This window comes from Phyllobates terribilis, unplaced genomic scaffold, assembly GCF_046119375.1.
Source record: "Phyllobates terribilis strain yellow unplaced genomic scaffold, ASM4611937v1 Scaffold_3__8_contigs__length_932513732, whole genome shotgun sequence".
Lineage (NCBI taxonomy): Eukaryota > Metazoa > Chordata > Amphibia > Anura > Dendrobatidae > Phyllobates > Phyllobates terribilis.
Genome location: NW_027362763.1, coordinates 794,782,881 through 795,071,238, shown reverse-complemented (window position 1 = coordinate 795,071,238; position 288,358 = coordinate 794,782,881). Strand labels below are relative to the sequence as shown.

Here is a 288,358-nt window from a genome sequence, read left to right as displayed (position 1 = left end):
TCCTCTTCTCCTCTCTCTCCTTACTCCTCACTGCACTAACTAAGATGGCTTCCCTTTATATATACAGTACAGACCAAAAGTTGGACACACCTTCTCATTTAAAGATTTTTCTCTATTTTCATGACTTTGAAAATTGTACATTCACACTGAAGGCATCAAAACTATGAATTAACACATGTGGAATTATATACTTAACAAAAAAGTGTGAAACAACTGAAAATATGTCTTATATTCTAGGTTCTTCAAAGTAGCCACCTTTTGCTTTGATGACTGCTTTGCACACTCTTGGCATTCTCTTGATGAGCTTCAAGAGGTAGTCACCGGAAATGGTTTTCACTTCACAGGTGTGCCCTGTCAGGTTTAATAAGTGGGATTTCTTGCCTTATAAATGGGGTTGGGACCATCAGTTGTGTTGTGCAGAAGTCTGGTGGATACACAGCTGATATTCCTACTGAATAGACTGTTAGAATTTGTATTATGGCAAGAAAAAAGCAGCTAAGTAAAGAAAAACGAGTGGCCATCATTACTTTAAGAAATGAAGGTCAGTCAGTTCGAAAAATTGGGCAAGCTTTGAAAGTGTCCCCAAGTGCAGTTGCAAAAACCATCAAGAGCTACAAAGAAACTGGCTCACATGAGGACCGCCCCAGGAAAAGGAAGACCAAGAGTCACCTCTGCTTCTGAGGATAAGTTTATCCGAGTAATCAGCGTCAGAAATCGCAGGTTAACAGCAGCTTAGATTAGAGACCAGGTCAATGCCACACAGAGTTCTAGCAGCAGACACATCTCTACAACAACTGTTAAGAGGAGACTTTGTGCAGCAGGCCTTCATGGTAAAATAGCTGCTAGGAAACCACTGCTAAGGATAGTCAACAAGCAGAAGAGACTTGTTTGGGCTAAAGAACACAAGGAATGGACATTAGATCAGTGGAAATCTGTGCTTTGGTCTGATGAGTCCAAATTTGAGATCTTTGGTTCCAACCACCGTGTCTTAGTGAGACGCAGAATAGGTGAACGGATGGACTCTACATGCCTGCTTCCCACTGTGAAGCATGGAGGAGGAGATGTGATGGTGTGGGGGTGCTTTGCTGGTGACACTGTGGGGGATTTATTCAAAATTGAAGGCATACTGAACCAGCACGGCTATCACAGCATCTTGCAGCGGCATGCTATTCCATCCGGTTTGCGATTAGTTGGACCATCATTTATTTTTCAACAGGACAATGACCCCAAACACACCTCCAGGCTGTGTAAGGGCTATTTGACCAAGAAGGAGAGTGATAGGGTGCTACGCCAGATGACCTGGCCTCCACAGTCACCAGACCTGAACCCAATCGAGATGGTTTGGGTTGAGCTGGACCACAGAGTGAAGGCAAAAGGGCCAACAAGTGCTAAGCATCTCTGGGAACTCCTTCAAGATTGTTGGAAGACCATTTCCGGTGACTACCTCTTGAAGCTCATCAAGAGAATGCCAAGAGTGTGCAAAGCAGTCATCAAAGCAAAAGGTGGCTACTTTGAAGAGCCTAGAATATAAGACATATTTTCAGTTGTTTCACACTTTTTTGTTAAGTATATAATTCCACATGTGTTAATTCATAGTTTTGATGCCTTCAGTGTGAATGTACAATTTTCATAGTCAAGAAAATACAGAAAAATCTTTAAATGAGAAGGTGTGTCCAAATTTTTGGTCTGTACTGTATATTCTCTAAGTGCTCCCCTGTCCTGCGTCCTCCACCCACACCCACTACTGGGTTCCCCCTCACTTCTGGTTCCCCCCACTCCAGCCAGGGACAGGGCAGCAAAAGAAGTGCATAATGCCCTTTCCAGCAGGCCCGGAGTAGTGTTGAGTACAGGTGTTGGGGTCCCGGGCAGTACTCCATCCTTACCTGAGAGAAGGAGATGCCACACCTCTCGGTCCTGCACTCACCGTACCCCCTGGGATCCCTTCAGATACCGGAGCCTTCCTCCCTGACTCCCCTCTCACTACTGGGCCTCTCTTACTAGGCCCAACTCCGGAGCAGAGCTCCTGAAGAGACTCTGCTCCCCTCCCTCCTCTTCTCCTCTCTCTCCTTACTACTCACTGCACTAACTAACTAAGATGGCTTCCCTTTATATATATATCAGTGTCCTGCCAACCCACCCTCTTTTTGTTGCGATGCCTATAAGTTGGCTAAAGCTGGCAAGACTTGGTCCATTTTTGATAGTCACAGTTGATTATTTATTTGATTACTGACAGATTAATGTATTCCATGGTTTTTAATATTTATGGACTTATTAATTAATGTTTTAACCTTTAACCCCTTAAGCCCCGGAGCATTTTCCGTTTTTGCATTTTCGTTTTTTGCTCCCCTTGTTCCCAGAGCCATAGCGTTTTTATTTTTTGGTCAATATGGCCATGTGAGGGCTTATTCTTTGCGGGACGAGTTGTACTTTTCAACGACATTACTAGTTTTACCATATCATGTACGGGAAAACGGAAAAAAAAATTCCAATTGCGGTGAAATTGCAAAAAAAGTGCAATACCACAGTTTATTTTTTTTTTTACCACGTTCACTGAATGCTAAAACTGACCTGCCATTCTGATTCTCCAGGTCATTACGAATTCGTCGACACCAAACATGTATAGGTTCTTTTTTATTTAAGTGGTGAAAAAAAATTCCAAAATTTGGTTAAAAAAATAAATAAAAAAATAGCGCCATTTTCTAAGACCCGTAGCGTCTCCAGTTTTTGGGATCTGGGGCTGGGTGAGGGCTTATTTTTTGCGCACCAAGCTGAAGTTTTTATTGATAACATTTTGGGGTAGATACGATGCTTTGATCGCCCGTTATTGCATTTTATTGCAATGCTGCGGGGACCAAAAAACGTAATTCTGGCGTTTAGAATTTTTCTCTCGGTACGCCTGTTACCGATCGGATTAATTATTTTTTATATTGATAGATCGGGCGATTCTGAACACGTAGATACCAAATATGTCTATGTGGGTTGTTTTTTTTATTATTTTATTTTGAATGAGGCGAAAGGGGGGTGATTTAAACTTTTATATTTTTTTAATTTTTTTTTATATTTTTAAAAACTTTTTTTTTTCACTTTTTGCATGCTTCAATAGTCTCCATAGGAGACTAGAAGCAGCAATTAACTGATCACCTCTGCATGCAGCAGAAATGGTCCTGTGCTATGAGCGCCGACCACTAGGTGGCGCTCATAGCGACCAGATCATGGCAACCACAGGCGTCTGCTGCAGACCCTGGGTTGTCATGCCCACCCATCGGGGACCCGCGATCACGTGACGGGGTCGCCGGTGGGCGGGGCTTAGGATGCGCTTCCAGGAAGCGCGCGTTAAATGCCGCTGTCGGAGATTGACAGCGGCATTTAACATGTTAACAGCCGCGGGTGGATCGCGATTCCACCCGCGGCTGTTGCGGGCACATGTCAGCTGTAAGAATCAGCTGACATGTGCTCGGTTCAGTGAGGGCTCAGCGCAGCAGCCCTCACTGAACAGGGGGGAGGCCAAATGTGCGTACTAAGACGTCATGCGTTGTTAAGGGGTTAATAAACATGGTGAGTCTATTCTTTATCCAAACTAACCTAGTCTAGTCTTTTTTATTAATAGGTTAAAGAGAACCTGTCACCAGGTTTTGGTCACCTAATTTGAAAGCAGCATAATGCAGGAAGAGTGACCCTGATGCCAGCGATGTCACTTTCTGGGCTGCTTGCTGTAATTTTGATAAAATCACTGTTTTATCAACAGGAAATTATCACTAGTAGACTAGTAAACCTGCTGCCTGTTAGTCCTCCATATTTATGAGCTCTGTATAAATCTGCCCCCCACCACTGATTGGCAGCTTTCTGCCTATGCACAGTGTACACAGAAATCTGCCAATCAGTGATGTGGGTGGGGTTATACATGGTTCAGCATTCTGAGCTATGCTAGATCTGCAGCAGAGAAAACAGTGATTTAAAAACTGCAGCAAGCAGCCCAGTAAATGAAATATCTCTGGAATTAGGGTCTCGGCCCCTTCATCATGCTGATCTCAGATGGGGTAGAAGAAACCTGGTGACAAATTCATTTTAAGTTAATTGGTTGTATTTTTGTTGGGTTTTGTGCCACCATGCTTGTAGTACTGACAATTAGCTGGTAATGTAAAGTACACGTGACTAGTCCATGGGGATATGGGGGAGACTCGGTACCCGGGCCTTTACCCTCTTGGGATGTCACGGCAGTCGGCTCCCGGGCCCGTACCCTGGGGTCACTCTTTAAAAGGGGTTTGTTAACAGTTTTTGTCTCGTGACGCCACCTGTGGTTTCCGGTAATGGGTACCGGCGCTGCGGCAGTCCTCTGGAGCAGATGTTAGGGCAGCTGGGTTGGTGCAGCTCTCCACAGGCAGGGCACAGCTCCAGGGCAGTGTAGGTGCAGATGGTGATGCTGGGCGTTGTAGTGCAGGGGCGGTAGCGTGGTAGAAATAACTGACAGAAACAGTGGAGTGCAGTCATCCGATTTTACTCACAGTTGTTTAGGTTCCTCGGTACACTGTCCACGTGTCAGCCTCTCGCGTCGCACTGCATTTGCCAGGCAGGGGTTCAGCACTCCCTCAAGTATATCAGAAGCACTTAACAGGACCCCCTTTCTTTATGTTCCTTCCTTAGTTGACTTCCCGCGCTGGGTATTCTCCCTCCTACCCTTCGCCCCGCCACACAAAGTCCCGATTGGGTACTCTGAATTCCCTCTGGGCAACTTGAAGTTCCCGGACCTTACTTGGTGCCCTTCACGGCGGCTTAGGTGCGGTTGTGGCAACTGCACCATGGGAGTGCAGAAGCCTCCGGTTTTCCAGCCGAGACCTGGAGTACTCGGCTAGTCCAGGGACCGGTTCTCTTCTTGCAGCCTGATCCCTCTGATGCCTGGCAGATTCGGGCGTAAGGGTGCCGTCCTGCACTCACCGTACCCCCTGGGATCCCTTCAGTTACCGGTGCCTTCCTCCCTGACTCCCCTCTCACTACTGGGCCTCTCTTACTAGGCCCCACTCCAGAGCAGAGCTCCTGAAGAGACTCTGCTCCCCTCCTCTTCTCCTCTCTCTCCTTACTCCTCACTGCACTAACTAACTAAGATGGCTTCCCTTTATATATATATTCTCTAAGTGCTCCCCTGGTCTGCGTCCTCCACCCACACCCACTACTGGGTTCCCCTTCACTTCTGGTTCCCCCCACTCCAGCTAGGGACAAAGCAGCAAAAGAAGTGCATAATGTCCTTCCAGCCGGCCTGGAGTAGTGTAGTGTTGAGTGCAGGTGTTGGGGTCCCGGGCAGTACTCCATCCTTATTATGCCCATAAAAACATTTAAAACCCTTTCGGGCAATGTGGTATATATATATAGCCTAAGGCACATAGGTTAGACCATTAACATCACATATTGACTTTAAACACAAAATCTTTCTAATATTGTAGATTGGATTGTGTACACCATAATGTTTTGTGCACTGTTAAGTCAATAGATATATATCATAGTAGAAATTAGCTTATTATATTTAGTAAAGCATTACATAATCAATTGACAAATATATACCAAGGTAAAAATTAGCTTATTATATTTAGTAGAGCATTGCATGATCAATCATATGGGTTGCCACATTGTCTTGTACCCCAATGCAGTGCTATATTAAACATTTGTATACCTTGGTAAACAGTTAATATATTATATTCAAGTAGAACCTTGTATTACCAACCATGTGCCATATTAAAGGCTACCACATTGTCCAGCACCCCAACGCGCGTGTCGCGTATATTGCTTCCTCAGGGGGTATTGAAACATAGTGCCGGCAGATTATAAAGTAGCCCAACTTTTTAATGGGCAAGAGGGTCTGGCAAATCACCAGTCCCGCACAACAATGTTGCCTAATAAGGCATAATTACTATTAATACCTGTCCAATATCACCGGTGTGTGTTGTGGCACGCTCCCATCGCCCATAATGCGTCACCCACCGCGGTCGGCGTTCCGGAAGTTCCACCGCGCATGCGCGCGTGTTGAAACCTCTACCACAAGGTCAACCAGCGTAGGACAGAGACAAAGTTAGGCCTAGCTTCAGGCAGGTCAGAAACTTACTATGCAGAAGCAAGAAACAGGAGGCCCAAAACCCGCTCATTGGGGAGGATCCGGACATACACCCTTCACCCTACAGTGCTCCGGGAAGTGCCTGAATTTCCATCAGTAAAAGGTACTGAAGTGACTATTGTGTCCATCCCTATTCTTGCTCTGACTCGGCTGAGTCTCTCCGTCCTGCTTTCCCCGTCCATACCTGTGGGGAGCCATACCATCTAGCTGCCTTATCACCGGCCTCAGTGGACTGCGCAGCACTGGTGAATATCATCAGAAACCATAGGTGGCGTCACAAACTCTTTAATAAAACTTAACATCTATCAATGCCTTTTTAAAGAGAGACCCCAGAGTACGGGCCCGGGAGCCGACCACCGCGACCTCCTTAAGGCTAAAGGCCCGGGTAACCGAGTCATCCCTATCCCCTGGGCTAGTCATCTCTCCTGGGGTCATGAACAGGATCATATGCCCGCTGCAGCGACAGAGTGTTGTGCCCGTTGCCACCGGGTACTGTGTGCCTTTATTCTGAACTGTGTACGTGAAGTTGTGGTGAAGGTTGCCGCCATTGTTGAGTCGCTGAGCGAGAAGAAGGACGTAATCGCGGGAAAATAAGGGGCATACCTGCAAAAGAGCGCGAAGTCCCGGACACGCCCCATGCTTTGACGTCAAACCAACAAGCGCCAGGTCCTGTAAGGAGCGTCGCTGAACACACTGACGTAGGACGCAAGCGACGCAAGGTCCTGAAGACAACCGTCACCTGCGGAGCTGCGGCCTACCGGAAGAAAAACCAGAAGGTAGGCCACGGTTAACTAGGGGGGCGCCAAGATGTCCGACGAGCAGCAGAACGCCGACCTACCGGTCAACGTCCCTGAAGTTCAGCCCGCGCCCGATGATGAGCAGGCCGAAGCCTCCGCTCTACCAGCAGCGCCCATAACACCTGTAATACCTATGACTTTACCGTACATTCCTGGAGCAAAGTGGCTACCCCAGTACAACGGCAAACCAGATACCCTGTCTGGATTCAAACGGAAGATATGTGGTATCTTGGACATGTACTCCATGACAGGTAAACAAAGAGCCGCCGTTGTATTAGGACAACTGACCGGTGCTGCGGAACGGGAAGTGGAAACATGGTCGGCCGCAGACCAGGAGTCAGTGTCCGCAATATTCCAAAAACTACAGACTGTCTTTGAGGACCTTACTGAGGCGGACCTCCGGATGAGGTTCTACAGCTGTTCCCAACAACCAGAGGACAATGTTCGGGACTACGCCTGGCGTCTCCAAAGGGCCCTGAGGGCTCTGAACCAGGTTTGTCCAACCAGCGTTGAAAATGAGAACAAAATGCTGAAGGAACAGTTTGTCCGGGGACTGAGGTTTCCAGAGGAGAGCAGGACTGTGCGTTGGTGGTCCCTGGATCATCCAGATGCCACCTTTGACAATCTCAAGGACATGGCTATAAAAGGACTGCAGCTCCTGGAAACAAATGCCATCCAACGTTACCAGGGTGGGGCTACCCCAGAACCTGCAACACCCACCTTTTCCCCAGTGACTGCTGAAGCTAAGGTTCCAGTAACGTCCCCTAGAGAGCTGGACAGTCTGCGCTCTGAAGTGCGTCAGTTGAGCAAAACCCTGACCACTGTGCTGAGTGCTCTACAGCTGAGGACGGAGCCTGAGGAAGGAGGGAAGATCCTGCTAGCCGATAGCCCTGAGGATGTCCCCTGGATGCGAAGGAGGAGAAGGCCAACACCACCCTCGCCGAGGACCAGTGACCAGCGCCGTCCACCTAAGGACCCAGCCTGCTACCGCTGCCGCAAGACCGGACATATCATCCAGAATTGTCCTTTAAACGAGAAAACCCTGGGTCCGAGGGCCGACACCCAGGAGTAGACTCACCAGGCCCATCAGACTGGTACAACAGGTTCGTCGGAGGAAGACCTTTCCTGTCCATTGTGTTGGACGGGATCCTGACGCATGCCCTGCTGGACACAGGATCTCAGGTAACCATCATGCCTGAAGTCCTCTACAAGAGGTTCTGGTCCATGGACGATCTACGTCCGCCAGCTCCAAATTTGTCTGTATATGCTTCAAATGGACTCCCCCTTAACCTACTCGGGGTTAAAAATGTGACTGTAAAGGTGGGGAGAGTGGAGCTGAAAGACCAGGGATTAATTGTAGTGGAGACTAACCCTGATGACAGCAACCCGTATATGGTATTGGGCACTAACGTTGTTGGTAACTGTTTGGGAGAAGTTGTGTTCTTCCTCCAACAGATAGCCGACACTGCCAGACCGAGACAGAGGAGGGCACTGCAGAGGGAGATCCGCGTCCTGATGTGTCAACAGCAAGTAAAGTTAACAGATGGTGAAATCGGTAACGTGCGGGTAACAGACCCCATACCCATTGTCATCCCCCCAATGAGTGAAATGCTCATCTGGTGTAGAGCTGCCATAGGTCTTAGAGGACAGAGCTATCAGGCGGTAGTAGAACCCCTTTGCTCCGAGCACAGACCCACGCTCTTAACTGCCAGGGGAGTGGTAGACGTACGTAATGGGAGGGTGCCCGTCAGTCTTCTCAACTTAGGGGAAGATGAGGTCAAACTGCCACGTTATGCCACTGTTGCCAAATTACATGCTGTCAATAATAACTGCATTTATGAGGCGGAGTCCTTAACTTCACCAGAAGAAGTGGAGGATAATGACCCTGCAACCCAGGTGGAGGATTGGTGTCAACAGCTCCATGTTGGGTCGGACACCACTCCTACCCATCAAAAACAGGGTGTACACCGGGTGGTTCAAGAGTACTCGCAGGTGTTCAGTAAACATCCACTAGACTTCGGGAGAGTTAAGGGGGTTCAACATCATATCCCCACAGGCAACCATTCCCCAATCAAAGAACTTTATAGGCCTATACCCCCAGCTCACTACCAGAAGGCAAAAGAAATGCTGCATGACATGAGGAAGGCGGGAGTGATAAGGGATCGTTGTAGTCCCTGGGCAGCTCCCCTAGTGCTGGTTAGGAAGAAGGACGGGAGCATGAGAATGTGTGTAGATTACCGTCAAGTAAATCGCATTACACATAAAGATGCATACCCTTTACCACGCATAGAGGAGTCCCTAGCTGCCTTAAAGTCTGCAAATTACTTTTCCACCCTTGACCTCACTAGTGGGTACTGGCAAGTAGCTGTGGCTGAGGAGGATCGGGAGAAGACGGCCTTCACCACCCCGATGGGACTCTACGAGTTCAATAGCATGCCGTTTGGACTCTGCAATGCCCCCGGAACGTTCCAGAGATTGATTGAGTGCTGCCGGGGACACCGCAACTTCGAAACTGTGTTACTTTACCTGGATGACGTAATTGTGTACTCCAGAACGTACGATTACCACTTGAAACACCTGGCAGAGGTATTTGAGTCACTGTCCCGGTACGGGATGAAGTTGAAGCCCTCAAAGTGCCACCTGCTCAATAGGAAGGTACAGTACCTGGGGCACATTGTCAGTCCGGAAGGGGTAGCATCAAACCCGGAGAAAGTCACAGCCATCCAGAAGTGGCCGGAGCCGAAGAACCTCAACGAGGTGCGTCAGTTCCTGGGACTAGTAGGATACTACCGGAGGTTCGTAAAGGACTACACTAAGAAAGCAGCTTCTCTGCAAGACCTCCTGGTAGGGCAGTCCCCCAAAGGCAAAAAACCCCCATTCCACTGGGGTAAGGAGCAAGCCGAGTCGTTTCAGGAGATGAAGGATATCCTGACAGGTGATGAGATCCTAGCCTACCCTGACTACAGCCAACCGTTCCTGCTGTATACAGATGCCAGCATGAAGGCCTGGGTGCTGTTCTAAGTCAGAAGCAGAATGGGCAAGAGAAAGTGATCGCATACGCAAGCAGGAAGCTCCGCCCGACTGAGAGGAACCCAGAGAACTATAGCAGCTTCAAGTTGGAGTTCCTAGCCTTGGTCTGGGCCATCACTGAAAGATTCAAGCACTATCTGGCTTCCAGCAAGTTCACTGCCTTTACTGATAACAACCCCTTGACCCACCTTGAAACAGCTAAGTTGGGGGCTCTGGAACAACGATGGATGGCTCGGCTGTCAACCTACCAATTTACAATTAAATTCCGGGCGTGCCGCAAGAACGCCAACGCCGATGCCTTGTCTAGGATGCCTCACCAGTCCGACACAGAAGAAGAAGTGGATGACTTGGAAGAGATTGAGCTACCTGCCTTTCATCGGAATGGGATGATCCATGAGCAGAGAGTCTCCAGGAAGCAGCGTGGAAGACGTTAAACCCCCTGCCTCACCACAGCTGGAAAGAGACCCAGGACAGCGACCCGGTAGTCAGCCGCATTAAACAGCTGATAACCCAAGAAGGTGCCTCCCTGGAGAAGGATGCGTCTCTCCAAGCAAAGCAACTGTGGAACGAGAGAAGCCGGCTGTTTATCTAACGTGAGAAGCTGTGCCGGAGGTACGTCAATCCAAAACTCATGAGATGGTATGGCAGATAGTGGTCCCGAAGACAGACATCCAGATGGTATTAGAGGCTTACCACGATCAGGAGGGGCACTTTGGCTGGAAAAAGCTAGAGACCCTGCTGAAATGTCGATTCTACTGGGTAGGAATGCGCAGCTCCATTGAGAGGTGGTGCCGGGACTGTGGACCCTGCGGCCTAAGAAGGAAAGACTTCAGCAGCCAGAAGGCACCCCTGCAACCCATCGAGACGACTCGACCCCTGGAGATCGTGGCCCTGGACCATGTCAAGCTGTCCCCCAGCAGGTCAGGGTACTCGTATGCTCTGACCATGGTGGATCACTACTCACGTTTCCTGGTGGTCGCCCCTGTCAAAGACCTGACGGCAGAGACAGCAGCGAAGACGTTCGAAGCGTATTTCTGCAGGCCCCATGGTTACCCTGAGCAGGTTCTGACGGACCAAGGCCCGGCCTTTGAGGCTGAGTTGTTTAAGGAGTTCTGCTATTTGTACGGTTGTAAAAAAATCAGAACTACACCGTACCATCCACAAACCAACGGTCTCTGCGAAAACATGAACAACATCATCATCGACCTGCTAAAGACTATACCACTTGAGGAGAGAAACCAGTGGCCAGACCTACTACCTGACCTAGTGGATCTGTATAATCATATACCAGTGAGTTCCACCAATTGCACTCCGGCATATCTCATGCGGGCAAGGCCAGGAAAGCTGCCCATGGATTTGGAGCTTGGTGTAGTTGAACCTGAAGCTGATATGACCACTGAGGACTGGGACAAGACCAGACAAGAGCAGTACAGAAGGGTACAATCTTGTGTCAAGGACAGTCTTACTCGGGTGAGAGAAAAGCAGGAAGTTCAATACAACAAAAACGCACCCGCAGAACCTTTTACACCTGGTGAAACAGTACTAAAAAGGAAAAGACGTAAACACAAACTTGATGACCAGTGGGAAAAAGACCCCTACACTGTGTTACCGTCAAGGCTTGACAACAAAAAGACATGCATAATCAGTCGTGATGGAGGAAAAACATCAGCTACAGTGTCCAGGGACCACTTAAAGTTGTGTCCAGATTTACTGAAACCTCAGGAGCAAGTGCCTTTCACAATCCCGGAAGAACCTAAAGAAGCGGTGATACACACTGACCTTGGAGACTTCCCAGCTGATTGGCCTCAGATAGGAGGTGCAGTAATTATTCCAGTACTCCAATTCTATGAACAGCCAGAAAACCCTCCACAGCAAGTTGTACCTGTAAGTGCTGCAGAAGAGCCAGCTCAAGAAGTATCCCCGGATGAAGGATCCCCGGCAGGAGCAGAGCAAGAGGGCCCAGCCAATGGTAGACTTGCCAGTCCAAGAGAGAGGTTAAGGCAGTTTTACAACATGGTTACACGTAGAACTGGTAGAGTGACTGAGGATACAGACACTGACACTCGACCAACCACAGCACTACGCAGATCAGTACGTAGCACGAGAGGTAAACCCCCTGCTAGGTACACTGAATAAAGTAGTCAAATCTCTGGGAGTGTAGATAGTTACCCCTGGGGTATTGTATATTAAATTGTAATGTACTGCATAATTGTTTATTTTCATGCATGCTTATCAATTTGTGCTTTTTCCTATTAATTCTTTATTGCCTACATAATGAACTTCGTGGCTGAGGACTATGTGCAGCCCAAAAACTCTTATTGTATATAGTTGCGCTCCCTGAAGTGCCCTTTTAGGTGACCTCAGAAGGAAAACCTGTCTGGAGTGGCTCTCTTGGAGGTCCAACTCGGGATCTTCATGCCCTGCAGCCACCCCAGGGCCTACATAGGGGGGTTTAGGACAGGTCCCTCCAAATCACCAAGTACTCTACCTTGTGGGATGGACATCCTTCTTGGGAACCTCGCCATAGGAGACTTGGATTCTGAGGACACTCTGTATTTGTTATTGTTATGTAACGTTTAAGATTCGTGCCTCCCATAAAGGGAAGATTGTTCTTGTATTGCTTATGTTTTCCAATGTTCCTGTTGTTTTAAAAAAAGTACTTCAGCCCGGGAGTGATGAGTTTAACTAGGGGGGAATGTGAAGCCCAGCTGTGCTTGGTATCACAGATCCTAGAAGGGTGTATTGAAGGATTCCTCCACAAGAGGCCCCCATAACCATTCACACATCTCCACCTTCCACCTCAGACCACCAGATGGAGCCCGTTAGGGATAGATAAATAGAGAAGGTGGAGCCAGGCAGCAGTTAGTCTAGACTGGAGTCGAAAGAGAGCAGAAGTCTGTTGAGAGAGTTCCTGCAGTAGAAGCCTGAGAGAGGTTAGTCTGCAGTGGAGTATGTTCTAGACTCAGTTGTAGCTCAGAGAAGTGAGCTTAGGTGTGCCGGCGCCATAAGATCGGTGAAGCGCGGCAAGCTGCCGTTAGTGTGAGTAGCCTAGGAGGGCCCGAGTAGGCCGAAGGCGAGTAGAGAGAGTTAGTTCATAGGGGCAGAGGAGCTTAACTAGCTCACCCCGAAGAAGAAGCAGTTACCGGACACCGGGTCCGAAGCTTACCGGAATCTCCATGACCCAGTAAGATAAACCGGAATCTCTGGAGAACTACAAGTCCCAGGATCGCTAAAGTGCTGATACGTACCAGAGCCAGGAGACACATAGGCCCCGTAGGTCGGGAGCGTGCACTCCAAGAGAAGGCCCTACCACAAGGTCAGCCAGCGCAGGACAGAGACAAAGTTAGGCCTAGCTTCAGGCAGGTCAGAAACTTACTACGCAGAAGCAAGAAACAGGAGGCCCAAAACCCGCTCATTGGGGAGGATCCGGACATACACCCTTCACCCTACAGAGCTCCGGGAAGTGCCTGAATTTCCATCAGTAAAAGGTACTGAAGTGACTATTGTGTCCGTCCCTGTTCTTGCTCTGACTCGGCTGAGTCTCTCCGTCCTGCTTTCCCCGTTCATACGCTGCCCTGAGGCCTAGCTCCACCTGTGGGGAGCCATACCATCTAGCTGCCTTATCACTGGCCTCAGTGGACTACGCAGCGCTGGTGAATATCATCAGAAACCATAGGTGGCGTCACGAACTCTTTAATAAAACTTAACATCTATCAACTCCTTTTTAAAGAGTGACCCCAAAGAATGGGCCCGGGAGCCGACCACCGCGACCTCCTTAAGGCTAAAGGCCCGGGTAACCGAGTCATCCCCATCCCCTGGGCTAGTCACATAGTGCTCTGTACTGTATACATGGCCCCGAATAGTGCTCCGTACTGTATACATGGCCCCGCATAGTGCTCCATACTGTATACACGGCCCCGCATAGTGCTCCGTACTGTATACACGGCCCCGCATAGTGCTCTGTACTGTATACATGGCCCCGCATAGTACTCAGTACTGTATACATGGCCCCGCATAGTACTCCGTACTGTATACATGTCCCCCTCATATTGCTCCGTACCGTATACATGGACCCGCGTAGTGCTACCTACTGTATACATGGTCCCGCATAGTGCTCCATACTGTATACATGGCCCAGCATAGTGCTCCTTACTGTATACATGGCCCTGCATAGTGCTCCGTACTGTATACATGGCCCTGCATCGTGCTTCGTACTGTATACATGGCCCCGCATAGTGCTCCGTACTACTATATACATGACCCCGCATAGTGCTCCGTACTCTATACACGGCCCCCGCATTGTGCTCGGTACTACTATATACATGGCCCCGCATAGTGCTCCGTACTGTATACATGGCCCCGCATTGTGCTCCGTACTGTATACACGGCCCCGCATAGAGCTCCATACTGTATACATGGCCCCGCATAGTGCTCCGTACTGTATACATGTCCCCCTCATAGTGCTCCGTACCGTATACATGGCCCCGCATAGTGCTACCTACTGTATACAAGGTCCCGCATAGTGCTCCGTACTGTATTTATGGCCCCGCATAGTGCCCCATACTGTGATCATGGCCCCGCATAGTGCTCCGTACTGTATACATGGCCCCGCATAGTACTCCGTACTGTATACATGGCCCCGCATAGTGCTCCGTACTGCATACATGGCCTTGCATAGTGCTCCATACTGTATACATGGCCTCGCATAGTGCTCCATACTGTATACATCGTCCCGCATACTGCTCTGTTTAGTATATATGGCTCCGCATACTACTGCATACAGTATACATGACCCCGCATAGTGCTCCGTACGTATACATGGCCCCGCATAGTGCATCGTACTGTATATATGGCCCCGCATAGTGCTCCGTACTGTATCCACAGCCACGCATAGTGCTTCATATGGTATACCCGGCCCCGCATAGTGCTCCGTACTGTATACACGGCCCCCGCATTGTGCTCGGTACTGCTATATACATGGCCCCGCATAGTGCTCCGTACTGTATACATGGCCCCGCATAGTGCTCCGTACTGTATACATGGCCTTGCATAGTGCTCCATATTATATTCTCCTTACATGGTATCCTGTTTTTGAGATATATGTGTAGTTTTTTCTCACTTGTACTATAGAGTACACTTTTAAGGATAATTATTAAAAGTTAATTTTTATTGGGTATTTTTTCTGTCTATGGTTCTCTGGTAAATATATATACCCTATTACCAATTTAGTTTGGTGAATATTTTTCTGGTTTTTCTTGAGAGTATTATGGCTGGATTTTTGTCGGGACCTTTAAACACTAACAGATGGTTGGACGAAGCTAAGGAAGTTTTTTCAGGGACTGAGTGTGGGGTCAATATTTCAACAGAGCCCAGTATTAAGAATGTCTTTGCGGATTTATTAGAAGTCTATAAAGAAAACATCAAGTCATGGTGGGAGGTCCAATCATTGGACAACTATATAAAACAAGGGATAGTGCCACGTGGCCTAAGGATTAACTTGTTACCAGCACATAGGAGCAGGTCAGTTTCACTTTTATCTAAGTGGGAGAAAGAATCTACAGCCTCATCTCTGAGGTTTATGCAAATCCTACTAGAGGAAGAAAAGGTCACTTTTGAGAAGTCTGCAGCCACCCTTAAAGAGCAGATAGATAGGGCCCTTAACTTTAAGTCCGCATTGGACTTCTCCACAAGAGAAGAAGCACTGAGGGTGTCAGTAGTAAAATATCAACTCGTTCTGAAAGATAGAAAACATAAACGATTCACTAGAGATTTGACTGATTTTAGGGAAAAACGAGCATATCCTGCCCTAAATAGTAAGGGTGGCCCAACGACGGACATCTCCTCCTCTGATCTGGAGTCCTCTGATACTGAACGTACTCCGAAGGAAACCCCTAGACTGTCTAGTAGATCTAGGGGGCAAGGAAGGAGAGGGTTTGGTAGAAGATGGCAAAATCGAGGTTATTCAGGCCAGGGTCCATCTTTCTCCACATCACCATCTATGGGATTATCCTCTACTTCAACTCCCTCTTTTTTAGAGAACAGGGAAGCACGCTACCATTTGCGGGAAAGAATGGTGAATTACAATCGTTAGCCAATAAGATAATACCACATCGATTACATGCAGGTAATGATAGGAATGTGATCAATTTGTCCTCACACACTCTTACAGAGACTGAACGAAGGGTCTTAGGGACAGGACTGTCCTTTGTACCAACGACTCGCTTTGACCCTTTTTCGTGGGTTAAAGATATTCACCTATTCTTGAGGAAGTTGAGATGGAGAAAGTTTTTTGCACTCAATGACAAAAATAAATGTTTACAATTGGGCATCTCAATGGAGGATCTCCAGGATGTTCATCTCTTAGCTGAACTTGAAAACGAGGGCACTCGTGGATTGGGAGAGGGCCCTTTCTCGGATTTAAAACCTAAAAGTAGTAAAATGCCACCTGTAGGAGATATTGGTAGTATAGATATTTTTTCGTCGTTAGTCACGGAGGAAATCAGGAGAATAAATCCAAGGGCACATAGGGTGAACCCCAATTTTACATTTGATGAACGGAGAGCATTACAGGATTTGAGTGGTGACACTTCCCTTATCATAAAACCCTCCGATAAGGGAGGGAACATAGTGCTTCTAGATTGTGATCAATATGTTTCTATGTGTATGAATATTCTTTCAGATACCATGACATATCAGGTATTACAGGGTGATCCTACATCTGCTTTTATGAGGACCTTATCTGACATTCTGCAACAAGCTAGACAAAATAATCTGATTTCATTGAGTGAACTGAATTTTCTGCTTCCAAAATTTCCTGTGATTGCAACTTTTTATGCCCTTCCTAAGGTTCATAAGGGCTATCCACCATTGAAAGGGAGGCCAATAGTTTCAGGTGTGGATGCATTGAGTCAAAACTCAAGCATCTATCTTGATCAGATGCTTAGATCTTTTGTTACAGCTCTCCCATCCTATCTGAGAGACACAACAGATTTATTAACAAAATTGGATGACATTACAGTTGATCCTGGTACTATTTTGGTTTCCATAGACGTGGAGGCATTGTATTCTAGTATCCACCATACGGCTGGTCTGATGGCAGTGGAGTCCTTTTTGAAAACAAGGGGAAACCACTTGATCCCACACAACAAATTCATTCTTCGGTTGCTTGATTATGTTCTTACGCATAATTTTTTTCTTTTTCATGGGAGATTCTACCACCAGCTTAGGGGCACAGCGATGGGGAGCCCCTGTGCCCCCACTTATGCTAATTTGCTCCTTGGCTGGTGGGAGGACAACATAGTCTTTGGGGACGAGGATGTCGTCGGGGGCCCCCACATTCAATTTTGGGGCCGATACATTGACGACATCCTCGTCCTCTGGACTGGAGATGAGGAGTCCTTCATTGGGTTCATACAGCGCCTCAATGAAAATGATTTGGGCCTTAAATTTACTTATGAGATAGGAGGTAAGAAGATTGCCTTTTTGGATGTTATAATATCAATTGATGAATCTGGCTCATTGAGATCATCTATCTTTAGAAAACCATCAGCAGCAAATAGCCTATTAAAATGGGATAGTTATCATCCGGTTCCTTTGAAACAAGGGATCCCTAAAGGCCAGTTCTTAAGATTAAGGAGAAATTGCTCCTCTACCTCTGACTATTTTCATAAGGCTAGGGACCTTAAGGACCGTTTTTCTGATCGGGACTATCCAACAAGGGTGATCAATAGAGCATTTAATCATGCCTTTAAACAGGATAGATCTAAATTACTGGTGTCTCACTCCAGGCCCGAACAGACCTCCCTTACTAGGCTAATTGGAACATATGATGATCAACATCCTAGGATTATGACAATCCTGAGAAAATATTGGGGTATCTTGAGGACAGATCCGGATGTTTCCAAATGTAAAACAATAGGTGTCGTCTATGTATGTACATGCACTTGCCCAAAAGACTATGTGGGAAAAACCAGAAGACAATTTAAAGTACGTATTGGTGAACACTTAGGTGACATCCGAAACAAGCGAGATACTCCTCTAGCGAAACACGTCAATACACACCATGGAGGTGATTTAAATTCTATTACATTTTGTTCTATTGAAGTGGTGAGTCCCTCAGTGCGACAGGGGGACTGGGATAAAAGAATTCTGCAGCGGGAGTCCAGATGGATTTTCTGGCTCGAATCTCTGAATCCCGGGGGTATTAATGAACAGTTAAGCTTTTCTAGCTTTGTATAGCCTTACTGTTGTTTCAATTAGCCTTACGGATAAAAATCCTGATCAGCCTTTTTTATATATCTACAGATAATCCCGGTGTGTGTATTCACCATACTGGTGGACTGTAATACTGGCTTAGTTACTCACACATAAGTGGATAATATGCTACCTATTCCCCCCCCCCCCCTTTTCTTTGGGGATGGATGCACATCTTTTTAATTATGGTGGAATATTCAGCTCATCTTGTGATTTTCCGGGTCTATTGTTTTGTGGCAGTGATTGTCTCTTGCATCTTCCTGTTGAACTGAGAGTAGCGGTATCCTCCATGCAGATAGTGAAACGCAGTCTGCGTTCCACCTGGTTGTTCCAGGAAGTGACGTAAAAAGCGGGAGGATACGTACTTTGCTTACGCATTCTTCGTACGATCCCTTAGCTAATACCCTGGGCTACGCAATCGGAAATGACGTATTACGTTGGGACCGGAAGTGATGTTAAACACGGTGGTACGCTAGTTTCTTAAAGCTTGCGTTTCGTAGTCAGGGTAATGCTGGGATTGATCACAGGTGAAATTAATCTCGTGGCACATGGCATTCCACAGATATATAGGGATGAATCCCACCATTGAACATGCGGTTGGACTCCGGTATACAAGGAGCTATTATGCGGGCATCTATTATGGCTCATCTCCTCTAATATTTCTTGTCCCCTGATGAGCCCCACATTGAGGAGGGGGTGAAACACGTAGGGAAGAAGGGACTAATCCTAAGGAATAACTTTACTGCTGATGATTTTACACCAGTCTGAGGGACCTTGAAAATTGATGCCTGGAGTGCTGTTACTATTTTGGGGAGTTCTGAATTGTGGATTGACTATATTCAGTTATGTATATAAAAAAGGACATCTAATGGACACCACTCAAGGCACTGTGTGAATCTCAGATGGACTAGAGATTAAGATAAGTGTATTACTATTTCTTATTTGGTCTGACTAGTACACATTTTTACCTATTCCAGTGGGTTGGGACAAAGGGATTAATTATAACCTTATTTGCGGATGACTTTACACCAGTCTGAGGAATCTTATAATATTGATGTCTGGAATATTGCTATTATAGCTTTGGGAAATTTTGTATTGTGGATTGACTACATTTAGTCATTGTACTAAAGGCCAACTAATTGATATCATTTATGGCATTGCTTGAATCCTAGTTTGACTGGGGATGAAAATATTCTTAATATTTCTTTCGGACTTGCTCTGACTGGTACACATGTCTATCTATTTATATTAGTGGGCTACTGTAAATCAAAAACCTTCTATTTGTGCAACTATATCTATTTTTGCCCACTCCCCACTGATATGGTATTGTTGTAATTTTTTATATTGAGCATGTCAATTATGACATGAATAGTCTACAATTGGTCCATTTATATGTATGTGTGTGGCATCTTTTGACTGTGTAGGGATACCTAGGGAAAGGAGAGGGACAGCCTCCGAGGAGCGGGGACACCATCTGAACCTTAGGGTGAAAAACACTCCGCTGTTAGGTAGGGAGAGCAATCTTATTAGGTGCTATCCAGGGTAAGTTTGTCTGAATTAATTGCTAATTTCATATTATATTCTCCTTACATGGTATCCTGTTTTTGAGATATATGTGTAGTTTTTTCTCACTTGTACTATAGAGTACACTTTTAAGGATAATTATTAAAAGTTAATTTTTATTGGGTATTTTTTCTGTCTATGGTTCTCTGGTAAATATATATACCCTATTACCAATTTAGTTTGGTGAATATTTTTCTGGTTTTTCTCCATACTGTATACATGGCCCCGCATAGTGCTCCGTACTCTATACATGGCTCCGCATACTACTGCATACAGTATACATGACCCCGCATAGTGCTCCGTACGTATACATGGCCCCGCATAGTGCTCCGTACTGTATATATGGCCCCGCATAGTGCTCCGTACTGTATCCACAGCCCCGCATAGTGCTTCATATGGTATACCCGACCCGCATAGTGCTCCGTACACTATATACGGCCCCCACATAGTGCTCTGTACTGCATAAATGGCCCCCGCATAGTGCTCCGTACGCTATACGTTGCCCTGCATAGTTCTCCGTACTGTATACATGGCCTCGCATAGTGCTCCATACTGTATACATGGCCCCGCATAGTTCTCCGTACTGTATACATGGCCACGCATAGTGCTCCGTACTGTATACATGGCCCTGCATAGTGCTCCGTACTGTATACATGGCCCTGCATAGTGCTCCATACTGTATACATGGCCCCGCATAGTACTTCGTACTGTATACATGTCACCTGCATAGTGCTTCGTACTCTATACATGGCCCCGCATAGTGCTCCGTACTACTATATACATGGTCCCGCATAGTGCTCCGTATGTACAGTACAGACTAAAAGTTTGGACACACCTTCTCATTTAAAGATTTTTATGTATTTTCATGGCAACGAAAATTGTACATTCACACTGAAGGCATCAAAACTATGAATTAACAGATGTGGAATTATATACTTAACAAAAAAGTGTGAAACAACTGAGAATATGTCTTATATTCTAGGTTCTTCAAAGTAGCCACCTTTTGCTTTGATGACTGCTTTGCACACTCTTGGCATTCTCTTGATGAGCTTCAAGAGGTAGTCACCGGAAATAGTCTTCCAACAATCTTGAAGGAGTTCCCAGAGATGCTTAGCACTTGTTGGCCCTTTTGCCTTCACTCTGCGGTCCAGCTCACCCCAAACCATCTCGATTGGGTTCAGGTCTAGTGACTGTGGAGCCAAGGTCATCTTGCGTAGCACCCCATAGCTCTCCTTCTTGGTCAAATGGCCCTGGAGGTGTGTTTGGGGTCATTGTCCTGTTGAAAAATAAATGATGGTCCAACTAAACGCAAACCAGATGGAATAGCATGCGCTGCAAGATGCTGTGGTAGCCATGCTGGTTCAGTATGCCTTCAATTTTGAATAAATCCCCAACAGTGTCACCAGCAAAGCACCCCCACACCATCATACCTCCTCCTCCATGCTTCATGGTGGGAACCAGACATGTAGAGTCCATCCGTTCACATTTTCTGCGTCGCACAAAGACACTGTGATTGGAACCAAAGATCTCAAATTTGGACTCATCAGACCAAAGCACAGATTTCCACTGGTCTAATGTCCATTCCTTGTGTTCTTTAGCCCAAACAAGTCTCTTCTGCTTGTTGCCTGTCCTTAGCAGTGGTTTTCTAGCAGCTATTTTACCATGAAGGCCTGCTGCACAAAGTCTCCTCTTAACAGTTGTTGAAGAGATGTGTCTGCTGCTAGAACTCTGTGTGGCATTGACCTGGTCTCTAATCTGAGCTGCTGTTAACCTGCGATTTCTGAGGCTGGTGACTCGGATAAACTTATCCTCAGAAGCAGAGGTGACTCTTGGTCTTACTTTCCCGGGGGGGTCCTCATGTGAGCCAGTTTCTTTGTAGTGCTTGATGGTTTTTGCAACTGCACTTGTGGACACATTTTTAAAGTTTTCCCAATTTTTCGCACTGACTGACCTTCATTTCTTAAAGTAATGATGGCCACTTGTTTTTCTTTACTTAGCTGGTTTTTTCTTGCCATAATACACATTCGAACAGTCTATTCAGTAGGACTATCAGCTGTGTAACCACCAGACTACTGCACAACACAACTGATGGTCCCAACCCCATTTATAAGGCAAGAAATCCCACTTATTAAACCTGTCAGGGCACACCTGAGAAGTGAAAAACATTTCCGGTGACTACCTCTTGAAGATCATCAAGAGAATGCCAAGAGTGTGCAAAGCAGTCATCAAAGCAAAAGGTGGCTACTTTGAAGAACCTAAAATATAAGACATATTTTCAGTTGTTTCACACTTTTTTGTTAAGTATATAATTCCACATGTGTTGCTTCATAGTTTTGATGCCTTCAGTGTGAATGTACAATTTTCATAGTCATGAAAATACAGAAAAATCTTGAAATGAGAAGCTGTGTCCAAACTTTGGTCTGTACTGTATACATGGCCCCGCATAGGACTCCGTACTGTATACATGGCCCCGCATAGTGCTCCATCCTACTATATACATGGCCCCGCATAGTGCTCCGTACTGTATATACGGCCCCGCATAGTGCTCCGTATTACTGTATATATGGCCCCGCATAGTGCTGCACACAGTATACATGGCTCCGCATAGTGCTCCGTACCGTATACATGACCATATATGTTCCCGCATAGTGCTCCGTACTGTATACATGGCCCTGCATAGTACTTCGTACTGTATACATGTCACCCGCATAGTGCTTCATACTGTATACATGGCCCCGCATAGTGCTTCGTACTCTATACATGGCTCCCCATAGTGCTCCGTACTACTATATACATGGTCCCGCATAGTGCTCCGTATGTATACTTGGCCCCGCATAGGACTCCATACTGTATACATGTCCCCCGCATAGTGCTCCGTACTGTATACATGGCCCCGCATAGTGCTCCGAACTACTGTATACATGGCCCCGCATACTGCTGTTTTGTATACATGGCCCCGCATAGTGCTCCGTACTGTACACATTGCTCCGCCTAGTGCTCCATACTGTATACATGTCCCCGCATAGTACTCCGTACTGTATACATGTCCCGCATAGTGCTCCGTACTGTATACATGGCCCCGCATAGTGCTCCGTACTGTATACACGGCCCTGCATAGTGTTGCACACAGCATACATCACCCAAAGTGATCCATACTGTATACACTGCCCCTGCATAGTGCTCCGTACTGTATATATGGCCCCACATAGTGCTCTGTAATACTATATATATTGCCCCGTATAGTACTCCGTACTGTATATATGGCCCCACATAGTGCTCTGTAATACTATATATATGGCCCCGCATAGTGCTCTGTACTGTATACACGGCCACCCCATAGTGCTCCGTACTGTATACACAGCCCCGCATAGTGCTCCGTACCGTATACATGTCCCCCTCATAGTGCTCCGTACCGTATACACGGCCACCGCATAGTGCTCTGTACTGTATACACGGCCCCGCATAATGCTCCGTACTGTATACATGGCCCCAGATTAAAAAAATAAATACTCACCTCTGCCATTCCAACGCTGATCCCTACCTGTGGGCCCACGGACCATCATCTCACCCTTGTCAGCACACGCGCCTTCCCCCTTTCTCTAGCGCCGCGGCCACTCTCCTCTGCGCGCGCCCTCCCATCAGGCCACGCGCCCTCCCATCATGCCCAGACCATGGAGGCACAGGGAGGGCAGTAGTACTATATGGGGGCACAGAGAGGGCACTAGTACTATATGGGGGCACAGAGGTGGCACTAGTACTATATGGGGGAACAGAGAGGGCACTAGTACTATATTTGGGCTCAGAGAGGGCACTAGTACTATATGGGGGCACAGAGGGGGCACTAGTACTATATGGGGGCACAGAGGTGGCACTAGTACTATATGGGGGAACAGAGAGGGCACTAGTACTATATTGGGGCTCAGAGAGGGCACTAGTACTATATTGGGGCTCAGAGAGGGCACTAGTACTATATAGGGGCACAGAGGGGGCACTAGTACTATATGGGGGCACAGAGGTGGCACTAGTACTATATGGGGGAACAGAGAGGGCACTAGTACTATATTGGGGCTCAGAGAGGGCACTAGTACTATATTGGGGCTCAGAGAGGGCACTAGTACTATATTGGGGCTCAGAGAGGGCACTAGTACTATATGGGGGAACAGAGGAGGCACTAGTACTATATGGGGGAACAGAGAGGCACTAGTATTATATGGGGGCACAGAGGGGGCACTATTACTATATGGGGGAACAGAGGGGGCACTAGTACTATATGGGGGCACAGAGGAGGCACTAGCACTATATTGGGGCTCAGAGAGGGCACTAGTACTATATTGGGGCTCAGAGAGGGCAGTAGCACTATATTGGGGCTCAGAGAGGGCACTAGTACTATATGGGGGAACAGAGGGGGCACTAGTACTATATGGGGGCAAAAAGGAGGCACTAGTACTATATGGGGGAACAGAGAGGCACTAGTATTATATGGGGGCACAGAGGGGGCACTATTACTATATGGGGGTTTTCCAGACATGTAGGATCCCAAAGTTATTAAGAAGTAAACGAGTGAGTATGACACACGGTATTATCAGAACTACTTCTCACTAAATGTCCTTTTAGCACTCTAGCACTTTAGACTGGTACTTTCCACATTACTGATTCACAGTGAATATGTCCTGTTAGCACTGTAGCACCTTAGATTAGATTATTTCAGTCTATTGTTTCACAGTGACCATTTTCTGAATACTTGCACTTTAGCATTCTGCACTTCTCTTCTTTGCACTTTATACGTCCCTCAATGAATGCCATTATTTTGGCTTTTTAGCACTTTATATTAGTTATATTGTCTACACAACATCAGCACTTTTGCACTTTAAATTTACACAACTTAATATGTATTATTGGTGGAATTTCTACATAATGTGTACTATAATGATTATTAAACTCACTGTTATGTGTTATTTTGCACTTCTGGGTACCGATGTGTCCTTTAATATTCTATGGGCTCCTGTAGAATTTTAGAATAGTCCTATGGATTTTTTCTTCTGTGTCTGTCCTATTTAATAAAGAACCCCTTTTTTCACTTTCATTGTGTAGGGTGGTTTTATACACTCTTGTGTCACCATATTTAAAAAAAAACTTTTTTATTATCACTTTTTATTTGAATGGATTCACTTGAGGGGTATTTTTATGACACTGTAGGATTCACTTGAGATGTATGATTTCGGTGCATCATTTCCCTGTTTTTGAATATTTTCACTCATTGCACTTGATTTGGTGGCTGAATACTAATATGTGAAGAACATTAATAATGTTATGTGCTTTTATGTGTCCATATACATATGTGTGTGTGCACTTGTGTGTGCACATGCACATGTATGAATAAACATTTTTTTGCTTGTGTACACACATGCAGGCAATGTGTTTGAGAGGTATGATTTTGTGTGGTTAGGGACAGATGAATGGATGTATGAATGAGTTATATGAGATTATATTTACTCCCAATTGACAACTTCAGCATATGCATGTGTAAACTTGGAAAAAAAACAAAAAAACATTTATTTTCTTTTAGGGATTCAGTAAGTATCTATGTCCATAGGTTTACATACCGTATATGCAGGTTTAGCTCTTACGAATCTATGCAGTGGTGTTTCCGTTTTGTGTGCCCAGACTCTGGGTTTGATTGTCTGGACATCTATATATATCTTTTGGATGGGATCTTTCCATATTAATATCTCCCTTTGGTTGGTTCCCTATGACCCCTACTACACTCTAACACATATTTTGTGTGTGGCGTCTGAATTTGCCTGTGTGATGCTGTTTCCCAGATGGTGCACATATATACTCTGTGCATGACTTCGGAATGTATGACTATACGGCCTACTATACGCAGCCCACTGAAAACCACCCACTTACTATAAATAAAAACCACCACACTGTGACATTGGATATAATGGCCACAGCAGCCTCATTTATTATATAACAGCATAAACATAAATAACATTAATTAACATTAAATTAACTCTGAAAAAGGAGGAGGGGAATTGAAGGCTCCACCATTTTTGGAGAAAAACTGCAACAAACAGCTCCACCATGCCACCCCTAGCCGCACCGCAACCGGCCCACGGGGACCCAGCTGACTGTTGCCCATCCAGAAATGTCCCGCTGAGACCTCGCTCAGTAGGGACCCGTTTTAAATTTTAACACCCGATTAACACCGAAGGGAGTCACCCATCCCTGCAGTGGGTTCCCCCGTCCTCCTTCGATGTAAGCAACCGCCTTCAAAACCCCCCTCCTTTTCCGCCATAGCGAGCAGGCATGACACCTTATGCCTGAGAGTCCCGCCATACCAAAAGTGCCTTTTCAACTCCCTCCATCAATGCTAATGCCCACATATCTATGCCAATATCATTCAAATGGACCCCATCAGACCACAGAAATTCCCTAGACGGAACTTCCAGATCCCGATGACGAACCACAACCCCCCCATGCAGAGCAATGAATCGGGAAACCTCCCTATTCACCTTGCTCCGAGCTTTATTTATCCTTTCGACTGACCAGGCGTGTCGCCATGCCAGGCGTGCGACGATGTCCGACCATACGAGCACTAATCCCGGTTAGGTTTCCAAAAGCCTCAAGCAGTCAAACGACGTCACGGATCAAGTCTCTAGACGTCCTAGAGCCCAAGTCATTCCCACCCGCATGCAAAACGAGTATATCCGGGGGCCTAAATTAGCATAAAAATGAAATTCGGGCATTACCCGGATCCACAGCAAATCCCTGATACCGATACACCGAACCATCGCAACCTCCTTCGTTGTGCCCAACTGGCGCCCCGCCTGTCTTACGTTGGCCCGACTGGAACCCCAATATACATACGAGTGACCAAACACCCAGATCAACCGAGGGGGTCCTGAAACATAAAACAAAGGGGGGGGGGGGATGTAAAAAAGAAAAGAAAATCGTTACCAAATAATAACGCTATCAAAAAATTGGGGGAAAATCTTATAACATATGAGGCCGGACATAAGACCGATACCTCGCCGACTCCCAGCGACCAATCTTTTTCACAGCTTTAACCCCCAAACCCCAGCGAGCAGCCTCAGTGGCAGCCCCAATCCGAAACGGATGAGAACCAAACTCCAAACCATTCAGACCACAACTAGCTAAACCCCGCCTGAAGATGGTAATAAACTGATACACTGATAATGCAGATCCATCTTGATGTAACAAAAAGGCACCCGATGATGGACCTCTCACCTTCAGAAATGCAGAAACCCATCTCACAGGGCATTCAAACAAACCGTCCACAGCCCACAATTCCACCAAACAACCCTTACCGGCTGTATCGGTTTCTGACCGCCTCAAATAACACCGTACTGCCTCCTCCGAGAACACTACATCCTGTGATAACAGCCCACCATGACACTTAACATTTCTGCTCACCAATTCGCTTATCCTAAATGCCCCAAAAAACGCCAGAACAAAGGCCGCCCCAAATAGCCGACATTCATATTCAGAACTACACACACAGCTAAGGCAACGCAAAAGCTGACCCAGTATTTCAAACTATACCGGGCGCCGCCAATCTCGTACCGGACAGCTCCTCCGAAATGCCTTCATCTCCTGGCGAACCAAGAAATCCTTGGTAAAGTCCCTCCAACCACTTAACTTAAAGAAGAAGGCCAAACCTGCTAACCTACCAGCTACAGCTGAGCCTGATAAACCCTCCTGAAATGCCCTGCCGATCATATACAACAATAAATAGGGACGGTCCGCTTCCGTCACCTGCTCACCTGCCGACTCCTCTAGCTCCTGCCAAAGACGCCACGCAGAAACATATCGAGACCAAGTACTGGGGTTAACAGAACACCTCACCAAATTCAACGCTGCACGGACACTAGATCCCACAACCACCGGGGCCAATCGGTCTCCAACTGCTCCGCGTCCGGCGCTAGTTCCCGAAAACGATCCCACTGGAAGTGAGACAATGCATCAGCTATTGAATTCTGAACACCCGGTACATGAACAGCACAAAACCAGACATTAAAATCCAAACACCTGAGCACTAGATGGCGCAAAAGAGACAGAACTGGCAATGAAACAGATGACAAGTTTTTAATACAATGCACTACACTTAAGTTGTCACAGAAGAAACGCACTTTCTTGTTCCTCAGCTCAGAGCCCCAAACCTCCAAAGCCACCACAATAGGAAACATTTCCAGCAATGCCATGTTTCTTGTCAAACCTGCATCCTTCCATGATTCCGGCCACTCTCCCACACACCATTTTCCACCGAAATAGGCCCCAAAACCATAAGAACCTGACGCGTCTGTAAACAAAACCAGATCCACATTAGAAACGACTTGATCCATCCAAACCGACCTGCCATTATAAGATTGAAGAAAATCCGCCCAAATGGACAAATCCGCCTTGTGTTCCGAATTCAATCTTACAAAATGCAACGGATGTTTAATGCCTGCTGTCGCCTGAACCAACCTACGTGAAAAAACTCTTCCCATAGGTAAAATCCTGCACGCAAAATTTAACTTACCCAAAAAAGATTGCAGTTGGCGCAGGTGCAATTTCTTTGCCCGCAAAGCCTCTTGGACACAAGATTTCAGATCTAACAATTTGTCCTCTGGCAAGCGGCATTCCATCCTGATGGAATCCAATTCAATGCCCAAAAACTTCAAAACCGTGGAGGGGCCCTCCGTTTTCTCCGGGGCCAACGGAATGCCAAAGCGAGATGCTACCTGTTCAACCATCGTAAGCAGCAAAGAACAAACTGAGGACCCAGCTGGCCCAATACACAAAAAGTCATCTAAATAGTGCAATATGGAGTCCAAGCCGGACTCCTCCCTAACTACCCATTCAATAAAACAACTAAATTTTTCAAAGTAGGAACACGAGATCGAACATCCCATCGGTAGACAACAATCCACGTAATAATGACCGTCCCAAAAACAACCAAGTAAATGAAAACTGTCTGGGTGCACAGGAAGCAGACGAAAAGCGGACTTAATGTCCGTTTTTGCCATGAGAGATCCTTTTCCCAGCCTCCGCCCCCAGTCCACGGCCTTGTCAAAAGAAACATACGATACTGATGCCAAATCTGGATCAATACCATCATTAACTGAACTACCATGAGGATAAGACAAGTGATGGATTAACCGAAACTTGTTAGGCTCCTTTTTGGGCACAACGCCCAGAGGAGAAACACATAAACACCGAACTTAATTTCCGTATCCTATTTTTCCTTAACAACTGCCGCATGCATCCGAGCCGAAATCAAATTCTTAGGCCGCACCGTACTTGGCACAACTGCTGACGGAATCCTGAAGCCAAAATTAAAACCATCCCTAAACAACACAGCTGCTTCCTTATCCGGATACCTACTTAGAAATGGAAGCATCCGATCTATTCTCACTGGTGTCCTCCCGTTTTGAAAAAGAGTCGCTTAATTTTTTCTTTCCTTTCTTAAAGCACTTGGAATGGCTGTGAGACCCTCCGCAGCCTGAACATTCGTGCTAAAACTTACAGTCTGTGCCAAAACGGCATTCCCGCTCATTAAACTGCCAGCACAGCCCCTTCCTGGAGCCTGACGAGGATGCCGCCGAATTGGCAGAACCCCCGCTACTTCCAGGAAAGGACTGCGAGGCCGACTTTGGTGCTGTCATCAATCGCAACCACAAGCTAATCTCCTTGTGGTCCCACCGTAAACTCGGACGGACTGCCTTTCTTTGCCTAAACTGTTCATCATACCTCAGCCAGGCCATCCCGCCATAAACACGGTATGCTTCACTAATCAAATCTAAATAACAAAATAATGCAGAACAGTTCTCCAGAGTTTTCTCCCCAATGACACTCGCTAGTGTGGTAAACGCCTGCAGCCAATTTTGAAAAGTGCGAGGAATCAGACGATAACGCCTGCGCTCCTCCTCATCCTTCTTACTCTCATCTGGATTTACCCTGCCCAAATTAAACTTCTCCAACGGTAGCAAAGAAAAAATTTCCACGTACTCACTTTTTCTCACACCTCCTGCTTTAAATGAGCTCCCAAGGGGCCATCAAAGCACATATAAACCTTGCCCCTTGCTCTGTCATCCAACCGCACTGTATCCACTGGAGTCGCCGCAGCCGCTGGTGCTGCAACCGTCTCATTAGCTGCAACTGGTGCGGGAATCCCTCCACTCGCAACTGCCGGGATCTCCGCAACCGCCCCTGAACCTCCAGCACCACCCTGCCAAACTCCGCTAGGACCTGCCGCAGGTGACAAAAAACCCCGCACCATGCTAAGAAATTCCGACACAACATCGCTCACCCGTTCACTACCCATCGCCCTGTCAGCCGCCAAGCCCCTCTGAAAATACCGCTCCCTCTGATCTACATCATCCGCATTCCCCCGAGGCACATTTAAACCATGTGACTTACTAGGCTGACTACGAGGAAGCCTCGAAACAGCCGTTTTGTGTCCTCCGCGGCGATCGTCCCCACTCTCTTCACTGCCAGATGAAATCTGGCCCTCTTCTTCAGAGGCAGAGTCAGGCTCGGGGACATCGCCAGGTAAACCCGACGGAGTCAACCCACCGCTAGACCTGGACCTCCTATTCACAATAGCGTGCTGTCTGGGAGGAGGAGAGACTTCAGCTGCATGCCTGCAGCCCGCATCCCTAGCAGCAATCTGCCCTCTCCCATGGACATTGCACCGGTCCTCGGTGCTACCGACATCCCGAGTGGGCCGTCTCCTTGCCCCGCCGCACTGGTCTTCCCGATCTCCGCCGCCGGGGTCCTGCTGATCCTGACGCCTGGGCCCGGTGCGGTTGCACCTGCCGTTCTTCTGTGTCAGCTCCAACTGACCGGTACTCCTTTGCTTTCCCCGCTGCATGGGCCCGGCGCGGCTGTGCCTGCCGCTCACCTGAAATAGCTCCGGCTGACCTATTCACCCTCCTGCCTCCTTCTGCTCCCTGGGTCCGGCATCCTTCAGGCTCAGCTCTCCTTCCCCTGGCTGCTCGCTGGGCCCGAAGTGGATGCCCCGGCCGTTCATATAATGTATCTCTCCCTCCTGCAGCAGCAGAGGCCCTGCTCTCCTGAGCAGCCCGCACTTCCTGGATAGTGGTGCCACATGACCGGGATGACCTCACAGGGGGGGCAGAGCCAACGATGTCACTCACCCCGGCCTCTGAATGATGCTGATGCTGAGAGATTCTTCCAGAGCGGCGTGCGGCAGATGGGGGCTGGGGTTGTGCCTGTGATCCGGAGGGGTCCCTGGAGAGGCTTTGCAACCGGTGCCTGGTCCGGGGAGTCCCTTCCGGGCTGAGTCTCTCCGGTGGCCTGGACCTCCTTGCACCTCTCTGAGGTGATGCGGGTGCAGCCACCTCTCCGGCCGTCCCTTCAGTGTTCCATCGCTGCAGGTGATCCTGGAGCCACAGCTGTCCCCTGCTCTCAGCCAACGAACGGATCTCCTGGAAAAGAGCCTCCATTCCTCAGGACCCGACGTAGATTCAGGTTCGTTAACTTTTCCCGAATGGACTACCCCCACCACCCCTCACCTTATATACTCCCCACAGAGATACTTCCCACTAGCCAATCAGATAACCCCGTACTATCCCCCTGCCCCTATACTCCTTCCCTACAAATTCGCGCCCAAAACTCTATTCCTTACATTAACCCCTTACCACCCCAAATTACGGCCTAGCAGACCTCCTGAGTCATGCGACCCTCCTCTTAAGGCCCCTATGGGGGGATGCAGTCCGGGCCATACTACCTCTGGAGTAGTCCAGGCAACACGCACTTTCATATGGACTCTCCTTCCTCTGACGTGTTGTCACACGTGGCGGGAATGGATGCACTATTTGGCATCTGGGGTTGACCGGGCAACACACGCTCTCCCTGATTGAACTTCGCTCCTCCCTCCTCTCGCATGTGACTGCAGGAAGCGAGGTGCAACAGGGAGCCCGCCCTGCAGGTGAGCTTGGCGTTTTTTACCGCAATCGATATCTGGTGTATAGGGATATATACTCCTCATTCTATAAAGGGTTAACATCTCCATGTAACATTCTCATGCAATCATTTTAAATAGCATTTGATGTGTAAGGTAGTGGATTAGCTGTCCAATTACATAAATACCCAGTCTCTGTCTACTTAGTATACCCTTTTGAAGAAGCTTTGAAGCGAAACGCGCGTTAGAGGGTTTACTGCAGTGAATATGAATTGCTTGCTGTCCTTTGAGACTTATTTATGTTCAATAGCACTGTTTTAAGGATTTTTCAGTCTGCTGACTTTGTGGTTATATTGAGCACTTGTTCTGTTTATAGTTATACTTTTTTCTGAGTACCACTCCTCAGCATTGTCTCATCCTGTTGCCACTACCCTTATGGAGTGAATCCACGGGAATATAAAATCTTTTTTCTATATATTGATCTTTGTGAACAGTTTTATTGTGCGACCATAGTATTTCTATTTGATGAACACTAGGTGGATCACACATTGTGTACTTCTGGCACTATTACTTAGGTCTAAGAGTGAACTTTCACTATTTATATTACATATTTATACAGCCGGGTGGATCCCCCTTGATGTTCATTACTGTTCAGGGCATTTATATGTATATATTTGGATTCTCATCCTTTATATGTTTTTTCTTCATATTGGTCTTTAGTGGCTCCATGTGCAATTTATATTTATATTTGTAACCTGTCCAACTTTCTAGGACAAGCATGCTAATTTGCATTCATCCACCATCTCTGTAGTATCACTTTTTTAATGTTGTCTAATTGATTGTTGAATAAAGATTGACTGATTTTTGTACATGGGAATTCTCTTTTTTGGCTTTTTGTATGAGAAGATAGTATATAAGAGTGGACACTGTCCTAATAAATTTGAGAAGGTTTGGAAGCTTTGGTGTGACCCATACCCTACTGATCCTACCTCTCAATTCAGTCTAGGAGATAATAGTTTTTCTTGTATTTCCCCTATAAACACCTGTGTAATGTCTATTGCTGTATTCTTTAAACTTAACTGACATGATGTGTATGGAGATGTATATAAAGAGCTAATAACAGATATGATGTTGTTGAATAATTATGTATTTTCATTCTGGAACCATTGTTATTCTTTTTTTCCTGTTATGCAATCTCTCAATTACTTGAATTAAAAAAAAGATAATCTTGGAGAGGTGACGTCTAAGAAGGAAAAGAGATTTAGACATGGTCTATTCCAACTTGGATGGAAGACACCCCTTGCCAGAAAAAGAGCGAAAACTAACACAGGACACAAGCAGAGGTGCACATGAATGAAAGTGATCAGAGAGACATCTGCGTTTTAATTTTAAGACTACGCTAAACTCCTTTGTTTCATCAAATATTGGTGAACATCTCCTTTAATATTGGAAGTGGCTGGTGTGAATTGTCAACTCTGATCATGGACCTAAAGGAAGTTGTTCTTCATTTGTATCTGGATCCTCAATGAAATGCAAGACATGTTTAAATAATTCTGAAGCCCCCACTACTTTCTTACCAGAATGGTTTTATACCAGGGAGTGGAACTGATTCATTTGAGGAAAGTGTTTAACAATATTAGGAGACGGAGACCACCGCTCCATCATGGCATCAAAGGCCACAAAGACTTGTAACAGGGTGGTGTAGGCGTTCTTGTGGAGGGTACTCAAGATGTTTGGGTTCAGGGAGAATTTTATCAGGTGGATCAAACTATTATACCATTCACCCCAAGCCAGAGGTACAAAACGGTGATGCCCCCTCTCTTATCTTCTCACTGTATTTTCCTTGAGGAAATTAGTGGTTTTGGCAGCAGTGGAGAGGGGGAAAGATATTGATCTATGCAGATGATATTCTGCTGATTTTGTTAGAGATGGAGAAATCTTTCCTGTGGACCATAGAGGTGACCGTGTCTTTTGGTGCCCACTTTGGCTTGGATAGCAACTGTAGTATATGGGTTTTATTACCATTTGATGAAAAAATCAGAAAAGCGTGAAGAGATTTACAGACTTTAGTAAAAAGATGGCTTTGAATATTTAGGGATAAATATCACATGGGAGCTTGTGAGTTTTGTATCGCTTAACATTATATTGTTCATTAGGAAATTAAAATAGATGTTGATGTGGATGCTGCTGCCGATATCTAATGTGGATAGAATAACCCTGATTAAGATGATGGTCTCTCGCCTCTAGTTCGTTATGTCCTCAGTGTCTGCCCGGTATGGGTAAATGAGAACATTTTTAAATAAACAGAAACTCTTCTGAACGACCTGATTTGTTGGCGAGAGAGGGTGAGAATAAAAGTAACTATCTTCTGAAGTCTCAGACAGAAGGAGGCTTGGCCGTCCCTTATTTCCACAGGTATTTCTGGGAAGCCCAATTACTTAAATTTCAGGAATTCTGATTTTGAAAGATTTTTACTAAATAAGAAAAAAGGGGGATTTTATAACATTTATGAATTTTTGAAATCAGGGATTTTGTTTCACGGGAATCTAGGAGATGACAAATGTTTTATTCTTGCAATTATACTTGATTATTTAAAGAAGATATTAAATATTAACACGTCAATTGGATAATATAAATATATATAGGATAATATAAATATATATAAAATTGTTAAGATACAGGGTTTTGGAAGAGAAAAGGTTGCATTTGGTTAAACATTTAATCCATGAAGATGAGTTGTTGCCATTTAATGTGATGAAGACACAGTTTAGCTTAGTAAAGTGCACGATTTTAGATATTGTCAAATTCAACAAGCGATGAAGAGTATGAAGGAATCAAATTGAGGAACGGATTATTTTTTGATTGGTTGCCATTTAAAAAAGAATCTATCTAATATTAATAAACTTATATATTTTATACAATATTCTATAATATAATAAATATAATATTAATAAAAAATTAACCGTGATTCCTTATATATTTAATCTTTAAGAAGAAGATTAGTTGAGAAAGTAAAGAGTAAATATTGCAGAGGCTCAATATATATAAAAACAAAAGTGGGATGTCAATTAATCAAACTATAAATTAATCCAATTGATCCATTAGTTCTATTATTTTCACCAGGTATTATACAGAATGGAGAAGATAGCTGACAATACTTGTAAGTTGTGTAAGAAACAAGGGCAGAATTGATACATTTATCATAGGGTATAAAGGTATAGAGGGGAAACTGGGGACTTAGATCTCCATTGAGGTCAAATCAACAATTGTAACCTGCTCTCTGGAACGGAAGAGATGAAATGAGGAAGGAGAGTTCGTAAGTAGGCGACTTTATACAGCAAGAGTGGATTTGGTTAGGAAATGGATAGGGAAAAAATTGAATACTACAGAATGGAAGAATTTTTTTCAGAGAGTAATAAAATACAAGAGGGCGTGGCTTTGCTCCTCAGAGAATTTAAAAAATTGGGAGAAGATTTTGCAAAAAATGTAGCGTAGAGCATTAAAACTTGGGGGAGAGGGATAATCAATCGCCTATTTTCTTCGGGGTTTCTTTGTTTTTTTAAATCTTGTTTTTTGTCGACTTTTTTGATTATTATTTTTTTTCTGAACAATTCAAAAAAGGGCAGGAGTTAGGGAATTAGAAGGATTGTTGTTTTTTTCTGGATTTATTTTTTGTATTTCTGCAGTACGTTTTGTAGATTTAAATAAAGTTAAATAAAAAACAAACAATCGCATCATTCCGATGATGCCACAATGACTGGACGATATAGAACGCCCCGTCATCCAGAGTTCCGCTGAGGGATTTTGTAGGCGTTTGTGGAGAGAGGAGTGTTGTAAGTGACTTTTGCAAATATGATGAGAAAAAAGCGATTTAAGCGCATTATAGTTCTCTCTGACACCGAGGACAGCAGTGATGATGACGATTTCCATCAGGTGAGCGTCATTTTTATATTTTTAAATAATGAGAATACATTTGGGATAAAAATCCCATTAAAAACAAATGGTGGCACAAAATAGAGCTCTAGGAAGAGGCATGATGGGGTGATAGTTTGGATCATGTTTCCAGAGTAATGACTGCCTTTAGTTGTGGTATTTGTGTCAACATGTCCATGTACAGGGTACATAATAATATTGTATGAAGACACGAAAATGTCACCACCGCCCCTATCCATATCCTAACCATAAGTGTCCCGCACACCCGTCCTACTCTGCACATGAAGTAAGCGCAGGCCAATGGTAACTATATTCATATAGACATCTACCTGTAAGTCAGTGAAAAATGGAGGAAGATTATAAATTACAGATGTTCATGCTCATAGATTCTATCTGACATGTTTGACAATTTTTCAGTATCATCCACGAAAGAAGCCAATACCGAGGTCTCCACGCCAGGTTATCATCAGTGGCTTCAATTCGGGCCCGACTCCGAATTTACCAGGTACTGTGCTCCGATCCAGTAACAGCTCTGATATATTGATGTGTCATTATAGTCATTGGGTGCAGCTCATTGTGGTCAGGGCTTGGATTTATCTCTATTGTACGTCTAAGGTAATGAGTTCATATTAAACATTTCTCTTCAGCAGTTGGTCAGGAATATTTATACAGGTGTTATAAAGTCAGACAGAAATGAGATTTGGGGATTTCTTCTCATGGTGGCCATGTACAGGGCAGGTTACTGTACCTGAATGTGGTGTTTTGCCCCATGTACCTATAGGGGTACACTTTTATTTCTTTTAACAATATTCTAATAAGAGATTTATGTTGTGTTGCCCCCACAACATTGAATTTTCTGTACTGTCACAGATCAGTTTCCAAATGTAACAATTAAAGGCAAATTATAAATGGGTCTGTGCATTTTTAAATTAAAGATACATTAAAGGGGTAATCCTATTTTAGATAAGCTTTATTGGTGTGAGTCCTATGTCTGGGACAATTCCACAACATTTCTTTTCAGCATTTGGTCAGGAACATTATTCATGCATTCGCTCTATAGTCGGTCAGGATTGGGATTCGGGGATTTCTTCTCATGGTGGCTATGCACAGTGCAGGTTACTTTAGCTGAATGTGGTCTATTTCCCAATCTACATATAGGGGTACACTGAATACTGTATTAGGATTTATTTCTTTGATGTTCCTCTGTCGTTGTTATTACAATATTCTAATAAGAGATTTATGTTGTGTTGCCCCCACAGATCTGATTTTACCACCTTCAGATATTGATCCGGACAGTACCACCTGGTAAGACCCACGTCTCCTCCATTACTAGATACCTGATGGGGAATAATGATTAATGGTGGCTCATATTCTGTTACATTTATGTCACAGCTCCGATGATGACATCATTGTTATTACTGACGATGACGATTCCAATACTGGAGAATCTTCCACATATCATGGTAATTCATCATTTCTAGATACAACCAGGGTTATGTTATTGTAGAAAGAACAATGATTTTTTGTACTGTCAGTTTCCAAATCTAACAACTAAACGCAAATTACAGTTGGGTCTGTACCTTTAACCCCTTAGGGACTGGTCAATTTGTAGTCTACTTATGTCTTTTCCTCTCCTTCTTCCTTGAGACTTATCTGTTTTATATTTCCATCCACATTAACATATAATGGGTTGTTTTTAGTGCAATGAGATGTTCTTCTCAATGGCACAATTCACATTACCATACAATGTATTGCAAAATGCAAAAAAATTCAAAGTAAGGGAAAACTGAAAAAAAAAATTGATTTTTTTGGAGGGTTTTTGATTTTTAAGGTCTTCATTGCACAGTAAAATGAACCTGGAAATATGATTCTCCAGGCCAGTATGATTATGTCCATACCAAACTTGCAAAGTTTTTCTTTTTAAGTGTGAAAAACAATTCTGATATTATTAATAAATATATTTGATTTTGTCGCCATTTTCTGAGATCTGTAACATTTTTATTTTGCTATTGATGGAGGCGTATGAGGGCTTGTTCTTTTATAAGGCGGCTCGATGTTTTTATTGATAATATTATGGGGTGGATGTGACATTTAAATTGCTTCTTATTGCATTTTTTGAGTAGTTGCAGAGAGAAAAAAAAACACAATTCTGGCATTTTGATTTAGATGTATTTTCACTTTACAGCATTTATTATGTTTTCTCTCTAGCATGGATCTGCATTCTGACCTGTCTGATTACAAATTTTCATTCTTCCATATTTCTGTACAGATAATTTATCATCTGATAGTGAGGAGAGCTCCGCTACAGTGGAGAGGTGAGTTATGCCGGATGCATCTACCTCTGTAGAAAACCATGAACTAGGTCAGATGTTTCCTTTGGATTTATTTCTGATTCCTTATCTTTCCCAGGACACCACTATGTAACATCCCCGGCTGTTTCCTGGAAGACATTATTTCTCCATCTTCCATCTACGTTACCCACTTTCAGGTAACAAAGGAGAAGCTGGTGGAGCGACTGTACCATCTATACAACAGGACAATCTTCGACAATAAGGTATCTTATTATCGGTATCTGGGCGACACATGACTTATCCATTATCTCCACCTTCAAACAATCTTTTCTATCATTCTAAGTTTCTGAAGAGCACCCTAACTCCCTTGTCATGGTTCTGAAATCTCAGGCAAAACTCACTTAGTTTGGTAAATGCCATCATCTTCTTCTTATCTGTGGGATGAGTGGAGACCTTACATGATCCATCATGCAGACATATAGAGATTAGCAACTTCTTGTAGTTCACAGGATTTTACATTTACATATAAAAAAACAATTTGTTGACATCTGGACATTTTAGGAAAGGTTTATTTTTATTTTTGTTCTGACATGTTGGACTTCTCAGTAGACCCCATGTCCCATACAAGGAGACTAGTGCTGTAAATCACACAGGAGAGTTGGGTGCTTTGTTAGAATGGGGTCAAAGAGTTTACAGATTTAGTGGAATTTGTTTCCTCTATTTTAGCTCCCGAGGAAAATGGACATAGTCTGGAATAAGAGGCTGACATCAGCATCCGGTCAATGCCGTCACAAGTTGGAGAACAACCACCGTTCCTCAGTTATTGAGCTTTCCGATAAGGTCTTGGATTCTGCCGGTAGGTTTCATATCACGTCCATCCTGCAGCTTTATGAGACAACCTCTATAGGTTGCAAAACTGCTACTTGTGATGTAATACATCTTATAAATTCATCGTACATGCTGTCATGGGAAAAACTAAGTACACCCTCTTTGGAATCTAATGTTTTACATATTAGGACAAAATCAAAAAAGCATCAGGTCCTTAGAAGATCTTAAAAGTAAGAAAATACAATCTCAGAAAACAACATGATAAATAATATAGTGTAATTATGCAAAAGCAGTGTGTGATAAATTAAGTACACCCTTGCTGCAGCTTCAAGTTATTATTGATAAAGATCATTCTAAAAGCTAGTGATTCATGGGGTGTACTTATTTTTCACTCTCTGCTTCTGCATTTTGAAGTAGTTATTGGTAAATAAGTAATGGCACGTTGTGACTTTTCATGTGTTTTTCATCTCAGGATGTATTTACCTAATTTGAAGACGTTTTAAGGACCAGATATTTTATATTATATCCCGAATCCTGATATGTAAAACCAAAGAGTTCAAGCAGGGTGTACTTAGATTTTCTTATGCCTGTATAAACTCTTTTTTAGTGCGACTACGATCCACACTTGCGCACGAGATGTGCCATGCTGCCTGTTGGATAATCGACGGTGAAGGCAGAGATAACCATGGCCCGTTATGGCAGACTTATACCAGAAGGGTAAATGACATCCATCCCGAGCTGCCGGAAGTGACGATGTGTCACAGCTATACCATCAGCTATAAGTACAACTACCAGTGCTCCCTGTGTGATAACAAGTAAGTAGATTTGATGATTCATCGCGTCATGAAACACAATCACCGTGCAGAGACGTCAGGGCGGTTCTGTTGGTATAAGGCTTTTATACTTTACTACTATCAGAGCGGACTGACGTCTGGGGACTGTAGGGCTTAGGATGCTACATGTTATATTTTCTGTGCTGGGGCCAGTCCTTAATATATTGGTTTCAATTTGTTCTTTTTAACATGATCCATGGTATTAACCAACGTTCATTCCAGTCTGGTAACCAATATTTCTCTTATCTTTGTAGACTTGGGCGTTTTCAAAGAATAGCTGATAATAAATCTTATTGCCGCCGGTGTGGAGGTCGATTACGTCAATTGTCCATCAGCTAAACATGTAACTATTCTTCAGAATATTTAGTCTCTAATGTTGTTTCTTTATAATTTAAAGTTCAGATACTTTTATATATTTTCCCCTGAGTAGCGAGACAATGAGTATTTGTGCTCATCACCAGCACCAGCGATTAGCAGCAAACATTCAGAATCCATCCTCATAGGTTACCATATTAATACTGGATACATTTCCATAACTTGCTGGATATGGAACGCTTGATCATTTCCATCAATTATCTACAATGCTTTTGAAAACCTTTTATAATTTCAAGCTTAGTTGGATGTAATTATGTTTCTTTATATTTTCAGGTTCACTATTTGAACTATTTGAACATTAAGATTTGTCTAAATATCATCATCTCATCTACCTAAGATGAAGGTAAGAAAGAAGCCTCCACTATCATCAACAATCAGTAATAAGCTATTTTTAAAATATTGAGAATCTTAAGTCTCTAATTTAGTCTCTTATTGCCGTATATCATTTAAAGTGTAACTACTTTTATATATTTTGCTTTTCTTTCACCACGTAGGGAGACAATCAGCATACGTCTTCATCACGAGCAGCTAACAACAAACATTCAGAATCCACCTATCCTGATTCACACAAAGCTTCCAACATGTATTTTCCAGGTAAATATTTTGTTTTTCCTCCATGACTTCTCTTTAGTTTGTTTTATTTGATAAAAGGGATATATTCAAAATTTTTTAAAAAACATGTATTTTAATTGTTTTCAGATTAATGAGAAAGGCGTCTTATTGTTTCTATACAGGCATGAGACATCTTGTTAGAAAGAGGTGAAGACCTGCACCCACCTGCGCTGACAACATGATCAGAAGCAGTTTCCAAGACCTGGAGAATCTCTACATGTGTTTTTTCAGAGCTGCCCAGCAATGGATATGATGGATATGGTGTGGAACATTTGAACATTGTTTTTTTTTTTACATTTAAATATAAAAAACATAAAAAAAAAAATATATATAATTCTTTCTAGTTTTGGATTTTTGTTCTGGAAAGCGATGGTTTTTGCTAAACATATTACAATCAATATAAACCTAAAGAACTTCAACTTGGGTTACTACAACTATCACTGTCATTCATCCCTCCTTTTCGAGTTACCTTGCTTGAATTGTATGTATTTTTTTATTATTTTCTAATAAATATATCTTTTAATCATGTGGGGATGTCATTCATTTTGGTTTATATTTATTTTGTCAAAGTGTTTTCCCAGTTACTGCTATGTGGATCCAGTTTAGGATTTTTTCCTTGTTGTATATTACAATCAATACTGTCTACGTGTGTTATTCAGCCATCATCTGCCTCTAACAGCGAAGCTCCGTCTACGTCTGTTAAATGCTGCTGTCAGTCTGTGACAGCAGCATTTAATGTGCGCCGGCAGGGGGGCTCACTATTCTAGGCGCCCAATAGCCCCCCGAGACATTATCATGGCGCGTCAATGGGTTGCCATCATGGTCGGGAGTCTGCTGAAGACCCACATGCCGGTCATGATACAAAAGTTCAAATCACCTGTTTTACCCCATTAAAAATGATGAAATATAAAAAAATACACATATTTGATATCACTGCGATCATCAAAGTCCATCTATCAATGTATAGAAAAAATTATTCCAATCAGTAAATGGCAAGAAGAAAATCAAAACGCCAAAATAGCATTTTTTCAGCCATCGTAACAGCACAAAAAAATGTAATCAAAACATCCTATCCACCCCAAAGTTATATCACTAAAAACAATGTCTCGGAGTACAAGAAACCAGACCCCGCACAGACCCAAGTCCTGAAAAAAGAAAATGCTGCAGTGCATACAGCTTGAGGCTGATGTTGACGTTCCGGAAATGGAGGGTGAGGAGAAGGTGCAGGAACTGCTGTAGAATGTGGGGGCAACCCTGATTGAACCAGGGCCCGCAATTCTCGGTGTCGGTAGCACATGTTCCGTCCGTGGGTTGACTGGGTCCCGGCTTCCATAATATTTACCCAGTGTGCCGTCAGGGAAATGTAGTGTCCCTGGCCACAAGCACTTGTCCACGTGTCCGTGGTTAGGTGGACCTTCCCAGTAACTGCATTGTGAGGGCACGGGTAATGTTATGGGACACGTGCTCATGTAAGGCGGGGACAGCATACCGGGAGAAATAGCGGCAGTTGGGGACCAAGTAGCGAGGGACAGCCGCCATGAGGTTGCGGAAAGCTTCCGTCTCCACAAGCCTAAAAGACAACATTTCCAGTGCAAGCAGTCTGGAAATGTGGCAGTTTAGTATTTTGGCCTGTATGTGAGTGGTTGCGTATTTGTGCTTGCGTTCCAAGGACTGGGGTAGGGACAAACACTTGGTTGCAAGTGCAGGTGGGAGGCAACTTCGCCTGCATCATGGATAGGGGATTTGATAGAAGAAGATGCGCAATCAGCTGTAGATTTGGTGCAGGCTGAATAGGATACTATCCCCCGTAAGGATATAGATAACAGCCGTACTCAAAGGTAATTTGCAAAGGTGGAAACAGTTTATTCAAATATATACATTCACCACACCGTTGAAAACCAACAAGGAGGAGCTTAAAGCGATATGCCATGACGTTTCGACCAAAAGTGGTCTTTTTCAAACATCGGTATAAGAGAAATATAGAAGCATTAATTGCATATAAAAGCACCTGAAGGGTTAATAAACTTCTGGAATGTGGTTTTGAGCACCTTGAGGGGTGCAGTTTTTAGGAGGGTGTCACTTTCGGGTATTTTCTGTCACATAGGCCTTTCAGTCACTTCAAAGGTGATGTGGTTCCTTTCAAAAAAATTAAAAGTTTTATTGGTAAAATTAGAAATTGCTGATAAACCTTTAACCCTTCTAACTTTCTAACAAAAATAAATTGTTTAAAAAATTATGCAGAAGTAAAGTAGACATGTGGGAAATGTTAGGGAAATTAGGGAAACTATTTTGTGTGATATAACTCTCTGGTTTAAGAGCATAAAATTCAAAGTTGAAAATTGCTGAAGTTTCAAAATTTTTCACCAAATTTCTGATATCTTCACAAATAGATGCAAAAAATATTGACCTAAATTTACCACTAACATAAAGTACAATATGTCACAAAAAAACATAGGGTTGGAGTATAATAATGACTTTGTGGAAGAGCAATGGAATAAAAACAAGCACAAAGATATAAGGGGTAAAAAGAAGATTTTATTTATAGATGGGGATTATTTTATATTATAATATCATGTATGTGTAAATTATTCATCTATCAGACTAATCCTATTTATGGGCCGTGTTGATCCAGAGGAAGGCGAAAACCCCCTGTGAGGAATAGGCTAATTGTCCTCATATCAGGGGGGAAAATTCCTTCCTGACCCCAAATAAAGAATGGCGGTCAGAATAAATCCCAGGATCAAAGGCTGATACCGAACCTGTGAAATGTAAGTGCAAATTAAAAACAAACAGAAACAAATGATCTTTGCATGTGTGCACTAATTTATGTCTATATTTGGCTTAGCTAACATTTTTTTTAACTAATATTTTATTTCATACCTTATTCTTATACTCTCAAAGTATGTACCCACTTATTAACCTCTCACACTAAATGTATGTAGGGGCCGTGTTGATCCAGAGGAAGGCGAAAACCCCCTGTGAGGAATAAGCCAATTGTCCTCATATCAGGGGGGAAAATTCCTTCCTGACCCCAAATATGGCGATCAGAACGAATCCCAAGATCAAAGGCCAATACCTCACCTGTGTAATGTACCTAACCTGTGTAATGTATCTAAGCTGTGTAATGTACATGACCTGTGTAATGTACCTAAGCTGTGTAATGTACCTAAGCTGTGTAATGTATCTAAGCTGTGTAATGTACCTAAGCTGTGTAATGTACCTGACCTGTGTAATGTACCTAAGCTGTGTAATGTACCTGACCTGTGTAATATACCTAAGCTGTGTAATTTTCTAAGTAACAAAAATTATTTGCTAGTACTAATTATCATTTATATTTGAATAAACTAATTTTTCTTTTTAACTAAGAAAATGTTATTTTATTTTTTATAATTTCTTTTCTTCTGTGTGAATCTACTTATTAATTTATGATACTAAACCTATGTAAGGCCGTGTAGATCCAGAGGAAGGCGAAAACACCTATGAAGAATGGGCCAATTATCCTCATATTAGGGGGAAAAATTCCTTCCTGACCCCGAATATGGCGATCAGATTAAATCCCGATCAAAAGCCGAACTATGTCCTACATCTATGTGCCAAAATTACTGTGTGCACTGTGTGTGCCTATACTAATCATGTAGTGTGTGCCCCTATACTGATCATGTAGTGTGTGTGCCTATACTGATCATGTAGTGTGTGTGCCTATACTTATCATGCAGTGTCTGCCTATACTGATCATGTAGTGTGTGTGCCTATACTGATCATGCAGTGTGTGCCCCTATACTGATCATGCAGTGTGTGTGCCTATACTGATCATGTAGTGTGTGTGCCTATACTGATCATGCAGTGTGTGTGCCTATACTGATCATGTAGTGTGTGTAGCTATACTGATCATGCAGTGTGTGTGCCTATACTGATCATGTAGTGTGTGCCTATACTGATCATGTAGTGTGTGCCTATACTGATCATGCAGTGTGTGTGCCTATACTGATCATGTAGTGTGTGTGCCTATACTGATCATGCAGTGTGTGTGCCTATACTGATCATGTAGTGTGTGTGCCTATACTGATCATGTCGTGTGTGTGCCTATACTGATCATGCAGTGTCTGCCTATACTGATCATGCAGTGTGTGTGCCTATACTTATCATGCAGTGTGTGTAGCTATACTGATCATGTAGTGTGTGTGCCTATACTGATCATGTAGTGTGTGTAGCTATACTGATCATGTAGTGTGTGTGCCTATACTGATCATGTAGTGTGTGTAGCTATACTGATCATGCAGTGTGTGTGCCTATACTGATCATGTAGTGTGTGCCCCTATACTGATCATGCAGTGTCTGCCTATACTGATCATGTAGTGTGTGTGCCTATACTGATCATGCAGTGTGTGCCCCTATACTGATCATGTAGTGTGGGTGATGTGATGGGTGTGATACTTACCAGGCCTGTGCTAAGGTGAGTTCAGGGATAATGGCCGCTCCGTGTACATTCTGCTGCTCCGCTGCCCCAGGATGATTTTTCCTGAACTCACCAGATGGAAACTTAACACAGGCCGCTCCTGGGGTAGAAGATCTTCGGGCTGGAGGGATGTCAAATTCCAGCCCAGGATTGGAGGAGGCCAGGTCAAGGGTCTGGGGCAGCAAAACAATGGCAGTGGTCCAGCATGAAGATGTTATAGAGAGAGCTGATGTTGAAGGGCAGCCGAGGTGACGTACAGCAGCAGAGACGAGGTACGGGTCAGGAGGCATGGAGTTCTGGACAGTTGGCACGGACTCATCCTGCAAGACATAAGAGGAAGACATGAAATATTCTGTCTACCGCATCTTCTGTTATTAGGGGAATAGTCTTTATAATGAACCATTCCGCTATGTAACATTTGATACAATGTACTGATATAATAGGTGTCCTGTGTGTACAGCGGTCACTCACCAGATGGTCATGGAATCTTTCACAGTCCAGATCTTTTCATCCACCTAAGAAAAACAGAGACATAAAGCCATTAGCAGAAAATGTAAAAAAAGACAAGATGGATGATGATTACCACAATGTGAGAACACCTAATGGGAGTTATCCCCAGATGAAAAGATCCCTACCGGGTCCAGTTTGATGACACGTACGTAAATCCGGCCACGGGGTGAAGGACTGTATGCTCCGGCCACTGCAGATGATGGTTCTCCAGAATTGGCCTGAATGGTGTAAATGGCGGCTCTGCACTCCTTTTCTCCAGTTCCTCCCAGCCAATGGTGGTAAAAAACGGATGTTCTCGCTCACACCCACGTCTGAGGGTCTTTGCGCAGCAGCTTCTTGATGAGATGTTTCACGTAAGCATCAAGCCAGGATGGAAATTTTGGCTTTTCGTTGATGAAAGCTTTGAAAGCCGTTTGCTTGACGGGGCCGTTGTAAAATGGGAATCGTCCTGCTGCCATCCTGGATACCACGATCCCCAGGCTCCACCAGTCCACTGCTGCACCGTATGGTTTTCTATGAAACACCTCAGGGGCCATGTAGTGGAAAGTGCCGTCACTCCAGACATGTTTTTGGAGGAGGTGACGCCATCTTGGGCAAGTTCTAGATCGATTATACGGATGTGGCCATCTGCATCCAACATGATGTTTTCCGGCTTTATGTCTCTGCAATGAAAGAAGAAAATAAAATTAGAAATCTGTCCAGTGATACAAGAGATGGAAAATGGATCACTACAAGACCAGGTAGAATAGGGGGCAGGACAGCAGGAATGCTGAGGGCCATATCTCCAGAATGTAAAGGAGACAGAGAGAAGGAGGAACGTTCTGCTTACCGGTGGACGATGTTGTGTCCATGGAGGAACTGGAGGCCACATACAATCTCTGCTGTGTAGAATCTGACAGAGAGAACAGAGTGTAGTATCAATGTCATCAAACCCTTCTCTATCAATTCCCAAATATCCTGGCACCCCACTGCCTGCATCCAGCACCCTAAACATATGCCCTGCCAGTGCTTCCTTAGCTACACCCAGACCTCAGTTTTTTCCATCTCCTTAGTTCTTCTTTAGATACATTTTCCGTTTTCTCACCTCACATTGCCGATGTTCAGGCAGTCGCACATCCTGATCAAGTCCTCCAGGCTGCCACCGAACAGATACTCCGTGATGAAATATGCCCTCTGCAGAGACTGGTGTGCAGCATAGAGGTGGCATAAGAATGGGCAGTCTCTGGCCACCAGGAGTATCCGCCGCTCTCGCATAATGGTGTCCTCATTGTCCTCTTTTTTGGTAATCATTGATGTTACGGCCGGGGACTGATGCCAGGACCACCTGAAAAAGACAAATGAAGAATACTTGGAAGGTGTCTGCAGGAAGTGGAAGGGATCTGGATTTTCTACTAAGGCACATGATAAAACTGAGTGGTTTCTCAATCTGCTGGTAACCAGGACCATGTAGAGGAGCAAATCTCTGCGCATAATGCACTGCCTACTCCAGGGATGGGCTATGGAAAGGTGATAAAAAATAGTCAGCATTTTTATTTCATAAATCAATAATACACATGAAAATAAGCAATGTGTAATAAATCTAATCACAGAAATCTGCTTTTTTTCTCTACCAGGACTGATTTTTCATTTTCTAAAATTCTCAATTTTCGGTTAAAATCTGTATTCTGTGATAAAAGATTGTTGCATTACTGAGAAAGGAGGCGACAGTTGGTACTGATAATATTCTATGTAGAAGAGAAGTGGAAGGAGGAGGGAGGAATTCTGCCTTTAGCTCCTCCCTCTCCCCCTTTGCATAGAATATTATCAGCACCAACTGTCATCTCCTATCTCAGTAACGTAACAATCTGTCTTCACTAAATACAGATTTTACACGAAAATAGAGACTTTGAAAATGAAAAATCAATCTTGGTGGAGAAAGAAGCAGATTTCTCAAATAATATTTATTATGTTGCTTATTTTCATGTGTGCTGTTAATGAAATAAAAATTAAAACAACAGCGACTCTTTAAAGGGTTTTCCACTGTTACCATATGGGAATAAACATAACAAGCATTAGTGGAGGCTTTGAGTTGGCATTAGTGTGGTCTGAATATCATTGTCTATTAAGGTTTAATAAAAAAACAGAGAGCAACGTATGTACAATATGGCCGCCTGATAGGAGCCAATATTGATGATGACATGGAAAAAAACAATGTCCCCTGCTCCCTACAGCTGTGACCCCTGAGATCAACCATCCAGTGTAGAAGAATACCACGTTATAGCAGCACTAGACCTAACTATGGAGATGACTTATGTCATCTCACAGAACACTACAATGTGCAACAACAAAGCATGACATGGCTGATAACAGAGAACAATACATGAGGATATAATAAAAACTTCAGGTTTAAAATGAATATAAAATATGTAGGACTTACTTTGCCAAAGGCGCCCCTACCCAAGACCTGGTGGATGTCGAAGCGGCTGATGTTAAGCCTGGCATAGGGGCTGGATGATCCAGGGTCTCCGCTGCATCCAGGTGTTGACTCCTCCAATCCATTGTTGGCTTCTCTCCTCTTCTTCGTGATCTTCTTGAATCCGGTCACGCTGTCCTCTTCTCTCTTCTTCTCCTCGCTCTGTTCTCCATGTCTAGTAGACGCCATTTGCAAAAATATCTTCCAAAATCTTCCAAACCGCAAACCTCCGTCCGATCGCTTCAGCCGACAGATGAAAGTAAACGGCAGTTGGTCGTGTGCAGGTGAGGTCAGAGGTGATGGAACCTCAGGTGGCACCTGCCAGGCAGCAGGTCATGGACCTGCTCTGCTCTATACACTGATGTGGGCATCATGGGTGACAGTTTAGAGTCCAGAGGAACGGCAGAGAACTTCATTTCGACTTCTAGTGTTTTTTTTTTATTATTATTCTATTAATCCCTTCATGCAGGAGGCAGGCGACGCCAGTAGAAACTTCAACTGGATGTGCGTCCCTATATGACTATGGGAATGCATTATACTAATATACAGTATATGACTATGGGGGTGCATTACACTAATATATATGACTATGGGGGGCATTATACTAATATATATTTATTTATTTATTATTTATTATTATAGCGCCATTTATTCCATGGCACTTTACATGTGATAGGAATATACATAGCAAAAACATTTACATAATCTTAACAAAACGAGTCAGCGACTGGAACAGGAGGAGCGAGGACCCTGCCCGCGAGGGCTCACATTCTACAAGGGATGGGTGAGGATACAGTAGGTGGGGGTAGAGGAGGTCATGCAGTAATGTGGTGGAGTGATGGTTACTGCAGGTTGTAGGCTTGTCGGAAGAGGTAGGTCTTTAGGTTTCTTTTGAAGGCTTCCATGGTAGGCGAGAGTCTGATGTGTTGGGGTACAGAGTTCCAGAGTAGGGGGGATGCACGGGAGAAATCTTGTATGCGATTGTGGGAAGAGGAGATAAGAGGGGAGTAGAGAAGGAGATCTTATGAGGATCGGAGGTTGCGTGCATGTAAGTAACGGGAGACTAGGTCACAGATGTATGGAGGAGACAGGTTGTGGATGGCTTTGTATGCCATGGTTAGGGTTTTGAACTGGAGTCTCTGGGCAATGGGGAGCCAGTCATATATATGACTATGGAGGTGCATTATTCTAATGAATATGACTATGGAGGTGCACTATACTACTATGTATGACTACAGGGGTGCATTATACTAATATATATGACTATGCGGGTGCATTATACCAATATATATGACTATGCGGGTGCATTTTACTACTATATATGATTATGGGATGCATTATACTAATACAGTATATATGATTATAGGGTGCATTATACTAATATATATGACTATGTGGGTGCATTATATTACTATATATGACTATGGTGGTGCATTATACTACTATGTATGAATATGTGGAAGCATTATACTACTATTTATGACTATGATGGTGCATCATACTACTTTATTTGAATATGGGGTGCATTATTATATATGACTATGGGGTGAATTATATTACTGTGCATTATACTGCCAAAGTATAACTACAGGGTGAATTATACTGCTTTATATGACTATGGGGGTTCATTATACTACTATATTTGACTATGGAGTGAATTATACTACTATATATGACTATGGGGGTGCAATATACTACTATGAATGACTATGGGGTGCATTATACTAGTATGTATGACTATGATGGTGCATTATACTACTATATATGACTATATATGACTATGGGGGTGCATTATCCTACTATGAATGACTATAGGCATGCATTATACTACTATATAGGACTATGGGGTGCATTAATAGGACAATGATCCAAAACACACCAGCAAGTCCACCTCTAAATTGCTTAAGAAAAACAAAATTAAGACTTTGTAGTCGCCTAGTCAAAGTCCTGACCTTAATCCAATTGAGATGCTGTGGCATGACTTTAAAAAGGCGGTTCATGCTCGGAAACTCTCCAGTGTGGGTGAATTACAAAACTTTTGCGAAGATGAGTGGGCCAAGATTCCTCCAGAGAAATCCTCATTGTAAAAGACTCATTGCCAGTTATCGCAAACTCTTGATTGCAGTTGTTGCTGCTAAGGGGGGCCCAACCAGTTATTTGGTTTAGGGGGCAATCACTTTTTCACACAGGGCCTTGTAGGTTTAGATTTCTATTTCTCTTAATAATAAAAACCTTCATTTAAAAACTGCATTTTGTTATATTTGTCGAATATCTAAATTTGTTTTGTGATCTGAAACATTTAAGTGTGACAAACATGCAAAAGAATAAGAAATCAGGAAGGGGGCAAACACTTTTTCACATCCCTGTATCACTGAATATACCAGGATGGGGCCCAGGATGAGGGACATATATACCAGGATGGAGGGCGTGTATATACAATATATATATATATATATATATATATATACATATATATATATATACACTGGTGCCCAATAGAGAAAGGGAAAGGGGATAATATACTTTACCAAACAGCCAACACCAGACCGGACAGGTGTCATTGGCAGTTATATGTACAGTGTGGATGGAGTCTTATAGCACTATTGTACTGTGTATGTGGTTACTGTGTGCGGGGGACACATGATGGAGCAGTCCCTTATATAGAGGTCCTGACTGGCACTGGTATAAGGCACTCTGGTTGGTGCAGTTCTGCCATTTGCACCATGTAATGAGCATGTGGCCGGCTGTAGATGGTGATGTTATGTAGTCACAGTAGTATTATTACATGTGTACTAAGCATGAAGGGTGTTATATGTGCTCTGACACAGAATATACTATGTATGAAGACAGGAATATGGTGAGATTGGGGAAGTATATAATAAAGCCATCAGTGATATATATAATACAGGTTGTACCGTTACCAATGGCCGATCACATGTGATATACAGTAATCCCACCACAACCCCAGGGAAGGACGGGTCACTGCTGTGCTATTTACCTTATTATAACTCAGCTCTGGGGTCACTGAAATCTTCTTTCTCTTTATAGTGTCGCTTTTATTAATATTATTTACATATAACCCAAACAAAACAATAAAACCCCCATGAATGAGTGACCCCATTATTAATGCTCCTTTGTGCATTTGTATCACATTCACAGGCACTGAATACACTGTATGATTTACTGCTGCAGTCAGCCATTAGTTATATACAGGTAGATTGTCACCGTAATTGTAATTCAGGTCCTGTCTCACTCCATCTATAAATATATAGACTCCCAACATGTTTCGCCGGCTCTCAGGCATCATCAGGGGGATGGGGCATAAAGGAGTAATCTGTTGCCGCTCACTTCCACATTAGGAGGTTTGCAGTGCAGATGACTAATGACTGTTACGGATCCGGGTGGTGGAAACTCTGTGCTGCGGTGCAAGGAGGGACCAGAGGGGCATGACTAGGTATCAACTCGGACTGACCAAGGTCGCACGGCGGCTCAATCGACTCCGTGAACCAGGGAAGGACTGAGCAGAGGGACCAGGTGTTACTCTGGGCCAGTCCTTGTATGAGAGCAGGTGACTTCCACGGGTCAGAAGGCAGGGACTGACCTGTACAGCGGACGAGCACGGCAGGCAGGCTGACGGGTGATCCGGGTAGACGGACTGGTAGACACCATGGGTAACTGGCAAAAGCCTCCAGGTAGGCTGGCTGGTAGGCAGGTAACTGGCAGGTAACTGGTACGTTCTCCAGGTAGGCAGGCAAGCCTGGCCCATAGACAGTCTAGCGGGTTTGGACCGTAGGCAGACCGTCGGGCTGGAGAGTATACTTGGCTGGCTTAGACAGATAGTCAGGCTGGCGGACTGGACTGGTAGTCAGGCTGGCGGACTGGACTGGTAGTCAGGCTGGTGGGCTGGACTGGTAGTCAGGCTGGTGGACTGGTAGTCAGACTAGCAGCGGGACCTGAGGGCTGAGGAAGAGTTTAGAACACAAAGCTACAACCTTGCACGGGCAACTCCATTTTGGAGGAGGTGCCTTTTTTATGAGAGGTCCTCCGGCCATTGGCCGGGGACTCCTTAGGACGGCGCGCGCGTCCCCTTTAAGAGGGAGGGACCATGCGCGCGCCCTAAGCACAGTGCTAGGGAAGCTGCGCACTCCAGCAGCAGCAGGAGGGCCGGAAGAAGCAGGGCCCGGAGCGCGGCGGTAAGGGGGACGGCATCTCTGCCTGTCAGAGGGCAGAGACGCCGATGATACAGTACCCCCCCTTTACGCCCCCTCTTCTTTAGGTCCGAAAAAAATTTTTCAAGAAGAAGCGGGGCGTCGATGTTCTCCCTGGGCTCCCAAGTTCTCTCTTCTGGGCCAAACCCCTTCCAATCCACCAGAAAAAGGTTTTTCCTCTTACCCTCTTGGTGGCCAGAATGTTCTCTACCTCATAGACGTCCTCAGCGGAGACCGGAGCTGGGGAGGTACCTGGATTGTCGGAAATAGAATTAAGAACAACCGGTTTGAGGAGAGATATGTGGAAGGAGTTTGGAATCCATAAGGTGGCCGGGAGTTTTAACTTGTAGGCCACTGGATTGATTTGCTTGAGGACTTCAAATGGACCGATGAACCATGGACCCAACTTATAGGAGGGTATTTTGAGATGAACATGTTTGGAGGAGAGCCAAACCTTGTCTCCCGGACGGAATTGAGGCGGATCCAGACTTCTCTTATCAGCATGTCTTTTCATCTGCTCGGAGGATTGAAGAAGCGCGGATCTAGTGTCCTCCCAAATGGTGGAAAATTCGCTGACCAGAGACTCCACGGCAGGATTGTCCACTGAAGTGGAGACGGGAAACAGAATCCGGGGGTGGTGACCGTAGACCACAAAGAACGGGGACTTGGAAGAAGATTCGCTCTCATGGTTATTATAGGAGAACTCGGCCCATGGTAGGAGCTCTACCCAATCGGTATGGTGAGCGTTGACGAAGTGCCGGAGGAAGCTGGTAAGGATCTGGTTGATACGTTCCACTTGTCCATTGGACTGAGGATGATAAGCCAAGGAGAAATCCAGAGAGACATCCAGCAGCTTACACGTAGCTCTCCAGAAGCGCAAAGTAAACTGGACCCCTCGATCAGACACAATGTGGAGGGGTAGGCCGTGGAGACGAAAGATATGATGGATGAAGTCCTTAGCCAGCACAGATGCAGACGGGAGACCAGGCAGAGGGATAAAGTGGGCCATTTTCGAAAAGCGGTCAGTGACCACCAAATGACAGTACAACCGGCAGAAACAGGGAGATCAGTAATAAAGTCCATAGCAATGTGTTGTCACGTGGCAGCGGGTACGGGAAAAGGCAGGAGACGGCTGGCTGGAAGAAGTCTGGGAACCTTGTTGCGGGCACAGGATGAACAGGCCGTGACGAAGTCTACAACATCCTTGTGCAGGGAAGGCCACCAGTAATGCCGGGTAATGAGCAGGAAGGTCCTCCTCTGGCCAGCATGGCCGGCTAATTTAGATGAATGACCCCAGTGAAGAACCGCTACAAACGTCTTGCCGGGTGGGAGACGAGACAGGTCCAACGGAGCCACATTCATTACTTTGGAGGGATCGATGACATGCATAGGCTCCTCCTCTTGATCAGAAGACAGGAAGGATCGGGACAAAACGTCGGCTTTAACGTTCTTATCCGCAGGGCGGTAATGAAGGGTAAAGTTGAAAAGGCGAAGAACAAAGACCACCGGGCCTGACGTGGATTGAGTCTTTGGGCATTTTGTAGATATGCCAGGTTTTTGTGGTCAGTATAGATGACCACCGGGTGCAGAGTCCCCTCTAGCAGGTAACGCCACTCCTCCAGCGCCAATTTGATGGCTAGCAGTTCTCGGTCTCCTATGGAATAGTTGCGCTCGGACGAGGAGAAAAGCTTGGAGAAGAAGCCGCCGGTTACCATTCTCCTGGACGGAGATTTCTGGGTGAGCACAGCTCCGGCTCCGGAAGAGGAAGCATCAACCTCCAGAAAGAACTGTTTGTTGCAATCCGGACGGTGCAGCACTGGGGCAGAAGAGAAGGCTTGTTTTAAGGAGAGGAAGGCTTCCTGCACTTCGGACGTCCATTCCTTAGGATTAGCACCCTTACGGGTGAGCGCAGAGATGGGTGCAGTCCGGGAAGAGAAATGCGGGATGAATAGGCGGTAATAGTTACCGAAGCCCAGGAATCGTTAAATCGCCTTCAACCCCTCCGGTCGGGGCCACTTTAAGACGGCAGAGACCTTCTCGGGGTCCATCCGTAGACCGGTTTTAGAGATAATATAGCCCAGGAACGGAAGACAGGAACGGAAGAGAGGTCTGCTCGAAGAGGCATTTCTCAAATTTTGCGTATAGGTGATTGTGCCTGAGCCTATGCGGGACCTGACGAACATCCCTCCGGTGTGTGGGTAGATCCGGAGAGAAGACCAAGATGTCATCCAGGTACACCACCACGCACGAATATAAGAGGTCACGGAAGATGTCATTAACTAGTTCTTGGAAGACGGCTGGAGCATTACAGAGACCGAAGGGCATCACACGGTATTCATAGTGGCCGTCCCTGGTATTGAATGCCGTTTTCCACTCGTGTCCTTGGCGGATCCGAACCAAGTTATACGCCCCACGAAGATCGAGCTTGGAGAAGATCTTCACACCTTTAAGGCGGTCGAACAGCTCTGAGATGAGTGGCAGGGGGTATTTATTTTTTATAGTAATTTGCTTAAGTCCCCTATAATCGATACAGGGGCGTAGTGAGCCGTCTTTCCTTTTTACGAAGAAGAATCCAGCTCCAGCCGGGGAGGTAGATTTCTGGATGAATCCCCTAGCCAGATTTTCTTCGATGTACTCCGACATGGCCCGGGTTTCGGCCAGCGACTAGGGGTAGATACGCCCACGGGGTGGAGTGGCACTGGGTACCAGGTCGATAGGGCAATCATATGGCCTATGGGTGGCAGTGTCTCTGCCTCCTTCTTGTCGAAGACATCTGCATAGGACCAGTAAGGTGCCGGTAGACCAGGTAAATTAGCCGGAGTAGATGGAGGTCGAACCGGGCGAACCGGAACCAGGCAGGTCTCATGGCAATCCTGCCCCCAACGGAGCACCTCAGTGGATCGCCAATTCAGAAATGGTTCATGTCTCTGTAGCCAGGGTAGACCTAGCAATAGGGAGTGAGAGAGTCCGGATACCACATGGAAGGAGATCCTCTCCGAGTGCAATGTGGCACCCCAGGGGGTCTGGTTGCCACAGTGGTAGTAATACCATGTCTGGGAGCAAAACAGGAGTTTCCTGGTCAGGGAACACACTACATGCAACACCTCCTGCTCCAGACCAGAAAGGGGAGGATCCTGCCCTATATAACTGGATCTGGAGGCAGTGTTAGTCAGTCTGAGTGTAGTCAGTGTCAGGAGTCAGATAGGACACGAAGGAGCAAGGAGCTGAGAACTGGAGCTGGCAGAGCTCGTCCTAGCCAGAGCACACACCGAGAACCGGAGTCCGAGGCTGTGGGACCCTTCAAGCCCAGCAGCAGAAACCGCACGGCAGGAGATTGTAGGTCTCCTGGCCAACAGAAGCCCGGAGGCTCAGCCACACGAAAGGACCAGTACCGCCACAGAGGAGCGAGGAATACACGGGATCCGAGTCGCCAGCCATACGGGTGAGCAGCACGTTACACTCAGGGACGTGGGCTAGAACACGACTATAAGCGGGATAGCCAAAAGAGTACAGTCAGAACGGCAAGCCTACAACTCCACCTGGCCAGGGGAATTCTAGGATTGCTCCCAGACTGACCAGGCCCTCATCCCTAGCAAGTACTCCCGTTGGGCCTATATAATTACCACCAGTAAAGACCCTAGGACTGCACTGCAAAGACTCCGTGTTATTATTACTGATCCAGGCACTATCACCACCATCATGCATACACGCTGCCTGAAGCTACACTCTTCCTGTGGGGAGTCACATCACCTTGCTGCACATACCACCAGCTTCAGCGGACTGCTCCGCAGCGGCGGTTCCCAATAACCGCATTCCACAGGTGGCGTAGTCGGACTATACAAACAGATTCACATAAACTACCCTGGTTTGACCGCCCTGGGTCACAGACCGGGTCACTGCCACGGTGACTACAACCCCCAGCATCTACAAGGCCCAGTTCCCAGGGGGCGCGTCAGCAACATTCCCACCTGAAGGGTCACAGGCTCTGTGACGAGCACGATGGTCACCGGAAGGAGTCTTCCATCCACGGAAGCGACTGCCAATGGTTCAGCCAGAGGTTTGGTGGGAATCTGATACTTCTCTACAAGGGACTGAGAAATGAGATTCCCGGCGGCTCCGGAATCCAGGTGGGCGGTTTTAAAGAAGCGGTTCTCTCCACAGGAAATAGAAATGGATAGAGTCAAGAACGGAGAGGATTTACTCTTGCCTAGGACGACCTCTCCGAGTGGTCCTAGACACTGGATTTTCCCGGCTTCTCCGGGCAGGAACGGATCAGATGCTCCTTACTACCACAGTAGAAACAGCTCCCCTCGGCACGGAGTATTTCTTGGCGAGACTTGACCATCTTGGTCTGGTTGATCTGCATGGGTTTGGGCGAGCGTGTCTGGGGAGTTGCAGGGTGGGAGGCAGGTTTCTGGAAAACAGGAGCAAGATGAGGAAATCTTCTCTCCCGGGTAGTCTCATTAGCTTGTTCCAGGAAACGGATGTCAATACGTGCAGCTAGTGACACCAGGTCATCCAGGGTGGTAGGAATGTCCCGGCCGGCTAGCTCATTCTTTTTCCATCCGGAAAGACCCCCCCAGAAGGTGGACACCAGGGCCTCGTCATTCCAGGCAAGCTCAGAAGCAAGGGTACGGAACTGTATGGCATACTGGCCCATGGTGAGACTCCCTTGGCGGAGTTGGAGCAATGAGGAGGCAGTAGAAGTCCTTCGTCCAGGCTCATCGAAGACCTTCCGGAAGGCAGTGAGGAAATCCGGAAGATCGGACACCAGGGGATCCCCTCTCTCCCATAGAGGGTTTAGCCATGCCAATGCTTCCCTGGTGAGGTGAGACATGATGAATGCCACCTTGGCCCGGTCAGAGGGAAACTGATGTGCCAGTAGTTAAAAGTGCAACGTGCACTGGTTCAGAAAACCCCGACATAAGACGGGGTCACCCCCAAAACAAGGAGGCGCAGAGACCCGGGGTCCTGAGCTGGATGCTATAGCACGGGTAGGCAGAGGCGCCGCAGGAGCGGGTGTCGCTCGGCTCGAGGTGGACACTGGTGTGACAGGCAGCGTGTCCAGGCGAGAGTTGACAGACCGCAGGTAGGTCAGGATGGTTTCCTGTTGGGATCTCTGATGAGAAACCTCCTGGTACACGTCAGCAAGCGAAGGAGCCTGGGGGCCACTGGGTTCCATGGCCCATGCAAACTGTTACGGATCTGGGTGGTGGAACCTCTGTGCTGCGGTGCAAGGAGGGACCTGAGGGGCATGACTAGGTATCAACTCGGACTGACCAAGGTCGCACGGCGGCTCAATCGACTCCGTGAATCAAGGAAGAACCGAGCAGAGGGACCAGGTGTTACTCTGGGCCAGTCCTTGTATGAGAGCAGGTGACTTCCACGGGTCAGAAGGCAGGGACTGACCGGTACAGCGGATGATCACGGCAGGCAGGCTGACAGGTGATCCGGGGAGACGGACTGGTAGACACCACGGGTAACTGGCAGGAGCCTACAGGTAGGCTGGCTGGTAGTCACGGCAGGTAACTGGCAGGTAACTGGTAAGTTCTCCGGGTAGGCAGGCAAGCCTTGCCCATAGACAGATTGGTGGGTTGGACCGTAGGCAGACCGTTGGGCTGGAGAGTGTACTTGGCTGGCGGAGACAGGTAGTCAGGCTGGCGGACTGGACAGGTAGTCAGGCTGGCGGACTGGACTAGTAGTCAGGCTGGCGGACTGGACTGGTAGTCAGGCTGGCGGACTGGTAGTCAGACTAGCAGCGAGACCTGAGGGCTGAAGCAGGGTTTATAACACAAAGCTACAACCTTGCACGGGCTCCTCCATTTTGGAGGAGGTGCCTTTTATATGAGAGGTCCTCCCGCCATTGGCCGGGGACTCCTTAGGATGGCGCGCATGGCCCCTTTAAGGAGGAGGGAGCACGGGCGCGCCTTAAGCACAGTGCTAGGGAAGCTGCGTGTGCCGGCAGCAGCAGCAGGAGGGCCGGAAGATGACGGGCCCGGAGCGCGGCGGTAAGGGGGACGACGTCTCTGCCTGTAAGGGGGCAGAGACGCCGATGCTACAATAACATCACATCCGCACAGACCTGCCAGGACGTAGCACAATCAGCAGATCTCATGCTCATGTACCAGTCTAATATATAGAACAGGACGTGATTCTTACTCACTTGGCTGCGCACACCTCACTCCACGGGCTGCACTTGATATTTTACACTTCTGTGCTGAATAGACACAGACATGGGTGCAGGAGTGTTTGGTTTCCACTGTCGTCAGTGTTGTATGTGTGGCGCCCCTGAGGGTTCGACCGCCACAGGGATGCTGCACTTCTTTAATGGAGTGTGGTGTTCCTCCTCTGAGGTAAGACCAGTGTGATAGTTGTGACCCAAACCTTGCATCCAACACCACACTTCTCCACCATAGGGAGCTAATATGCACTAGGTGCTGCTCCCCTGGTTACAGGGAGACTGGGGAACCAAGAGTTAGGGGAACCAGTTAGTGGGTGAGGGTGGAGGACTTACAAGATAGTTACACTTTAAATTTCATATTTAATAAAAAGCCATCTTTGGTCTTGGTCGTCGTCTTTGGCTGTACTGTGCTGTCAAATATCCTGTGTGGGCCTGCACCGGCAAGGGGCACAGCCCTCGTACCCCGGCCTTGGGACGAGGGGCAGCTTGTAGACCAGGAATGTCTCAACCCGGTCAATGACCAGGACCAAGAAGGCCCGGAGCTTAAGAGTGTGGCTCCACAGCAAATGGATCCCAGGCAGGATGCAGACGGAGCGGTGTACGCTACCTGTCCTCGCCATGCTGATATATTCAGAGGGACTCCGGCTGCAAGAGGGGTACCGGCCCCCGACACCCGACCTTGCTACTCTACGTCCTGGACGGGAAAGCCCGGTTAGGCCCAGAGGATCCCACAGGGTATCGGACGGAGCGGAGCTGCCACCCGTGCCCTTGTTCTGAGAGAAGTTCAGAGGGAGTCCCGGCCTATTTGCACACACACGGACAGGAAAGGATTCGGTCTGTAGTTCAGGAACACTCTGCAGTAGGGTCCCGACTGAATGCTGGACTTACTCGGAGGTTGTCGGACCCCCGTCCATGGTGACCGCAGGACTCCACGAGGAGCAGGGATTCACCTTCCTTCTGCCATCTCTAAAGTGAGTAAAGCCTTGGAAGTTCACCCCTATGGCCTCCGGACTGTTTATTCTGCGCCACACCGCACGACGCGGCGCCAGTCTCGCTCTACTACTACCCCCATCCTCCTGTCCCTCTGCCGTGAGGCCACGCTCAGCCTGTGGGGAGTAGTAAGAACTCTGGCAGCCGTAAAACAAGGCCTCAGCGGACTGTAGCGGCGCTGGTAGCCCTTCACCAGGCACCACAGGTGGCGTAGTCGTTAATCAGCCACTCAACCCGGATGAGCCCACACCATCTCTTTTTAATGTGACGGCCCTGAGCACGGGTCGGGTCCGGGCCACGGCTGCACCCCATCTCTTCATCATAGGACCCGACACCGAGTCCCCCATCACCCAGGGTAAACACAGGCTTTTTCGAGTAAGAGGACGTCACATATGATTGTATGAGAAAGTGTGCCGGCTGCTCGTTACCTTATTGAACACAGTTACAGGGATGCACAGTGATGGCCGTACCCCATCTGCGTCAGTACAAGTGTCCCTGATGGGCGTTCTCTGGCCCGTGGATGAGCTTATATCTAGTAAATATTCAGCCAGTGGAGTCCAAATCTCCTAACTTGAGTGACTCTCAATGTCTTTGATAGGACAGGTTAACTCCTTCACGACACGACATAGTTACGTCATAAGTTGTGTCACTGCATTTGATGTGGGCTCCAGCGCTGAGCATGCATCTTTTTCTGCAGATGATAGTTCATTTAATCAGCCATCATGTGCCTTTAACAGCCGCAGGTGGAGCGGAGAATTATATTGCCAGATCATTTTTCCATATAGTGAATAAGATAAATAAAAAAATTAAAAAACAATTGTGAAATTGCACTTTGTTTTGCAATTTCTTCCTGTTTCCAGTACATCACATGATAAAATAAATTATTTTTTTGAAAAGTACAACTCGTTCCTCAAAATACAAGCCCTCATACGGCTAAGTAGACAAAAAAATAAAAAAGTTATATGAGTCTTGGAAGAAGGGGAGAAAAAAACTAAAAAACTGCTCAAAAATGTACCTGACCCTTTTTGGTTATTACCTCCATGCTTTACACCAAACACTGGACTGAGTTACAGGGGTCTTTACTACTGACATCTCCTTCTGAATGCCCCTATTGTGCTGAATAAAATAAGAAAAAAGCACATTTTCTGTCGGACTGATGCTGCTTCTCTGCCCCGAGCGCCGTGTCCCCGGCAATCTTGTGTCATTGTGCCACATAAGCGCTGCAGTCAATCAGCGGCCGTCAGTCCTGTTAGATACCATTTAGGAAGGTCTTGCCCATGAAGTGATTGTCTCCACTCACATTGTTGGTCCATGTGTGGAATATCTGGACATTGGCTATACTGGGCGCGGGTGCGGTCTGTGGTGCAGAGAGCACAGGTCTGTATAATACGCTCGTCTGAACGAGGCCCAATAAAAATGGACTGTAAAGAACTGAAAATATTTTTAATGTTCTGCTCACATCACATTTGTATCAGAAAAACACTATTTACATGGGCCTGGAGAAGAAGATTCCCATTGTTCTAGAATAAGACATAGAGGCGACTATGACCTTTACTACATAGGTGTAAGGGGTAAAAGGAACATTGTATTTACAGATGGGGAGAATATAAAGACTGAGAATATTGAATGTAATAATGTTCTCTATATTCCTGTTCAGTTATATTATATTCAGTGCCGGACCACCCATCTTTACATTCTGACCAATATCATTTGGCTCTTCTGATTTTCGGACACTTGGGTCCACATTATCTATAACAATATACATATCCTCAGGCACAGAGATGGCACTATTACTATATGGGGGCACGGAGCCAGGACTAATACTATTCAGAGTCAGAAGGGGGTCTTATTACTCTATACAAACAAAGAGGGGGCACTATTGCTACATGGAGCCACAGAGAGGGTACTAGTACTATATGAGGGCACAGAGAGGGCACTAGTACTATACGGGGGCACAAAGAGGACAATAGTACTATACAGGGGCACAGAGAGGGCACTAGCACCATGTGGGGGCACAGAGAGGGCACTAGTACTATATGGGGACACAGAGAGGGCACTAGTACTAGATGGGGGCACAGATAGGGCACTAATACTATACAGGAGCACAAAGAGGGCACTAGCACCATGTGGGGGCACAGAGAGGGCACTAGTACTATATAGGGACACAGAGAGGGCACTAGTACTATATAGGGGCACAAAGAGGGCACTAGTACTATACGGGAGCACAAAGAGGGCACTAGCACCATGTGGGAGCACAGAGAGGGCACTAATACTATATGGAGGCACAGAGAGGGCACTAGTACTATATGGGGGCATAGAGAGGGCATTAGTACTATATGGGGGCACAGAGAGGGCACTAGTACTATATGAGGGCACAGAGGGCACTAGTACTATATGGGGGCACAGAGAGAGCATTAGAACTATATGGGGGCACAGAGAGGGCACTAGTATTATATGGCAGCACAGAGAGGGTATTAGTACTATATGAGGGCACAGAGAGGGCACTAGTACTATATGGGGATGCAGAGGGGGCACTATTACTATATGGGGGCACAGGGAGGGCACTAGCATTATATAGGGGCACAGAGAGGGCACTAGTACTATATGGAAGCACAGAGAGGGCACTAATACTATAAGGAGACACAGAGAGGACACTAGTACTATATGGGGGCATAGAGGGGACACTAGTACTATTTAGGGGCACTAGTACTATATGAAGGCAAAGAAAGGGCACTGGTACTATATGGGGGCACAGAGAGTGCACTAGTAATATATGGGGGCACAGAGAGGGCACTAGTTCTATATGGGTGCACAGAGAGAGCACTAGTACTATATGAGGGCTCAGAGAGGGCACTAGTACTATATGGGGGTACAGAGAGGGCACTAGTACTACATGGAGGCACAGAGAGGGCACTAGTACTATATGGAGGCACAGAGGGGGCACTATTACTATATGGGTGCACAGAGAGAGCACTAGTACTATATGGGGGCACAGAGAGGGCACTAGTACTATATGGAGGCACAGAGAGGGCACTAGTACTATATGGAGGCACAGAGAGGGCACTAATACTATATGGGGGCACAGAGAGGGCACTAGTACTTTATGGGCACGCAGAGGGGCACTATTACTATATGGGGGCACAGAGAGAGCAATAGTACTATATGGGGCCACAGAGAGGGCAGTAGTACTATATGGGGGCACAGAGAGGGCACTAGTACTGTATGGAGGCACAGAGGGCACTAGTACTATACGGGGGCACAGAGATGGCACTAGTGGAGAGCACTACTCCTATAGGGAGGTACAGAGGGCCATATTATTATATAGAATCACTGATGAGGTCACAGAGGAGACTTGATAAGATATTTAGTGTAAAGATGGGAGTAAAATGCGTGAAATGATTATGTGACAATGTAGCTTAAGGTAACTTAATTGCACCACCAAACTGTTACAAAATAAACACACTATAAAAAGACTAAACATTACCACTATACTCCATCCTTATGGTGTTAGATCTCAGTTCTGCCAAGCATATAAGAGGTCTCACAGTCATACATAGTCATACAGTTATATTAAGTGACTTAATGTTCACCTTCTTTCTAGTTGGAGCCATTCACTTTTCTTATCTTTTCCATCTGGTCCAGACCACCATTACGACTTCTTCTAGCCTCAACTCATCTGTAGGGATTTCAACACAGACATGTTTGACTTCTCACATTTCCACCACCTTATCCATCTATTTTGATATCACTAATTCTTTACTGTTGCCCCATTTTCCCCATTACTGCACTTGCAGTGAAGCGCAGTGACCCAAAGTGCACACAGTGCGTTTTTGGTGCGTTTTGTCTGCACAGAAATGGGCCAAAAATGCATTGTAAACCTTCTCCCATGGTTTCCTATGACATTTTGCAAGTTCTTTGATCAGAATTTATCCTGACTGAATTTCATGTGCAGAAAAAGAAGCAGCATGTCCATTCTTTTTGCGTTTTTGCCTGCATTTTTCCTATACAAGGCACTGGAAAAACGCATGGCAAATCTGCAGGCAAAACCACATAAAAAAACACATGAAAACGCATCAAAACGCTGCGTATTTATCTCAGCGTTTTTGCTGCCAATAGATGCAGGAACGCTGCAGAAATTTTCCTGATCGTGCGCACATAGCCAATACATCAAAACTTACTAGAAATAGCAACTGAAAGAGATCTACACAGATAGTTCCACAGAAACCAACAGTGCCAGACAGATGGTGCCCCTAAAAGTAATTGTGCCCAACAGATGGTAATAGTGAACCTCAGAGTGAGTACCCTAAAGAGTAAAAGTGTCATACAAATGCACAAATGCACAAAGCATGGGAAACAAACAAGGAGAATTGGAACTACTAACGCAGGAAAAGAAAAATGATGTCATTGGAATCACTGAAACTTGGTGGGACGATACACATGATTGGAACACAAGGCTAAAAGGATACAACTTATTTGCAAGAAACAGACTTGATAAACGAGGAGGAGGTGTCGCATTGTATGTTAGAAAAGCGTATATCTGCACAGAGATTGAAGCAGAGACTGGGAGTTCTGTGGAAACTGTTTGGGCAAGAATACAAGGAGAGAACAACAGAAAGGACACCATTGCAGGCATTTACTATAGGCCACCTGGGCAAAATGAAGATATGGATGAACTCTTTATGTATCAAATGACCAAGTTCTCCAAAAAATATGACGTAGTGGTCATGGGAGATTTCAACTATCCAGACATTTGTTGGGAATCTCTCTCAAGTAATGCTAACAGGTCAAGCAAATTCTTATCCTCTCTTGCTGACAACTTTATCTTCCAAAAGGTAGGAGAGAAAACAAGGGGATCTGCTACTTTGGATCTAATCCTTATAAACAGGGAGGAAATGATTGAGGAGGTAAAAGTGGCTGGGGCGCTAGGAGGCAGCGATCATGCTATTATAGAATTTTGGATAACTAGAGGAGGAAGACATGTGAAGACTGAAACTTCAAGGTTAGATTTCAGAAAGGCAGATTTTAAGCGACTCAGAAAGAGAATAGGAGGGATCCAATGGCTGGATATCCTTAAGGACAAAAATGTCCTGGAAGGATGGGAAATTTTTAAAAATGAGATTTTCAAAGCACAATCGTTAACAATCCCAAAAAGTAGGAAAAATGGGAAGCATTTAAGGAAACCAGGATGGATGAACACAGAAATTAAACACATGCTAAAAATAAAGAAAGAAATGTTTATCAAATGGAAAGAGGGAGGCATATCTAAAGAAGATTATAATGCAGTCTGCAGATCCTGTAGGGCACGTATCAGGTTAGCTAAAGCTGACAATGAATTAAGGCTTACAAGAGATATCAAAAGCAATAAAAAAGGATTTTGGGGGTATGTCAAAAGTAAAAGAAAAGTCAATGATGCTATAGGATTTTTACAGGAAGAAAATGGTGAAATGGTAAGAAAGGATGTTGAGAAGGCAGAACTTTTTAATTCCTATTTTGCATCAGTTTTCTCTCAGAAAGAAAATGTAACATCAACTGATCTTCATTGTCCTATTAAAGAAATAGAAGAATCCACCTTATTTGTAAACAGAAAGATTGTGAGGGAATATTTAGCTAACATAAATGAGTTCAAGTCTCCAGGTCCAGATGAATTACACCCCAGAGTACTGAAGGAGATCGTAGAAGAAATTTTAGAACCACTCTCCATAATCTTTGAAAATTCTTGGAGAACAGGAGAAGTCCCAGAAGACTGGAGAAGAGCAAATGTTGTTCCTATCTTCAAAAAGGGGAAGAAGGTGGACCAGGGAACTATAGGCCGGTGAGTCTGACTTCTATACCAGGAAAGATCTTTGAACAAATTATTAAACAACATGTATGTAAGTACCTGGATAAGAATGAATTGATTAACTAGAGTCAGCATGGGTTTGTAACTAAAAAGTCATGTCAGACTAACTTAATTTCCTTCTATGACAGAATCACTGACTGGGTGGATCAGGGAAATGCTGTAGATATAGTATATCTTGACTTCAGCAAAGCATTTGACAAAGTATCTCACACCATCCTTATTGAAAAAATGACCAAGTATGGAATGGACAAGGCAACTGTTAGGTGGATTCATAACTGGCTTAGTGATCGGACTCAAAGAGTGGTCGTAAATGGCTTCACATCCAGTTGGATGAATGTCTCAAGTGGGGTACCACAGGGCTCTGTCCTGGGACCTGTATTGTTCAACATCTTTATCAATGATTTAGATGAAGGAATTGAGGGTAAACTGATTAAATTTGCTGATGACACAAAGCTAGGAGGGATAGCTAACACCAGAGAAGAGAGAGAGAGGATTCAAAAAGACCTACATAAACTGGAGCAGTGGGCTGCAACTAACAGAATGTTTTTTTTATCAGGGAAAAATGCAAAGTACAACATCTTGGCAATAAAAATGAAAAAAGCATATACAGAATGGGAGGAATACAGCTAAGCAACAGCACAAGTAAAAAAGACTTAGGTATACTAATAGATCATAGACTGAACATGAGTCAACTGTGTGATGCAGCAGCAAAAAAGGCAAATACTATTCTGGGATGTATTAACAGAAGCATAGAGTCTAGATCACGTGAAGTCATTATCACACTTTACTCCTCTTTGGTCAGACCTCATCTGGAATACTGTGTCCAGTTTTGGGCACCACATTTTAAAAAAGACATTGACAAACTGGAGCAAGTTCAGAGAAGAGCGACCAGAATGGTGACCGGTCTGCAAACCATGTCCTATAAGGAACGGTTACAGAATTTGGGAATGTTTAGCTTGCAAAAAAGAAGACTGAGAGGAGACTTAATAGCTGTCTACAAATATCTCAAGTGCTGTCACATTATAGAAGGATCATCTTTATTCTCATTTGCACAAGGAAAGACTAGAAGCAATGGGATGAAACTGAATGGGAGGAGACAGATTAGATATTAGAAAAAACTTTTTGACAGTTATTGTGATCAATGAGTGGAACAGGCTGCCACGAGAGGTGGTGAGTTCCCCTTCAATGGACGTCTTCAAACAGAGGCTGGACAGACATCTATCTGAGATGATGTAGTGAATCCTGCTTTGAGCAGGAGGTTGGACCAGATGACCCAGGAGGTCCCTTCCAACTCTACCATTCTATGATTCTATGATCATTTGTGCCCTACACAATAATAGTCTTATCAGTTTCCTCAATAATGCTCCATGGGGGAACTATAATGTGTGGGGGAAAGTGCTGTGGAGGCACCAAAATCTATGAGGAATCACTGTGGGTGGTTACTGTGAGAGGGAAATCACTGTTGGGGCCCTGTAGAGGTGGCACTGTGAAGGCATCATACTATGTAGAGGATTGCACTATGGGGCACCATACTCTGTGAAGGGGAACAGCGGGGGCAGGGGACACACTACATATTGTACAGCAGAGTAAAAATTCTCCTCTTAGCATTTTTTAGGAATATTTTTAGCCAAACTGGAGTATGTAATTTACAATATTTCAGATTTGCAACACTAAGGAATACACAATGTTACAAGCGTATGATTTATGCCCGGAAACATAACGATCTTATAACAATGACTGAGGCGATTCTAAACCGATATTGCCTTGTATGCTAAATATAATAATCAGAACGAGTGCAGTGGACTTTATTCATGGAGATTGCCGTTCCCTGCTGGAGAGAGGTTCCAATATTTAAAGGGAAATTATCATTTTAAGTAACTTTTAAGAATAAGCTGCCATGTGTGTACATTTTGGAATATCACTATACCTGGTCATTTTTTTTTTACTTGTATCCTGTATTTTCACCAGTTTTCGCCTCTACAGGAGAAGAATTCCTGTTTTTCTCTTTGGTTGCAGACAGCAGGGCCAGCTCCAGGCTTTCGTAAGCCCCATGGTGCAGATACGGCAGAGAAATATATATATATATATAGTACAAGGCCAAAGATTTCACTTACTTCTTACATTACATGAGTGATATCTATTGTAAATTCTACAATAGCTCAGAAACCGGCGATAACTGGCAGCGCACAGTGCAGACCGGACAGTATAGTCCTCCATACGGTATACTGACCCCATATAATCTCCCATACGGTATAATGGGAACTTCATAGTCCTCCATACAGTATAATGGGCCCCATATAATGCTACATACAGAATAATGAGAACAATACCGTATACTGCTTCATACGGAATAATTGGCCCCATATAATGCTCCATACAGAATAATGCACTCCATATTATGCTCCATACAGAATAATGGACCCCATATAATGCTCCATAGAGAATAATGGACCCCATATAATTCTCCATACAGAATAATGAGCCCCATATAATGCTCTATAGAGAATAATAGAATAACGGACCCCATATAATGCTCCATACAGAATAATGGACCCCATATAATGCTCCATACAGACTAATGCACCCCATATTATGCTCCATACAGAATAATGGACCCCATATAATGCTCCATAGAGAATAATCAACCCCATATAATTCTCCATACAGAATAATGAGCCCCATATAATGCTCTATAGAGAATAATAGAATAATGGACCCCATATAATGCTTCATACAGAATAATGGACCCCATACAGTGCTGGCCGAAAGTATTGGCACCCCTGCAATTCTGTCAGATAATACTCAGTTTCTTCCTGAAAATGATTGCAATCACAAATTCTTTGGTATTATTATCTTCATTTAATTTGCTTGCAAGGAAAAACCACAAAAGAGAATGAAGCAAAAATCAAATCATTGATCATTTCACACAAAACTCCAAAAATGGGCCAGACAAAAGTATTGGCACCCTCAGCCTAATACTTTAGCCAAAATAACTGCGAACAACCGCTTCCGGTAACCATCAATGAGTTTCTTACAATGCTCTGCTGGAATTGTAGACCATTCTTCTTTGGCAAACTGCTCCAGGTCCCTGATATTTGAAGGGTGCCTTCTCCAAACTGCCATTTTGAGATCTCTCCACAGGTGTTCTATGGGACTCAGGTCTGGACTCATTGCTGACCACTTTAGAAGTCTCCAGTGCTTTCTCTCAAACCATTTTATAGTGCTTTTGGAAGTGTGTTTTGGGTCATTGTCCTGCTGGAAGACCCATGACCTCTGAGGGAGACCCAGCTTTCTCACACTGGGCCCTACATCATGCTGCAAAATTTTTTGGTAGTCTTCAGACTTCATAATGCCATGCACACGGTCAAGCAGTCCAGTGCCAGAGGCAGCAAAGCAACCCCAAAACATCAGGGATCCTCCGCCATGTTTGACTGTAGGGACCGTGTTCTTTTCTTTGAATGCCTCTTTTTTTTTCCTGTACACTCTATGTTGATGCTTTTTGCCAAAAAGCTCTACTTTTGTCTCAGCTGACCAGAGAACATTCTTCCAAAACATTTTAGGCTTTCTCAGGTAAGTTTTGGCAAACTCCAGCCTGGCTTTTTTATGTCTCAGGGTAAGAAGTGGGGTCTTCCTGGGTATCCTACCATACAGTCCCTTTTCATTCAGATGCCGACGGATAGTACGGGTTGACACTGTTGTACCCTCGGACTGCAGGGCAGCTTGAACTTGTTTAGATGTTAGTCGAGGTTCTTTATCCACCATCCGCACAATCTTGCGTTGAAATCTCTCGCCAATTTTTCTTTTCCGTAGACATCTAGGGAGGTTAGCCACAGTGCCATGGGCTTTAAACTTCTTGATGACACTGTGCACGGAAGACACAGGAACATTCAGGTCTTTGGAGATGGACTTGTAGCCTTGAGATTGCTCATGCTTCCTCACAATTTGGTTTCTCAAGTCCTCAGACAGTTCTTTGGTCTTCTTTCTTTTCTCCATGCTCAATGTGGTACACACAAGGACACAGGACAGAGGTTGAGTCAACTTTAATCCATGTTAACTGGCTGCAAGTGTGATTTAGTTATTGCCAACACCTGTTAGGTGCCACAGGTAAGTTACAGGTGCTGTTAATTAAACGAATTAGAGAAGCATCACATGATTTTTCAAAGGGTGCCAATACTTTTGTCCACCCCTTTTTTAGGTTTGGTGTGGAATTATATCCAATTTGGCTTTTGAACAATTCTTTTTGTGTTTTTTTCATTGAAGTCAAATTAAATGAAGAGAATAATACCAAAGAATTTCTGATTGCAATCATTTTCAGTGTCGTGAAAGCTCATCAAGAGAATGCCAAGAGTGTGCAAAGCAGTCATCAAAGCAAAAGGTGGCTACTTTGAAGAACCTAGAATAAAAGACATATTTTCAGCTGTTTCACACTTTTTTGTTAAGTATATAATTCCACATATGTTAATTCATAGTTTTGATGAATTCAGTGTGAATGTACAATTTTCCTTAAATGAGAAGGTATGTCTAAACTTTTGGTATGTACTGTAAGTCCCCCGCATAGTGCTTCGTATAGTACACACATCCCCCGCATAGTGCTCCGTACTGTATACACGACCTCCTCATAGTGCTCCGTACTGTACACATGGCCCCGCATAGTGCTCCGTACTGTATACATGGCTCCGCATAGTGCTCCGTACTGTACACATGGCTCCGCATAGAGCTTCGTACTGTATACATGGCTCCGCATAGTGCTCCGTACTGTATACACGACCACCGCATAGTGCTCCCTACTGAATACATGGCCCGCATAGTGCTTCCGACTGAATACATGGCCCCGCATAGTGCTCCCTACTGTATACACGACCTCCTCATAGTGCTCCGTACTGTACACATGGCTCCGCATAGTGCTCCGTACTGTATACATGGCTCCGCATAGTGCTCCGTACTGTATACACGTCCCCGCATAGTGCTCCGTAGTGTATACACGTCCCCGCATAGTGCTCCGTACTGTATACACGACCACCGCATAGTGCTCCGTACTGTATACATGGCGCCGCATAGTGCTGCCTACTGAATACATGGCCCGCATAGTGCTCCATACTGTATACATGAACCCGCATAGTGCTCCGTACTGTATACATGGCCCCGCTTAGTGCTCCGTACTGTATACATGGCCCCGTATAGTGCTCCATACTGTATACATAGCCCCGCAGAGTGCTGCACACAGTATAAATGGCCCTGCATAGTGCTGCACTCAGTATACATGGCCCTGCAAAGTGCTCCGAACTATATACATGGCCCCGCATAGTGCTCCATACTGTATACATGGCCCCGCATAGTGCTCCGTACTGTATACATGGCCCCGCATAGTGCTCCGTACTGTAAACATGTCCCCGCATAGTGTTTCGTACTGTATACATGGCCCCGCATAGTGCTCCGTACTACTATATACATGGCCCCGCATAGTGCTCCGTACTGTATACATGGCTCCGCATAGTGCTCCATACTGCATACATGGCCCCGCATAGTACTCCGTACTGTATACATGACCCCGTATAGTACTTCGTACTGCATACATGTCCCCCGCATAGTGCTTCATACTGTATACATAGCCCCGCATAATGCTCCGTACTACTATATACATAGCCCCGTATAGTGCTCCATACTGTATACACGGCCCCTGCAATGTGCTTGGTACTACTATATACATGGCCCCGCATAGTGCTCCGTACTGTATACGTGGCCCCGCATCCTGCTCTGTTTTGTATATATGGCCCCGCATAGTGCTGCACACAGTATACATTGGCCCGCATAGTGCTCCATATTGTATACACGGCCCCGCATAGTGCTCCGCATTGAATACATGGCTCCGCATAGTGCTCCGTACTGTATATATGGCCTCGTATAGTGCTTCAGATAGTATGTATGGCCCTGCATAGTGCTGCACTCAGTATACATGGCCCTGCATAGTGCTCCGTACTGTATATGACGCGCCCCCTGGGCCATATTCTTTAGGGGAATACCCGGAGCCGGATCAGATGGGGGGTTGTAGTCTCCGAGTGGCTGTGACCCGGTCCGTGCCCAGGGTGTCAAGCTCAGTGTGTGGCAGTCCTTACTGATGTTACTAAAGTTCTTTATGTCGACTACGCCACCCGTTGTATTGCGGTCACTACGGCCGCCGCTGCAGCAGGGTCCGCTGAGGCTGATGGTGTTGGTGCAGCTTAGGTAGTATAACCCCCAACGGGAGGGGTATAGCCTCAGGGGGTCAGGTGCAGAGGATGGTGGTTGTGGAGGTGCAGTGAGGATGGTAATGAGAGACAGAGTCGGGTTGTGCAGTTCAGGGTTTTTACTTACTGCAGATGTTCCGGTCACTCCGGCCTTGAGTGACCACCCGAGCCGTGCTGCGTCCACCAGGTCCTGGACTCGGCCAACCCCCAAGTAGCTCTGGAGCGTGGTTCTGAGCTCCCGTTCTGTCCTGTCCTCGTCTCTGGCCTTCCCCACCAGGGATCCACCTATGTCCGGCTCCCTCGGGCCTCTTGGTGGCAAACCCTTGTCTCTGGGTTCCCTGACCCTATTCGTGGTCTGCCTTCCGGGTGGATATGGTGGGTGGTCGTGGCAGATCCTGCCCACGACCTCCAGTTCCTGGCTAAGGTGTGCTGTAGCCTCTGCCAGCTTGGGATCCGGTACCCTGTTGCCAACTCTTCACCCTTTGGTCTGATTTGGGCTCTCAGAGTTCCTTCTGTCTCCCCCTCTGGGTCTTTCTTTCTCCTCTCCCTCTGGGCCTTGGAGTTGCTCTGCTCTTCTGCTCTCTTCCTCTGCAAAGACTCACAGACTGACTGACTGTGGCTGACTGACCCAACTCTGACAGACTGACTGTGGCTGACTGACCCTGATCTTAGATGGTTCCCACCTTTTATACTCCCTCTATGTGTGAGCTCAGGTGACCAGCACCCAATGAGCTCCTATCTTTACCCAGACTGCTCCCCCTATCTGCCCCTACACTACTGGGATGGTCCACCCCCCTCCCACTCCAGCCAAGGACAGACTCGGTCGTACCTGCACATTTCTAAGTGGGAGTACCGTTGGTCTGCCCTCCGGAAATGGGATGTGTGTAGTGCATGCAGCCTTCTGAGCTCAGCTCCACACTCCATCCTTACCCGGGAGTGGAATATCACACCTCTGGGTTGAGGTGCAATACCCCTGTAGCAGCCGAATCCTCGGGGTGCTACATTCCCCCCTGGTAAACCACAGCACGTCCTCGGGCTGTAAGAAAACAAAACACCAAAACATACAATTTTTGCATAAACATCATAATAAAAACATATAAAACATATATATCAGCAATAAAACTTTTTCTCATAAATAACATTCTCGTAGACTTCTCTCGTTTCTAGCTCCTCCGGTCACTGTGCAACGTGTGACCGGGAAAAGTGCAACAGTTTCTTTAGAAAAATGGTTTTCCTGTAAAACCAGTAGGGGGCGCTTTAGGAAGCGCAACTATATACAAAAGGGGATAGGTGGCCGTTCTCAGTCCTTGGCCAGGTAGTAGGAAGGGATGACCGCTCTCAGTCCTCGGTCAGTGGGTTTAAGGGACACGCGGGTTAACAGTTCACACAGGCTGGTCCCAACGGGGACTATAATAGCAGCAACAGTTCACTGTGCCCCGACGGGCAACTATATACAGCTTCTACTCTGCCGTACTCAACGACGACGTCCTCCTGCTCTTTCTTTGTGATTAACTTTAGCTTCAGACCCGTCCGGGTCCTCTTGCTCCTCCTCACACCGCAGCTCCTCCTCCGTCAGGCGATGCACATGGAGGGCGTAGGGTCCTTTGGCACACTTGTGCCGGGTGAAGGTGACCTCGTCCCCTATATAAAGGTCACGACCTCTGTGTCCCTCCGGTAGGTGGGACTCAACGTCTCTTCTTGTCACAAAGACGTCGCCTGGGGTATGGTGGTCTCGGATGAAGCCCCACCCGTGCTGCATATTAAACTTGATCACAGTCCCGGTGGAAGGGGGACCATGAGCTGCACGGGGACTCCTCCTGGTCCGGCTCTTCTGCTCCGCGCTCTTTATTTGTGCTTGTTGTTCCCGGACCCGCTTCTCTCTCCGCTCCTTCTCGAAGACCTCGAGCTGTTGCCGGCAGCACTCTGCACGCTCCGCTGCAGCTGCCCGGGTCTCCTGAGTGAACCCCATGAGATCTTCTCCGGTGGGGTCCCACTCAAACTGTGCCTCCTCCAGCGGGGGCGAGGTCCTTTTTACGGGCTTTGGAGCCGGGATCAGGGGCTCACACATGGGCCTTGCCCTCTTTTGGAGCTCTTGTTCGTAGTACTCCCTGGGCCAGACGAAGGGCTGCCCATCCGGCCATGTGTGTTGGGCGAACAGGTCTTTTCCCACATGCGGCACTCTCGATGTTACGGGCGCTGTGGTGGTAGCGGCGCCCGGGTTGCCCTGGCCTTGCGACCAGGCTTGGGGCATTTGGAAAGTGAAGGGCACCGTAAGGACGGCGGCGCCCTGGGCTACTTGGCCCTGCGACCAGGCCGGTGGCTCCGCGGAGGTAGGGGGCGCTGTTGGTAATGCCGCGCCCGGGGGTACTAGGCCTTGCGACCAGGCTGGTGGTACTTCCTGCTTGGCCACGCTCGGGGTCGAGGCGTGTGACGTCACAGGGGTCGCGGCCGCGGCTTCCGGTTGAGGCCTAGTCTGCGGCGGTGACGTTGCGGTTACGGGCACGGCAGGGGGTACTTCGGGCTCTGCGACGGGGAGCTGGGGCAGGTAAGCGGTTTCCCGGTTTGGGGTAAAGACGTCCCCTTTACCTGCCTCCTTTCGTTCGGCTCCCTTCTCGGCGCCGTCTCCGGCCTTCAGTCCTCCTGCGCCATCCTCAGAGGCGGTCTGTCTCCTCATCTCGGGTGGCGTGCTCCGCTGACGGGTCTCGGTCTGCTGGGCCATCTCTCGGCTCCACTCCGCCAACGCCTCTCGCTGCACCCGGGCCATCCTCCTTGCGAGGCCCTCCAGCGCGGTCTGCGCACACTCCCGGTCTCGGGGGAGCTGTGCTAGGACCTCCACTAGGCCTAGTGGGGTCGTTGCTTCCAGCAGGCTCCTGACCAACGGGTCGGTGCTGCTCTGCTCTCCTTCCGTTGTCTCCAGCAGGCTCCTGGCCAGCGGGCCGGTGCTGCTCTGCTCTTCTTCCATCTCCGGGTAAGCTTTTTCTGGACTCAGCTCTAGGCTTCTTGTCTCCGGGTGCGCTCTCTCCAGACTGCTCCAGGCGACACCCATCTTTGCTCTCTTGTTCTCAGTCCTCCCACTTCGAGGGCGGTCCCGGGGCCACTTGGTGATTGTCAGCTCCAGGGGCAGTTCTTTCACGCTGACAGACACCTCTAGCATCACAGTCTCTGTTGGTGGGGGCGGTTTCCACTTTTGGCGCCATTTTCGGTCCTGGCCCACGATGGGAGGTGGCCTCTTGCCATCCTCTGGCACGCCCATAATGGCGTCCGCTCTTCCAAGGCGGGAAACCTTTGGAAATGGCGGGAAAAAGCTGTTAATGGCGGACAACCGGCGGGAATCGATCTGTGATGGAGTCCGATGGCGGGGACCCTCCGGAACCGGCAGGAGACTTCTTTTTGAGGTAAACTTGTTCTTTTCTTCAGGCACGCAGTACCCGGGTGTTGCGGGCACGTAATCCTGCCGACTACGCCAAAGTTGACGCGCCCCCTGGGCCATATTCTTTAGGGGAATACCCGGAGCCGGATCAGATGGGGGGTTGTAGTCTCCGAGTGGCTGTGACCCGGTCCGTGCCCAGGGTGTCAAGCTCAGTGTGTGGCAGTCCTTACTGATGTTACTAAAGTTCTTTATGTCGACTACGCCACCCGTTGTATTGCGGTCACTACGGCCGCCGCTGCAGCAGGGTCCGCTGAGGCTGATGGTGTTGGTGCAGCTTAGGTAGTATAACCCCCAACGGGAGGGGTATAGCCTCAGGGGGTCAGGTGCAGAGGATGGTGGTTGTGGAGGTGCAGTGAGGATGGTAATGAGAGACAGAGTCGGGTTGTGCAGTTCAGGGTTTTTACTTACTGCAGATGTTCCGGTCACTCCGGCCTTGAGTGACCACCCGAGCCGTGCTGCGTCCACCAGGTCCTGGACTCGGCCAACCCCCAAGTAGCTCTGGAGCGTGGTTCTGAGCTCCCGTTCTGTCCTGTCCTCGTCTCTGGCCTTCCCCACCAGGGATCCACCTATGTCCGGCTCCCTCGGGCCTCTTGGTGGCAAACCCTTGTCTCTGGGTTCCCTGACCCTATTCGTGGTCTGCCTTCCGGGTGGATATGGTGGGTGGTTGTGGCAGATCCTGCCCACGACCTCCGGTTCCTGGCTAAGGTGTGCTGTAGCCTCTGCCAGCTTGGGATCCGGTACCCTGTTGCCAACTCTTCACCCTTTGGTCTGATTTGGGCTCTCAGAGTTCCTTCTGTCTCCCCCTCTGGGTCTTTCTTTCTCCTCTCCCTCTGGGCCTTGGAGTTGCTCTGCTCTTCTGCTCTCTTCCTCTGCAAAGACTCACAGACTGACTGACTGTGGCTGACTGACCCAACTCTGACAGACTGACTGTGGCTGACTGACCCTGATCTTAGATGGTTCCCACCTTTTATACTCCCTCTATGTGTGAGCTCAGGTGACCAGCACCCAATGAGCTCCTATCTTTACCCAGACTGCTCCCCCTATCTGCCCCTACACTACTGGGATGGTCCACCCCCCTCCCACTCCAGCCAAGGACAGACTCGGTCATACCTGCACATTTCTAAGTGGGAGTACCGTTGGTCTGCCCTCCGGAAATGGGATGTGTGTAGTGCATGCAGCCTTCTGAGCTCAGCTCCACACTCCATCCTTACCCGGGAGTGGAATATCACACCTCTGGGTTGAGGTGCAATACCCCTGTAGCAGCCGAATCCTCGGGGTGCTACATATACATGGCCCCGCATAGTGCTCCGTACTGTATACATGGCGCCGCATAGTGCTCCCTACTGTATACATGGTCCCGCATAGTGCTCCCTACTGTATACATGGCCCCACATAGTGCTCCCTACTGTATACATGGCCCCACATAGTGCTCCATACTGTATACATGGCCCCGCATAGTGCTCCGTACTGTATACATGGCCCCGAATAGTGCTCCGTACTGTATACACGGCCCGCATAGTGCTCCGTTCTGTTACACAGCCCCGCATAGTGCTCCATATTGTATACACAGCCTAGCATAGTACTCCGTACTGTATACATGGCACCCGCATAGTGCTCTGTATTGTATACACGGCCCTGAATAGTGCTCTGTACTGTATACATGTCCCCCCATAGTGCTTCGTACTGTATACATGGCCCCGCATAGTGCTCCGTACTACTATATACATGGCCCCGCATAGTTCTCCATACTGTATTCACGTCCCCCGCATTGTGCTCGATACTACTATATACATGGCCCTGCAAAGTGCTCCGTACTGTATACATGGCCCCGCATACTGCTCTGTTTTGTATATATGGCCCCGCATAGTGCTGCACACAGTATACATGGCCCCGCACAGTGCTCCATACGTATACATGGCCCCGCATAGTGCTCCGTACTGTATCCACTGCCCCGCATAGTGCTCCGTACTCTATATACGGCCCCCGAATAGTGCTCCGTACTGTATACATGGCCCCACATAGTGCTCCCTACTGTAAACATGGTCCCGCATACTGCTCTGTTTTGTATATATGGCCCCGCATAGTGCTGCACACAGTATACATGGCCCCGCACAGTGCTCCATACGTATACATGGCCCCGCATAGTGCTCCGTACTGTATCCACTGCCCCGCATAGTGCTCCGTACTCTATATACGCCCCCCGAATAGTGCTCTGTACTGTATACATGGCCCCCGCATAGTGCTCCGTACTCTATACGTGCCGCTGCATAGTGCTCCCTACTGTATACATGGCCCTGCATAGTGCTCCGTACTGCATACATGGCCCCGCATAGTGCTCCATACTACTGTATACATGTCATCCGCATAGTGCTCCGTACTGTATTCACGTCCCCCGCATTGTGCTCGATACTACTATATACATGGCCCTGCAAAGTGCTCCATACTGTATACATGGCTCCACATAGTGCTCCCTACTGTAAACATGGTCCCGCATACTGCTCTGTTTTGTATATATGGCCCCGCATAGTGCTGCACACAGTATACATGGCCCCGCACAGTGCTCCATACGTATACATGGCCCCGCATAGTGCTCCGTACTGTATCCACTGCCCCGCATAGTGCTCCGTACTCTATATACGGCCCCCGAATAGTGCTCTGTACTGTATACATGGCCCCACATAGTGCTCCCTACTGTAAACATGGTCCCGCATACTGCTCTGTTTTGTATATATGGCCCCGCATAGTGCTGCACACAGTATACATGGCCCCGCACAGTGCTCCATATGTATACATGGCCCCACATAGTGCTCCGTACTGTATCCACTGCCCCGCATAGTGCTCCGTACTCTATATACGGCCCCCGAATAGTGCTCTGTACTGTATACATGGCCCCCGCATAGTGCTCCGTACTCTATACGTGCCGCTGCATAGTGCTCCCTACTGTATATATGGCCCTGCATAGTGCTCCGTACTGTATACATGGCCCCGCATAGTGCTCCGCACTGTATACATGGCCCCGTATAGTGCTCCATATTGTATGCATGGCCTCGTATAGTGCTCCTTACTATATATATGGCCCTGTATAGTGCTGAACACAGTATAAATGGCCCTGCAAAGTGATGCACTCAGTATACATGGCCCCGCATAGTGCTCCATACTGTATACATGGACCCCGCATAGTACTCAATACTGTATACATGGCCCCGCATAGTGCTCCGTACTGTATACATGGCCAACATAGTGCTCCATATTGTATACATGGCCTCACATAGTGCTCCTTACTGTATATATGGCCCTGTATAGTGCTGAACACAGTATAAATGGCCCTGCAAAGTGATGCACTCAGTATACATGGCCCTGCATAGTGCTCCGTACTATATACATGGCCCCGCATAGTGCTCCATACTGTATACATGGACCCCGCATAGTGCTCTGTACTGCATACATGGCCCCACATAGTGCTCCATACTGTATACATGGACCCCGCATAGTGCTCCGTACTGCATACATGGCCCCGCATAGTGCTCCATATTGTATACATGGACCCCGCATAGTGCTCCGTACTGTATGCATGGCCCCGCATAGTGCTCCGTACTGTATGCATGGTCCCGCATAGTACTCCGTACTGTACGCATGTCCACAGCATAGTGCTTCGTACTGTATACATGGCCCCGCATAATGCTCCATACTACTATATACATGGCCCCGCATAATGCTCCATACTACTATATACATGGCCCCGCATAATGCTCCATACTACTATATACATGGCCCCGCATACTGCTCTGTTTTGTATATATGGCCCCGCATAGTGCTCCGTACTGTATACATGTCCCCCGCTTAGTGCTCTCTACTGTATTCATGGCTCCCGCATAGTGCTCCGTACTGTATATATGGCCCCGCATAGTGCTCCATACTGTATACATGGCCCCGCATAGTACTCCGTATTATATACATGTGCCCCTCATAGTGCTTCGTACTGTATACATGGCCCCGCATAGTGCTCCGTACTACTATATACATGGCCCCGCATAGTGCTTCGTACTGTATACACGGCCCCCGCATTGTGCTCGGTACTACTATATACATGGCCCCGCATAGTGCTCCGTACTGTATACATGGCCCCGCATAGTGCTCCGTACTGTATACATGGCCCCGCATAGTGCTCCATATTGTATACATGGTCCCGCATACTGCTCTGTTTTGTATATATGGCCCCGCATAGTACTGCATACAGTATACATGGCCCCACATAGTGCTCCGTACGCAAACATGACTCCGCATAGTGGCCCTACGTATACATGGCCCCGCATAGTGCTCCGTACTGTATATATGGCCCCCCATAGTGCTCCGTACTGTATCCACGGCCCCGCATAGTGCTTCATATTGTATACCCAGCCCCACATAGTGCTCTGTACTGCATACATGGCCCCCGCAAAGTGCTCCGTACTCTATAAGTGGCCCTGCACAGTTCTCCCTACTGTATACATGGCCTCGCATAGTGCTCCATACTGTATACATAGTCCCGCACAGTGCTCTGTACTGTATACATGGCCCCGAATAGTGCTCCATATTGTATACATGGCCCCGCATAGTGCTCCATACTATATACATGGCCATGCATAGTGCTTCGTACTGCATACATGTCCCCCTCATAATGCTCCGTACTGTATACATGGCCCTGTATAGTGCTCCATACTGTATGTGACTCGCCCCCTGGGCCGTGGGGCACTCGGATCCGGGCAATTAGGGAAACGGTGGGAGTAGTAGTGGCAACCCGGTTCCGTGGCTCAGGGTGGTCAGGCCAGTGGTAGTCCGTTATGTGCTGTTGATTATGTCCGACTACGCCACCCGTGGATTTGCAGTCATTAGGTACCGCCGCTGCAAGGCAGACCGCTGGGGCTGATGATGTGTGCAGCTGGGATGGTGTGACTCCCCACGGGAAGAGTGCGGGGAGTGATGGTGTTGAGAGTCCCAGTACCGGTAGTGCTGGAGGCGCGAAGGAGCACACAGACAATAGGTTGCAGTCCAGGGTCTTTACTGAAACAGGTAAACTGACCCATAAACAGTCCCAGCTAGGAGGAGACCTGGATGCCTGAGAGCAACGGGGAAATTGGCCCTGGTCAGGGTGAGGGTGTAGGCCTACCGTGCTTTCTGCGCTCCTTCTGGCTATCTCCTCGTTATAGGGTAACAGCCCACGTTTCCGAGCTTTCCGTGTATTCTCGCCTGTATGGCCTGCGACGTGGGTTCCTTTCTGCTCCCAGCCTTGTACGGCTTTACTGGTCCCTTCGGTTGTGGCAGGGCCTCCAGGCTTCTTAGGCCAAGGAATATACAGTCCCTTGCGGACTGGTTATCTGCTGGAGGGTGTAGAATCCTCCCAGCCTCAGACACCAAAGTCTGGTAAAGTAAGTCTTTTATCTGCCAAGACAGGCTCCCTTCGCCTCTTGTCTCTGGCTTGTGGCTCTCCTCCTGCCACACTTCCTCTTAGGTGCAATACAAAACTGTCTGTCCCTGCTCTGCTCTGGGACAAGTCTCAGTCCTGAGACAGGCCTTCAAGTTCTCTCTAACCCTGCCCCCAGTACCAGCTTTCATAGGGGCAGCCTGCTCCCCCTACTGGCCTGAGACAGGAGGTACTGCATGCTAATGTTCCCCTGACTAGAGAACCTCCCCCTTGCTCTCAGACACAGCTTTATTACACTTGTGGCATCCAGGCCAGGGTGACACATTCCCCCCTAGTGAAATTTAGTACTCCGGGACTAAACAATAAACAAAGACAATATGCATAACCATAAAACATTAATAGACAAACGACGCACAGATTGAGTTCTTAAGGTCACAGTGTGGTCTGTGACCGGGTGTCCATATCACCAATACAACGGGGAGCCTTAACCAGGTGGGGGTCTGTCCTATCCCAAGTCCTTTACAGTCTTAGTTCATTCCTTGGTTAGGCTCCGAACGCAGTCCATACAAGGTCCCGGTTATAAAAAAGTCTATAACCTTTGAGTCCTCACTGTAGCTGCAAGAAACTGAAACACACTATTAATAAACATGCAGGTAACTTGGCAAACATTTCAACATTTGGCAACAGGGTCATTTACAATCTTAGTACACTCTATATTCTCCAGCGAGCGGGTATCTGCCCCTTTGTGCTCCTGGTTGACCTACGTAGCCCACTGTCTGGTGGTGGACCAACCTGGCTTTCCCCACTAGCGTTAGGGGTACAGCTACCAGCTGGGTGTACAGGTAGGGCAGGCAGCTGTCTGCGGGTCCTTTGACTTACCGCAAGCATGGCAGGCTCACTGTCAGCTGAGGGTTGACTCTCCTGGGCTGCTGGTACAGGCTCTTCTGCCTCTGGAACCGCTTGCTCCTCTTCACCTTCCGGCTCTGGTGTTGGTTGTTGCTGTGCCGGTTGCAGGAAATGCAGGACGGGTACCACTATGGCATCATTTATGCGAGTCCAGGACTGAGGGAACTCTCCGAGAACGGTGCTGATCATTTCTTCCTTGTCCTCTGCTGGTTCAAGGTCACTCTGATCCTCTTCTGCACTACGGAGTTGCTCGGGGCACCTTTTGAGGTGGTCTCTGGAGACGACACTAGTGGTTTCTCCTCCGTCCTTGGTGATTACGCACACCTTTGGGTTGTCATGGTCAGACTGCAGTACGGTGTAGGGTTCCCTTTCCCACTGGTCGTCCAACTTATGTAGCCTTCTTTTTCGCTTTAGGACTTGCTCACCAGGTTCTAGGGGACCAGCAGGGGCGTGTTGATTGAAGAGTTTTTCTTGCCTCTCTCTCACCTGGGCCAGGCTCTTCTCCACACTCTCCTGTACCTTCTTGTACTGCAGTTGCCTTTCCTTATCCCAGTCCGCATCCGGGGAGGTGTCCTCAGGTATTAGGACTCCCATCTCCAGATCTACGGGCAGCTTACCTGGTCTAGCTCGCATCAGGTAAGCCGGGGTGCAGTTTGTAGCATTCACCGGGATATTGTTGTATAGGTCTATCAGGTCCGGCAGTTTTTCTGGCCACAGGCTGCGTTCCTCCAGGGGCAACGTCTTCAGGAGATCGATAACTATATTGTTCATCTTCTCACACATCCCGTTGGTTTGTGGATGGTAAGGCGTTGTCCGAATCTTCTTACAGCCATAGAGGTTGCAGAACTCCTGGAAGATTTCAGCCTCGAACGCTGGACCCTGGTCTGTCAGGACCTGTTCCGGATACCCGTGTGGACGGCAGAAGTATTGCTGGAAGGCTCTGGCTGCTGTTTGGGCTGTCAAGTCCTTTACCGGGACCACCACTAGAAAACGGGAATAGTGGTCCACGATTGTCAGGGCGTAGATGTATCCTGACCGGCTGGGAGCCAATTTGACATGGTCCAGAGCTACCAGCTCAAGAGGCTGCGTGGTGACGATGGGCCTCAAGGGTGTCTTCTGGCTGGCACGGTCCTTCCTCCTTAGGTGACAAGGGCCACAGTCTCTGCACCATTTTTCTACAGCTCCTCTCATGCCGACCCAAAAGAACCTTCCTCTTAGTAGGAACTCCAGTTTCTTCCAACCGAAGTGTCCCGCTCTGTCATGGTAAGCCCCCAGGACCATAGCTGCATCTCGCCTTGGGACCACGACTTGCCAGGTCAGCTCGTGCGTCCGGTGGTTGACAATCCTTCTGCACAACTTGCCTTCATAGAGGAACAGCTTGCTCTTCTCTTTCCATAGCTGCTTGGCTTCCTCTGGGGCATCTGGATCTAAGCGGGCGTCTTCCCGGGTCAGCAGATCTTTCACCAGGCGGATTGCATGGTCACTATCTTGGGTCTCGGCTCAGCTGTGGTGAGGTAGAGGATTGATCATCACAGTTGTTAGATCCTCCTCCTTCACGCGGTGAGAGTATTGAGCGGCTCCATACCGGTGAAACGCGGGGAGTTCTACCTCCTCCAGCTCTTCTGGGTCTTCGTCACCTTCAGGTAAGTGAGGCATCCTTGATAGGGCGTCCGCGTTGGCATTGGTTTTGCCTGCCCGGTACTTGATCACGAAGTCATAGTTGGAGAGACGGGCCATCCACCGCTGTTCCAGGGCACCCAGTCTTGCATTGTCCAGGTGTGTCAACGGGTTGTTGTCCGTGTACACCGTGAACTTTGCGGAGGCCAGGTAATGCTTGAAGCGTTCCGTCACGGCCCACACCACCGCCAAGAATTCTAGCTTGAAGGAGCTGTAATTCTCCGGGTTCCTCTCGGTGGGCCTCAGCTTCCGGCTGGCGTACGCGATCACCCTTTCTCTGCCCTGTTGGTTTTGGGACAGTACGGCTCCCAGTCCCACATTACTGGCGTCTGTGTGGAGAATAAAAGGCTGGCCATAGTCAGGGTAGGCCAGGATCTCATCCCCCGTGAGGGCCATCTTCAACTGGCGGAAGGACTCCTCTTCCGGTTTATCCCACTTGAAGGGTGGCTTTTGACTTCTGGACTTCGACTGTCCTATCAGGAGGTCCTGCATAGGAGCTGCCATCTTAGTGAACCTGGGGATGAACCTTCGGTAGTAGCCTACCAACCCGAGAAACTGTCTCACCTCTTTGAAGTTCGAGGGGCTTGGCCAGCTCTTGATTGCCGTGACCTTGTCAGGGTCGGGGGCTACTCCTTCCGCACTTACCACGTGCCCTAGGTACTGGACCTTTGGTTTCAGCAGGTGACACTTCGATGGTTTCACCTTCAGGCCATAGCCTGCCAGGGCTTCGAACACCTCGGCCAGGTGCTTTAGATGGTCCTCGTAGGTTTTTGAATAGACGATCACGTCGTCCAGGTAAAGGAGGACCGTCTCGAAGTTTCGGTGCCCTAGACAGCATTCCATCAGCCTCTGGAAGGTCCCTGGTGCGTTGCAGAGCCCGAAGGGCATACAGTTGAACTCACTCAGTCCCATCGGGGTGGTGAAGGCGGTCTTCTCCTTGTCAGCCTCTGCCACAGGAACCTGCCAGTACCCGCTAGTAAGGTCCAAAGTAGAAAAGAAGTTAGCTGATTTTAGTGCGGCTGAATACTCCTCTATTCTAGGCAGCGGATATGCGTCTTTGTGGGTGATACGGTTGATTTGTCTATAGTCCACGCACATTCTCATGGTGCCGTCTTTCTTTTTCACCAGAACCAAGGGGGCTGCCCAGGGGCTACAGCTATCTCTAATGACCCCAGCTTCCTTCATTTCTCTTAGCATGCCCTTGGCGTTCTGATAATGTGCAGGGGGTACAGGTCTGTGTCTCTCTTTTATTGGTGGGTGGCTCCCTGTGGGGATGTGGTGTTCTATCCCTTTTACTCTGCTGAAGTCTAGCGGGTGCTTACTAAAGACTCTCTCGTACTCCTGTACCACCCGGTAGACTCCTTGTTTTTGGTGCAGGGGAGTGGAGTCAGCACCCATGTGGAGTTTCTGGCACCAGTCCTCCTTTTGTTTCTGGGAGCCATTACCCTCCGCCTGTGGAGATGGAGGCAAGGGTTCCACGGCCCTGATAGCTTGGTGTTCGACAACAAACAGTTTGGCGAGTGTAGCGTACCTGGGTAAGTGTACTTCCCTCTCCCCAATGTTGAGGATGCGGACGGGCACCCTCCCATGACGGACATCAACCACCCCCCGGGCTGTCAAAATGGTGGGCCTGCTGTCTGAGTACACGGGCTCTACCATGGCTTGGTAGTCTCTACCTCTCAACCCGATTGCAGTCCGACACCAGATCATCATTTCACTTTTGGGAGGCATGGAAATGGGGAATGGGTCACTCAGTCTTACGCTACCGATCTCACCACCAGACAGTTCTACCTGCTGCCGCCTCATCATGGCTTTTATCTCCTTGTTGAGGACTGTCTGTTGGCTGGAACTAGCATTCACCGCCACCTGTTGTAGAATTACAATTACCTCTGAAAGACAATTTTCAATTACATTAGTACCCACAGTTATTTTAGGGTGACTTTCACGACGGTCAATGTCCACAATAATTACTCCCTGTGCCGGTAGTTCAACTTTACCAATTTTAATGGTCATCTCCTTGAACCCCATCTGCGGCACGGGTAAGCCATTACTGGAGATGATGCTCAAGTTACTGTCTGGATACCGTGTGATATCAGCATCAGTCCAATACTGCTTAAAAAGTACATAAGGGATAGTGGTTACTTGTGACCCAGTATCCAGCAAGGCGCTCATGGGGATACCGTCCAGCACCACGGGTAAAACCGGGCGCCCCCCAACGTACTTATCACGCCAATTATAAGGGCCTGGTGATCTTATGCCGGGGGGTTGGCCCTCTGCCCCAGGTTGGACCCGTTTAAATTACAGTACCTGGAAATGTGTCCAGGCTGGTTGCATCGACGGCAAATGGGCTGTCCATCCTCTGCGTAGTGGTCTGTGGGCCTCGCTCGGAACGACGGGATCCTCCTCTGTCGACGCCACGGGACATCCTCCGGACTTGAAGCCAGCTCGATGGGTCTTGCCGGGTCCACTTGCAACGCCTGGACGGTCCTGGTCAATGCCGCGACGCTTCTGGTCAGCTCCTGGACTTGGTGGTGCAGGTCTTTCGACGGGGCTTGGTTCAGGGCCTGTGCATCAGCCCCCACGGGGTCCATAGAGGAGGGCGCCGCCTCCTGGTGGTAGGTGAGAGCAGGGCGCCAGGGGTTTATAGCGCCACTGGTTGCAGATTCACGGAGCACCCTTATGGCCCTGTCCTTAAATTGGGCAAAGGTCAGGTCGGGGTTCTGAAAGAACATGAGGCGCAGTTGGGCCCTGTGGGCGCTAGACAGCAGACCTTCTATGAATTGTTCTGTTAGCAGCTTATCCGTTTCCTGCACACTGCCAGGGTCAGTTTGTTGAATAGCCCTCAAGGCTTCCTGCAGATTTAGGGCATAGACTCTGATGCTGTCCTGTGCCCGCTGCTTACATCCATAGAACCTCATTTTAATCTCAGCTGAGGTACGTGTGTCAAAGGTACCCCGCAGCCGGGCCAGAATACCCTTCACAGTCCTTTTCTCCTCAGTGGGCCATGATTTTACCTCCCTTTGGGCTGCGCCAGTTAACTGCCCTGTCAATATGCTGACCTTCTGTTTCTCTGTCAGGGGGTAAACCTGGAACAAACTGTACAGCCTTTCCTTAAAGTCAGTTAGGGCTTGGGGCTCCCCTGAGTACTTGGGCAGCCAGGCCGCTCCAGGGATGTAGGGCAGGGAAAAGGGCATCACCGCTGTTGCAGCTGCGTTGGTGGTAGTGGGCGCCTCTGTGTCCGACATCTTCCTCCCCCCTAGTTAAGCGTGGCCTACCTTCCGACGATCCTCTTCTGTAGGCCGCGGCTCCGCTGCTGCTGCTCTGGACGAGGACCTTGCGTCGCGTCCTGATGACGTCAGCGTCGCTCTCTCTACCTTCCAGGACCTTGCGCAGCGTCGGTGCGTGGGGCGGAGCTTCGGGTCTTGCGCGCTTTCGGCGTCCACGCCCCTCTTCTTCCCACGCGGCGTCCTGAAGATGGAGTCCGACGGCGGGAAAACGACTTCTGATGGCGGGAAAACAGCTGAAGATGGCGGGAACCGACTGAAGATGGCGGGAAACGGCTCCGGATGGCGGGAACCTTCACCACAGCAGGTATGACAGTCTTTTGAAGGCACGCAGTACCCGGTGGTTGCGGGCACGAGATCCTGCCGACTACGCCAAAGCTGACTCGCCCCCTGGGCCGTGGGGCACTCGGATCCGGGCAATTAGGGAAACGGTGGGAGTAGTAGTGGCAACCCGGTTCCGTGGCTCAGGGTGGTCCGGCCAGTGGTAGTCCGTTATGTGCTGTTGATTATGTCCGACTACGCCACCCGTGGATTTGCGGTCATTAGGTACCGCCGCTGCAAGGCAGACCTCTGGGGCTGATGATGTGTGCAGCTGGGATGGCGTGACTCCCCACGGGAAGAGTGCGGCCCCAGGGCAGTGTAGTGGATGGTGGGAGTGATGGTGGTGAGAGTCCCAGTACCGGTAGTGCTGGAGGCGCGAAGGAGAACACAGACAATAGGTTGCAGTCCAGGGTCTTTACTGAAACAGGTAAACTGACCCATAAACAGTCCCAGCTAGGAGGGGACCTGGATGTCTGAGAGCAACGGGGAAATTGGCCCTGGTCAGGGTGAGGGTGTAGGCCTACCGTGCTTTCTGCGCTCCTTCTGGCTATCTCCTCGTTATAGGGTAACAGCCCACGTATCCGAGCTTTTCGTGTATTCTCGCCTGTATGGCCTGCGACGTGGGTTCCTTTCTGCTCCCAGCCTTGTATGGCTTTAATGGTCCCTTCGGTTGTGGCAGGGCCTCCAGGCTTCTTAGGCCAAGGAATATACAGTCCCTTGCGGACTGGTTATCTGCTGGAGGATGTAGAATCCTCCCAGCCTCAGACACCAAAGTCTGGTAAAGTAAGTCTTTTATCTGCCAAGACAGGCTCCCTTCGCCTCTTGTCTCTGGCTTGTGGCTCTTCTCCTGCCACACTTCCTCTTAGGTGCAATACAAAACTGTCTGTCCCTGCTCTGCTCTGGGACAAGTCTCAGTCCTGAGACAGGCCTTCAAGTTCTCTCTAACCCTGCCCCCAGTACCAGCTTTTATAGGGGCAGCCTGCTCCCCCTACTGGCCTGAGACAGGAGGTACTGCATGCTAATGTTCCTCTGACTAGAGAACCTCCCCCTTGCTCTCAGACACAGCTTTATTACACTTGTGGCATCCAGGCCAGGGTGACACATATGTATGACCCAGCATAGTGCTGCACTCAGTATACATGGCCCCGCATAGTGCTCCGTACTGTATACATGGCCATACATGGTCCCGCATAGTGCTCCGTACTGTATACATGGCCCCACATAGTACTTCGTACTGTATACATGTCACCCGCATAGTGCTTCATACTGTATACACGGCCCGCGCATAGTGCTCCATACTACTGTATGCATGGCCCCGCATAGTGCTCAGTACTGTATACATGGCCCCCATAGTACTCCATACTGTATACATGGCCCCGCATACTGCTACCTACTTTATACATGGTCCCGCATAGTACTCCGTGTCATGGTACATAGTTTTCCCTGTCCTACATTTCTGTATAAAATGTCATGATGTGATGTAAATACCCATGCTCTTTCCCAGATCTTTGTTCCTCAACCATAATTTAACCTGGGCTTGTGTCAACACCGCTAGAGGACTCCCCATTGTTCTCTTAAGCAGGGGGAGAACTCACAGTACACATCTTTATAGACACATCGGAGCCATGCCATGGACTAAACCATCGACTAGGAGGGGGGAAACCTCTCTTCCCCTACCCTTGGGCTGTTCCCGGTAGCCCAAGACAATGTACTTATGTGTGACCAGTGTGGTGTTGGGAGATCTCTGGAGGAAGAAGTGTGGGGGCTCTTAGCTGCGGCAAAGACCTCACGCCCGTCGGTGATTGTGGACTTATTATGAACCTTAGGAATAACATGGATTTTTGATTTGGTATGCTGCCTGCCTTAATAAATCCCGTTGGAGCGTTCTTAGTCCGGTGGTCTCTTCTTGCTCTGCCGCATACCTCGTCACACTCCGTACTGTATACATGTCCCCCGCATAGTGCTCCGTACTGTATACATGTCCCCCGCATAGTGCTCCGTACTGTATTCATGGCCCCGCATAGTGCTCCGTACTGTATACATGGCCCCCATAGTACTCCATACTGTATACATGGCCCCGCATACTGCTACCTACTGTATACATGGTCCCGCATAGTACTCCGTACTGTATACATGTCCCCCGCATAGTGCTCCGTACTGTATTCATGACCCCGCATAGTGCTCCGTACTGTATACATGGCCCCCATAGTACTCCATACTGTATACATGGCCCCGCATACTGCTACCTACTGTATACATGTCCCCGCATAGTACTCAGTACTGTATACATGTCCCCCGCATAGTGCTCCATACTGTATACATGCCCCGCATAGTGCTCCGTACTGTATTCATGGCCCCGAATAGTGCTCTGTACTACTGTATACATGGCCCCTCATAGTGCTACCTACTGTATACATGGTCCCGCATAGTGCTCCGTCCTGTATACATGACCCCGCATAGTACTCCGTACTGTATACATGTCCCCCACATTTTGCTTCGCACTGTATACATGCCCCGCATAGTGCTCCATCCTACTATATACATGGCCCCGCATCGTGCTCCGTACTGTATACATGGCCCCGCATAGTACTTCGTACTGTATACATGGCCCCGCAGAGTGCTTCGTACTGTATATATGGCCCCGCATAGTACTTCGTACTGTATACATGGCCCCGCAGAGTGCTTCGTACTGTATATATGGCCCCGCATAGTGCTCCATCCTACTATATACATGGTCCCGCATAGTGCTTCGTACTGTATACATGGCCCCGCATAGTGCTCCGTACTACTATATACATGGTCCCGCATAGTGCTCCATACGTATACATGGCCCCGCATAGTACTCCGTACTGTATACATGTCCCCCGCATAGTGCTTTGTACTGTATACACGGCCCCGCATAGTGCTTCGTACTACTGTATACATGGCCCCGCATAGTGCTCCATCCTACTATATACATGGCCCCGCACAGTGCTCCGTACTGTATACACGGTCCAGCATAGTGCTCCATCCTACTATATACATGGCCCCGCATAGTGCTCCGTACTGTATACACGGCCCCACATAGTGCTCCGTACTACTGTATACATGGCCCCGCATAGTGCTCCGTACTGTATACATGGCCCTGCATAGTACTCAGTACTACTATATACATGGCCCCACATAGTGCTCCGTACTGTATACACAGTCCACGCATAGTGCTCCGTACTACTGTATGCATGGCCCTGCATAGTACTCCATACTGTATACATGGCCCCGCATAGTGCTCTGTACTGTATACATGGCCCCGCATAGTACTCCATACTGTATACATGGCCCCGCATAGTACTCCATATTGTATACATGGTCCCGCATACTGCTACCTACTGTATACATGGTCCCGCATAGTACTCCGTACTGTATATGACGCGCCCCCTGGGACGTGTGTGTGTGTGGATACCTGGAACCGGACCTTTTGTGGATGCTGGGGGTTGTAGTCCTTGCGTGGCGGGGACCCGGTCCCGTGGCTCAGGATGGTCAACCCAAATGGCAGTCTATTTATAGGGTTTTGTGATTAAATGTCCGACTACACCACCCGTGGATTGCGGTAAGAGTGAACCGCCGCTGCAGGGCCGACCGCTGAGGCTGGTGTTGTGGGTGCAGCTGAGGGTAGTATAACTCCCCACGGGATGAGTATAGCCTCAGGGCAGTAAATAGGGATGTTGGTGGTGATGGTGCGCGGGAGCAGCAGTAACCACACGGAGTCTGTCAAACAATTCAGGGTCTTTACTGTTGGTGGTATTAAGGGACCCGTCCGGAATACAGGAAAACAATGGAGGCCTGGTCAGTCTGAGAGCAACTGGGAGATCCCGCTGGTCAGGGGGAGTTTGTAGGCCTACCGTGCTGACTTCACTCTTTCTTGGCTATCCCGCTGTAGTGTAGTGGTAGCCCACGTCTCTGAGTGTTGTTCTCACCCGTATGACTGGCGACTCGGGCCTTCCGTACTTCTCACCCCTCCAGGGCAGTAGTCCCTCTTGCGTGGCTGAGCCTCCAGCCTTCCTTGGGCCAGAGGACTTGAAGTCCCCTGCGTGGAGGTTTTCTGCTGCTGGGCTTATAACCCTCACAGCCTCTGACTCCAGTGTCCGGCTTTGTAAGTCTCTAGCCAGGATGAGCTCTTCTAGCTCCCCTCCTGGCCTCGTGTTCCTCCTCTGCCTACAGGGACTCCTCAGCCGGCTGCTGACCTGTCCCTATCTGCAACTTCTCTGGAACTTGTCTGGCACTTCTCTCACTAACCCCGCCCCAGATCCAGTTTATAAAGGGCAGGTTTCTCCCCTCCCTGGACTGAGGCAGGAGGTGCTGCATGCTAATTGTCCCCAACCAGAGAACCTCCCACCTGCTCTCAGACATGACATTGCTGCCACTGTGGCGACCAGACCTGGGGTGCCACATTTACATGTCCCCCGCACAGTGCTCTGTACTGTATATGTAATGCAGGTGCCGGGATGCAAATCACAGAGACACAAGGCGAGAACAGTAAGAGTTGAATATAAACAGTTTATATATATATATGTAACAGGTACGCTGAACAAGGGATTGCAACAAGGGTAATAAACACTAATTTGAAGTATTAGCAAAATGCGAAGTCTCTCAAGGTAATGTGGTGCCCTCGATCATGAGAGACACCACGTGAGTTCCTTAACTGTGTATATGGCTCTAGCGGGGGTCACCGGTTATTCCCGCTAGGCCTTGAGTCTTTTTCCGGATAAATTCAATTAGATCACGTTGAGCTTCTTTAGCCCCAACCGTTCCCCTCACAACCTGAGTACCTAAACCCAATTGTCCCCGATACCGTGGGTGAACAGTAGAAGTGACGGCCCTGTTCACGTATGCAGCTCCCCTGCTTTCGCTGGCGTGACTTTCCTGGGGCAGCCGTCTCTCAAGTCCTCTCTGCTTGGCCGTTGGAGGCAATCTCTCGAGCCTTGGGTAGGGGGTCCAGACCTCGTCTGTCGTCGGGTTCTGCAAACTAACTCAGCACCGCAAGCAGGTTCCGAGTCTCCTCAGCAGGCACAGCACTCGGGTCACATCTGTGAGGGATCTGGAGCTCTTCTACTGGTGCCCGGCTGTGGCACGTCACAGGCCTCTGGCTTGGGCCTGTCACGCGGGGCTTCCCAGCACGCAGGGAACACGTCAGCTCCTTTCTGCTGCTTGGCGCCAAAGACCCCTCAGGTTTGGAGCGCTGGCCTCTTATCTCTCGGAACTCCTTCCTGAAAGTCACCTGATCGGGTCCAGCGTCTAAATCTGCTCTCCCTTCAACTTCCGTTGCATATCTTGGTTCCGCTTGACTGTGTCTGGCCAGCAGATGGCAGCCTCTCTCCATTTTTGAAACATCATGTAGGAGTTCCCTTGCAAGCTCTCTCGCCTTTGCTACATTCCTCCCTCCTTTTTGCTCGCCAGTCCTCGTGCGAGTGGACTTCTCGCATAATTGATGCCTCTTTCCAGGCAGTGCAAGTTCAGACAGGAGTTGGGCACACTCCTGCATTTTCTGCTGGATTTGAGACCAGATAAACTCTTCTTGAGCATACCGGTTAGGAGGAATTCCGGCATTAGCCCGCTCAGTTCTGCGGGGCTCCTCTTGCGGAGGTGACTCCGGGAGATCCGATGAATCAATTACTAGGGATTGCAAGTCATTTCTCGACTCATTCTGGGTTCCATTCGGGGCCCATCCTTCTTCATCCCCCAAGGTTCCTGCATGTGGCACTTCAGCCAATACGTTTGAAGGCCCAACTTCGTTACAGACTTCTGCTTCAGAGGAGCAAGGTCGCAGCATATTGCAGTGCAACACCCTGGGTGTCGCGGCGTCATCCCCTTCGGGCCTAGCCTCGTAGACGGGGTTGTCTGGGTGAACCTTCTTCACCACCCGATATGGTATCGCCTCCCAACGATGGTCCAGTTTACTCCCAAATCGTTTAGCCCTTACCAGTACTCGGTCTCCTGGCTGAAGTGATCCGCCTGCGGTCGGGGGCCGATCTGCATGCTCTACTTACTGAAACTTCTGAGCAACCAGTCTTCTCACTGTATGGAGCTGACGCTGGTGTTCTCGAATCCAGGTACTTGGGCTACTGCCCGGGCCGGAGTCTTCTGAGTCTAGCTCCAGTTCAGTAATTTCTCGCCCACTTCTTCCAAACAGCAACATGCAAGGGGTGTAGCCGGTAGTCACATGAACGCAATTATTATACACCCACACCAGCTCGGATACAAATTCGGGCCACTTCAGCTTTTTGTCCGCTTCCAGCGTTCGCAACATTTGCAACAGGGTTCGGTTGAAGCGCTCGCATGCGCCGTTCCCTTGAGGGTGGTAGGGTGTTGTTCGAGATCGGTCGATCCCATAGATGCGGTATAGCTCATCCATCACTCGTCCTTGGAAGCAGGCCCCCTGTTCAGAATGTATTCGCTTCGGGCACCCATAAAGCCGGATGAAATCCTGACAGATGGCCTTAGCTGCGGCTTCTGCTGTCTGGTCTTTAGTAGGCGTCACTACTGCGAACTTGGTGAAGTGATCAGTCATGACTAAACAGTGTCCGTAACCATTGTATGAAGTTCCTATCATCAGGTAGTCAATCATCAAGACTTCCAAGGGGGCAGAAGTTCGGATAGTCTGAATGGGAGCTCTTTGTTCCGGGGGCTTGTTCAACTCACACTGACGACATGTTCGGCAGAACCCCTCGACTTCTTGCCGCAGTTGAGGCCAATACACCAGCCGTTGCAACCACCAAAAGGTCTTTTCTACACCAAAGTGAGCACCTCTTCTATGAGCTTCTTGGGCTAGCTGCGTTACTAGCGCACCTGGAACTACCACCTGCCAGGTAACATCAAACTCTCAAGGCAGCTGGATTCTTCGCCATAGCAAGCCGTCCTTCAGGAAGAGCCTCTCCCACTGGCCTAGGATTTGTAGGGTAGTTGGAAGTGAAGAGGCTCTGGCTTCCTGGTTGGGTCTTTGCCTAAGGGCGACCCATTCTCTCAGCTTTGCTAACTCTGGGTCGGACTGCTGAAGATGTATCCATTCGTCTCTTGAATGGCCCAGAATTTGAGTGGGCCTCGGCTCCTCTCTGGTCTCCTGGGCGTCGACCACAACAGCGGCAAACTGGCTGAAATCCGGGATCTCGTCGCCTTCGAGCTCCTCATCTCTGTCCCTCTTCGGTCCTGCCTGAGTGACCTGGGACAGGGCATCTGCATGAGTGTTCAGGGCCTTGGACCGATAGGCGATTTTATATTGGTATTTGGACATCCTTGCGACCCATCGCTGTTCTAGCGTGCCCAATTTGGCGTTCTCCAAGTGGGCCAAAGGGTTGTTATCTGTCCGCACTTGCACTTCTGACCCTGACAAGTACTCAGCAAATTTCTCGGTCATGGCCCACACCAGTGTCAGTAGCTCCAGCTTAAACGAACTGTAGGTGTCCGGATTCTTCTCCGTGTCTCGGAGTGACCTGCTGGCATACGAGATCACTCGCTCTTTTCCTCCTTGTACTTGAGCCAGCACTGCTCCCAGTCCATGCAAGCTTCCATCAGTGTACAACATAAAAGGCTGCAAAAAGTCAGCGCAGGCCAGGATTAGGGCATCCGTTAACGCCATTTTTAATGCTCAGAATGCCTCTTCTTGTCGGGGTCCCCACTGAATGGGCTGCCGCTTGGCTCCCCCAGCCATTCCTCTCAGCAATTCATTGAGCGGGATCGCAATCTTAGCGAAGTCTTTAATGAATCTGCGGTAGTATCCAGCGAGCCCCAGGAACGCCCTCAGTTCCCTTAGATTGACGGGCGTGGGCCACTTCTGCACGGCAGCTACTTTCTCCGCATTGGGGTGCACTCCTGCACTGGACACAGTGTGCCCCAGATATTCAATTTCTCGATTGAAGAGACGACACTTACTAGGCTTAATTTTCAGACCGTGCCTTTGAAGCCGTTTTAACACTTGTTCCAATCGGTGGAGATGATCTTCAAACGTAGCGGAATAGATAATTATATCGTCCAGATATATTAAAGTGGCTTCAAAGCTGAGGTCCCCCAAGCATCTCTCCATCAGCCGTTGGAAGGTTCCTGACGCATTTGTTAGCCCGAACGGCATCCGATTGAACTCAAACAGGCCCATAGGGAGAACAAAAGCTGTCTTCGGACGATCCTTCTCAGCTACTGGGACCTGCCAATAGCCACTGGTCAGGTCGAGGGAAGAGAAGAATTTGGCACTCCCTAGTGCAGATAGAGACTCTTCAATTCGGGGGAGTGGATAGGAGTCCCGTACTGTGCAGGCATTCAGTTTTCGATAGTCTACGCAGAATCTCAGGGTACCAGCCTTCTTCCGGACCAGCACGATCGGAGCCGCCCAAGGACTCTGACTTTCACGGATCACACCATTCCGCAACATGTGGGCCAACAGCTCTTTCACCTCCTGGTACATTTGTGGCGGGATCTGCCAATATCTCTCTCTGATGGGAGCAGTATTTCCGGTGGGTATTTCGTGCTGAATGTCCCAAGTGCACCCGAAATCATCTTCATGCTGTGCAAACACTCCCTGATATCGCTGTAGAAGTTGTTCGATCTGCCTTACTTGTCCAGCAGAAAACTCAGTCAGATTAGCCTCCATTTCCTCCAAGAGGCGGCGCCCAGCCAACGGTTCTCTTTCATTCTCTTGGCTATTGAAGGACACCTCCAGGGTCCATGGCTTTCCTTCCACAGGTGCCAGCCCTATAGCGTCAGCTCTAGTAAGGGCTTCTGGCATTATACACACTCGCGCCACCTCTTGTCGGGGCAACAACTGTAAACTTGTGCCACTTAAATTGATGCAACGCACGGGTACTCTACCGTGACGCACGGTGGCCAGGGTCTGAGCAACCAGGAGTCCAGAGTGAGCTTCCTCTCCTTCCATTGGTTCAATTTGAATGTCCACGCCCTCTAAGGACACATGTGCCAGCACCGGTAGAGTGAGTACAGTCTGTCCCACTGGCAGTGTCATTGTGGCTTCGGGTGGTATCGATACCTTACCAAGGTACTGAAAGGTAGCGGGCAATTTTTGAATCTGACTGACCCGCACGAGATGCTGGAATACTCTCTTGTTAGCTGGGTCTCGAGTGACATGGGTCCAGTTGTTTTTGTTACAGCCCTCAGCCAGGAACTGTTCGACCTCTTTCAGCACATTCATGCCCAGGGTTACAATGGGCCCATTGCCTCCGGGCCCTGTGGTCAGTACGATCCCTTTCCGACCGAGGTCCTTTCCACATGCCCGAACGGACATCCATACTACTCCCGCTACTGGGATAGGTAGTTGATTAGCCGCCACCAGTTTGACAGTGGGTTCCCGGCAGGAACGAGCGACTTCAGGAAAGTGACTTTGGAAATACGTCTTAGGCATAGTGGTCACTTGAGACCCAGTGTCCATTAAACAGCGGATCCACTGCCCATTGAATTCAGCCCAGATAATGGGCCTCTCGGAGACAATGTCTTCAGAGCTCCCTCTTCCACTCTCCTCTCTGAAGCTCGAGACCCCACGGTATGCTCCACAACAGTGGGGCATTTTAGTTTAACGGCTGTCTCCTCCTCCTCCTTTCTCGGTTTGGACAGTCTTTGGAGATATGATCCCTACCTCCGCAGGTCCAGCACTCTGGTCCTCGTTCTACCGATAGGTAGGGTACATGCTGTGCTGGGGCTGGGTAGGAACGCTTTTCTCGCTCTGGTCTCTGTCCGCGTTGGGCAGTACAGTCCATCGGCAAGGGGGCAGTAGGGGTCTTTCTAATAGCATTCAACTCACCCGAATGTCTCGAATTTCCTGACGTGTTTCCCGTACTCAATCAGGCTCTTTGTTGGTGAATTCAGGGGCAATTGCCTCATGACTTCTAACTGTGGCTTTGAGAACAGGAACTTCTCTCTCCAGGACTCTAGCTTCAGCCCCTACCTCCAGGAAGCCCAGATCAGGGCTCAGTCGCAGCCGCTCCTTCAGGATCTGCCTCAGGGAAGTGTCTCTCAAGCCAGCAATCAGTTGGTCACGCAACACCTCATCCAATGGTCCCAGTCCTCGGTTCCCATCTCGGACTTTCTTGGTGATATGGGCCGTCACTTCCTGTAATGCATTAACATACTGATTTACTGTCTCATTTTCCCCTTGGACCCGCTGAAACAACCGTAAGCGCAAGTGTCCCAAATCTGTAGTGTCACCGTGCATGTCCTCTAGAATTTTTATCACTTTGTCCACGGTGTCACGGTCCCCAGGGCCTCTCCATCAAGGGTTAGGAGGGCCAGCTCTGCCTGGGCTAGGGGATCGAGGGGATACATACGTAGCATACTTCTCAGTCTTTCTACCCAGTCCCACAGTGACATGCCATCCCCCATAAATTTGGGTAGATGGCTGAGCATAGCCCCCAAAGATATATGGCTCCGGCCGGACCCAGTCACAGGCTGCTCCGCCATCTCTGCGTCTGAATGTTGCATCCTGCCGACTACGCCAAATGTAATGCAGGTGCCGGGATGCAACGCACAGAGACACAAGGCGAGAACAGTAAGCGTTGAATATAAACAGTTCCGCAAACTCACTCAGCATCGCAAGCAGGTTCCGAGGCTCCTCAGCAGGCACAGCACTAGGGTGACATCAGTGAGGGATCTGGAGCTCTTCTACCGGTGCCCGGCTGTGGCACCTCACAGGCCTCTGGCTAAGGCCTGTCACGCGTGGCTTCCCAGCACGCAGGGAACACGTCTGCTCCTTCCTGCTGCTTGGCGCCAAAGACCCCTCAGGTTTGGCGAGCTGGCCTCTTATCTCTTGGAACTCATTCTTGGAAGTCACCTGATCGGGTCCAGCGTCTAAATCTGCTCTCCCTTCAACTTCCCTTGCATATCTTTGTGGTGCACCTGAGGGTTCGACCTCCACAGGGATGCTGCACCTCTTTAACGGGGTGTAGTGTTCCTCCTTTGAGGTAAGAACAGTGCGATGGTCGGGACCCTACCTCCACATCCAACACCACACTTCTCCCACCAGATGGGGCTAGTAAGCACTAGGTGCTGCCCCTACTGGGAATCGGAGACTGGGGAACCAAGAGATAGGGGAACCAACTAGTGGGTGAGGGTGGAGGATTCACATTTTAGTGACACTTTAAATTTCATATTTAATACACAGCCATCTTGGGTCTGGGTTCTTTGATCGTGACCTTCCTCCCTGAACGTGGATTCTGTGTGGACCTGCAGAGGATGGAGGCATGGCCCTCGTACCCTGGCCTTGGGTCGAGGGGCAGGTTGCAGATAATGATTGTCTCAGCCCGGTCAAGGACCATGACCAAGAAGACCCGGAGCTTAGGAGTGTAGCTCCACCGCAAATGGATCCCAGGGGGATGCAGATGGAGCGGCATACGCCACCTGTCCTCGCCAACCTGATCTATTCAGAGGGATTCCGGCTGCAAGAGGGGAACCGGCCCCCGACACCTGACCTTGCCACTCTACGTCCTGGTCAGTCCGGTAGGCCCTAAGGATCCCACCGGGTAACGGACGGAGCGGAGCTGCCACCCGTACCCTTTTTCTGAGTGAAGTTCAGAGAGAGACCCGGCCTATCTACACACACACAGACAGGAAAGGACCTGGTCTGAAGTCTAGGAACACTCTGGTGCGGGGTCCTGATTGAACACTGGACTTACTCGGAGGTTGTCGGACCCCCCCCGTCTCTGGTGACCGCAGAACTCCGCGAGGAGCAGGGAGAAGCCTTTCAACTGCAATCTCCACCGTGAATAAAAACCCTGGAAGTTAACCCCTATGGCCTCCGGACTCTTTATTCTGCATTACACCGCACTACGCAGCACCAGACCTCCTACACTACAACCCCCTCCATCCTGTCTCTCTGCCCTGAGGCCCTGCTCCGCCTGTGGGGATGAGTAACAACGACGGCTGCCATAACATCCTGCCTCAGCGGACTGCAGCAGCTCTGGTGGCCTTCACCAGGTGCCACAGGTGGCGTAGTCGAGATCAGCCACTCAACCCGGATAAGCCCATACCATCCTTTTTTAATGTGACGGCCCTGGGCACGGAGCGGGTCCGGGCCACGGCTGCACCCCATCTACAACACAGGACCTGGCTCCGAGTCCCCCATCTCCCAGGGTAGGGCTTCCAGCGTCACACATCCGTCTCATGCTGCACATAACACATCTGCATCTCTGGCTGCTATGGGCATAAAAGGGGACAAACTTATGGTGTGGCACCCATGCTCCCCTGACCTCAACCCCATTGAGAACCTCTGGAGCATCATCAAAAGGAGTGTCTATGATGGCGGGAGGTAGTTCACATCTAAGCAACAGCTCTGGGAGGGTATTCTGTCTTCATGCAAAACAATTGAAGCAGAAACCATCCAAAACCTGACAAATTCAATGGACGAGAAAGTTCAGAAGCTCCTTTCGAACAAGCGGTCCTATATGCAAATGTAACATCACCTAGAATAAAGTTTTGAGTTGAAAACTGTTTGATTTCAGTTTCTAATAACCTGCTAATGCTTGTAATTTCAAAAAATGACCATTTTTTTGTTCTTTATTAAAATGAAAAGGTTGAAAACTCTGCTGTGCATAATAATTTGGAACATGCATTTTGAGTGCAGTTTGAGTTTTTTATTTTTTTAAAAATATACTGTTATCATAGGCAGTTTGTACAAAAACCTTTCAATTGTACTCTAATAGCTATTTGACTGGAAAATTACAATGACTGCAATTCATATAGGTAATTTTGGAAAATCTGAGAAAATATTATTTGCATAATAATTTGGAACACAGTGTACATGGTCCCGCACAGTGCTCCGTACTGTATATGACGCGCCCCCTGGGCCGTGTGTGGGGGGAATACCCAGAGCCGGGTCACTGTGTGATGCTAGGGGTTGTAGTCTCCATGGCAGTGACCCGGTCCCGTGGCTCAGGGTGGTCAAACCAGTGGCGGATCTGTTTACTTGGTTTGTAATGTTCAAGTGTCCTACTACGCCACCCGTTGATTGCGGTCACTGAGAACCGCCGCTGCGGGGCAGACCGCTGAGGCTGATGTTGTGTGCGCAGCAGAGGGTAGTATAACTGGGAGGAGTATAGCCTCAGGGCAGCGAGTGTAGATGATGGGGGTGATGGTGCGTGGGAGCAACAGTAATGACTCAGAGTCCAGTGATGCAGTCCAGGGTCTTTACTCACAGTTTTACACTCCAAGCCACTTCTGCAGGTAATGGCTGCCCACGTCATGCTGTGCTCACCAGGTGAGGGGCTCGGCCAACTCCCAGGTACCTTTGGAATGCTTTTCAGGACCCCCTTCGTGTGTCCTTTCTCTGGCCTGTCGTACCCCACAATTGACCGCGTTTCTGTCCAGCTGCCTCGGGCCTTGGCGGGCAAATGTATGTTCCGTTTCCCTGGGTCCAATGTAGTGCCTTCCTAATGGGTGTAGTGAGGGGCCATGCACGTACAATGCCACGGCCTCCGGTTGCTAGCTGAGGGTAGTTGCTCTCCTCCACTAGATGAGGGATCCAGTTCCCTTTCTTGGCCTGACTCTGGTAGCGGCGGGCGTGCGGTGGCAGCTGGCCGGTCCGCACCCCTGGGGTCCCTTCACTCCACTTCTGGAGCCTCCTCTGTTCCTCTCCTCTCCTTTCCTCTCCTCCAGGACCAGGCCTTGAGACTTGGCCTGCCTGCGGAGCAGAGCCCATAGAGAGCCCCTGCTCCCAGCCTCCCTCTCTCTCTGCTCTCTCTCTTCTTCTCTCTCCGACTCTAAGATGGTGCCCACCATATATACTCCCCTATACAGTGCACCCGGGATCTACTCTCCCCACCCACACACTACTGGGTTCCCCTTTTCTAGGTGCTCCCTCCCCCCACTCCAGCCAGGGACAGGGACAGTTGTGCTCACCCTTGGGAGCATTGTCGCCCTGTCCCCTGGAAATGTGGTGTAGTGCATGTGGGTGTTAGGGTCCTGAGCCACACTCCATCCTTACCTGGAAGTGAGAAATCACACCTCTGGGTGAGCTGCAATACCTCTGTAGCGACCGAACCCTCGGGGCGCTACATATACATGGCCCTGCATGGTACTCCGTACTACCATATACATGGCCCCGCATAGTGCTTCGTACTGTATACACGGCCCCCGCATTGTGCTCGGTACTACTATATACATGGCCCCGCATAGTGCTCCTTACTGTATACATGACCCCGCATAGTGCTCCGTACTGTGTACATGGTCCCGCATAGTGCTCCGTACTGTATAAATGGCCCTGCATAGTACTCCGCACTACTATATACATGGCCCCGCATAGTGCTCCGTACTGTATATGACTCACCCCCTGGGCCGTGGGGCACGCGGAACCGGGCAACAGGGAAACGATGGGGGTAGTAGTGGCGGCCCGGTCCCGCGGCTCAGAGTGGTCAGACCAATGGTAGTCTGCTATGTACCGTTGATAATGTCCGACTACGCCACCCGTGGATTGCGGTTATTATGAACCGCCGCTGCAAGGTAATCCCCTGAGGCTGATGGTGTGTGTAGCTGAGATTGGATAACTCCCCACGGGAAGAGTGTACCCCAGGGCAGTGCAGTGGATGATGGGGGTGGTGGTGCAGGGAGTCCCAGTACCGGTAGTGCTGGAGGAGCGAGAAAGTACACAGACAACATACTGTAATCCAATGTCTTTTACTCACAGTTCATGTGCTCCGGGTCACTTCGGCACCAGTAGTGACCGCCCGAGCCGTGCTGCGTCCACCAGGTGTGGGGCTCGGTCAACTCCCAGGCAGTTCAGAAGTATGGCTCAGGACCCCCTTCTGTCCTTTCTCTGGCCTGCCTCACCAGTGACCCACTTTTGTCCAGCTGCCGCGGATCTGCGCGGGTAAACGTGGGCCCCGTTCCCCGCTGTCCTATATGGTGCCTTCCTAGCAGGTTTCATGAAGTGTCGCACCAATAAATGATCACGACCTCCGGTCTTTGGCTGAGGGTAGTTTCTCCTCCACCAACTTGAGATCCGGTACCCTTAAGCTGCCTGACCCTTCACCCGGTATTCTCGTGGGTTCTTAGGGTCCCTTCCACCTTCTTGTTCCTGAGCCTCTCTGTTTCTCTCTCTCTTCTCCTTCTTTCCTGTTCCTTCTTCTCCTCCTTCCTTTGGCCTCTTCTCCAGGCCCACTTCTCTTTCTCCTCTCAGACTCCGGCCTTTTCTCTAGGCCTGCCTCTGAGCAGAGATCCTACAGAGCCTCTGCTCCCTGTCTTCTCTGACTAGACTTCACTTCTTCTACTCCCAGAACTAAGATGGTGCCCACCTTTTATACCTCCCTTTAGAAACATGAGCCCAGGTGACCAGCAACCAATGGGCTCCTACCTACGCTCAGGAACCGTCCCCTCCTGTTCCTACGTCACTGAGTATTCCTCCCCCCTCCCCACTCCAGCCAGGGACATGGTCTGTCGTGCCTGCATTTCTGTCTAATGGGAGCACCGTTGAGCTGTCCCTCGGAAATGGGGTGAGTGTGCTGTATGCAGCTACCTGAGCCCTGGTCCATACTCCATCCTTACCTGGGAGTGGAATATCACACCTCTGGCAGAGGTGAAATACCCCTGTAGCGGCCGAACCCTCGGGGTGCTATATATACACGGCCCGCACATAGTGCTCCGTACTACTGTATACATGGCCCCGCATAGTGCTCCGTACTGCATACATGGCACCGCATAGTACTCCATACTGTATACATGGCCCTGCATAGTGCTCCATACTGTATACGTGGCCCGCGCATAGTGCTCCGTACTACTGTATACATGGCCCCGCATAGTGCTCCGTACTGTATACACGGCCCGTGCATAGTGCTCCGTACTACTGTATACACGGCCCGCGCATAGTGCTCCGTACTACTGTATACATGGCCCCACATAGTGCTCCGTACTGCATAGATGACCCCGCATAGTACTCCATACCGTATACATGGTCCCGCATAGTACTCCGTACTGGATACATGTCACCCGCATAGTGCTTCGTACTGTATACATGCCGCGCATAGTGCTCCGTACTGTATACATGGCCCCGCATAGTGCTCCGTACTGTATACATGGCACCACATAGTGCTAAGTACTACTGTATACATGGCCCCGCATAGTGCTCCGTACTACTGTATACATGGCCCCGCATAGTGCTCCGTACTGCATACATGGCCCCGCATAGTGCTCCATACTGTATACATGGCTCTGCATAGTGCTCCGTACTGCATACATGGCCCCGCATAGTGCTCCGTACTGTATACATGGCCCCGCATAGTGCTCCGTACTGTATATGACTCGCCCCCTGGGCCGTGGGGCACTCGGAACCGGGCAATAGGGAGACGATGGGGGTAGTAGTGGCAACCCGGTCCGTAACTCAGGGTGGTCAGACCAGTGTTAGTCCTTTATAAGTTTTAAGTGATGTCCGACTACGCCACCCGTGGATTGCGGTCAGGGTTAACCGCCGCTGCAGTGCAGACCGCCGGGGCTGATATAGATGTGCAGCACTGCATTGTTCAACTCCCCACGGGAGGAGTATGGCCCCAGGGCAGAATATATAATGGATGATGGAGGGGATGATTCCGACCGCGATAGCCAGGAGACGGAGGCCTCTTCAACAGTTCAGGGTCTTTATTATAACAGGTAAAACGACCCAGAAACAGGCCCGGCTAGGAGGGGGCCTGGATGTCTGAGAACAAGTGGGAAGCTGGCCCTGGTCAGGGTGAGGGTGTAGGCCTACCGTGCTTTCTGCGCTCCTTCTGGCTATTTCCCTTCTGGTAGTGTAACAGCCCACGTTCCTGAGCTCACCGTGTCCTCTCGCCTGTATGGCTTGCAACGTGGGTCCCTTTCTACTCCCGGCCTGGTACGGCTTTGCTGGTCCCTTCTGCTGTGACGGAGCCTCCGAGCTTCTTAGGCCAAGGAACATACAGTCCCCTGCGGACTGGTTTCTGTTGTGGGAAGTGGAATCCTCACAGCCTCAGACACCAAAGTCTGGTAGAGTAGTCTCTTTGTCTGCCAGGACAGGCGTACTTCACCTCATGTCCCTGGCTTGTGGCTCTCCCACTGCCACACGGCCTCTTAGGCTGCAACACAACTGTCTGTCCCTGCTCTCGGACACCTCTTTCTTCAGACACAGGTTGTCCAGTTCTCCCTAACCCTGCCCCCAGTTCCAGCTTTTATAGGGGCAGCTTGCTCCCCCTACTGGCCTGAGACAGGAGGTATTGCATGCTAATGTTCCCCTGACTAGAGAACCTCCCCCTTGCTCTCAGACACAGCTTTATTATATTTGTGGCATCCAGGCCAGGGTGACACATATACATGTCCCACATAGTGCTCCGTACTGTATACATGGCCCTGCATAGTGCTCCGTACTGTATACATGGTCCCGCATAGTGCTCAGTACTACTGCATACATGGCTCCGCATAGTGGTACCTACTGTATACATGGTCCCGCATAGTGCTCCGTACTTTATACATGACCTTGCATACTACTCCGTACTGTATACATGGCCCCGCATAGTGCTCTGTACTACTATATACATGGCCCCGCATAGTGCTCCGTACTGTATACATGGCCACCGCATAGTGCTCTGTACTGTTTACAAGGCCCCACATAGTGCTCCATACTGTATACACGGCCCAGCATAGTGCTCCGTGCTGTATATATGGCACCGCATAGTACTCCGTACTGTATACATGTCCCCCTCATAGTGCTCCGTACCGTATACATGGCCCCGCGTAGTGCTACCTACTGTATACATGGTCCCGCATAGTGCTCCGTACTGTATATATGGCCCCGCATAGTGCTCCGTACTGTATACACAGCCCCTCATAGTGCTTCTTACTGTATACATGGCCCCGCATAGTGCTCCGTACTGTATACACGGTCCCCGCATTGTGCTCGGTACTACTATATACATGTCCCCGCATAGTGCTCCGTACTGTATACATGGCACCGCATAATGCTCCGTACTGTATACACGTCCCCGCATAGAGCTCCATACTGTATACACGGCCCCGCATAGTGCTCCATACTGTATACATGGCCCTGCATAATGCCCCGAACTGTATACATGTACCCCTCATAGTGCTCCGTACCGTATACATGGCCCCGCATAGTGCTACCTACTGTATACATGGTCCCGCATAGTGCTCGGTACTGTATATATGGCCCCGCATAGAGCTCCGTACTGTATACATGGCCCCGCATAGTGCTTCGTACTGTATACACGGCCCCGCATAGTGCTCCGTACTACTATTTACATGGCCCCGCATAGTGCTCCGTAATGTATACACGGCCCCCGCATTGTGCTCGGTACTACTATATACATGGCCCCGCATAGTGCTCCGTACTGTATACATGGCCTCGCATAGTGCTCCATACTGTATACATGGCCTCGCATAGTGCTCCATACAGTATATATGACCCCGCATAGTGCTCCGTACGTATACATGGCCCCGCATAGTGCTCCGTACTGTATATATGGCCCCGCATAGTGCTCCGTACTGTATCCACAGCCCGCATAGTGCTTCATATGGTATACCCGGCCCCGCATAGTGCTCCGTACTCTATATACGGCCCCCACATAGTGCTCTGTACTGCACACATGGCCCCCACATAGTGCTCCGTACTCTATACGTTGCCCTGTATAGTTCTCCGTACTGTATACATGGCCTCGCATAGTGCTCCATACTGTATATGACGCGCCCCCTGGGACATATTCCTTTTTGAGGGGAATACCCGGCACCGGATCAGATGGGGGGTTGTAGTCTCCGAGCGGCTGTGACCCGGCCCGTGCCCAGGGCGTCAAACTCAGTGTTATGTGGCAGTCCTACAGATGTTATTAAGAGTTCTTTTGTGTCGACTACGCCACCCATTGTGATGCGGTCACTGTGGCCGCCGCTGCAGCAGGGTCCGCTGAGGCTGATGGTGGGTGCGCAGCTTGGTGGGATAACCCCCAACGGGAGGGGTATAGCCTCAGGGGGGACAGGTGCAGAGGATGGGGGTTGTGGTGGTGCAGTGCAGACGGCAATGAAGACAGAGTCGGGTTGTGCAGTTAAGGGTGTTTACTTACTGCAGATGTTGTACTGGTCACTCCAGCTTCGAGTGACCACCCGAGCCGTGCTGCGTCCACCAGGTCCTGGATCCAGCCAACCCCCAAACAAGTCCGGAGCGTGGCCCTGAGCTCTCCTTCTGTCCCGTTCTCTGGCCGTCCCCACCAGTGATCCACCTAGGTCCAGCTCCCTCGGGCCTTCTGTTGGGAGACCCTTGGCCTTGGGTTCCCTGACCCTCCACGTGGTATGCCTTCGGGGTGGATGTGGTGGGTGGCCGTGGCAGACGCTGCCCACGGTCTCCGGTCTCTGGCTAGGGTGTGTTTTCTGCCCCCGCCAGTTTGGGATCCGGTACCCTGTGCCGACTCTTCACCCGGGGATTTAATTTGGGTTCTTGGAGTCCTCTTTTCTGTTTCCCCCTCTGGGTCTCTCTTCTCCTCTCTCACTCTGGGTCTCTCTCTTCTCCTCTGCTTGCTGACTTGTTCTCTGCATCTGACCCTGTTCTTAGTTGGTGCCCACCTTATATACACCCTCTATGTGTGAGCTCAGGTGACCAGCACCCAATGAGCTCCTATCTTTACCCAGGCTGCTCCCCCTATCTGCCCCTACACTACTTGGGATGTACCACCCCCCTCCCACTCCAGCCAGGAACAGACTCGGTCGTACCTGCACATTTCTAAGTGGGAGTACCGTCGGTCTGCTCCTCGGAAATGGGATGTGTGTAGTGCATGCAGCCTACCGAGCTCAGTTCCACTCTCCATCCTTGCCCGGGAGTGGAATATCACACCTCTGGGTTGAGGTGCAATACCCCTGTAGCAGCCGAATCCTCAGGGTGCTACATTCCCCCCTGGTAAATCACAGCACGTCCTCGGGCTGTAAGACATAAACACCAAACATACATTTTTTTTTTCATAAACATATAAAACAACATATATTAGCAAATAAAACATTCTCGTCGCCTCTGGCTCCTCCTCCGGTCACTGTGCAACGTGTGACCGGGTAAAGTGCGACAGTCTCTCTGGAAAACTGGTTTTCCTATAAAACCAGTAGGGGGCGCTTTAGGAAGCGCAACTATATACAGGGGAAGTTGGCCGCTCTCAGTCCTCGGCCAGGTAAAGGGAAGGGAATGGCTGCTCACAGTCCTCAGCCTGGTATGGATTACGGAATAACGGGTAAAAAGTTCACTCATGCTGGTCCCAACGGGGACTATATATATGTAGCAACAGTTTCTTTAGTACCCGGTCGGGTAACTATTTACATCTACTGCTCTGCCGCACTCAACGGCGTCTTCCTCCTGCTCTTTGCTTGTAGCTGGTTGTAACTTCAGACCCGTCCGGGTCCTCTTGCTCTTCCTCCTCACATCGCAGCTCCTCCTCTGTCAGGCGATGCACATGGAGGGCGTAAGGTCCTTTGGCACACTTGTGCCGGGTAAAGGTGACCTCGTCCCCGATGTAAAGGTCACGACCTCTGTGCCCCTCCGGCAGATGGGACTCCACGTCTCTGCGCGTGACAAAGACGTCGCCGGGGGTGTTGTTGTCTCTGATGAAGCCCCACCCATGCTGCAGGTTAAACTTTATTACAGTCCCGGTGGTACGGGGACTGTGCGCTGCACGGGGGTCCCTCCTGGTTCGGCTCTTCTGCTCGGCGCTCCTTATTTGGGCCTGTTGTTCCCGGACCCGCCTCTCTCTCCGCTCCCTCGCAAACTCCTCGAGCTGCTGTCGGCAGCACTCAGCACGCTCCGCTGCAGCTGCCCTGGTTTCCTGAGTGAACCCCATTAGGTCTTCTCCGGTGGGGTCCCACTCAAATTGGGCCTCTTCAAGCGGGGGCGAGATCCGTGCCACGGGCGTCGGAGCCGGAATCAGGGGCTCACACAAGGGCCCTAGTCTCTGCCGCCGTTCCAGCTCATGGAATTCTTCGGGCCAGATGAAGGGCCGCTCGTCCGGCCATGTGAGCTGGCTGAACAAGTCCTCCCCCAGGTGTGGCACCCTTGGTTTTACGGGCGCGGGCGCGGTGGTGGTGGCGCCCGGGTTGCCCAGGCCCTGCGGCCAGGCCTGGGGCACCTGGAAGGTGAAGGGCACCGTTAGGACGGCGGCGCCCTGGGCTACCTGGCCTTGCGGCCAGGCCGGAGGCTCCGCGGAGGTAGGGGGCGCTGTTGGTGATGCGGCGCCCTGGGGTACTAGGCCTTGCGACCAGGCTGGTGGTATTTCCTGCTTTGTCACGCTCCGGGTCGAGGCGCGTGACGTCACAGGGGTCGCTGCGGCGGCTTCCGGTCGGGGCTTAGTCCATAGCGGTGACATGGCGGCTACGGGCACAGCAGGGGGACTTTCGGGCTCTGCGACGGGGAGCTGGGGCAGGTGGGCGGTTTCCCGGCTTGGGGTATAGGCGTCCCCTTTACCTGCCTCCATGCGTTCGGCTCCCTTCTCGGCGCCGTCTCCGGCCTTGGGTCCTCCCGCGCCATCCTCAGAGGCGGTCTGTCTCCTCATCTTGGCTGGCGTGCTCCGGGTCTTGATTTGCTGGGCCATCTCTCGGCTCCACTCCGCCAATGTCTCTCGCTGTACCCGGGCCATCCTCCGTGCGAGGCCCTCCAGGGCAGTCTGTGCACACTCCCGGTCTCGGGGGAGCTGTGCAAGGACCTCCACTAGGCCTAGTGGGGTCGTGGTTTCTAGCAGGCTCCTGACCAACGGGTCGGTGCTGCTCTGCTCTTCTTCCAGCAGGCTCCTGGCCAGCGGGCCGGTGCTGCTCTGCTCTCTCGCCATCTCCGGGTGAGCTTCTCCGATATTCTTCTCCAGGCTTCTTGCCTCCGGGTGCGCTCGCTCCAGACTCCTCGTTAGACTTCTTGTCTCCGGGTGCGCTCGCTCCAGACTGCTCCAGGCGGCACCCATCTTCGTTCTTTTCTTTCGTCTCCTCCCACTTCGAGGGCGGTCCCGGGGCAACTCGGTGACTGTCAGCTCCAGGGGTAGTTCTTTCACGCTGACAGACACCTCTAGCATCACAGTCTCTGTTGGTGGGGGCGGTTTCCACTTTTGGCGCCATTTTCGGTCCTGGCCCACGATGGGAGGTGGCCTCTCACCACCCTCTGGCACGCCCATAATGGCGTCCGCTCTTCCAAGGCGGGAAACCTTTGGAAATGGCGGGAATCGCTTCCCAGTGGCGGGAAACTCTACAGATGGCGGGAAAACGCTGTTAATGGCGGACAACCGGCGGGAATCGATCTGTGATGGAGTCCGATGGCGGGGACCCTCCGGAACCGGCAGGAGACTTCTTTCTGAGGTAAACTTGCACTTTTCTTCAGGCACGCAGTACCCGGTTGTTGTGGGCACGTAATCCTGCCGACTACGCCAAAGTTGACGCGCCCCCTGGGACATATTCCTTTTTGAGGGGAATACCCGGCACCGGATCAGATGGGGGGTTGTAGTCTCCGAGCGGCTGTGACCCGGCCCGTGCCCAGGGCGTCAAACTCAGTGTTATGTGGCAGTCCTACAGATGTTATTAAGAGTTCTTTTGTGTCGACTACGCCACCCGTTGTGATGCGGTCACTGTGGCCGCCGCTGCAGCAGGGTCCGCTGAGGCTGATGGTGGGTGCGCAGCTTGGTGGGATAACCCCCAACGGGAGGGGTATAGCCTCAGGGGGGACAGGTGCAGAGGATGGGGGTTGTGATGGTGCAGTGCAGACGGCAATGAAGACAGAGTCGGGTTGTGCAGTTAAGGGTGTTTACTTACTGCAGATGTTGTACTGGTCACTCCAGCTTCGAGTGACCACCCGAGCCGTGCTGCGTCCACCAGGTCCTGGATCCAGCCAACCCCCAAACAAGTCCGGAGCGTGGCCCTGAGCTCTCCTTCTGTCCCGTTCTCTGGCCGTCCCCACCAGTGATCCACCTAGGTCCAGCTCCCTCGGGCCTTCTGTTGGGAGACCCTTGGCCTTGGGTTCCCTGACCCTCCACGTGGTATGCCTTCGGGGTGGATGTGGTGGGTGGCCGTGGCAGACGCTGCCCACGGTCTCCGGTCTCTGGCTAGGGTGTGTTTTCTGCCCCCGCCAGTTTGGGATCCGGTACCCTGTGCCGACTCTTCACCCGGGGATTTAATTTGGGTTCTTGGAGTCCTCTTTTCTGTTTCCCCCTCTGGGTCTCTCTTCTCCTCTCTCACTCTGGGTCTCTCTCTTCTCCTCTGCTTGCTGACTTGTTCTCTGCATCTGACCCTGTTCTTAGTTGGTGCCCACCTTATATACACCCTCTATGTGTGAGCTCAGGTGACCAGCACCCAATGAGCTCCTATCTTTACCCAGGCTGCTCCCCCTATCTGCCCCTACACTACTTGGGATGTACCACCCCCCTCCCACTCCAGCCAGGAACAGACTCGGTCGTACCTGCACATTTCTAAGTGGGAGTACCGTCGGTCTGCTCCTCGGAAATGGGATGTGTGTAGTGCATGCAGCCTACCGAGCTCAGTTCCACTCTCCATCCTTGCCCGGGAGTGGAATATCACACCTCTGGGTTGAGGTGCAATACCCCTGTAGCAGCCGAATCCTCAGGGTGCTACATATACATGGCCCCACATAGTGCTCGGTACTGTATACATGGCCCCGCATAGTGCTCCGTACGTATACATGGCCCCGCATAGTACTCACTACTGTATACATGTCCCTCGCATAGTGCTTCGTACTGTATACATGGCCTTGCATAGTGCTCCATCCTACTATATACATGGCTCTGCATAGTGCTCCGTACTTTATACACGGCCCAGCATAGTGCTCCGTACTACTGTATACATGGCCCCGCATAGTGCTACCTACTGTATACATGGTCCCGAATAGTGCTCCGTACTGTATACATCTCCCCCGCATAGTGCTTCGTACTGTAAACATGGCCTTGCATAGTGCTCCAACCTACTATATACATGGCCCCGCATAGTGCTCCGTACTGTATACATGGCCCCGCATAGTGCTCCGTATGTATACATGGCCCCGCATAGTGCTCCGTACGTATACATGGCCTCGCATAGTGCTCCATACTGTTTACATGGCCCTGCATAGTGCTCCGTACTCTATACATGGCCCCGCATAGTGCTCCGTACGTATACATGGCCCCGCATAGTGCTCCGTACTACTATATACATGGCCCCGCATAGTGCTTCATACTGTATACATGGTCCCGCATAGTACTCCGTACTGTATACATGTCCCCCGCCTAGTGCTCCGTACTGTATACATGGCCCCGCATAGTGCTCCATCCTACTATATACATGGCCCCGCATAGTGCTCCGTACTGTATATATGGCCACGCATAGTGCTACCTACTGTATACATGGTCCTGCATAGTGCTCCGTACTGTATACATGACCCCGCATAGTACTCCGTATTGTATACATGGTCCCGCATACTGCTACCTACTGTATACATGCCCCGCATAGTGCTTCGTACTGTATACATGGCCCCGCATAGTGCTCCATCGTACTATATATATGATCCCGCATAGTGCTCCGTACTGTATACATGGCCCCGCATAGTTCTCCGTACTACTGTATACATGTCCCCCGCATAGTGCTCCCTACTGTATACATGGCCCCGCATAGTGCTTCGTACTGTATATATGGCCCGGCATAGTGCTCCATCCTACTATATACATGGCCCCACATAGTGCTCCCTACTGTATACATGGTCCCGCATAGTACTCCGTACTACTATATACATGGCCCCACATAGTTCTCCGTACTACTGTATACATGTCCCCCGCATAGTGCTCCCTACTGTATACATGTCCCCGCATAGTGCTTCGTACTGTATATATGGGCCGGCATAGTGCTCCATCCTACTATATACATGGCCCCACATAGTGCTCCCTACTGTATACATGGTCCCGCATAGTACTCCGTACTACTATATACATGGCCCCACATAGTGCTCCGTACTGTATACATGGCCTGGGCATAGTGCTCCGTACTACTGTATACATGGCCCCGCATATTCCTCCGTACTGTATACATGGTCCCGCATAGTACTTCATACTGTATACATGGCCCCGCATAGAGCTCCATACTGTATACATGGCCACGCATACTGTTGTTTTGTATACATGGCCCCGCATAGAGCTCCATACTGTATACATGGCCCTGCATAGTACTCCGTACTACTGTTTACATGGTCCCGCATAGTACTCCATACTGTATACATGGCCCCACATACTGCTGTTTTGTATACATGGCCCCGCATAGTGCTGCACACAGTATACATCACTCCGCAAAGTGATCCATACTGTATACACTGCCCCCACATAGTGATCCGTAGTACTATATACAGGGCCCCGCATAGTGCTCGGTACTGTATACACGTCCCCCGCAAAATGCTCTGTACTACTATATACATGGCCCCGCATAGTGCTCTGTACTGTATACATGGCCCCGCATAGTGCTCTGTAATACTATATACATGGCCCCGCATAGTGCTCTGTACTGTATACATGGCCACCGCATAGTGCTCCCTACTGTATACACGGCCCCGCATAGTGCGCCGTACTGTATACATGGCCCTGCATAGTGCTCCATGCTGTAAACATGGCCCCGCATAGTGCTCCGTACTGTATACATGGCCCCGCAAATGTGAAGCCCAGCTGTGCTTGGTATCACAGATCCTAGAAGGGTGTATTGAAGGATTCCTCCAGAAGAGGCCCCAATAACCATTCACACATCTCCACCTTCCACCTCAGACCACCAGAGGGAGCACGTTAGGGATAGATAGAGAAGGTGGAGCCAGGTAGCAGTTAGTCTAGACTGGAGTCGACAGAGAGCAGAAGTCTGTTGAGAGAGTTCCTGCAGTAGAAGCCTGAGAGAGGTTAGTCTGCAGTGGAGTATGTTCTAGACTCAGTTGTAGCTCAGAGAAGTGAGCTTAGGTGTGCCGGCGCCATAAGATCGGTGAAGCGCGGCAAGCTGCCGTTAGTGTGAGTAGCCTAGGAGGGCCCGAGTAGGCCGAAGGCGAGTAGAGAGAGTTAGTTCATAGGGGCAGAGGAGCTTAACTAGCTCACCCCGAAGAAGAAGCAGTTACCGGACACCGGATCCGAAGCTTACCGGGATCTCCATGACCCAGTAAGATAAACCAGAATCCCTGGAGAACTACAAGTCCCAGGATCGCTAAAGTGCTGATACCTACCAGAGCCAGGAGACACATAGGCCCCGTAGGTCGGGAGCGTGCACTCCAAGAGAAGGCCCTACCACAAGGTCAGCCAGCGCAGGACAGAGACAAAGTTAGGCCTAGCTTCAGGCAGGTCAGAAACTTACTACGCAGAAGCAAGAAACAGGAGGCCCAAAACCCGCTCATTGGGGAGGATCCGGACATACACCCTTCACCCTACAGAGCTCCGGGAAGTGCCTGAATTTCCATCAGTAAAAGGTACTGAAGAGACTATTGTGTCCATCCCTGTTCTTGCTCTGACTCGGCTGAGTCTCTCCGTCCTGCTTTCCCCGTTCATACGCTGCCCTGAGGCCTAGCTCCACCTGTGGGGAGCCATACCATCTAGCTGCCTTATCACTGGCCTCAGTGGACTGTGCAGCGCTGGTGAATATCATCAGAAACCATAGGTGGCGTCACGAACTCTTTAATAAAACTTAACATCTATCAACGCCTTTTTAAAGAGAGACCCCAGAGAATGGGCCCGGGAGCCGACCACCGCGACCTCCTTAAGGCTAAAGGCCCGGGTAACCGAGTCATCCCCATCCCCTGGGCTAGTCACATAGTGCTCTGTACTGTATACATGGCCCCGAATAGTGCTCCGTACTGGATACATGGCCCCGCATAGTGCTCCATACTGTATACACGGCCCCGCATAGTGCTCCGTACTGTATACACGGCCCCGCATAGTGCTCTGTACTGTATACATTACCCCGCATACTGCTCTGTACTGTATACATGGCCCCGCATAGTGCTCTGTACTGTATACATGTCCCCCTCATAGTGCTCCGTACTGTATACATGGCCCCGAATAGTGCTCCGTACTGTATACACGGCCCCGCATAGTGCTCTGTACTGTATACATGCCCCGCATAGTACTCTGTACTGTATACATGGCCCCGCATAGTACTCCGTACTGTATACACGGCCCCCGCATTGTGCTCGGTACTGTATACATGGCCCCGCATAGTGCTCCGTACTGTATACATGGCCCCGCATAGTGCTCCGTACTGTATACATCTGCCCCTCATAGTGCTTCGTACTGTATACACGGCCCCGCATAGTGCTCTGTACTGTATACATGCCCCGCATAGTACTCCGTACTGTATACACGGCCCCCGCATTGTGCTCGGTACTGTATACATGGCCCCGCATAGTGCTCCGTACTGTATACACGGCCCCCGCATTGTGTTCGGTACTACTATATACCTGGCCCCGCATAGTACTCCGTACTGTATACATGGCCCCGCATAGTGCTCCGCACTGTATACATGGCCTTGCATAGTGCTCCATACTGTATACATGGCCCCGCATAGTGCTCCGTACTGTATACATGGCCCCGCATAGTGCTCTGTACTGTATACATGGCCTCGCATAGTGCTCCATACTGTATACATGGTCCCGCATAGTGCTTCATATGGTATACCCGACCCCGCATAGTGCTCCGTACTCTATATACGGCCCCCACATAGTGCTCTGTACTGCATACATTGCCCCCGCATAGTGCTCCGTACTCTATACGTTGCCCTGCATAGTTCTCCGTACTGTATACATGGCCTCGCATAGTGATCCATACTGTATACATGGCCCCGCATAGTGCTCCGTACTGTATACATGGCCCCACATTGTGCTGTGTACTGTATACATGGCCCTGCATAGTGCTCCGTACTGTATACATGGCCTGCATAGTGCTCTATATTATATATATGGCCCCGCATAGTGCTGCACACAGTATACACGGCTCCCAAGTGCTCCGTACTGTATACATGGCCCCACATAGTACTTCGTACTGTATACATGTCACCTGCATAGTGCTTTGTACTCTATACATGGCCCCGCATAGGACTCAGTACTGTATACATGGCCCCGCATAGTGCTCCATCCTACTATATACATGCCCCCGCATAGTGCTCCGTACTGTATATACGGCCCAGCATAGTGCTCCGTATTACTGTATACATGGCCCCGCATTGTGCTCCATACTGTATACATGGACTCGCATACTGTTCTGTTTTGTATATATGGCTCCGCATAGTACTGCATACAGTATACATGGCCCCGCATAGTGCTCCGTACGTATACATGACCCTGCATAGTGCTCCGTACGTATACATGGCCCCGCATAGTTCTCCGTACTGTATACATGGCCTCGCATAGTGCTCCGTACTGTATACATGCCCCCGCATAGTGCTACCTACTGTATACATGGTCCCGCATAGTGCTCCGTACTGTATTCACGGCCCCCGCATTGTGCTCGGTACTGTATACATGGCCTCGCATAGTGCTCCATACTGTATACATGGACCCGCATACTGTTCTGTTTTGTATATATGGCTCCGCATAGTACTGCATACAGTATACATGGCCCCGCATAGTGCTCCGTACGTATACATGACCCCGCATAGTGCTCCGTACGTATACATGGCCCCGCATAGTGCTCCGTACTGTATCCACGGCCTGCATAGTGCTCCATATTGTATACCCGGCCCCGCTTAGTGCTCTGTACTCTATATACGGCCCCCACATAGTGCTCCGTACTGTATTCACGGCCCCCGCATTGTGCTCGGTACTATTATATACATGGCCCCGCATAGGACTCCGTACTGTATACATGTCCCCCGAATAGTGCTTAGTACTGTATACATGGCCCCGCATAGTTCTCCATCCTACTATATACATGGCAACGCATAGTGCTCCGTACTGTATACACGGCCCCGCATAGTGCTCCATCCTACTATATACATGGCCCCGCATAGTGCTCCGTACTGTATACACGGCCCCGCATAGTGCTCCGTATTACTGTATACATGGCCCCGCATAGTGCTCCATCCTACTATATACATGGCCCCGCATAGTGCTCGGTACTGTATACATGGCCCCGCATAGTGCTCCATATTGTATACCCGGCCCCGCATAGTGCTCCGTACTCTATATACGGCCCCCGCATAGTGCTCCGTACTGTATTCACGGCCCTCGCATTGTGCTCGGTACTACTATATACATGGCCCCGCATAGTGCTCCGTACTGTATACATGGCCCCGAATAGTGCTCTGTACTATATACATGGCCTCGCATTGTGCTCCATACTGTATACATGGACTTGCATACTGCTCTGTTTTGTATATATGGCTCGGTATAGTACTGCATACAGTATACATGGCCCCGCATAGTGCTCCGTACGTATACATGACCCCGCATAGTGCTCCGTACGTATACATGGCCCCGCATAGTGCTCCGTACTGTATATATGGCCCCGCATAGTGCTCCGTACTGTATCCACGGCCCCGCATAGTGCTCCATATTGTATACCTGGCCCCGAATAGTCCTCCGTACTCTCTATACGGCCCCCGCATAGTGCTCTGTACTGCATACATGGCCCCCGCATAGTGCTTCGTACTCTATACGTTGCCCTGCATAGTTCTCCGTACTGTATACATGGCCCCGCATAGTGCTCCTTACTGTATACATGGCCCCGCATAATGCTCCATATTGTATACATGGCCCTCATAGTGCTCCGTACTGTATACATGGCCCCGCATAGTGCTCCTTACTGTATACATGGCCTCGCATAGTGCTCCATATTGTATACATGGCCCCGCATAGTGCTCCGTACTGTAAATATGGCCCCGCATAGTGCTCCGTACTGTATACATGGCCCAGCATAGTGCTCCATATTGTATACATGGCCCGCATAGTGCTCCGTACTGTATACATGGCCCCGCATAGTGCTCCGTACTGTATACACGGCCTCGCATAGTGCTCCATATTGTATACATGGCCCCGCATAGTGCTCCGTACTGTATACATGGCCACGCATAGTGCTCCGTACTGTATACATTGCCCCGCATAGTGCTCTGTACTGTATACATGGCCCCGCATAGTGCTCCGTACTGTATTCATGGCCCTGCATAGTGCTCCATACTGTATATATGGCCCCGCATAGTGCTGCACACACTATACATGGCTCCGAATAGTGCTCCGTACCGTATACATGACCATAAATGTTCCCGCATAGTGCTCCGTACTGTATACATGGCCCTGCATAGTACTTCGTACTGTATACATGTCACCCGCATAGTACTCCGTACTGTATACATGGCCCTGCATAGTGCTGCACACAGTATATGACTCGCCCCCTGGGCCGTGGGGCACTCGGATCCGGGCAATTAGGGAAACGATGGGAGTAGTAGTGGCAACCCGGTTCCGTGGCTCAGGGTGGTCAGGCCAGTGGTAGTCCGTTATGTGTTATTGATAATGTTCGACTACGCCACCCGTGGATTGCGGTTATTAGGAACCGCCGCTGCATGCAGACCGCTGGGGCTGATGAGGTGTGCAGCTAGGGTAGTGTGACTCCCCACGGGAAGAGTGCGGCCCCAGGGCAGTGTAGTGGATGGTGGGAGTGATGGTAGTGAGAGTCCCAGTGCTGATAGTGCTGGAGGAGCAAGGAGCACACAGACAACAGGTTGCAGTCCAGGGTCTTTACTGAAACAGGTAAACTGACCCATAAACAGTCCCAGCTAGGAGGGGACCTGGGTGTCTGAGAGCAACGGGGAAATTGGCCCTGGTCAGGGTGAGGGTGTAGGCCTACCGTGCTTTCTGCGCTCCTTCTGGCTATCTCCTCGTTATAGGGTAACAGCCCACGTTTCCGAGCTTTCCGTGTATTCTCGCTTGTATGGCCTGCGACGTGGGTTCCTTTCTGCTCCCAGCCTTGTACGGCTTTACTGGTCCCTTCGGTTGTGGCAGGGCCTCCAGGCTTCTTAGGCCAAGGAATGTACAGTCCCCTGCGAACTGGTTATCTGCTGGAGAATGTAGAATCCTCCCAGCCTCAGACACCAAAGTCTGGTAAAATTAAGTCTTTTCTCTGCCAAGACAGGCTCTCTTCGCCTCTTGTCTCTGGCTTGTGGCTCTCCTACTGCCACACTTCCTCTTAGGTACAACACAACTTTCTGTCCCTGCTCTGGGACACCTCTCAGTGCTGAGGCAGGTCGTCCAGTCTCCCTAACCCTGCCCCCAGCACCAGCTTTTATAGGGGCAGCCTGCTCCCCCTACTGGCCTGAGACAGGAAGCATTGCATGCTAATGTTCCCCTGACCAGAGAACCTCCCCCTTGCTCTCAGACACAGCTTTAATACATTTTGTGGCATCCAGGCCAGGGTGACACATTCCCCCCTAGTAAAATTTAGTACTCCGGGACTAAACAGCAAACAAAGACAATATGCATAACAATAAAACACTAATAGACAGACGACGCACAAATTGAGTTCTTTAGGTCACAGTGTGGTCTGTGACCGGGTGTCCATATCACCAGAACAACGGGAGCCTTAACCAGGTGGGGGTCTGTCCTACCCCAAGTCCTTCACAGTCTTAGTTCATTCCTGGGTTAGGCTCAGAATGCAGTCCATACCAGGTCCCGGTTATACAAAGTCCATAACCTTTGAGTCTTTACGGTAGCTGCAAGAAACTGAAACAGAGTATTACCAAACATGCATGTAACTTTGCAAACGATTCAACATTTGGCAACAGGGTTATTTACACTTTTAGTACACTCTATATTCTCCAGCGAGCTGGTATCTGCCCCTTTGTGCTCCTGGTTGACCTACGTAGCCCACTGTCTGGTGGTGGACCAACCTGGCTTTCCCCACTAGCGTTAGGGGTACAGCTACCAGCTGGGTGTACAGGTAGGGCAGGCAGCTGTCTGCGGGTTCTTTGGCTTACCGCAGGCATGGCAGGCTCACTGTCAGCAGAGGGTTGACTCTCCTGGGCTGCTGGTACAGGCTCTTCTGCCTCTGGAACCGCGTGCTCCTCTTCACCTTCCGGCTCTGGTGTTGGTTGTTGCTGTGCCGGTTGCAGGAAATGCAGGACAGGTACCACTATGGCATCATTTATGCGAGTCCAGGACTGAGGGAACTCTCCGAGAATGGTGCTGATCATTTCTTCCTTGTCCTCTGCGGGTTCAAGGTCACTCTGATCCTCTTCTGCACTACGGAGTTGCTCGGGGCATCTTTTGAGGTGGTCTCTGGAGACGACACTAGTGGTTTCTCCTCCGTCCTTGGTGATTACGCACACCTTTGGGTTGTCGTGGTCAGACTGCAGTACGGTGTAGGGTTCCCTTTCCCACTGGTCGTCCAATTTATGTAGCCTTCTTTTTCGCTTTAGGACTTGCTCACCAGGTTCTAGGGGACAAGCAGGGGCGTGTTGATTGAAGAGTCTTTCTTGCTTCTCTCTCACCTGGGCCAGGCTCTTCTCCACACTCTCCTGTACCTTCTTGTACTGCAGTTGCCTTTCCGTATCCCAGTCCGAATCCGGGGAGGTGTCCTCAGGTATTAGGACTCCCATCTCCAGGTCTACAGGCAGCTTACCTGGTCTAGCTCGCATCAGGTAAGCCGGGGTGCAGTTTGTAGCATTCACCGGGATATTGTTGTACATGTCTACCAGGTCCGGCAATTTTTCTGGCCACAGGCTGCGTTCCTCCAGGGGCAACGTCTTCAGGAGATCAATGACTATATTGTTCATCTTCTCACACATCCCGTTGGTTTGTGGGTGGTAAGGCGTTGTACGAATCTTCTTACAGCCATAGAGGTTGCAGAACTTCTGGAAGATTTCAGCCTCGAACGCTGGACCCTGGTCTGTCAGGACCTGTTCCGGATACCCGTGTGGACGGCAGAAGTATTGCTGGAAGGCTCTGGCCGCTGTTTGGGCTGTCAAGTCCTTTACCGGGACCACCACTAGAAAACGGGAATAGTGGTCCACGATTGTCAGGGCATAGATGTATCCTGACCGGCTTGGAGCCAATTTGACGTGGTCCAGAGCTACCAGCTCAAGAGGCTGCGTGGTGACGATGGGCCTCAAGGGTGTCTGGCTGGCACGGTCCTTCCTCCTTAGGTGACAAGGGCCACAGTCTCTGCACCATTTTTCTACAGCTCCTCTCATGCCGACCCAAAAGAACCTTCCTCTTAGCAGGAACTCCAGTTTCTTCCAACTGAAGTGTCCCGCTCTGTCATGGTAAGCCCCCAGGACCATAGCTGCATCCCGCCTTGGGACCACAACTTGCCAGGTCAGCTCGTGCGTCCGGTGGTTAACAATCCTTCTGCACAACTTGCCTTCGTAGAGGAACAGCTTGCTCTTCTCCTTCCATAGCTGCTTGGCTTCCTGCTTGGCTTCCTCTGGGGCATCTGGATCTAGGCGGGCGTCTTCCCGGGTCAGCAGATCTTTCACCAGGCGGACTGCAGGGTCACCATCTTGGGTCTCGGCCCAGCTGTGGTGAGGTAGGGGATTCATCATCACAGTTGTCAGATCCTCCTCCTTCAAACGGTGAGAGTGCTGAGCAGCTCCATACCGGTGAAACGCGGGGAGTTCTACCTCCTCCAGCTCTTCTGGGTCTTCGTCACCTTCAGGTAAGTGAGGCATTCTTGATAGGGCGTCCGCGTTGGCGTTGGTTTTGCCTGCCCGGTACTTGATCACGAAGTCATAGTTGGAGAGACGGGCCATCCACCGCTGTTCCAGGGCACCCAGTCTTGCATTGTCCAGGTGTGTCAACGGGTTGTTGTCCGTGTACACGGTGAACTTTGCGGAGGCCAGGTAATGCTTGAAGCTTTCCGTCACGGCCCACACCACCGCCAAGAATTCTAGCTTGAAGGAGCTGTAATTCTCCGGGTTCCTCTCGGTGGGCCTCAGCTTCCGGCTGGCGTATGCTGGCGTATGCGATCACCCGTTCTCTGCCCTGTTGGTTTTGGGACAGTACGGCTCCCAGTCCCACATTACTGGCATCTGTGTGGAGAATGAAAGGCTGGCCGTAATCAGGGTAGGCCAGGATCTCATCCCCCGTGAGGGCCATCTTTAGCTGGCGGAAGGACTCCTCTTCCGGTTTATCCCACTTGAAGGGTGGCTTTTGACTTCGGGACTTAGACTGTCCGATCAGGAGGTCCTGCATAGGAGCTGCCATCTTAGTGAACCCGGGGATGAACCTTCGGTAGTAGCCTACCAACCCGAGAAACTGTCTCACCTCTTTGATGTTCGAGGGGCTTGGCCAGCTCTTGATTGCCGTGTCCTTGTCAGGGTCGGGGGCCACTCCTTCCGCGCTTACCACGTGCCCTAGGTACTGGACCTTTGGTTTCAGCAGGTGGCACTTCGATGGTTTCACCTTCAGGCCATAGCCTGCCAGGGCTTCGAACACCTCAGCCAGGTGCTTGAGATGGTCCTCGTAGGTCTTCGAATAGACGATCACGTCGTCCAGGTAAAGGAGGACCGTCTCGAAGTTTCGGTGCCCTAGACAGCATTCCATCAGCCGCTGGAAGGTCCCTGGTGCGTTGCAGAGCCCGAAAGGCATACAGTTGAATTCGCTCAGTCCCATCGGGGTGGTGAAGGCGGTCTTCTCCTTGTCAGCCTCTGCCACAGGAACCTGCCAGTACCCGCTAGTAAGGTCCAAAGTAGAAAAGAAGTTAGAAGATTTTAGTGCGGCTAAAGACTCTTCTATTCTAGGCAGCGGATATGCGTCTTTGTGAGTGATACGGTTGATTTGTCTATAGTCCACGCACATTCTCATGGTGCCGTCTTTCTTTTTCACCAGAACCAAGGGGGCTGCCCAGGGGCAACAGCTATCTCTAATGACCCCAGCTTCTTTCATTTCCCGCAGCATACCCTTGGCGTTCTGATAATGTGCAGGGGGTACAGGTCTGTGCCTCTCTTTTATTGGTGGGTGGCTCCCTGTGGGGATGTGGTGTTCTATCCCTTTTACTCTGCCGAAGTCTAGCGGGTGCTTACTAAAGACCCTCTCGTACTCCTGTACCACCCGGTAGACTCCTTGTTTTTGGTGCAGGGGAGTGGAGTCAGCACCCACATGGAGTTTCTGGCACCAGTCCTCCTTTTGTTTCTGGGAGCCATTACCCTCCGCCTGAGGAGATGGAGGCAAGGGTTCCACGGCCCTGATAGCTTGGTGTTCGACAACAAACAGTTTGGCGAGTGTAGCGTACCTGGGTAAGTGTACCTCCCTCTCCCCAATGTTGAGGATGCGGACGGGCACCCTCCCATGACGGACATCAACCACCCCCCGGGCTGTCAAAATGGTGGGCCTGCTGTCTGAGTACACGGGTTCTACCATGGCTTGGTAGTCTCTACCTCTCAACCCGATTGCAGTCCGACACCAGATCATCATTTCACTTTTGGGAGGCATGGAAACGGGGAATGGGTCACTCAGTCTTACGCTACCGATCTCACCACCAGACAGTTCTACCTGCTAACGTCTCATCAGGGCTTTTATCTCTTTGTTGAGGACCCTCTGTTGGCTGGAACTAGCATTCACCGCCACCTGTTGTAGAATTACAATTACCTCTGAAAGACAATTTTCAATTACGTTAGTACCCACAGTTATTTTAGGGTGACTTTCACGACGGTCAATGTCCACAATAATCACTCCCTGTGGCGGCAGTTCAACTTTACCAATTTTAATGGTCATCTCCTTGAACCCCATCTGCGGCACGGGTAAGCCATTACTGGCGATGATGCTCAAGTTACTGTCTGGATACCGTGTGATATCAGCATCAGTCCAATACTGCTTAAAAAGTACATAAGGGATAGTGGTTACTTGTGACCCAGTATCCAGCAAGGCGCTCATGGGGATACCGTCCAGCACCACGGGTAAAACCGGGCGCCCCCCAACGTACTTATTAAGCCAACTGTAAGGGCCTGGTGATCTTATGCCTGGGGGTTGGCCCTCTGCCCCAGGTTGGACCCGTTTAAATTACAGTACCTGGAAATGTGTCCAGGCTGGTTGCATCGACGGCAAATGGGCTGTCCATCCTCTGCGTAGCGGTCTGTGGGCCTCCCTCGGAATGACGGGATCCTCCTCTGTCGACGCCACGGGACATCCTCCGGACTTGAAGCCAGCTCGATGGGTCTTGGCGGGTCCACTTGCAACGCCTGGACGGTCCTGGTCAACGCCGCGACGCTCCTGGTCAGCTCCTGGACTTGGTGGTGCAGGCCTTTCGACGGGGCTTGGTTCAGGGCCTGTGCATCAGCCTCCACGGAGTCCATAGAGGAGGGCGCCGCCTCCTGGTGGTAGGTGATAGCAGGGCGCCGGGGGTTTATAGCGCCACTGGTTGTAGATTCACGGAGCACCCTTATGGCCCTGTCCTTAAATTGGGCAAAGGTCAGGTCGGGGTTCTGAAAGAACATGAGGCGCAGTTGGGCCCTGTGGGCGCTAGACAGCAGACCCTCTATGAATTGTTCTGTTAGCAGTTTATCCGTTTCCTGCACACTGCCAGGGTCAGTTTGTTGAATAGCCCTCAAGGCTTCCTGCAGATTTAGGGCATAGTCTCTGATGCTGTCCTGTGCCCGCTGCTTACATCCATAGAACCTCATTTTAATCTCAGCGGAGGTACGTGTATCAAAAGTACCCCGCAGCCGGGCCAGAATACCCTTCACAGTCCTTTTCTCCTCAGTGGGCCATGATTTTACCTCCCTTTGGGCTGCGCCAGTTAACTGCCCTGTCAATATGCTGACCTTCTGCTCCTCTGTCAGGGGGTAAACCTGGAACAAACTGTACAGCCTTTCTTTAAAGTCAGTTAGGGCATGGGGCTCCCCTGAGTATTTGGGCAGCCAGGCCGCTCCAGGGATGTAGGGCAGGGAAAAGGGCATCACCGCTGCTGCAGCTGCGTTGGTGGTAGTGGGCGCCTCTGTGTCCGACATCTTCCTCCCCCCTAGTTAAACGTGGCCTACCTTCCGACGATCCTCTTCTGTAGGCCGCGGCTCCGCTGCTGCTGCTCTGGACGAGGAACTTGCGTCGCGTCCTGGTGACGTCAGCGTCGCTCTCTCTCCCTTCCAGGACCTTGCGCAACGTCGGTGCGTGGGGCGGAGCTTCAGATCTCGCGCGGTTTTGACGTCCACGCCCCTCTTCTTCCCGCGCGGCGTCCTGAAGATGGCGTCCAATGGCGGGAAACAGCTGCGGATGGCGGGAAGACGGCAGAAGACGGCGGGAAACGGTCCAAGATGGCGTCTGATGGCGGGAATCGTCTCCGGATGGCGGGAAACGACTCCGGACGGCGGGAAACTTTGCCACAGGTAAGTTACAAAAGTCTTTTTCAGGCACGCAGTACCCGGTGGTTGCGGGCACGAAATCCTGCCAACTACGCCAAAGCTGACTCGCCCCCTGGGCCGTGGGGCACTCGGATCCGGGCAATTAGGGAAACGATGGGAGTAGTAGTGGCAACCCGGTTCCGTGGCTCAGGGTGGTCAGGCCAGTGGTAGTCCGTTATGTGTTATTGATAATGTCCGACTGCGCCACCCGTGGATTGCGGTTATTAGGAACCGCCGCTGCATGCAGACCGCTGGGGCTGATGAGATGTGCAGCTAGGGTAGTGTGACTCCCCACGGGAAGCGTGCGGCCCCAGGGCAGTGTAGTGGATGGTGGGAGTGATGGTAGTGAGAGTCCCAGTGCTGATAGTGCTGGAGGAGCAAGGAGCACACAGACAACAGGTTGCAGTCCAGGGTCTTTACTGAAACAGGTAAACTGACCCATAAACAGTCCCAGCTAGGAGGGGACCTGGATGTCTGAGAGCAACGGAGAAATTGGCCCTGGTCAGGGTGAGGGTGTAGGCCTACCGTGCTTTCTGCGCTCCTTCTGGCTATCTCCTCGTTATAGGGTAACAGCCCACGTTTCCGAGCTTTCCGTGTATTCTCGCCTGTATGGCCTGCGACGTGGGTTCCTTTCTGCTCCCAGCCTTGTACGGCTTTACTGGTCCCTTCGGTTGTGGCAGGGCCTCCAGGCTTCTTAGGCCAAGGAATGTACAGTCCCCTGCGAACTGGTTATCTGCTGGAGAATGTAGAATCCTCCCAGCCTCAGACACCAAAGTCTGGTAAAATTAAGTCTTTTCTCTGCCAAGACAGGCTCTCTACGCCTCTTGTCTCTGGCTTGTGGCTCTCCTACTGCCACACTTCCTCTTAGGTGCAACACAACTTTCTGTCCCTGCTCTGGGACACCTCTCAGTGCTGAGGCAGGTCGTCCAGTCTCCCTAACCCTGCCCCCAGCACCAGCTTTTATAGGGGCAGCCTGCTCCCCCTACTGGCCTGAGACAGGAAGCATTGCATGCTAATGTTCCCCTGACCAGAGAACCTCCCCCTTGCTCTCAGACACAGCTTTAATACATTTTGTGGCATCCAGGCCAGGGTGACACATATACATCACCCAAAGTGATCCATACTGTATACACGGCCCCTGCATAGTGCTCCGTACTGTATATATGGCCCCACATAGTGCTCTGTAATACTATATATATGGCCCTGCATAGTGCTCCGTACTGTATACACGGCCCCGCATAGTGCTCCGTACTGTATACAGGGCCCTGCATTGTGCTCCGTGCTGTATACACGGCCCCGCATAGTGCTCCGTACTGTATACATGGCCCCGCATAGTGCTCCGTACTGTATACATGGCCCCAGATTAAAAAAATAAATACTCACCTCTGCCATTCCAACGCTGATCCCTACCTGTGGGCCCACGGACCATCATCTCACCCTTGTCAGCGCACGCGCCTTCCCCCTTTCTCTAGTGCCGCGGCCACTCTCCTCTGCGCGCGCCCTCCCATCAGGCCCAGACCATGGAGGCACAGGGAGGGCAGTAGTACTATATGGGGGCACTGAGGGGGCACTAGCACTATATTGGGGCTCAGAGAGGGCACTAGTACTATATGGGGGAACAGAGGGGGCACTAGTACTATATGGGGGCACAGAGGAGGCACTAGTACTATATGGGGGCACAGAGGGGGCACTAGTACTATATGGGGGTTTTCCAGACATGTAGGATCCCAAAGTTATTAAGAAGTAAACGAGTGAGTATGACACACGGTATTATCAGAACTACTTCTCACTAAATGTCCTTTTAGCACTCTAGCACTTTAGACTGGTACTTTCCACATTACTGATTCACAGTGAATATGTCCTGTTAGCACTGTAGCACCTTAGATTAGATTATTTCAGTCTATTGTTTCACAGTGACCATTTTCTGAATACTTAGACTTTAGCATTCTGCACTTCTCTTCTTTGCACTTTATACGTCCCTCAATGAATGCCATTATTTTGGCTTTTTAGCACTTTATATTATAGATATTGTCTACACAACATCAGCACTTTTGCACTTTAAATTTACACAACTTAATATGTATTATTGGTGGAATTTCTACATAATGTGTACCATAATGATTATTAAACTCACTGTTATGTATTATTTTGCACTTCTGGGTACCGATGTGTCCTTTAATATTCTATGGGCTCCTGTAGAATTTTATAATAGTCCTATGGATTTTTTCTTCTGTGTCTGTCCTATTTAATAAAGAACCCCTTTTTTCACTTTCATTGTGTAGGGTGGTTTTATACACTCTTGTGTCACCATATTTAAAAAAAAACTTTTTTATTCTCACTTTTTATTTGAATGGATTCACTTGAGGGGTATTTTTATGACACTGTAGGATTCACTTGAGATGTATGATTTCGGTGCATCATTTCCCTGTTTTTGAATATTTTCACTCATTGCACTTGATTTGGTGGCTGAATACTAATATGTGAAGAACATTAATAATGTTATGTGTTTTTATGTGTCCATATACATATGTGTGTGTGTGTGCACATGCACATGTATGAATAAACATTTTTTTGCTTGTGTACACACATGCAGACAATGTGTTTGAGAGATATGATTTTGTGTGGTTAGGGACAGATGAATGGATGTATGAATGAGTTATATCAGATGATATTTACTCCCAATTGACAACTTCAGCATATGCATGTGTAAACTTGGAAAAAAAACAAAAAAACATTTATTTTCTTTTAGGGATTCAGTAAGTATCTATGTCCATAGGTTTACATACCGTATATGCAGGTTTAGCTCTTACGAATCTATGCAGTGGTGTTTCCGTTTTGTGTGCCCAGACTCTGGGTTTGATTGTCTGGACATCAATATATATCTTTTGGATGGGATCTTTCCATATTAATATCTCCCTTTGGTTGGTTCCCTATGACCCCTACTACACTCTAACACATATTTTGTGTGTGGCGTCTGAATTTGCCTGTGTGATGCTGTTTCCCAGATGGTGCACATATATACTCTGTGCATGACTTCGGAATGTATGACTATACGGCCTACTATACGCAGCCCACTGAAAACCCCCCACTTACTATAAATAAAAACCACCACACTGTGACATTGGATATAATGGCCACAGCAGCCTCATTTATTATATAACAGCATGTAAACATAAATAACATTAATTAACATTAAATTAACTCTGAAAAAGGAGGAGGGGAATTGAAGGCTCCACCATTTTTGGAGAAAAACTGCAACAAACAGCTCCACCATGCCACCCCTAGCCGCACCGCAACCGGCCCACGGGGACCCAGCTGACTGTTGCCCACCCAGAAATGTCCCGCTGAGACCTCGCTCAGTAGGGACCCGTTTTAAATTTTAACACCCGCTTAACACCGATGGGAGTCACCCATCCCTGCAGTGGGTTCCCCCGTCCTCCTTCGATGTAAGCAACTGCCTTCAAAACCCCCCTCCTTTTCCGCCATAGCGAGCAGGCATGACACCTTATGCCTGAGAGTCCCGCCATACCAAAAGTGCCTTTTCAACTCCCTCCATCAATGCTAATGCCCACATATCTATGCCAATATCATTCAAATGGACCCCATCAGACCGCAGAAATTCCCTAGACGGAACTTCCAGATCCCGATGACGAACCAGAACCCCCCCATGCAGAGCAATGAATCGGGAAACCTCCCTATTCACCTTGCTCCGAGCTTTATTTATCCTTTCGACTAACCTGGCGTGTCGCCATGCCAGGCGTGCGACGATGTCCGACCATATGAGCACAAATCCCGGTTAGGTTTCCAAAAGCCTCAGGCAGTCAAACGACGTCACGGATCAAGTCTCTAGACGTCCTGGAGCCCAAATCATTCCCACCCGCATGCAAAACGAGTATATCCGGGGGCCTAAATTAGCATGAAAATGAAATTCGGGCATTACCCGGATCCACAGCAAATCCCTGATACCGATACACCGAACCATCGCAACCTCCTTCGTTGTGCCCAACTGGCGCCCCGTCGGTCTTGCGTTGGCCCGAATGGAACCCCAATATACATACGAGTGACCTAACACCCAGATCAACCGAGGGGGTCCTGAAACATAAAACAAAGGGGTGGGGGAATGTAAAAAAGAAAAGAAAATCGTTACCAAATAATAACGCTATCAGAAAATTGGGGGAAAATCTTATAACATATGAGGCCGGACATAAGACCGATACCTCGCCGACTCCCAGCGACCAATCTTTTTCACAGCTTTAACCCCCAAACCCCAGCAAGCAGCCTCAGTGGCAGCCCCAATCCGAAAAGAATGAGAACCAAACTCCAAACCATTTAGACCACAACTAGCTAAACCCCGCCTGAAGATGGTAATAAACTGATACACCGATAATGCAGATCCATCTTGATGTAACAAAAAGGCACCCGATGATGGACCTCTCACCTCCAGAAATGCAGAAACCCATCTCACAGGGCATTCAAACAAACAGTCCACAGCCCACAATTCCACCAAACAACCCTTACCGGCTGTATCGGTTTTTGACCGCCTCAAATAACACCGTACTGCCTCCTCCAAGCACACTACATCCTGTGATAACAGCCCACCATGACACTTAACATTTCTGCTCACCAATTGCTTATCCTAAATGCCCCAAAAAACGCCAGAACAAAGGCCGCCCCAAATAGCCGACATTCATATTCATAACTACACACACAGCTAAGGCAACGCAAAAGCTGACCCAGTATTTCAAACTATACCGGGCGCCGCCAATCTCGTACCGGATAGCTCCTCCGAAATGCCTTCATCGCCTGGTGAACCAAGAAATCCTTCGTAAAGTCCCTCCAACCACTTAACTTAAAGAAGAAGGCCAAACCTGCTAACCTACCAGCTACAGCTGAGCCTGATAAACCCTCCTGAAATGCCCTGCCGATCATATACAACAATAAATAGGGACGGTCCGCTTCCGTCACCTGCTCACCTGCCGACTCCTCTAGCTCCTGCCAAAGACGCCACGCAGAAACATATCGAGACCAAGTACTGGGGTTAACAGAACACCTCAACAAATTCAACGCTGCACGGACACTAGATCCCACAACCACCGGGGCAAATCGGTCTCCAACTGCTCCTCGTCCGGCGCTAGTTCCCGAAAACGATCCCACTGGAAGCGAGACAATGCATCAGCTATTGAATTCTGAACACCCGGTACATGAACAGCACAAAACCAGACATTATAATCCAAACACCTGAGCACTAGATGGCGCAAAAGAGACAGAACTGGCAATGAAACAGCTGACAAGTTGTTAATACAATGCACTACACTTAAGTTGTTACAGAAGAAACGCACTTTCTTGTTCCTCAGCTCAGAGCCCCAAACCTCCAAAGCCACCACAATAGGAAACATTTCCAGCAATGCCATGTTTCTTGTCAAACCTGCATCCTTCTATGATTCCGGCCACTCTCCCACACACCATTTTCCACCGAAATAGGCCCCAAAACCATAAGAACCTGACGCGTCTGTAAACAAAACCAGATCCACATTAGAAACGACTTGATCCATCCAAACCGACCTGCCATTATAAGATTGAAGAAAATCCGCCCAAATGGACAAATCCGCCTTGTGTTCCGAATTCAATCTTACAAAATGCAACGGATGTTTAATGCCTGCTGTCGCCTGAGCCAACCTACGTGAAAAAACTCTTCCCATAGGTAAAATCCGGCACGCAAAATTTAACTTACCCAAAAGAGATTGCAGTTGGCGCAGGCGTAATTTCTTTGCCCGCAAAGCCTCTTGGACACAAGACTTCAGATCTAACAACTTGTCCTCTGGCAAGCATCATTCCATCCTGACGGAATCCAATTCAATGCCCAAAAACTTCAAAACCGTGGAGGGGCCCTCCGTTTTCTCCGGGGCCAACGGAATGCCAAAGCGAGATGCTACCTGTTCAACTGTCGTAAGCAGCAAAGAACAAACTGAGGACCCAGCTGGCCCAATACACAAAAAGTCATCTAAATAGTGCAATACGGAGTCCAAGCCGGATTCCTCCCTAACTACCCATTCAATAAAACAACTAAACTTTTCAAAGTAGGAACACGAGATCGAACAATCCACGTAATAATGACCGTCCCAAAAACAACCAAGTAAATGAAAACTGTCTGGGTGCACAGGAAGCAGACGAAAAGCGGACTTAATGTCCGTTTTTGCCATGAGAGATCCTTTTCCCAGTCTCCGCACCCAGTCCACGGCCTTGTCAAAAGAAACATACGATACTGATGCCAAATCTCGATCAATACCATCATTAACTGAACTATCATGAGGATACGACAAGTGATGGATTAACCGAAACTTGTTATGCTCCTTTTTGGGCACAACGCCCAGAGGAGAAACACATAAACACGGCAACGGAGGTTCCAAAAAAGGACCAGCCATGCGACCGAACTTAATTTCCTTATCCAATTTTTCCTTAACAACTGCCGCATGCATCCGAGCCGAAATCAAATTCTTAGGCCGCACCGTACAACTGCCGACTGAATCCTGAAGCCAAAATTAAAACCATCCCTCAACAACACAGCTGCTTCCTTATCCAGATACCTAATTAGGAACGGAAGCATCCGATCTATTCTCACTGGTGTCCTCCCTTTTTGAAAAAGAGTCGCTTGATTTTTTCTTTCCTTTCTTAAAGCACTTGGAATGGCTGTGAGACCCTCCGCAGCCTGAACATTCGTGCTTAAACTTACAGTCTGTGCCAAAACGGCATTCCCGCTCGTTAAACTGCCAGCACAGCCCCTTCCTGGAGCCTGACGAGGATGCCACTGAATTGGCAGAACCCCCACAACTCCCAGGAAAGGACTGCGAGGCCGACTTTAGTGCTGTCATCAATCGCAACCATCTCCCTGTGGTCCCACCGTAAACTCGGACGGACTGCCTTTCTTTGCCTAAACTGTTCATCATACCTCAGCCAGGCCGTCCCGCCATAAACACGGTATGCTTCACTAATCGAATCTAAATAACAAAATAATGCAGAACAGTTCTCCAGAGCTTTCTCCCCAATGACACTCGCTAGTGTGGTAAACGCCTGCAGCCAATTTTGAAAAGTGCGAGGAATCAGACGATAACGCCTGCGCTCCTCCTCATCCTTCTTACTCTCATCTGGATTTACCCTGTCCAAATTAAACTTCTCCAACGGTAGCAAAGAAAAAATTTCCACGTACTCATCCTTCCATATTTTTTCTCGCACCTCCTGCTTTAAATGAGCTCCCAAGGGGCCATCAAAGCACATATAAACCTCGCCCCTCGCTCTGTCATCCAACCGCACTGTATCCACTGGAGTCGCCGCAGCCGCTGGTGCTGCAACCGTCTCATTAGCTGCAACTGGTGCGGGAATACCTCCACTCACAACTGCCGGGGACTCCGCAACCGCCCCTGAACCTCCAGCACCACCCTTCCAAACTCCGCTAGGACTTGCCGCAGGTGACAAAAAACCCTGCACCATGCTAAGAAATTCCGACACAACATCGCTCACCCGTTCACTACCCATCGCCCACTCGTTCACTTCCCATCGCCCTGTCAGCCGCCAAGCCCCTCTGAAAATACAGCTCCCTCTGATCTACATCATCCGCATTCCCCCGAGGCGCATTTAAACCATGTGACTTACCAGGCCGACTACAAGGAAGCCTCGGAACAGCAGTTTTTGTGTCCTCCGCGGCAATCGTCCCCACTCTCTTCACTGCCAGATGAAATCTGGCCCTCTTCTTCAGAGGCAGAGTCAGGCTCGGGGACATCGCCAGGTAAACCCCACGGAGTCAACCCACCGCTAGACCTGGACCTCCTATCCACAATAGCGCGCTGTATGGGAGGAGGAGAGACTTCAGCTGCATGCCTGCAGCCCGCATCCCTAGCAGCAATCTGCCCTCTCCCATGGACATTGCACCAGTCCTCGGTGCTACCGACATCCCGGGTGGGTCGTCTCCTGGCCCCCCCGCACTGGTCTTCCCGATCTCCGCCGCCAGGGTCCTGCTGATCCTGACGCCTGGGCCCGGTGCGGTTGCACCTGCCGTTCTTCTGGGTCAGCTCCAACTGACCGGTACTCCTTTGCTTTCCCCGCTGCATGGGCTGAAGCCAGGCAGGAGACTGACTGTGAAACAGTCAGGGAAGATCTCATGTAATGTAATACATGTCTATTACATTACATGAGATCAGTGATCAGAAAAATAAAAATTAATGTCCCATACAGGGACTAAGTAAAAATGTAAAAAAAAAAGTAAAAAAAAATATTTTTAAACTGTTAAAAAAAAAAAATAAATAAAAAAAAAAAATAAATAAATAAATAAAATATGAAACCGATAAATCCGTATATTTATGCAAAAATAAAAAAAGTACACATATTTGGTATCACCGCGTCCGAAACCACCCGAGCTATAAAACTGTCACACTAATTAACTCCTTCTGTGCACACCGTAATAAAAATAAATAAAAAACGGAGCAAAAAACTATGCTTTTTCCTCATATCGCCAAAAAAAAAGTGGAAAAAAATGCGATCAAAAAGCAAAATGGAAATAAAAATGGTACCGCTGAAAACGTCATCTTGTTCCGCAAAAAACAAGCCACCATACAGCTCCATCAGCCGAAAAATAAAAAAGTTATACCTCTCAGAATAAAGCAATGCAGAAAAAATATTTTTTCTATAAAATGGTTTTATTGTGTAAAAGCGCCAAAACATAAAAAAATATACAGTAAGTGTAGTATCGCTGTAAACGTACTGACCCAAAGAATAACGCTGCCTGATCACTTTTACCACACGCAGAACGACATAAAAAAAACCCTCAAAAAACAATTCCTGAATTGTGGGTTTTTGTTAATTTTACCTCCCAAAAAACAGAATAGAAAGCGATCAAAAAATGTCACGTACCCAAAAATGGTACCAATAAAAATGTCAACTCGTCCCGCAAAAAACAAGCCATCACATGACTCTGTCGACCGAAATATGGAAAAATTATAGCTCTCAAAATATGGCGATGCAAAAACTAGATTTTGCAAAAAAAAGCATCTCTTAGTGTGTGACAGCTGTCAGTCATAAAAACCCGATAAAAATCTGGTATCTCTGTAATCGCACCGACCCGAAGAATAAAGTAATCTAATCAGTTATATCACACTAGGAACGGCGTAAAAAATAAATAAAACCAATTCTTCACCTGCTACTGATTAGTTTATTATGTCTCCCAAAGATCTCAGTAAGGCGCAGAGCCTTACATTTATCCTGCGCTCTGCGCTGAGCACTTACCCCAGAGTTTCCGTGTAAATCACTGAAATATGTGATTCAGCCGGAACCCATGACGGAAGATTCCCTGTAATGAGGCAGATATAGGCCACTGTGGATGCCGTCTGGCCTGGGATCCCACGGTGTCATTTGTTTTAGGCGTGTATAAAAGTGCGGTTGGCCACAGTTTTGTGCACTTCTGAAAAAAAGGACACCGCTAAACAGAGGCCAGACGGAGTCCAGAGTAACTCTGCTGCCTCATTACAGTGAATGGATCCCGCAGGGGTTTCATCTGAATTACATCACTTGGAAATTTAGATGGAAACCCCGATGTAAGTGCTCAGCCTAGAGCGCCGGATAAATGTTAAGTAAAATGTTCCCAATAAAAGCTTCAACTCAGTCCTCAAAAAAAGCTAGTCCCCACTCAGGTCCGTCATCTGTTAAAAATATAAGGGACTTCCAAGTTACTGGTAGCAGAAAGGCTCTGGAAAAGCGAAATGGCCCTTGCCCCCCAAAAGAAATTCAGAAAATTTTGTGCTCCCAAATCCAAATGCCTATTCTACAATAATTTGTTCTCCAATTGTCAAATAGCGCTCCATCCCCCCCAGATCTCGCCGTATGGCTGAGCGGTACGATACAGCCACATATGGGGTATTGACACTTTTAGAAGAAATTGTGTGACACATTTCGGCACCATTTTTACCCATTGCCCTGTGTGAAAATGTAAAATCTGAGGGTAAAACATTTTTTTGTGGTAAAAATATAATTATTCTTTTTTCACTGCCCAATGGTATAAATTTAAAAATTAAAAAATGCTCACTACTTCCCTAGATGAATTCCTTGAGAGGTGTAGTTTACAAAATGGGGTCACTTGTGGGGGTTTCAGCTGTTTCGGCATGTCAGCGACTCTTCAAATGTGACATGGTGTCTGTTGCCTATCCCAGCCAACATAGCGCTCCTTTCTCTTCCGAACCCTGCCTTACACCAAAGCAGTGGTTTTCCCCCACATATGAGGTATCGGCGTAGTCAGGAGAAATTGCACAACAAATTTCATGGTGCAATTTCTCCTGTTACCCTTAAGATAATGCAAAATTAGGGAATGAAAAACATTTTTTGTGGGAAAAATGTGAAAATTTTATTTTTACGGCTCAATATTATAAACTTCTGTGAAGAGGCTGGGGGTGCAAGGTGCTCACCACACATCTAGATAAGTTCCCTAAGGGGTCTAGTTTCCAAAATGGTGTCACTTGTTAGGGGTTTCCACTGTTTAGGCACATCAGGGGTCACCAAATGCAACATGGCATCCGCTAATTATTCAAACAAATTTTACATTCAAAAAGTCAAATGGCGCTCCTTCCCTTCCAAACCCTGCCGTGCGCACAAACATTGGTTTGCCTCCACATATGGGGTATCAGCGTGTTCAGGAGAAATTGCACAACAAATTTCATGGTGCAATTTTTCCTATTACCCTTATGATAATGCAAAATTAAGGGATGAAAAACGTTTTTGTGGGAAAAATGTGAAAATTTTATTTTTACAGCTCAATATTATAAACTTCTGTGAAGCACCTTGGGGTTCAAGGTGCTCACCACACATCTAGATAAGTTCCCTAAGGGGTCTAGTTTCCAAAATGGTGTCACTTGTTGGGGGTTTCCACTGTTTAGGCACATCAGTGGTCCCCAAATGCAACATGGCATCCGCTAATTATTCAGACAAATTTTACATTCAAAAAGTCTAATGGCGCTCCTTCCCTTTCGAACCATGCAGAGCGCCCAAACAGTGGTTTTCCCTCACATATGGGGTATCAGCGCGCTCAAGAGAAATTGCACAAAAAATTTTGGGGTCCATTTTTTCCTGTTACCCCTGTGAAAATAAAAAAAAATTGGGTCTAAAGTAACATTTTTGTGAAAAAAGTTAAATGTTAATTTTTTTCTTCCACATTCCAAAAATTCCTGTGAAGCACCTGAAGGGTTTATAAAGGTCTTGAATGTGGTTTTGAGCACCTTGAGGGGTGCAGTTTTTAGAATGGTGTCACTTTTGGGTATTTTCTGTCATAAGACCCCTCAAAGTGACTTCAAATATGATGTGGTCCCTAAAAAAATGTTTTTGTAAATTTTGTTGGAAAAATGAGAAATCGCTGGTCAACTTTTAACCCTTATAGCTCCCTAACAAAAAAAAATTTTGGTTCTAAAATTGTGCTGATGTAAAGTAGACATGTGGGAAATGTTGTTTATTAACTATTTTGTGTGACATATCTCTCTGATTTAAGGGCATGAAAATTCAAAGTTTGAAAATTGCAAAATTTTCAAAATTTTCGCCAAATTTCCAATTTTTTCACAAATAAACGCAAGTGATATTGAATAAATTTTACCACTATCATGAAGTACAATATGTCACGAAAAAAACAATCTCAGAATCAGGGGGATCTGTTGAAGCGTTCCAGAGTAATTACTTCATAAAGTGACAGTGGTCAGAATTGAAAAAATTGGCGCGGTCACGAAGGCAAAAACAGGCTCTGGTGCGAAGTGGTTAATATTGGAAGTGGCTGGTGTGAATTGTCAACTCTGATCATGGACCTAAAGGAAGTTGTTCTTCATTTGTATCTGGATCCTCAATGAAATGTAAGACATGTTTAAATAATTATGAAGCCCCCACTACTTTCTTACCAGAATGGTTTTATACCAGGGAGTGGAACGGATTCATTTGAGGAAAGTGTTTAACAATATTAGGAGACTGAGACCACCGCTCCATCCTGGCATCAAAGGCCACAAAGACTTGTAACAGGGTGGTGTAGGAGTTCTTGTGGAGGGTACTCAAGATGTTTGGGTTCAGGGAGAATTTTATCAGGTGGATCAAACTATTATACCATTCACCCCAAGCCAGAGGTACAAAACGGTGATGCCCCCTCTCTTATTTTCTCACTGTATTTTCCTTGAGGAAATTAGTGGTTTTGGCAGCAGTGGAGAGGGGGAAAGATATTGATCTATGCAGATGATATTCTGCTGATTTTGTTAGAGATGGGGAAATCTTTCCTGTGGACCATAGAGGTGACCGCGTCTTTTGGTGCCCACTTTGGCTTGGATAGCAACTGTAGTATATGGGTTTTATTACCATTTGATGAAAAAATCAGAAAAGCGTGAAGAGATTTACAGACTTTAGTGAAAAGATGGCTTTGAATATTTAGGGATAAATATCACATGGGAGCTTGTGAGTTTTGTATCGCTTAACATTATATTGTTCATTAGGAAATTAAAATAGATGTTGATGTGGATGCTGCTGCCGATATCTAATGTGGATAGAATAACCCTGATTAAGATGATGGTCTCTCGCCTCTAGTTCGTTATGTCCTCAGTGTCTGCCCGGTATGGGTAAATGAGAAAATTTTTAAATAAACAGAAACTCTTCTGAACGACCTGATTTGTTGGCGAGAGAGGGTGAGAATAAAAGTAATTATCTTCTGAAGTCTCAGACAGAAGGAGGCTTGGCCGTCCCTTATTTCCACAGATATTTCTGGGAAGCCGAATTACTTAAATTTCAGGAATTCTGATTTTGAAAGATTTTTACTAAATAAGAACAAAGGGGGATTTTGTAACATTTATGAATTTTTGAAATCAGGGATTTTGTTTCACGGGAATCTAGGAGATGACAAATGTTTTATTCTTGCAATTATACTTGATTATTTAAAGAAGATATTAAATATTAACACGTCAATTGGATAATATAAATATAAATATATATAAAATTGTTAAGATACAGGGTTTTGGAAGAGAAAAGGTTGCATTTGGTTAAACATTTAATCCATGAAGATGAGTTGTTGCCATTTAATGTGATGAAGACACAGTTTAGCTTAGTAAAGTGCACGATTTTAGATATTGTCAAATTCAACAAGCGATGAAGAGTATGAAGGAATCAAATTGAGGAATGGATTATTTTTTGATTGGTTGCCATTTAAAAAAGAATCTAATATTAATAAACTTATATATTTTATACAATAATCTATAATATAATAAATATAATATTAATAAAAAATTAACCGTGATTCCTTATATATTTAATATTTAAGAAGAAGATTAGTTGAGAAAGTAAAGAGTAAATATTGCAGAGGCTCAATATATATAAAAACAAAAGTGGGATGTCAATTAATCAAACTATAAATTAATCAAATTGATCCATTGGTTCTATTATTTTCACCAGGTATTATACAGAATGGAGAAGATAGCTGACAATACTTGTAAGTTGTGTAAGAAACAAGGGCAGAATTGATACATTTATCATAGGGTATAAAGATATAGAGGGGAAACTGGGGACTTAGATCTCCATTGAGGTCAAATCAACAATTGTAACCTGCTCTCTGGAACGGAAGAGATGAAATGAGGAAGGAGAGTTCGTAAGTAGGCGACTTTATACAGCAAGAGTGGATTTGGTTAGGAAATGGATAGGGAAAAAAATTGAATACTACAGAATGGAAAAAAAATTTTCAGTGAGTAATAAAATACAAGAGGGCGTGGCTTTGCTCCTCAGAGAATTCAAAAAATTGGGAGAAGATTTTGCAAAAAATGTAGCGTAGAGCATTAAAACTTACGGGAGAGGGATAATCAATCGCCTATTTTCTTCGGGGTTTCTTGTTTTTTGTCGACTTTTTTGATTATTATTGTTTTTCTGAACAATTCAAAAAAGGGCAGGAGTTAGGGAATTAGAAGGATTGTGTTATTTTTCTGGATTTATGTTTTGTAGATTTAAATAAAGTTAAATAAAAAAACAAACAATCTCATCATTCCGATGATGCCACAATGACTGGACGATATAGAACGCCCCGTCATCCAGAGTTCCGCTGAGGGATTTTGTAGGCGTTTGTGGAGAGAGGAGTGTTGTAAGTGAATTTTGCAAATATGATGAGAAAAAAGCGATTTAAGCGCATTATAGTTCTCTCTGACACCGAGGACAGCAGTGATGATGACAATTTCCATCAGGTGAGCGTCATTTTTATATTTTTAAATAATGAGAATACATTTGGGATAAAAAGCCCAGAAAAAGAAATGGTGGCACCAAAAATAGAGCTCCAGGAAGAGGCATGATGGGGTGATAGTTTGGATCATGTTTGCAGAGTAATGACTGCCTTTAGTTGTGGTATTTGTGTCAACATGTCCATGTACAGGGTACATAATAATATTGTATGAAGACACGTAAATGTCACCACCGCCCCTATCCATATCCTAACCATAAGTGTCCCGCACACCCGTCCTACTCTGCACATGAAGTAAGCGCAGGCCAATGGTAACTATATTCATATAGGCATCTACCTGTAAGTCAGTGGAAAACGGAGGAAGATTATAAATTAGAGATGTTCATGCTCATAGATTCTATCTGACATGTTTGACAATTTTTCAGTATCATCCACGAAAGAAGCCAATACCGAGGTCTCCACGCCAGGTTATCATCAGTGGCTTCAATTCGGGCCCAACTCCGAATTTACCAGGTACTGTGCTCCGATCCAGTAACAGCTCTGATATATTGATGTGTCATTATAGTCATTGGGTGCAGCTCATTGTGGTCAGGGCTTGGATTTATCTCTATTGTACGTCTAAGGTAATGAGTTCATATTAAACATTTCTTTTCAGCATTTGGTCAGGATATTTATGCAGGCATTATAAAGTCAGACAGAAATGTGATTTGGGGATTTCTTCTCATGGTGGCCATGTACAGGGCAGGTTACTGTACCTGAATGTGGTGTTTTGCCCCTTGTACATATAGGGGTACACTGGATGCATTATTTGGATTTTTTTCTTTTGACAATATTCTAATAAGAGATTTATGTTGTGTTGCCCCCACAGATCTGATTTTACCACCTTCAGATCCTGATCCGGACAGTACCACTTGGTAAGACCCACGTCTCCTCCATTACTAGGTATATGATGGGGATTAATGATTAATAGTCAGCTCATTATTTGTTACCTTTATTTCACAGCTCCGATGCCATCATTATTAATGATGATGAGGATTCCAATAGAGCAGGAACTTCCGCATATAATAGTAAGTGATCATTTCTAGATACAATCAGGGTAATGTTATTGTAGAAAAAACATTGAATTTTCTGTACTGTCACAGATCAGTTTCCAAATGTAACAATTAAAGGCAAATTATAAATGGGTCTGTGCATTTTTAAATTAAAGATACATTAAAGGGGTAATCCTATTTTAGATAAGCTTTATTGGAGTGAGTCCTATGTCTGGGACACTTCCATAGTGGCAGAACAACATTTCTTTTCAGCATTTGGTCAGGAACATTATTCATGCATTCGCTCTATAGTCAGTCAGGATTGGGATTCGGGGATTTCTTCTCAGGGTGGCCATGCACAGTGCAGGTTACTTTAGCTGAATGTGGTCTATTTCCCAATCTACATATAGGGGTACACTGAATACTGTATTAGGATTTATTTCTTTGATGTTCCTCTGTCGTTATTACAATATTCTAATAAGAGATTTATGTTGTGTTGCCTCCACAGATCTGATTTTACCACCTTCAGATATTGATCCGGACAGTACCACCTGGTAAGACTCACATCTCCTCCATTACTAGATACCTGATGGGGATTAATGATTAATGGTGGCTCATATTCTGTTACATTTATGTCATAGCTCCGATGATGACATCATTGTTATCACTGACGATGACGATTCCAATACTGGAGAATCTTCCACATATCATGGTAAGTCATCATTTCTAGATACAACCAGGGTTATGTTATTGTAGAAAGAACAATGTTTTTTTGTACTGTCAGTTTCCAAATCTAACAACTAAACGCAAATTACAGTTGGGTCTGTACCTTTAACCCCTTAGGGACTGGTCAATTTGTAGTCTACTTATGTCTTTTCCTCTCCTTCTTCCTTGAGATTTATCTGTTTTTATATTTCCATCCACATTAACATATAATGGTTTGTTTTTAGTGCAATGAGATGTTCTTCTCAATGGCACAATTCACATTACCATACAATGTATTGCAAAATGCAAAAAAATTCCAAGTAAGGGAAAACTGAAAAAAAGTAAAATGAACCTGGAAATATGATTCTCCAGGCCAGTATGATTATGTCCATACCAAACTTGAAAAGTTTTTCTTTTTAAGTGTGAAAAACAATTCTGATATTATTAATAAATATATTTGATTTTGTCGCCATTTTCTGAGATCTGTAACATTTTTATTTTGCTATTGATGGAGGCGTATGAGGGCTTGTTCTTTTATAAGGCGGCTCGATGTTTTTATTGATAATATTATGGGATGTGACATTTAAATTGCTTCTTATTGCATTTTTTGAGTTTTTGCAGAGAGAAAAAAACCCACAATTCTGGCATTTTGATTTAGATGTATTTTCACTTTACAGCATTTATTATGTTTTCTCTCTAGCATGGATCTGCATTCTGACCTGTTTGATTACAAATTTTCATTCTTCCATATTTCTGTACAGATAATTTACCATCTGATAGTGAGGAGAGCTCCGCTACAGAGGAGAGGTGAGTTATGCCGGATGCATCTACCTCTGTGGAAAACCATGAACTAGGTCAGATGTTTCCTTTGGATTTATTTCTGATTCCTTATTTTTCCCAGGACACCACTATGTAACATCCCCGGCTGTTTCCTGGAAGACATTATTTCTCCATCTTCCATCTACATTACCCACTTTCAGGTAACAAAGGAGAAGCTGGTGGAGCGACTGTACCATCTATACAACAGGACAGTCTTCGAGAATAAGGTATCTTATTAACGGTATCTGGGCGACACATGACTTATCCATTATCTCCACCTTCAAACAATCATTTCTATCACTCTAAGTTTCTGAAGAGCACCCTAACTCCCTTGTCATGGTTCTGAAATCTCAGGCAAAACTCACTTAGTTTGGTAAATGCCATCACCTTCTTATCTGTGGGATGAGTGGAGACCTTACATGATCCATCATGCAGACATATAGAGATTAGCAACTTTTTGTAGTTCACAGGATTTTACATTTACATATAAAAAACAATTTGTTGACATCTGGACATTTTAGGAAAGGTTTATTTTTATTTTTGTTCTCACATGTTGGACTTCTCAGTAGACCCCATGTCCCATACAAGGAGACTAGTGCTGTAAATCACACAGGAGAGTTGGGTGCTTTGTTAGAATGGGGTCAAAGAGTTTACAGATTTAGTGGAATTTGTTTCCTCTATTATAGCTCCCGAGGAAAATGGACGTAGTCTGGACTAAGAGGTTGACATCAGCATCTGGTCAATGCCGTCACAAGTTGGAGAACAACCACCGTTCCTCAGTTATTGAGCTTTCCGATAAGGTCTTGGATTCTTCCGGTAGGTTTCATATCACGTCCATCCTGCAGCTTTATGAGACAACCTCTATAGGTTGCAAAACTGCTACTTGTGATGTAATATATCTTATAAATTCATAGTACATGCTGTCATGGGAAAAACTAAGTACACCCTCTTTGGAATCTAATGTTTTACATATTAGGACAAAATCAAAAAAAGCATCAGGTCCTTAGAAGATCTTAAAAGTAAGAAAATACAATCTCAGAAAACAACATGATAAATAATAGAGTGTAATTATTTATCTAACAAAAAGAAGGGCAAAATGCAAAAGCAGTGTGTGATAAATTAAGTACACCCTTGCTGCAGCTTCAAGTTATTATTGATAAAGATCATTCTAAAAGCTAGTGATTCATGGGGTGTACTTATTTTTCACTCTCTGCTTCTGCATTTTGAAGTAGTTCTTGGTAAATAAGTAATGGCACGTTGTGACTTTTCATGTGTTTTTCATCTCAGGATGTATTTACCTAATTTGAAGAAGTTTTAAGGATCAGATATTTTATATTATATCCTGAATCCTGATATGTAAAACCAAAGAGTTCAAGCAGGGTGTACTTAGATTTTCTTATGCCTGTATAAACTCTTTTTTTAGTGCGACTACGATCCACACTTGCGCACGAGATGTGCCATGCTGCCTGTTGGATAATCGACGGTGAAGGCAGAGATAACCATGGCCCGTTATGGCAGACTTATACCAGAAGGGTAAATGACATCCATCCCGAGCTGCCGGAAGTGACGATGTGTCACAGCTATACCATCAGCTATAAGTACAACTACCAGTGCTCCCTGTGTGATAACAAGTAAGTAGATTTGATGATTCATCGCGTCATGAAACACAATCACCGTGCAGAGACGTCAGGGCGGTTCTGTTGGTATAAGGCTTTTATACTTTACTACTATCAGAGCGGACTGACGTCTGGGGACTGTAGGGCTTAGGATGCTACATGTTATATTTTCTGTGCTGGGGCCAGTCCTTAATATATTGGTTTAAATTTGTTCTTTTTAACATGATCCATGGTATTAACCAACGTTCATTCCAGTCTGGTAACCAATATTTCTCTTATCTTTGTAGACTTGGGCGTTTTCAAAGAATAGCTGATAATAAATCTTATTGCCGCCGGTGTGGAGGCCGATTACGTCAATTGTCCATCAGCTAAACATGTAACTATTCTTCAGAATATTTAGTCTCTAATGTTGTTTCTTTATAATTTAAAGTTCAGATACTTTTATATATTTTCCCCTGAGTAGCGAGACAATGAGTATTTGTGCTCATCACCAGCACCAGCGATTAGCAGCAAACATTCAGAATCCATCCTCATAGGTTACCATATTAATACTGGATACATTTCCATAACTTGCTGGATATGGAACGATTGATAATTTCCATCAATTATCTACAATGCTTTTGAAAACCTTTTATAATTTCAAGCTTAGTTGGATGTAATTATGTTTCTTTATATTTTCAGGTTCACTATTTGAACTATTTGAACATTAAGATTTGTCTAAATATCATCATCTCATCTACCTAAGATGAAGGTAAGAAAGAAGCCTCCACTATCATCAACAATCAGTAATAAGCTATTTTTAAAATATTGAGAATCTTAAGTCTCTAATTTAGTCTCTTATTGCCGTATATCATTTAAAGTGTAACTACTTTTATATATTTTGCTTTTCTTTCACCACGTAGGGAGACAATCAGCACACGTCTTCATCACGAGCAGCTAACAACAAACATTCAGAATCCACCTATCCTGATTCACACAAAGCTTCCAACATGTATTTTCCAGGTAAATATTTTGTTTTTCCTCCATGACTTCTCTTTAGTTTGTTTTATTTGATAACCGGTATATATTCAAAATTTTTAAAAAACATGTATTTTAATTGTTTTCAGATTAATGAGAAAGGCGTCTTATTGTTTCTATACAGGCATGAGACATCTTGTTAGAAAGAGGTGAAGACCTGCACCCACCTGCGCTTACAACATGATCAGAAGCAGTTTCCAAGACCTGGAGAATCTCTACATGTGTTTTTTCAGAGCTGCCCAGCAATGGATATGATGGATATGGTGTGGAACATTTGAACATGGGTTGCCATCATGGTCGGGAGTCTGCTGAAGACCCACATGCTAGTCATGATGGTTCTCCCGTGAAAAAAATATACAAAAGTTCAAATCACCTGTTTTCCCCCATTAAAACTGATGAAATATAAAAAAAAATACACATATTTGATATCACTGCGATCATCAAAGTCCATCTATCAATGTATAGAATAAATTATTCCAAAAAGTAAACGGCGAGAAAAAATGAAAACGCCAAAATAGCATTTTTTCAGCCATCGCAACAGCACAAAAAAATGTAATCAAAACATCCTATCCACCCCAAAGTTATATCACTAAAAACAATGTCTCGGAGTACAAGAAACCAGACGTCGCACAGACCCAAGTCCTGAAAAAAGAAAATGCTGCAGTGCATACAGCTTGAGGCTGATGTTGACGTTCCGGAAATGGAGGGTGAGGAGAAGGTGCAGGAACTGCTGTAGAAGGTGGGGGCAACCCTGATTGAACCAGGGCCTGCAATCCTCGGTGTCGGTAGCACATGTACCGTCCCTGGGTCGACTGGGTCACAGCTTCCATAATATTCACCCAGTGTGCTGTCAGTGTACCGTCTTGTCCACGTGTCCGTGGTTAGGTGGACCTTTCCAGTAACTGCATTGTGAGGACACGGGTAATGTCATGGGACTTGTGCTTGTGTAAGGCGGGGACAGCACACCGGGAGAAATAGCGGCGGTTGGGGACCGAGTAAAGAGGGACAGCCGCCATGAGGTTGCGGAAAGCTTCCATCTCCACAAGCCTAAAAGGCAACATTTCCAGTGCAAGCAGTCTGGAAATGTGGCAGTTTAGTATTTTGGCCTGTAGGCGAGTGGTTGCGTATTTGTGCTTGCGTTCCAAGGACTGGAGTAGGGACAAGCACTTGGTTGCTGACCATGGTTGCAAGTGCAGGTGGGAGGCATCTTCGCCTGCATCATGGACAGGGGATTTGATAGAAGAAGATGCGCAATCAGCTGTAGATTTGGTGCAGGCTGAATAGGATACTATCCCCCGTAAGGATATAGATAATAGCCGTACTCAAAGGTAATTTGCAAAGGTGGAAACAGTTTATTCAAATATATACATTCACCACACCGTTGAAAACCAACAAGGAGGAGCTTAAAGCGATATGCCGTGACGTTTCGACCAAAAGTGGTCTTTTTCAAACCTCGGTATAAGAGAAATATAGAAGCATTAATTGCATATAAAAATTATACAAAATGTGTGCTATACAGTATAATACATGAGATACTATATTAACATATGTACAGAGATGACTATAATTATAAAAGTGTTAATTCAATAAGAATAAATAGGGGAGAGTGAAAAGGGCAGGTGGGGGTATGCCCTGAAGTTCCCCGAAAAAACGTGTAATAGATGGTGTGATGGATAAGGGTACGAGCTCCAGACCTAAAACTGGCTCCAAAGTGGGGGTCGGTATGTCATGAAGGACATCTTTTCTGTGCTTGTTCTCAGGTCATGATGTCACGGTTTACTATTTAATGCTGGAGGCTCATCAGTATATCAGCTCTGTTCTTCACACACTGTTTTTAATTGTTTTGGTTATTGTATTTATTATATATGTGCCTATATGTACTTAATAAAGATTTTCTACATTTTTTATCCTTAAATCCTCCCTGTTTCTCCTGTTTTTCTTATCTGTTATGGAGTGATTTCCTATGTGGGCACACTCTCGCAGGTGTGAAGTGGTTGTGCCTTCCATTATCATGCTTTTGGGAATTCTGTTACTAATGGTTGAACATCCAGATGGAACAATGTCTCAAGTGGGGTACCACAATACTCTGTCCTGGGCCATGTGTTGTTCAACATCTTTATCAATGATTTAGATGAAGGAATTGAGGGTAAACTGATTAAATTTGCTGATGACGCAAAGTTAGGAGGGATAGCTAATACTAGAGAAGAGAGGGAAAATTCAGAAAGATCTAAACAAACTTGAACTGTGGGCAGCAACTAACAGAATGTTTTTTAACAGGGAGAAATGTAAAGTCCTACATCTGGGCAAGAAAAATGAAAAAAAACCATACAGAATGGTAGGAATAGGGCTAAGCAACAGCACATGTGAAAAATACTTGGGTATACTAATAGATCACAGACAGAACATGAGTCAACAGTGTGATGCAGCAGCAAAAAAGACAAACACAATTCTGGGTTGCATTAACAAGCATACAGACTGGATCACGTGAAGTAATTATCCCCCTCTACTCCTCTTTGGTCAGACATCATCTGGAATACTGTGTTCAGTTCTGGGTACCACATTTTAAAAAAAACATTGAAAAACTGGAGCAAGTTCAGAGAAGAGCTACCAGGATGGTGACTGGTCTACAAACAATGTCCTATGAGGAACTGTTAGAGGATTTGTGAATGTTTAGCTTGCAAAAGAGAAGACTGAGAGGAGACTTAATAGCGGTCTACAAATATCTGAAGGGACGTCACAGTGTAGAGAGATCATCTTTATTCTCATTTGCACAAAGAAAGACTAGAAGCAATGAATGAAACTGAAAGGGAGAAGATACAGATTAGATATTAGAAAAAACCTTTTGACAGTGAGGGTGATCAATTAGTGGAAAAGGCTGCCACGAGATGTGGTGAGTTCTCCTTCAATGGAAGTCTTCAAACGGAGGATGGACAGACATGTGTCTGAGATGGTTTAGTGAATCCTGCATTGAGCAGGGGGCTGGACACAATGACCCTGGAGGTCCCTTCCAACTCTAACATTGTATGATTCTAAGAGATGGATGGAAAGCAAGCAGGTGGAGAGGTGTATATAAATGACTAGCCCCACCATGAAGCACTGAGCAGTGGAACTTGGTCTGAACAATCATCCTGTGCTGACAGAGTCCCTTTAAACTGCTGCAACATGGCTAACTTTTATTACAGCAGTTAGTCTTGGGTGTCGGTTGTATAGCAGCACAGCTGGCACCCACAATATAGTATAGAGCGCGCTCAGGTTCTGAACCCACTCTATTAACAGTGCACCCAACCACTATACAAGTACGATAGATGTGGCAAATTACAGATGGGCAGAGTGAGCCCCCCTGGTGCCATAGTTCCCAGCTCTTGCCTGGGTTCATCGGGGGCTGGCACTGGGTATGATCGGGCACAAATATAAAATTGGTGGTAGTCCAACTGATTGCTAAGACATCTCTGTAATACCCGTCACTGTGACTACTGAATACACAGTGTGCAGGTCATTGCCCTTTTGCCTCACCTTTAGTGAAAGGTTTTTGATATTATTATTAACCTAATCTTATTTTTACTTTTTTTTGTCTTCAGGTGGAGGCTTTTAGTGCGGTATGGGATATCTTTTTTCTGACATTATCATTTATTATATAATGTAGCAAAACATGAATAATAATTTACAGTAGAATTATCTTTATTCTGCTACTCTGTACGATTATAATGATGCCAGATTTGCCATAGTTTTTTGTGCTTTACTGCTTTTCCAAACAAAATTGTTTGCACATTTTTTTAATGTGGTTGTCCACTATGTGACAACCCCTTGTTAATAGGCCCAAGGAAAAAATAAGAGAATATACAGTATACCAACGATGCTCCACCATGCGCTGCACTGTGTCTCCCGCTTGGACACAATGTGAACATTGCAGCCAATCATCACCCACTGCACTGATTGGCTGCAGCACACATGGGACTCAAGTATTGAGGTCTGACGTCAGACTGAGAGGTATAATTTTTTTCTCTCATCTCCCAGGATCCATTATTAGGGCGTTGTCCAGGAGAGGACAACCCTTTGATTTGTGTTGCAATTTTCTGAGACACATAACATTTATTTTTTCCATTGATTGAGGTGTGCGAGGGGTTGTTATGGCAGGGCTTCACAGAAGCACAATGATGGTAAATATATGGGCTTTCAGTAGGCCACAGATACCATGACAACTCATTGGCATCTTGTAGTTGTGTCACGAATTGGGGGTCAGTGGGGTGACAGAGAGCGTCAGTGCTATGGTGGATTTTGACAACTGCATCTAAGGAGTTAAACAGCTGCCAAAGAATTTAGCTCTTAGAAGATAGAAGTGGGTGACAACTGTATAACGCAGCCAGTCCGCCATGCTCAGCTTCCGAGCCTGATTTCTACACTAACAAAAAAAAAGGCACCCATGGGCTCACCATGTTGTGGGCCGAAGGGACCAAGTGTGCGAGAGCACTGGCAGCGGAAGATAGCAGGATTGACAGAGGCATCTAAATGATTAACAGCAGCGATAGGAGAACTGTTCTAGGTACATGCTGACTATGTAACACAGCCAGCCTCTGCCACGCATGAAGCAAAAATGTACGTCAAGGGTCGTTAAGGAAGCAAAAAGATGTCAAATGTACATTGCAAGCTCCCATCTCTGTCTGAAGGTCAGAAAGTTAGTGCAAATATAAAATAGATGTTATAGACCTGATGAGGCTGGAGTACTTACATATTAAAATTAGCATTTTATGAGTCCAGCTGAAGAGTGAGAGCCATGATTCAAAGTGTATGTAATCTATGCCCAGCCTGGCTGACAACTGTATCTTGTATTGAGCAGTGTAAAATTTCATCAGAAATGAGTTATATTGCCATACTGACAAAATAAGTACACCACCCTCATCGGGTCTAAGAAATCCATTTATTAATATATGCAGTTTTAATTGTGAAACATGTCTGTTAGTTGAGACAAAGATCTCAGGAACAGATTTACTTCAGGCTCATACGTGACTAGGACTGTCTGCCATTACAATTACATGACAGGGACACCTTTATTACATTCTTGGAGAACCCTTTTAAGTATAACCCCTTTCCAACATGTGAGATGTATTTCACACATTGGGTACAGGTATATGGAGCGAGGTCAGATGATTGGCCTGCCCCATATCTTGCAGAGGCCGGTTGTGTTATATAGTCAACATCAGCAGTAGCTCCGATTGCTATTTAATCCCTTCAATGCCATTGTATATCTCTGACAGCAGCAGTTAAAGGGGTTTTCCCACAAACAAAAAGGTCATTTTAATCAATAGATCTGTGAATAGTAATAGATTCCACAATAAGATAATCTTATAAATGTGCCCCTGCTATGTACTGTGTAATGGCTGTGTCTGACCGTACAGGAACATGGTCTGACCATACCACAAACTCATAAAAGGTAAACAGTCTCAGGAAAACAATCAAAATGCCAAATTTTCACATTTTTCAGTGAACCCCCCTCCTGCCCCAGCCACCACCAAAAAAAGCAATAAAATGCAAAGCGTTGTATTTACCCCAAAATAGTTATCAGTAGTGCATGGTGAGCTGTAGCATTTACTATCAATGAAAAAAAGAACGTTAGAGGTCTTCGGAAACGGCGACAGGCCAAATTCAGAATTTGCTTTTCAGCAGTTAAATAAAAAAAAATAGAAAATATTTATACAAGTTTATGAATTTCCAAATTTTTTTTATAGTAAAACAAATACCCCCCCCCCACAAGTTTGGTATTACTTTAATTGTACAATCCCAAAGAATCATTTCGTCAGGTCAGGTCACTTTCACTTTATAATGAATACTGTAAAAACAAATCCCAAGAAACAATGGTGGAATTTCATTTTTCTTATTTCACCACTGGAGTGGTATCAGTCATTCATATTTCCTGACTCTAGTCTTATACTTACTAGTTGCCTTCTTCCGCTCTTCCTAGTGCTGCTGAGGTCCCATCCTGCCATCTTGTGACTGCAGCTCCTGACTAACCAGAAGTCACAGGTAACAGTCACAAGCTCTCATTATAAGTCTATGAGAGCCTTGTACTGGCCTAGTCCTGGCTCTCATAGACTTACATTGAGTAGTGGTCTCCGGCTCACCCAGCAAACACTGGAGCGATTCAGCAGGTCACAACCTGCAGAAGATGGCCGGATCAACGCCGATAACAGAAGAAGGCAGCGACTGGTAAGTGCACTGCTCAAAAAAATAAAGGGAACACTTAAACAACAGAATATAACTCCAAGTAAATCAAACTTCTGTGAAATCAAACTGTCCACTTAGGAAGCAACACTGACAATTAATTTCACATGCTGTTGTGCAAAGACGGATTTTGGTAAGAACTTACCTGTAAAATCCTTTTCAGCGAAGGAAGGAAGGGAGACACAGATCCATTACTAGTGGGTAGGCGGAGCCCCACAGGATAGTTCACCTCCGATTTAAAAAAAGTGACAACCGGCCCCTCCAACTTAAGCTCCTCCTACTCCCACGTTCACCAGTCCGTACACAAGCTAAGGAAGAGCAGACAACACCAGCAGAACAGTACAACCCCTTCTGAAAAATTTAGAAATGTGAGAAAACAGGTTATGCAAATAACAGCAAAAAAACACACACAGTCCTAGGTACAACTCACTGGACCTGACAACTGCGATGAGCTGGCGATGCCGGAAAAGAGCCCTAGTGCGCCAACCCCAGACCAGATGACCGCCATTAGCAAAGGGTCGCGCCGCATCTAGAAACAAAAAAAATAAAAATACTTCTGCCATGGGAGGGTGCTGTGTCTCCCTTCCTTCCTTCACTGAAAAGGATTTTACATGTAAGTTCTTACCAAAATCCGTCTTTCAGCAGCAGAAGGGAAGGAAGGGAGACACAGATCCATTACTAGTGGGACGTCCCAAAGCAGTCCAGAACTCTAGGGTGGGAAATAGTGGCAGAATCTCCAACACCCCAACAACTTGGGTAAGTGCGCAACCAGCGCCGAACAAAAAATAAAACAAAAGAGGTAACTTAAACCACCGCCGCCTGCAGGACCCTGCGTCCCAAGGCTGCATCGGCGGAAGCACTCACGTCCACTTTATAAAATTTAGTAAAGGTGTGAAAGGAGCGCCAGGTAGCCGCCCGGCAGAGCTGCGCTGCCGAGGCCCCCTGACGAAAAGCCCACGACGAACCAACAGCCCTCGTGGAATGAGCTCAAACTTTAACCGGACAAGGCTCGCCCTTGAGCCGGTACGCTTCCAGGATAGCCGAACGTATCCACCGAGCTATAGTGTCCTTGGAAGCACGCTGACCACGTCGACGACCAGCAGGAATCACAAAAAGAGTCCGATTTCCGAAAACCTTGCGTGATTGTAAGATAGAACTTCAATGCCTGCACCAAATCCAACGAGTGCAAGGCCCGCTCCTTTGGACTCTTCGGCTTCGGACAGAGAGACGGTAACACGATGTCCTGATTGACGTGGAAATGCGACACCACTTTAGGTAAAAAATCTCCACGGGTACGAAGCACCACACGATCTGGAAGAAAATCCAGAAAAGGTGGCGAGCAAGACAGTGCCGCCAACTCCGAAACCGTTCTCAAAGAGGTGACCGCTACCAGGAAGGCCACCTTCCAAGAAAGCAAGTAAAGCGTAGCCGAATCCATGGGCTCAAAAGGCTCATGCTGAAGAGCTTCCAGGACTAGATTAAGCCGCCAAGGAGCCACAACCGCCTCCCGAGGCGGAAACTGACGAGCAACCCCACGAAAAAAAGAACGCACGTCCCTACGTGAAGCAATAGCCCTTCGAAAAAGCGCGGATAGTGCAGATACCTGACCTCGTAAAGGTACCAACTGCTAGACCCTTGGCCAAACCATATTGCAGAAAAGCCAAGAAGTTGGTGATGGAAAAAACCCTCGGGTGCCTTGACGATCCAGAACACCAAGAATAAAAAGACTCCCAAGTTCTGTGATAAATCCTAGTCGTAGCTGGACCTCTGGCCGCCCGCAAGGTAGAAATAACCTCGGACGAAAAACCACGACGGTTCAAGATCTCGGTCTCAAGTGCCACGCCGTCAAACAAAGTGACTTCAGGTCCGGATGACGAATGGGCCCTTGGATTAACAGGTGCGGGCGAAGAGGCAGTGGAAACGGAGGCGCCGCCAGAAGAGACACCAGCGTCGAATACCACGTCCTCCGTGGCCAAAGCGGCGCTACCAAAATTGCTGATACTCGTTCCAGTTTGATCCACCGAACCACCAAAGGAAGTAAGGATACTGGTGGAAACACATAGATCAGCTCGAACTGGTCCCACGGGGCCACTAGAGCATCTACCGCCACAGCCTCCGGGTCCCTGTACCTGGACATGAATGTCAGAACCGTGGCGTTCAGCCTGGATGCCATCAAATCCACCTGAGGAGTCCCCCACCGGGAGCACAGCAGTGCAAACACTTCCGGATGGAGACTCCATTCCCCCGGATCCACCTGCTCGCGACTGAGGAAGTCTTCCGAGATATTCAGCACACCTGGGATATGAATTGCGGAGATGGCTGGAACCCTGGACTCGGCCCAAACCAGGATCCGAGAGACCTCCATCATGAGTCTGGAACTCCTCGTCCCGCTGTGATGGTTGATATACGCGACCGCCGTCACACTGTCCGACTGAATCCGGACTGGCAGACCGCTCAAGGGGAACGTCCAATGTCGGAGGCAGAGAAAAATTGCTCTCAACTACAAAATGTTGATCGGTAGAGACGACTCCTCTGACGACCAGACCCCCTGAACCCAGAGGTCGTTCCAAACCCCCCCCCAGCCAGTCAGGCTGGCATCGTGGAAATCAACGACCACTTTGGGAGAAGAAAGGATTTCCCCAGGGATAGAGTTTCCGGACGTAACCACCATACAAGAGACTCTCGCACCCTGCGGGAGATAACGACCGAGCGATCCAGTGAAGTCGGCGATCGATCCCAACTGGTCAGAATAAGATTTTGGAGATCCCGGGAATGAAATTGTGCAAACGGTACGGCTTCCATTGCCGCCACCATCAGACCCAGAAGGCGCATGTATTCCCGAAGGGACATTGCCATCGCCGACCTCATAGCCTGGACATGGCGACGAAGGTTCGTTTGTTTGTCCGGAGGCAGGGACACCACTGCCCGTACTGTGTCAAAATGCATCCCCAAGAACAGGATTGACTGCGTCGGTTTTAATGACGACTTCTTCCAATTGACCAGCCACCCGAAGTCCTCCAGGTGCTGGAGGGAGAGATCGCGAGCAGTCATCGCCTCCTCCGCTGTGGAGGCTGTTTTCAAAGAAGCGCCATGAGTGGCGCCAGAATCTTTGTAAAAACCCTGGGTGCCGAGGCCAGCCCAAATGGTAGGGCCACAAACTAGTAATGGGCCTGACCTATGGCGAAACGCAGGTGAGCCCTGCCAATAGGGACATGCAAATAGGCGTCGCGGATGTCGATCGACACCAAGAAATTGTACTGCGACAGGGCCGCTACGACAGAGCGGAGAGACTCCATGCGGAATTTCCGGGTCCGGACATGCAGATTCAAATCTTTGACATCCAGAATGGGGCGAAACTTGTCCTCCTTTTTGGGGACCACAAAAAGGTTGGAGTAAAACCCCCTTCCCCGGTCCTCTGGCGGAACCGGGACCACCACACCCTGCTGCAGAAGAGTGTCTACCTCCCGCAGCAGTGCTGCAGCCAGCCTGGGCTCGGACGGGGTGCGTGACTGACGAAACCTGTCCGGGGGACGAGAGCGAAACTCTATGAAATAGCCTGCCAACATAACCCGCGTCACCCAGGCGTCCGAAATGTGGGACGCCCCAATCGACCCGAAATGTAGCAGACAACCTCCCACCCGAGAGCCCTCGGGCGGAATCCTGGCGTCAGTCCGCCTTAGCGGGCTTCTTGTCAACCTCCCGTTTGTCCTGACGGAAATGTTGCTTCCAGGAAATAAGGGATTTCTGGGAGGACTTCTTACCGGAAGCCGAGGGACGACCCGATCCCCAAGAAGGCTGACCGAACCGCCCCCTGGTCCGAAAGGACCGACGACCACCACTGGCACTTGACCTGCCAGACGTGGAAGCTGCCGCCTTCCGCTGAGGCAAGGCAGCATCCTTAGCCTTGGCCTTAGCAATCAGCGCCGTGAGGTCCGAACCAAAAAGATGACCGCCTTTGTACGCTAGACTAAGCAAACCTTGTTTGGATACTGCGTCTCCAGTCCACTGTTTAAGCCACAGTGCTCTCCTGACTGACGGCCGAAGATTGAGCCCTGGACAGAACGGAAGTAGTATCCAGTACTGCGTCCCTGCCATAACGTGTCTCCTCTTCCAACAGCTGGAAAAGCCTTTCCACTTCCGACAGCGGAGTTCCATCCTGCCATGCCGTCCGCAGCTGGTCCAACCACCGCAGAGAAGCCTCACCGGCCCACATGGCCCCCAAGGCCGCACGGAATCCATGACCCGCGGCCTCGTAGATGGACTTCGCCGCTAACTCCGTTCTTCTGTCCAGAGGCTCCTGAAGACTGGCCTTCCCTTTAACAGGAAGCAAGGAAGATTTGCTAAGCTGAGACAGAGGAACGTCCACTTCAGGGGAGGGAACCCAATTAGCGATAGTTTCCGTGGTGCAGGGATACAAGGCATCAAAAAACTGCATCCCCTGGAAGAGTTTATCCGGACACCGGCGTTCTTTCTCCACTGCCTCGTTAAGTTCATCATGCGCCGGTAATGTTGAACGAGCCCGACGCGACTCCAGATACAGCCGGGCCGACTTGCCAGGCTTTGTCGGCTCTTCAGACAGCTGTAACGCTTCCCGCATGGCTCCAATAAGAGCATCCACGCGGCCCGAAAGCGAAGCAGAACGACTCTGCCGATCCTCATCCTCAGAATCGGAGATTTCACCAACCGAGCTTGTTGGTGAATCCGGAGCCTCCGATGCACTGCGCGGAGGAGACAGTGCTACCCTGTGGCGCCTCTTGCCTCGTGGTGTCGGTTGCGACTTAGCTGACACCCAATGACCCAAGAGGTTAGAAAGGCTGTCAATGGAGCGGGTGAGCACCTCCACTTTAACATCACTAAGGGTCGAACTTGACGCCGTCGAAGACCTGGGTGTATCAGAAATGCGAGACAGATCCTGAAACAGATCGAGAGAGAGGTCCGCGCCCCCTGGTCCCTGATCCGTCATGCCTCCCACATCAGATGCCAGCATGTTAGAATGAGTATGGTAATCTAGGGTGTGCGAAAATAGCTAACACAGCCTGCTTCCACAAAACAAATTCCCCCTTTTTCTTTTTTTAAATCTTTAAGGCACTGAAACTAGGGAGAGTTACCCAAGCCCTGCAGAGCAAAACTTAACCTAACAAAACTGGGGAGAAGCGCCCTCTGAAACAGAAGCATGCACCCCCAGAAAGAGTTAACAGCCCTGTTGAGCAGACCCCTTCAGAAGGGGCTAATGCTGCTGACACACTAAATACCTCACTGCCTTAAGAGGTCAGAGAAGTGAGTGTCCAGAAAAGCGGTAGCGGCATATAGCACCTTGCCTGCCTTAGCAGGTCAGCCAAGGTGCTCTGCAATGAAAAGAAAAAGAGGGAGCTTCTGCCTACAGGCAGAAACGACTCACCAGTGCCGCGGTGACTGCTCCTTCTGAGCTGTGAGGGCAGTGAAAGGGGAGCAGAGAGCCGGAGGTACACGTGGAGGGAAGCCGGAAGGAGGGAGAGGGGCGGAGAGCTCAGCGCGCGGTAAGCCAGGAGCTTCCTGTCAGAACTACAATGACAGGAAGCCGAACGACGCGAAGCCCCGCCCCCCGAGCTCACTCACAGAACCCGCGCTTAGGGAGAAAGCGCGCGCTCTCCTGAAGGCTTCCTGCCTAAAAGTGACGGCAGGAAGCCAAGAAAATAAAGCCACGCCCCCCGTTCCAACGGAGCCGTGCTCCTCCGTCCCTGCCCCCCAGCCCCCAGGGTCAGAGAATGCAGTGGTGATCCTCATACACCGTCTGCAAAAAAAGACAAGCAGAAGGTCACCACATGAAATAACGGCGGCTGCCGCAGCAGCCGCTGGAGCACTCATATACAGAGCACTTACCCCGCTGTGCGCCACAGGGACCCCCAGGGATGTGTGGCGCTGTGGCCCTTGCTCCCCCCACGGCGGAGCGCGCAGGGACCCCACAGGCGGTGTGCGTCTCCGCCAGGAAGCGCCCTATGTCTCCCGGGGCCGGCAGGTTACTGCGGGGACCTCCTTAAGGGGTACGCAGGTCTGCCAGGGGAGGGCAGGGGTCCCGGCAGCGCCGAGACCCCCTGAGACCTCTAGACCACGGGGGGTCCAGGTCTCCTTTGGTAAAAATAAAAAATCTTCTGAGGAGCTGCAAAGGCAGCGACTATCCTCTGCGACCTCAAATTTCAGACTGGTGAACATGGGAGTAGGAGGAGCTTAAGTTGGAGGGGCCGGTAGTCACTTTTTTTAAATCTGAGGTGAACTATCCCTGTGGGGCTCCGCCTACCCACTAGTAATGGATCTGTGTCTCCCTTCCTTCCCTTCTGCTGCTGAAATGGAATAGACAATAGATGGAAATTATTGGCAATTATCAAGACACACTCAATAAAGGAGTGTTTCTGCAGGTGGGGACCACAGACCACATCTCAGTACCAATGCTTTCTGGCTGATGTTTTGGTCACTTTTGAATGTTGGTTATGCTTTCACACTTGCGGTAGCATGAGACGGACTCTACAACCCACAGAAGTTGCTCAGGTAGTGCAGCTCATCCCAGGATGGCACATCAATGCGAACTGTGGCAAGAAGGTTTGCTGTGTCTGTCAGTGTAGTGCCCAGAGGCTGGAGGCGCTACCAGGAGACAGGCCAGTACACCAGGAGACGTGGAGGGGGCCGTAGGAGGCCAACAACCCAGCATCAGGACCGCTACCTCCGCCTTTGTGCAAGGAGGAACAGGATGAGCACTGCCAGAGCCCTGCAAAATGACCTCCAGCAGGCCACAAATGTGCATGTGTTTGCACAAACGGTTAGAAAAAGACTCCATGAGGGTGGTATGAGGGCTTGACGTCCACAGATGGGGGTTGTGCTCACAGCCCAACACCGTGCAGGACGCTTGGCATTTGCCACAGAACACCAGGATTGGCAAAGTCGCCACTGGCGCCCTGTGCTCTTCACAGATGAAAGCAGGCTCACACTGAGCACGTGACAGACGTGACAGCATCTGGAGACGCCGTGGAGAGCAATCTACTGCCTGCAACATCCTTCAGCATGACCTGTTTGGCAGTGGGTCAGTAATGGTGTGGGGTGGCATTTTTTTGGAGGGCCACACAGCCCTCCATGTGCTCGCCAGAGGTAGACTGACTGCCATTAGGTACCGAGATGAGATCCTCAGACCCCTTGCGAGACCATATGCTGGTGCTGTTGGCCATGGGTTCCTCCTAATGCAGGACAATGCCAGACCTCATGTGGCTGGAGTGTGTCAGCAGTTCCTGCAAGATGAAGGCATTGAAGCTATGGACTGGCAAGTCCGTTCCCCAGACCTGAATCCGATTGAGCACATCTGGGACATCATGTCTCGCTCCATCCACCAACGTCAGGTTGCACCACAGACTGTCCAGGAGTTGGCGGATGCTTTAGTCCAGGTCTGGGAGGAGATCCCACAGGAGACCATGCGCAACCTGATCAGGAGCAAGCCCAGGCATTGTAGGGAGGTCATACAGGCACCTGGAGGCCACACACAATACTGAGCCTCATTTTGACTTGTTTTAAGGACATTACATCAAAGTTGGATCAGCCTGTAGTGTGTTTCTCCACTTTAATTTTGGGGGTAACTCCAAATCCAGGCCTCCATTGGTTAATAAATTTGATTTCCATTGAAGATTTTTGTGCGATTTGAATGTACTGACAACAAACTTTGTACATAACAAAGTATTCAATGAGAATATTTCATTCATTCAGATCTAGGATGTGTTATTTTAGTGTTCCCTTTATTTTTTTGAGCAGTGTATATTACTATGGACAGGGAACTTACATTAGTGACACCACTCCAGCTTTTCTTGATTTTCTTATTTCATCGCTGGAGTGGTGCTATAAGGGGCGAGTCTAATCTGAAAAACAGATCCACGTAGAGCATAGACACAAACTATTGGTCTGTGTTTGAAAATGTTGCCACACGTAAACTACTTTACTTCACTTGTACCGGCAACTGGTAGTATATATTTGTATTGTGGCCACTTGAATAAGAACAATATGACAACGCAGCTCTCAGACTGAAAAAAGCTGAGCGCCAGTCAAGAGCACTGCATCAACAGAACAGAGGGTCGGAATTGGGGCATCTCATTCATCAACTGTACATTATGTTCTCTTCTTCATAGAGAATTATGCAACACAGGCATATTTGCAAAGTCTCTATACTGATAACAGTTCACAGTTGTCATAATTGTGTTTACACATACCCTCCATAGAGTACAGAACGTACATATGATACGTGAAAAGGCATCAGTTACACCAGTGCCCATATGGTCCTACTTCAATGGGGCACTGTTATAGCAGCAGCACCGTGAAGCTTTTACTGACATTTTGAGCTCAGTGGATCATGTCCTGAACATTTATTGAACAAGTTCTAGAGGTCTGGATGCATATCTTGAATTATGGTTAACAGATTCTGGAGATGGGATGTTGATGTAGTCCGATTGCGGTATGTGCCATCTGGAAGGAATTATTCCCGTAATATGGGGCAATTAGCATCTGATTCATGGGGGTTTTGCTTTCCTTTGGATTAAAAAGACCAATGTTTTTTTTTTTCAACCATTCCATACAAGAGAGAGCAATATCAAAAAACAGGACCGATGTAAGAAATTAAATTACACGCCATTTAATGAGACTGTATCAAATACATTTTAATTAGGTATTTAAAATAAGTTATGTACAGAATATACAGACAGGGAGGGAAGTACTATTTGGGGCACATCTATGGTGACGTAGAGTTGGCACCGCTCATTGTGATGCTGTTCTTGTCTGTCAGGGTTCTGGTCACTGTGCTTGCAGGCGCCTGCAGGACTTTTCTAGACAGCCTCATTCTACCATCAGTCGGATCACGGCCAAAGTATTTTACCTGCAAAAAAAACAAAATCGGGCTGAACACTTTCTGTCAAACAAAACATTCTTACTTCATGGTTGTTCTTTTAGGATTTCTTTCCGTAACTGTACAAACGTTCAGTGGCTTGCGGAAGTATTCCCACCCCCCTTGGCTTTTTACCTATTTTGTTACATTACAATCTGTGCTTAAATATTTTTGTAATACGATTTGTGTGTGATGTATCAGCACTAAATAGTCTAAACTGATGAAGTGAAGCGAGAAAAATATAGGCATAAATTACATTTTTGGGATCAAATAACTAAAATTGGCGTGTGAATATGTATTCACCCCTTTTCTATTAAGCCCCTAAAAATTTCTAATGCAAGCAATTCCCTTCATAAGTCACATGCTTAGTGAAAGGAAGTCCACCTGTGTGCAATTTAAGTGTCACATGGTCTGTCGGTATATACACTTTACCTTTTCTGAAAGGCCACAGAGGCTGCAACACCATTAAGCAAGTGGCACCACTAACCAAACAACACCATGAAGACCAAGGAGATCTCCAAACAAGTCAGGGACAAAGTTGTTGAAAAGTACAAGTCAGGGTTGGGTTATAAAAAAATATCCCAATCTCTCATGATCACCCGGAGTATCATCAAATCCATAATCATCAAATGGAAAGAACATGGTACCACAACAAACCTACCAAGAGAGGGCTGCCCAACAAAGCGCTCAGCCCAGGCAAGGAGGGCACTAATCAGAGGTGCTGCACAGAGACCAAAGGTAACCCTGTAGGAGCTGCAGAGTTCCAAGCAGAGGCTGGAGTATCTGTCTATGCGACCACAATAAGAAGTACACTCCATAGGAGGTGGCCTCTATGGAAGAGTGGCCAGAAAAAAGCCTTTACTTACACATAAAAATTGTAAGGCTCGTTTTGAGTTTGCCAAAAGACATGTGGGAGGCTCCCCAAATGTATGGAGGAAGGTGCTGTGGTCAGATGAGACCAAAATTGAACTTTTTTGCCACCAATGTAAATGCTATGCCTGGCGTCAATCTAACACAGCTAATCAACCCCAGAAATCCACAGTGAAACATGGTGATGGCAGCATCATGCTGTGGGGATGTTTTTCGGCAGCAGGGAAAGGGAGAATGGTCAGAGTCGAGGGGGAAGATGGATGTTGTGAAATACTGGGATATTCTTGAGCAAAACCTGTTTCAGTCTGTCAGTGATTTAAGACTGGGATGGAGGTTCACCTTCCAACAAGACAATGACCCAAAGCATACTGCTAAAACAACACTTGAGTGATTTAAGGGGAGACCTGTAAATGTTTTGGAGTGACCTAGTCAAAGCCCAGGTGTTAATCCAATTGAGAATCTATGGTCAGACCACCAGAGGAAACCATCAAATTTGAAGGAGCTGGAGAAGTTTTGCCCTGAGGAATGGGCAAAAATCCCTGTGGCAAGTTTGCAGCTGTAATTGCCGCAAAAGGAGGCTCTATAAAGTACTGACTTTAGGGAAGATGGGGGTGAATACTCATGCACACTGAAGTTTTCAGTTATTTGTACTATTTGTTGTTTGCTTCACAAAAAAATAGAAAACCAAATGTTAACAGCTGTAGGCATGTTCTATACATGAACTGATGTAAATCCTCAAAATAAACAGTAAAATTCCAGGTTGTGAGGTAGCAAAACACGAAAAATGCCAAGGGGGATAAATACTTCTGCAAGCCACTAAATTTGCTTTTTTCCATTCAGTTTTATAAATTAAAGACGGTTAAAAGTTGACCAGCGATTTCTCATTTTTCTAACAAAATTTACAAAACCATTTTTTTAGTAACCACATTACATTTGAAGTGACTTTGAGGGGCCTTTATACCCAAAAGATACACCATTCTAAAAACTGCACCCCTCAAGGTGCTTAAAACTACATTCAAGAAGTGTATTAACCCTTCAGGTGGTTCACAGGAATTAATGGAATGTGGAAATAAAAAATGAACATTTAACATTTTCCCACAAAAATGTTACTTTAGACCCAAATTTTTAAATTTTCAAAAGAGTAACAGGAGAAAATAGATCCCAAATTTTGTCGGCCAATCTATTTTGACTATGCCGATATAACATTTGTGGGGGAAAACCACTGTTTGGGCGCATGGCAGGGCTCGGAAGAGAAGGAGCATCATTTGACTTTTTGAATGTACAATTTGCTGGAATAATTAGCGGATGCCATGCCGCTTTTGAAGAGCCCCTGATGTGCCTAAACAGTAGAACCCCCCCCCCACAAGTGACACAATTCTAAGTTCCCTAGACTCCTCAGGGAACTTGTCTAGATGTGTGGTGAGCACGTTGAATCCCCAGGTGCTTTACAGAAGTTTATACCATTGACTCGTGGAAATAAAAATACAAACATAAAAACACCACCTTTTTTTCCCACAAAAATGTTTTTAGTCACAAATTTTTTATTTCCGCAAGGATAACAGGAGAAAATGGAACCCAAAACTTGCAGTGCAATATCTTTTGAGTACATACATGCCCCATATGTAGGGGAAAACTACTGTTTGGGCGCACGGCAGGGCTCTGAAAGGAAGGAGTGACGTTTTGGAACGCAGACTTTGATGTTTGGAGAGCCTCTTTTGTGCCTAAACAGTGGAAAACCCCCACAAGTGACCCCATTTTGAAAACTAGATGTGTGGTGAGCACCTTGAACCCACAGGTGCTTCACAGACTTTTAGAAAGTTGATCTGTAAAAATGAAAATAAAAAAAAAAATATATATATATTATTCCCACAAAAATGTTGTTTTAACCCCAATTTATTTTCATGAGGATAGCAGGAGAAAATGGACCCCAAAATTTGTTGTGCAATTTCACCCGAGGACGCCGATACCCAATATGTGGGTACAGTGAAAAGCTCAGAAGAGAAGGAGCACCATATTGGAGTTCAGATTTTGCTTGACTGGTTTGAGCGTGCTATGTCACATTGGTAGAGCCCCTGAGGTGCCAGATCAGCAGAACCCCCCATAAGAGACCCAATTTTACAAACTACACCTCTCAATGAATTAATCTAGGGGTGCAGTGATCATATTGACACCACAGGTGGGTCACTGAATTTTATACCGTTGGGCAAAGAAGAAAAAAAATTATTACATTTTTACCACCACCATTTTGTTTTAGACTCAGATTTTACATTTTCACACTGGGAAATGGGTAAAAATGGCACCAAAATTTGTTCCACAATTTCTGCTGAATGCAGAAATACCCCATATGCGGCTGTACAGTACTTCTTAGCCACACAGCGAGACTCGGGAGGGAAAGAGCCCTATTTGCCTCCTGAAGCACAGATTTTTCTAGAATAGTTTGCAGACTCCATATACAAAGCCCTTAAGTGCTAGGAGAACAGACCCCCCCCCCCCCCTCAAGTGACCCCAATTTGGAAATTATACCCCTTTGGGAATTTATCTACAGGTATAGAGGCTATTTTGACTTCATGGATGCTTTCTTGAAACAAGCAGCAGTGGATGTTGCGGAGTGAAAATTGCAAACTGCTGTTGAAGTGACCAGTACGTTATGCCCAGCTAGTGCTTGTGGAGACATGCACCCGTAAATTAGGTGTGCTCTCATGTGGACGCTAACTGTGGTTTAGGCACACTGTGGGGCTCAGAAGAGAGGGAATCATTTGGATTTGGGAGAGCAGAATTTGCTGAATTTCTGTTGGGGGACGAAGAGCCATTTTGCTTTTACGGAGACTTTGTACTACCAGTAACGTGGAATCCCCCTATATTTTCGTTAACAGACGGTGGACCTGAGTGAGGGCTTTTTTGTGGATTGAGTTGAAGCTTTTGTTTGGAACATTTTACATAACATTTTGGATCACATTTATCCTGCACTCTATGCTGAGCACTTACATTGGGGTTTCCATGTAAATCTTCAAGTTTCAGATGAAACCCCGGAGGGATTCATTTACTATAATGATGCTGCAGAGTTACTCTGGACTTCGTCTGGCCTGACAAAGCTGTATGGTGGCTTGTTTTTGAAGGGCGAGATGACCTTTTCAGTGGTAACATTTTTATTTACATACGTGTTTTTTGATCGCGTTTTATTCCACTTTTTGTTTGGCTGAATGATGATGAAAAACGAGGCAAAAACAATGCTTTATTTTTAGTCTGTGTTCACTAAAGGGGTTAAGTAGTGGACAGTTTTACAGGTCGGATCACTCGGGATGTGGAGATACTTTATTTTACTTATATATATTTTTTCATAAAAAATATTAATTTATGGATATAGATAGAGAAATATATATATATATATATATATATATATACACACATACATACACAACCAGATTGTTTATTATTTTGTTTGTGCCCAGAAAACACCATTAAACTTTATCTTAAGAGTTCTTTATGTGGGTAATTGGTGATTGTTACTAAACATGATGTAATACATACTTAACAACATGTTATGTGGTATTTTGATAACTAAAGCAGACAAAATGTTTTCTGGGAAGATATCCTAGCAATGCTCTGCCTAACAATGTGCGACTAGCTTTCATATCCTATAGATATGCAATGTAATGTATTGTAGATACGGTCCCTCCAATTGGAGCTGCATCTATCTCTGGAATGTGGTCATGTTGAGCACCCATGTCAGCGGAGCGTGGTCAGAAATCCCACACAAGTGGTTAACACTGACAGTGGAGAGCATCAGGACCCTGTTCTTGAGACAGATGCAGATCCCATTAGTGGGACCTGCCCATACTATACGATTATGGGTATCCGCAAGACATGCTATAAGAGTATGAGATGGGAATACACGATTGCCTCTTACTTTTATCAGAGCTGATAACAGTGAAGTATAATAAGACAAGCACTGTGTACTCCACATACACCAACATAGAAGGGCTTAACACTGATAATAAATTGTAAAATACCAGGCTATTTAGTGATAGTGTTATTATAGCATGTCTTAAAGCATAAAAACACTTAATATAAATACCTGGATCTCTTGACCAATATCAAAACCCAATGCACTTGGATGCTGTATCTGAAAATCATTTTGAACAAACATTAGTCATTAAAATTATTAGGACAGGAAGCTCACGTGTGTAATAAAACATATTATTCATTAAATGTGTATTCCTCAAACTGGAATTTAAACTACTTATACCATGCTGTAGGGGTCTTAACCACTATAAAAATGATACCTGCAGAATAGACTTCACCTCTTTAGTTTATCAGAAAAAAAAATAATAGATTTCCTATGGCTCCTTGGTGCACCCTTGGCATGGGACCTTGGCCACGCAATGTGCATCTCGGAGCCATCACTTGTAGTCTTTTTCAGAAAAACTAAAGGAGTGAAATATATATTGCAGATATGAGTTTTATAGGGTCCAAGTCCGCTACATGACTGCATAAGTAGTTTAAAAAGAAGCCTTCATCAGAAAATTACCTATTGATTAAATTGAATTTTTGTTATTGATTAAATCTGATTTTTGTGTTTAAATATATTTTTCTAAAAAGTTTTTTGTTTTTTTTTTATACACAGTACAATTTGTATTAAAAATGAAAAAACAGATATCTTGCAGTTTTCACCCTGGCTACTGGACTTTTTTAGACACTCGCTTTGTTTTGTTTTAGGAAACAATACCTGTACCATAATGTTTTTTATAAGTGTCTAATGAGCGTGTAGAAAGGTCATTGTGAAGGGAGGGGATCAAGATCAGCGGTAACATCTAATGTAATTGGTGGATCCTGTGCCATCAGCTGTGTATAGAGGTGGTACCTGTCATTATAATCCCGCATCCAATGATGAGACATTTTGTGAGCGGTTCCTGACAGGACAGGAAGTATGAGTCTAAAAAAGCCCCCAGGGTCAGTGTGAAAATTGCAAGATTAACTTTTTTTTAAAATTTAGCAATATGCAAAAAAAAAAAAATTGCTAAAATAAGTTTAGGCATTGCAAGATATTTTCTACATCACTTTGGTTGCTATAAGATTTCAGGGACATTATCAACAGTGTTTATGCATTAATCTGAGGCCGCTGCAATTTACATTGTATCAGATGCTCGGGAATAACGTCCATTGTCCAATTTACCTACAGGTTGCATACAGGAATGCACGTTATTATGTAAAATTTATTTTTTTTTCAAAAATTTCAAACACTTACTTTTCGATGATCAAGTTGTGAATTATGAAGCAACACTGGAGTCATATTTGGGTACAACTTTACCATCACACCAATATCCCTGAAAAAAAAAGAAACATTGTGACATTGCTATAAATATTACTGCATATAGTGCAAAGTGCATTACTGCATATAGTGCAAAGCAGTGATAAAGAAAATCTCTACTTGAAACAGATTAGAAAACGTACAACTAATCAAATATGAAGGAATATTAAACTTGGCGTATGATGAAGAGAACAACCACCAAGAAGACGCGTCTTCTGTTGTGTCGATGGAAACATCTTCCAATCATTGCCATTTAAGCTCCGATACTCCATAACATTCTGTTCAGTGGGAATCCAAACTCAGGGACCCCAAATAATCCTGAGAATTGGAGGACACATCAGCACTGGCTTAGAACTACGACCTCCTAAGTTTTTTTGAGCATGGAAATGCAACGCGCCTTTATCCATGTTTTCCGTGATTGTCAATTGATGGCCTATGTTTAGTCTAGACCAGGGGTCTCAAACACGCGGCCCGCGGGCCGCATGCGGCCCCTGAGGTTGCTTTATGCGGCCCGCAGGCACAGACCCCTTGATGATCCCGACCAGGTCCAGGAGGAGCCGCCGACAGCAGCGCTGCATTGCCGCACAGAGACTGTTTCCCAGCACTGCATTTCCAATGCCAGCCGCCGGCCAATCAGAGGCCAGCAGCTGATATCTGCGTGTCGGCGCAGCGAGTATGACGTCATTGCCATACGCAGATATCAGCTGCTGGCCTCTGATTGGCCGGCGGCTGGCATTGGAAATGCAGTGCTGGGAGACAGTCTCTGTGCGGCAATGCAGCGCTGCTGTCGGCGGCTCCTCCTGGACCAGGTCGGGATCGTCAAGGGGTCTGACTTTGTGGTGCCTGCGGGCCACATCTGCAGGAAGGACGCCGAGGGAACGGAGGACAGGTGAGAATCATCTTTTTTTTTCTATTTTATGTGTGTGAAGAACAGGGGGCACATAGCCACAAGATGGGGACCTGGATGGGGCACATAGCCACAAGATGGGGACCTGGATGGGGCACATAGCCACAAGATGGGGACCTGGATGGGGCACATAGCCACAAGATGGGGACCTGGATGGGGCACATAGCCACAAGATGGGGACCTGGATGAGGCACATTAGTACAAGATGACGGCCAGGATGGGGAACATTGCCACAAGATGGGGACCTGGATGGGGCACATAGCCACAAGATGGGGACCTGGATCGGGAACATTGCCACAGGCTGGGGACCTGGATTGGGAACATTGCCACAAGATGGGGATCTGGATGGGGCACATAGCCACAAGATGGGGACCTGGGTGGGGCACATAGCCACAAGATGGGGACCTGGATGGGGCACATAGCCACAAGATGGGGACCTGGATGAGGCACATTAGTACAAGATGGGGGCCAGGATGGGGAACATTGCCACAAGATGGGGACCTGGATGGGGCACATAGCCACAAGATGGGGACCTGGATCGGGAACATTGCTACAGGATGGGGACCTGGATGGGGCACATAGCCACAAGATGGGGATCTGGATGGGGCAAATAGCCACAGGATGGGGACCTGGATGGGGTACATAGCCACAAGATGGGGACCTGGGTGGGGCACATAGCCACAAGATGGGGATCTGGATGGGGCAAATAGCCACAGGATGGGGACCTGGATGGGGTACATAGCCACAAGATGGAGACCTGGATGGGGCACATAGCCACAAGATGGGGACCTGGATGAGGCACATAGCCACAGGATGGGGACCTGGATGGGGCACATTAGTACAAGATGGGGACTTGGATGGGGAACATTACTACAAGATGTTTGCCATTATTACTATATGATGCTAATTGTAAGACAATATTACTGAATGTGGCCAATTGGGGGAAACAAAATTGTAAAAATCAAAAAAATAAAAATAAAGCATGAAAAAATATTGGGCACTAAAAAATGCTGTTTTATATGTAAACTAAAGTAAACACAAAAAAGTGCACGTTTATTATCGCCACATCCATAACGACCCAAGCCATAAAAAAATAAACACGGAAAAAATGTTCAAAAGGTGTATACAAAAAAAAATGATATCACTAAAAATGTCACATTGAACAAAGAATGCGGCCCCCCAAATTCAAATTTTTTCCATGTGCGGCCCATATACCCAGCCGAGTTTGAGACCCCTGGTCTAGACCATTAATATATAATTTATAGGATACTGTAGCACCTTTCTGCTGTACCCAGAGCTTGAAAGCTCAGCTCTGCCTTGTACTGTAGTTTATCCTATTCATGAGAACAGCTTGACGTTGTGCTGCATGTACAACCACAAGAGCACAGCCCCACCTTACCTGATTTCTGTTATAGTGGCTGTATATATGGCACCGAACTCCAGCTGAAAATCTTGCTGTAAAAACAGAAAACTATTTAGTATTAATCAGATCATGATAGTTGGTTGGAAAACAGGAAGGAAAGCTTACATCATCTTTGCAGATGTCAATGATGAACTCCCTGGCCTCTTGCATGGCACTGGGAGTTGGCGCGAAAACAGAAAACATCTCTTCATCTAACTGACTGACAGTTACTCCTGAAGAACAAGACAAAATGTATGATGGTAAATTACAGACAAAATAATAAAGTTCCTCAATCACCACCGTGACAACACAGCATTTCTTCTTAATCAGATGTCTAAATTCTGGAGAAATACACTATTATCCTTATGTTGACTTTTGAATTTATGTGTATTTTTTGGGTTGGTCAAGAAGGACAGACTACTGTTTGTGTAAGCCTGCATGTTGACACTTGAGCTGATATTTACTGCAACTTATGGTCTGTTATCTCTGGGTGACAGGGACTGAGGGTCATGAAACAATGATGTTTACTAAAATGCTGATTACATATTGTCCCAGGCCAGCTAGCTTATTGACTAGCTAAACAGGAGGACAAACTACAGATCGATTAGATGTTCTAACAATCTAAGTTAAACTAATTTCACCTCTCCCCTGACCTGTGGATGTTTAAAAGGACAGTTGTGAATAATAAAAGGGTTCTCTGCCTCGGTATCAGAGAGACTTTACAAAAACTCAGCCAAGGCTATGTGCACACGATGCGTTTTTAATGCTTTTTCGCAGAGGTTTTTCCGCCACAGAAACGCTTCAAAAATGCTTGTTAATAGGTCTGCCATGTATAGTAACGGTAATCTGGATGTGTTGCGCACATGATGTGGAAATTTCCGCTCCGGATTACCATTGCGGTAAAAACCTCAGCATTACCATTGTTAAGGCATTTCCGCCGCAAATTCGCGCCCATTGACTTGCATTGAATCGCAGCAAAACCGCAGGTATAATATCTAGACCTGCGGATTTGCTGCATTTTAATGAAAGTCAATGGGTGAATTCGCACCGGAAACGCACTGCGGGCGGTACCTGGGTCGGGAGAGGAGGCTACTACTCCTCTCATCTGACCGCCGCTATCGCTGATAACAGCGAGAGCGGAGTGGATGGCAGGAGCAGTAGTCTGCTCTGCCCAGCCCGCAGTAAAAAAAAAAGGATAAAAAAAAAATAAGCCTCATACTCGCCTGTCCGGCGTGGATGCACCAGTCGGTCGGCGCTATACTGCGGGGAGTGGGCTCACTCCCCGCAGTATACTGTGCTTCCAGGACCTGGGCTGACGTCACCGATCAGCTGATGGTCATGTGACCATGGCAGCTCCTGGACAAGCGGTGGATGCCGCGTTCCATGCCTCCTTTATCTCTCTTTATGGGGCGTCTCCCTCAGTGACCCGGAAGCTGATTCCTTATTCACCCTCCTCCTTCTATACAGTCTGCACATGCTGATGAAGGTCTCACTGACTGAAATGTCCTGTTTTCTCACCTGTGCTGCACTGAAATTAAATCTTTACTTAATCTACTCATTTGGAGTGCCAAGTTTTATTTATTTAATGAGTGGTTTTGAACCCTACTTGTCAGTATTTTCATCAGCTGATAGGTGACGTCAGCGATCAGCTGATGCTCATCTGACCCTGGGAACATTCGCAAGAATGTTCCCAGGGTGGTAAGCCCACCGGGGTTGATCACCTGATGTTCAGCTGATGAACCCCAGTGACCTCCTGCAGCATGTATACTGACAGGGTTAGTTTTACACCCCTGTCAGTATACAGTGCTGTACTCTACAGCTGTGACATCAGTGATTGCTGATGCTACAGCTGTAGAAGTGACCCAGATCGCCGTGGGACACTCGGTGGTACGTGGACTGCGTCGTTGATGGCAGACAGGTGAGGAATACGCTTGTTTGTTATTTTACTTTTTTTTTTTTTTCAGGAGATCGAGGGCTTCGCGGAGGCGTACAATAATAATTATTTTTTTTAAACCGGGTGTTTTTTATTTCATTAAAATAGTTTATTCTGGCCGTGTTTTTATTGAAAAGGCGGTGACTATTTTACTATGCAGTTAGTAATGGGGCGCCCTCCATTACTTACCTGGGCTTCACGTCAGCCACCAATATGAGGCTGACATGAACCCCAACCCCATTACTCAACTCGCCACCGCTACAGGGCAGTGGGAAGAGCGGAGGCTAAGCGCCAGATTTGGTGCATCTTATGGATGCACCATTTCTGGGACTGCTCATGGGTGATATTAATAGTCGCAGAGGGGGCTAGTATCCATGGCTATTAATATCAGCCAGCAGCTGTCTAGTTTAGCCTTTTCTGGTTAGATTTTATAGGGGGACCCCACATCAATTTTTTTCTGGGGTCCCCCTGTAACCTAGCCAGTAAAGATTAAGCAAACAACTGTGGGCTGATATTAATAACCAGGGAACATTGTTGGCTAATGGCCCATTCCCTGGCTACTAATATCAGCCCCCAGCGGTTGGCTTTTCCTCTGCTGGTTATAAAAATGACGCGGGAGCCCACGCCATTTTTTTTTTTTTTAATTTTTGGCTCTGTGCCCGTAATTCAGACGTAGCAGCGCTTTGGACACATTTTTTCTCCGTCCAAAACATTGCATTCTATTGAATGCAGGTAAATCCACATGTGTTCACTGAGCCATGCATATTTACTGCATTCAATGCTTTCTGGTCGTCAAATGACTCCGCAAGAGAATTTGACATGCTGTGGTCCTGAAAGACGCACCGCATGTCAGTGTTCAAGCGTGATTTGCAGCCTCTGATGCACGTATAGTGGACATGGGATTTCTACAGATCTCATCCACTATGCTGTAATATCTGGACGCTGCGGGTTTGACGCAGTATAAACATGCAGCGGCTCCTAACCATGGCCACGTACCCAAACTCACACGCAGCATGTCAATTTCTGTAGCGGACACGCTAGTTTCCGCTGCAGATTTTGACCGATTGTAGTGTCATTATATGCGGTGGATTCACATGCACCAACAACAAATGTGCGACATTAGGACACCGCGTCTTGGACACAACAAAAATATGCTGTGTCCAAAGCGCTGCTAAGTGCTGATCGGGGGCTGTGAAGTATTAATATTGGCCAGGGACCATGTTTACAAATGGCACCTTCCCAGGCTAAAATTAGCAGCTCACAGCAGCCGGCATGGATTTATATAGTGTGACCAAGTAATAGTTAAAAAAAAAAAGAATAAAAATAGTAAAAAATAAAAAATAAAGATTACACTTACCTTCCAATTGCCCCCGGTGTTTTCTCCGCTAAGTCCGGTCTTTTGTACGTCTCACGGTGGTCTAAAAGGGCCTGCGGTGACGTCATTTAGTCATGTGACAGGTCACGTGACCTGCCCATGCGATATTATGCAATTCAATGCAAGTCAATGGCGGCCATTAAACAGCGTTTCTGCAAAATTAATGGACATGCTGCGTATTTTTCCGCAATGATAATCCGCAGCGAAAATTTCCACAGCATGTGCACAGCACATGCGGACTATCATTGGGGATGATGGAGCACGTATTTTTTAAGGAAATTCCGCGGCAAAAATGTTTGAAAAACGCATAGCCTAAGGCTATGTGCATACGATGCGGATTTGGTGCGTTTTTTTCGTGCGGAACTGTAGCAGAAACGCATTGCACATCTTATCCCATGACATTTTGCAAATTCTGTGCACATGGGTCAGGATTTTTTCAGCACGGATTTTAGGTGCAAAAAAAAAACGCAGCATGACCATTTCTTGTGCGTTTCCGCATGTGGATTTGCCTATACAATGCATTAGAAAAACGCATGGCAAATCTGCAAGTAAAAACGCTTCAAAAAGGCGTGTAAAATCCGCATGTGTTTTTTCTGCCAAGGACTTGCAGAAATGCTCCGGAAAATTTCTGCTTCATTTCTGCATCGTGGGCACATAGCCTAAGAGACGTTATGAAGAAATCCAGGTTGGGACACTCAGGTCACCTGGTCACATATCTCTCTGCTTTACTCGCGGCGGGTCAGTGGAAGGGTGAGACTCTAACTTAAACCATCTTGTGTATTTGCTGGGACTGTTATGTAGGTTTGTTGTCTGTTTGGTGGTTCAATAAAGGATTGCCACACGGTTTTACCATCAGCCTGTATTGTCTGAGTAGTATTACGCCACGGGAGACTCCGTGTCTCCACAACCACCCTATCATTCATCTTTCTATACTGTTAGTGTAGGACTACAGTCATACATTAATATATCTTTCTTATTCATACAGATTGTTATACGAAAATACTGAACCGAAACATAATTTGTATATCCCTGAGCTCAGTGTCTCCCCCTCGGTCTTATGCGGTCATGAAATAGGGAAGCCCTGACAGATCCACTTGAAACAGTAATTCCAACATTATTCTCCTGTAACAGAATCTACTCTTAATATTGGAACATTTTAAAAAAAGACAATGACCATGCTTATTCGGGAGAAAATGTTTATATAGCTTGTAGCACCGTTTTGGACCAAGTCCTTCTTCAGGCTTCTGGCATGGTATACGCTGTACCCCATAGCTGAAGTGATGGAGGAGTCAAGTCAGTAAAATGTTTACCTTCTTCATTTAAATTCTGGCATTACTGGTTATTCATCTAGAAGCCAGGAAGCCCAAATATTCCTAGTCTCTGCACTAAGACCCTCCTTCCCCTGTCCAAACTTGACTAACATTTGAGGAGCTCGCCAATGTTGACTTGTTCAGCCCCTCAACAGATGATGTTGGAGGAGATAAGCATCCGATTTCGAACTGCGAATCCTTTTGTTCTCTAAGAGATAAGCCACCGCCAGAGATGTCTGGCAGCAGCTTTTTCATACAGAACACAGGAGAGTTTGATAGAGAGTGCTCCTGTATATGGGAGAAACTGACAAGATAGCGGCTGGCCAAACAAACCGGTTGAACCATCATTCTTCTGACAGTGAAGGTGTATGAGGGCCTTAATTGTGGCATTCAATGTGTGGCATTCCTATAGCTCATAATAGTTTGGGTCTGAAGAGAACAGGCATGAATAAGTTCAAACAACTGTCCATCTTCACATTTTCCAAGTCATAATTCCCATTGAAAAATCCACATGTAAAAAGAGATGCAACTAAAAAGGTACTGACCTGTTTCAGCCTGAAGTTTTTTTAAATTATATCCTCCAGGTCCAACAAATCTGGTTCTCTTGGACAGCGGTACTTGGACAGTTTCTGGGGAGTGAAGTAGAAATGGGTAAAATATCTACAATGTCTATATTGTGATATTCTAATGACCAGGGCAGGTAAAGCGCAGTCTTCTCAACATCAATCATTCTTGTTTTTACTTTGATTCTGCCCACACAACCAAACTTACGGTTTTGTGATGTCTACAAAGTCAACAATTCAAATTGGAAAAGCGCTTCCACTTGGCGAGGAGGGTTTAAATGTGAAAGGCCGGTCCCAAAACAGGTTTATCAATATAGCATTATTTTGATGCTATTGCTATTACGCAATCACAACTTTTTCTTCAACGTCTCCATGAAAAGACGTCTGGAAATCTATGCTCTAGACAGTTAAAAAACGATCATATGGACGTAATCTGTTTTTAACGGAATGCACCACAAACATGTAAAGCAGAGAAAAGCAGCAAAGTAATCAAGGGCAGATTCCATTGAAAAAAACAATCACTTTGGCAATTTCACTTTGGCCACATTTCAGTTTTTCATTTGTGCCTTATTCTTTTAATTTGCACCTTTTTGAAAGGGGTTGTCCACTACAAAGACAACCCCTTCTCAATCTGAATGTTTGCCCCTGTGAAAATAAAAATACCTATACTCACCTCTGGTGTCGTTCCAGCGGTGATGGCACTCGCGTTCCTGAAACTCATGTGAGCCCTGCGCCCAATCCCGCCCTTGGATGTATTAGTAATCAAGAGAAGTTGAGCGACCAGCCACAGCAAACATTCAGATCGAAAAGGGGTTTTCCTAATAGTGGACAACTTCTTTAAAGTCTATTTCATAGGTTTTTGCATGTTTTCTTTTCCCCTTTTATGTTAATCATTGTGGGCAGGGTTTGGATTTTCCAGGTGTTTTCAGCCAATTCATCAACTGTGACTTTATATGAAGTTGCAAAAATTTGGTGCAAATGCAATTCATTCTGGAATGATTTTATGCATGCCTGACATTTTTTGCACAAATTTAGCAACATTTTAACAAAAAATGCAACAGAAAAAAAAATTGCAAAAACAGATGAAAGAGAAAAATAAAACATTTTTGATTTTGCACAAAACTCAAACCACGTGCACCATTTTGAAGAACTTGGCACAAAAACATCAATGAATAGAACAAGACAAAAAAAAAAAGAAACATGCAAAAAAAAAAAAAAGTATAAAAGTAAAATAAAAAGCAAATTATGAATTGAGCCCTATGTTCTAATGGTGTTTACCGTAACTTGACATTGTAACTTTATATTCTGGGTCAGAACAAATATAGGGATACCAAATTTATATTATGTTTTTTAAATGTTTTACTTTTCATGCTCAATAAAAAAAAAAAGACTTAAAAATGTATTGTGCATCCCAAGACCAAAAAGACTTGTAAAGATATGGGCGAGTATAAGACAAGTATATTGGTAAGTTATAAGGGTGCTTTCACACTGCGTTTAAGTGCCCGTTCAGCTGCCCTCTCAGGGCTTACGTGAAAGCTCCCCCCCCACCCCCCGCAAAACGGGATTCGGATGTATCCGCTGACAGGGTCAAACACTACAATGTTGACGGTAGAGCGAACGTGGCTCTGCCGTGCATCATTTTTGGGCGTATATGCCTACTGGAGGTGGACACTGAGACATAGTAGACTGCATCTGGGTGTTCGCCTCCAGTAGGCGTATACAGCCAAAAATGATGCATGGCAGAGCGCATGTTCGCTCTGCCATCACCATTGTAGTCTAAGGCCCTGTCGGCACATACGTCCGAATCCCGCTTTGCGGGGGGCTTCGAACGCAAGTCCGGAAGGGGCCACTGAAAGGGTGCCTGAACGCAATGTAAAAGCATCCCAACAAGTATACCTTTTAGGCAGCAAACTGCCATCATTTTAGCCAGCAAGTACAGTCAGTTTTTGCTACTGGTCCAGAAAAGCCGATAGTTTACAGCATTTCACTTTACGCTAATAACACATTTATTACCAATTACAGGACTGTTTTCCTTCCGGTTTTCTCTCGGCTTACAAATGCTTTTATTCATGATCTGTAGGATTTCTTTTTTTGCAACTGGAGATGAAAACAACAAAAGAAAAGATATTCAAGAAAGAAGGCTGAAGAAATCTTGGAGGTCACTTTGTGAGGAGCAAAAGATGGAGGAAAGGAAATCTTGTGAGGACCAGAGATTACATGTGGGAAGGTATCGGGAGATTAGGTCAGAGAAATATGGGGAGAATGGACAGCCTTGGATGTCATTGTTGTATCGTATATACTCGAGTATAAGCCGACCCGAATATAAGTCGAGGCACTTAATTTTACAAAAAAAAAAAAAAAAAAAAAAAAACTGGGAAAACTTATTGACTCGAGTATAAGCTGAGGGTGGGAAATGCAGCAGCTACAGGTAAATTTCCCCATCCTGGTGAGCATGGCCCCCTCATCCCCAATCCTGGAGAGCATGGCCCCCCTACTAAAGAAAATAAATATTCACTTCTCCACTCCCATGGGTGTGGAGAACAGCGAATATTCATTTTCTTTAGCAGCAGGCACATGTGGGAGCCGTAGCAGCGGCTACTGCCTGTGCATCGCTCCTCTGCAACTCCCCCCCCCCCCCCACATACATACACTAATATATATATATATATATATATATATATATATATATATATATATATATATATATATATATATATATATTACAGACCAAAAGTTTGGACACACCTCATTTAATGATTTTTCTGTATTTTCATGACTATGAAAATTGTACATTCACACTGAAGGCATCAAAACTATGAATTAACAAGTGGAATTATATACTTAACAAAAAAGTGTGAAACAACTGAAAATATGTCTTATATTCTAGGTTCTTCAAAGTAGCCACCTTTTGCTTTGATGACTGCTTTGCACACTCTTGGCATTCTCTTGATGAGCTTCAAGAGGTAGTCACCAGAAATGGTTTTCACTTCACAGGTGTGCCCTGTCAGGTTTAATAAGTGGGATTTCTTGCCTTTTAAATGGGGTTGGGACCATCAGTTGTGTTGTGCAGAAGTCTGGTGGATACACAGCTGATAGTCCTACTGAATAGACTGTTAGAATTTGTATTATGGCAAGAAAAAAAGCAGCTAAGTAAAGAAAAACGAGTGGCCATCATTACTTTAAGAAATGAAGGTCAGTCAGTGCGAAAAATTGGGAAAACTTTGAAAGTGTCCTTAAGTGCAGTTGCAAAAACAATCAAGCGCTACAAAGAAACTGGCTCACATGAGGACCACCCCAGGAAAGGAAGACCAAGAGTCACCTCTGCTTCTGAGGATAAGTTTATGCGAGTCACCAGCCTCAGAAATCGCAGGTTAACAGCAGCTCAGATTAGAGACCAGGTCAATGCCACACAGAGTTCTAGCAGCAGACACATCTCTACAACAACTGTTAAGAGGAGACTTTGTGCAGCAGGCCTTCATGGTAAAATAGCTGCTAGGAAACCACTGCTAAGGGACAGGCAACAAGCAGAAGAGACTTGTTTGGGCTAAAGAACACAAGGAATGGACATTAGACCAGTGGAAATCTGTGCTTTGGTCTGATGAGTCCAAATTTGAGATCTTTGGTTACAGCCACCGTGTCTTTCTGCGACGCAGAAAAGGAAACGGATGGACTCTACATGCCTGGTTCCCACCGTGAAGCATGGAGGAGGAGGTGTGATGGTGTGGGGGTACTTTGCTGGTGACACTGTTGGGGATTTATTCAAAATTGAAGGCATATTGAACAAGCATGGCTACCACAGCATCTTGCAGCAGCATGCTATTCCATCCGGTTTGCGTTTAGTTGGACCATCATTTATTTTTCAACAGGACAATGACCCCAAACACACCTCCAGGCTGTGTAAGGGCTATTTGACCAAGAAGGAGAGTGATGGGGTGCTACGCCAGATGACCTGGCCTCCACAGTCACCAGACCTGAACCCAATCGAGATGGTTTGGGGTGAGCTGGACCGCAGAGTGAAGGCAAAAGGGCCAACAAGTGCTAAGCATCTCTGGGAACTCCTTCAAGATTGTTGGAAGACCATTTCCGGTGACTACCTCTTGAAGCTCATCAAGAGAATGCAGAGAGTGTGCAAAGCAGTCATCAAAGCAAAAGGTGGCTACTTTGAAGAACCTAGAATATAAGACATTTTCAGTTGTTTCACACTTTTTTGTTAAGAATATAATTCCACGTGTTAATTCATAGTTTTGATGCCTTCAGTGTGAAAGTACAATTTTCATAGTCATGAAAATACAGAAAAATCTTTAAATGAGAAGGTGTGTCCAAACTTTTGGTCTGTACTGTATATATACAAAAAATTTGGAGGCAGCACTCAAGCATAAAGTGAAAAATCATTGCTTTAATAGCCCATGTGGCGACGTTTCTGTCCCAAACTTCAATAAATATGTATGTATGTATGTATGTATGTATGTATGTATATGTATATATATATGTATGTATATATATATATATATATATATATATATATAAATATATATATAAATATATATATATATATATATATATATATACACACATATATACACACACACAGTACAGACCAAAAGTTTGGACACACCTACTCATTTAAAGATTTTTCTGTATTTTCATTACTATGAAAATTGTACATTCACACTGAATGCATCAAAACTATGAATTAACACATGTGTAATTATATACTTAACAAAAAAGTGTGAAACAACTGAAAATATGTCTTAAATTCTAGGTTCTTCAAAGTAGCCACCTTTTGCTTTGATGACTGCTTTGCACACACTTGTCATTCTCTTGATGAGCTTCAAGAGGTAGTCACCGGAAATGGTTTTCACTTCACAGGTGTGCCCTGTCAGGTTTAATAAGTGGGATTTCTTGCCTTATAAATGGGGTTGGGACCATCAGTTGTGTTGTACAGAAGTCAGGTGGATACACAGCTGACAGTCCTACTGAATAGACTGTTAGAATTTGTATTATGGCAAGGAAAAAGCAGCTAAGTAAAGAAAAACGAGTGGCCATCATTACTTTAAGAAATGAAGGTCAGTCAGTCCGACTAATTGGGCAAACTTTGAAAGTGTCCCCAAGTGCAGTTACAAAAACCATCAAGTGCTACAAAGAAACTGGCTCACATGGGAACTGCCCCAGGAAAGGAAGACCAAGAGTCACCTCTGCTTCTGAGGATAAGTTTATCCGAGTCACCAGCCTCAGAAATCGCAGGTTATTTATTAAAAATTTAAGGCATACTGAACCAGCATGGCTACCACAGCATCTTGCAGCGGCATGCTATTCCATCCGGTTTGAGTTTAGTTGGACCATCAGTTATTTTTCAACAGGACAGTGACCCCAAACACACCTCCAGGCTGTGTAAGGGCTATTTGACCAAGAAGGAGAGTGATGGGGTGCTACGCCAGATGACCTGGCCTCCACAGTCACCAGACCTGAACCCAATCGAGATGGTTTGGGGTGAGCTGGACCGCAGAGTGAAGGCAAAAGGGACAACAAGTGCTAAGCATCTTTGGGAACTCCTTCAAGATTGTTGGAAGACCATTTCCGGTGACTACCTCTTGAAGCTCATCAAGAGAATGCCAAGAGTGTGCAAAGCAGTCATCAAAGCAAAAGGTGGCTACTTTGAAGAACCTAGAATATAAGACATATTTTCAGTTGTTTCACACTTTTTTGTTAAGTATATAATTCCACATGTGTTAATTCATAGTTTTGATGCCTTCAGTGTGAATGCACAATTTTCATAGTCATGAAAATACAGAAAAATCTTTAAATGAGAAGGTGTGTCCAAACTTTTGGTCTGTACTGTATATATATATATATATATATATATATATATATATATATATATATATATATATATATATATATATATATATATATATATATATTCATCATATATACACACAGTACAAGCCAAAAGTTTGGACACACCTTCTTATTTAAAGATTTTTCTGTATTTTCATGACTATGAAAATTGTACATTCACACTGAAGGCATCAAATAATACACAAGACTTTTTTTTTTTTTAATGTGATCGCCATTATTCAGTGAATAACGATGATCACGTGACAGGGGACCATAAAAACCGGCCCTGATCATGTTCTCCACGGTCTCAGTAACCCCGGTAGCTGAGACTCCAGAGATTTTCCGACACTGGGGGGGCGCATTACACTGTTATTCCTCAGCGCGTTAAGCAGTAGCGCTGAGGAATAAGTACCCTTAACTGCCGCGGTGAAAAGGCCTATCACCGGTCATTAAGAGGTTAAGAAGGGCGATGGGCCTATAATTAGCACAGTCTAATAGGTGATTTCCTGATTGTAGAATGAGAGTGATAAAGGAATGAAGCATAGTGGATGGTATCCGTGAACCAGCAAGGAATTCATTAAATAAAGTAGCCAAGTGGGGAGTTAAAGTATTTTCTAATAAACGGGCCCAGGAATGTACCATTAAAGCACCACTCCAGCAGTTTTTTTTCTCCAGAGCTGGCGTGGCGCTTTAAATTTAAGTCCTCCGGTCAAATTCTCACTCTCCAGCGTCTTTACAGTTTTTCGGCACCACTCCGGTCTCCCTGCGCCTGAAATGGCTCTCATAGACTTGCATTGTAAAGTGACCTCTGCGCCGCTCCATCAAACAGTGGAGCAGCCAGCCGGTCCCTTTTTGCCTGAGACGGACGCCGATGAAGGCGACTACAGGTGAGTATGAGACATAGGGCAGGGGAATTACTCCAGTGGTGCAATAAAAAAGCCTGCTACAGCGGTGCTTTAAGAAGATATGTGACCATGTCCGTTATTTCCTCCTGAGCGATCTCTATTGAGGGAGGCTACAGCCTCTGCAGGGAGTGTAGGAAGTTTACACTGTTGGAGGAAGGTTTGGATAGTTTTCCTCTTCCTGTCTTTATTAGTGGATAGGGTATCAGGAAGAGAATAGTTTGGATCTTGGAAGATATTAGCAGTCTTGATAGAATCATACAATGTTGTCCCTTTATTATCCCTAAGGGCATATTTTGAGGACTGGCCTCTTTCCTCTCTGAGTTGCCTCGCCAAAAGCAAATGAGACTAGTTTCCCTTTTCATAAAGTAGGATTTCTTCCATTATGTAAATAGTGATGTCTTTTAGATGTGAGCGGGTATAAACATTGTCTCTAAGAATTCTTTTAGATGGGGCAGTCGCAAGTCTGGCTTCAAAGCCTCTTAAAAAAGCTAATTTTATCAAGCAGTAAATTACAAAAATGCATTTTTTTTTTTTCAAAGCACTGTCCGACAATATCCATCTATGAAGAAGGGACTAGCCCTGTAAAAATAAATATATCATTCAGACACAAATTTATATTAGAAATAATTATTACACACACTATATAGATATTTGGAGCCATGAGAAATGTCAGCGGCATTACTAAACACATGGTTATATTTCCTCTGTGTACAGCATACGGGAAGGCAAACGCACATACCGCTCGCCTGTTGGATAGCTTCCATGACCACTTTTAGCGGTAATCCTGCGATCTTGATGTCTGCCTATCAAAATATTAAAGCAGAAGTATTCTCAAACAGCTTCAAAGAAAAATCTGGTAAAAAGTGAAAAATATTGGAGAAAAACACAAAAATTAAGATAAAAAACTTACTTGTAGAGCAGTTATACCTTTGCTAGTGCCTGCCATCTTAAAATCCATGTCACCAAAGTAATCTTCAATCCCCTGAAAACATGCAAATACAACGGCTTTAAATCCATGTCAGACGAATCATGCAGATCTCAAGGGTGGGTTTAAAGGGAACCTGTCACTAGAAAAAAAATGCTGTTAACCTGCAAATAAGGAGATAATCTGCAGGTTAATAGAGTTACTAACCTGCCTGGTGCCTGCAAGTAGCCGAATGCTGCGGGGAGAAAATTAACTTTATTCCCCCCACAATATTCCGGTTTCAGTGATGGGGGTGGCGCTGGTTCAGTCACCACTCTGAGAATATAACCGACACTCCTGCATTTTTCAGAAAATTACATCTTGTGTGCTTCGGGGTGGGACATGCGGGCAGGGTCCTCTTCTCCTTCCCCGAGAACAGATGTCAGTCAGTGCCGGGGCCGTGGTTAGAGCCACCGCTCTATATTCTCAGAGCGGTCACTGAACCAGCACCGGCGTTGCCCCCGTGACTGAAACTGAATGCTGCCAGGGTAATAAAGTTCAATGACCTGCCTCCTTTTTAAAATTCAGAGCCACTGCCGCCATCGTGTGGGCGGCACGTGCGCAGTGGGAGCCGGCGTCCTATGGGCAGGACTTCAATAAAACGATGCCGGAGGAAGCACAAGGTCAGACTGAGATTTCAGCTCTGAACTCTAGCGCCATTTTATTTAAGTCCTGCCTACAGGACGCTGGCTCCCACTGCACTCGCACTGCCCACACAATGATGGCGGCGGCACCGAATAATCAGTGACCTGCAGAAAAAAACAGAAGAGACAAGTGTGAACAGGGAAGAAGGAGAAAAGGACCCAGCCACCACATCCTGCCACAAAGCACACAAGACGTCCTTTTCTGATACCTTCATAAGGTGAGTAGTAAACAACCACTCAGCGGATCCCTTCACATCAGGTATCAGATTAATCAGTATCACAGCACCATTATAGTCATGCTTTTAGTTTATAGGGCTAAATCCTGATGACAGGTTTCCTTTAAGAAAGACCAAGATGTGCTTTGTTTTTTTCTACTCCCTGCAGCCCCACCTGATTGCCACATCACACTCTGCACTTCATATATACATCTGTACTTACTTCCATGCACTTCAAACCTATTTTCTTCTCACATTTCACTCTCCTCCTTTCTTCTCTACACTCTATCAATCCCTGATGCATCAGCACAACATCCAATGACCCGAGAGAGCCAGGGATGACTGTGATTATCCTCTTCTCTATATTACCCCACATGAGCTAATAGATCAGTACACAGTGAGGGAGGCTAAACTGTGATCTTCAACATTATTACTGAGTGACATTAGATGTGTAATCATCATCATTAACTGCGATATATGTTCCCTCACCAAACCACTGTGGAAACAGTGTGTGGTACATAACATGCAATTGCATCATAGGTAGCTCTGATAACTGAAATAGTGACCCCATGCAAAGAACAAACTCCTCAGTCACTTGAAGACATATGGGGATTTTAAACAAAAATTTCTAAATTACATTAACGCCACTTTATTACTTATCTTTTTTTCCCCCCTTAAGCAGTGGCTTATAATTCAATTTATGCAGAACTAGTTGAGAGGTTTTGTGCATAGCATCAAGGATTTAGTGTAATTTGACACAACTGTATACTCTAAAAAAAATATAAAATAATAAAATTGCATGCACAACACAGATTTATATCACAGAAGTCAGTACAGTTACTATTGTGAATACATGCTATACTTCAGCGTAGCTTTAGTATTTATTATATATATATATATATATATATATATATATATATATATATATATATATATATATACACACACACATACATACATACATACATACAGTACAGACCAAAAGTTTGGACACACCTTCTCATTTAAAGATTTTTCTGTATTTTCATGACTTTGAAAATTGTACATTCACACTGAAGGCATCAAAACTATGAATTAACACATGTGGAATTATATACTTAACAAAAAAGAAAAAAGTGTGAAATAACTGAAAATATGTCTTATATTCTAGGTTCTTCAAAGTAGCCACCATTTGCTTTGATGACTGCTTTGCACACTCTTGGCATTCTCTTGATGAGCTTCAAGAGGTAGTCACCGGAAATGGTCTTCCAACAATCTTGAAGGAGTTCCCAGAGATGCTTAGCACTTGTTGGCCCTTTTGCCTTCACTCTGCGGTCCAGCACACCCCAAACCATCTCGATTGGGTTCAGGTCTGGTGACTGTGGAGGCCAGGTCATCTGGCGTAGCACCCCAACACTCTCCCTTCTTGGTCAAATAGCCCTTACACAGCCTGGAGGTGTGTTTGGGGTCATTGTCCTGTTGAGAAATAAATGATGGTCCAACTAAATGCAAACCGGATGGAATAGCATGCTGCTGCAAGATGCTGTGGTAGCCATGCTGGTTCAGTATGCCTTCAATTTTGAATAAATTCCCAACAGTGTCACCAGCAAAGCCCCCCCCCCACACCATCACACCTCCTCCTCCATGCTTCACGGTGGGAACCAGGCATGTAGAGTCCATCCGTTCACCTTTTCTGCGTCGCACAAAGACACGGTGGTTGGAACCAAAGAACTCAAATTTGGACTCATCAGACCAAAGCACAGATTTCCACTGGTCCAATGTCCATTCCTTGTGTTCTTTAGCCCAAACAAGTCTCTTCTGCTTGTTGCCTGTCCTTAGCAGTGGTTTCCTAGCAGCTATTTTACCATGAAGGCCTGCTGCACAAAGTCTCCTCTTATCAGTTGTTGTAGAGATGTGTCTGCTGCTAGAACTCTGTGTGGCATTGACCTGGTCTCTAATCTGAGCTGCTGTTAACCTGCGATTTCTGAGGCTGGTGACTCGGATAAACTTATCCTCAGAAGCAGAGGTGACTCTTGGTCCTCCTTTCCTGGGGCGGTCCTCATGTGAGCCAGTTTCTTTGTAGCGCTTGATGGTTTTTGCAACTGCACTTGGGGACACTTTCAAAGTTTGCCCAATTTTTTGGACTGACTGACCTTCATTTCTTAAAGTAATGATGGCCACTCGTTTTCTTTACTTAGCTGCTTTTTTCTTGCCATAATACAAATTCTAACAGTCTATTCAGTAGGACTATCAGCTGTGTATCCACCTGACTTCTGCACAACACAACTGATGGACCCAATCCCATTTATAAGGCAAGAAATCCCACTTATTAAACCTGACAGGGCACACCTGTGAAGTGAAACCATTTCCGGTGACTACCTCTTGAAGCTCATCAAGAGAATGCCAAGAGTGTGCAAAGCAGTCATCAAAGCAAAAGGTGGCTACTTTGAAGAACCTAGAATATAAGACATATTTTCAGTTGTTTCACACTTTTTTGTTAAGTATATAATTCCACATGTGTTAATTCATAGTTTTGATGCCTTCAGTGTGAACCCCTGTATCGCAGAAATCATACAGCCAGTCAGACGAATGGACAAACCGCTTGTTTTAGCCACTTGACGGCTTTTGAAGCCTGGTTAAAATAAGTGACAAAAGACGAAAACGTATGCAGGGCAATGTTGTTTGTACATTGCTGTGCATTATGTTCTTTCTTCCTGACTTTTTTTAGTGCTTTTCCAGGCGGAATCCACGTTAAAAAGATGTGTGCACATTCCCTGAAACTGCATTGTTTTGGTCAAAGTTTCAGTAAAAATGCAGTTTTGCTACGTGACCACACATCTGCATTTGGAACGGTGTTTTTTTTTAGGTTATGTTATAATTCATGAAAAAAAAGATCAGTTACATGAGAGCCACAAACTGCACCCTGCAAAGCCCATTTACCATATTAGGGTCCGTTGGGTTTCATGGGTCATACTGTAATGAATGGGACCCCTGCACAATACTAGCGGCCTCAGATCTCAGATCAGACAAAAACTACATTTTTTATCAACTTTTGACATGTTCTTGTCACACATCTATATTTTTGGAATAATGGGTGTTCTGAGTCTAAACTTACAAGCAAAACCCTATTAAAAAAATAACATTTATTAGGTAATGCTTAAAATTGTTCATAATGCTTAAAATTGTTCAATCAGAACAAAAGTCTAACATAAGCATTTGCATAAATGAAGTTGCAGAAGCGTTCAGCTGATCCTTGCATCATGTGCCGTATGTTGCATAGACTCATTTTATCATTTATTGTTGAGTGGAGAAAAATCCAGAAATTTCTTGATAGTTGGCAAAAATTGGGAAATTCTTTGCAGTGACAGTAAAAACAAAAAAAATAAAAAATTCTAAGCATGATTTTTATTTTCTTTTTACACTGCATTATTTTACCTACTATGATTTTACAGATCACAACTAAGGCTGGCTTTGCGGTCTGAGTATTGGTCTGCCTGGGGATCTCCTGACCTGAACGCAATAGTTTCCAATATGTCTATAAAACTGTTGATTCCAGGTCCAGGGCCCCGCGGCCGGTACAGACATTGCATTCCAACACAGAAACTTCAGCCTAAATCTTACTAATGTCTTTGTATCAGTATTCTGGGGTTTAGACATATGTCACGTTTTTTTCTGGACAAAAAAAGATTATATCAGCTGTCTGTGATTTTTGGATAAATCTAGTTGGCAAAATGGCCACATGCAGCAGAGCGGTCAGTCAGGGTTCAGGGACGTGATAACTCCGGTGACTGCTCCAGTGAACCTGCCCAACATGATTTTACCACCATTTATGTCTAGGTACTTTTCACAAATGTTGTGGGGTCAAGAATATTCTCTAGTTTGCTTTCAGCTACTGTAGCACAAGAAACTGTACTCACTAGTATATCAGTCAGTATGCGATAATCTTCTATTTCCCCGGGTTTTTCTTGACCGTATTTTGTAACTAAGCCAACTGCAACACCGGCAACAGGAGCAGAAATAGGAACGCCTAGAAAATACAGCATAATTCACATAACCGCCCTCTAATGACAAACCGTCCACATTATAGGCTGTGGCCTGGTTCATTCACTGCAGTACAGATAAAATATATGTAATTGTAACAAATAAATACAATACAGGGGTGCTATAGAAAAAAGAGACAAGTCATCAAAGCGCTAAGTGAATGCTCATTACAACAGCTAAGCCAGTCCCCTTCTTTGTCATAGTCAACGAGTAGACTGAAGGGTTAAGGCTTAAAATGGTTTTCTATTAATCTGTTTATTGAGAAGGCTAAAAACAACAACAAAAAAAAAACACCGGTTCTTAGTTGCAGTGGTGACGTAACCACTTTAACCTAATACTAGACTAAATAATATGGCATCACCGCTGAACTCAGTGATTGACTGCAGCGGTGACATGCAGTGTAGTTATGACATCACTGCTGCAGCCTTGCAACAAAAACTGGGGGTTGGAGGGACAAAACTTGGTGAATTAAAGCTATATTTGTTAACTTTAACCTCAACAAGCCTCATCAGTATAAAAACAAAAAAATCCCAAAACACAGATTTTTGGAAAACCCCTTAAACTATTGAAATGAGTAGTCTCACACTGCTCTGCTGAAGACATGATCTTAACACGCTTTAATACCTGCATCCATTAAAGCCAAGGAGCCGCCACAAGCAGAAGCCATGGATGAGGAGCCTAGGAAATAAAAAAAAAAAAAGTTTAGAGTCTGCAAATAGTTGGAGCTGCTTGTAAAGCTGTAGCATCAGTATTTCATTTGTAAGATATTGAGGCATTTATCAGCTCGCAGAAATCCATGCACATACTACTAAAACAATCACACTCAGAAGTATGGAACAGTGTGTGAACTGCTCCTTAATTACTTCTCTCCTGCACCCAACACTGGTTAGCTCAAAAATGAGCAGAGAAGCGAAGAGAGTCCGCAGGTGTACAGGTCGTGGGCAAATCTTCCTAATGGAGAAACGTCAGCACTGCAGCGTCCATCTAACTTTTTACTATAAAACATCCTGTTTCTCAATACTAGTCATTTGTCCCTAGTTTTTTTTATATATTTATATATAGAGACATAATATAGAATGTTTACAAGGATATTATAACACTGCCATATCTGGAAGCATGATAACATTTATACTCAAGCTACAACGTGTTAGAGTCTGGCCCTGCATCTTATGATATATAACCGAGGCCCACCAGAACAGGCCGTAAACAGATATCTATCTTAATGAAGGGTACACACCTACTCTGGTCATCATACATCTAATCTGTTTATCGGTTTGCCAGATATTTTGACGACGCTAGTGGTGAAATGTATATGGAGATATCAGGCCGATCACACATTATTGTGAGTTCAGTAGCTACACACATTATTACACCTACTCTATTGGACAAAAGTATTGGGAAACAACCACATTACAAATACAGGAGCTTTTATCACCACCCATTCTAAACACATAGGCATATCACAAAGAGCCCATCACGCTGTGCTTTGTGGGAAGCTGTGGGCCCATCAAGGTGTGCTTTGTGGGAAGCTGTGGGCCCATCACGCTGTGCTTTGTGGGAAGCTGTGGGCCCATCACGCTGTGCTTTGTGGGAAGCTGTGGGCCCATCACGCTGTGCTTTGTGGGAAGCTGTGGGCCCATCACGCTGTGCTTTGTGGGAAGCTGTGGGCCCATCACGCTGTGCTTTGTGGGAAGCTGTGGGCCCATCACGCTGTGCTTTGTGGGAAGCTGTGGGCCCATCACGCTGTGCTTCGTGGGAAGCTGTGGGCCCATCACGCTGTGCTTCGTGGGAAGCTGTGGGCCCATCACGCTGTGCTTCGTGGGAAGCTGTGGGCCCATCACCCTGTGCTTCGTGGGAAGCTGTGGGCCCATCACCCTGTGCTTTGTGGGAAGCTGTGGGCCCATCACCCTGTGCTTTGTGGGAAGCTGTGGGCCCATCACCCTGTGCTTTGTGGGAAGCTGTGGGCCCATCACCCTGTGCTTTGTGGGAAGCTGTGGGCCCATCACCCTGTGCTTTGTGGGAAGCTGTGGGCCCATCACACTGTGCTTTGTGGGAAGCTGTGGGCCCATCACACTGTGCTTTGTGGGAAGCTGTGGGCCCATCATACTGTGCTTTGTGGGAAGCTGTGGGCCCATCATACTGTGCTTTGTGGGAAGCTGTGGGCCCTTCATACTGAGCTTTGTGGGAAGCTGTGGGCCCATCATACTGTGCTTTGTGGGAAGCTGTGGGCCCATCATACTGTGCTTTGTGGGAAGCTGTGGGCCCATCATACTGTGCTTTGTGGGAAGCTGTGGGCCCTTCATACTGAGCTTTGGGGGAAGCTGTGGGCCCATCATACTGTGCTTTGTGGGAAGCTGTGGGCCCTTCATACTGTGCTTTGTGGGAAGCTGTGGGCCCATCGTACTGTGTGTAGAAGAGATGTACTTGGGAGGACTCAGGACATTATTAAATGTTAAGTGATCACTTATTGTTATGGGGCACTCAGGGTATTGTGCCTTTCACAGGTGCGCATTGGGCATTATTACTTTCTAGGGAACTTGCACAGGGCATTAATATTTTCTAGTGGGACAATTTTACCATCTAGAGAGCACAAAACAGGTATTTTACTTTGCAAAGGGCACAGTGGTGGGCATTATTATGTGGGGCATTAAGAGGAGCACTGTTATTGTACAAAACAGCAGGTCCACTAGTAGGGAAACATACAGCAGCGGCTCAGCATTGGGTTGAGTAGTTTGTGCAGGTTGGGAATAGATGAAATGAAATGTGAGAAGTCAATTGTGTCTTTGTTGTAAACGAGTCATGGCTGGAAGAAGTTGTCATATCAGTCTAGGACAGATGGAAAAGTGAATGACTCCTCCAGAAAATACATCAGCTGTAAGACCCTTTCTATAAATGTACTGTATTCTCTTACATGTTCTACCACTATACAGTCACCATATGGCGGTATTATTGGTGTTGGTCCTTGTATAGGGAATGATTTTCAGTAAACACCCCCTCCCCAACACTTCCCAAGTTAACCCCCCCAGCTATGACTCTGGATGAAGTAAAGATTTCTCTTCACTGGAACTATGGGTCGCAAGTCGATCCCTGAAAAAACATGCTTGTATCATTATCCCTCCTCCACCAAACTTTACAGCTGGCACATTGCAGCCAGGTATATAATGTTCTCCTGGCATTCACCAATCCCAGGCTCATCCATCAGATGACAGATAGAAAAGTGCGATTGTCACTACACAGAACACATGGTCACTGACCCAGAGGCCAGTGATGACTGCTTTACACCACTCCATCTGACAGTAGGTATTGTGCTTGGTGAAGTAAGGCTTGCATGCATGCATGGCATGGCAACCCATGCCATGAAGCTCCCGGCGCTTTGAAGTGATATTAATACCAGAAGAGGTCTCTGCAGTCGTTGAGTCAGTTGGTGACTTTTCAGCGTTCCTACACTGTGACATTATGTGGTTGGTCACTTTGTGGCCGAGTTGCTGTGGGGCAGGATGTAGGAGCACAAAAGGGCTAGAAAGTTATTAATATGCTGAAAGTAGGGGAATAACAAATGTGTGTCTTGTACATGTAAAGTAAAGTGGCCCAGAAACTGCTGCTTTATTACTCTCTTGGGAAAGTCACAAGTATGAACAAGGAGGATTTAGAATACAGTAGTTTGGCATCTCACATATTTTGCTTACCATTGGACTCCAATACTTCTGCAGTCACTCGTATTGTGAAGGGAAAATCTTTAGGTATTATTGGCCTTAAGGCTTTCTCTGCTAAAGCACCTACAAAGAAAACGCAGAAATAATTCACAGAGTAGGAAAGCATCTGATGGACACATGGTCGGCCAATACAGGGAAAAATGGAAAAGGAATCTCAGAACGATCTACCCCGAAACTGTTTATATGCTTATATTGCTCTCTGAAAGCAACAGTTTGCATCAGCAAAGGTATGGATGATATCTTTCAGAGAGGGACATGACCATATGAACGTTTTGGAGGAAGGGTGATGGTTTTAACAGGTTCCCTTTAAATGAGCACTCCCATTAAAGATTTTATTCTCTTATTACAGTCAAATTACACAGCTCTGTGTACTTACAATTGCTCATTTTGCCTTTCTACCCAGCTAATTCTTCTCTTTTCCATTAGGTCTACGATATCACATGATTAAAAACTGACTAGCTGAATCCTTCTAAGCTCTATGTAGAAACAGGAGGTCAGTTCTCCCTGTATGACTCACAAGTCACTGCAAAAGTCCCTGGCAGGGGGAGGAGGGAGCAGCTGGGTCAGGAGTTGAAGAGGGGAATGATTTCTGCAGGGACAAGGGACGTCCTGTTTCAACATAGAGAAAAGAAAAGAATAAGCTGGGTAGAAGGGCAAAATGAGCAATGGCGCTGTATAATATGATGATTGCAATATATTAAGAGGATAAAAACATTGATGGAAGGAGTGCTTCTTTAATTGCTAGATGTAGTGTCACCTGGCAATAAAAGCTGATACAGAAGTTGGACCAGCTTTTAAAGAAACTAAGAGGGTTGTCTTGGTCTGAAAACATCTTAAAAATGTTATTCCCAATACAAAAAGTGATCACTGGGATATGCCGTCACTTCCAGATTAGAAGCAGTCTAACTACAGGGTACACACCCCAACATGACCAGAGCTGCAGTTTTCTGTAAAGGAGGAGGTCGGGAGCAGTACTCTACAGAGGAAAAGTGGTGGCAAAGCTGAAGATGAGCTGTGCCCCCTAACGTCTGGACACCCCCTCGCAAGATTAATTTTCATGCCAATCTGTTGATATGAGACTTTACTCACCATGACCAAGTTCTCTCCTGTTCATTCCCATCACCTTGCCAATCTCATTCGTAGCATATGGGGGAAACTGGAAAGTACAAGCAATAAGACGTCAGAAGTTACAGAATACCCTGACGGGGTCAAAACCTGCTGCGCAGAGACCTTCATGTCTAATGCAGATTTTGTAACTAAATTCTGTCAAAAATCGGCAGACAATTTGCAGTTTACTCAAATGAATAACATTTTATATGAAGGGGAAAAAAACCCATCTGGAATAATGAACTCGCTGAGTGATTTACCATGGACAGCATGAAACGGATTAGCCCGCAATCAATGACAATGGGGCAAATATCCAAGTTTCAGCCTTGGATTTCTACAGCCGATGCCATGAGACATCTACGCCTGCCATAGTCTATGGGAAATCCGATACAAGTGAGGGATGACAATCTCTGTACATCTCTATGGAATAGGTTTACCCTATATAAGAAATAATGGACCTTACTATGGCAGATTAGACTGCTTGCTGTGCACAGTGTAAGGCGCCTTACCTCGTAATGCAGCATAAAGTTCTTGTCTTTTACACCACTATAAAAATAAAAATGAAGCACATTTAAAAGGGGAAAAAATAAATTGCATTTCTGGGTTATTACATTAGATTTTTGTACATGAGCGAGCGGTGCGTTATCCTATGTACAAGGCACAGTGATTGTAATGTCGCCTGTACGCGCTCACCCACCCACTCCATCGCCAGCAATTACTAACCCCTCTACATCAGTAACATCGCAATTTAAATGTCAAACGTGTGACGACAAGACGTGTCAGCGTGTGCCGCTATCCAGCACCATCTCCTCATACATCATCAGTCCTACTGCACAAAGGGAAAAGCTCATCTCGCTGAATTGTATCCAACGTTCAGATAAAATTCATTTTGTGGCTCAATGGCCAAATGCTTCATCTCAGCAGCAAATAGATCAGTCTCTGGCCATACCTTATTATTATTATTTATTATGCTTTGCTTGTATAGCGCCATTATATTCTGCAGCGCTTTACAGACATTATCTTATCTTAAAGGAAAATACCATATACTGACATTTTTTGATTAAAAAATGCTTTGAAAAATAAACAAATCTTAAAAGGAATAGAAGAAAAGTAACAAAAAAAAGAAATGATCATTATAAATAAATTCCTAAAGACCTTTAATTTGCAAATTCCACTTGTTTTGTTTAGGAAGGTAGTCACTAAAGAACTAAAAGGACTACTGTCTTGTTACACTGACGAAAACCAATCCTAGATTGTTATTAGGACGGGTGCCTGTGAGCGTGTGCCGCAGGAAGATCTGCTGCTGTGACCTGCAGATGGTCTGACAGTACGTGCTATGGGTTATCTTCAGGTCACAGCAGCCATTCAGCTCTCAGAATGACGCATTGGGCAGCAGCCTCTTACCACAGCATCTTAGGAGGCTTCATGCCTCCCTTCATGTGTAGGATGATGAAATCCTAATGGATTTTCAGATCTAATAACTGTCTGCATTGATACATTTCAGACGCATAAGCAAAGTTTAATGACCAATGCAATCTTAATGAAAACCCTGTCATCAGTTCATATCCTAAACAAATGACATGTATGTAAAGGTGTTTTAATGCGGAGTAAATCTTTACCTTTATTGTATGCAAATTGCCTCTTCAGAGAAAAAGAGGACTTGTACTCTATAGCGCCACCTATTGGAAGCAGCAATCCTACAAGTCACAATCGACCCTTTAACGAGTCGTGCAATATGACTTAGGATAACTCTCTCCACAAGGAGAAATGTTACCCCTTATTCCTCAGTCCAGAGCCTCTCATCCAGCCAAATCAGTTCTCATGCTTTGCACTGACGAGGGCCAACAGCCCGAAACACCGTGTCTGCAAATTGAGATTCTGATTTGGCTTTTATCCTAAGTCATAAGGCACGACTCGTTAAAAGGTTGATTGTGACTTGTAGGATTGCTGCTTCCAATAGGTGGCTCTATAGAGTTCATGTCCTCTTTTTCTCTGAAGAGGCAATTTGCATATTAAATTTCCCAGAGGAGCATTGCACGGTGAAATAAGCCTCATTACCTTGACATGCCAGAGCTGATGTGTCACTCTCCACAAGGAGAAACGTTACCTTTCTTGTAGAAATCAGTTTTGCAGTTTTAGAAAAATCCATAGATGAAATGGCATGCTAATGAGTTGAAAGTGGGTTGGGGGTGGCCCTGCACTTACAGCTCTGCCTTCCCCCTCCCCCGTCCTATGCCCCTGACTGACAGGTCACTGACACATTAGTGATCTAGAGAAATAAGACAGGAAGCAGATGGGAGAAAGACGCAGAAGAGCTAGAAGTTCATTATCTGCCCACTGCACTTGCACCTCATTATCTTACAACTTCATCTAAAGATTTCTCTAAAAACAGCAAAAAAAAGGTAAAGATTTACTCAGCAATCAAGTGCCCATACATAGATACCATTAGTTTAGGGTATAAAAGTCTAATGACAGCTTCTCATTAATGGCAACCCGTCACCTACAGAAATGTCTATTTACCTGAAAATATGGTGGTTATCTGCGGGCAGATCTGTTTACTCGGCTTACTGGAGCAACAGCAACAGGAAGAAAATGAACTGTTATTCTCCCTGCAGCTGCTTGCTTCCAATCATTAAGGCGGCACAGGAGCTGTTACAGTCACTAAACACACTGAATGCACAAATTTGAAGACATTTGGAAGCTCTGGTTAGATGGTCAAGAATAATTCTGTGTGTGATTTGATATTGCTGGTGGGAGTAGATATCCGATCCGTATTTCTCTGTATAATAATATGTCAAAATATACCTTCCGCTGTCTGATTAGATGGTGTTTTGCTGATAAAAGGGCATTTGGAATAGAAATATTATAATATTTCTATTCCAAATGCAATATATATATATACACACACACACACTTTTTTTCATGTTTTGCACTCTACTATTGTAGGTTACCAATACTCATCTATGACTGTAAGAAATAAAATGTTAGGCATTTCAAAGATTGCCATTTATATCTCTGTTGAAGCAGTATATGGACATTGGGGTTGGATAGTGGTGGAGTTGCATAGGTGGGAGGGCCTTGTTCTGTGTTTAAATATTTGTAATATTTTATTTTTCTGAAGATGCAAAACAAAAATTAATCTGATTTAACCCCTTTACAACCTAAGGTGGTTTGCACTTTAATGACCAGGCCAATTTTTACAATTCTGACCACTGTCCCCTTATGAGGTAATACCTCTGGAACGCTTCAACGGATCCCACTGATTCTGAGATTGTTTTTTCGTGACATTTTGTACTTCATGATAGTGGTAAAATTTGTTCAATATCACTTGCGTTTATTTGTGAAAAAAACAAAAATTTGGCAATTTTCAAAATTTTAATTTTAATGCCCTTAAACCAGAGAGATATGTCATACAAAATAGTTAATAAATATCCGCATCATATTTGAAGTCACTTTGAAGGGTCTTTGTGACAGAAAATACCCAAAAGTGACACCATTCTAAAAACTGCACCCCTCAAGGTGCTCAAAACCACATTCAGAAGTTTATTAACCCTTCAGGTGCTTCACAGGAATTTTTGGAATGAGGAAGAAAAAAAATGAATATTTAACTTTTTTCACAAAAATATTACTTTAGATTCATTTTTTTTTATTTTTCCAGGGGTGACAGGAAAAAATAGACCCCAAAAGTTGTTGTGCACTTTCCCTTGGGCACGCAGATACCTCATATGTGGGGAAAAAACACTGTTTTGGCGCATGGCAGGGTTCGGAAGGGATGGAGCGCCGTTTGACTTTTTGAATGTAAAATTTGCTTGAATAATTAGCGGACGCCATGTTGCGTTTGGAGAGCCCCTGATGTGACTAAACAGTGGAAACCCCCCACAAGTGACACCATTTTGGAAACTAGACCCCTCAGGGAACTTATCTAGATGTGTGTTGAGCACCTTGAACTACCAGGTGCTTCACAGAAGTTTATAATATTGAGCCGTAAAAATAAAATTTTCACATTTTTCCCACAAAAATGTTTTTTTTCAGCCCCCAATTTTGCATTTTCATAAGGGTAACAGGAGAAATTGCACCATACAATTTGTTGTGCAATTTCTCCTGAGTAAGCAGATACCCCATATCTGGGGGAAAACCACTGTTTGGGCATACAGCAGGGTTCGGAAGGGAAGCAGCACCATTTGACTTTTTGAATGTAAAATTTGGTTGAATAATTAGTGGATGTGCCCCTGATGTGCCTAAACAGTGGAAACCCTCCACAAGTGACACCATTTTGGAAACTAGACCCCTCAGGGAACTTATCTAGATGTGCGGTGAGCACCCTAAACCCCCAAGTCCTTTACAGAAGTTTATAACATGGAGCCGTGAAAATAAAAAAAATCAAAACTTTTTCCACAAAAATGTTTTAGCCCCAATTTTTTTATTTTCACAAGGGTAAGAGGAGAAAATGGACCCCAAAAACTGTTGTGCAATTTCTCCTGAGTACGCCAATACCCCATATGTGGGGGAAAATACTGTGTTTGGGAGCACGGCAGAGTTCAGAAAGGAAGGAGCACTGTGTGACTTTTTGAACGCAAAATTGGCTGGAATCGAGAGCGGACGCCATGTCGCGTTTGGAGAGTCCCTGATGTGCCTAAATAGTGGAAACCCCCCACAAGTGACCCCATTTTGCAAACTACACCCCTCAAGGATTTTATCAAGGGGTATAGTGAACATTTTGAACCCAGAGGTACGACACAGAATTTGATAACATTAGGTCATCATATTGAATAAGTTGTCATTAGTCTTGAGCACAAGTGCTCGCTACTTGAGTTTGCATCGGGTACTCAGGTATGCACCATGTATCACGTGTGCTCGAGTGACATGCTTGAGACCCCGCCCGCACGTTTCGCGGTTATTAAGACACCCAAAAAAAACCATGCGGCGATCACTCGTGCATGGCAGGTAATCGCCGCAAGGTTTTTTGCTTGCCGCGAAGCATATGGGGCGGAGACTCGAGCACCCGTGATACTCAATGAATACATGGGCACCCGATGCAAACTCAAGTAGCGAGCACTTGCACTCAACACTAGTTGCCATATCGTCTTTTTTTTACTTTTGAAAAAAATCCCAAACCTAACCCTAGCCCAACCCTAACCCTAGAATTTTTTTTTTTACGCCGTTCCTTGTGCGGTATAAGTGATTAAACGACTTTATTCTTTGGGTCGGTGCGATTACAGCGATACCAGAATCATATCCGGTTTTTATGATTGACAGCTGTCACACACTAAAAGACGCATTTTTTTTTAAATCTAGTTTTTGCATCGCCATATTTTGAGAGCTATAATTTTTCCATATTTTGGTCGACAGTCATGTGACTGCTTGTTTTTTGCGGGATGAGTTGACGTTTTTATTAGTACCATTTTCAGGCACGTGACATTTTTTGATCGCTTTCTATTCCGATTTTTTGGAGGCAGAATAAACAAAAACCAACAATTCAGGAATTGTTTTTTTTTTAATTTTTTTTATGCTGCTCCGCGTGTGGTAAAATTGATAAGGCAGCTTTATTCTTTGGGTCAGTACGTTTACAGCGGTACCACATTTATATAGTTTTTCTATGCTTTGGCGCTTTTACATAAAAGCAATTTCATATAAAAAAAATTTTTGCATCGCTTTATTCTGAGAGCTGTAACCTTTTTATTTTTCGGCTGATGGAGCTGTATGGCGGCTTGTTTTTGGCGGGACGAGATGACGTTTTTAGCGGTACCATTTTCTTTTATATTCGTCTTTTTGATCGCGTGTTATTCCATTTTTTGTTTGGCGGTATAATGATAAAGAATTGCTTTTTGCTTAATTTTTTATTTATTTTTTATACTGTGTTCACTGAAGGGGTTAACTAGTGGGACAATTTTATAGGTCAGGTCGTTCTGGACGTGGCGATACCAAATATGTGCACTTTATTGTTTTTTTTTTCATAATAATATTTATTGATGGGTACATTATATTTTTATTTATGCTGGATTATTATTATTTTTTTTTTTTCCACTTTAACAGTTTTTTTTACTATTATACTTTGTCCCACTATGGGACTTTCACTTTTTTAATTCTGATCGCCTGTATAGCACACGAATGGAGCACCACCCCTGTGCTATACAGGCTGTCATCGCTGCACAGGGAGAAGATAGTTTGGTCATGCACTGCGCATGACCAAACTATCTTACTGCTGTCTGGTGATCCGGATGTTGTCATGACGACATCGGATCGTCATGGCAACATCCGGGAAGCCGCGGCAGACAGCGCTGGAGGCCGGAAGAGGAGGCGAGTATTGCGATCACCTCCCCTTGCGGGGGTTAATGTGCTGGGAGAATGCGGGACAGCTCCCTGCACATAGCACCGGGTGTCAGCTGTGACAATCAGCTGACACCCGGCGGTGATCGCGCCCGCACAGCGTGTGTGCGGGCGCGATCGCAATGACGTATTAATACGTATCAGGCTCTTAAAGCCCAGGGCGCAGATACGTACTAAAACGTCTTGGGCTTTAAAGGGGTTAAAGAAAATAAAAACATTGAATGCACTGTAATCACTCCCGTGTAGTGACTAACATCTATTTGCACCAGCCTGATGACTGGAAGCAAATGGCTGCAGGGAGAATGAAACTTTATTTTCAATGGCTCCAATAAGCCAGCCAAGCATGACTTAAAATATATATTTTACTGGCACGTAACTACTATGTCTGCAATTAAATTGAGTTTCTGGAGGTGAAAAACTCTCTTAAAAAGGGATTGCTTAGTATTACAAAAACATAGCTCCTTTTCTCTACGCACATCAGTGGAACTGTGGGCCCATCATACAGAGCATAGGGCAGCTGTGGGCCCATCATACAGTGCATAGGGGAGCTGTGGGCCCATCATACAGTGCATAGGGGAGCTGTGGGCCCATCATACAGTGCATAGGGGAGCTGTGGGCTGAAATACCAAAACACAACCTGTTGATGCATGTGATGCTGATTTCAGATGTAAGCAGCTATATTTCTCTAAGCCTGTACACCTTCTTATTAGCAAAGCTGGAACATACCTTAACGCTGTAGAAATGTGATCAGCTTTCAGACTGGACTCAATGGAGTCAAAAGTAACAGTAGATAAAACCTGAATAAAGAAAGTAAATGCAGTTTAAGGTTACATATTAACAATATTTACAAGGAATTTTCAACAAATGAGCAATGAAGTTACATGGTGACTATCATTTCAATACATAAATAGCAAAAACTGCAATAAACTAACAAAATTGCAAAGTATTATACTTTCCAAAAATAATTTTTAGCCTGAAAATCATTCCAAAGTTTCTACCACTAAGTGTCGCCTTTCTACCTAACTTTCGTCCGTTGCCTTTTATCCAGTATAATCCGTCTATAGCAGCAAAGAGGAGTTGAGGAATGATGGAAATAACAGAGTTGATAATTATATGCGAGTGATAACTGTAAATATTTAAAAAAAAAAAAAAAAAATCTTGATTTATTGAGTATGAGCACCACGTGCAGCAATCCCTGGACTTACACGCCTTGCGCTGCTAACAATGGAGATTGTTAATGGTAGTCTAAGGCAGAGGTCCCCAACCGCCGGTCCACGGACCAGGACCGGGCCGTTGGGGTTTTTCAGCCGGTCCGCGGGGAGAGGGGGCCCCTCCAGCCTCCAGCAGGGCCGCCATCAGGGCATGACTGCCCTGACTCCAGTATGGGGCACGGCCGGTAGGAGCCCCCTCGGAGCCCCCCTCTTGTGCGTCTCTCTCCTCATGGGGCCCCCGGCCGCATGCTAAGCGCCGGGTCCGGGACCATCTTAGCGCTGCGCTGCTGCGGCAGCACCTTCATGATTCCCCTGACTTCCGGTCATGTGACGGCGCCGTCACATGGCCGGAAGTCAGGAGAACCTGGTGTCAGCGATTTGGACGAGCGCCAGGATTCTGCAGGGATCGCATGGGGGTAAGTATAACAAGTTTTATTTTTTTTTAAATACAATTAACTAGGAGTGGGGGGAATGGGAGATGCACATGGGGGGAGGGGAGAGATGAGAGATGCACATGGGGGGGAGGGGAGAGATGAGAGATGCACATGGGGGAGGGGAGAGATGAGAGATCCACATGGGGGGGAGGGGAGAGATGAGAGATGCACATGGGGGAGGGGAGAGATGAGAGATCCACATGGGGGGGAGGGGAGAGATGAGAGATGCACATGGGAGGGAGGGGAGAGATGTGAGATGCACATGGGGGGAGGGGAGAGATGAGAGATGCACATGGGAGGGAGGGGAGAGATGAGAGATGCACATGGGGGGAGGGGAGAGATGAGAGATGCACATGGGAGGGAGGGGAGAGATGAGAGATGCACGGGGGGGTGAGAGATGCACGGGGAGGTGAGAGATGCACGGGGGGGATGAGAGATGCACGGAGGGGATGAGAGATGCACGGAGGGGATGAGAGATGCACGGGGGGTGGATGAGAGATGCACGGAGGGGGATGAGAGATGCACGGAGGGTGATGAGAGATGCACGGAGGGTGATGAGAGATGCACGGAGGGGGATGAGAGATGCACGGAGGGGGATGAGAGATGCACGGAGGGGGATGAGAGATGCACGGAGGGGGATGAGAGATGCACGGAGGGGGATGAGAGATGCACGGAGGGGGATGAGAGATGCACGGAGGGGGATGAGAGATGCACGGAGGGGGATGAGAGATGCACGGAGGGGGATGAGAGATGCACGGAGGGGGATGAGAGATGCACGGGGGTGAGAGATGCACATGGGGGGGTTATGTTTACATAACTTTGTTGCCTTATGAAGGGCGGGGGGGGCCCCCAAAAATTTCTTGCACAGGGGCCCACTACAGTCTGTGTCCGCCCCTGGGATGAAGTAAATGCAGCTGAACAGCAGCTGTCAGGACAGCTGCCCTGTCCTGCTGCAGGGCGTGATGGGGCCTCAGTGATGCGGCTCCTGGCACAGCACATTATGTGGGGCTCCTGGCATAGCTCCTGGCGGGGACCTGGTCTACACTATATGATAAGTATGCACTAAACTCCAAATCCCTCCATTACCCCGCCCCCATATGACCAAAGCCCCGCCCACCCCACCCCCTCCTTGCTGGGCCATGGAAAAATGATCTTGCTTCAAGCCGGTCCCTGGTGCAAAAAAGGTTGGGGACCACTGGTCTAAGGAATGTGCACAATGTGAGAAAAGTCCAGAGATGCTGCAGACCATGGTAACATGTTTAGGCCACCCTGGCTGCTTACAATAGCACCAACAACATGCACCCGGGACTGGTCATGTTGAAAAACATCTCATGGGACACTTTGGTTGTGGAACCAGTGGTATGGCCATTTTCCAAAACAATGCAACGCTGATAGAGAATGGTGGCTGGAACGGAGGAATATCCTCTTCAGCAATTAGTTCAGTTTTTGTCTTGGACGCAATGATAGCTGGAGATTGGTCTAGAGACAACAAGGGCAACGCCATGAAGAGGCCTTCACGCCAGACCCACTCCCGGGAATATGGAGTGGGTGGCATAATGTACAGTAGCCTGACCCCTTTAGTCTTCATTCCAGGTACAATAACAGATCAGCGTTACATTGATGTGGTTGTGGAACCAAGTCTTACAGCCATTTCTACAACGTGTCCAAGAAGCCATTTTTCTACACGACAACGTCAGGCTCCATGTTGCCTGCACTACTGAGAGAAGCCTACGTGGCTTAAACATGCTACCACAGCCTGCAGCATCATAGGACTCGTCTCCCATCAAGCACATTTTTTTTTTTAATTCTTTTTATTGAAAAATTCCACAGGATAATGGTTACAGATACTGTCATAATATAAGGTCAGGGTAATCCAAACATTAACCATTCTCAGTTTAATACAATTACCATCACATTCTCAATAATCACAGTAAACAGTTAGAAGAAAGAAAAAGAAACGAAAACAAATAGCTTGAAACATAAGCTTCATTGTGGAGCACTGCACTCTTTACTAAACCGGCCCATTCCTTATCAGAATTCAGTACATATATCAATTACAGTTGCAATAGAGGTCCACTCTTACAGCCCATATTATATATATATATCATTTCTCATTTCCCATGCACTCAAAAGGGCATACATCAGGACTCATAACGTGAGATTAGCGAGGTCATGGCACAAGGGGACAAGTGTATTAAGGGCGAGTTACACCATCTTTCCCATATCCTTTGGAATTTCTGGGGACATCCCCTATTCCTATATACTATATTTTCATACGGTATTGTATCATTCACTAGTTTTTTTCATTGGTTGATAGTAGGAGATTTCCCTCCCATCCATCTTACTGCTATCGCTTTCCTTGCCATAAATATAACCTCCCGAAGGAATATCCGATCATAGTGTGTCCGTATTTTCTAGTCCACAACACCTAAGACACATAACTCTGGACTACATTCAATTGGCATCCCAATTATTCGTTCTAGTGTAGTTATCACTTCACCCAATATCTTCGTATTATCCCACAATTCCAAATAAGATGCCAGAAATCCACTCCTGATTCCCCACATCTGTGGCATTCATCAGATGGCATTCTACGAAATCTATACATTCTCACTGAGGTCAGGTAAGATTGATGGAGTATATACAACCGCTGGCAAAAATTACGGAATCACCGGGCTCGGAGGATGTTCATTTAGTTGTTTAATGTTGTTGAAAAAAAGCAGATCACAGACATGGCACAAAACTAAAGTCATTTCAAATGGCAACTTTAGGGCTTTAAGAAACACAAAGAAATCAAGATTAAAAATGTGGTACTCAGTAAGGGTAATTTTTTTTTCAGACCAAGCAGAAGGAAAAAATTATGGAATCATGAAAAACAAACACACAAAAGAACACTCCAATACACCACTAGTATTTTGTTGCACCACCTCTGCCTTTAATAACAGCTTGCAGTCTCTGAGGCATGGACTTAATGAGTGACAAACAGTACTCTTCATCAATCTGGTTCCAACTTTCTCTGATTGCTGTTGCCAGATCAGCTTTGCAGGTTGAAGCCTTGTCATGGATGATTTACTTCAACTTCCACCAAAGATTTTCAATTGGATTAAGATCCGGACTATTTGCAGGCCATGACATTGACCTTATGTGTCCTCTTTCAAGGAATGTTTTCACAGTTTTTGCTCTATGGCAGGATGCATTATCATCTTGAAAAATGAGGTCATTATCTCCAAACATCCTTTCAATTAATGGAATAAGAAAACAGTCCAAAATATCAATGTAAACTTGGGCATTTATTGAAGATGTAATGACAGCCATCTCCCCAGTGCCTTTACCTGACATGCAGCCCCATATCATCAATGACTGTGGAAATTTGCATGTTCTCTTCATGCAGTCATCTTTATAAATCTCATTGGAACGACACCAAACAAAAGTTCCAGCATCATCACCTTGCCCAATGCAGATTCGCGATTCATCACTGAATATGACTTTCATCCAGTCATCCACAGTTCACGATTGCTTTTCCTTAGCCAATTGTAACCTTGTTTTTTTTCTGTTTAGGTATTAATGATGGCTTATGTTTAGCTTTTCTGTATGCAAATCCCATTTCCTTTAATCATAGAATCATAGAATGTAGAGTTGGAAGGGACCTCCTGGGTCATCTGGTCCAACCCCCTGCTCAAAGCAGGATTCACTAAATCATCTCAAACAGATGTCTGTCCAGCCTCTGTTTGAAGACGTCCATTGAAGGGGAACTCACCACCTCTCGTGGCAGCCTGTTCCACTCATTGATCACCCTCACTGTCAAAAAGTTTTTTCTAATATCTAATCTGTGTCTCCTCCCATTTAGTTTCATCCCATTGCTTCTAGTCTTTCCTTGTGCAAATGAGAATAAAGATGATCCTTCTACAATGTGACAGCCCTTGACATATTTGTAGACAGCTATTAAGTCTCCTCTCAGTCTTCTTTTTTGCAAGCTAAACATTCCCAAATCCTGCAACCGTTCCTCATAGGACATGGTTTGCAGACCAGTCACCATTCTGGTCGCTCTTCTCTGAACTTGCTCCAGTTTGTCTATGTCTTTTTTAAAATGTGGTGCCCAAAACTGTACACAGTATTCCAGATGAGGTCTGACCAAAGAGGAGTAAAGTCCGATCATGACTTCACGTGATCTAGACTGTATGCTTCTGTTAATACATCCCAGAATTGTATTTGCCTTTTTTGCTGCTGCATCACACTGTTGACTCATGTTCAGTCTATGATCTATTAGTATACCTAAGTCTTTTTCACATGTACTGTTGCTTAGCTCTATTCCTCCCATTCTGTATATGCTTTTTTCATTTTTATTGCCCAGATGTAGTACTTTGCATTTTTCCCTGTTAAAAACCATTCTGTTTGTTGCTGCCCACTGCTCCAGTTTATTTAGGTCTTTTTGAATCCTCTCTCTCTCTTCTCTAGTATTAGCTATCCCTCCTAGCTTTGTGTCATCAGCAAATTTAATCAGTTTACCCTCAATTCCTTCATCTAAATCATTGATAAAGATGTTGAACAATACAGGTCCCAGGACGGAGCCCTGTGGTACCCCACTTGAGACATTCATCCAGCTGGATGTGAAGCCATTTACAACCACCCTTTGAGTCCGATCACTAAGCCAGTTATGAATCCACCTAACAGTTGCCTGGTCCATTGCATACTTGGTCATTTTTTCAATAAGGATGGTGTGAGATACTTTGTCAAATGCTTTGCTGAAGTCAAGATATACTATATCTACAGCATTTCCCTGATCCACCCAGTCAGTGATTCTGTCATAGAAGGAAATTAAGTTAGTCTGACATGACTTGTTAGTTACAAACCCATGCTGACTCTGGTTAATCACTTCATTCTTATCCATGTACTTACCTACATGTTGTTTAATAATTTGTTCAAAGATCTTTCCTGGTATAGAAGTCAGACTCACCGGCCTATAGTTCCCTGGGTCCACCTTCTTCCCCTTTTTGAAGATAGGAACAACATTTGCTCTTCTCCAGTCTTCTGGGACTTCTCCTGTTCTCCAAGAATTTTCAAAGATTATGGAGAGTGGTTCTAAAATTTCTTCTACGATCTCCTTCAGTACTCTGGGGTGTAATTCATCTGGACCTGGAGACTTGAACTCATTTATGTTAGCTAAATATTCCCTCACAATCTTTCTGTTTACAGATAACTTGGATTCTTCTATTCCTTTAAAACGACAGTGAAGATCAGTTGATGATACATTTTCTTTCTGAGAGAAAACAGATGCAAAATAGGAATTAAAAAGTTCGGCCTTCTCAACATCCTCTCTTACCATTTCTCCATTTTCATCCTGTAAAAATCCTATAGCATCTTTGACTTTTCTTTTACTTTTGACATACCCCCAAAATCCTTTTTTGTTGCTTTTGACATCTCTTGCAAGCCTTAATTCATTGTCAGCTTTAGCTAACCTGATACGTGCCCTACAGGATCTGCAGACTGCATTATAATCTTCTTTAGATATGCCTCCCTCTTTCCATTTAATAAACATTTCTTTCTTTCTTTTTAGCATGTGTTTAAGTTCTGTGTTCATCCATCCTGGTTTCCTTAAATGCTTCCCATTCTTCCTACTTTTCGGGATTGTTAACGATTGTGCTTTGAGAATCTCAGTTTTAAAAATTTCCCATCCTTCCTGGACATTTTTGTCCTTAAGGACATCCAGCCATTGGATCCCTCCTATTCTCTTTCTGAGTCTCTTAAAATCTGCCTTTCTATAATCTAACCTTGAAGTTTGAGTCTTCACATGTCTTCCTCCTCTAGTTATCGAAAATTCTATAATAGCATGATCGCTGCCTCCTAGGGTCCCAGCCACCTTTACCTCCTCAACCATTTCATCCCTGTTTATAAGGATTAGATCCAAAGTAGCAGATCCCCTTGTTTTCTCCCCTACCTTTTGGAAGATAAAGTTGTCAGCAAGAGAGGATAAGAATTTGCTTGACCTGTTAGTTTTACTTGAGAGAGATTCCCAACAAATGTCTGGATAGTTGAAATCTCCCATGACCACTACGTCATATTTTTTTGAGAACTTGGTCATTTGATACATAAAGAGTTCATCCATATCTTCAGCTTGCCCAGGTGGCCTGTAGTAAATGCCTACAATGGTGTCCTTTCCGTTGTTCTCTCCTTGTATTCTTACCCAAACAGTTTCCACAGAACTCCCAGTCTCTGAAGCTTCAATCTCTGTGCAGATATACGCTTTTCTAACATACAATGCGACACCTCCTCCTCGTTTATCAAGTCTGTTTCTTGCAAATAAGTTGTATCCTTTTAGCCTTTTATTCCAATCATGTGTATCGTCCCACCAAGTTTCAGTGATTCCAATGACAGCATATTTCTTTTCCTGCATTAGTAGTTCCAATTCTCCTTGTTTGTTGCCCATGCTTTGTGCATTTGTATAAAAACATTTTAGTTTGTGATTGGTTTCTCTTCCTCCCATATTTTTATTATTTAAATTGTTTTGTCTTTGTTCTTCCTTTCCACTTCCAGTAGCAGAGATCTCAATAGTATTTGTCAGCTGTATGGCTTTTTCTGGCCTTTTGCTTCCCTTCCCACATTGTTCTAGTTTAAAGCTCTCCTGATGAGTGTAGCAAGGCGACTTCCAAATACATGTTTTCCAGTCTTTGTAAGGTGCACCCCATCTCTAGCAAGTAGTCCATCGTATAGGTAATTCATTCCGTGATCCAGAAATCCAAATCCTTGTTGACGGCACCATCGACATAGCCAGTTGTTCACCTGTAGAATCTTATTCCACCTCATTGTTCCATGGCCATCCACTGGGAGGATGGATGAGAAGACCACCTGCGCTCCCAATTCTTTCACTTTCTTGCCTAAGTCTTCAAAGTCACTGCAGATGGTTTCCAGGTCCTTTCTTGCGGTGTCATTTGTCCCCACATGTATTAGCAGGAATGGGTAGTGATCTGTAGGTCTGAAGAGTCTTGATATCCTGTCAGACACATCTTTAATTTTTGCTCCTGGAAGACAGCACATTTCTCTTGAGGTTATGTCTGGTCTGCAGATAGCGGCCTCTGTTCCTCTTAACAGGGAATCCCCCATGACCACCACTCTCCGTTTTTTCTTCACAACATTCTTCTTTCTCCATCCAGGAGGATTCTGAGGGCTCACAAGGTTATTCATTGCTGGCAAAGTCTTATTTTGCTGTATTTCTTCATGGTTCTCCTGCGTGAGAGCCTGGTACTGGTTCCTGAGCAGTATGGGTGCTGGCTGCCTCTCGATCCTCCTGCTTCTCTGGGTCACATGCTTCCATTCCTCTGTTTCGTCAGGTGCAGTTCGAATTTCTTCTCTTTCTGAATCATGAAGAGATAATTCTGCTCTGTCTAAGAACTCTTCACCTTCCTTAATGATTTTCAAGGTAGTTAACCTCTCTTCTAGATTTCGCAACTTTTCCTCCAACAGGGACACAAGCTTGCATTTCTGGCATGTGAAGTTTGGCTTTTCCACTGGCAAGTCTGTGAACATGTAGCAGGATATGCAGCTCACCAAATGGCTCCCGGACTCTTCCATGTTCTTACTGTTAATGTTCTGAAAACAGTGAAAAAAGCTTCAAAATGCGCGGGGTTTACCGATGTCCTCTTTTCAGCTCCAACAGCCAAAATCCAGTGTTCTTTGAGCTCGCGGAGACTCTTCACTTACCCCAAAATGCAGCGGGAATATGCAAATTATCTCCTCAGGACTCCTCCCCTGGTTTACCGATGTCCTCTTTTCAGCTCCAACAGCCAAAATCCAGTGTTCTTTGAGCTCGCGGAGACTCTTCACTTACCCCAAAATGCAGTGGGAATATGCAAATTATCTCCTCAGGACTCCTCCCCTGGTTTAGGCGGTTTCTTACAATTCGGTCACAGACATTGACTCCAGTCTCCTCCCATTCGTTCCTCATTTATTTTGTTGTGTATTTTCCGTTTTGGAGACATATTGCTTTAAGTTTCCGGCCTTGACGCTTTGATGTCTTCCTTGGTCTACCAGTATGTTTGCCTTTTAGCAACCTTCTCATGTTGTTTGTATTTGCTCCAGATTTTAGACACAGCTGACTGTGAACAACCAACATCTTTTGCAACATTGTGTGATGATTTACCTTATTTTAAGAGTTTGATAATCCTCTCCGTTGTTTCAATTGACATTTCTCGTGTTGGAGCCATGATTCATGTCAGTCCACTTGGTGCAACAGCTCTCCAAGGTGTGATCACTCCTTTTTAGATGCAGACTAAAGAGCAGATCTAATTTGATGCAGGTGTTAGTTTTCGAAATGAAATTTTACAGTGTGATTCCATAATTTTTTCCTCAGAATTGATTGATTCCATAATTTTTTCCTTCTGCTTGGTCTGAAAAAAAATTACCCTTACAGAGTACCACATTTTTAATCTTGATTTCTTTTAGTGTTTCTTAAAGCCCTAAAGTTGCCATTTGAAATGACTTTAGTTTTGTGCCATATCTGTGATCTGCTTTTTTCAACAACATTAAACAACTGAATGAACATCCTTCAAGCCCGGTGATTCCATAATTTTTGCCAGGGGTTGTAGTATTCTTCAAATCTGCTTGCAATCTGATCTGATTTAAGCAGTGAGCTACCTTCCATCAAGCACATTTAGGACATCATTGGTTGGTAATTACAAAGGGAGCTGCCAGCAGAGGATCCTGATGAGTTCTGTGCCCAAGTGCCTTCATCATGGAAAACATTCCATAGACAACCATTAATAACCTAATTTTTAGCAGCCAAGCAGTGTAAGTGCGTGGATGTCTGAGCATGGCACTCATACTCAATTTTCAAAACCTCTCCGTTTATTCAGTATTGTATTTCACTTTTTTTCATCTTGCATATTATTAACATGTATATCCTTCCTGTGGTTTCGATTATTCCCCGACTTTACCTTCTTGGTTTTGCAATTTCAATGCCAAAGACAATAGTTACGACAAGTTACAGCTCCTCTTTAAAAGGATATTCTTGGTATGATACTTAGGCGGCATTCAGACAGCTGTTTTTCACATACAAGTTCTAACCAATTTTTTCACATTACACTCTATGGAGCTATTTTTAGGGTTAGGGTTGTTTTTTGCAAACCCAACGGGAGACAGAAACGTGTCTGTTTGAGTTATGGATCAAAATCACCCTTACAGGTCTATGGGTCTGTTAATCAGGAGCAGCACACGGATGGCATCTGGTTTTATTTTTTATTATAAATGGGTAAGAACAGCTTTGCATGTTTTTTTTATATTTTTTTTTTTTAAGCATATAAGAAAATCTCTGATAAAACACTGATGGCAAAAATTGACACACTGACCAATCGCTAATGAAAAATCGCATCAAAAACAATGAAAATTCATACTAGAAAAATCACTGACGTCTGAGGCTTTAACCCCCTCCTGACATATGATACCGTTACGTCATATGCCAGCTACCTGACTTTGATGGGGGCTCAGCAAAAGACCTCCCAACTTTGCCGGCAGATGACAGTTATTTAGCCATCATCTACCTCTAGCAGCTGGCATGGAGAGAAGCTCCGCCCGCAGTTGTTAACTTATTAAATGCTGCAATCAATCTGTGACAATGGCCTTTACAGCGTGTGCCCCGGGTGGCGCGCTGTTCTAACCGCCCATCGACAGTCCCGCGACGTGCAGATGGGTTGCCATGACAACCAGGGGGCGGCTGAAGCCCCCCCCCCACGCCTGTCATCACAGTACTCCTGTGATTGCCAGCCCATGTGCGTTTATAGGAGACTGCCTTTTGCTATACACAACAATACGCAGGAATTGCTGTATATAGCACAAGCGATCAGGTTCAAGTCCTCTAAGGGAAATATAAAATACAATAAAAATTGAAAAAAAAATTTCAAATCATACCCCTTTTCGCCCCCATGAAAAAATACACATGCGATATCACTATGTTCGTAGAAGTCTGATCGATCAAAATATAACATGAATTAACCCAAATCGGTAAACGGTGTAACGAGAGAAAAAAGATATCAAAAAAACAGAATTGCTGTATTTTTAAAGCCCTCACACAGCTCCATTACCAAAAAAATGTAAACTTTTGACTCTTGGAAAATAGCAACACAAGAATTTTTTTTTTTTTCTTTATTTATAAATTTCGGAGTTTTTTTAAATTAGTAAAAAAACCAAAACTATGCATGTTTGGCATCTCCATAACTGTAATGACCTAAAACAATGACATTTCCAGGTAATTTTTACCGGATAATGAGTGCTGTATATAAAAAACAATTGCATAATTGTGTTTTTTTTTCCTATTTCGGTGCACTTGGGATTTCATTCCCACTTTCCAGTACATTACATGCAAAACTGCATGGTGTCATTCAAAAGTACAACTCGTCCCGAAAAACCACCCCTCATACGGCTATATTGACAGGAAAAATAAAAAAAATTATGGTGCTTAGAAAATGAGAAGGAAAAACCGAAAGCGCAAAAAAAATGGAAAAAAAAAAAAATCAACCGGTGGGGAATAGGTTAATCCCTTAACGACTAATGACCTGTACAGCATGTCATGAGCAGATGTCAGTTCCCATATGACGAACTATACATCTTCAGGTCTTTAAGCTGTCACTGACAGCTGACCATCACTATCTGTCTGACCGATCACAGCATGTGATCGCCGGGAACTGCTGAAATATCAGCACTTTACTGCATGATCACCGTGGGGAGCTCAGCTCAACTGACAGCCAAGCTTCTGTGGTAACAGCCAGGGCCGGTGCCCACATTGCCCCTGGCTGATTAACGCTCCAGATGCCGCGATTAATAGCGATCGTGGCATTTGGAAGGTTGTGAGAAGGACTGGGCTCCCTCCCTCACCCCCATCAGCACAAAATCACATAGAGCTGATGGTTGTTAAACAATGACCACCTGGTGTGCCAGGTACAGTTGCCTGTGAGACTCACCCTTAGGCCACGGCCCCACTATCAGTATTTGGTCAGTATTTTTTCTCAGGAGTGGAAGCCAAAACCAGGAGTGGAACAATCAGAGAAAAGGTATAAGGCTAAGTGCCCACGATGCAGAAATGCTCCGGATTTTTCCTGAGCGTTTCTGCATCTCCCTGGCAGAAAAAACACATGCGGATTGTACATGCGTTTTCCTGCCAGGGACATGCGGATATGAAGCGTTCTTCACATGCATTTCCACATGCGAGTTGTCAAGCGCTTTCCAAGCGATTTTAGCATCACTTGGAAAGTGCTTGACAACTTGGTCACACTATATAAATCCATGCAACCGGCATGGATTTATATAGTGTGACCAAGTTAATAGTTGAAATAAAGATTAAAAATGGTGAAAAAAAAAAAAAAAAATATTATACTTACCTTCTGATGGCCCCCAGTCTTTTCTCCGCTGCGTCCAGTCTCTTCTACGGCTCGCAGTGGTATGAAAGGACCAGCCATGACGTCATTTAGTCATGTGACAGGTCACGCGACCGCTGACGTCGGCGGTCGCGTGACCAGTCACATGACTAAATGACGTCATGGCAGGTCCTTTTACACCATCGCGAGCCGTAGAAGAGACCGGACGCAGTGGATTAAAGACCGGGGCCATCAGAAGGTGAGTATAATGTATTTTTTCATTTACATTTTTTTTTTTTTTTTTTTTTTTTTTTAGGTACTATGGTACCCGGGTCTGGATGAAAGTCTCCTCTTCTCCAAACCCGGGTACCATCCGCACATTGAAACGCTTAATATCCGCGTGTGCACATGTAGTCATGTGGATATTAAGCGATTCAATGCAAGTCAAAATAATTGGTAGTGCTGTGTATTTTTCCGCAATGATAATCCGCAGAGGAAATTTCCGCAGCATGTGCACAGCACGTGCGGATTATCATTGGGGAACATGGCAGGCCTTCTACCAAGCGTTTTTTAAGCGTTTCTGCAGCGGAATTGCCGCTGAGGAAACGCTTAAAAAACGTAAAGTGAGCACGCAGCCTAATAGAAACAAGTCACCAATTCTGCATTTATCACCCACTCCTGGTTTTGGCTCCCACTCCTGAGAAAAAACACTGACCAAATACTGATAGTAGGGCCGTACCTACCAAGTCTCGCCATGTGGCCAAACAGTACTGTACAGACACGTTTGGGGTATTGCCACATTCAGCAGAAATTGGGTAACAAATTATGTTGTCATTTTTACCTACTTATCCTTGTGAAAACGTAAAATGAGTCTAAAACAACATTATAGTGGTAAAACTGTAATTTTTTTTTCACCGCTGAATGGTATAAGATACACACCCGAATTGTTAATATGATCACTGCCATCCCTAGATTTCATTAAAAGCTGTAGTTTGTAAAATGATGTCACTTATGGGGGGAGTTCTGCTGTTCTGGCACCTTAGGGGCTCTGTCATTGTGACATGGCACACTCCAATATGGCACGCCTTCCTTTCTGAGCTTTGCGCTGTGCCTCAAAATTAGTTTTTGACCACATATGGGGTATTGCCTTACTCAGGAGGCATTACTTAACAAATTTTGTGGTCCATTTTATCCTATTATACCTTTTGAAAATGAAAAACTTGGGGCTAAAAACATTTTAGTGGAAAAAATGTAACTTTTCATTTTCACAGCCAAATGGTATACAATTCTGTGAAATACCTGTGGGTTTAAAATGTTCACTGCACCCCTATAGGAATTCTTCGAGAGGTGTAGTTTCCAAAACAGGGTCAATTGTGGGGATTTCTGCTGTTATGGTACCTTGGCCTCCAAAATCCAACAGGACGTCCACAAGCTATTCCAGACAATTTTGAACTCCAAAAATCAAATAGCGCTCATTCCCTTCCAAGCCCAGCCGCTTGCCCAAAAAAAGAGTTTCTCAGCACATATCAAGTATCCCTGTACTCTGGAGAAATTGCACAACAAATTATGTGGCCCATTTTCTCCTGTTACCTTAGTGAAAATTAAAAATTCGAGGCTAAAACATTTTTTTTGGGGAAAAAAAAATATGTAATTTTTAACTTTTACGGTCCAATGTCCATCACATCTCTAGATAAATTCCTTGAGGGGTGTAGTTCTCAAAATGGGTCACTTGTGGGGGGGGGTTTCCACTGTTTAGTCACATCAGGGGCTCTCCAAACGCAACATAGCATCCAATATCTATTCCAGACAATTTTACATTAAAAAAATCAAATGGTGCTCTTTCCCTTCCGAGCCCTGCCGTGCGCCCAAACAGTAGTTTTCCACCACATATGGGATATCGGTGTACTCAGAAGAAATTGCACAACAAATTGCATGGTTCATTTTCTCCTGTTACCCTTGTGAAAATGAAAAATTTGGGGCTAAAGCAATATTTTTGTGTGAAAAAGTAAAAGTTTTAATTTTTTCCTCCCACATTGTTTTAATTCCTGTGAGGCACCTAAAGGGTTAATAAACTTCTTACAACCCCTGGCAAAAACACCAAGGTTACTTACCGGTAGCCGATTTTTCCTGAGCCCATGACAGCACACCTTGAGAGAGAGGATCCGCCCCACCAAGGACAGGAAACCGTCTGAAATAAAAGGGCGGCACCTCTCCCTCGCTTCAGTTGTTTACAGAGCATTGAGAGGACCTCCCTAAACAGGTTAGGCACATAACCAACACCACAATATACATATACACACCACCCCAAACAGTGCACACCAGGGTGTGAGAAACATAGAAAAAATAAGGGGGGGAAACTACGGGTGCTGTCATGGGCTCAGGAAAAACCGGCTACCGGTAAGTAACCTTGGTGTTTTCCCCTCCCCCATGACAGCACACCTTGAGAGAATTTTGGAGAATTTATGAGCACCCTAGGGAGGGACCACCGCCTGAAGTACCCTTCTCCCAAAGGTGAGATCAGAAGAGGACAGATCCAACCGATAGTGCTTAAAGAAGGTGGATGGTGTAGACCAAGTAGCAGCCCTACATATCTGCTCGATCGAGACGTCTGCTCTCTCTGCCCAGGAGGTTGCAACGGCTCTGGTGGAATGAGCCCTCACATTGTCCGGGGCAGGAACCCCTGTGGACGTAAAGGCTAAGCAAATGGCCTCCCTAAGCCACCTAGAGATGGTACCCTTGGACACCCCGTGACCTTTCCTACACCCTTGAAAGGCCAGGAACAGAGAACAGTCTTTCCTCCACAGACTAGTCATGTGAATGTACTGTAGCAGGGACCTCCTAACATCTAGGCTATGGAACCTGACTTCCCCTGGGTTCTTGGGATTGCTGCAGAACGAGGGTAGCACAATCTCCTGACTACGGTGAAATCTAGATACCACCTTGGGAAGGTACGCTGGATCTGGCCGCAAGGTGACCCTATCCTCAAAGATTTGTGTGTAAGGAGGATTAACCAAGAGGGCCTGCAGATCACCCACCCTACGGGCTGACGTTAAGGCCACTAGGAGGATGGTCTTAAGGGTGAGAATTTTTGGAGAAACCTTGTGTAGGGGTTCGAATGGTTCACTAGTAAGAGCGTTCAAGACTAAATTCAGGTCCCAAGGAGGAACACCCATGGACCTAACCGGTCCTGCTCTGGCACAGGACTTGATAAACCTCGAGATCCACCTATTCCCAGCCAGATTACAATTGTAGAGTGCTCCCAAAGCTGAAACTTGAACCTTAAGGGTCCCTGTAGCTAGACCCAGGTCCCGCCCCTTTTGCAGAAATTCCAGGATCCCCCTGATCGGAGGTTTGCTCGATAGCGGGATATCTATAAACTCTAGGAATTTACTCCAAACTCTGCTATAAATCCTGGTTGTAATTGGTTTTCTACTCCCCAATAAAGTAGAAACTAAGCCTGGTGAAAACCCCTTGCTACTCAATAGCGACCTCTCAAATTCCATGCCGAAAGATGGAACCCCCTGGCCTGGGCATGAGAAGGTCCGGCCTCTCTGGTAGAATCCAGGGATCTGACACCGACATTAGTCGAAGCAGAGAGAACCAAGGCCTCTTGGGCCAAAAAGGGGCTATCAAAATCACCCTGGCGCCTTCCTCCTGGATCTTCCTCACCACTACTGGAATCATCACTAATGGCGGAAAGGCATAGGCCTTCCTGAACCCCCAAGGAATCTGGAGGGCATCTACGGCATGGGGATTTTCTGCCGGATTTAGGGAGCAAAATCTCTGCACCTTTCTGTTTGCCCTTGTGGCGAACAGGTCTATGTCTGGCTGCCCCCATAACTGGACAATCTGATGGAAGACCTCCGGGTTCAACCCCCACTCCCCCTGTCTTAGGGTATGGCGGCTTAGAAAATCTGCTTTCACGTTTTCTACCCCCTTTATGTGAAGGGCGCTGAGGGATAGGAGGTTTCGCTCTGCTAGACCAAGGATCCTGTCTGCCACCACCATCAGAGGGCGTGACCTTGTCCCTCCCTGGTGATTCACATAGGCTATTGCTGTCCGGTTGTCGGACCTGACCTGGACATGGTGATTTTGGATGTGAGGGAGGAAGCCCCTGAGGGATCTTTCTACTGCCCAAAGCTCCTTTAAGTTGGAGGATGCTCCCCTCTCGTGGTAAGCCCAGTGACCCTGTATTGAGAGTTCTGCCAGATGACCCCCCCATCTGGAACTGCTTGCGTCGGTCGTAATTACCCGATCTACTGGTCTGGACCATTAAATGCCTGCGGTCAGATTTCCCCTGACTGTCCACCACGAAAGGGAATCTACTACTTCTGGGGAGAGAGAGAGCCTGCCTTCTAAATTCCCGTTGCAGGACCTCTGTGCGGACAGGACCTCCCACTGAAGCCGCCTCATATGCCCCTGGGCCCACATAACTGCTGGGAGACAGGCCGTCATAGAACCCAGGAGGGACATTGCCTCTCTCAGAGACATCTCCGGAGCTTGAATGGCCTTCGAGACTAATGCAATCAACCTGCAGATTTTGTCCTCTGGGAGGAAGCAGGTTTGGCGACGAGAGTCTAGGATTAGACCCAGAAAGGTCTGAGTCCTGGAGGGGGTTAGTCTTGATTTTTGGAAATTTACTAACCACCCCAGCTGATGCAACACTTCCGTGACCACTAGGAGCTGACTGGAGCAGTGGGCTTCTGTTTTCCCTATTATCAAGAAGTCGTTTAAATATGGCACGATCACTACATTCTTGATCCGTAGGAAGGCTGTCACTTCTGCTATTCGTTTCGTAAATATTCTCGGGGCAATGGAGAGGCCAAAGGGTAGGGCAGCAAACTGAAAATGCCTCAGCTTCCCCTGAATAAACAGGGCTACTCTCAGATACTTCTGATACTCCGGATGGATTGGGACGTGATAATATGCGTCCTTCAAGTCTATTACAGCCATAAAGCAGTTGGAATGTAAGAGCTTCACTGCCGAGCTTACTGACTCCATCTTGAAAGTCTGGTTTTCTACTACTTGGTTCAGACTCCTGAGGTTGATGATGGTCCTTAAGGACCAGTTTGTTTTTTTTATCATGAATAGTGGGGAATAGAACCCCCTCCCTCTCTGTGTTGCTGGTACTTCGAGAAGGACCTGCTTTCCTACTAACTCTAACACTTCTGTTTCCAGGGCTAATTGTTCTTCCTGGACCTTTCGTAGGGGGGTAACCACAAAGGTCCGCCAGGGGGTCTGGCTGAACCGGATCTTCAGGCCCTCACTGATAATTTTCAGAATCCAGGGGTTTGTTGTTATCGCGTCCCAAGCTGGAAAAAAGTGGGAAAGCCTTCCACCCACTTCCAGCCTGGCGTCATTGGGAGGATCTCTTCGAACTCGAGGATGGTCCTCCAAACATGTAGCCCGATTCTTTTTTGGACTTGGCTTCCCATCTCTTTTTGTCTCCCGGAGGACGACCCCGGTTAAATTTTCTCCTCCGAAAACTAAATCTTCTTGGTTCCCCCGAAAATCCCGGGAACCCTTTGCTTTTATCGCCTGCTTTTTCTAACAGGTCTTCTAACTTTTGGCCAAACAGGAGTCTACCGTCACACGGGAGGGAGCACAGTTTCTGTTTCGAAGGTAGGTCGCCTGGGCAACCTTTGAGCCACAAGGCCCGCCTGGCTGCGTTGGATAGTCCCGCTGCCCTAGCTGACAGTCTGACCGAGTCAGCTGAAGAGTCGGCCAGGAAGGCCAATGCTGTTTGTATTAGAGGTAGCTCTGCAAGTATTGCCTGTCTGGAGACCTTTTTATCTTTAAGCTGGTCTTCCAGCTTTTGGAGCCACACCATCAAGGACCTCGCCACACAGGTGCTAGCCACCGCTGGTTTTAGACTGCCTGCCGCCGCCGCCTCCCACGTGTGGCGCAGGAAGGAGTCAGCTCTTTTATCCAGTGCATCCTTTAGGACGCCAGAGTCCTCCAAGGGCAGGGAAGATCTTTTTGATGACCTTGTCACAGTCCCGTCCACCTTGGGGATCTTATCCCAAGGTTCCGCATCCTTCTCTTCGAAGGCATACCTTATTTTGGAGAAGGAGGGTAAAGCCCCTAATCTCTCAGGTCTCCTCCACTCCCGGTCAATGAGGCCCTGAATTTTACCGTTAACCGGAAACAGCGTCTCTTCTTCTCTCCCAAGCCCACAAACATGATGTCCTCCCGGGATTTAGATGCTCTCTCTTCCTCCAGACCCATGGTTGATCTTACTGCCCTAACCAGTCTGTCTGTATTCTCAATGGGGAAGCAGGGTCTACCGCCCCCCGATGAGGAAGAGGACGATGAAGCCCACTGCTCCTCGGACTGGGAGGAATCAGAGACGGAGGAAACCTCTCTACGGGGTCTTTTCTTCCCTCTAAGGAACCCTTTCAGGGACCCCTGAACTTCTGCACGTACTATGGACTTTAAATTTGCAGCAAAATCCCGGGATTTTGCCAGGGCTATGGTTTTGGTCACACAGCCCTGGCAAAGTGGTTTCTGCCACTCTACTGAGAGAGAAGCTTGGCAAAGGGCACATATTCTAAGCTTTTGCTTGGCACTACTCTTAGGCTCCTAAAAAAAAGGAAGCACATAAGAGACTTCCCGTTACTAACCAGTGACATTCAAGAAGCTCACTCACCCCCGGAGGTCACAAACGGGTACCGGATTCGGAGGCTGTTGCGGAACCGATGATTCCATTCTGGATGGTCCCGAGGCACACGAAGCTTTACTCCTGCGGCTGCCACTACGATTACTCGAGCGGCTGTCTGTATACGATGCATCCCTCTGCTTTTTCTGTTGCTGAGGTGGGGAGGTAAGCTGCTGCTCCTGGCTATCTGGATCAGCCATGTCTCAGAAGCGCACCACGCTTCCAGGATAGCTCCCCCCCCTTAAATATAGGGCCATCCAGCCTCCTCCGGTCTGTGGGCCCTCCCCCTTCCTCAGGCCGGAGCTCCATTGAAAAAAAACCGGCCTGGGATGCTCCGATGGGCGCCGCCATCTTGGATCGGCGCCGCCTCCTGACGTCACCCAGTGCGCCGCTCCCAGCGTGCCCTGCGCCGTGACGTCAGGTGCGTCACACCCGGAAGCGTTCCACACTGCAGGGGGGAGGACGGCGCCGCGGTCTCTGGGAGGACAGAGCCTGTCTCAGCGCGTGCGCCCCGCTCGGCGCAGAGACCCCAGGGGAAGCTGCGGACGGTGCTTCTGGGATACTGAACCCGGTGCACAGGCCAGTGCCCGCTCTTCCACACCGGGACAGCCCCAGGTAAGTCTTCTTTCTTCCAGACAGGTTCCCCATCAAGGACAGGAAACCAACTGAAGCGAGGGAGAGGTGCCGCCCTTTTATTTCAGACGGTTTCCTGTCCTTGGTGGGGCGGATCCTCTCTCTCAAGGTGTGCTGTCATGGGGGAGGGGAAAATTATGGAATCACCGTGCTCGGAGGATGCTCATTCAGTTGTTTAATGTTGTTGAAAAAAAGCCAGACATGGCACAAAACTAAAGTCATTTCAAATGGCAACTTTAGGGCTTTAAGAAACACTAAAAGAAATCAAGAAAAAAAATGTGGTACTCAGTAAGGGTAATTTTTTTCAGACCAAGCAGAGGGAAAAAAATATGGAATCACCCTGTAAATTTTAATTTCCAAAACTAACACCTGCATCAAATTAGATCTGCTCGTTAGTTTGCATCTAAAAAGGAGTGATCACACATGAATCATGGCTCCAACACGAGAGATGTCAATTGAAACAAAGGAGAGGATTATCAAACTCTTAAAAGAAGGTAAATCATCACACAATGTTGCAAAAGATGTTGGTTGTTCGCAGTCAGCTGTGTCTAAAATCTGGAGCAAATCCAAACAACATGAGAAGGTTGCTAAAAGGCAAACATACTGGTAGACCAAGGAAGACCTCAAAGCGTCAAGACCGGAAACTTAAAGCAATATGTCTCCAAAACAGGAAATGCACAACAAAACAAACGAGGAACGAATGGGAGGAAACTGGAGTCAATGTCTGTGACCGAACTGTAAGAAACCTCCAAAAGGAAATGGGATTTACATACAGAAAAGCTAAACATAAGCCATCATTAATACCTAAACAGAAAAAAACAAGGTTACAATGGGCTAAGGAAAAGCAATCGTGGACTGTGGATGACTGGATGAAAGTCATATTCAGTGATGAATCGCGAATCTGCATTGGGCAAGGTGATGATGCTGGAACTTTTGTTTGGTGCCGTTCCAATGAGATTTATAAAGATGACTGCATGAAGAGAACATGCAAATTTCCACAGTCATTGATGATATGGGGCTGCATGTCAGGTAAAGGCACTGGGAAGATGGCTGTCATTACATCTTCAATAAATGCCCAAGTTTACATTGATATTTTGGACAGTTTTCTTATCCCATCAATTGAAAGGATTTTTGGGGATGATGACATCAATTTTCAAGATGATAATGCATCCTGCCATAGAGCAAAAAGATGGATGTTGGTAAGACCTTACCTGTAAAATCCTTTTCAGCGAAGGAAGGAAGGGAGACACAGATTCATTACTAGTGGGTAGGCGGAGCCCCACAGGATAGTTCACCTCAGATTAGAAAAAGTGATGACCGGCCCCTCCAGCTTAGGCTCCTCCTACTCCATGTCCTTCAGTCCGTACACAAGCTAAGGAAGAGCAGACAACACCAGCGGAACAACACAACCCCTTCCGAAAATTCAGAAATGCGAGAGAACAGGTTATGCATATAACAGAAAAAACACACAGTCCCAGGCACTACTCACTGGACCTGACAACTGCGATGAGCTGGCAATGCTGGAACAGAGCCCTAGCGCGCCGACCCCCGCCCAGATGACCGCCATCAGAGAGGAGTCGCGCCGCATCTGGAAAACAATATTGCACTTCTGCCATGGGAGGGTGCTTTGACTCCCTTCCTTCGCTGAAAAGGATTTTGCAGGTAAGGTCTTACCAAAATCCGTCTTTCAGCAGCAGAAGGGAAGGAAGGGAGACACAGATTCATTACTAGTGGGACGTCCCAAAGCAGTCCAGAACTCAAGGGTGGGAAACAGTGGCAGAATCGCCAACACCCCAACAACATAGTCAAACGCGCAACAAGCGCCAAAACTAGATAAAGAGAAAACCTAAACCACCGCCGCCTGCAGGACCCTGCGCCCCAAGGCCGCATCGGCGGAAGCACTCACGTCCACTTTATAAAATTTTGTAAAAGTGTGAACGGAGTGCCAGGTAGCCGCCCGGCAGAGCTGCGCTGCCGAGGCCCCCTGATGAAAAGCCCACGACGAACCAACAGCTCTCGTGGAATGAGCTCGAACCTTAACCGGACAAGGCTTGCCCTTGAGCCGGTACGCTTCCAGGATAGCCGAACGTATCCAACGAGCTATAGTGTCCTTGGAGGCCCGCTGACCACGCCGACGACCAGCAGGAATCACAAAAAGAGAGTCCGACTTCCGAAACCCTTGCGTGATTGAAAGATAGAACTTCAAAGCCCGCACCAAATCCAACGAGTGCAAGGCTCGCTCCTTTGGACTTTTCGGATTCGGACAGAGGGAGGGCAACACGATGCCCTGATTGACGTGGAAATGCGACACCACTTTAGGCAGAAAATCGCCACGGGTACGAAGCACCACGCGATCCGGGTGGAACTCCAGAAAAGGGGGCGAGCAAGACAGTGCCGCCAACTCAGAAACCCTTCTCAAGGAGGTGACCGCCACCAGGAAGGCCACCTTCCAAGAAAGCAAGTAAAGCGTAGCTGAATCCATAGGCTCAAACGGCCCATGCTGAAGAGCCTCCAAGACTAGATTGAGCCGCCAAGGAGCCACAAACGCCCTCTGAGGCGGAAACTGACGTGGAACCCCGCGAAAAAACGAGCGCACATCTATGCGCGAGGCAATAGCCTTCCGAAAAAGCACAGATAGTGCAGATACCTGACCCCGCAAGGTACCAACCGCCAGACCCTTGGCCAAACCACATTGCAGAAAAGCCAAGAAGTTGGGAATGGAAAAAACCCTTGGGTTCCTTGACGATCCAGAACACCATGAATAGAAGGCCTCCCAAGTTCTGTGATAAATCCTACTCGTAGCTGGACCTCTGGCCATCTGCAAGGTGGCAATGACCTCGGCCGAAAACCCACGACGCGTCAATATCTCGGTCTCAAGAGGCACGCCGTCAAACGAAGCGACTTCAGGTCCGGATGAGGAATGGGCCCTTGGGTTAACAGGTCCGGGCGAAGAGGCAGTGGAAACGGAGGCGCCGCCAGAAGAGACACCAGCGTTGAATACCACGCCCTCCGCGGCCAATCCGGCGCCACCAAAATTGTCGGAATTCGTTCGAGTTTGATCCGCCGGACCACCAGAGGAAGTAAGGATACCGGCGGAAACACGTAGATCAGCTTGAACTGGTCCCACGGGGCCACTAGAGCATCTAGCGCCACAGCCTCTGGGTCCCTGTACCTGGACATGAACGTCGGAATCCTGGCGTTCAGCCTGGATGCCATCAAGTCCACCCGGGGAGTCCCCCAACGGAAGCACAGCAGTGCAAAAATATCCGGATGAAGACTCCATTCTCCGGGATCCACCTGCTCGCGACTGAGGAAGTCCGCCGTGATATTCAGCACTCCTGGGATGTGAATCGCGGAGATGGCTGGAACCCTGGACTCGGCCCATACCAGGATCCGCTAGACCTCCATCATGAGTCTGGATCTTCTCGTCCCGCCCTGATGGTTGATATACGCGACCGCTGTCGCATTGTCCGTCTGAATCCGGACCGGCAGACCGCTCAAGGGGACCATCCAATGTCGGAGGCAGAGAAAAATCGCTCTCAACTCCAGGATGTTAATCGGCAGAGACGACTCCTCTGACGACCAGACCCTCTGAACCCAGAGATCGTTCCAAACCCCCCCCCAGCCAGTCAGGCTGGCATCGGTGGTAATGACCGACCACCGAGGGAGGAGGAAGGATTTCCCCAGGGATAAAGCCTCCGGACGTAACCACCATCCAAGAGACTCTCGCACCCTGCGGGAGATACTGACACAGCGATCTAGCGAAGCCGGTGATCGATCCCAACGGGTCAGAATAAGATTTTGGAGACCCCGGGAATGAGATTGTGCAAACGGTACTGCTTCCATTGCCGCCACCATCAGACCCAGAAGGCGCATACACTTCCGAAGGGACATCGCCATCGCCTACCTCATATCCTGGACATGGTGACGAAGGTTCGCTTGTTTGTCCGGAGGCAGGGACACCACTGCCCGTACCGTGTCGAAATGCATCCCCAAGAACAGAATTGACTGCGACGGCTCCAATGACGACTTCTTCCAATTGACCAGCCGCCCGAAGTCCTCCAGGTGCTGAAGGGAGAGATCGCGAGCTGTCACCGCCTCCTCCGCTGTGGGCGACACAATTAACAGGTCGTCCAGGTAGGGGAGAATCGTAACTCCTTGCCTTCGAAGGAGCGCCATGAGTGGCGCCAGAATTTTTGTAAAAATCCTGGGCGCCGAGGCCAACCCGAATGGTAGGGCCACAAACTGGTAATGGGCCTGACCTATGGCGAAACGCAGGAAACGCTGGTGAGCCCTGCTGATAGGGACATGCAAATAGGCGTCGCGGATGTCGATCGACACCAAGAAATCGTACTGCGACAGGGCCGCTACGACAGAGCGGAGAGACTCCATGCGGAATTTCCGGGTCCGGACATGCAGATTCAAATCTTTGAGATCCAGAATGGGGCGAAACTTGTCCTCCTTTTTGGGGACCACAAAAAGGTTGGAGTAAAACCCCCTTCCCCGGTTCTCTGGCGGAACCGGAACCACCACACCCTGCTGCAGAAGAGAGTCGACCTCCCGCAGCAGTGCGGCAGCCAGCTTGGGCTCGGACGGGAAGCGAGACTGACGAAACCTGTCCCGGGGTCGAGAATGAAACTCTATGAAATAGCCTGCCGACATAACCCGCGTTACCCAGGCGTTCGATACGTGGGACGCCCAAATCGACCCGAACTGAAGCAGACGACCTCCCACCCGAGAGCCCTCGAGAGGGTTCCTGGCGTCAGACCGCCTTAGCGGGCTTTTTGTCAACCTCCCGTTTGTCCTGACGGAAATGTTGTTTCCAGGGTGTACGGGATTTCTGGGTGGTCTTCTTTCCGGAAGACGAGGGACGACCCGATCTCCAAGAGGGCTGACCGAACCGTCCCCTGGGCCGAAAGGGCTGACAACCACTACCGGCACTTGACTTGCCAGACGTAGAAGCCGCTGCTTTTCGCTGTGGCAAAGCCGAATCCTTGGCCATCACCTCCATGAGGTCCGAACCAAAAAGCTGACCGCCCTTGTATGCCAGACTCAACAAACCTTGTTTGGATACCGCGTCTCCAGTCCACTGTTTAAGCCACAGTGCTCTTCTGACTGTGACGACCGAGGATTGAGCCCTGGACAGAACCGAAGTAGTATCCAGCACTGCGTCCCTGCCATATCGGGCCGCCTCTTCCAACAGCTGGAAGAGCCTTTCCACCTGAGACAGCGGAGACCCATCTTGCCACGCCGTCCGCAGCTCATCCAACCACCGCAGAGAAGCCTCACCAGCCCACATGGCCCCCAAGGCCGCTCGGAATCCATGACCCGCGGCCTCGTAGATGGACTTCGCCGCTAACTCCGTCCTTCTGTCCAGCGGGTCCTGTAGACTCGCCTTCCCTTTAACAGGAAGCAAAGAGGATTTGCTCAGCTGAGACAATGGCACGTCCACTTCAGGCGAGGGGACCCAATTAGCGATAGTCTCCGAGGAGCAGGGGTACAGGGCATCAAAAAAAAGCATCCCCTGGAAGCGTTTATCCGGACACAGGCGTTCCTTCTCCACCGCCTCGTTAAGTTCATCGTGCGCCGGTAATGTTGAACGAGCCCGACGCGACTCCTGATACAGCCGGGCCGACTTGCCAGGGCGCCTCGTCACCTCTTCAGACAGCTGTAAAGCTTCCCGCATAGCCCCAATAAAAGCGTCCACGCGGCCCGAAAGCGAAGCGGAGCGACCCTGCCGATCCTCTTCATCAGAATCGGAAATCTCACCGTCAGAGTCTGTCGGTGATTCCGAAACCTCCGACGCACTGCGCGGAGGAGACGGCGCCACCACAGGCCTGTGGCGCTTCTTGCCTCGTGACGTCGTTTGGGACTTAGCTGATACCCAATGACCCAGGAGGTCCGACAGACTGTCAATGGAGCGAGTGAGCGCTTCCACTTTAACATCACTGAGACCCCCGACCAGTGTCGAACCCGACGCCGTCGAAGACCCCGGCGTATCAGATACGCGTGACCGATCCTGAAGCGGACCGGGAGAGAGGTCCGCGCCCCCTGGTCCCTGATCCGACATGCCCCCACACAGTTGCGAGCGTCGCGGATAAGGCGGTAATAACCCCTTACAATGGGTACAGTAACCGAGGAAGTGTGATCCCGCTACCACAGCCTGTTCCTCGCAAAAAAATCACCAAGCACTGAAGGGTTAAAGCTCCTCCAGAGGGAGAGAGCTACCCCAGCTGCCAGCAGAGCAAAAGTTAACCTAACAGACTAGGGAGATGCGCGCTCTGATCCCAGAAGCGTGCACTCCAGAACAGGCTAACTGCCTTGATGAGGCCAGACCCCTCAGAAGGGGTTAATGCTGCTGACCACACAATACCCCTTGCCTTAAAAGGACAGAGGTGTGCGGGTCCCAGGGCCTCCTCAGCAGGGAGATAGCAGCGCCGGATATAGCACACCCTGTCTGCCTTAATAGGCCAGCAGTAAGGTGCTCTGCGCTACCATAGTGAGCAAACGGAACCTTCTGCTTTAAAAGGCAGAAGTGACTCACCAGCTGGCCGCGATGACTGCTCTTCTCTGGGGAGGTGTAGAGAGCGGGGAGCAGGGAGCAGGAGGCGCTGCACGTGGAAATGGACGCCGGCCGAAGGACCCAGGAGAAGAAGGGGCAGGGTCAGCTCCAGCGCGCGCTTTCCGAGCGCTTCCTGTCTGAGGATAAGTGACAGGGAGCAGAGAAGCGCGAAGCCACGCCCCCCCGCCGTCACACACTAATGGAGCCCGCGCTTCCCCGTCCCTGCTCCCCTGCTAGCAGAGACATCTCCAAACGCTGAATGCAGCGGTGATATCCTGTAACGGACAAAACTGCAGTCACCACATGTACAGTAAGAGCGGCTGCCGCAGCAGCCGCTGAACCTCTCAGAACTGATGAGCACTTACCCAGCTGAGCGCCACAGGGACCCCCAAGGATGTGTGGCGCCGTGGCCCTTGGCTCCCCCTCACGGCAGAGCGCGCAGGGACCCCAAGAAGCGGTGTGCATCTCCGCCAGGGAGCGCCCTGTATCCCCCGGGGCCGGCAGGCTTCTGCGGGGACCTCCTTAGGGGGTACGCAGATCCGCCAGGGGAGGGTCAGGGGTCCCAGCAGCGCCGAGACCCCCTGAGACCTCTAGACCACGGGGGGTCCAGGTCTCCGGGAATGTAAAATAAAAAATTCTTCTGAGGAGCTGCAAAGGCAGCGACTATCCTCTGCGACCTCAAATTTAAAACTGAAGGACATGGAGTAGGAGGAGCCTAAGCTGGAGGGGCCGGTCGTCACTTTTTCTATTCTGAGGTGAACTATCCTGTGGGACTCCGTCTACCCACTAGTAATGAATCTGTGTCTCCCTTCCTTCCCTTCTGCTGCTGAAATTGTGAAAACATTCCTTGAAAGATGACACATAAGGTCAATGTCATGGCCTGCAAATAGTCCGGATCTCAATCCAATTGAAAATATTTGGTGGAAGTTGAAGAAAATTTTCCATGACAAGGCTCCAACCTGCAAAGCTGATCTGGCAACAGCAATCAGAGAAAGTTGGAGCCAGATTGATGAAGAGTACTGTTTGTCACTCATTAAGTCCATGCCTCAGAGACTGCAAGCTGTTATTAAAGCCAGAGGTGGTGCAACAAAATACTAGTGGTGTATTGGAGTGTTCTTTTGTGTGTTTGTTTTTCATGATTCCATAATTTTTTCCTCAGAATTGAGTGATTCCATAATTTTTTCCCTCTGCTTGGTCTGAAAAAAATGACCCTTACTTTGTACCACACTTTTTTCCTTGATTTCTTTTAGTGTCTCTTAAAGCCCTAAAGTTGCCATTTGAAATGACTTTAGTTTTGTGCCATGTCTGTGATCTGCTTTATTTCAACAACATTAAACAACTGAATGAACAACCTCCAAGCCCGGTGATTCCAGAATTTTTGCCAGGGGTTGTAAATGCGGTTTTGAGCATCTTGAGGGGTGCAGTTTTTAAAATGGTGTCACTATTGGGTATAGTCTGTCATATAGACCCCTCAAAGTCACTTCAAATTTGATGTGGTATCTAAAAAAATGTTTTTGTAAATTTTGTTGAAAAAAAAAAATAGAAAAATTGCTGCTAAACTTTTAACCCTTTTAACTTCCTAACAGAAAAAAATAAAAAATATATGTTTTAAAAATGATGGAGATGTGAAAGTAGACATCTATCTATCTAGACAACTATTTTGTGAGATATAACTATCTGATTTAAGGGCATAAAAGTTCAAAGTTTGAAAATTGAGAAATTTTCAATTTAGTTTGTCAAATATTTCGATATTTTCATAAATAAACACAAAGCATATTGACCAAAATTTACCACTAACATGAAGTACAATATGTCATGAAAAAACAGTCTCAATCACTGGGATACGGTGAAGCGTTCCAGAGTTATTACCTCATAAAGTGAGGACTGTAAGACTTTAAAAATGAATCTTGGTCATTAACGTACAAAGTGGCTCGGCCCTTAAGGGGTTAAACATAATTGTGTAATAGGCTTCTATATCGAAACATTGTTGCTTATTTGTCTACATTAATCAAACATGCCCCCCAGAGGTAAAACTCAGCCGCTGCGGATCACACGATGGCCATATTGACATCACGTGATCACAGTGGCCATTACTTCTTGTACAGCCATGTGGAAAATCATCAGGTTTTACTTATAATAATATACAGAACGGCAATGAAGAAATTTCTTCTTTTTTTTTCTTTAAAGTGAGTTTGTCAATAGTCTTTTACCCCCCGAAACCATATGGACATGTAGCAGTTTTAAAGATAAGTCCAGCAATACCTTTACATGGCCATTCCATTTCTCTGTTACTGAGAAATCATCGTTTTACGTAATTCATATGTAAATTAGGCTGAAGAGCTATGGTAGATATGAAGCCTCTGTCACTCCAGCTCTACTCCCCGCCCAGCGCCGCCTCTTCCTGCTTGACTGACAGCCTGTATGCTGTGTGACTTCTGGCAAAGGCGTTGCCAGTCAAACAGGAGGAGGCAGCATTGGACCGGTTATAGAGCTGGAGTGCCAGAGGCTTCAGATCTATCATAGACCTTCAGCCTCATTCGCATATAGATTCAAACGCTGATTTCTCAGTAACGAAAGAACGGACTGGTCATGTAAAGACAATGCTGAGCTTGTCTTTGCAAGAGCTACATGTGCATATAAATAGTTTGGGGTGTGAAATCCTGCTGACAAATTCCCTTCAATTACTGGAAGTCTTAATATTCTAAACTAAACATTTGAAACTAATATGATACCAAGCAGGATATCACAATCTATCGAGCAATACAGGGGTTTGGCATACCGACCTGTGTTTGTCCCCGCTGGAATAAAGCCGAGCCATGGAGAGGTTTGTAAAGATCAACTTCACAGCTGATATTTCGGAGAGATGTTATGTCTCTGCCATCACACCTTCACAAATGGAGAAAAGATTACATGTTTGAAAGTATGCACCAGGAACATGGTGTTTTCTTCTAGGAAATTGCGCCACCCGTGACCATGGGTTATGTCTGGTATTGCAACAGAGCTCATTAAAGTGAATTGAGACGCACTGCAATATGGCGCACAACCCATGGTCAGGCGCGGTGCAGCTTCTGAAAGAAACCAACCATGCTTTTTTCTAATCTGGAACAACCGTGTTAATTTTGTCTTTAGAAACACAGATAATAGAAGAGACAATACCTTCTATATTCGTTTAATATGATGTTTCTAAAAACGTCTTTAGATACGATACTGAAGGACTCCATTATATCAAACGGATCTGCATTTGGGAACTTTTCTAGAAGAGGAAAGTTGACAGGGTTGCACATTGTGAAGCAAAAAGTGCAGAAATAATATTGCATAATATTATAGTATAAAAGGTCAGATATAGAGATATATAATATATAGATTTATATTCTATCTCCATACACGCAAATAGAATATTGCAGCAGCAAAATTAAAAAAGGACCCAGATTCATTCTCCTGAGCCCTCTACGCATCCGGTGTACATGGTCGTTATTTTAGGCCACAGGATTAAATAATGAGGCACAAAAAATAAAGTCACTACAGAAAGATTACTACTCTAGAAAAAGGTCACAAAAGCAAGGAGGAATTAGCCTTGTAGCTTTTGCAATATCCAATGGTATAAAAGAGATGTGATCAGGAAGGACATTGGGGACTGGATAAAAGACAGAATAAGGCTATGTGCACACTGTGTTTTTGGTGCGCTTTTTCCACACAGAAATGGGCCAAAAACGCATTGTAAACCTTCTCCCATGGTTTCCTATGACATTTTGCAAGTTCTGTGTACATGATCAGGATTTTTCCTGATTGAATTTCATGTGCAGAAAAAGAAGCAGCATTAAGATTCTTTGTGCGTTATTCCTATACAATGCATTGGAAAAAAAGCATCAAAAAATGCATGAAAACGCATCAATAACGCTGGGGATTTTCTGCAGATTTTTGCTGCCAAAAAGTGCAGAAACACTACAGAAATTGTCCTGATCGTGCGCACATAGTTTGAGATCTAGGGAGGTCGGTTAGGATGAATTTAGCTTTTAACCCCCTCTCTGCTCTTTTCAAAACAATTTTAGTCCCCTGAACAACCCCTTTACATTGTATATGGAAAGGTTAAGCAACTTCTGTGTGCTCATGAATTTGAAGATCTTTATTTGCTTCTATATAGGAGGATGTAAATGTAATGTGCTAGAACAGGGCTCCTCAATTTTTTTTCTACTGAGCCTCCCCAGAAAGACAAAGACAAAGCCCGGGCCTCCCCAGAAAGACCAAGACAAAGCCCGGGCCTCCCCAGAAAGACCAAGACAAAGCCCGGGCCTCCCCAGAAAGACCAAGACAAAGCCCGGGCCTCCCCAGAAAGACCAAGACAAAGCCCGGGCCTCCCCAGAAAGACCAAGACAAAGCCCGGGCCTCCCCAGAAAGACCAAGACAAAGCCCGGGCCTCCCCAGAAAGACCAAGACAAAGCCCGGGCCTCCCCAGAAAGACCAAGACAAAGCCCGGGCCTCCCCAGAAAGACCAAGACAAAGCCCGGGCCTCCCCAGAAAGACCAAGACAAAGCCCGGGCCTCCCCAGAAAGACCAAGACAAAGCCCGGGCCTCCCCAGAAAGACCAAGACAAAGCCCGGGCCTCCCCAGAAAGACCAAGACAAAGCCCGGGCCTCCCCAGAAAGACCAAGACAAAGCCCGGGCCTCCCCAGAAAGACCAAGACAAAGCCCGGGCCTCCCCAGAAAGACCAAGACAAAGCCCGGGCCTCCCCAGAAAGACCAAGACAAAGCCCGGGCCTCCCCAGAAAGACCAAGACAAAGCCCGGGCCTCCCCAGAAAGACCAAGACAAAGCCCGGGCCTCCCCAGAAAGACCAAGACAAAGCCCGGGCCTCCCCAGAAAGACCAAGACAAAGCCCGGGCCTCCCCAGAAAGACCAAGACAAAGCCCGGGCCTCCCCAGAAAGACCAAGACAAAGCCCGGGCCTCCCCAGAAAGACCAAGACAAAGCCCGGGCCTCCCCAGAAAGACCAAGACAAAGCCCGGGCCTCCCCAGAAAGACCAAGACAAAGCCCGGGCCTCCCCAGAAAGACCAAGACAAAGCCCGGGCCTCCCCAGATAGACCAAGACAAAGCCCAGGCCTCCCCAGAAAGACCAAGATGAAGTCGGTGTCTCACCAGAAAGACCAAGATGCAGTCTGTGTCTCACCAGAAACTAAAATAACTAAAAGAAACTAAATATTGCTTGCTCCATAGAAAGGTCTGTGCGGTATAAATCACTGATATGAAAACCGCACCCCATGTGCGCCTTTCAGCCAATGATCAGGTCAAAGTGAAATCTTCAGGATGAAATATGTGAGATGTAAGCACAAAGCAGAAATTTGTTACAATTACAACTGTTGAAGAGGTTGTCCAATGGAAACAAGTGCTCACCCATCAACCGAAAGAGTGTTAACTTCCTGATCAGTGGGGGCCCGACTGTTAGAACTAACACCAATCAGCAAACTGGGGAATTTTTATCCCAGTTACAAAATGGGGCAGCAAGTCAGATGTTCGACCATCGCACTATTCATCATCTATGGGGCTGATGGGAAAAGCCGACGGAGAATGAATGGAGCAGGAGTGGAGAATGTTCATTCCTTTCTATTGAGAATAAATGTTCCCTAATCTTCCGATTGGTGCAGGTCTCAGTGGTCGGACCCCCACCGATTAATAAGTTATCACCTACCCTTTGTATAGGTGATGAAGTGTTTTCACCTGTCAATCTCTTAAAACTTACATGACCTGATTGTGCCTTCCAGTCAGACCAAACCAGTCTCCATCATCTGTGCCCATGAAGTTCAATGATGATATATAGCTTCGAGTATGAGCTTCGCTTTCATTGGAGTTTCATGGAAAACTGTACGAACTCAGGCACCATTGCGAGTCATCTTATTTAACAACTTTATGGGAATAATTCTATAATACCTTTCAGCATTTCCTCGGTGTCGAGTCTGATCTTGTTCACAGATTCATCTCTAGAAATCTTTTTGGGGAAAAAAAAAACATTATAATAAATCATTAAAATAAAGTTTCAGTACGTCATTTACAATAGGCTTGCCCACAGATAACTGGGGGGCTATGCTGCAAGTAAGGGAGCAGTTAAAGGTCAAGCAGATGTGTGGAGCAAAGTGGCAAAAAGGTCCTTTTTTTTTTTTTTTCTTTTCTATAGCTGAAAATCCCTTTAGATTTACCAACGTCACTAGTGAAATAAGAAAATGCAAAAATTTTATCACTTACTTTGTCATGAGTGACATCGGAAAAAACTGCATACAGCCTTTCAGATGCAATCCTGAAGGAGAAAAAAAGGAGGTAAAGGAGAATCAAATTAGTTACAAGCATGCCTTTGTCAGAAACATTGTAGTGGAGTATTCAGCAGGAGAGAGAATTTATACAGATAAAAAAAAAACTTAATGATATACTTAAAAAGATGATACCTAGGAATCAAAGACACAAATGAACCATAAAGTGCAAGTGCTTCAAATATCAAACAGTGTTATATATAAAATGGTTTGATCTCACCACTTAGATAAAATTTCTCCGGGCGCAGGAGACTGGTACATCACACTTATTCGCATTAGACTAAACTAATGGACCCCACTCAAACAAAAGTGTATCCTGTATGCAGGTATGATCGCTACGCGTTTCCTCCCCCGTGTGGGGGACTCATCAGGGGATATAAGACAATCATGGGCACTGGTTCCTGCAGTGGCAGGTAACTAGATGTCTAGCTAGTGTAGTCACTGCTATCTAGCTAGGGGGAGTAAACGCGTAGGGATCATACCGGCATGTATGATGATGTACCAGTCTCCTGCACCCGGAGAAATTTTGTCTAAGTGGTGAGATCAAACCATTTTATATATAACACTGTTTGATATTTGAAGCACTTGCACTTTATGGTTCATTTGTGTCTTTGATTCCTAGGTATAGTCTTTTTAAGTATATCATTAAAAGTTATATTTTATCTATATAAATATTCTCTCCTGATGAATACTCTGATTTATAATAGGAGATTTGTCACAGGGACGGCAACTATACCGTAACCCTTGCTGTATTCCTATTTGTCAGAAACATTGCCAACTATACATCCGAAATTCTGAAAAGTGTTCCAGAAGTTTTATTTTCCTTTTTAACCTCTTACTTCTGGAGCCTGCTTTGACCTCATATACAGAGCAATTACTCAGCAGCCAAGTATATTTCCCTAATTGAAAAAACTCTTAAACCAAAACGAGATCAAGAAAAAAAAAAAAATTCCACGAAACTACCCGTAAATACTCAAGTATAAGCCGACTTTTTCAGCACATTTTTTATGCTGAAAAAGCCCCCCACAGCTTATACTCGGAGGTTATATATATACTGGCCGTGGGGTGGGTGTTTTGGCAGCGGAGTAGTGGGCACAGGCAGTAGCCGGCTGCTGCAGCTACCACGTGTGCCCACAGTCAGCAGCAGCGCAGCTCTGTGCCCGCTATTAGAGAGTATGAATATTCACTCTTCTCCACTCCAATGGGCATAAAGAAGAATGAATATTGATTCTCTTTAGTAGCGGGCACAGAGGATCGCTGAGCCGCGGCAGCTGCTGACCGTGTACGCCATTAAAGAAATTAATATTCACTCTTCTTCGCGCCCATAGTCCCAGTGTGGAGAGGAGTGAATATCCCCGCAGCCCACCTCGGCGTCTGAGGGCGCATGGCAGTGATGTCATGCGCTGCTCAGATGCTGAGGGGGCCCGTGCCCGGCAGGATCGGGGGGGCGATTGAGGGGGCCCGTGCCCGGCAGGATCGGGGGGGCGATTGAGGGGGCCCGTGCCCGGCAGGATCGGGGGGGGGGGGCGATTGAGGGGGCCCGTGCCCGGCAGGATCGGGGGAGGGGGGGCGATTGAGGGGGCCCGTGCCCGGCAGGATCGGGGGGGGGCGATTGAGGGGGCCCGTGCCCGGCAGGATCGGGGGGGGCGATTGAGGGGGCCCGTGCCCGGCAGGATCGGGGGGGGGGCGATTGAGGGGGCCCGTGCCCGGCAGGATCGGGGGGGGCGATTGAGGGGGCCCGTGCCCGGCAGGATCGGGGGGCGATTGAGGGGGCCATACAAACCAGGATTGGTGATGAGGGGGCAATACTTACCAGGATGGGAAAATCTGCCACTAGCTGCTGCATTTTCCACCCTCTGCTTATACTCGAGTCAATAAGTTTTCCCAGTTTTTTTGTGGTAAAATTAGGTGCCTCGGCTTATACTCGGGTCAGCTTATACTCGAGTATATACAGTAATAAGCATAATTTAATCATCCCCACTGCACTCATATAGCCAAAAAAAACTAAAAAAGAGAAAGTGCAGAATGCAAAAAAATCATAATAAAATATACATTATTATTAGATATCACTAAAAATATAAAAAATAGGTAAAATTGCCAAAAATACACAGACATAGAGCAAGATAGTGTGTGAGCCAAAAGGTACATAAACGGGTATATTGCAATATAAGAAGGATAACAATGTGAATGAGGAGGAATCAGACAAAAATACATATCTTTATGTTAAAATCCTTCTGTAAAATGTACTCATTTATCTGGCGCCAATTAATAAGAGCAGCATAGTGGCTCAGTGGTTAACACTGTTGCTTTGCAGAACTGGGGTCCTGGGTTCAAATCCCATCAAGGACAACATGTGCAAGGAGTTTGTATGTTCTCCCCATGTTTGCGTGGGTTTCCTCCAGGTTCTCCGGTTTCCTCTCACACTCCAAAGACATACTGATAGGGAATCTAGATTATGAGCCCCAATGGGGACAGTGATGATGATGTCTGTAAACTGCGGTGGAATTAATGGCGCTATATAAATGAGTAACAAATAAATTACTTCCGCATCAGGAGGAGAGTGCCGCTGGTGACCTGCTGGCAGCTGTCTGCTGACACTACTTGATATATCGGCTGGTATTATATATCACATGTACATGACACCTGCCAATCGTGTGCACAATCATCTGCAGCGAACTACAGCAGCACCGCTCACAAACCCCTTTAATCACTGACTGCTAAAATGCAATTCATTCAAACAGATGACAGCTGTAAGGGAAAGGTCCCAAGAATAGAACATCATCTTTAGCAAGTTATGAGATCACTATATTTTTCGGACTATTAGATGCAGCAATAATTAGAAGCACAAAAATAGGAATTTTTTTTTTCTTTTTTCGTTAGACATTCAGGTAATAGACCGATGATTTGGTAAAGACACTGTGATGTATGAAAGTTTAAAAGGGGTTGTCTGGTCTAAAACAATAAGTCTGCGGTCACACTGTGTGACTGCAGACTTGTGAATGCCCCCAGTGCAAGCAATGTGCGCGGTGAGGATTTTCCGGTTTCTGAGCCGGGACTGTTGGTGATGATGTATGTGATAAATATTTCCGGGCAGAACCCGACTAGTGGGCGCAGCCTCGCTCCACACACTTGTATTGAGCGAGGCCATGCCCACTAGAAGAGGTGCGCAGCGTCGCTCAATAGAGCATGACCACACCTACTAGACGGTAGTACATCACCGTCGTTCCCAGCTTAGAAACTGGGGAATCATCACGGCGCACAGTGCGTGCGCTGGGAGGATTCATAACACACAGTGACTGCAGACTTATCAATTTAGACCGAGCAACTCCTTTAATGCTCATTTCCATGTAAGCAGGCAATATGCTGCTGAAGGCCAATAAATTCACAAGATTTACTCACGATTTTGCGGCCTCCACGATCTCATCAGGAGCTGTGAACAGTTTCTGGACGGTGCGTTTCGGCTTCCCGTGCTCTTTTGCTAGTTGCTGTATGCAGTTGATGATTTGACTCGTTTGCTTCACTCCCAGTTTAACCGCATGACAAAAATCCTGCTGTAATACATTCTCTGCGGCGGCCTCAAGCATCACTGCCAACAAATGAGGAAAGGGACATTTAAAAATTAAAATCAATACGCAAATACAGCTGTTCTGACACAGGGTACACAGTGCAGCTTCAGAGAAGATGCAACACTTTTATAAAGGGTAGTCACATTTCTTCCACAAATCAACTATTCAGAGCAATGCTTCTTTCTCCAATTATTAGACCTTTCTCCCTCTTTTGCATGGATCAACCACTCCCACTGGTAAAAGTCATGAATCGAAGGATGAGAGATGATGGATAGGAAACCATTACAGTTGCTGTCCATAGAAGTCTAAGGAATGAGGCTACTAAACAGAAAGGATGACATACATACAAGGTGTTGCCTTTTGTAAATGTTCTGTTATTGCAATCCAGTGCTGCATTCACAGCAACACTTCTCATTACTGCATGCGAGACAAGTATATGGGAGCAGAATCTCATCAGGTCTGTGTGGTGTCTTGGAAAAAATAACAGCAAGTCTATGCCCAATCTGAACACGTCATAAAATGGCCATTTAATATTATTCCTCATGTACACACCTGCTGATTGAAAGAAGTCACCTGAAATAAGTTACACTATAAAAATGGATTGTCCACCACTGGACAGACCCTTATCAATAGGTCAGGGTGCTGCATAAATAAAAATCTATAATTACAACCCGGACTGGGGCCTTTAGTTTGCTCCCAGTCCTGTGTTCCCCATCTATTCCTGATAAACAATATCTGACCGCTGCAGCCAGTCAGCAGCTACTGATTGGCTGTATCTTTCACATTTCCATCAGAGTAGAAGAAACACTCAGTTTCTGCACCAGTTTGATGCAGTGGTCTTGTCACATTGTTTATGTCATCAAACCGGTGGGGAAAACACACACACACACACACACACACACACACACACACACACACACACACACACACTTGAGAGCAGAGGAGCGGCGCCGGTCCATGAAAGAAGTATAGATATTTTTCTATTTATGCAGCACCTTAGGGACATTTATAGGCATTTTCCAGTAGAGGAAAACTCCTTTAAGGAGAATCTATTGCTTCCTGAAAGATTTACTGAAGTAAAAAGACCAAAATATAAAACCTCTGCCAAATATAGAATATATATACACACTAAAAAAAATCCTGTCCAATTTAGAGATTATAGCTCCTACCGTATAAAAGTAGAGACTGGACTTGGTCTCTGCTGTGTCACTATCTGGACAGCTGTGCGAAACGTGCTGCATCTGAGCTGAAAGATCCCATTGTATAGATAGGAGGGACGGGAAGAGCGCAGTATGGAAGCATCAGTGTGCTGAGGTCTTATGCTCTTTTCTTACTAAATGTTATTATATGGCGACAATGTAAGATAGATTCCTGTGTATTATTGAGAAGTAGGATCCTGTGACAGCCTCTTGTGGCTGGCTGTGTAAAGTATGCAGTCAGAGGTTGATTTTTTTTTTTTTTTTTTGCAGATTAACCCCTTATACACTGTGCCGAATTATTAGACAAATGCGTATTTTGATCACATGATACTTTTTATACATGTTGTCCTACTCCAAGCTGCATAGGCTTGAGAGCCAACTACCAATTAAGTAAATCTGGTGATGTGCATATCTGTAATGAGGAGGGGTGTTGACTACTGACATCAACACCCTATATAAGGTGTGCTTAATTATTAGGCAACTTCCTTTCCTTTGGCAAAATGGGTCAGAAAAGAGATTTGACCGGCTCTGAAAAGTCCAAAATTGTGAGATGTCTTGCAGAGGGATGCAGCAGTCTTGAAATTTCCAAACTTTTGAAGCGTGATCACCGAACAATCAAGCGTCTCAAGGCAAATAGCCAACAGGGACGCAAGAAGCGAATTGGCCAAAAAAGGCGCAAAATAACTGCCCATGAATTGAGGAAAATCAAGCATGAAGCTGCCAAGATGCCATTCGCCACCAGTTTTGCCATATTTCAGAGCTGCAACGTTACTGGAGTATAATAATAATAATAATATAATAATAATAGTTTATTTTTATAGCGCCAACATATTCCGCAGCACTTTACAAATTTTAGGGGGGACTTATACAGACAATACAGAATAAGCATATCTCATATCGAACGGAGTGAGGGCCCTGCTCGCGAGCTTACAGTCTATGAGGAAGTGGGGGAGACACAAAAGGTAAAAAGTACATATATTGTATAATGCAGCCTTGATATACTGAATAGGATAAATAATAATACATGGACTGGTCGCCAGCCAGTATGTGTGCAGTCCTGACAGAGGCTTTTATGTGCATGGTTGGTTTGAACCCGAAGTTGAAGAAGATTTTAATATGGGGGAAAGCTGGGATGGACAGAGTGTGTTTAGGTGATACGCCAGTCTAAAGAAATGTGTTTTTAGGGTTCGCTTGAAACTGTGGGTATTGGGAATTAATCGAACTGTCCTGGGTAGTGCATTCCAGAGAATTGGCGCAGCACGCGAGAAATCTTGGAGACGGGAGTGGGAAGTTCGGATTATGGAGGATTTTAGTTTCAAGTCATTTGCAGAACGGAGGGCACGTGTAGGGTGGTAGACTGAGACAAGGGAGGAGATGTAGGGGGGTACTGAAGCATGGAGCGCTTTGTGGGTAAGCGTGATAAGTTTAAAACGAACTCTATATTGGATGGGCAACCAATGCAATGACTGGCACAGGGAAGAGGCATCTGAGTAGCGGTTGGCGAGGAATATGATCCTGGCTGCTGCGTTCAGGACGGATTGGAGAGGGGAGAGTTTAGTAAGAGGGAGACCGATTAGTAGAGCGTTGCAATAGTCAAGACGAGAATGAATAAGAGCGACAGTAAGAGTTTTTGCCGAGTCAAAGGTGAGAAAAGTCCTGATTCTTGAGATGTTTTTGAGGTGTAGATGACATGAACGAGCGAGTGATTTGATGTGAGGAGTGAAAGAAAGATCTGAATCAAAAATGACCCCAAGACAGCGGGCTTGTAGCTGGGGAGTAATGGTTGAGCCACAAACGGAGATGGCAATATCGGGCACAGGTAGATTAATGGAGGGAGGAAAGACGAGTAGTTCAGTTTTTGACAGATTCAGTTTTAGGTAGAGGGAGGACATAATGTTAGACACAGCAGAAAGACAATCACTGGTCTTTTGTAGTAATGCAGGGGTGATGTCCGGAGCAGAGGTGTATAATTGGGTGTCATCAGCATAGAGATGGTACTGAAAACCGAATCTACTGATTGTTTGTCCAATAGGAGCGGTGTATAAGGAGAAAAGAAGGGGGCCTAGGACTGATCCTTGAGGAACCCCGACAGTAAGAGGAAGTAGGGAGGAGGAGGAGCCGGCAAAAGACACAGAGAAGGAGCGGTCAGAGAGATAAGAGGAGAACCAGGAGAGAACCGTGTCCTTGAGGCCAATAGTGCGGAGCATAGTGAGGAGGAGCTGGTGATCCACAGTGTCAAATGCTGCAGAGAGATCCAGGAGAATCAGCAGGGAGTAGTGACCATTAGATTTAGCTGTTAGTAGATCATTAGAGACTTTAGTGAGGGCAGTTTCAGTAGAATGTAAAGAGCGGAAACCAGATTGTAAAGGGTCAAGAAGAGAGTTGTCTGAGAGATAGCGGATTAGACGGGAGTGGACCAGGCGTTCCAGGAGTTTAGAGATAAAGGGAAGATTGGAAACAGGTCTGTAGTTGGCCGTGCAGTTCTGGTCGAGGGATGGTTTTTTAAGTAATGGTTGTATGCTGGCGTGTTTAAAAGAAGAGGGAAAGATACCAGATGAGAGGGAAAGGTTGAAAATTTTAGTTAGGTGAGAGGTGACAGCTGGAGCAAGGGACTGAAGGAGATGTGAGGGAATAGGGTCGCTGGTGCAGGTGGTAGGGCGAGAAGATGCAAGGAGCCTGATCACTTCATCTTCCGTGACTGGTTCGAAGTCAGAAAATGAGCAAGATACAATGTGGCGGGGGGGGAGCATGCATAACATTTGGGGATTGGGAGAAAATTTCCTGTCGGATATGGTCAATTTTTTCTTTGAAATAGTTAGCCAGATCGTCAGCGCTGAGGTCGGTGGTCGGGGCCTGTGCTGTTTGATTGAGGAGAGAATGAAACGTGTCAAAGAGTCGTTTAGGATTATTGGAAAGTGAGATGATGAGGTTGTTAAAGTAGGTTTGTTTGGAGAGGTGAAGGGCAGAGTTATATGTTTTCAGCATAAATTTATAGTGGAGGAAATCTTCGGGCAGATTTGATTTTCTCCACAGCCGTTCAGCGCACCTGGAGTACCTCTGGAGAAGACGTGTTTGAGGCGTGTGCCAGGGTTGTCGCCGTCTATGCCGAATTGTTCTTTGTGTAGGAGGTGCGGCTTCATCCAGGGCGCATAGCATTATTTTGTTATAATGCTTCAATGCAGATTCGGGACATGAGAGGGAGGAGATTGGGGCCAATGATGATTGCAACCTTTTTATAAATTTCTGGGTGTTAATGGCGCGTAAATTTCTATAAGTGTGGACGGTGGGAGTGTCTTGAGTAGAGTCACAGTTCTTGACAGAGAATGAAAGAAGATTATGGTCAGAGAGTGGAAGGGGAGAGTTAGTAAAGTCATGTACTGAGCAAAGCCGGGAGAAGATCAGGTCCAATGTGTTCCCGTCCTCATGTGTAGGAGAATTAGCAAGCTGTGAAAGGCCGAAGGAGGAGGTTAATGATAAAAGATGCGTGGCAGATGGGGAAAGAGGATCGCCAATTGGGATGTTAAAGTCTCCCATGATTATCGTGGGGATGTCGCAGGATAGAAAATTTGTAAGCCAGGCAGCAAAGTGATCCAGGAATTGACGGGGGGGACCTGGGGGGCGATAGACAACCGCCACTCGCAGGGAGAAGGGCCGGTAGAGTCTGACTGTGTGGGCCTCAAAGGACGGGAAGATGAGGGAGGGTACAGGGGGGATAACCTGAAAAGTACATTTTGTTGAAAGAAGCAGACCAACACCTCCACCTGATCTGTTGTCAGGTCGCGGGGTATGAGAGAAATGTAGGCCACCATAGGAGAGAGCTGCAGCGGCGGTGGTGTCCGACTGCTGGATCCAGGTTTCAGTGAGAGCCAGAAGGTTGAGGGAATTAGAGAGGAAAAAGTCATGGATGTAAGAGAGTTTATTACAAGCTGAGCGTGCATTCCAAAGGGCACAGTTGAATGAGACAGAAGATATGCAGGGAATATTAATGAGATTAGCAGGGTTTCTGAATGTAACAGGGAAAGAGTTAGTGTTATTATTACTGGAGGGTCCTGGGTTGGGAGAAATATCACCTGCGACTAATAGAAGGAAGATACAGAGAGTGAGCAGATGATTGAGTGATTTGTGAGAGCGTTTCCTGCGTTGTATGGTGGGAATGAATGGATCTGCGTGGTATAACATTGTGAAGAGAGCATGACAACTGTACATAGGAGAAGAGAGGAGTGAGGGATTAATATGGATGAAGTGTGCCGCATTTGTGGGTGAACGGTGAATGTGGATGATTGTAGCAACCAGAGTATAAATGGCACAGATACAAATGGTGAAAACTGTTTGCCAAAAAGATGACCTGGAAGCAAGTTTGTAAAGCACAAGGTGTGCGATACTCAGGGACATGGCCAAGGTAAGGAAGGCTGAAAAACGACCACCTTTGAACAAGAAACATAAGATAAAACGTCAAGAATGGGCCAAGAAATATCTTAAGACTGATTTTTCAAAGGTTTTATGGACTGATGAAATGAAAGTGACTCTTGATGGGCCAGATGGATGGGCCAGAGGCTGGATCAGTAAAGGGCAGAGAGCTCCACTCCGACTCAGACGCCAGCAAGGTTGAGGTGGGGTACTGGTATGAGCTGGTATCATCAAAGATGAACTTGTGGGACCTCTTCAGGTTGAGGATGAAGTGAAGCTCAACTCCCAGACCTACTGCCAGTTTCTGGAAGACAACTTCTTCAAGCAGTGGTACAGGAAGAAGTCGGTATCGTTCAAAAAAAACATGATTTTCATGCAGGACAATGCGCCATCACATGCATCCAACTATTCCACAACGTGGCTGGCCAGTAAAGGTCTAAAAGAAGAAAAAATAATGACATGGCCCCCTTGTTCACCTGATCTGAACCCCATAGAGAACCTGTGGTCCATCATAAAATGTGAGATCTACAGGGAGGGAAAACAGTACACCTCTCGGAACAGTGTCTGGGAGGCTGTGCTGGCTGCTGCACGCAATGTTGATCGAAAACAGATCAAGCAACTGACAGAATCTATGGATGGAAGGCTGTTGAGTGTCATCATAAAGAAAGGTGGCTATATTCATCACTAATTTTTTTTTTTTTTTACATGTCAGAAATGTTTATTTCTAAATTTTGTGCACTGCTATTGGTTTACCTGGTGAAAATAAGCAAGTGAGATGGGATTATATTTGGTTTTTATTAAGTTGCCTAATAATTCGGCACAGTAATAGTTACCTGCACAAACAGATATCCTCCTAAGATAGCCAAATCTAATATTAATAATAATATTAAGCTTGGATATTTATGAGTCTTTTGGGTTGATTGAGAACATAGTTGTTGATCAATAATAAAAATAATCCTCTAAAATACAACTTGCCTAATAATTCTGCACACAGTGTAAGCAGCTATGTCTTCCTCTTGCAGATCAACCCTTTAGAAGCAGCTGTAACCTCCTCCTTTATTTGGGCTGCATAATAGATGGGGACATTTTACTGCTTGGCTGATAAATAATATTAAATATGCGGTGAAGCTCAGGCTCTTGCTGGAAGGTGTAAAGATTTTTTTTGCAGGTTTGAACTTTGCTGCTTTATTGTCCATTAGGAAGCATAAATGAATTAATTCAGCAGGTTTATTTTTTTTTTGGGTGTATTTATGAGAAAAATAGGTAAATCAATTCTCTTTTTCTATGGACCAGCGAGTCAGCAAAATAGGCCAAATCTTGACAGAAAATAGAAATCACCCGATTTGCCAATAACATGTATTTGAGTAAAGTTTTATAATTTCATCTACTGTCACTTTTCCATTTCTCAGGACTGATAGGTCCTCGAGAAATAAGAAATATACAGGGAAACTTTATCTTTTTGTTTTTTTCTTCTACCAAATCTAGTTTGGGTTAAAAGTCATGCATGCCGGAGCTATAGTGTGAAGTCAATGTGTGAAGTGTAGAGTCAGCCCAGAGATGGGTATATGCATGATGACTAGAAGGGCAATGCCATGGGGACAGATTTAAGAAACAGGCTGAAAGGAAAATTGTCTTTGTTGCCCATTTCAACCCATCACTTCACAGCTTTCCTTTCTCATAGGGCTTCTCATATATAAAAGCTGGATTGTGATTGGTTCCTAATGGCAACAAATATATAAATTATTTTTTATTGTGGGCACTTGTTAAATTTGCCCCGAGATATAAACAATTTACTCACCTACTTGGTTTTGGGAAGAACCAGTGACTATTAAATTCAATAAACTCGTTGACATTTCTTTTCTGTTAGGATTAACGATAAACTCGCCGTTTATTAGGCCAATTCTAACGGCTCCTAAAAGGACAAAAATCAAGTCAATATTTGCCAAGTATTAATTTCACGTATCACAATTTACTTGCACTTTACAGATTATATATATATTAGGATGTACTCATTTATACTGATTGAGAAAGACTCCATAGAGAGCAGAAACACAGATGGTGAATAAAAGATCCTTACTTTTTCACTATTTTGGATATGCTGTTGGGAAGCTTTGACAGTTCCCTTGGGAGAGTTTTGCACCCATTTAGGTACTGCTGCTATATTTCTGAATTTTTATAACTAAAACTAAAGTTCTTTCTGACAAATCTGTTGTGATGTACTCATTTATACTGAGCACTGTGTGTGTTTGTGATGTACAGCGTTTCTCTGAAAATAACACAGGGTCTTCTATTATTTTTTTGCTCCAAATAATGGGTTAGAGCTTATTTTCAGAGGTTTCTTTTTTTCTCCATGAACAATTCACATTTATTCTTGGAAAAAAAAAAAAAAAATCAACATTTTTTCAAATATAATCACATTCTGGAACATCAACATAACTCTCCAAACCCTGAATTCCATCATGAATTTCTTGAGATCCTATTTCCTTTTCCATGTACAACAATCTACTCTTTACACTGGCTGATGAAGAACGAAGGGGTTAGAACGATCACTAAGGTTGAGTGCCCACAATGCGTTTCCGCGGCGGCATCTCCACCGTGGAAACGCATTAAAATAACTTGTTAAGAGGTCTGGGATGTTTCCCATTGATAATCCACATGTGCTGTGCACATGCTGCAGAAATTTCCGCTGCGGAATATCATTGTGGAAAAATCCGCAGCCCATCAATTTGGGTGTGATTTTGCGGCGAAATCGCGCCCATTGACTTGCATTGAACCACATAATATCTGCACGTATACATGTAGATGTTATGAGGCTCAATGCGCGGATGGTACCCGGGTCTGGAGAAGAGGAGACTCTCATCCGACCCGGGTACCAAAGTACCTGCAAGTAAAAAGAGAATAAAGTAAAAAATAAAATTATTCATAGTCACCTCTCCGGCGGCCCCCGGTCTCCTCCTGGCAGCGTCCTCTCTCCTCGGCGTCCCGCGGTGTACTGGCAGGACCTGTGGTGACGTCATTTAGTCAGCTGATGGTCACGCGACCGCTGACGTCAGGTGATGGTCGCGTGACCATTAGCTGACTAAATGACGTCACCGCAGGTCCAACCAGTACACCGCGGAACGCCGAGGACGCTGCCAGGAGGAGACCGGGGGCCGTCGGAGAGGTGAATATAAGGTTTTTTATTTCTTTTTTAAATTCTTTTTTTTTACTTTAGATGCAGCATTTGAAGCAGAAATCTCCTCATAAGTTGGTCACACAATATAAATCCATGCCAGTTGCATGCATTTATATTGTGTGACCAACTTGTCAAGCACTTTTCCTAGTGATGCTCAAAATCGCTTGGAAAAATGCTTTAAAAAGAGGGATTTTTGGGTACTCACCGTAAAATCTCTTTCTTGGAGCCTTCATTGGGGGACACAGGACCATGGGTGTATGCTGCTGTCGCTAGGAGGTTGACACTATGCAAAAAAAAGGAAAATAGCTCCTCCTCCGCAGTATGCACCCGCCTACAGGCACCAAGCTCACCAGTTAGTGCCTAGAGCAGTAGGAGAAGCACAATAAAAACCAACTATGTAATGCCCAATGGGGCACAACCGTGAAAAACTAAATGAGATGCCCAACAGGGCCAACAGGACATAAGTCCAAACATATGGAGGGTGCTGTGTCCCCCAATGAAGGCTCCAAGAAAGAGATTTTACGGTGAGTACCCAAAAATCCCTCTTTCTTTATCGCTTCATTGGGGGACACAGGACCATGGGACGTCCCAAAGCAGTCCCTTGGGTGGGAGAACAGAAGATAGTCACAGAATAGGTCAGACTTCGGCAACTGCCGCCTGCAGGACCTTCCGTCCAAGACTGGCATCAGCCGAAGAATAAGTGTGGACCTTGTAAAACCTTGAAAAGGTGTGAAGAGAAGACCACGTTGCGGCCTTGCAGATTTGAGAGGCTGAAGCCTGATGGCGAACCGCCCAAGAGGCCCCCACCGCCCTGGTGGAGTGAGCCCTTACTCCGGGAGTGGGAGGTTTGCCCGAGATGCAATGTGCCTCCAAGATGGTCGAACGTATCCAAAGGGCGATGGTTGACTTGGAAGCCGGGAGACCCTTTCGATGCCCCTCAGGGATGACAAAAAGGGCATCCGAGCGCCGAAGGGAGGCCGTTCTGGAAAGGTACACACGTAGAGCTCTGACCAGGTCCAGTTTGTGCAGAGACTTCTCCCGTGGATACACTGGAGCAGGGCAAAAGGAAGGCAAAACGATGTCCTCATTAATGTGAAAAGCAAAAACCACTTTTGGAAAAAGGAAGGCACCGGCCTGAGCACTACCTTGTCCTGATGGAATACCAGAAAAGGCGACCGACAAGAGAGGGGTGCGAGTTCTGTGACCCTTCTAATAGGTAACAGCCACCAGAAAAACCACCTTCCAGAAAAGGAGAGAGGCTGGAATGTCCTGAATGGGTTCAAAAGGAGGCTGTTGTAGGACGCTTAGGACCATATTAAGGTCCCATGGTTCCACTGGAGGGCGATAGGGGGGCGCTAGGTGGGCCACTCCTTGTAGAAAGGTCCTGACCTGAGGACGGCTAGCTAAGTTACGTTGAAATAGGATGGACAAGGCCGAAACTTGGCCCTTGAGAGTGCTGAGAGATAGTCCCGCCTCTAGGCCAGACTGAAGAAAAGCCAAAATGACTGGCAAAGAAAAGGACATAGGAGTCAGTTGATCTTGTTCACAGTGACGAAAAAAGGCTCTCCAAGTTCTGTGGTATATGCGCGAGGTAGCGGGTTTTCTGGCGTTAATTAGGGTCTGAATGACATTGTCAGTAAAGCCCGCCGTCTTCAACACCGCGGCCTCAACAGCTATACCATTAAATTCAGAGAACGAGAACTCTGATGAAGAATAGGACCCTGAGAGAGGAGGTCCGGACGGTCTGGTAGTCTCCAGGGGGAGTCGACAAGCAGATTTACCAGATCCGCGTACCAGACGCGTCTGGGCCAATCTGGGGCTACTAGGAGAACTGGTACTCCCTCTGTCTTGACCTTTTTGATGACTCGAGGGATCAAAGGTACAGGTGGAAAGAGATAGGGCAGTTGGAACTGTGACCATGATATGACTAGCGCGTCCTGAGCGATTGCTAGTGGATCGCGGGAGCGAGCTACAAAGGACGGGACCTTGTGGTTTAACCGGGACGCCATGAGGTCGATGTCCGGCGTGCCCCACCGCAAGCAGATTTGGTGAAACACCTCGGGATGGAGAGACCATTCTCCTGAGGCGAGGCCCTGCCGACTGAGGAAGTCGGCCGCCAATTGTCGAACCCTGGAATGTGGACTGCTGAGATTGCTGGGACCGTTTTCTCGGCCCAAAGTAGCACTCTTGCCACCTCTTTTAAAACGGCTTGCTGCGCGTTCCTCCCTGATGGTTTATGTATGCCACGGCCGTGGCATTGTCCGATTGTACCCGGACTGGGGACCCTGCCAGGATCTTCTGCCAGTGACGCAACGCCAGGTAAATCACCTTCATCTCCAGAATGTTTATGGGAAGGGAGACTTCGTGGGGACTCCACCGGCCCTGGACCGTGTGTTGTAGGAAAACTGCCCCCCAACCGATGAGACTGGCATCGGTCGTGACCACCTGCCAGTGAAGCGGAAGGAATGATCTCCCGGGTCTGAAGGAAGAAGGGCGGGACCACCAGGTTAGGGACCGTCTTACTTGACGAGGTAACTTGATGCGTTGATCTAGAGATGACGGATTCTTGTCCCAAGCTGAGAGAAGGGCTAGTTGAAGAGACCGGGTATGGAACTGGGCAAACGGAACTGCCTCCATGGCTGCTACCATCTTTCCCAAGACACTCATGCATAGGCGAAGGGAGTGTGGACCTGGGTCAGAGAGGATGTGGATTGCTTGTCGTAGGGAGTTTATCTTTTCCCTCGGAAGGAGGACCCGGGCACGGGTCGTGTCGAACTGCATCCCTAGGAAGGTTAGGCGTTGGCATGGGACCAGGGAGGATTTGTCCGTGTTGATCAGCCAGCCTAACCGGGAGAGAGTGTTCAAGGTGATCTGGAGGCTGTGCAGACAGTCCTTGAACATGGGGCCCTTGATTAACAGGTCGTCGAGGTAGGGGATGATTACAATTCCCCTTGTTCGAAGAATGACCTTAACTGTCGCCATCACCTTCGTGAAAACCCTCGGGGCTGTGGCGAGGCCGAAGGGGAGGGCAGTGAACTGGTAATGCGCGTTCTTGAAGGAAAAGCGTAGGAACTTCTGATGTGACGCGCAGATTGGGATGTGAAGGTATGCATCCTGAATGTCCACTGAACATAAATATTCCCCGGCCTCCATCGAGGCGATTACAGACCTGAGGGACTCCATCCTGAACTGTCGGATGCGTACATGTCGGTTTAGCTGGTCCAGAATCGGACATAGTGAGCCGTCCTTTTTTGGGACTACAAAGAGATTTGAGTAAAAACCGGAAAACCTTTCCTGAACGGGAACCGGGACTATGACTCCTGAGCCAGAAGAGAGGTGATGGCTTGGAGGAAACCGGGAAGCAGAGATGGTTGTGGGGGGCGGGACCTGAGAAAGCGTGATCGTGGGCTGGAATCGAACTCAATTTTGTAGCCGGAAGTCACAATTTCTTTTACTCAGGCATCTTCTATTGCCGGGAGCCAAGAATCTGTGAACAGAAGGAGACGGCTGCCCACCCTGGGAGAAGTCCCAGGTGGGAGTGACCCGTCATGTTGTGGAAAACCTGTTGGATCGTGATAGTGATCCAGAGGACTTGGAGGAGCGACTCTTTGGGCGCCAGATAGGCGTGGGCCTAAAAGAAAGGCCTAAGACTGTCCCGCTGTGCTGGAGTACGGTCCTGTTGAGAGGAGGGGTTCGGTTGAGCGAACTGACGAAAGGACCGGGGAGGCGCCTGCTAGGATGCCCTGTCTGAGCTGTTTGGCCCATGCGGACACCGCTTTTGATACCCAAGTTGAGGCGAAGGAAGGGCAGAGGGAGGTGCCCGCAGCCTCAAAGGCTGACTTGGTGAGGGCCTCCACCTGTCTATTCGTGGTATCCTTAAGGGAGGAACCATCCGGAAGAGAGAGTAACGTCTTGGCGGAAAGGCGAGAGACGGGAGGATCCACAGATGGGGACTCCGTCCATTTGCTAACAAGGTCATGGTTAAAGGGGTATAGGATGTTTAACTGTTTCTTTCCTGTAAATCGCTTTTCTGGATGCACCCACTGCTTTTGAAAAACACTGTCAAATTCTGCATGGTTAGAAAAAGTGCGTGCAGGACGCTTAATCTTTTTGAAGGAAACTGAATAATCCCGGGAAGGGCTCTCGTCTTCTGTAACATGCAAAGTCTGATTGACAGCCGTTATAAGGCTGTCTATCATATCCTGGACCTTGGAATTCTGGTCTGAGTCAGAACCAGAGTCTGAATCTGAAGCAGAGTTAGATCCCTGGGCGACCTCCGGGGAAGAGGTGTGAGACGCAGGGAGCATCTTGGAGTCTGGAGAGCTGGAGGATGAGCTTGCGTGGGTCCGTTTCTGAGAACGTGCCGTCAGTCTGCCCCTGTGAGGAGGGGGCAGGGGTGCCTGCGAATCGTCTGTGGGGACGTTCGGAGCGCTGGTGGCCGTGGATAGCATAGGCAAACGTTCTGGCAAGCGTTCTAAGACCTGCACCAGAGATTGAGAAACCTTGGTGAGGTCAGAGACAGACTGTGACATAGCAACAGCCCACTCCGGAGGGGAGGGGGTTACCACGGCCTGAGCGGCAGGGGGATCTTGGGGAGCCAGCATGGCGGGAGGTTTGCAGGTCGAGCAGAAGGCCGTAGTGAGACCCGCGGGCCACTTAGTACCGCAAAGAGCACAGGCGTAGTATGTGACGATGTGAGAGGGACGGACTGAGGGTTCCCTGTGTTTGGGCATTTGTGCCTCACCAGGGATACTGCAGAGGGGAGCGCTGTGAGCAAGGGGGTCGGTGTCAGGACAGAGCCTACCCGATCCTGTAGAGAAGCGGTCCAGTGTCCCCCTGAAGGCTCCGAAGGTGAGGCTGGAGTGGGTCAATAGGTGCCGACGGAGTGGGGAGGTGCGTGCGGCAGAGAGATGGAGTCGGTGCAGAGGACGCAGAGTTGATGACGGAGCGCGACGAGGCTCCGATAGGTAGGGGAGCAGGCTTGAGAGGCCCGCCGTGATAGGTCCGCAGAAGGCACGAGGGCGTGACGGAAGCGTCACTATGCACCTCGGCCCTGGTTGGTCAAAAAGGGGGGGGGGGGGCGTATAGCCGTCGGAGCGGGACCGCCCACCGGACACGCCCCCCCGATGGAGAAAGGCGCAGCAGATTTGCCGCGCATTATGAAGGAGAAGGAGGAAGTGGCCCAGGGAAGCGCTGTTAAGCGCCATGTTTGGTGAGAGGTGGAGGGAGGCAGGTAACGCCGGGGATGTGGGACATGCAGCTAGAAGGCAGGGAGTACCTGTCTTAGCGGGTCCGGGAATCGTCCCTTCCTTTCTCCTTCTGAGGATGGTCTCAGGATGCCTTCCTGGATAGGGGGGGGATCCTGGCTTTTCCTCCTTCCCGCACTGTCCGGTCCTGGACAGTGCAGGAGACGGTGTCAACCCCAGAAAACTGGGGGAAGGTCACCCGCAGGGACCACCGTCTCCCTCCCAGGCCGCTCCGAGGAGGGGGCTGGGGTGGGAAACAGGCTAGGACTGGCCACTGAGATCACCCTGAGACACCCTAACGTGACAGGGGATAAGTCCTGCCCAGCGGGTCCGAGAGTGGGCGATGTGGGGGTAGCCACATTGCTCTCTCGGTCGCTAGTGGGTTAACAGGGGACGCAATGTGCCCTGTTAGCCTGAAGAGCTGTATCTGAAATAAAAAAAAACAAAGGTTAATAAACACAACAGGGTTGGATCTGTGAAGATCCAGGTCTACCTCCTACAGACACTAAGCTTAAACTGGTGAGCTTGGTGCCTGTAGGCGGGTGCATACTGCGGAGGAGGAGCTATTTTCCTTTTTTTGCATAGTGTCAACCTCCTAGAGACAGCAGCATAGACCGATGGTCCTGTGTCCCCCAATGAAGCGATAAAGAAAAACGCATGCATAAACGCATGAAAAAACGCATGTAAAATCCACATGCGTTTTTTCTGCCAAGGAGATGCAGAAATGCTCAGGAAATTTCTGCTTCAAATCTGCATTGTGGGCACATAGAATTATCAGTAGCACATCTCCTGTTTACACCAGGCGATTTGCTAATGAGGACAATGGCCCTGATTCATTAAGACTGGCGTTGTGCAGGCCTGGCTTAATGAACAGGAGGAATATGCACCTAATTTATTAAAAAGGCTCATACCACTTAATAAAATTCTTTAATAAATAAATTAATAAAACCCCTTCACTACCTTTGACGTACAAGTGCATCAATGGTCATGTCCCTGCCTTTGATGTGGGCTTGCACGCTGAGCCCACGTCTTTCCCACACTTAATGGCTGATTTATTCAGCTATCAAGTGCCTCTAACATCCGTGCAATCACTGATAGCAAGATTTAACACGCGCCAACTGGAAGTGCGTCATTAATCCCGCTCATCAGCACTTGTTACGTGATGGGGAGCACCGATGGGTTACCATAACAGCTGGGGGTCTGCTGAAGCCTGTCCTGTGAATGCCGACTCGTGGCCGTTGTAACTTATGCTATACATAGCAGTGCTGAAGCCCTATGTATAGCACAAGCGATCAGACGATCGCAGCTTAAAGTCCCCTGAGGGGAATAAAAGTATAATAAAAAAAAAGTTTTTAAAAATATGAAAAAAACCCCAAAAAGTTCAAATCACCCTTTTCCTCCACTAACAATAAAACAATTAAAAAAACATAACAAAATACATATATTTGGTATCTCTGTATTCAGAAATGTCTGATCAAAACATAAATTAATCTGATCGGTAAACAGCATAATGAGAAAAAAACAACATTGCAATTAAATGCATTAAGAGGAGATCAAAACCTCGTATCTACCCCCAAATGGTATCAATAAAAACGTCAGCTCAGGGCACAAAGAAGAAACCCTCACCCAGCACCAGATCCTGAAAAATGTAAAAGTTAGGAATCTTAGAAAATGGAGACAAAAACTATCTTATTTTTATTTACAAATGTCTACATCTTTTTCACCACCTAAATAAAAAATAAAAACAACAAGCAAAAACTATACATGTTTGGTATCTGTGTACTTGTACTGACCTGGGTAATCATATTGCCAGGTCAGTTTTGCCATATAGTGAACATGATAAATAAAAAAACAAAAAACAAATTGTGTAATTGCACTTTTTTTTGCAATTTCAAAGCACTTGGAATTTTTTTCGCGTTTTCCAGTACATTATATGGTAAAATGAATTGTGTCAGTAAAAAGTACAACTTGTTCCACAAAAAACAAGCCCTCATATGGCCATATTGACAGGAAAAAAAACTATGACTCTTAGAAGAAGGTGAGGGAAAAACAAAACAAAAACATCAAGTAGTTGTAGGGGTTAAGCAGTCTTAACCTTGGAAAAGAAATCCCGGGGGCCCTTAAGAGAGTGAGGGCCCTGAGAAATTGCCCAGTTTGTTCTCCCTTCCCCCAACGCCGACCCTGCTTGTTAGCCCATCTCCTGTTCAGAGCCTCTACACGCCTGCAGTTAAGCGACCTTTGGTGATATCATTGTCACAGGACTGTGAAATGAAATATAATATAAAAATATATTATAATATATACACACACCTCATCATAAATAAGTACACCAATAGACTTCTCAGAAAACCTTTAGTTTGCTTTCAGAATCAACATTTTGTATGGATATCATATTACAAAATATTCCAACAAATGTGGCCGATTGATTGCAGGCAAGATTTGTTATTATGCACGCCCACAGAAATAATTGAACAGATTCATTCAAGACCATATTGCAAAATGAGAACACCCCAAAAAATGTCTTGGAAGCAAAGCTAAAAGTTTAGACTACAAAAGTCTAATTAAGAATTCAACCACAGGTAAGTCTAATTATTCATTACACAGGTGTCCAGCAGACAGCGGACTATAAAAGGGCATTGCTTAAAGAAAACCCCTTCCCATTTCAAGCTGTCAGTAATGGCACCACATGGAAGAGAAATGTCGCAAGACCTGAGAAAGAAAATGTATTCATACAAGAAAGGTGAAGGCTACAAGAAGATCAGCAAAGCTTTACTTATCAGTCAGAATACTGAAGCAAAAGGGATACAAAAATGTAAGAAAGATGGAACTGCAACCATCTCACAAAACTTCCATGGTCGGCCAGGACATCTAACAACTAAACAGGAGCGTCTTCTGATGAGAAGGGTTGAAGAAAAATCGACATGCAATGTCACTGCCATTGGCTAAAGTAGAAAGCCAAACCAGCGTCTGTTTCCCGTGACACTATGTGGCGTACACTTCACAAAAAAAAGGATGCATGGGTGTCGTCCATGTAAGAAGCCTCTCCTAAGGGCCTTGTATAAAACAAAGCCCGCCTACAATTTGTGAGGGCGCATGCTGAAAAATATGAAAGCTACTAGGACTTTATACTCTGGAGTGATGAGACCACACCAAGATTAATGTTTTTTGAACTGATGGCTTCAAAAAGGTATGGAGAGTACAAAAGGACAAGTGCATGGTGCCTACAGTGAAACATGGTGGTGGCAGTGTCCTTATGTGAGGCGGCATGAGTGTTGCTAGTGTCACGACTTCATAAATGTACTGATCTATATTGAAAGAGAAGATGCTCCCACCACTCTGTGCTCTTGGTAGACGTGCACTTTTCCAACATGAGAATATTCCAAAACACACATCTAACGTCACTGTTGCTTTTCTGAAGAAAAACTGGATGAACATGATTCTGTGGAAGAGTATGTCTCCTGATCTGAACCTAAATGAACACTAACAGAAATTCTGAAGAGACAAGTTTAGCATCACTCTCCATCCAGCATCCAGGCTCTACCAGAGGTCTTTCTTGAAGAGTGGAAAAAGATAGGTTGCAATATATTGCCAACTTGTTCATTCCATGCCTAGAAGGCTTGGTGCTGTCCTTCATGGAGGTCATACAAAATATTAGATGTAGCAGTTTTTGTTGTGGGGTTTACTCATTTTTGCATCAAATAATTTGAGTAAAAAAAAAGTTATACTATTAACCTTACTTTCATGTTATGGGTTAAAAAATGTGTTCTGAATGTCACAGACATCAGCTTATATTATTAGCTGTTAATCCTATGAGTATGACCAAACAGCAGATTGTTCGCAAATCTTGCAAAGTTCAGTGAACTCTACCAATGTTTTGCAGATAAATATCCTTTCTCTACGAACATCTCAATTTAAAATCTTAGAAAATCCCTTCATTTCTGACCATGTGAGGAGAAGCAGTAGTTGTTTATTCCCGGGCTCCCTGGGAGGTTTGTCTTTATGGCAGTATGCCACGACTGTCAGGGGTCAAGCAGTAAAACTATGGCAAATCCCTTCCAGCTGCTGTTGGCCACGACTCATGCTTGGTATGATTTTTGCCCAGATCACCAAAAATAACGTTTAAAATAACTTCCATTAAAATCTTGAAAGAATAATTATACTTTTTTCATAAATCAATCCTACAAGTGTCAGGACTCCTGTTGTCCTGAGGATTGACCACTAGCGGCTACTATTATTCATCTTGATAACTGTGCTGCATTTCCACTCCCTACCACTGGAGACTGCTGTTGTGTTCTGCAATCGCCTTTTAGTAAGATGGCAGATTCTGAACCCATGAAAGCCATCCTGCTTCCTGTTTGGACTTACTTAAAGCCACATGGATCTTCCATTATTGCTTGAGTATTGCGTCTAGCTATTGATCTAGTTCCAGTCTCCATCTCCTGAGGACTGTCTTACCCAGACTGTTTTCACTTCTCTCCGGATAGTTTCCCACTACTTATATTGCTACCTCCAAGGACTTCCACTACCGCCTACTGCTCCCCGCTACTGCTCCTCCGTCCACTGGATTCCAGCCTTGCTTCACCAGTATCGTAACATTAAGATAAGAAACTTACTAATATATCTTTTAAGAAAAATGAAAGCTTCTTTCCCCCACTTACCAGTGACTTATTCTCTGCTGCACCAATCAGTCACTCAAAAACTGCTCAAATATTACTACAGATCACTTCAGTGAGGAATCAAATTATACCTGCTGCCTACAGAAGTCTATGGAGAGGAGAGAACATGGGTGGGGGGGTTGGTGGAAGAGAATACATAAAGAAGAAGCTACTGTAGCGTCTAGTGCAGGATACAGGTTATAGCCAGGCCAGAAATAGTGATATTCCTCCGATGCACACCTGACAGCATACTCTGAAGTTACCTGAAAGTAGAGGGACATTCACTTACCTACTGGTCCATTCCAAGGAATATCTGACAATGCCAGAGCAGCGGAGGCTGCAAAGAAACATAAAAAGTAATGGAAACAAATCATAGAATTCAATTTATATACATGGCACACCATCTAAGGACTGAAGGAAGATTCTCCAGCTTGGGCTATACTTTTCAAACAGACGACGCTTGAAGTCTTCTTTTTAGACAGCCCTTTTTAGTTTCAAGTGACAATTTATCACGGTGTCAAATAACAAAAACCTGCCGACAGATTGCTTTTAATAGATAGGGGTCCTGAACAGAGAATCTCTTTACTAAAAGAGTTTTCCAGGGGAAAAAATATAACTATAGCAAAATGATGTCACAAATGATAAACAGAGGGTGAAATAAGTATTGAACACGTCACCAATTTTCTAAGTAAATATATTTCTAAAAGTGCTACTGACATGAAATTCTCACCAGATGTCAGTAACAACCCATCTAATCCACATAGGCAAAGAAATCAAACCAGAAATGTCGATAAATTATGAGTAATAATAATAAACAACACAGGAAAAAAGTATTGAACATGCTTAATGAAATGTAATTAATACTTTGTACAAAAGCCTTTGTTGGCGATAACAGCTTCAAGATGCCTCCAGTATGGAGAAACTAGTTGCAGGCATTGCTCAAGTGTGGTTTTGGCCCATTTTTCCACACAAACACTCTTTAAATCCTGAAGGTTCCGTGAGCTCCTTCTAAGAACTCTGAGCTCTAGTTCCTTCCATAATTTTCTATTGGATTTAGGTCAGATGATTGGCTGGGCCATTCTATCAGAGTCTTCACTTCACAGAGAACCTGTCATTATATTCATGCTGCCCGAACCATGAATCAGAGCCTGGCTGCGCAATTGCAACAGTGTACACCATTATTTCTGTGAAATACTGCAGCATTTCAGAGAAGTTTGAAAAGCCAGACTGGGACTATTGGGAAAGACCAGACTAGTCTGGTGTAGCCCCTGGCCAGTAGTTGATTCACAGGTCATTCCTATGTGTGTACATAGGGAAAAGATCCTAGTTACTTACCGGTAACAAGATTTTACAGAGCCCATGACAGCACCACCTGAGAGAGGGTATCCGCCCACAAAGGACAGGAACCTACTGAATAAAAAGGCGGTACCTCTCTTCCGTATCAGAGGGCCTCCGAAAAATAGGTTAGTACATAACTACCACCTAAACATTTCTTAATAAAACACCCTAAGAAGTGCACACCATAAGTGATAAAGGGGAGGGAATTAATAGGGTGCTGTCATGGGTTCTGTAAAATCCCGTTACCGGTAAGTAACTAGGATCTTTTCCTTTCTCCCATGACAGCATCACCTGAGAGATTTAGAGAGATCAGACACCAGAGGGAGGGATCACCGCTTGCAACACCTTCCTCCCAAAGGACAGATCAGTAGAAGAGGAAAGGTCAAGACGGTAATGCTTGTAAAATGTAGCAGGGGATGACCAATTTGCCGCCTTACATATGATGTCGATGGGCACATCCGCCTTCTCAGCCCAGGAAGCAGCTACAGCTCTAGTGGAGTGGGCCTTCAGGTTCTCTGGAACTGTCAGATTGCTAGAAGAGTACGCTAAGCCAATGGTGTCTCTGACCCACCTAGCTATGGTCCCCCTTGTAACCTTAAGCCCTTTCCTAGCCCCCTGAAATTAGATGAATAAGGTGTCACTTTTTCTCCAGGCCTTTGTCACCTCCAAATACTGGACTAATACCCTCTTAACATCTAAATTGTGAAGTTTTTGTTCCTCTGAATCTCTAGGGTCAGGATAGAAGGAAGGGAGAGTAATTACTTGTGTCCTATGGAATTTGGAGGCTACTTTTGGAAGATAGGCCGGGTCTGGTCTTAAGATTACTCTATCCATACACACCTGAGTGAACGGATGGTTAATTGACAGCGCGTGCAAATCACTAACCCTAAGAGCTGACGTTAGAGCTACCAGCATGGCTGTTTTTAAAGGTGAGAATTTTCTCTGAAACTTCCTCTAAGGGCTCAAATGGAGGCTTGGTTAGCGCTTCTAGAACCAGATTAAGGTCCCAAGGAGGCATCCTTGGAGTAGGAATAGGTCTAGATCTACTGCAAGCTTTAATGAATGTGATGATCCACCTATTCGCTGCCAAGTTGTAATTATATAGTGCCCCCAGAGCTGATACTTGTACCTTAAGGGTACTGGTGGCTAACCCCATGCTTAAGCCTTTCTGAAGGAATTCCAGGATGGCCCCAATAGGAACCCTCTCTTTGGCGTACTGACCCGAGGTAGACAGAAATTTAGCCCAGCTTCTGCCATACATCCTAGTCATCACCGGCTTCCTACTCGCCAGTAGAGTAGTAACTAGACCTGGAGAAAATCCCTCCTGTGTTAGTAGTGACCTTTCAAAATCCAGGCCGTCAAATGCAGGCCCGATCTTTTGGGATGGAAGACTGGGCCCTGCCTGAGGAGATCTGGGGTGTCCGGAAGAACCCATGGATCCGCTTGGGACATTCTCTTCATCCAAGTGAACCATAGTCTCTTGGGCCAAAACGGGGCGATCAATATAACCCTCGCCTGTTCTTCTCGGATCTTCCTCAGGATAGTTGGGATCAGCATTAGAGGGGGAAAGGCGTAGGCCAGGGTAAAGTCCCAAGGAATTTGCAGCGCGTCCACCACAAACGGCTTCTCCTTTGGATTCAGGGAGCAAAAGATTTTGGTTTTCTGACTGTGTTTGTTCGCAAACAGATCTATCTGAGGTTGTCCCCATCGGTCGACAATCTGCTGAAATACCGATGGATTAAATTCCCATTCTCCTTGTTTCAAGATGTGTCGACTTAGAAAGTCGGCTTTTACGTTCTCCTCTCCTCTTATATGCAGCGCCGAGAGCGTGAATAGATGACTCACGAAAAACGAAGGATCTGATCCGCTACTAACATCAGAGGAAGGGATCTGGTACCCCCCTGAAAGGGATATTCTTCCATCCAGGCGACCTCTGAGCCGTTTGTCTGCTGTCAGGATCTCCTTCTGAAGATGTCTGGAATGGAACTGAGCCCACTGAACTGCTGGGATAGAAGATGTCATCGTACCCAATAAAGACATTGCATTTCTAAAGGTCATGGATGGATTGCTGATTACGCGTGATATGAGGGAACTGATCTTCAGTTTCTTGTCCTCTGGCAGAAGACAAGTCTGGCTTTCCGAGTCCAAAATGAGACCCAGGAATGATTGAACCTTTTTTGGTTACAGTCTCGATTTTTCAAAATTTAACATCCAACCCAGGCCATTTAGACTGGCCATGACTTCCGCCAGAGCCAGTGCGCAGAGTTGTTTTGATCTGCCCACCACTAAAAAAATCGTCCAGGTAAGGGATGACTAGGATATCTTTCTCCCTTATATGCGCTGTAACTTCCAGGATAATCTTTGTGAAAACCCTTGGAGCCATGGAGATGCCAAAGGGAAGAGCTGCAAACTGAAAATGCCTTATGTGCTTGCCGAACCGTACAGCTACCCTCAGAAACTGTTGGTGTGCAGGAAAGATTGAGACGTGGTAGTAAGCGTCCTTCAAATCGAGGACGCACATATAACATTCTGGAAACAACATTTTTATGGCCGATTTTATTGATTCCATCTTGAATGGCCTGTAAATCAAATGGTCGTTCAGCTTCTTCAAGTTGACAATGGTTCTGAAGGAGCCATCCGGCTTCTTTATTAGGAAGACAGTTGAGTAAAACACTCTCCCTTGCTCGGGTACAGGTGTTTCTACTAGAACCCCCTTCACAACCAGAGTGAGTACTTCCTGTTGCAGGGCCATCTGCTCCCTTAGGCCTCTGGGGGCTGAAATCCTGACTGTGTTTCTGGGAATGTTTTTGAACTCCAACTTCAGCCCCCTCCTGATTATCCCTAAAATCCAAGCATTGGACGAGATTTTTTCCCAGGCGGGAAGGAAGTGGGACAACCTTCCTCCCACCTGGGGAGGTCCGTCACTTAGGGGCTTTCTTATTCTCGGACGATGGACCCCCGAACATGAAGCCTCTGTTATTCGACTTCCTGTCCCTCCAACCACTTTGGTCTCTAGGAAACTTGCTCCGATTTTATTTCTTCTTCCGAAAGGAGCTCTTATATCGGGGAACAGACACAGTAGGAAACCCATGTTTCTTGTGCGCGGCCTTATCCAGGATGTCATCTAAGGCCTTCCCGAAAAGAAAGTCCCCTTCGCAAGGGATTGAGCAGAGTTTAGATTTTGACTGCACAACCCCTGGCCAGCTCTTGAGCCATAATGCCCTACACGGGCTGTATTAGAAAGATTTGCTAACCTGGCAGCCAGCCTAACTGAATCTGCCGATGCATCTGCAAGGAAAGCAGCCGCCCCCTGCAAAAGAGGAAGACCCGACAGAATTTTCTCTCTAGAGACATTCCCTTTGATCTGGTCCTCTAACTGTTGAAGCCAGATCATCATAGACCTGGCGGTGCAGGTGGCAGCCACTGCCAGTTTCAGAGCCCCTGCTAAGGACTCCCAGGCCTGTTTTAGAAAAGACTCCGCCTTTTTATCAAGCGGATCTTTTAGGGTCCCCAAATCCTCAAAGGGCAGTGTGGATCTTTGAGGACTTCGCGATGGCCACATAAATTTTAGGGGTTTTGTCCCAATTAGCTGCATCCTCCTCTTCAAAAGGGTATCTCCGCTTAGAAGAAGAAGGCAGCTGGCCTTTCCTCTCTTTTTTTCCATTCCCTATCTAGAAGAGTCTTGATCCTCTCGTTAACTGGGAATGTGCGTCTCCTCTTCTGATCTAAGCCACCGAACATGACGTCCTGAACTGTTCATGACGTCCTGAACTGTTCAGGGAGCTTTGGCATCGGCAATACCCATAGTCACTATAATAGCCTTGACCAATCTTTCAGTATTGTCCACCGAAAAACAAGGCCTACCCCCTCCATCATCATCCGAAGACTCTGATGAAGACGACGAAGAGAGGTCAGAGGGGGAAAGATATTCCCTCGTGAAACGGGACTCTACTGATCCCTCTGAGTCCGAAGAAACCCGTTTCTGCTTCCTCCTCTTACGAGAGGTCAAGTTCTTTAAGGAATCCCTGACCTCCGTCTGGATTAAGGTTTTTAAATCCATAGAAAAACTAGGGGACTCCTCTGCTATAGTTTTCTGGATGCAACCAGAGCAAAGGATCTTAGCGTAGGAGCTAGGAAGGCTAACTTTACATAATGCAAACTCTTTATTGTTATTCTTGGAACTACTCTTTTTTGGTTCCGGAGGTGGTGGTTACCGTTCACATGACCGCTCCCATCTGGCAGAGGTGGATTCACGAGATTTCTTCTAACCGGTTCTGCAGGCACTCGTACGACCCCCACTGCTGTGGCTCTGATGATGGGAAGACTCCCGCTGCTCCGGTTGTCTCACATTTTGCTTGAGCTGTTTACGCTGCTTAGGCGCTTGTGGCTACTGCTGTTCCTCCTGCGGCGGTGACAGCTGCAGCCCAGGTGACTGCGGCTCCTCACTCATGATGACGGGGATGCAGACACAGCCGCTGCATGACTGCTTCCCATCCTTTTAAAACATAAGGGGGCTCCACCCCTTCTGGCAGCAGTGTGCTTTCTCTTTTAATCATATATATATATATATCACATATATATTTTTTACATTTTTCACTAAAATAAATACATTCTTTTTTTTTTCTCCACATGTCAGCTGGCGTGCTACGCCGCAGGATCCCTCCTGCGCATGCGCAGACCCAGCGGCTCCCGGCGCGCTTGCAAACGGGGATGTCCCTGGAAATCGCACCCCGCGCTTCCGGGGCTCTCATGCTAGGGCGCAACGCGACCCTGCACGTGCGGAACCCGGAAGGCCTGCCGGCGCGCCCAGCCACGGCCACCGTGCGTGCGCAGACCCGGCCGCAGGACCCAGCGTACGCGGGAGAGGACCCCGGAAGGCGCCCCCCCCGCACGCAGACCAAGGTGGCAGCAAGATGGGGCTGGGAACAGAGGACCCATCTGCTGCTTCTTCACGGCCTCCAGGCTGCATCGATCCTGGGATCCAACTCCAGATCCCATGAACAGGTAGGCGAGGCACCACCTAGAGAGGCTCCCATCAAGGACAGGAACCAAAACTGATGCGGAAGAGAGGTACCGCCTTTTTATTCAGTAGGTTCCTGTCCTTGGTGGGCGGATACCCTCGCTCAGGTGGTGCTGTCATGGGAGAAAGGAAAATCCTGTGAATCTATTGGAGCGTGGAGAATAATCTATGGTTTCGGACGGCTCTTCCCACTATGATTCCTCTGAAACACCGCATAATAAAACTAACCTGGCTACAATGGCGCAGCCAGGCTCTGCTTCTTGCCGTCCATGGTTCAGGCAGCATCAATCTAATAACAGGTTCCCTATAATGATAAATAATAGGGAGGGGAATCACAGTCCCTACCAATCAGTAGGTCATCGTAGCTGCTTGTGAATTCCTGAAATTCACTAATTTAAGAAAACCAATTAAGTGCATTAGAGGACAAAGACTGAGAAACATTGCTGTATAGTAAGTACCTCCATTTATTGCCAAGACGTCAGGTTCATTGACACCATCCACTGCTAATAAGTTACACAGGATCTATAGTTGGAAAATAAACATTAGTTAACATTCACAGCTATGGATACACCAAACCTTGTTATTTGATTATATGTGGCTGTTTGTAGTAAGCAGGGCTGTGGAGTCGGTAAGCCAAACCTCCGACTCCTCAATTTCCATGCCACCGACTCCAACTCCGACTCCCTCATACATGGCTCATGTTTAAGTGATAAATTTACTGTAGCACAGATTCATCTCAGCTAAAAGTCTAGACCCTTAGATCAGGAATAGGACATTTCATAACTTTCCCAAATTCTCATGAAAAAATATTCCCCACAAACTGCGTTGAACTACTGTACCCAATTTATTATATATTTTAGGAGTCGGTCCATTCTATACTGACTCCAAAGCCCTGGTCGTAATCCCCCCCCCCAGAGAGAGCACCACTATTGTCCACAGGTGATGTCCGATATTGCAGATCAAACTCATTACGGTGAATAGGGCAGCAGTGCAATACCAGCTTGACAAAAAACAAAAAAAAAAACACCTTTTTTTTTTCTAATCCCCAATATCCGAAACTGCACCCTTCTTCTGTGGAGGCGAGTAGTGCTGACGACGTTATGACCCCACATACGTGCAGAGACGCGATGATGAAGTGAACGGACCCTTTGGATAACACTCACCTGTGTATCATAAAAATAACCAGTGGGAAACAGAGGCCGAATTGAACGATCTAAGAACAGAAAATATTTTAGATTAATGTTTATAAATTGCTACCAAAAAATTAATAAAATACACAATGACTTCTGTCAAATGAGAAACCGCAACAAGGCTATGCATGAAATGCCTGTGTGCGGCTGTAACACAAGATGCCCAAACAATTGGTGACATTTGCTGCAGATTTCAAGAGCCACAGTCTTCGTCCACTGTGTGTGCACATAGCCTCAAAATACTATTGCCTGACTGAAGGAATAGCTTCATTTTCCCCGCACGTGACAATGTTGTTTAGGAGGATAGGTCACCTCCCCTAACATGTCTGCGTCAGTAAACAATTGCCTTCCTTATTAATTCACAATTTTGGAGCATGGTCTTCCAGCTCTATGATGTGCCGCTCCTGTTATTCTTTCTAGGAATGTATAAATAAACTGACAACTGGGTGTCACCATTCACCATGTTGCAGCGGTGTGTCCATAGATATACAGCACTGGCTGGACATAATCAGACTTTACCCTGCACTCCCCAACAGATAACATCCAGTTTTCAATTTATTATACACTTCCAAGAGGAATAACAGAGGAAAATCACTATGCAAACCTAAAGGAAAAACTGCTTCAGAATTGCGATATAGGGGAATGTAAATGTTTACTAGAACAGAAATGTCAGGAGAAATGACAGGTCCGTTTTCACAAAAACCGCTAACAGCTTATGTAAAGAGTCATCGTAGTTATCATTTTTATTTAATAAATCAATAGAACACATGAAAATAAGAAGCTTTGTAATATATCTTATAGGAGAAATCTGCTTTCTTCTCCCCCAGGACTGATCAGTCATTGTCAATATTCTCAATTCACAGGTGAAATCTGTATTCTGTGAAGACAGCCTATTACTAAGATAGAATATCATCCACAGCATCTGCCATCTCCTATGTAGATGGGAGGAGGAGAAGGAGGTAGATGCACAGCTACTCCTCGTCCTCCTTCTGTCTACATAGAATCTCATGCGCAGCAGCTGCCACCTCCTATCTCAGTAATGTAACATTCTGTCTTCACTAAATACAGATTTTTCCTGTAAATTGAGAATTTTGACAATGACTGATCAGTTCTGGGGGAGAAAGAAGCAGATTTCTCTTATAAGATATTACAATGAAATTGGCGGTTACGCTTTAAGTACCTATAACTCTGCTGGTAAGAATTTCATGTGGAGTGGAACCCAGTTCTCTTCTTAGATGATTTGTAGGTATTCTTCCTGCAGCAGCAGCTTTTTGTCTATAGTCAACCTATAAAAGGGAAGATAAAAATGTTAAAGGGTTATTTCCAAAATCAGAAGTTGTTCCCTATCCATAGGATAGGGAATATTTTGCGGATCACTGGGGATCCTTAATCTTGAATGGAGCGAAGGACGATATGCTCAACTTCTGCTATATTCATAGTCTATGGGACTGCAGAAAAAAAACTGAGCACTGTCCTTGGTCATTTCTAGCAGTCCCACTGATAATGAACGGAGCAGAGGTCAAGCATGCATATCTCTATTCCATCTCAGGCCTGCTGGCGGCCCCAGTAGTGGTGACACTGACACAAAGGGGCCCCTGTGCAGGGACAATATATGGGACCTTTGTAGTATAACAGTGCTGTCTACAACAGAAGCTGCTCGCTGCTTTGGGAGGTAGAAGTGAGCCCCCTTACCTCGTGGGTCCCTGTGCAGTTACACCAATGTTATGCCTACCCCAGGATAATATATATAATATATATATATATATATATATATATATATATATATATATATATATATATATATATATATATATATATATATATATATATATATATATATAGTACAGACATTGCATTGCAGTAGCTGAGCTATCCATGGTTACAACCACCAAGAGCTGTCTGTCACTATCGGGGTGGTCATAACAGTGAATACCTCAGCTACTGCAATGCCCTGTACATGGGATAAGCGACGTGGCCAATCAGAAGAACTATACATCATTACTAACTGGAGGTATTTGCTCATATTATTATTAATACACCTAGTACATATTAGGATACGATCTTGGGAGATGGGAATACCCCTTTAACTCTGGACAAATCGTTTTTATAACATGGTCTTGGTTGACCAGCGAACAAACTAACTGCAATTAGGCAAATACTGGGGATTAGTCTAAAGCAGTGTTCCCCAACTCCGGTCCTCAGGAGCCACCAATACTAAGGAAATCCCAAAAACATGACCAGTTGGTGGCTCCTGAGGACAGGAGTTGGGCAACACTGGCTTAAAGGAAAGGGGGTGTCCATTGCAGACACAACACAATTCATGCAGATAATTTTAGAAGCTGCTTAAGTTCCAGTAGTGACATGTCTTCTACACACTTACCACTAGCGGCATGAACTGAGAAGGGGAAGGCTTTGTCTTACTCACGGCCGTTACCATTACAGAAGTATCACCTAGCTGGAAAAAAAAAATTACATTGCACCCAATATCATTAGATATAAAGCCATCTATGAAGATAAAAAAATTGGATTTTTGCTCTGAGTGAACTTTGTCATCCTGATCTTACTGCAGTCCTATGCATATGTCATATATTCTGTACATTTTTGTCTGTGAAATGGCCACAGTGTGAACGTGCTCTTACACTTTGCACGTACACCAGAATATAGTCCGGCTCATTTCTTTGGTTTTGTATATGTAGATTCCATAGATTGTACTTACCTGTACTACAGCGCATCCATCTGCAAAACGGGCTAACTTCCCGGACGCGATTTCTAATTTTCTGCAGGCAGAAAAGAAAAAAAAATAGCAAAGATAGGCTTGAAATGTTTTTTTCAGTGACTTGAAAAACAAACACATAAAAATAGCAAAACATGAAGCCTTAAAATTATCTTCTAAAGAGAAAAGAAAACAAGACTTTACCATGGTTGCAGGCAGAAAAGACCGTCAGTGACCTTCACTTCAGGGGCAGGGCTAGTCCTTGCTCTACTGAGCATGCGCTGGTTGTCAATTCCAATGTATGCTCAGTAGGATCTTATCACCGTGCAATATTCTTTTTAATACACAGTGACAGTGCGCTCTCTCGCCGGCTCTGATGAGAAGTGATGAACAGGCAAGAGAATGCACTGTCAGTGTGTATTGTAAGGAGAGAACGCGATAATGGGACTCTTTAATTAAAGTGTATCACAACAAAATATTATTAGATGACATGAAATAGATATTTAGGATTAAAATAAATGTTAGTTTTGGACCACCTTTTTAATTGGATATTACCAATGTCCTTGGTAAAGGCATTTTTCTGTAATCACAACTTATCGTCCATCCACAGGAATCAGGATGTCTGATCTCTGGTGATCCAACGATTGGGATGCTGAGCGGAGGTACCCAGGTGTGAACAGTGCATTACTGCACTGGAGGAATCAGAATCTCAAAGGGGGACTCCAGGACCTGTGCCATCATGACTGGTGGATTTCAAGTGGCAAGATTCTAGAAAGCACAGTGCTCATCCTATTCATCCTCAGGATAAGTGATATGCTGCGATTAAGGAAAACCCCTGTGATTACACAACACTGTCCAATCAGGACTGACACCTCAATAACAAGTAAGAATTCTTCCACCCAGCTGTCAATGTCATTTCCAGGAGGAATACCAGAGGGACACATGTATAAAGCAGTCCTGTCAGGAGAGGAGACAAATCCACAAATGGTGTCACAGTCTGATTCCCAAACCCCACAATCCCCTATCACACTGCATTACTATACCAGCAGTTACTGCTCTGCCCCTTCTGCTCACTGCAGAGCCCCAGTGACAACATGCAGAGCCCCAGCTGTCACCATATAGTCAGTGCTCTGCCCCCTCTGCTGACTGCAGAGCCCCAGTGACAAAATGCAGAGCCCAGGCTGTCACCATATAGTCAGTGCTCTGCCCCCTCTGCTGACTGCAGAGCCCCAGTGACTACACGCAGAGCCCAGGCTGTCACCATATAGTGAGTGCTCTGCCCCCTCTGCTGACTGCAGAGCCCCAGTGACAACATGCAGAGCCCAGGCTGTCACCATATAGTCAGTGCTCTGCCCCCTCTGCTGACTGCAGAGCCCCAGTGACAACATGCAGAGCCCAGGCTGTCACCATATAGTCAGTGCTCTGCCCCCTCTGCTGACTGCAGAGCCCCAGTGACTGCATGCAGAGCCCAGGCTGTCACCATATAGTCAGTGCTCTGCCCCCTCTGCTGACTGCAGAGCCCCAGTGACTACACGCAGAGCCCCAGCTGTCACCATATAGTCAGTGCTCTGCCCCCTCTGCTGACTGCAGAGCCCCAGTGACTACACGCAGAGCCCAGGCTGTCACCATATAGTCAGTGCTCTGTTCCCTCTGCTGACTGCAGAGCCCCAGTGACAACACGCAGAGCCCCAGCTGTCACCATATAGTGAGTGCTCTGCCCCTTCTGCTGACTGCAGAGCCCCAGTGACAACATGCAGAGCCCAGGCTGTCACCATATAGTCAGTCCTCTGCCCCCTCTGCTGACTGCAGAGCCCCAGTGACTACACGCAGAGCCCAGGCTGTCACCATATAGTCAGTGCTCTGCCCCCTCTGCTGACTGCAGAGCCCCAGTGACAACATGCAGAGCCCAGGCTGTCACCATATAGTCAGTGCTCTGTTCCCTCTGCTCACTGCAGAGCCCCAGTGACTACACGCAGAGCCCAGGCTGTCACCATATAGTCAGTGCTCTGCCCCCTCTGCTGACTGCAGAGCCCCAGTGACCGCACGCAGAGCCCCAGGCGGTCACGTGTCCCAGCTCCAGCATTACCTGCCCCCCAGCTCCACACACACAGAGCGGCTCGCTGCCCTCACTCCTCCGTAAAAATGTGACCGTGACCAGGACAGGACACAGCGCCGGCTCCGGCCCCCAGCAGCGCTCCATGCTCTACACAGCACCCCGCTCATCACTTCAAACCGGCATGTCAAGGAGGCGGCCATGACAGCTCTCCGCCACCTCCCAACAACCTATGCGCTCATTGGCTGGCGCTCTCGGCTACGTCACTTCGACCTCTGCGAAACAATCTGGTTTCGATTCTCAGGGTCTTGGGAGGAGCAAATAGAGGTCAAGCTGGTGCGATGGGTGACGTCATTCACTGCTGTGTGTGCACTGCAGTGTCTGGACGCCAGAGGGCGCAATGAATATAAAGCAATGGTGGTCTATGCATTCATTATACTATCATGTCACAGAATAAGGTGGCCGCTGGGCAAGACTGGTGCAAAGGTGCAGCAAGTCACTGGGCGTGAGGCGGAGGGCGCAGCAAGTCACTGGGCGTGAGGTGGTGGGTGCAGCAAGTCACTGGGCATGAGGCGGAGGGCGCAGCAAGTCACTGGGCGTGAGGCGGAGGGCGCAGCAAGTCACTGGGCGTGAGGCGGAGGGCGCAGCAAGTCACTGGGCATGAGGCGAAGGGTGCAGCAAGTCACTGGGCGTGAGGCGGAGGGCGCAGCAAGTCACAGGGCGTGAGGCGGAGGGCGCAGCAAGTCACTGGGCGTGAGGTGTTGGGTGCAGCAAGTCACTGGGCGTGAGGCGGAGGGTGCAGCAAGTCACTGGGCGTGAGGCGGAGGGCGCAGCAAGTCACTGGGCGTGAGGCGGAGGGCGCAGCAAGTCACTGGGCATGAGGCGAAGGGTGCAGCAAGTCACTGGGCGTGAGGCGGAGGGCGCAGCAAGTCACAGGGCGTGAGGCGGAGGGCGCAGCAAGTCACTGGGCGTGAGGTGTTGGGTGCAGCAAGTCACTGGGCGTGAGGCGGAGGGTGCAGCAAGTCACTGGGCGTGAGGCGGAGGGCGCAGCAAGTCACTGGGCGTGAGGTGGTGGGTGCAGCAAGTCACTGGGCGTGAGGCGGAGGGCGCAGCAAGTAACTGGGCGTGAGGCGAAGGGCGCAGCAAGTCACTGGGCGTGAGGTGGTGGGTGCAGCAAGTCACTGGGCGTGAGGCAGAGGGCGCAGCAAGTCACTGGGCGTGAGGCGGAGGGCGCAGCAAGTCACTGGGCGTGAGGCGGAGGGCGCAGCAAGTCACTGGGCGTGAGGCGGAGGGCGCAGCAAGTCACTGGGCGTGAGGCGGAGGGCGCAGCAAGTCACTGGGCGTGAGGCGGAGGGCGCAGCAAGTCACTGGGCATGAGGCGAAGGGCGCAGCAAGTCACTGGGCGTGAGGTGGTGGGTGCAGCAAGTCACTGGGCGTGAGGCGGAGGGCGCAGCAAGTCACTGGGCGTGAGGCGGAGGGCGCAGCAAGTAACTGGGCGTGAGACGAAGGGCGCAGCAAGTCACTGGGCGTGAGGTGGTGGGTGCAGCAAGTCACTGGGCGTGAGGTGGTGGGTGCAGCAAGTCACTGGGCGTGAGGTGGTGGGTGCAGCAAGTCACTGGGCGTGAGGTGGTGGGTGCAGCAAGTCACTGGGCGTGAGGCGGAGGGCGCAGCAAGTCACTGGGCGTGAGGCAAAGGACGCAGCAAGTCACTGGGCGTGAGGCGAAGAGCGCAGCAAGTCACTGGGCGTGAGGCGGAGGGCGCAGCAAGTCACTGGGCGTGAGGCAAAGGGCGCAGCAAGTCACTGGGCGTGAGGCGGAGGGCGCAGCAAGTCACTGGGCGTGAGGCGGAGGGCGCAGCAAGTCACTGGGCGTGAGGCGGAGGGCGCAGCTAGTCACTGGGCGTGAGGTGAAGGGCGCAGCAAGTCACTGGGCGTGAGGCGGAGGGCGCAGCAAGTCACTGGGCGTGAGGCGAAGGGCGCAGCAAGTCACTGGGCGTGAGGCGGAGAGCGCAGCAAGTCACTGGGCGTGAGGCGGAGGGCGCAGCAAGTCACTGGGCGTGAGGCGGAGGGCGCAGCAAGTCACGGCGTGAGGCGGAGGGCGCAGCAAGTCACTGGGCGTGAGGCGGAGGGCGCAGCAAGTCACTGGGCGTGAGGCAAAGGGCGCAGCAAGTCACTGGGCGTGAGGCAAAGGGCGCAGCAAGTCACTGGGCGTGAGGCGAAGAGCGCAGCAAGTCACTGGGCGTGAGGTGGAGGGCGCAGCAAGTCACTGGGCGTGAGGCGGAGGGCGCAGCAAGTCACTGGGCGTGAGGCGGAGGGCGCAGCAAGTCACTGGGCGTGAGGCGGAGGGCGCAGCAAGTCACTGGGCGTGAGGCGAAGGGCGCAGCAAGTCACTGGGCGTGAGGCGAAGGGCGCAGCAAGTCACTGGGCGTGAGGCGGAGAGTGCAGCAAGTCACTGGGCGTGAGGCGGAGGGCGCAGCAAGTCACTGGGCGTGACGCGGAGGGCGCAGCAAGTCACTGGGCGTGTGGCGGAGGGCGCAGCAAGTCACTGGGCGTGAGGCGGAGGGCGCAGCAAGTCACTGGGCGTGAGGCGGAGGGCGCAGCAAGTCACTGGGCGTGAGGCGAAGGGCGCAGCAAGTCACTGGGCGTGAGGCGGAGGGCGCAGCAAGTCACTGGGCGTGAGGCGGAGGGCACAGCAAGTCACTGGGCGTGAGGTGTAAGGGTGCAGCTAGCCACTGGGCATGAGTTGGAGGGAGAGGCATGCCACTGGGCATGAGGTGAGGTCTGCAGCTAGCCACTGGGCAAGGGTGCAGCAAGCCACTGGGCATTAGGTGAAGGGTGCAGCAAGCCACTGGGCATTAGGTGAAGGGTGCAACAAGCCATTGGGCATGAGGTGAAGGGTGTGCAGCAAGCCACTGTGCAAGGGTGCAGGAAGCCACTGGGCATGAGGTGAAGGGCGCAGCAAGCCACTTGGCATGAGGTGAAGGGCGCAGAAAGCTACTGGGCATGAGGTGAAGGGCGCTGCAAGCTGCAGTGTGGTGATGCCTCGTACAAGCAGAAAACCTGTGCAACATACATCTTGTTAGGGACAAGTGGCAGACGTTTAGAGGTATTCTTGGCTCCCTGAAGTCAAGTCCGTGCCCGCATATATATGCACAGTCAGCCATGGCACTGATTTTCATGCCTATAGAGGATTTTTTTTCTTGTTTTGGGTGATAACGATGTAATGTTTTTACGCTTTCAGAATTCTCGGTGACCACGGTCTGGGAGGATGGAAGTGCGGGCCTCCTGCCATTACATCCCACCAGTTTACAGGACTCATACGCGTCTGGCGTTGTCGTACGTTCTCTGTAATATATGGAAAGAAGAAACTTCCTCTCATTGTATCATAATAACTGCTGAGTTGACCAAATTAATATTCAGACCACAGACTGAACTTTCAAACTTGTCAGCTCTCCTGTAATAGAGGAGTACAGAAAAATAAGAAGAGGACATAGCTAATGACAGATTAAAAAATTGTGAGAGAGCCATTACTGTGCAAAGAAAAAGCTCTAAATATCCACTTGGTCAAATTTGTATAGCGCCATGCTGATGGGAGGCCAGGTTTTAGTGGAAGCAGAATTAAAAAGCACCCCCATCAAAATTTTTACCATCTTAGTACATTGCTCAAAAAATAAAGGGAACACTTAAACAACCCAATGTAACTCCAAGTCAATCACACTTCTGTGAAATCAACCTGTCTAGTTATGAAGCAGCATTGATTGTGAATCAATTTCTCCTGCTGTTGTGCAAATGGAAGAGACAGAAATGATTGGCAATTAGCAAGACACCCCTATAAAGGTGTGGTCCTGCAGGTGGTGACCACAGACCATTTCTGTGTTCTCTTCCTTTTTGGCTGTTGATTTGGTCACTTTTGCATTTTGTCTTCACTCTCACCCCTAGAGGTACAGTAGCATGAGGCGGTGTCTACATTGCAACCCACAGAAGTTGCTCAGGTAGTGCAGCTCATCCAAGATGGCACATCAATGCGAGCTGTGGCAAGAAGGGTTGCTGTGTTTGTCAGCACAGTGTTCAAAAGACCTCCAGCAGGCCACTAACATCCATTTGTCTGCTCACACTATCAGAAACAGACTTCATGAGGGCCCGACATCCAAAGTGGATGTTGTGCTTACAGCCTAACACCATGCAGGGTAATTGGCATTTGCCACAGAACACCAAGATTGGAAGATTCCACACGGGTACCCTGTGCTCTTCACAGATGAGAGCAGGTTCACACTGAGCACGTGTGACAGAGTCTGGAGACACCATGGAGAATGTTCTGCTGCCTGCAACATCCTCCAGCATGACCGGTTTGGCAGTGGGTCAGTAATGGTGTGGAGAGGCATTTCTTTGGAGGTACGCACACTCCATGTGTTAGCCAGAGGTTCCCTGACTGCCATTAGGTACCGGGATGAGACCCATTGTGAGACCATATGCAGGTGCAGTTGGCCCTGGGTTCCTTCTGATGCATGACAATGCTAGGCCTCATTTGGCTGAAGTGTGTCAGTAGTTCCTGCATGATGAAGGCATTGATACTTTGGACTGGCCTGCCATTTCCCCAGACCTAAATCCAATCTGGGACATCATGTCTCATTCCATCCACCACCACGTTGCACCACAGACTGTCCAGGAGTTGACTGATGATTTAATTCAGGTCTAAGAGGAGATCCCTCAGAAGAACATCTGCCGCATCATCATGAGCATGCCCAGACATTGTAAGGAGGTCATACAGGCATGTGGAGGCCACACACACTGCTGAGCATCATTTCCTTATCTTGAGACATTTCCACTGAAGTTGAATCAGCTTGTAATTTGATTTTACACTTTTGATTTTGAGTATCAGTCCAAATCCAGACCTCCATGGGATATTCATTTTGATTTACATTGATTATTTTTATGTTTTATTGTTCTCAACGCATTCCACTATGTAATGAATAAAGATTTGCAACTGGAATATTTTATTCAGTGATATCTAGGATGTAGTATTTTAATGTTCCCTTTACTTTTATGAGCAGTGTATATTGCAGTCCTTATATTATATAGCGCTGTACACTTACAATTGCTCATTTTGCCCTTCTACACAGCTATTTGTATTTTCCATTAGGTCTATGACATCACGTGTTTAAAAATGTACTAGCTGAATCCTCATAAGCTCCATGTAGAAACTGGAGGTCAATTTTCCCTGTACAACTCACATCACTGCAAAAGTCCCTGACGGGGAGGAAGGAGCAGCTGGGTCAGGAGTTGAAGAGGGAATGATTTCTGCAATGGCAAGAGACTTCCTGTTTCTACATAGAGTAGAGAAAACAGAAGAATTAGCTAGATAGAAAGGCAAAATGAGCAATTGTAAGTACACAGTGCTATATAATATGATGATTGCAATATATTAAGAGGTTAAAAATGTTGATGGGAGGAGTGCTTCTTTAATCAATGAACCATTACTGTCAGGTGTTTACACTTCAAGATGGTGGAGTAATGGGGTGGAGAATGTTTTCTTGGCATGCCCTGGCTCCTCTAATACCCATGGATGGATGTTTGGACAGTAGAGCTTACATAAGTGTCATGTGTTTCTCTGAGCCACAGCCTGTTTGGTCTCTGTCCAACTGCTGTTAGTTCTCTTGTCTTTGCTTTCCTTTCCTAGGTTTGCTTCTATTCAGGTGTCTCTCACTTCCTCATTTGGTTCAGTCCTTTGACTTCTTGGGAGGGGCTCTTTATACTCACTTTGCAGCTGCCTTTGCTGGCTATACTTCAAGATAGATATTTGAAGTTCCAGCTCCTTAGCTAGGGATTATTTTGCCTGGTTAATTGCTGTTGCTTTTCCTGTGGTTTGTTTGTGAGTTTTGCTCCTTAGAACCCTTCTCTTTCTTTTATATTTAGGGTCTGGGTGGCTTTCTTGTGTTCCGTTTGTTATTTGGTTCTTCCTATTTCCTTCCGTCTTTCCTGTGTGACTTTGTGGACACGTTCATAGGCTTGTGCCTCATCCTCAGGTTTATGCATATTTCATTTTCTAGTCATAATTTCAGTGTTGCACATTATCTATTGATAAGGTGCAGTTAAGGACAATCAGGATCAGTCAATGGTGGGGGCACCACTAAGTTTACTCAGGGTGCTAACCTCTGCTGTCAGTCAGGAACAAGTCAGGGTCAGATTAGGGACATTCCTAGTCTGAACGGGTCTGTTGTTTGTTGTTGCTTCTTTTTTGTTTTGTTAGTTACCTGTGTGTGTTGACAGTCATAACAATAAATATTGAGGCTGACCAAGCTCATCTCTTGATGTCAACTGTTTACCCTATGGCAGAAGGACACTCAGTAGGTAAGTGCATTATGCCACTAGGGTCATATATTCATGGATTAGTTCCTCTATGCCACAAGGGTCATATACTCTTGGATTAGTGTCACCATCACACAAAGTTCATATACTTATGGATTAGTTCCCCCATGGCACAAGTGTCGAATAGTCATGGATTAGTGTCACCATGGCAAAAGAGACATATAGTCATGGAATTCTTCCACCAGCGCACAAAGGTCATATACTGATTGATTAGTTCCACCATAGCACAAGAGTCATATAGTCATGGATTAGTTCCACCAGAAGCAGACACAAACAGAAGAGCGTCCCTGTGCAAAAACTATATATGGGCTCTTTGTAGTCCAATAAGTCATAAAAATGCACAATTCCACCTGATTTGGAAGTAGGAGTGGATCCCAGTACCTCTTGGACTCTTGTGCAACTGCACTGGTTGCACTAATGGTATGTCTGTACCTGGGCTCCACCATGCCACAAGCGTCACATAGTCATGGATGAGTTCCCCCATGGCACAAGGATCATATAATCATGGATTGTTTCCGCAGATTTAGAACCTATAGAACTACTAGAACAGGCTCTTCAGAGCATGTCTGTATCCCTTTCTAATCTGCTGTCGCTGAGAGAAACAACCCTGTCTGATAGATCTGCTGCTGATGAAACTGATTTTATTTAAACTACAGCAAGCAGCCCAATAAGTGACACATAACTGAAATCAGAGTCTTTGCCCCTACATCACACTGCTGTCATATGGGGTAGCAAAAGCATGGTGACAAATTCACTTTCAGTGGCTTTTCCTATTCATACCGTTAAAATACACCATCACTTGCTAATTAGGGGGTTTAAAGGGGTGCAGTTTTTCCAATATTTTTTATAAATAACCACACATTGTATCAATCAGTGAGATATTTAGAAGTAAGCTAGAGTTATTGCCTCATAAAGTGACATATCAGATTTGGAAAATTCGGCCTGGTCAAAAAGATGACATCTGGCTTTGGTGAGAAGGGGTTAATGGGAACCGGTCCCCTCTGAAAACACTTTTTACCTGGAGATATAGGGATAATCTGCAGGTAAATGGCATTACAATGCTGCCTGGAAACCTTAGTGAAGGTGCGGTTACTGGAAGAAAATTAATTTGTTTCCTCTCAGGAGCCGTCGGCTTTCAGTCATGGGGCAAGCCAGGAGCAGCTACAGTTACCACTCACTATACTGTGAGCAACGGCTTTAGGCCTCGTTCACTCGAGTGTATAACACGGTCGAGTGCTATCTCATGTTTTATTGGATAGCACTCTGCCCAATGTTATACTATGGGCCAGTGCTGATCAGTGATTGGCATGAGAAAATAATTTGGCATGAGAGAACAAACGCAGCATGGTGCGATTGGCAGCGAGACTTGGCTCACAAGCACCCATGCAAGTCTATGGATGCATGTGAAAAATCTGACTGCACTGTGATGTCATCCCAGTGCAGTCCGACATATGCCGAGACAGGCAATGGAGGAGATGACGAAATTATTTTCTCCGTCTCCTCCGCACCTGTGCTGTGATTCCCTCATACGAGAGGATCACAGACCACTGACACTCGGATCACGCTCGCAGCAGAGCCAAGTATCATTAGCATATCGCATCCGATGCTCTCTCATCGTATGTTATAAGCTCATGTGACTCCAGCCTTAAGCTCACCCTGAAACTTTGTCAGCCACCTCTGCAGCGCATTTATACAGAAAGAGCTGTCAAAGTGCCGGAGTGTGTCAATCAATGATGCCTTCACTGCACATAAATTATCTGCAATTGACTGACTTTTTTTTGTGATACTAAATAGACCCACACTATTAATGCATTTCTTGGAAACCAGCATTAATCATAGAACAGGAGTAAGAAATGCATCCATTTACATTAGGTTTTGCCACAGGATGGAAACACATTAAGTTTTTTTACTTTTTTTTAAGTGAAAACCAGAAGTAGATCCAACTGGATGAAGTTTTCCCATTTTCCCATTCCTTTTGCATCAACTCATATTATTGGCTTAAAAAATGTATCAAACACTGTACATGATTACCCCTTCACACAAAATGACTGGTATTTTTTGTCATCTTTGACATGTACTTGTAAGGGGGTACACCCTATGCCAGTTATAATGATGTCCCGTTATGTATCTGCTGTCTCTGGTGATAGTGGTTTGCTCCCCCACAATCTATTTCCCTGTTTGAAAATGTGTGTTTATTATTGTGTGTGTTCTGTCTGTGTTAAAGGGGTACTCTCAAGTTGTCTATTTCAGGGTTCCCCAACTCCAGTCCTCAAGGCCCACCAACAGGTCCTGTCTTCAGGATTTCCTTAGTATTGCCCAGGTGATAATTCCATCACCTGCACAGGCAATAATTCCATCCCCTGGGCAATACTAAGGAAATCCTGAAGACAGGACCTGTTGGTGGGCCTTGAGGACTGGAGTTGGGGAACACTGGTCTATTTGAAAGACCAGTGACTCTGTCACACCCTTTAAAGGTTTGGTGGGGGGGAGGGGGTTGCCACACATCAGTGACTCCCTTGGGGCTTCCATCTGAAGCCCTGAGAAATGCAATTTGGACGGAACCACTGACTGTGTCATTGCCTTTACCATAAGGCTGATAGATCCACTTTACTATTATGTTTGGAAATAATATCAGAGCTGTTTATTTAATCCATTATACAATGTGAAATGACAGATTCCAATTTTAATATATAAGATAAGTCTGTATCTCATTTAGTGTCTTGTTTTTTGGCACCATTAAATATGGTTATAATGTTGCAGCAATACTTTAAATGAGCAAAAAAAAAAGTAAAATTGAAACTTAAAGAGCTTTATAGTATATACAATATACTGGGGAACGGCAGAGACTGGCAGTGCCATTTTGATGTATTGCAGAACCTCTTTCTTAGGAGAAGTAATTTTGTTTTCTGAACTGTTGCCTGTATAAAAACTATATTAACAAATTACATATGAGCATACCACACATATGACCATTAGATGGCAGTAGAGGATACAGCAACAAACCTAGTTCCTTTAGTTGATTAACACATCCAGGTAGCACTAACTTGTTAGGCTACATTCATACATGTTATTCTCATACATTTTCTGTCCATTTTTAAAGGTAACTTGTCACCTGATTCATGATGCCCAAACCAAGGGCAGCATGATTCGGTCTGGCTGCGCTTTTGCAGCGAGGTCTATTTTTTTCTCTGAAAGGCTCCAGCATTTCAGAGAAAGTATAATTTGAAAAGCTGTCTTTGGACTGTAGGATTAGACATGGCGAGTCAGACAACGCCCCTTAGCCCACTTTTCCTTGCCCACTTTAGGTGATTGATTGATCTCTCTCGATGTACACACGGACTCTGATTCATGCTGCTCGTGATTTCAGCGGCATAAATCCAGTGACAGGTTAGCTTTAAAGGGAATCTGTAATCTGAAGACAGCATGCTGTAGGGGTTAAAACACAGATTTCAGGGATGCCTCTGTTATCAAGCTCCATGGTTTTGTTTTCCTTCAATGATTGTTTTAGCACCAGGATCTTTTCATTGCTGGACACAGCAGCATGTGCCTCCTTGTCCAACAACGCCCCCTACTGTGACAGGCAGGCCAGGGTCTATGGACATTTTATATGCAGAGCCTGTGTGGGGGCAGCTTTCTGAGCTCTGCTTCATTGCTAAATCTAAGAACTCTGTGTGAGAACGGCTGCACCCAGTAATCTAAGTGATACATTGTTGAATTCAGCTTCCTTTTGCCCAAATCAGGCTGCTCTCAGATGAGGTAGCAGAAACCTGCTGATGGACTTCTTTTAAGATGTACAGCGTTTTTCTTGAGTGGGCTGAAGCGATGTTTTTTTGACAAACACCACATGAGGTCTATATCTCTTTCTGACTGAGTCGCTTCTTCATGTGAAAAAAATAAATAAAAATAAAATTGTTTATCATAGTGATGATGGTTATCACTTGATTTTCTTAAGGCCCCGTCACACTTAGCGACGCTGCAGCGATCCCGACAACGATACGACCTGTCAGGGATCGTTGCTGCGTCGCTATGTGGTCGCTGGTGAGCTGTCAAACAGGCAGGCTCACCAACGATCAGGGGAGCAGCGACATCGTGGAAAGAATCTGAAGCAGGAGCAGGCTGGTAACTATGGTAAACATCGGGTTACTAGGGGCACACGCGCACCTAGTAACCCGTTGTTTATCATGGATACCAGTCTGCTACAGTGAGGGGGAGGTTACCGCTCACTTTAGCAGGCTCGTAACCATGATAAACAGCGGGTTACTAAGTGCGTGTGTGCCCCTAGTAACCCGATGTTTACCATAGTTACCAGCCTGATCGCTGCTCCCGCTGGTCACACACAGCGATGTGTGCTGACCAGCGGGAGGGCAACGACCAAAAAATGGTCCAGGACACTTTGCAGCGATCAGCGACCTCACAGCAGGGGCCTGATCGTTGCAAAGTGTCACACATAGCGACATCGCTGGTGAGGTCGCTGTTGCGTCACCAAAACCGTGACACAGCAGCGATCTCGCTAGCGATCTCGCTATGTGAGACGGGGGCTTTAGTCCTTTTCTCGAAAACTAATCTGTTTAGCATCTAACCGTTTTCAACTAACATGCCCCTTGAGGAAGTTATAGATGAAACGTGCGTTGGGGTGGAGGGACATCTGATCCGGAGTACACACTTTCTCTGGCAGCTTCGCTTAAGGTACTGTCCATCTGGATACTTCTATTGGATTCTTTGCATTATATAGAGATGGATGCTAAGACACACTGCACTTTATATGATTAGGAGAGAGATATATATGTTATTATTGAGCGTTAGTACCTGTTGTGTTGCTGCTAATTACAGTCATCTATTTATAGGCCTTTATATTGTTGCAGCACTTGTAATTTATGCCATCTTGTTTATTTCCTCAATGCAGGACACATTTGTGGCTGTATATCAGATCATGATGTCCCTCAGTGTGAGGTGCTTTTTTTATCAGTATTGAATTGTTTTGTCATGTATTTATTTTTTTTCTTGCAATAAAGGAGTTCATGTTTCTATAGCTGATGGTGTTGTTTTTGGTTCAGAATCATATCTGTAGCTTCACAACCAAACCAATTGATTTTCTAACAATCTTCATGGTTGGATTTTATTATTAGCAATCATTATAAGTTGCATTTATTATTAACAATCATTATAAGTTGCAGAGTTGATGCCATTGTAGAGAAGATGATAAATCTTTCATCTCTAAATTAATGTTTGATCATGGCTCTTCCTTATATTGAACAGCTCAGATCTCTTTTTTACCTGTTTTAGTTGTATCAGCTCTTAGTACTTGGCTAGGATGTGATAAACAGAAATTATCTAAGATGGAAATCTCAAACTACATTCTGGGATGCTCAATCTAGACTTGATAACATAGAGTGGGATAGATATTTTGAACCATTAAGTGGTCATTGACACTGGAAGGGTTTCTTACGGTCCAGATCTTGGCCATAGGGGGCCTTACTTCAGTGGAGATTATCACCAATATTGGGTAATATTTTAAGCAGGTGCACTTGCTGGGCCCATCGGCCACTAGGAACCCTACTCAAGGCCTTGTTAGGGTTACCAGGTTCTTTGAATCATGTGACTTCTGCTCCGGTAAAATGCTAAGTTTATTACCAGTTCCTATATACTTCAGTTATTGGTTAGATGATTTGACAAGTACAGAATATCTAATTAAATCAGAGGAAGATATCCAACCATACATATAAGTGAAGTCTATAAATATAAAGTCTCAAAAAAAAAAAGTTGTTGTATCAAGTAAAAGAAGTCCTTTTTTTTACTCTTGCTGGTGCTTTTTTGTTGGAGCTCCAAATAGATAGACATTATCTTGATTTAATGATATCTAAGACTTTCACAATCTACCTTCCTTAAGCACTATTAGTTGTACTAAGATATTCTTGGGTTCTTTCTTCAGATGTAGGATCCTACCTGGGTTCTCCTTCCCTATCAGAAGATTCCTTGGTCATCGTCTCTCAAGTGCTGTCGTGGTTGAGGGGAAAAATGATAATTACTTAGCGGTAATTAGATTTTCCTGTAAACTATGACAGCACTCCTATTCATTCCCTCCGTCTGGCTTATGGTTGGTGGTGGTTCTCAATCTTCTCATAATGAAGAATGGGCTTGAGTGAATGTATATCTAATAACAAGAATAATCATTATAATTTGGGTGACTCCTACTTGGAAACCATATTGAAGGATGAAGTGGGAGTTGCATTTTTATTTTGTGCTCTTGGCTTCCTGTCCAGTGATAGGGGTGGATCATACTCTCTCAGTGCGTGCGCTGGGGAGATTCATAAGTCTGCAGTCACACAGAGTGACTGCAGACTTATCGATTTGGACCGGACAACCCCTTTAAGTATACTCTGTTGCCTGATGTACAGTCTCATCATTGTCTTTTTTCTATAGGGAAGCAATGGTTGGATAAATTAAACACCGAATCACACTTTTAGTTTTTGGCCTTTGCAAAAAAATATGAAGGCAGAACACTGCTTTTTAGAATCTAGCTCCTAATCTAACCTACTTCCAATTATTTTTATATGTAGCATCATAATTTCTTGAGAAATCCTGCCTATATTCTCACTGTTATTCTTTATACAAGTTGAACTTATCTTACCCCGACATAAGAAAATGGAAATGAGCAGATTCTAAGCGACACTGATGCTGCAAAATATATCTTGCACCTCAAAACAGTGAATTTTGTGAGCCACTTTCATACAAGGTCACATAAGGCCAACGTTTCCTATCTTGAGTAAACCCGAAATAACATTAGTTCATCTTATACTCATCAATCCCTAGAGTCTATAATATGTTTCCTTCACTTTGTCACTAATTTCTCATTTGGCACGCAATTACTGCAAATTCTATGATTAAACCGTCTTTAGCTTTTTGGGGGGATTTTCGACATCTCACATGTGGTCACAGTAATAGACATGCATTACAGATGTAGCATTATTAACAGATAATCCTCACACAGAGGCCAGCTGGAGACACTACTGTGTTAACCTCCCGGGCTGAGTCAAAATTCCAATTTTATGCAATTAATGTTTTAACTAGTTGTGACATTTTTTTTCATTTGGCCACTTCACAGGTGTGTTACGAATACATGACTTAGCATGTGTGATATTAAGTTGGTATTATTATGGTGTACTGTCATCAACAGGAATGAAAAGGTGCGAGATTAGACTCCAGACATGTTAGAATCACAGATCTGCACCTCGTCACACCTTCCACCTCTTCTTCGTTGCTTACATGGTGGTGATACAACCGATCAATTCTTTCTCTATTCGTCTCGTAAGATTTGTATAAACATTTATTCTCTCTCTGTGTTTTCAGAAAGTCATCTAATTCCCAGCTGTAAAAAAAGCTTTCCAACAAATGATTAATTGGCAGCGCTAGTGGAAATTATTAATCAGATGCTCAGCTTTTGTTTGCGACCTGAATAATTGCACAACTATTTCTCCTCTTAAATGTCACGTCCAATACCAGCTATGTTTTCCTACGGCAATCACAGCAGTTAATAAAGTGTCTCTTGTACTTTGTGTTGAAATCACACAAATGACCCAAAGTCAACATCTGCAAATTTCTATTTTTACCAGCAAGTATTGGGAATTGCATATTTTTCATGTAACTGCTTTCATCCTTGACGTAAAACAGACTACATTGACAGGCAGCTGGATATAACATCCCGTATGATTTTTTTTTTTTAATCTAGAATGATTACCATAATATGGCTTTCTGCCTGCCAATAGAAAAAAGTTTTAGAAGACCTTTGGCTGTAGTATAGGTGCTATCTTGTATAACCATGTGCCAGTCATGCAATAGGTTACTCACCTAGTAGATTTAGTCTCTGTCATTGCAAATTACGCAAGGTTGCCAACCTTAGTTTTTTCTGGGCAATTTATCCATCATTTACAGACAGTTGATATTTTATAAACACATTGGAAAACCATAATCCTAAAGATCATAAGGGTTATACATCTATATTTTAGAATATTAATATAAGGGCATTAAAAAAAGTTACTGTGAACGTTATTGTGATTGTAATGATCATCATTTTAATCTATGCAAACTTCTCTAGCTTTATAAGAAAGAATGGATGCTTTATACTTTTATCAACAGTGTAGCATCGGCGTCTCTGCCCCCTGCCAGGCAGAGACGTCATCCCTCTCACCACCGCGCTCCTCGCCCGGCGTCCTCCAGCACTCCTCTTCCTGCTTCTGCCGGCGCACGCAGCTTCCCGGGCACTGTGCTTAGGGCGCGCGCGCGCTCCCTTCCTCTTAAAGGGGCCGCGTGCGCCACCCTAAGGAGTCCCCGGCCAATTGCCGGAGGTCCTCCCATATATAAAGCACCTCCTCCAATATGGAGGTGCCCGAGCAATAGTTGATGCACAGTGTACTTACCTCTGCTTCAGCCCTCACTAGTCCTGCCCGCCAGCCTGACTATCAGTCCTGTCCGCCAGCCTGACTACTCTCCAGCCCGACAGTCTGTCTTCCGTTCAGTCCGCTAGTCTGTCTATGGGCTTTGCCTGCCTGCTTACCTGGAAGCACCTGCCTGTTACCTGTCAGCCTACCTGGAGGCTCCTGCCCGCCACTTGCCGTGACCACCTGACAGCCTACCTAGAGGCTCCCGCCTGTCACTTGCCATGACCACCTGTCAGCCTACCTGGAGGCTCCTTCCCGTCACTTGCTGTGACCACCTGACAGCCTACCTAGAGGCTCCCATCTGTCACTTGCCGTGACCACCTGACAGCCTACCTAGAGGCTCCTGCCTGTCACTTGCCGTGACCACCTGTCAGCCTACCCGGAGGCTCCTTCCCGTCACTTGCCGTAACCACCTGACAGCCTACCTAGAGGCTCCCGCCTGTCGCCTGCTGTCTCTGCCAGTTCATCTACCCGGATCTCTCATCAGCCTGCCTGCTGTGCCCATCTGCAGTATCGGTCAGTCTCAGCCATCTGGCCCGTGGGAGTCACCTGCTCTCTTACAAGGTCGTCCCCAGAGTAGCACCTGTTCCCTCTGCTCGGTCCCTCCCTGGTCACGGAGTCGTTAGCCGCCATACGACCTAGGTCGGTCTGAGTTGATACTTAGTTACGCCCCTCTGGGTCCCTCCTTGCACCGCAGCACAGAGGTTCCACCACCCGGATCCGTAACAAACACTGGCAAAAAAATCAGGATTTTATTTGTTGTCAACCAAATTATGTAATTGAAGAACCGGTTATTTGTCTGGCGCAATCATGCATTTGTTCCCTGATATTCTGTATTAATTGCTTATGCTAGTTTTGATTTATGAACCCACTGGTCTCTTATGATGTTTGCATTGTTTCTGGTCAGTTACAGCTTTCATGCTCTGTTCTGTCCATTTTTATGATCCATTTTGAGAGCAAAAAAAAGCAGAAATAAAATGTTCAATTACAAGACCCATTGGATTTTTATTTTTACTAAAAAACATCCATTTTGTGTGCTATTAATGTGTTTAAACAGACCTAAAAACATCTGCACAACTTTTTTGTCGGTCCAAAAACAGATAGTGGGCGGATCTGTACTTTTTTAATATTAAAGTTTATGGGAAACAGATCATAATGGTTGGTCATCCGTTATGTTACTTGTTTAACGGATCCATTTTTTAGCACAACACATGATATGAACACTAGAGACTCCTCTAGTTTAAACGGATGCCTTCAATACATAACAAAAAGGGATGGTAACAGATACAAAATGGAAACCAATGTTTCCATTTTTAAATGGATCTGTTTAAAAAATAGAATTTATGGTTTTAGTTTGGTATTTGAGTCTGTTTTTATGTCTATTTTTTTATACTTTACAAACTTTACTTTGGAAAATCCTTTACAAACTGATCCCAACTGGACTCGTAAAGACCCTCAGCTTGATTGGCATTTTGCTCATCCTGTGAATGTGCAGAGTGGGATGTCAACCAAGTTAACAATAGGCAATATTTTGGATGGCATACTAAAAGTTTTTTACAGTAAATATAGACAATCAGAAACAACTTGAGAAAATACATTTTTGAAATGTGGCATAATTAAATACATTGGAAAAAAGTTATTAATAGTGTCGTTGGGTGCATAAATTGGTGAAATGTCACAAATTCCAATAAACTCATCAATATGTGTCATGATGCATAGTTAACTGTAGCTCCGGCATCTCTGCATTCTGCGTCCCTCCCCTGGTAGAGACGCCAACTCACTTACCGCTGCGGCCCCGTACTCCCTCCTCCTTCTCCAGCTGATACTGCCCGGGTTCTGGTGCACTGCTCGCAGATCCCCGGGCACCGTGCTTAGGGTGCTTGAGCATGGTGCCGCCCTCTTAAAGGCTGTCCAACCTTCTTAAATGGCTGGGAGACACATATTATTTAAGGCACCACCACCTGATGGGAGATGCCTGAGCAACTCTTGCATGCTTGCCAGTTCTCAGGTCGCCAGTGCTCGTATCCCAGTATACCTGCCCTGTATATCCACGTCTGCCGTGCATGCCTGTGTAACAGTCATATCTTCCAGATCACCTTCCTGCCTGTATGCCAGCCTTAGCCGCCAGCACCTGCTTGCTTATATTTCTGCCGTGCCCGTCTGCACCTGCCTGTCCGCATACCGGCTGGTCCAGTCTGTACCTGCAGTGCCCTTTAGTATATTTGCCTGACCCACCTGAACCTGCTGTGCCAATCTGCATATCAGCTAGACCCGTCGGCCATCGCCGTGCTAGTGTGTATATCAGCCTGATCCACGGGTACCAGTTTTGCCAGTCTGTATATCTGCCAGACCCATCTGCATCTGTGATTCCTGTGTTCCTGCCGTGTTGGCCTCATATTAGTGGTCTTGTTGTTGTGAAATCGTCTTTTATATTTTTATGCTAATGATTCTTTTCAGGCCCTGGAAGAAATCCCCATCTCCTCTCTTCATTATAATGCCGGCCCCCTCCCCTGCACGTCACAGTGCCCTGTGACGTGCAGTGGCTCGCCTACGCAGAAGATCACTGAATAGTGTATTCTGTGATCTTCTGCTCAGGAGCCGGCGAGTCACTGTGACTTACTTCCATAGAAGAGAGGAAGAGGTACGGATTGTGGAGGGCGCAGGCGCGGGATTGCAGCGCCGCAACTGCACATCACAGGGCAATGTGACGTGTAGGGGACAGGGCTGGCATTATAATGAAGAGAGGAGGAAAGGATTTCTTCCAGACCCGGGGCCAGAAAAGAATCATTAACGTAAAGATATAAAAGATAATTTCACAACAACAAGACCATTAATATGAGACATATAGGTAGGACTAGTTTAACATGTCTATTACGTGTATGCCCATATTAGTAGGTCACATAAGTCCCAGGGGGTGACAGATTCCCTTTAACTAGACTACACTAGTCTACACCTGTCTGTTAATGGCCACAATGTGAATGTGCACATACATATTGCACTTATACCAACAGGAGTGTTGGCCCATTTCTTCGGTTTTGCTTTGGTTCCTTGTACTCTGTACATATAGGCGTGTGTCCCCATCCCACTTTTTGGACTCTGCATCTTGTCTATATAGCTTTCCTCATGCAGGAGCAAAATAGTCCGACCTGAGTCCTGCTCAGTTTCCATTTTTGAGGCCTGCTAGCGCAGGGTGAGGTGAAATACTAAAGATAGTGTAACGTGGGTGGGTGTGGACCCACTGCGCCACGGGTCGGGATTACCCTGGAGTGGTATGACTAAACGACTGCCTGGTTTTCGCTAGAGCCTCTGATGGTGAGGATAGGCTTGGCTGCAGGTAGTTGCCAGGTACCATTCCAGGGCAATCCCAGGGACTGCAGCAGTTGGCCAGAGGGTTTAAGGCACAAGTACGTAGTACAGGTGGGCAAAGACAAAAACGTGATCACACAGTCTGAGGTCAGGGCAGGCAGCACAGGATCAGAAATTATAGCCGAGGGCAGGAGCGGAGAGGTCAGGCAGGATGGGAGTGGATTACAGTAGCAAACATAAACATGGACTACGGGGTAGGAACCAAACGTTTGAGCAAGGAGTGGTGGAAGGAGCTGCCTTATATGGACCCTGCTTAGGAATGGCTGGGGAACCGAGTCTTTGCAGGACACAGTAGGGTTTAATTCTTGTAGAGACCGGACACGCCACCTAAGGCAAAATGGAAGCAGCATACATTAGTAGCAGTGCAGAGGAGTGCAGGAGAAAAGAAACTCAGCAGAATGGCCTGCCACGAGGAGAAACTGCACGGTGAGTGTTGTGGCTCTGAGGAGGCATACGAACTGATGCTGTGACAGATAGGACTGTCCTGATTAGGTACACCTTGTCGCGGTGTTATGGCTTTTGTGCTTTTTTGATCAAAATATTGTCAACCAAGTACCTTACGTACATACTTACTGCGTGGTATTTGCTTGTTATTTTTATCCTAGGTTTTGTACACTTAGACTAAACACCTGAGAAAAAAAAGATGATATATTACACTTTATTTATATAAGAAAATTCAATGACAGATGAAATTCAGTCATCAATGTTTTCCCAAATAACAGAATCCAGTACAAAAATACATGTATATTAAGCAAGTATGTTCTTTTATAATAGATTTTTACAATAAAGTAGGACACTGTATGGCAATGGCATCCATCAGGAAAATCCATTTAACGTACATGTCCTGTTATATGCGATAAACAGATGCCTAATTGCAATGTGGTCATACCTTGATATAATCAGTTGCTATAAGTAGGTAAGAAATATGGACCTGCGAAAGGCTGTGGACTATGAGTATTTAAACTTTTTCAAGGGCATGTATCATTTTTTTGAATCCGTCATATAAAAGGTTGGAACAAAATATACGAATGCTGGAAATAGAGGAAAAATTGTGCAATTAGTTTATCAACAGGCTTAGTGATAAGAAACAGGATGGAACATTCTCAAATCATGTCACAGTGAGCAGTTGTGTACCATAGGGATCAGTATTGTATAATACTACAGGGGGATTTGGGTTGCCTGAGTTACAGTATATAAAAAAAATATATATAAATGTAAGGTCGTGCACTTGGGACGAAGAAACAAAATCTACCATTACCTATTAAGTAGTAAAACCCTGAGTAAAACTACCACAGAAAAAGACTTAGGGATATTGCTCTACAGCAAACTCAACTTTAGTGACCTGTGCTAGGCAGCTGCTGCCAAGACAAATTAAATTTACAAAACGGTTTAAAGGGAATCTGTCAGTAAGATCAACCCTCCTAAGCCATCTATATTGCCATGTGGGTCATAGGAAGTTGAATAAAGTGATACCTGTTAGCCGATTTCTTATTCCAGAGAAATCTTAATATGTAAATGAGCTGTTAAGATCTATGGAGGAAAGTTACAGTACAGACCAAAAGTTTGGACACACCTTCTCATTTAAAGATTTTTCTGTGTTTTCATGACTATGAAAATTGTACATTCACACTGAAGGCATCAAAACTATGAATTAACACATGTGGAATTATATACTTAACAAAAAAGTGTGAAACAACTGAAAATATGTCTTATATTCTAGGTTCTTCAAAGTAGCCACCTTTTGCTTTGATGACTGCTTTGCACACTCTTGGCATTCTCTTGATGAGCTTCAAGAGGTAGCTTTGGTCTTGATAAAACACAGTGGGCCTACACCAGCAGATGACATGACTCCCCAAACCATCACTGATTGTGGAAACCTCACACTAGACCTCAAGCAGCTTGGATTGTGGCCTCTCCACTCTTCCTCCAGACTCTGGGACCTTGATTTCCAAATGAAAATTGGAACTCTGGGACCTTGTGGAGTGTGTCAATGACTGCCTTCTGGACATCTGTCAAGTCAGCAGTCTTCCCCATGATTATGGAGCCTATTGAAACAGACTAAGGGACCTTTTTAAATGCTTAAGAAGCCTTTGCAGGTGTTTTTTGTTAATTATTTTAATTCACTGAGATAATGACTTTTGTGTTTTCATTGGCTGTAAGCCGTAATCATCAACATTAACAGAAATAAACACTTGAAATAGATCACTCTGTTTGTAATTACTCTATATTTGCATTGAAGAACTGAAATAAATTAACTTTTTGATGATATTCTAATTTAGTGAGATGCACCTGTATGTAGCGCCGGCGTCCCTGCCCTCTGCTAGGCAGGGACGCTGTTCCCCTCACCTCTCTGCTCCGTGCCCGGCGTCCTCCTCCCGCTCTGCTGGCAGCGCGCGCTCCTTCCCGGCCACTGTGCTTAGGGCGCGCGCGCTCTCCCTCCCTCTTAAAGGGGCCGCGCGCGCCGTCCTAAGGAGTCCCCGGCCAATGGCCGGAGGACTTCACCATATATAAGGCACCTCCTCCAAAATGGAGGTGCCCGAGCAATGTTGTTGCACTGTTCACTACTCTGCTTCAGCCCTCAGGTCCCGTTGCCAGTTACCTGCCAGATACCTGCCAGATTCCTGCCAGCTTGCTGTCTTATTCCTGCCTGATTATCTGCTACCTGCCTGCTAGTCTGAGGTCCGACGGTCTGCCTTACTACTCCTGTCAGTCTGTCTAAGGACCAGCCTGTCCGCTCACCTGGGAGCGCACTTCAGCCACCTGCCTGCTTGCCTGAGGTCCGACGGTCTGCCTTCCAACTCCTGTCAGTCTGTCTATGGACCAGCTTGCCTGCTCACCTGGGAGCACACATCTGCTACCTGCCTGCTAGCCTACCTGGAGGCTCCGCCGTCACGTGCTGTGACCACCTGCCTGTCCAGTGACTCCTGCCCGCTCACCTGGGAGCGCTCATCTGCTGCCTGTCTGCTAGCCTACCTGGAGGCTCTGCCGTCACGTGCTGTGACCACCCGCCTGTCCAGAGACTTCTGCCCGCTCACCTGGGAGCGCTCATCTGCCACCTGTCTGTTGGTCTTCCTGGAGGCTCCGCCGTCACATGCTGTGACCACCCGTTCATCCAGAGACTCTCGCCTGCTCACCTGGGAGCTCACGTCTATCATCAGCCGCCACAGGTCGTACCAACCCTTTACCCAGAGACTGCCCCGGTCACTTGCCGTGACCATCTGCCCGTTCATCCAGAGACTGCCCCGGTCACTTGCCGTGACCATCTGCCCGTTCATTCAGAGACTGCCCCGGTCACTTGCCGTGACCATCTGCCCGTTCATTCAGAGACTGCCCCGGTCACTTGCCGTGACCATCTGCCCGTTCATCCAGAGACTGCCCCGGTCACTTGCCGTGACCTCCAGCCCGTTCACTCAGAGACTGTCCCGGTCACCTGCTGTGACTTCCTGCCCGTCTTCCCTGGTCGCCACCCGCTCCCTTACAAGGACCGCCCCCTTGTATAGTAGCTCAGAGGTTCCGCCTCCCAGACCCGTTACACTGTATATCCGACCCACAGTTCTGAACAGCTCATTTAAATATTAAGAAAAACATGGATTTCTCTTGTAGGGGTTTACTCTCTTGGGTAGCGCTTAGAAATTGAAATGACAGGGTTTTTATAACATACTCGGAATAGTGTTTATTTCCACTGGTTGTACAGTACTGAAAACAAAACCATAAATATAAAATCCCTAGCCTTGTCCAGGCACTGACAAAAATTATATATGGCCCAAAAATCCATATCTAAATAGCATAACCGAAAAAGGCAAAAAGTGAGGAAAGAAAAATAAATTCATCAGTTGCAAAGATTGCTGCTAATTCTTAATAGGATAAATAGTCAATACAGGCAACCACCAAGAGGGATTCAATAATACAAATATACTTTATTAAACACAATTCAAAAAATCTTTGCAAAGCACAGGATACTTAGGGGATAACAGATGGGAGAGATACAGCTAAGAGGAAGCAGGATATGATGGATATAACTCCTGAAAAGAGACCTACATCCCCTGCATACGGTCCATAGTTTTTAATATTCAATAAGCTTAGTGGCATAGCCTCAACTTCCAGCTAATTAATACAAAAGAATAGTGATCAAGGATATGTGCTCTAATTATAAACAACTATTGAATGACCTATAGAAATAGAGGTACTGATGCAGTCATAGAAAATGGCTATTGGGCAGGTAGACCCTATATATACATATATCTAAATCAGTTGGTATGCCCACGTACAGGTCCCAGTTATCCGCAGTATGCAGCAGCACTGGTGATGGACTGAAATGTGCTTGGTGTAAAAGTTCAGGTGCTTGGGTATATACCTCGCATAGGAATTCACAATAGTGATCCTATTGTCCAGTTAAACAGAGCACCATAGTCAATCAATGCAGCAACTGATTAAGATTATAAATATTGGTCAGTCGTCCACCACCATATGTTTAACAAAGTCTCACAGAGATGGTATCTAGATGTCTATTACCTTGACTCATTGTGAGGCTACTAGGAGCGTGGAAGGAGATGCCAGGGATGCATAGAAAGCCTCGACGTTCATTCCTGCTCGAGCCGTGAAGACCGATCTTCTATTCAGGGCCCTCCTAAAACAGGGGGTACTGTCATGATTGCACCACTCATGGTGTCTTATGGACGCTGTGAATGACAGCTCTGCTGTCTTGTGGGATCGAGGGCTGGCTGAGCTGTCAGGATTGTGACTGACAGCTCTACTGCCCAATCTGAGGCAGAGGTGTTAATATTAATTGACAGCTCAGCTGTCCTATCTTGCCTGGTCTGTGGGCTCTTCTGCTGGTGCTATCCATTCTGGGTGATTACAGGGCTATTTAGCACTCTGTCAATTGCCAGACCACTGCCAATTGTAGCTTTGCTCAAGTGGTGTGTGCATGCTTATTCTGTACTCTTGAGTTGTATTCTGATCTCTGTTGCCGACCTGGTATTTACCTTTTTGACCATCCATCTGACTTACCCCTTTGTCTTAATCCGCTACCTTCCTGATTCTCTGACGTCGGACTGCTACCTGACTATGCTTTTGTCACACCCCTCTGTTTGTTATGAGCCCTCTTGGTAGTGACCTGGGACCTCTTGACTATCCTGCCTCACGGTAAGTCCATGAGTAGAGACTAGCATCACTTTAAGCATTGACTAGCATCACATCTATATAAATGGCTTAGGAAGGTTGATCCTACTGACAGATTACTGTTATGTTCTGCTACCAGAGCTAAGGAAAGAGAGGAGATCTGTCCCTACGATAGAACTCAGCTTAATCCCTACGATGTAACAGGGAACCTGATCCTACGATCAGACCTGCTAAAGTCCTAAGCTAGTCTGTACGGAGACCTATAGATATGGGGAAGGAATCCCTACAAGTACTAAGGACTGGGAGGAAAATGGGACACCTCCTAACAGAAATAGTAGCAGACAGACGAACAAACAAAATATATAGAACATAGAGGTCCGTAGACCAAGCAAACTAACAGAGCTAGATACAGAGCACAGGCTAGCTAGAAAGTAGTTATACAATGAAGTCCAGCAAAGCCAGAAGGGCGGAGCAGGATTAAATAGGCCAACAAGGTCATGTGACCAGCAAAGGAAAAAACCTAAGAGCAAGGTTCTAACAGTACCCCCCCTTCTAAGAGGATCCTCCGGATCCCCTAGGACCAGGCTTATCAGGAAATCTCCTGTGAAACGCTCTGATAAGTCTGGACGCGGAAACATCATCCGACCTCACCCAAGAGTTATCCTCGGGTCCGAAACCTTTCCAGGCCACAAGATACTGCAAACTACCTCTATACCGTCTAGAGTTAAGGATGCGAGAAATTTCATATTCCCCGTCCTCCACCACCGGAGGAACAGAGGCAGAGGCGTCACAATCCGATACAACAGCTTTTTTCAACAGAGAGACATGAAATACCGGATTAATTCTCCAGGAGGTAGGAACCTCCAACCTAACAGCAGATTGGTTGACAACCTGAAGCACCTTAAAGGGCCCTACAAACTTGGGACCCAATTTCTTAGAAGGAATCCTCAACCGCAGATTCCTAGAGGACAACCAAACCATGTCACCAACAGCGAACAAAACCTCCTGTCGTTTCCTATCAAAGTAGTCTTTAGATTTTCTGTTGGCCTCCTGAAGATTACCACGCACATCCGTCCAAACTCTCTCCAAATCACCGGAAAAATTCTCCTCCTCAGGCACGGCAGATCCCAACTTGGAGAACGACCCAAACGACGGATGTCTCCCAGAACAACAAAAAAAAGGCGAACAACCAGCAGAAGAAGATGTATGATTGTTCAGAGCAAATTCAGCAAGTGGCAGAAACTCAGACCACCCCTCTTGATTGTCTGCCACAAAACAACGCAAGAACTGCTCAACATCCTGGTTTTTCCTTTCTGTCTGGCCATTAGATTCAGGATGATATCCGGACGAGAACGACAAATGAACTCCCAACCTGTCACAAAAGGCACGCCAAAAACGAGCCACGAACTGAGGACCCCTATCAGAAACAATGTCAGTAGGAACGCCATGAAGTCTGACAATTTCCTTGACAAAGGCCTTAGCGAGAGTTTTAGCGCAGGGCAGTTTGATGAAGGGAACCAAGTGACACATCTTGCTAAAACGGTCCACGACCACCCAGATGACAGTAAAACCCTCAGAGGGGGGAAGGTCAGTTATAAAGTCCATAGCCAAATGTGTCCAAGGAGCACTGGGAACCTCCAAAGGACAAAGCAACCCCGTAGCAGGAGTATGTGAGGACTTAGATCTAGCACATATAGTACATTGACGCACCCACTTAATGACTTCCTTCTGCCATCCAGGCCACCAAAAACTGCGACCCACCAGTCTCTTGGTCTCAGAGATTCCGGGATGACCTGCCAACCGAGATTC

The 288,358-nt window shown here is 46.6% G+C and overlaps 1 protein-coding gene across 1 annotated transcript; it reads right to left on the bottom strand.

Annotated features, from left to right (window-relative positions):
* Positions 1 to 157,918: 157,918 nt before the first annotated feature.
* Positions 157,919 to 263,540, bottom strand: PNPT1 (polyribonucleotide nucleotidyltransferase 1). The gene is made up of 28 exons (XM_073673349.1): positions 263,297 to 263,540; positions 261,214 to 261,274; positions 260,878 to 260,952; positions 259,678 to 259,783; positions 258,471 to 258,520; positions 257,766 to 257,829; positions 251,239 to 251,286; positions 239,672 to 239,785; positions 232,101 to 232,287; positions 228,640 to 228,691; positions 228,328 to 228,385; positions 225,563 to 225,659; positions 225,190 to 225,292; positions 196,296 to 196,366; positions 189,752 to 189,788; positions 189,225 to 189,291; positions 188,109 to 188,198; positions 185,047 to 185,100; positions 184,299 to 184,408; positions 179,490 to 179,561; positions 179,319 to 179,382; positions 173,850 to 173,933; positions 171,819 to 171,902; positions 166,782 to 166,888; positions 166,653 to 166,708; positions 164,284 to 164,362; positions 163,114 to 163,161; positions 157,919 to 158,159 (listed from the first exon to the last, which is right to left on the bottom strand). The coding sequence occupies exons 1-28, from the start codon at positions 263,464 to 263,466 to the stop codon at positions 158,016 to 158,018; spliced, it is 2,352 nt and encodes a 783-aa protein (XP_073529450.1). The 5' UTR covers positions 263,467 to 263,540; the 3' UTR covers positions 157,919 to 158,015.
* Positions 263,541 to 288,358: the final 24,818 nt, after the last annotated feature.

Bases quoted from the DNA above. Each gene is read 5' to 3' on its own strand.
- PNPT1 (XM_073673349.1), bottom strand. From the start codon at position 263,466: ATGGCCGCCTCCTTGACATGCCGGTTTGAAGTGATGAGCGGGGTGCTG. The intron at 259,784-260,877 runs GTAAGTGTGTAG...TCCCTTTTATAG, and splicing joins CTCAGTTCATGCCGCTAGTG to GTTGACTATAGACAAAAAGC. The intron at 232,288-239,671 runs GTGAGTAAATTG...ATTTGTTGGCAG, and splicing joins TTCTTCCCAAAACCAAGTAG to TGATGCTTGAGGCCGCCGCA.